The sequence below is a fragment of the Mytilus californianus genome, unplaced genomic scaffold (genome assembly GCF_021869535.1).
Source record: "Mytilus californianus isolate M0D057914Y unplaced genomic scaffold, xbMytCali1.0.p SCAF_13, whole genome shotgun sequence".
In the NCBI taxonomy this organism is placed as follows: domain Eukaryota; kingdom Metazoa; phylum Mollusca; class Bivalvia; order Mytilida; family Mytilidae; genus Mytilus; species Mytilus californianus.
In genome coordinates, this window is record NW_026262615.1 from 23140977 (window position 1) to 23384769 (window position 243793).

A 243793-nucleotide genomic window follows, 5' to 3' on the forward strand; every position below is an offset into this window, starting at 1 on the left:
GCTGTGATGTTTTGTTAGAATGACATCCTACATCACTGCCTTATTTTTGTGGAAAATGAAAAAAAAAATGTGTTGATGTAAGCATGGCAAAGGGTTTTGTTATATAACCAATTTCTGTAATTCTTTATCTTCAGTTATCAATTATGAATATAAAAGACATTACAAATAGGAACAATTGAGAGAAGAAATTCAGTTTCTTTTAAAAATGAAATTTTGCTTCATTTAAAACACATTAGAAAAAGCTATCAAAGTTACCTCCCATTGATAAAAGGTGATTTTCATCAAAACAACTTCCGTTCACTTTTAAAAATTTGAATAAATTAAAGTACCAGAGCAATTGATAAATTAACAATGTTAAAGGCCAATGATAAAGTATTTAAAAAAATAACAGGATTGAATTTTTTCTCTTGGTGTCATCTCATAGATTTTCAAAAATGTTTAGTTGCATCTGGTAGTTTTGTTTAAAAGAACATAAATTAGCAAATCTAAACTTTGAAGCCGTTCAAAAAAATAATTCTGCTTGAAATTATGTAGTTTGATTTAAGCATTGCACAAGTTTTCATATCAACAGGTCTAAAAATTTGAGCATTCTTCAATTCATTTCTGAGGGTGGGCTTTGAGATATGAAAAAAATACTTTCGTTGGGTTGCTGCTTCATTGATGTATACCTGCATCCCCTTTTTTCCTAATGAGGATCTAAGAAAAAAATTATAGTGTCCTGATGCATAATTTTTAACCAACAAAAAAATACTTACCATGTATAATTAAAGACGAGGTTCTTACCACACTCTTTGGTAATTACAAAGATGGATATCTTACTGTACACATTGCTTACTCTTCAAGGTCATTGCTCAATTTTTGGGTTCCTGAAAAATATCGGTTTTGTATATAATATTTGAAAGGGTGGAAACTTAAATTATTTCTGGTTCTTTAAAAAATTTCAATCTAAGACAATCATCATGGTCATATGTTTTCTTTGATGCATCTCCTTTAATCATTGCTATCTTTCACTTAAATTCTAATACTGTAAATTTAGAAATTATTGCAATGTTTTTATTATACAGGATTTTCTCAATATCACAAAAAATAAAATTGCATTTTAGTCTAAAATGACAAATTCGCAATAATAAATGCACGCAACAATTTCTGAATTTACAGTACATGTATATTTATCTCAAAAAGATATTTATATCGTCCTATAAAAATAACCAATCAAAATTTTTTTTGCATGCAAGTATCATTAACTTTGATTATGGTTATTGTTCCATGACCTATATATGGCTGTTAATAAACAGAAATTGTCTCAATAGCAATCATACCACATCATCTTATTAATACCAGTATTATTTATACTGTCAAACCCAGTCATTTGTTTTTTCTATTTGTTCAGATTTGTTAGCTTATACAGAGCTCCAGATAAGCTGCGTATTTGCGTGATCACGCAATACAAATAATTAAAAACTCAATGCAATTGCCCATTGCAGGGTTCAAAAACCCAATTCATTCAAAGGAAAACCCAATTATATGCCAAAACCATGGGTTCTTAACGCTTTTATTCGCTATTGTTTGCGTTATTTACCCTTATCTGATTACAGTCGTCGCGTAAATCTATTTTTATAATATTTATAATTGGAAATGTCCTTTCGTTCTAAAAATAGAGCCCTGCATCAAGTAGCTGAAATGGGTCCCTGTTGGAATTTTCCGTTGCTCAAAAGGTACACGTGTTTATGAAAACATTTCGATCTTCTCGGCGTTTATCCAATTAGTGTTTGTCTTGTTGTCATATTTTTTTCGAATTGCTCAGGATTTATCATAACATACAATGAATTAAAACGAAAGTAAATATCCGATAAAAATATTGAATAGAAGCATGTTTTCAGCTTCTTTTTGATACTTTAGGGAAAGTTATTATGATGATAACAAGACCCGTTTGCGTACCTTAACGAGAACATTGCTAGAACTATAAACACGGGGTTTTGTCAAGAACGAAATCAGTTGGAAAAAGTGAAAGGCCAAATCAATTATGACATGATATATGTAGTTGGAAAGCATCAAAACTAAAAGTTCTAATCAGCTGGGACAACTTAACCCAGATTTATGTAAATTAAATTAAACAAAAACATTCAAGTATAATTTTAGTTTAAATATTATTTTTTTCATTTTAGTTGATGAGTGAACACACATATCTGTTTTGTACGTCAATGCATCTCGACACTTTCTTTGTTTTGGTCTTATTGTTTTGTATGCTTATGATAGTTGTCTTATTGGCAAGTGCAGTTTAACATTGTCATTTATTTATTTGATGTTGCAGAATTATTTGTAAATTTAACACTGTAAATTTAAGTTGAATGTTGTCTCCGTCATTAAACCTATAAACCTGGTCAAGGTTTTGGGGTATATCTTAAATCTGGGAACTACTTATTATTTTTATTAAAAAGTAGATCTAGCAAATAGGTGAAAGGACTGGCAAAACTTTCTTACAGCACCTAAATTTCACATATATTACATAAAAATCTAAACACTTAGCCACGCCTACCCTAACTAAACTGTAGGGTGATCATATGGGATCTAGAAAGGTAATTAGTAACTGTCCAACTAGTGACACCAGCTGCAGTTTATATAAGTTGTGAGAAAATACAAAACTGGCAGAACGTTTAAAATCGTACACATATTAAACGTACAATTGCTCGTCAGTGAATAAACCAAATAAAACAGCTAGCATATATACAAAGAAAGAAACACATTTAAGATGGAAAAACATCTACATGGGGTTGATATAATGTGATTATAACATGCCTAAACATTCAATATTGTGTTGATGAAAAAACCCAATACATTAAGGAGCTTGGTGGTGAAAAACCCAATTTGATATTGACTTGAGGGGTGAATTGGAATTGATAATGCAATTTAAAAACTTTATCACCCAATTACATAAAAAAATGGGGGTAAAAACCCCAATTTGTGAATTCTTATCTGGAGCTCTGCTTATAGGTTGAACCTCTGTAAATATAGACAATGCAATTTCCAAAAGGAACTCCTTTTAAGGATAAAAAAAAAAATACTATAAAGTTTCGTAAATAAACTGTTATCACAGAGAAATGTCTCGCTTTTTTGTAATTTCAATAATGCAAATGTTGAAATTAAAATAGCAACACTTTAACATGTCAGTTTTGCAATTATTCAAAGTAACTGAAGGTACATGGCAAAGCAATTTCCATGGAAATGAGATGTACCAAAGCTAATACAACAGCATACCAAATACCATTGACTTATCATAAGAAGTTTCCTTTAAACAAACTTAACAAAAAATCATACATGTAAACTAAGCAAAATTTCAAAGTCAATAAACCATAACTGAGGGGGTGGGGTCAAATAATCTCCAGGGTAATGAGATGTGCCAATGCTTATACAACAGCATACCAAATATCATTGACCTACCACTAGTGGTTCCCCATAAACAGACCTAATCACAAACTAATACATGAAAACTAAGCAAAAGTTTCAAAGTCAATAGACCATGACTCAGGGGGAAGGGCCAAATAATCTCCATGGAAATGAGATATGCCATTGCTTATACAACTGCAGACCTATTATCATTAACCTACCACTAGTGGTTCCCCATAAACTAACCTAGTCACAAACTTATACATGAAAACTAAGCAAAAATTACAGTCAATAGACCATAACTAAGGGGGCAGGGCCAAATAGTCTCCATGGAAATGAGATATGCCAATGCTTATACAACTGCAGACCTATTATCATTAACCTACCACTAGTGGTTCCCCATAAACTAGACCTTATCACAAACTAATACATTGTTGATGTCGCTGGCGCTGAAAAACAGCATACCTATGTCTCGCTTTTTTACTCTGTCAAGCGAGACAAAAATCATATCCTGGAATCTTAAGTTCATATGCACTATTATTCTTTACAAAGTTCAAAACACAGGGCTGTGCAGCATATTTTCAACATGTTTATGCCTTTCAAAGCCTTTTTAATAAGCAAGGTAATTAATATTGTACTTAAAAAAAATCATTTTAACGTTGAAAACTGATTGAAGGGAAATGTAATATTCAACCAATACAAACCTTATAGATGAACGCAACCGGCTGATTCTTTTATATTGTTGTATATACTATACAGTCTAGGTTTTCTGTAGGTCTTCTTTAAGTTTCTGTGATTTAACAATTCATCAAAATGAGAATGTTGTGGATAGTCTTTTAAATTCTCTGAAATACAAAATTCAATTTACTTTTCCATATATATATGCCTTTTTCAGCTGCACTGGTTTTTCTGTGATCAATTTGCTGTAATATTTTCAAAAGCATACACAGAAACATTATGATTGGTTTAAAAAAATCTTAAAAATGGAAATTAATCAATGATATAACATTGGTTTTTTTTTGGTGTACAACCAATGAGATTACCCATAGTCCTAAGATTTTGAAAAGAGAAAAATTACATTTGTTGCGTAAACACAGCCAATTTTGCCAAATGATTACGATGAACTAAAACCAAAGGAAATTACATATAATAAGCTTTCCAAATAGATACAATGGTCCCAATTTATTATATTAGTAAACTCAAGGAGATGGTGTTTATAACCTCCTTGTTTAATTAAATGTCTTTTACTGACCTTTGTGCCATTTTAAATATCTACTGAAAGTACAATTTCTTTATAAAATATTGATTTTAGTTGAAATGATAGGATGTTTTTTCAGTGGGAACTCACTTTTGTCCTGACTGTATATACTCTGAGTCTAGCATTGTTGAAAATCTATATAATGGCGTATAGTGTCTGGTTTTCCTATCTAATACCAATTAAGATGACTTTAAGTTCCTAGAATCTAAGAACTGAAAAGAAACATTTAATATTAAAACAAGTCAATGAAAAAATGTTATACTTCTGAAATAAATAAACAAACATGAAGAAATGGTTAAGAGTCATCATTGTGTTTCCCATCCAACCTTATTATGTATGAAAAATTTGCGAAATCTTTAATTCTTTAAAAGTAATTCTCTGGAACTAAGTTTGAAATCCAGAACAGAATACATTAAGGTTTATGACCCCTTCTGTAGCCATCTGAATTCGAAATTTTCAAACTGCAATAATATCAAAACAGCAAAGATAATGTACAGTAGAGATTGGCCATTTTGTACATATACCAAGGGGAAACTTCGAACAAAGCATTATTATTTAAAGTTTCATTGCATTCGATAGAAAATGGGAATTTTGAGACAAATAAAACCAGATTTTTGTAGAAAATCCAGACCGTTGGTTTTCCCGTTTGAATGGTTTTACACTAGTAATTTTTTGGGGCCCTTTATAGCTTACTGTTTGGTGTGAGCCAAGACTCCGTGTTGAAGACCGTACTGTGACCTATAATGGTTTAATTTTATAAATTTTGACTTGGATGGAGAGTTGTCTCATTGGCACTCATACCACATCTTCTTATATCTATTTAATACGGAGATTTTCGTTATAAAATTCTAAACATGGATTACTTACTTGTTTGTCCATGGTGTGCTAGCGTTTATTGTTTACAAAAAGTCCTAAATAACCTTTTAATTCCCAAAAAACTCGTGGTGAGTCATTAAAGTCTAGCGCACCCTAGAAGGTGTACTTGAATAGGTCCGTATTAACATTTGTTTTAACCAATATCTTAATTTATAATTTTGTTTTAAGGAAATCATTGCTAGCACTGCATGCAATTATCGTCTATCAATCAAGCACCGAATTGTCAAATATTAGATTACAAGGGAAAGGCTGTGGATTTTCTATAAAATTTCCATATGTTTAGCATTGAACATGTTGAATCAACAGAAGGGTACATAATCCTTAAACTAAATAATTATTACTACATTAAATACCTTAAACTCGTCATGAAACTTTAAACTTTTTCATATCTTCAAAAATTTTCAGGAAATAATGCAAGTCTTTGTCCAAGTAAAGATCAAACTAATTTGAATTCAAATCCTAACCTGTAAGTCACATGATCATACGTACAGGTAAAAATCTTTTCACTTTAAATCTACTCACTTCATACTTGAGTAACTGGCTGGGTAAAAAAATATAATAAATGAAACCTGACACAAGGTGTTTCACAAAATATGTAACAGAATTTTGTTCAGATAATCAAGGAGGTTATATTATCTCATATAACCTCCTTGAGATAATAAAGCATTCCCCTAAAGGGAAAATGAACAGTAAAACCTAAAAACATGAGGCTCCAATAACCTGCATAATTTTTGAAAATTTTGTATGATATTGTCTAAAGCATTTAAATGAGTACATATCTAAACACTGATATTTGGGTTAACTCAGTTAAAAAAAACGTTTTTACAATATGAACAAAGCTAATTTTGGACCCTCTGGGCCCTTATGTTGACCCATAGTAAAATGTGGCTAAAATAAAAAAAATCCAAATACACAGTTAAATTCAGCATATCAAAGAACCTCAACAATGCAATTTTTTATGACACTTTAGACCCCAATGTGGACCAATTTAAAACGGGGCCCAAAATCTGAATACAAGAGTAGATTCAGCATATTTTAAAAAGTTTGATTGATTTTTGGTGTTTTGGTGTTAATATCAAGATCAGAATAATGTGATTAAGAAGAATAGTTATACACCAAACACAAATCAAAAAACGTTTTACTATCACGGGGGTTATAGGACAATTTCAAAGTCAAAGTGACCTTACTTTGGTAAATGATACACCCCAATCTCCATGTTGTATCAGCATATCAAAATTGGTCTACCTAAGTTCTATGGTACAAAAAATATAAGTGACCTGACTTTTGGATATGAAAAATCCTTGAAGCCCATGATGCAACTGCATACCAAGTTTGGTTAACGTAAGTTGAATAGTATAAAAGTAACCTGACACAGACAGACACATATTACTATATTAATAGATACGTGTAAGCTGTTCATCTACAGTAGAGACATTATGATCCATTATAATATCCACCAAATCTGTGATCCATTATAATATCCACCAAATCTGTGACTGTTGTGTGGGACCATAATCAGTTCTTTGAATAGTTATTTCCAATTATAGAAACAAAGTTGTTATTAGTTGCTTGCAGAAAAAAATCTTATATAAACTTGATGCACCTCATGATAGTGTTGGTCAATTTCTAATTCATCCCACAGTTTAGAATAAAAGTAGATGTTTGGGATGTGTTATAGAGAAAGATCGTGTATTTTTAAAATCTATGGTTTCTTCTTTTAAACAAAATTCTTATTTTCATCCATAAATGGTGTAAAGTAAAAGATTAAAAGAGTTAGACTCTTGAAAGAAGATCTCTGTTACAGTCATTTCCATTGCAGTCTTGGATACAGGTTTTTTGTCATAATCTTGGAATGTCACCGATTTTATTTCTAATATTTGAGTAACAGACACAGTTGAAATCAATCAATCTAATTAAAATATAGAACTCGGATTTCGTTATACTGCATCCGAGTTCTATATTTTAATTAGATTGAAAACAAATAATATCACATAAAAAGAACTAAAATCATATAGCAAAATTTTTACAAGTTAAATTTACAGGGGTAATGTCTACAGAATTTTATTTTGAAACTATGTCTTTGTAACATCAATTTATGCATAGTGAGATCCAACTATTCAAAAACCAGAATAAAAACGCAATAAAAATAGTCAAACCTAAACCATTGCGTGGGAAATTTCAATTGGCGATATCGATTTGATATCGTCGATATCGACAACATAAACCGATGATTTCGGCGAAGAAAAGATTGCCGATAACGTTTTGATAACGACAACCAAAACAGTTTAACCACAAGAAACGTGCCAGGTTTAAAATTTTACTGACAACATGCATCAAATCGATATCGACGGCTGATGATGTTTTTGCTGCGACTCATATAGTAAAAGGTGCATATTTATTGTCTACATAACCTTTCTTTTACATGAAAATCTTTTATCTTATCCAAATATCCAAATATGAATATACAGAAAACATAAGCTCTATTGAGCTTTTATATCGTCTCAATCAGTATGTGCGAAATACTAGAAAATTTATTGGAACTACACTACGTAACTCAATCCAAAACAATACCATGTCCATCTTCACAAAACAATGCTCAATTAGGTAATCTTCCTAATTCTACGTTAACCAAACAGTTAGTTGTAGAATTTCAAACTCTAAGAATTTTGTTACAAAATTGCACGTCCATCATTTCTTAATTTGTTTTTGTTTCAATACCCCAAACTTCACACGAGTAAAAAAAAAATAGGAGCAATTATAGAACCAAACAGTTTTCGTCTATGAAAATCTATTGGAATACTTACATTTTTTCATTATTTATATAAATCATACATTGCTCCAAAAGCCGTTTCATGAGTAATGCAAACATTATATCGGGGGGGGGGGGGGGTGGGGGGGGGGGGGGGGGGGTGGGGGGGGGGGGGGGGGGGTGGGAGGGAGTGTGGAGATCTCACAAAACATGTTTAACCCCGCCGCATGTTTCGGAGTTTATTGTGGCGTCCATTTTGCAGGACTACTATACATTATTTATTGTTTAGGAGCCTTCCGAAGCCCGCCTTTGGGTGCGGGATTTTCTCGCTGCGTTGAAGACTTGATTGGTGGCCTTGGGCGGTTTTCTGCTCTATGGTCGAGTTGTTGTTCCTTTGACACATTTCCCGTTTCCATTCTCTATTCTATTATTATTATTACTAAATTTAATTTCAAGATAAGGGGATGATCATATGATTTTCTAGAGAAGGAGGGGGGGGGGGGGATTTCAAAATGAAATACTTACTGTACGGGGGAATAGAACTGATACTTTTTGCTTTCATTGTTTCTTTGCTTCGTGGGTACTTTTATCCGATGGTGATGCTTCACAGTGAACTTGGCATGATGAGAACTAAAAAATAATGACTTTGAACAAGACAGGATGAAAATGAATATTCTGCAACATAAAATGCAGAATAGTTGAGGATACAAATGTGTACAAAAGTGAAAATGAATTTCCCTTCGACGCGGGAAAAAATAAGGCATGCGTAGCAACAGATGAAAATTAATGAATCCGGGAAAAAATGCCTCCCCCCCCCCCCTTACAAATCTCAAATGGTCGTCTCCTAAGTTAAAGAGTCTTGAATTTTTATCGCTTGCCTTATTATTATATTTCAAAATAATATTTCTTCTTCTTTTATTGAGGGGCGACAGCCTTAGGTGCTGTGTGCAAATTTTGTAGGTCTCGTGGTACGATTTTAGCGTCCCTCGACAATTTTGAATCTGGAAAAGATCGATTTGTTCATGTTTTTATATCAAATATACTCTCTTGCACTCGCTGAAAATATAGAAAGTTTTGAAATAAAAAAATTAATCAATGATAGAAGATCACTTTATATGAAATATTTTCTTTGTATTTTTTATCTTTAAAGTAAATTCTATCAATAAAGAAATGCACTGTAATGGCGGGAAATTTTATTCGATCTCTGCGAAATCACGAGGCACAGATTTTTGTAAATTTTACAAATGTCAGCACGTGAAAATCATTCAAATTTCTGTCAATCAAAGAACACTATTCGAACATTCTAAATCTTCTTAAGTCTCCTTAAGTCTGCAGCCGTTGCTTCGTAATAAGTCGCTAAAATATGATTTCCGGTAAGTAAAATATCAAAAATATTTGTCAAATCCGCGAGAAATTATGTTATTTTAGGCATATAAACTCTTGTGTATTTCAATTATTTTGAAAACAAAATGAAAATTTTGTCTTATGAATAACCATTATGAAAAAATATAGTTTTTTCATAATAGAATCGTGCATTATTTGTGTATTGGATTGCTTCAATGCCTCGTCTTTAATGTTATCTCTGTTTTGTTTAATACTGACAAATGACGAAATAATGCAATATTTAAAATTTAGTATTTTACAAAACTTTGTCCCGATTAAAAACTTAAAACCGACTGAATAAATTGAGAGTTCAGCGATTATCGATGTCGATACTAGCCCTTTGTAATAAACAGTCAGTTTGGTTATAAATATGTTTATTGCCAAGAAATAACTAACAAATTTGTTTATTTTGTATGTACAAGTATATGTATATTGCATGATCAGCCCTTCTGTATATTACTTGTTTTTTAATTGATTCAACAAATTTCGCTTGTCCAGGTGTCAATAACGGTGATGTTCACACCACGAGTAGTTTGATATAAATGACACAATACTACGGAAGCCGAAAAAGGTCATTCAAAAAAATTAATTTATGTCGTAATTACGACATAGTATGTCATAATAACGACATCGCTTTGTCGTAATAACGACATATTATGTGGAAATAACGACATCGCTATGTCATAACAACATATTATGTGGAAATAACGACATCGCTATGTCGTAGTAACGACATATTATTTGGAAATAACGACATCCTTATGTCGTTATAACGACATCTATATCGTAATTACGACATCGCTATATCATCTATAACGACAACCTTAGAATTGCTACTTTGTGAGCATCGACACACTATGGGAAACAACATTTGCATCTTTATTTTAAGAACCACTTATCAGAATTGAATCAAACTTGATATACGTGTGCACTTTAAGGTCCTATTCAAGTGTTGCTTCTTAGTTACCCATTGGTTAAAACACATGACCGCCAAGGGACTTTGAAAAAATCAATGTTCAAAATCTTCTTCTCAAGATCGCTGAAATGACTGATTTTAAACTTATTATAAATATACAATGTGTACCTAGTATCCAGGTCCTTAAAAAGAGTTTTTACGTTTTGAGCTGATCCGAAGTTAAAAATGGCCACCAGTGAGGGCAAAGTTTGTATCAAAACCCTATCGTAAACATATTCATTTTTGAGAATGATAACCACTGAATTTAATCAAGGTTAATTAATATTAAAGTTAGTTACTCTATATGTCTGCACATAATAGAACTTTATTTCATGATCAAGTCTAATGGGACCCATTGAAATGGTGAACGATTCAGGCTCCTTGGAGCCTCTATTTATATTTGGCATGTATGTAGATCACATCAAGAAGATGTGTTTAGTTCCCGAAGGACTATGTGTGCTATTGCAATCGCTTGTCGTCCGTCGTCGTCTGTAGTTACCGTTAAACTTTTATTAAAGATTACAAAAATCACAAAATGTTGATAAAAGTTAAGCCGCCTTCGCCGAAAAATCAATTCCTTTGTTTTGTTATTTTTGACGTTCATCGCAGGCGAGGCAAAAATCTGTTATTTCGCTATGTGGTCTATTTGTATAGTATTGTGGAAATAATTGCATAAAGTTCGAGATTGCATGTGAGTTACGTAAGCGCGTAACTGTTTTTTATATCCTGTGGTGTTTGTCGTTGATGAAATATGTTCGTTGTTGTTCTGCAGTTTACATGTTTTGCGACTATTACTACACTGTAGTATACTATTTGTTTGTGCGTTTCTCTGTGATGAATGTTCTTGCGTGTGTTTGATCTGTATTTCTGTCACGTAGTGTTATCATTTCAGCGATATTTTTAACATTGTCATAAAGCGGGAGGTTTGGCTAGCCATTAAACCAAGTTCAACCCACCATTTGTTCTTAAAATGTCCTGTACCAATTCAGGAATATGAGAGTTGTTATCAAATAGTTCGTTCTATGTATGTTAAGGGTTTATTTTTGTTCACTTTAGTGTTCCTGTTGTTCGTTTATTTTCCTCTTACAGTTGATATGTTTCCCTCGGTTTTAGTTTGTAACCCGGATTTGTTTTCTCTCAATCGATTTATGACCTTTGAACACCGGTATACTACTATTGCCTTTATTTAGTAACAGTGTCCATGCTGTTGTTTGCCGGTCAAATTCGACGAACTTCAAGTGATGACAATACATGTAGCTATTCAAAAAAATGTTTTAGAGGACACAACTCAGGTATGGGTCAAACTGATCTTTCTGAAATTTTCGGCATAGGTCCATTTTGTCATGATGAACCCTCAACAGATTTGAGATAAATGTAACGATATTCGAGACATTATCAAAAAACTAATGTGTGACCATTATGTCCTATTTTTTCAAGTTAATAACAGCGGCTGTGTTTTTAAGGAGTCGAAAATCAAAGCACGCCTTTTGTGAAGGAAACATTTAACAAGGAAAAATCAAACTAACTTTTAAAGAATTTTGCACATTAGTAAAATTTAGTTTCAAAGGAGATTTTTAACACACGCTTACGACAGACGACGACGGACAACAAACGATGGTAATCGCTCGCATACCACTTCGAGTACGAGACACAACTTCCTTAGGTGATAGGTGAAGGTCAGGGGATCCATTAGGCTCGATTATTAGGGTTCCAAAGTTTAACATAGGCCCCAATGGAAAAAGCTTTGAAAATCTTCTCCTTAAGAACTACCAGGCCATATTGGATCAATCTTAGAGAATGGATGATCCTTATATGATGAGGATTAAATATAAAAAAAGAAGATGTGGTATGATTGCCACAAGAAACCAAATGACACAGAAATTAACAACTATAGGTCACCGTACAGCCTTCAACAATGAGCAAAGCCCATACCACATAGTCAGCTATAAAATCTCCGAAATAACAAATGTAAAACAGTTCAAACGAGAAAACTAACGGCCTAATTAATGTACAAAAAATAAACGAAAAACAAGTATGTAACACATCAACAAGCAACAACCACTGAGTTACAGGCTCCTGACTTGGGACAGGCACATACATACAGAATGTGGCGGGGTTAAACATGTTAACGGGATCCTAACCCTCCACCTAAGTTTGTAGGAATAGTTGTCCTGGGGAACATTGGTTTAAAGAACTTTGGGTTCAAAGTTTAATACAGGCTTCAATTGGGAGGACGCTGTAAGAATCTCATTAAGAACTAACAGTAGCAATGCAGTTATAATTTGCATCAAGCATCAGTAGGCCATTAAGATGCAATTGTGTACAAATGAAGGTACATATGTCCATGGGTCTGAGCACTAGGAGTCCAAAGTTTAATATAGTCTTTATTTGGAAAAGCTTATAATTCATCTTCTTCAGAATCTGCAATGGAAATGCAGTCATATTTTACACGAATCTGTACATGCCAAACATAACTAGAGGCTCCAAGGAGCCTGAATTGCTCCCCTGTTCAACTGGGTCTCATTTGACTTGATTATAAAATAAAGTTCTAGTATGTGCAAGTAAACTTTTATTAAGCTTGATTGTATTTAGTGTTCATTATTCTCCAAAAAAAAGATGAATTTGTTTACGCTACAAACTTTGCCCTAACTGACGACCATTTTGAAATTAATAAAGCCGTTAGTTTTCTCGTTTAAATTAAATTGTTAAATATTTGTCATTTCGGGGCCTTTTATAGCTGACTATGCGGGGGCTTTGCTCATTATTGAAGGCATTATGATGACCTATAGTTGTAAATTTCTGTGTCATTTAGTCTCTTGGCAATCATAATACATACTCTGTTTATATATATAGCGATGTCGTTATATAACGACATAAGGATGTCGTTATAACGACATAGCGATGTCGTTATTACGACATAGTGATGTCGTTATTTCGACAAAGTGATGTCGAAATAACGACATAGTTATTACGACATAAATTATTTTTTTTCGAATGACCCTTATCGGCTTCCGTACAATACCACCTCGACCGATCGATAATATAAGACAAATATGCGTGCCGTGTGCAGAGTGTCGTCCCTCCTCTACTCTAAAATGGAATTACAACATTTATTTTATATATTATACATTGTATACACTTTTAGTTTCCAAGAATGACACTATGTATATATATATATATATAAGAAAGTCTAAATTGAAAACAACGTTCAAACCTATGATTGCGTTGGATAAAAACCGCAATTTTTATACGTGTGCATGCAAAACAAATTTCTTGGTAGAGGGGTCTAAATACAGCACAAACAACATTTTCCAAAAGACCAAAAAAAGTGAAAAAGTATATTTTAACAAAACGCTTTTGACTAGCAGGTCGAACAACTGATGTTCTTAAACCCTGCTGACTGCCATATTGGCGATTGCCAAATAAACGGATCACAATATGTAACAAAATGGATCTAATAATTAATTTATTACCAAACAGAAAACAATAAACTTGCGGAAAAGATGGTATACCGCAAACATGAGGTGCAAAAATTTGTACACCATATCCGGATTTCGACAATTAATGTCTCTTCAGTGATGTTAGTAATCGAAACGGTATTTGGAAGGCCATATAATTTACCTCAATTTAGGATAGACTCTTGAATTTTGAAAGAGTCGAAATAGGATGAACGGATCATATAAACCCGAAGGCAAATATAATACAAGCCCAAACGAAAAAATATAAGAAAGTCTAAATTGAAAACAACGTTCAAACCTATGATTGCGTTGGATAAAAACCGCAATTTTTATACGTGTGCATGCAAAACAAATTTCTTGGTAGAGGGGTCTAAATACAGCACAAACAACATTTTCCAAAAGACCAAAAAAAGTGAAAAAGTATATTTTAACAAAACGCATTTGACTAGCAGGTCGAACAACTGATGTTCTTAAACCCTGCTGACTGCCATTGGCGATTGCCAAATAAACGGATCACAATATGTAACAAAATGGATCTTATAATTAATTTATTACCAAACAGAAAACAATAAACTTGCGGAAAAGATGGTATACCGCAAACATGAGGTGCAAAAATTTGTACACCATATCCGGATTTCGACAACTAATGTCTCTTCAGTGATATATATATATATACTGTTCAAATACAAGTAATGCCTGTTGAAGACCTTAGATATAGGAAGATGTGGTATGAGTGCCAATGAGACAACTCTCCATCCAAGTAACAATTTATAAAAGTAAACCATTATAGGTCAAGGTACGGCCTTCAACACGGAGCATTGGCTCACACCGAACAGCAAGCTATAAAGGGCCCCAAAAATAATTACTAGTGTAAAACCATTCAAACGGCTTGCACACTTTCTGATAATACAGCAATGTCATCAGCATATAGATTAACAAAAATATAACATATAGGTAATACATTTCTTTTTTTCCTAAACGATGTGATTTCATCTAGAGTTTCAACGTCGTTTTCCGGCAATATAAGAAAAATCCAAATAATTTTAAAATAATGAAAATAAAAAAGGAGATAATTTTTCTCCTTGTTTAACACCTATTTTTTACAAATGAAAAAGCGGAATATTCCTCTTGCCTTTTTACACACCTTGATGTGCTTACCCTTCCGGAGCACATGCGATAACCCCTAATTTGTGGTGGGGTTCTGGTTGCTCAGTCTCTAGTTTTCTGTGTTGTGTGCTGTATGCTGTTGTTTGTCATTTGGTCGTTTTTCGTATTTTTCCCTCATGGCAAAGTCAGTTCGTTTTCGATTTATGAGTCTGGATGTGTATTTCATGAACACATGACATGATTTTACATATATAAATTCTTGTTAAAAAAAATATAATAAATAGCGTAATTAAAATGTGAATTTTTAGTGTTCGGAGCTGTTATGCAAATAAAGGAACATTCTTACCAAAGCTGCACCGGTGTCGTCAGTTGGATGGGACAAAATCTCAGAAAGATTTTTGTTAAAATATTGATTTCAGTACACAAGCAGAGTCTTATTCTTATTCTTATTTCAAAATATGGATTAAAATTGATGAAAAAGGGTCATACAGATGTATCTCAGAAGCCTTTTCAAACAAATCAGAAACAATAGATAACGGGGATAAGTGGATTAAAAAAGAGGGTGTTCGTCAAAGGTAGTTTTCAACCTCTCTATGCAGCGGTGTTACTTTTGTGTGTTAGAGTTTTGGAAAAATGCCTGTTGTTACAGACATTACAAACAGAGTGATTAGTGGATAAAAACAAGGTGTTGGTCAAGATAGTTTTCAACATCTTTGTGCAGCGGTGTTACTTTAGTTTTTTAATCAATGTGAGTAAATACCTGATGTTACAGATGACAGTAAGAGGTACTACCACAAATTAACAGTAATTCTTACACAATTTTAGCTGCATATGCATGGTATTGCTAAATTTATGTGGATCTCATTCACAAATATTTGAATTGTTTTCAATATTAAACAATTCTTTGAAATTTTAAATTTGAACCTTAAAACCGACGTCACATTTACACCATTTTTTATTAATCTCTAAAATATTGGGACGAACTGAGGAGTTTTAATTATACTTTCCCCTGTATCTACTCATAAAAAAAACATAAAAAAAAATCAATAAAATGTTTGAAAATTAAACTGATAACCACTAATGATTCTGCTTTCATCACGTAGAACGACTCTTTGATTTCCAGATTAACATTTAATTATAAAGAAAAGAGGTTCAATCTTAAGAATGTTTGTGTTGTGTTTTGCTATTGCTTATAGAAATAAGAAGATGTGGTATGAGTGCCATTGAGACAACTCTCCATCCAAGTTAAAATTTATAAAAGTAAACCATTAAAGGTCAAAGTACGGACTTCAACACGGAGCCTTGGCTCACACCGAACAGCAAGCTATAAAGGGCCCCAAAAATTACTAGTGTAAAACCATTCAAACGGGAAAACCAACGGTCTAATCTATATAAAAAACGAGAAACGAGAAACTTGTTCTCTCTTTGTTCGTTTTCCTTTTCGTCATTATGTTGTCTCAATATGTCTGTAATTATTGGGCTTATGCTTTTTGATTACTCCTTGGTGACTTCTATTTCGTTTTACCAAGGTATCAGAACTTAAAGCTCCATAAAACCATAAAAACTGACAATCAAACAATAAAGACACTGTGCAGACAGGACGAGAGAAGCAAGGGATGGGTTAGAGAAAGATATAATGGCGAAGAAGAGAATAACCGTTCGTGAAGTTATGAATTTCTTATAAAGAAACGCCTACTATTGTCCAAACAAGAACACTGAATTCAGCTAAGGACTCTAGTTAAACGACATATGAGTATGTCAACATCACATCGTACTCACACACTGCCAAAAACAATCATATAAAAAAGAAGATTTGGTATGATTGCCAATGAGACAACTCTTCACAAGAGACCATATGACACAGAAATTAACAACTATAGGTCACCGTACGGCCTTCAACAGTGAGCAAAGCCCATACCACACAGTCAGCTATAGAAAGGCCCCGAAATGACAATGTAAAACAATTCAAACGAGAAACCTAACGGCCTAATTTATGTACATAAAATGAACGAAAAACAAATATGTAACACATAAACAAACGACAACCATTGAATTACAGGCTCCTGACTTGGAACAGGCACATACATACAGAATGTGGCGGGGTTAAACATGTTAGCGGGATCCCAACCCATCCCCTAACCTGGGACAGTGGTGTAACAGTACAACATAAGAACGAACTATAAAAATCAGTTGAAAGAGGCTTAACTCATCAGATGGATAAAAATACAAATACTACAAATACAAGTGGACGTGGCCGGGTACTTGTACATCCAAACAACAAAAAGACACTAAGTGCAGATCTGAGAGTACTCGCAGTTACCTGGAACTGCTACATCGGAGGGAGGCTAGAGTATCACCACTGGTGTTTACCTTTAACATCGAACCACCAGTGTCACAAACCTACTTCAACAACTAAATTGATTTTTTTTGAAGATCCTGTCCTGTTGACCGTTTTTGCAATCTAATAAAAATATGGAACTCTGATTTCGTTATACTCATATGGAGTATAACGAAACCAGAGTTCTATATTTTAATTAGATTGCATTAACATGCATCTGCTGCAAACTCTTAGAACAGGTTGTAGCTAGTTATATCATGATACATCTAGAGAAAAAAAATCTATATGACTTACAACATGGTTTTCGATCGTCCCGTTCCTGTGAAACTCAGTTGATATCATTTATTTAAGATCTTGCATATTCAAATAATAAAAACATTCAAACTGACATCATAATAATGGATTATACAAAAGCATTTGACGAAGCTTCACACTATCATCTCATGTATAAAATCGACTTCTATGGTATAAATTGCAATGCATTACATTGGATTCAAGACTTTTTAGCAAACAGAACACAAGCAGTAGTTCTTGAAGGTAAAACATCAAATAAAATTCCTGTAACATCAGGAGTACCAGAAGGCACAGTGCTTGGACCAATTTTATTCTTAATATTTATTAATGATTTGGCAGAATGTATCAAACGTAGTAAATTAAGATTATTCGCAGATGACAGAATTATGTATAGAGAAATTAAGAATCCGGATGCCACAAATAAATTACAGTCTGATTTAGAAGCGGCCGGCAGATGGGAACGGGACTGGCTCATGCATTTTTACTCTGATAACTGCAACATTCTCAATGTAACACAAAAACGAAAACCTTTAGACTTCACTTACAAATTACACAATCACTCACTTGAAAAAGTTTACTCTACAAGATATTTAGGCCTACCTCTTAAATCAAACTTAAAATGGGATAATGCCATCAATTGCAAACCAGTCTCTGAAATTTATTCGCAGAAACCTTAAAATAGTCTCACCTAAAGTTAAAGCTCATGCATTCAAAGCTCTTGACCAAAATTAGAGTACTGCTCAACCATTTGGGATCCACATCAAAAACAACAAATTTCACAAATTGAAAAAGTACAGCGAAGAGCAGCCCGCTTCACATGCAACTGTTTCCACAACACCATCTCAGTTACTGATATGATGACAGACCTAAATTGGTACCCACTTGAAATTAGGCGTTTAAGATACAGACTTGTTTTCTTCAACAAATGTATACACGAAATTGTTGCAGTCCGTACATTTAACCTTTTGATCCCACTAGACAATAGAACAAGATATAGCAATCCACGCTCATTTAGGCAAATACATAATTTAAATATAGTTATAAATATTCATTTTATCCGCATACAGTTATAAATTGGAATCAATTGCCACAACAAATAGTTCCATGCAGTACAGTACAGGGTTTCAAGAGTATGATCCCAGAATCTGCTCTTATCCCTATTTTCTACCCTTAACAACTGTTATTGTTATCAAATGTATATATAGTTTTATCTAAATGTTATTTTTTTAAATATATATATTATTTTGATTTTTGATTTTGATTTTGTTTCTTTTTCTGGTTACCTTATAAATTACAAATCAAATTTTAAAGTCGACGCCTGGCGAATAATCTTCAATAAACGAAGGATCGCTAGAAACTTATCATATTGCTTTGTTTTTACAAACGTTGAAACAATGTTTTCTTGCTTTGGGTCAGCTGAAAACAAATATTCTTGCTTGGTTTGTATTGTAAAAATATATGTCTTGATATAAGATCCAAGCATCCCTCCCCCTCCCGAAAATCAAATGGTCCGTGTCTAAAGTTTGATTCCGATTGGCAAAGTACTGGTACTGAGTTTCAGAAGAGAAGATGTTCGTAAAGGAAACGGGCTACGAAGGCGGATTATAGACAACGGACGCTAAGTGACAAGAAAACAATTTTCCTATAATTTCAAAAGTATATAAAATGGTTATGTCTGACCAGTTAACTGATTTTTTTGAAAATATATTTCATGCTTTTTTATATGCATTTAGAAAAGGTCATGGATGTCAGACAACTTTACTTAGACTCCTTGAAGATTGGAAAACAGCTCTGGTTAAAAATATGTATATGTGGCAGCAATATTTATGGATCTTTCGAAAGCTTTTGACTGTCTACCACATGACATTCTTTTAAGTAAATTATCTGCCTATGGTCTTTCTCAAAATCAGTGAAATTACTTCAAAATTATCATACAGATCGTAGGCAACAAATCAAACTTCAAGTAGTACTCGGCAGTTTTTTTTTTGGGGGGGGGGGGGGTACCCCAAGGTTCAATCCTCGGACCTCTGTTATTTAATATTTTTATAAATGACATATTCTATTTTATTGAACATGGAACCCTATATAATTATGCTGACGATAATTCTCTGTAATATGCTGACAACGATTTTGAAAATTTATTATATATACTTGAAAGAGAAAGTGCTGTTTTTATTGATTAGTTTGAATTTAATTGTATGCAAGCAAACCCTGATAAATTCCAAGCCATTGCAGTTGGAAACAAAACATTTGAAAAGAAGCCTGTTTTAATATACAGTCAGCTAAAATATCATGCGATGAGATTGTCAAACTTTAGGTATTGATATTGATTATCCGAGGCAATTTAATTTTAATCACCACATTAAAATTATTTGTCGTAAAGCATCTCAACAACTGAATGTTTCAAAGCGCATTGGTTGCTATCTTACTAAATTAAATAAATTGACCATTTTTCACACATTTATTTTATCTAATTTAAATTTTTACCCTTTGGTATAGCATTTTTGCAACAAAAATGATACCACTAAATTAGAAATAAATATCAGGAAAGTGCTTTACGATTTATATATGTATATTATGTTAGTTCGTATGATGAATTACTTGTACTAGCAAAGGTTCCATCACTGAAAATTAGACGTATGCGTAACATGGCAATTGAATGTTTTAAAATTTTGATACAAATTGTCACCACCATGTTTATATGATTAAGTTGTACTGGAAGATTGTAGATATAATTTTAGATATTCTAATATTGTAGATATACCTATGGTTTGAACATCAACCTATGGTAAGAACTCTTTTAAATATACAGCTGCTGTTTTATGGAATGATCTAGCTTATCATGCTTTTAATCTGCCTATTACCACCATGTGTTACTTATTACATGCGTATTATGTATTGTATTGTTATGTCTTGTATATCGGTTAAAAGCTCAATGGAGCTTATGTTATGTCCTTGTTTTGTATACTATGCAGACTCTAGATAAAGCTTATTCATTATTTATTTATTATAGAAAAGCTCGATTGACCCTTGGGGCCAGGTGAGCAAATAAAAAAAAAAAGAAAAAAGAAAGATGCACACGGAATTTTCCGGGGACGAAAACGTATTAGAAAAATGACTTCCGGTCACTTAGCAAAGAGGCCCTGATTCAGCAAAAGTGAATAACACCATATATTTCTGCTTGAATAGCGTTGTTTGCAATATCATTACACATGCATTGCAACCTTTATCATTTAAACCACTTGCAAATACCTATTCAACTTTACAGGGGCAGGGAATCATTATTTTGTGCTCTAGTTCTGTGTTGTGTTACGTAACACGCAAATCGATATCGGATCTACAATATGGCGACCACATATTCATTCAGCTCTGTAGGTGAAAAATATTCACAGAAAACTTAAAGGTACGGACTTCTGTAAAATTTTCAACACGCTAATTTATTGAAGAGATATATTATTTCGAAAATGACACTGTCAGATGAAGCTGTCATCGCATATTTATCATTTATTTTGTTACAAAAGTATCCTGAAAATGTTGTGACCAAATGACCACTGACACCTACACACTGACAACACTCGGAAGTCTGTCTTAAAATTCATGAGATTCCAATTGCCTTTTCCCCAAGTCCTTGGGAGGCTCAGGAATGAATTGCAGAATATCTACTTACTGATTTTTTCTTGGGATTTGATTGTCATTTAGTCATAACATTTTCAGGACACTGTTGTAACAAAATAAATGATGAAAAGACAAACAACAGTCTACAAAATACCATATAAAATTCTAAAGACTGAGCATCTTTAACTCTAACAAAAACTGGGGGTGATATCGGGTGCTACTGAAGGGTGTATATCTACATGTGGCACATGTCTTGTTAATAATAGTAAACTACAAATTTGGTGTAAAGTCTCATTCAGCATGTTTAGGGATTTCACAATCTTATTATCTAAGAAAAAAGGCGGTACCTCGAATGACCGAATAACACCGTTATTATCCAAATAACACTTGTAATGACCGAATAACACTTGAAATTTTAATATTAGCACATATTGGTGACATTTAAACATTGATTATTCAATAATATTATATTATAAGTGTATTATATAAGTTAAAAATGATTTACAGAAAGATTAATTTAATTAAATATGTGAAAATTCTTAATTACATTTCATTCAATATTGAGTAAATCGTTAAGAAAACTAATGGGTGATTGGAGTAATTGCATGGCTGTGATGTACTTGTTAACTTTTCAAAACCTTACTGAAAAACAATTTTTGGACAATACTCTGCAGGGGTTAAAAAATTTTGTTACAGGTAACTAGCCCAGGACTTGTTTGCAGCAGGATTTTACTAGCCCTGTTGGAAGAACTGCTAGCCCATCAAAACTGACCTGCTAGCCCGAGAATGCCTTACAAATCAGAGTTTGCTGCATAATTACAAAGTGGGTGTCCCTTGTTTTGAAGGCGGCATTATATACACTGTATTTAATAATTTTTGTTGACCTGCTTTTTATTCTGTTGGTAAACAAACAGTGGTGCTTATCCTAACTTAGTTGTTCCCACATACAAAGCAGACTTTTTATTGGCGTGCTCAGGAAAATAACGGCAATATTCACTGTTTTTTTTTTCATCAGCAACACGGCCGACCTTGCCCAGGGGAATCTTTCTTTCCGGGACACTATTCCGCTTTTCCCGGTCATATTTGGCATTTTTGGGGGATGAATTGTCAGTCTCATTACCCCTTTCACCTACAGTTTTTCGTTTTAAAACTGACGAAGTTCCTGGGGTGCCCGTACTAAAATATTTAGAAATATTTTGTTGCATGGATTGGTTTCGTGCTCAACAGCTGTCCGACAAGACAGGTCAATACCGATCAATACATCATACCCCCATCATACCCCCAGTACCATTAATTGAAAATCTCATCATTAGAAATGTACCATATTTTCGTAGCATTTCCCTTTGAATGCATATGCAATCATTCTTTTATTCTTTCCATTGCATTTTCCTTGGTCGCCATGTTGGATAATATAATTATACTAATATTTATAATGATCTTTATGAACTTACCTGCTTTCTGTAAATCATTTTTATACGACTGCAAAAATTAAAAATTTTTTGGTCGTATATTGGTATGACGTTGGCGTCGTCGTCGTCCGTCGTCGTCGTCGTCCAGCGTCGTTCGAAGACACATTGGTTTTCGCACTCTAACTTTAGTTTAAGTGAATGGATCTCCATGAAATTTTACCATAAGGTTCAATACCACGAAAGGAAGGTTGGGATTGATTTTGGGGGTTATGGTACCAACAGTTAAGGGATTAGGGGCCAAAAATAAGCATTTTTGTAACTTTCAGACAATAACTTTTGTGTAAGTGTATGGATCTCTCTGACATTGTACCACAAGGTTCCATATCACAAAGGGAAGGCTGTAATTGATTTTGGGGGTAATTGCCTCAAAATTTTAGGAATTAGGGGCCAAAAAAGGGGCAAAAAACAAGCATTTTTCTAGTTTCATGACAATAACTTGTGTGTAAGTGTTTGGATATTTCTGAAATTGTACTACAAGGTTTCATATCACAAAGGGAAAGCTTGAATTGAGTTCGGGGGTAATTGCCTGAAATGTTTAGGAATTGGGGGCCAAAATGGGGCCAAAAATAAGCATTTTTCTAGTTTCAAGACAATAACTTGTGTTCAAGTGTCTGGATCTCTCTGAAATTGTACTGCAAGGTACCGTACTACAAAGGGAAGGCTGGGATTGAGTTTGGGGGTGATGAATCATAAGGGGGTTCAAAAAATTTGGGGGGGGGGGATTTTTTTTTTTTCTTTTTTTCCTTTTTTTTTTCTTTTAAAATTTTCCATTTTAAGTTGGTTATTTCTGATTTATATTTAAAAGCAAATAATAATGATATGGTAGGAGATACACACCAAACAGGATGTATAAATTTTTATATAATAAGTATTGTGCAATAGCAAGAAATTTTCAATTGCACAGTATTGCACAATAGCAAGAAATCTTCAATTGCACAGTATTGCGCAATAGCAAGAAATCTTCAATTGCACAGTATTGCGCAATAGCAAGAAATATCCAATAGCACAATATTGCGCAATAGCAAGAAATTATCAATTGTACAGTATTGCGCAATAGCAAAAAATATTCAATTGCACAGTATTGTGCAAAAGAAGATACTTCTTATAAATTGCTTATTTCTTGATCAATTTCAATGGGGTTTTATTCTTGAATTCTTGGGGTTCTTTAATATGCTGAATATAACCGTTTTTTAAGTTTTTGGATTTTGGGCCCTGTTTTTAAATTGGTCCACATTGAGGTCCAAAGGGTCCAAAATTTAACTTTGTTTGATTTCATCAAAAATTGAATTATTGGGGTTCTTTGATATGCCGAATCTAACCGTGTATTTAGATTCTTAATTTTTGGTTCCGTTTTCAAATTGGTCTACATTAAGGTCCAAAGGGTCCAAAATTAAACTTAGTTTGATTTTAACAAAAATTGAATTTTTAGTGTTCTTTGATATGCTGAATCTAAACATGTATTTAGATTTTTGATTATGGGCCCAGTTTTCAAGTTGGTCCAAATCGGGGTCCAAAATTAAACTTTGTTTGATTTCAACAAAAATTGAATATATGGGGTTCTTTGATATGCTGAATCTACCCATGTATTTAGATTTTGGGCCCTGTTATCAACTTTGTCCACATTGAGGTCAAAAGGGTCCAAAATTAAACTTTGTTTGATTTCATCAAAAATTGAATTCTTGGGGTTCTTTGATATGCTGAATCTAACCATGTATTTAGATTTTGGATATTGGACCATAATAGGTGAATGTCCAATTTAAAATTTTTAAGTTCTAAATCCACATTCATTCTGTGTCAGAAACCTATGCTGTGTCAAATATTTAATCACAATCCAAATTCTGAGCTGTATCAAGCTTGAATGTTGTGTCCATACTTGCCCCAACTGTTCAGGGTTCAACCTCTGCGGTCGTATCAAGCTGCGCCCTGCGGAGCATTTTATTAAGTTATAAAATACACTTATAATATAATATTATTTAATAATCAATGTTTAAATGTCACCTATATGTGCTAATATTAAAATTTCAAGTGTTATTCTGTCATTGCAAGTGTTATTTGGATAATAACGGTGTTATTCAGTCATTCGTGTTACCAGAAAAAAGGACAGGAGGATGGCTATGACAATAGACAACTTTAGAATTTAGCACTTTCCTGTATATTTCGTACGTCAATGCTATATGTTATTATGTCATAGCAAGAACCTATTGTTTGATGACTTACATGTAGTTAACGGCTATAGACCTGGGGTCAGCCAGTGTAACTTATTCATTAAACAACCCAAGATTGGTGTATAGAAGCATATCTATGGATATCTGAAAAACACAAATATTTAAAAAAACTGCCAACCTGCTGTACCCTATAAAAATGCTATAGATTTCCATGTGTTATGACATTTGTACTATCAAAAACAAATATCAATCATACCATGCATACCAGCACCCCTCTTTGTGTTACTTCTTTTAATTTTTAGATATCTTGGTCATGTTGGTGTCCATTTTTTTATTTTCATTGTTCAAAAAAATGTTTATTTTTAAAAGATACTTTTTTATACACCCGTTTACGGGACATATTATGGTATACCGTTGTCCGTCTGTCTGTCCATCCGTCGTCAACATGTCGGACATTAACTCAAAAATGCTTTAACCAATTTGCATAAAACTTTGGTGAATTGTTTATATCTATTGACGTGAGCTCCCTTTCTTTTTTTATAAAATTTAGATTTTACGTTTCCGAGTTATGGGGTTTTATTCATTAAAAAAAGGGGAATTTTCCAGTTTTCGGACAATAAGTCAAGAATGCTTTCACCAACTTGCAAGAAATTGTGGTGAATTGTTTATATCTATTGACATGAGCTCCCTTTCGATTTTTATAAATTTTAGATTTAACGTTTCCGAGTTACAGGGTTTTATTCAGAGAAAAGGGGGGATTTTCCAGTTTTCAGACAAAAACTCTAAAATGCTTTCAGCAATTCTTATGAGACTTTGATGAATTGTTTGTATGTATTGATGTAAGCTCCCTTTAGAATTTTATAAATTTTACATTTTACGTTTCTGAGTTATGGGGTTTTATTCATTAAAAAAAGGGGTGATTTTCTAGTTTTCGGACAATAACTCAAAAATGCTGTCACCAATTCTCATGAAACTTTGGTGAATTGTTATATCTATTGATGTAAGCTCCTTTTTTATTTTCATAAATTTCTAATATGACATTGAGAAATTAATTGAACTTTATTTGTTTATAGTCTGACAACAGATTTACTTAGTATTGAACAACAGCAAGAAATCTTAATTGAATATAAATTCAATTCATATAACCAATTTCAAGTTCTTTGACTACATTTATTCAGAAACCTATAATATGTCAAATATTTAATTACAATCCAAATTCAGACCTGAATCAAGCTTGAATATTGTGTCCATTTTTGCCCCAACTGTTCAGGGTTGGACCTCTGCGGGTGTATCTAGCTGCGCTCAGCGAAGCAGTTTATTTCAATAGAAAACATGACACAGAATCAGTATGCACAGCAAAAAACACAAAAAGCAAAGGCACAGTGCTTTTATTACTGTTCTTCATCTCAAAGTCTTTAACCTTTCAAACAATATCTGGAAAATTCTAAAGATGAGAAGACAATAAAAAGAAGTAATATGTCAGTATGTGAAAAAAATATTTTGAGAGCTTTATGCTATTTTAATAGATTATATGGCAATTAATTGAGTTGCTAATCTCTTGTGAAATACTCAATGTATATCTTTGCTTCAACAGGGATGAACTCAAATTTAGAACATATTAAACGGATAGTAGCTACGATTTTCAATAAAATTATTTTTCTAATCTATATGCCGGATTTTGTACAAAAGGTTTATTGAGAATGAATAAAACCATCACTGTTTACTTTCCAATTAGCATTTAGAAGCTTTTTAATGTTTTACACCTGAATTTCATTTTTGTCTATAGACAAAAATTCGATGTTAAGCCAACCCTTATTCATATGACCTATGTTGACCTTAACTCCGCAGTTCCCAATGCGCAATCGCAAGTTGTCCCCCGAAGGTAAATAGTCGAACAGAGGAATGTTATCGTTGAAATGGAACATGTGCTTACATTTTCTGCGAGAAAAAGAAACAGTAAAGAGGTGCAGACAAGTTATTGTAAATTGAAAATAAATAACGGCGATGAGATCGGTCATTAGAATCATTTACAAACACCCGTCACGCAGATAAAGTCATTATATAAGCAGTCAACATAACGACGGTTTGCGAAATGTAAAAAAACATTTCTGAACTTTTCGAATCCAGATCATATGAAAATAAATTGCGACGTGTTCAAATCATTATTGTCCAAAATATCTTTATAAATTGAAGAGCAGTGATCTCACAACTTAGAAGACTTTAAAAATCAACTTCTTACAATTTAATATGATTCTTCTGGTGTACCCTGCATGAAGGCCCCAATTCAATTCACAAACACGTGTATACGTTATCGGCATTGTTTTGTCATAGAAATATAAAACAAGTGTTAAAAATCGCCATTGTTGGAGAACCTTGGGTTCGAATAATATGCAGGTATTTGGTATATTTTGTTGTTTACATAGTTTGATAAATGGTTTCAATTATGTACGTTTAATCTAAAGAAATTGTCAAATACGTAAGAAAACAAAAGCACATGTTCATATTTATTTATATCTTGGTCATCTTACTCGCTGTGTCTGCAAAGTTCAAAGTTCGGGAAGTAAACCAGATGCATAATTAATGAGATGAAAAGGCACGTTACACGATATTAATTATCAATTATTAACACTTCTGTACTTTATATAAACATTCCACCGATCTTATTGTTAATTCAAAGTACATATCTTTGATTTTAGCAGCTTTAAAACTTGGTTATAATTTTGTCAAAATCGTAGCTACTATCCCTTTAAACAGCTTTTATCATGTACTTTTATTTTAAGGTAAATTTCTACAAATCAAAAAAGTTAATTGTGTGAAAATATTGAAATTGATTTTGATTCGAAATTTTTTACTGTAATTGATGGTTCCATTTGGCCATGCAAAGCATAAATGACATACACTTCTTCAATGCCAGTTTAGGATGTTGAAGGTTGTTACATTTGTACTTCAAAATAGAAATACATGTACATGCACATGAAGGCGTTGTCATACAGTTAATAGGATAAAAGTTGTAAGAATGATGAGACAACAACACACAATTTTCTCAGAATTCTGATACATATAATATATTTATGAAAGACATTTTCTTTACCCTGGCTCTGGGCATTCCAAATGAAAGATTAAGGCGCTTTATTTTATGTTCAGAAAGAAGTCTTGAAGATTTCACATTACAGGAAAATTAAAATAAACATTCCTCAAATCAGTTCCTATAGAACAGTAAAATTTATAAAGTAGCCCTGAAGGCAGTTTCTGGATCAGTAAAATTCACGAAATTAAAACAGTCCTGAAGGTTGTTTTGGGAAGAGTGTAATTTAACAGAAGTCCCCACTGCAATTCTAGGAACAGTAAAATTCTAAAACAGTCCCTAAGATAGTCCAAGGGACTGAAAATATCACAAACAGTCCCCAAGATAGTCCTGGGGACTGATAATTTCAAACGATTATCCAACACTTATTATTCCTGTCAGTTGTGCCATTTGTCTGTCTAGTTATTCTAGTAAGAATACGGATCTCTGTCATGCATGTAGTTGGTTTGTGTGCAATCAGTGGTTTGTATAATATTTCAATTGCGGACCAAGAGAAAGTAACAAGAAATAAACAATGTTTGTCAAGGGTTTTGGAAAGGAATATAACTTTTTATACATTCGCAAACAATTTTTGCGGTCGTATATTGGTATGACCTTGGCGTCGTCGTCGTCTGAAGACACATTGGTTTTCGCACAATAACTTTAGTTTAAGTGAATGGATCTCTATGAAATTTTACTATAAGGTCCAATACCACAAAAGGAAGGTTGGGATTGATTTTGGGGGTTATGGTACCAACCCTTAAGGAATTAGGGGCCAAAAATAAGCATTTTTCTAGTTTCCAGACAATAACTTGTGGAACGGTGTATGGATCTTATGGATAAGTTGGTTTCTGTTCTCTAACTTTAGTTTGCTTCAACCAAATGATATGAAACTTATACAAAATGCTTATTGCCACAAAACACAGATCAAGTTTGAATTTTGGTGGCGTCACTTTAACCGTTCTAGAGTTATGCCCCTTTACAAATGGAAAAATTGCTGAATTTTTTGTTTCCATTCTCTAACTTTAGTTTGCCTCAACCAAATGTTATGAAACTGATACACAATGCTTATTACCACAAAACAAAGATCAAGTTTGAATTTTGGTGGTGTCACTTTAACCGTTCTAGAGTTATGCCCCTTTACAAATGGAAAAATTGCTGAATTTTTCGTTTCCCTTCTCTAACTTTAGTTTGCTTCAACCAAATGTTATGAAACTTATACACAGTGCTTATTACCATAAAATACAGATCAAGTGTGAATTTTGGTGGTGTCACTTAAACCATTCTAGAGTTATGCCCTTTACAAATGGAAAAATTGCTGAATTTTTGTTTCTGTTCTCTAACTTAAGTTTGCCTCAACCAAATGTAATGAAACTTATACACAATACTTACAGTTCTGCCAACTTTTAATAATGCAAATGCGTGAGATTTGGCCAAAATCGTAAAGATCAAAGAGAAAAAACAATAGATCAAAGGAAAATGCCGCCAAATAAGCATGAAAATGCGTGAGACATGGCAGCCCTGTACTTATTACCACAAAACTCAGATCAAGTACAAATTTGGGTAGCGTCACTCTTAACGTTCTTCAGTTTTGTCCCTTTATAACTTTATATGATAAGTGGGGGCATCAACTGTGTCCCATGGACACATTCCCCATTTATTTGATTTTCAAATTCAAATGGCATAAAAAGAGCAGCCTTACCACACACTGTCAAATTATTGTTATAGCTAGAATTATGTTAAACGACTGTGATTCATTTTCATAAAGTTCTGTGACACATCTAATTAATATTGATGAGTCCTTGTATTTTAAGCTTTTGTGCATCTGTGACAAAGGAGTATGTTCACGAAGGGTTAAGATTGGCCCTAAGATTTTGATGTTTTTTTTTAATCAGGCCAAAATACTACAAATGTCACATAGAAAATGTTCTGATATAACTATTAATACAAAATAACATTTTTTTTATACGACCGCAAAAATTAAAAAAATTTTGGTCGTATATTGGTATCACGTTTTCGTCGTCGTCGTCATCGTCATCGTCAGCATTGTCCGAAGACAGATCGATTCCGGATAATAACTTTAGTATAAGTAAATAGAAATCAATAAAATTTTAACACAAGGTTTATAACCACTGAAGAAAGGTTGGGATTGATTTTGGGGGTTATGGTCCCAACTGTTTAGGAATTAGGGGCCCAAATAAGCATTTTTGTAGTTTCCAGACAATAACTTGTGTTAAAGTGTATGAATCTCTCTGAAATTATACCACAAGTTTCCATACTACAAAGGTATGGTTAGGATTGACTTTGGGGGTTATGGCTCAAACCATTTAGGAATTAGGGGCATAAAAAGGGGAAAAACAAGAGTTTTTCTGGTTTAAGGACAATTGAGACAATTTAAAAGCAGTGTAATGGAGGTAATCCAAATCCAAATCAATTTAAATAACAATGTTTAATTACCTCCCTTACACTGCTTGTAAATTATGTATTCAGAAATGATGATTGTCTGAGATACTGACCATAACTTGAGGGAAAGAATTATTTTTTTGAATAAGGGAAAGGGGGGAGGTGAAAAACATTGGAGGGGGACAATTTTTCTCATTTCAGATTTCAGAAATTAAAAGAAAATTTCTTCAAATTTTTTTTTTGGGGGTTAATATTCAACAGCATAGTGTATTGCATAAACCTAAAAAAACAGGGTAAAAAGTAATTTATTGGCACATCACATTAAAAATGATGAAGCAATGAACTCTCAAGTATGCATTATTTGTTTTGTAACGTAAGTTTTTGGACAAATTTTTATACGACCGCAAAAAATTTTTGCGGTCGTATATTGGTATGACTTTGGCGTCGTCGTCTGGCGTCGTCGTCCGAGGACACAATGGTTTTCGCACTCTAACTTTAGTTTAAGTGAATGGATCTCTTTGAAATTTAACCATCAGGTTCAATACCACAAAAGGAAGGTGGGGATTGATTTTGGGGGTTATGGTTCCAACAGTTAAGGAATTAGGGGCCACAAAGGAGCCAAAAATAAGCATTTTCTAGTTTCCAGACAATAACTGGAATGGTGTATGGATCTCTCTGAAATTATACTACAAGTTTCCATACCACAAAGGGATGGTTAGGATTTGCTTTGGGGGTTATGGCTCAAACCGTTTAGGAATTAGGGGCAAAAAAGGGGGAAAAACAAGGTTGTCCTGGTTAATGGACAAATACTTTAGTACAAAATATAATTTAAAGCAGTGTAAGGGAGATAAATCAAATACATCATTGAAATTATCTCCCTTACACTGCTTTTAAATCATGAATAAAGTAATGGTTAATGAACAATTAAGATAATTTAAAACAGTGTAAGGGAGGTAATCCTAATACAACGTTTTGGTTACTTCCCTTACACTTTTTAAATTATGTTTAAAGAAATGCATATTTATAAAGGAAGACCAGTAAAAATATCTGCAAATGTTGCATCTTTTTTTTTTACAAAAAAATCCATATGAAAGATTTGACACTATATTTTAAATTCTATTATAAATTAGATTAAGTTAGCACTATGGTAAATTTAAATGGGTAATTATGGTTGCAAACTCCATTGGAAATTTGATTGAGATTATGACCATATCTTGAGGGAAAGAATTTTTTGGGGGTAAAAAGAAATTGTGGGGGGTCAATTTTTTCTCATTTCAGATTTCAGAAATTAAAAAGAATTATTCTTCAAATATTATTTTTTTTCAAATTTCAAATATTGAAAAATTTCAAGAAGTAATCTTTCATTGCACAGTATGGCGCATTAGATTTTTAAAATCTTTGACCACATTTATTTATTTGTTATGCCGAATCTTACCGTGTATTTAGATTTTTAATTTTGTGTCCAGTTTTCAAATTGGTCTACATTAAGGTCCAAAGGGTCCAAAATTAAACTTTGTTTGATTTTAACAAAAATTGAATTTATGGGGTTCTTTGATATGCTGAATCTAAACATGTATTTAGATTTTTGAATTTTGGCCCAGTTTTCAAGTTGGTCCAAATTGGGGTCCAAAATTAAACTTTGTTTTATTTCAACAAAAATTGAATATATGGGGTTCTTTGATATGCTGAATCTAACCATGTATTTAGATTTTTTATTTGTGGACCCCGCTATCAAATTGGTTCATATTGAGGTCAAAAGGGTCCAAAATTAAACTTTGTATGATTTCATCAAAAATTGAATTATTGGGGTTCTTTGATATGCCAAATCTAACTGTGTATTTAGATTTTTAATTTTGGGTCCTGTTTTTTAAATTTGTCTACATTAAGGTCCAAAGGGTCCAAAATTAAACTTAGTTTGATTTTAACAAAAATTGAATTCTTGGGGTTCTTTGATATGCTGAATCTAAACATGTATTTAGATTTTAGATTTTTGGCCCAGTTTTCAAGTTGGTCCAAATTGGGGTCAAAAATTAAACTTTGTTTGATTTAAACAAAAATTGAATATATATATGGGGTTCTTTGATATGCTGAATCTAACCATGTATTTAGATTTTTTATTTGTGGGCCCAGTTTTCAAGTTTGTCCAAAATTAAACTTTGTTTGATTTCAACAAAAATTGAATATATGGGGTTCTTTGTTATGCTGAATCTAACCATGTATTTTGATTTTGGACATTGGACCATAATAGGTAAATCAAAAAAATTCAAGTTCTTAGACCACATTCTTTCTGTGTCAGAAACCTATGCTGTGTCAAATATTTAATCACAATCCAAATTCAGAGCTGTATCAAGCTTGAATGTTGTGTCCATACTTGCCCCAACTGTTCAGGTTTCGACCTCTGCGGTCGTATCAAGCTGCGCCCAGCGAAGCATTTTATTGGTAATTGTTAACAGTTTTTAACGTACATAACTTTGGCCGCCTCCCTGATCCAGAAAGTTTTTGTGTCTAGGAATTCAATATCATCATTGGCAACTTTTGGCTACAGAACATTTCGGTTCCTATGTTGCGGCCAAGGGCTTCCTCAAGCTTCTAGGTCTGAAAAAAGCAAAAAAATCATTGATTTTGACAATATATCCAAAATATGCTGACTTTGAAACCTAGAAATTGTTCTCTAATGAAGAGATTTGTTCAATCTAGTAGTAAGGCTTTTGAATTAGATCCATTTAAGAACCAAACTATGGCAATTTTGAAATTTTATGATAAAGTTGAAATTCAAGCCAATCAAGGCCATATTTGGCCTAAAGTGAATCTTGTCCTTTCCCTACCATGGCAAATAAAGACCTCTAGATAAGCCCACTATCAAGGAATTTTCTTGATATTTTAAGTAATACCATTTAACAACTAAAGTACCTTTATTCTTTTCACATTTTTGTCTTGTTCGATATATTTCACTTCTATTCATTAAACAAGAGATTATATAATTGTATGTTTCTGTGAGCTGTTCCTGTATGCTGTTTTTATACGACCGCAAAAAAATTTTGTGGTCGTATATTGGTATGACGTTGGCGTCGTCGTCGTCGTCGTCGTCCGGCGTCGGCGTCGTCGTCCGGCGTCGTCGTCCGAATACATATTGGTTTTCGCACTCTAACTTTAGTTTAAGTGAATGGATCTTTTTGAAATTTGACCATAAGGTTAAATACCACAAAAGGAAGGTTGGGATTGATTTTGGGGGTTATGGTACCAACAGTTAAGGAATTAGGGGCCAAAAAGGGGCCAAAAATGAGCATTTTCTAGTTTCCAGACAATAACTGTGGAACGGTGTATGGATCTCTCTGAAATTATACTACAAGTTTCCATACCACAAAGGGATGGTTAGGATTTGCTTTTGGGGGTTATGGCTCAAACCGTTTAGGAATTAGGGGCAAAAAAGGGGGAAAAACAAGGTTGTCCTGGTTAATGGACAAATACTTTAGTACAAAACATAATTTAAAGCAGTGTAAGGGAGATAAATCAAATACATCATTGAAATTATCTCCCTTACACTGCTTTTAAATTATGTATAAAGTAATGGTTAATGAACAATAAAGATAATCTAAAACAGTGTAAGGGAGGTAATCCAAATTCAACGTTTTGGTTACTTCCCTTACACTGCTTTTAAATTATGTTTAAAGAAATGCATATTTATAAAGGAAGACCAGTAAAAATATCTGCAAATGTTTTCATCTTTTTTTTTAACAAAAAAATCCATATGAAAGATTTGACACTATATTTTTATTAATTCTATTATAAAATAGATTAAGTTAGCACTATGGTAAATTTAAATGGGTAATTATGATTGCCAACTCCATTGGAAATTTGAATTGAGATTATGACCATATCTTGAGGGAAAGAATTTTTTTGGGGGAAAAAGGGGGGGGGGGGATAAAAAGAAATTGTGGGGGGCCAATTTTTTCTCATTTCAGATTTCAGAAATTAAAAAGAATTATTCTTCAAATATTATTTTTTTTTCAAATTTCAAATATTGAAAAATTTCAAGAAGTAATCTTTAATTGCACAGTATGGCGCATTAGATTTGTAAAATCTTTGATCACATTTATTTATTTGTTATGCCGAATCTAACAGTGTATTTAGATTTTTAATTTTGGGTCCAGTTTTCAAATTGGTCTACATTAATGTCCAAAGGGTCCAAAATTAAACTTTGTTTGATTTTAGCAAAAATTGAATATATGAGGTTCTTTGATTTTAACAAAAATTGAATTCTTGGGGTTCTTTGATATGCTGAATCTAAACATGTATTTAGATTTTTGATTTTTGGCCCAGTTTTCAAGTTGGTCCAAATTGGGGTCCAAAATTAAACTTTGTTTGATTTCAACAAAAATTGAATATATGGGGTTCTTTGATATGCTGAATCTAACCATGTATTTAGATTTTTTATTTGTGGACCCCGTTATCTAATTGGTTCATATTGAGGTCAAAAGGGTCCAAAATTAAACTTTGTTTGATTTCATCTAAAATTGAATTATTGGGGTTCTTTGATATTCCAAATCTAACAGTGTATTTAGGTTTTTAATTTTGGGTCCTGTTTTTTAAATTGGTCTACATTGAGGTCCAAAGGGTCCAAAATTAAACTTAGTTTGATTTTGACAAAAATTGAATTCTTGGGGTTCTTTGATTTGCTGAATCTAAACATGTATTTAGATTTTTGATTATGGGCCCAGTTTTCAAGTTGGTCCAAATTGGGGTCCAAAATTAAACTTTGTTTGATTTCAACAAAAATTGAATATATGAGGTTCTTTGATATGCTGAATCTAACCATGTATTTAGATTTTTTATTTGTAGGCCCCGCTATCAAATTGGTTCATATTGAGGTCAAAAGGGTCCAAAATTAAACTTTGTTTGATTTCATCGAAAATTGAATTATTGGGGTTCTTTGATATGCCAAATCTAACCGTGTTTTTAGATTTTTAATTTGGGTCCCGTTTTTTAAATTGGTCTTCATTGAGGTCTAAAGGGTCCAAAATTAAACTTAGTTTGATTTTAACAAAAATTGAATTCTTGGGGTTCTTTGATATGCTGAATCTAAACATGTGTTTAGATTTTTGATTATGGGCCCAGTTTTCAAGTTGGTCCAAGTTGGGGTCCAAAATTAAACTTTTTTTGATTTCAACAAAAATTGAATATATGGGGCTCTTTGATATGCTGAATCTAACCATGAATTTAGATTTTTTATTTGTGGGCCCCGCTATCAAATTGGTTCACATTGAGGTCAAAAGGGTCCAAAATTAAACTTTGTTTGATTTCATCAAAAATTGAATTATTGGGGTTCTTTGATATTCCAAATCTAACCGTGTATTTAGATTTTTAATTTTAAGTCCCGTTTTTTAAATTGGTCTACATTAAGGTCTAAAGGGTCCAAAATTAAACTTAGTTTGATTTTAGCAAAAATTGAATTCTTGGGGTTCTTTGATATGCTGAATCTAAACATGTGTTTAGATTTTTGATTATGGGCCCAGTTTTCAAGTTTGTCCAAGTTGGGGTCCAAAATTAAACTTTGTTTGATTTTAACAAAAATTGAATATATGGGGTTCTTTGATATGCTGAATCTAACCATGTATTTTGATTTTGGACATTGGACCATAATAGGTAAATTAAAAAAATTCAAGTTCTTAGACCACATTCTTTCTGTGTCAGAAACCTATGCTGTGTCAAATATTTAATAACAATCCAAATTCAGAGCTGTATCAAGCTTGAATGTTGTGTCCATACTTGCCCCAACTGTTCAGGGTTCGACCTCTGCGGTCGTATCAAGCTGCGCCCCAGCGAAGCATTTTATTGTAATATTTTATAGAATGCACTTTTGAATTTGCATTGTACCTTATGGATCTTTTTTGAAATATTGATTACCTAACATCTATTGTATGTGGCTTATAAAACTGCAAGTTGATACCTCTGTAAATGGCATAAGCTTATTTGCACAGGAAAATACCAGACTCTTTATTATTCATCTAACGATTTGATAATCCTACAGTATTATTCTTTAGCCTGAAATGGGAAAAAAAATTCTGTAATTTGAACTGTTATATTAGTTTTGTAAGAATCTTTTTGAAAAGCGACATACATGTTTCTTAGAAACAAATTACTCTGTTCAAAAGGAAACAACTGCCATGTCTGAAGACGAAAGGTAAACTAGGTTAAGTTCACATTATTTTCTAAACTTGATTCTGTAATTTTATCAATGTATGTCATCAGATTAAAAATATAGGATGGTTAAGTTTTTTGCATTAAAAAAGGGACCAATTGTTATATGTGCAATATCATTTTGTGGGGGATCTGTATGTACAACATTGACCTAATTATTAACTGCATATGACCTAATTTCCATTTCATTCATTACATTTGTACTAAGTGTTCATGTTTACTTGAGTGCACATTTGTACTTGAGTGTACATTTGTACTTGAGTGCACATTTGTAGTAGTGCACATTTGTAAAGGAAGGCAATTTAGAGTTATGAAGTTCTACTGAATAAATTAGAATTGAAAGCAAATTGTTGACTGTACATAAGTGAAAAGGAATTTTATTAATGTCTGAAAGACAAAAGTTATGCTGAGGAAATCCTTTTAATTGATTGTTTACTGTGAAAAACAGTAGGAGGGGGCATTAAGTTTTATCCTTGTCCGTCTGAACGTCCTGAAATTGGTTTCTATTCTCTCTACGCCTCCGGGTGCGGGAGTTTCTCGCTGCATTGAAGACCCATTGGTGGACTTCAGCTGTTGTCTGCTCTATGGTCGGGTTGTTGTCTCTTTGACACATTTTCCATTTCCATTCTCAATTTTATTTTATTCTCTAACTTTAGTTTGCCTCAACCAAATGTTATGAAACTTATACACAATGCTTGTAATGACAATTCTCAGCTCAAGTACAAATTTGGGTAGCGTCACTATTACTGTTCTTGAGTTATGTCCCTTTATAGTGTTATGTGCAAGCGGTGGCATCATGGACACTTTCCCCATTTATTTACCATCTTTCCTCAGCATCAGAGTGGTATGTGATTTTGGTTTTTTTCATGCAATAGATATAGGGGGGAAATTTAATCCAGTAATGAGGATTGTAAAATTGGAAAAAGGGGGGAGGGGGGGGATATGTGCACATACAAACAGTAAATAAAATGACCATTTCACTATGAACGAAAAAATATAAAAAAAAGATCACACATTTTTTACCAATTAACATTAGATATGGATAATAATGAGCTTCAAGTAAGAAGACACGGGAAATAAAAATTGCATCCATTTTGCACCTTTTAATGCTTCTGTGGGCAGAAATACAGATATTTTTTTATGAATTTTTGCTAACCATGTCAGCCAATATTTTCTCATAATTTGAGCTGCTCTGGCCTTTTTGATTTTCAGTTTGAGACAATTTTGCTGATAGCCCCCAATTTCCCTTTCCCTTATTAGTCCCCTACCGACGAAGTCGAATGGGACTTTAGGTTTGCACTCCATCTGTCTGTCCGGCAAATTAGTTTTCCACACTTTTTTCTTCATGCTTGAAGATATTGATTTGATATTTGGTGTATTGTTTTATTGTGACAAGTTACAGATCAAGTTAGAATTTTGTTCCAATATAGTGAATTTTAACCAGTAGGGGACTATGTATTGCCATGCAATACTTACAGAATGCTTGTTTCATTGAATAAGAGAAAATAAGTACAGAAAAGATGAGATTTCAAGTCCCTGAGGGTAACATCTGTCCAGTTGAAGCATTTTTTCTTGCATGATTTAAAGAAGACATTTTGCTTGAAAAATTCCAATTCACAAATTGAATTAAAAGATTTTGACCTGAAAACATCTCTATAAAAGATATTGGAAAAACCCACAGATCTATGCTTTTATACGACCGCAAACATTTTTTTGCGGTCGTATATTGGTATGACGTTGTCGTCGTCGTCGTCGTCGTCCAAAGACACATTGGTTTTCGCACTCTAACTTTAGTTTAAGTGAATGGATCTCTATGAAATTTTACCATAAGGTTCAATACCACAAAAGAAAGGTTGGGATTGATTTTGGGTGTTACATGTATGGTACCAACAGTTAAGGAATTAGGGGCCAAAAATAAGCATTTTTGTAACTTCCAGACATAACTTGTGTGTTAGTGTATGGATCTCTCTGACATTGTACCACAATGTTCCATATCACAAAGGGAATGCTGGGATTGATTTTGGGGGTAATTGCTTCAAAATTTTAGGAATTAGGGGCCAAAAAAGGGGCAAAAAACAAGCATTTTTCTAGTTTCATGACAATAACTTGTGTGTAAGTGTATGAATCTTTCTGAAATTGTACTACAAGGTTCCATATCACAAAGGGAAAGCTGGAATTGAGTTTGGGGGTAATTGCCCTAAACATTTAGGAATTTGGGGCCAAAAAGGGGCAAAAAACAAGCATTTTTCTAGTTTCCAGACAATAACTTGTGTTCAAGTGTATGGATCTCTTTGAAATTATACTGCGAGGTACCATACCACAAAGGGAAGGCTGGGATTGAGTTTGGGGATGATGAATCATAAGGGGGTTCAAAAAATTTGGGGGGAGGGATTTTTTTTTTTTCTTTAAAATTTACCATTTTAAATTGGTTATTTCTGATTTATATATAAAAGCAAATAATAATGATATGGTTTGAATAGGTAAATTAAAAATTTATAAGTTCTTAGACCACATTCATTCTGTGTCAGAAACCTATGCTGTGTCAAATATTTAATCACAATCCAAATTCAGTGTGTATCATGCTTGAATGTTGTGTCCATACTTGCCCCAACTGTTCAGGGTTCGACCTCTGCGGTCGTATCAAGCTGTGCCCAACGGAGCATTTTATTTCTATATATATATAGATGTATTGTTTTGTGTTCTTATTTTTTTTAGTAAATATTATACAATTACTGTGTTTTGATGAGATAAATATGTGGTTTACTGACTTTTGAAAAAACTGATATTCACTGAGGCCATCATATTCAATGACAATTATTTACCAGAACCAACTGTTCATCAAACATTTCATTATAATTATGCTGACATTTATTGTGGTGAATATCACTTATTTTTTCAGGTTAATTTGTTTTTTTAAATTTTTTATTCAAAATCCAATTTATATAGAAAAATCTAATAAAATAATATTAATATGGAATAATCTTGAATATTTCAACTTATTTTCATTTATTTAAAGTGTACTTGCTCTTATTCATACAATATTCAAATAACGGTTATCTATATATATGCTGCCCCTAATTCTTATTTCCAAGAATGTACTTTTGCAGAATGTAGAATATGCTGGATAAATCTTGTTTTGAAATATTGACATCACACTCTTATGTATGTCTCTAATTAATCTGCAAGTTGATAATGTTATAATATGAAATAAGCCTCTTTATACGGGAAAATATCAGACACTAATTATTCTTCTAACGATATGATAATCATGCAGTCTTATAATCTGCTGACTGAAACAGAGACGAACTTTTGTAATCAGAATTTCTGTTGAGTTTTATATTAACTTATACAATTTATGTAATCTTTTTTGAAAACAGTGACATTCATTATAATTAGAGGCAAATTATTCTGACGGAAAGGTGTCTGATAACAAAAGGGAAACTAGATACTTTAAATTCAGAAATTATTGCGAGGTTTTTATTAATGCGAATAATGCGACTACTTGAATATCGTAATAATAAGAACTCACATTCTGATATCAAATACATACATCCATATGTAGCTTTTCCTAAAATTGCAATAATTAAACTCACATTTTTGTTAAATTTTCAAAAATCGCAATAATAAATGCAGGCAATAATTTCTGAATTTACTGTACATCATTTTGAATAAGTAAGTTTATTAGTTAATTTGATCAATTTATGCTGTTTTCAATGTAAGGTGACAAAGATTGGATGTTTTACATTAAGTATGAAAATTGGCCTTTAAAAAAAATTAGGCTGTTCTATTTATTTAAGGTGGTACCAAACACCTTGACTAAAATTAATTTGGCTCGTTTAATTTTCAAAAAATTTTGACAAAATATTTACTTTAACCATGTTAACCCTCTGACAAAAATATAAAAATTTCAAAAAGCTTTAACCACACACTTTATAGGAAAAATTTCATTGGATATATAGCAGTTTGACAAACACTAATTTTGATCATTGAGAAGCTTAATATTTCCTTAACTATAGAACGTGATTAAAATGTTCAGCTGATTTTTACAGAGTTATCTCCCTGTAGTGTAATGTACCACCTTAAAGATGTACCGAAGTATAATTGGCAATGAGACAACTCTCCACCATTATCCCATGTAATCATAAACCAAATAACTTAGAAGTTAGCAACTATATGTCAAGGTACAGCCTTCAACAATAAGCAAAACCCATACCACATAGCAAGCTACATGTATAAAAGGCTCGCAAATGAAAAATGTAAATGACTTGAAATGAGAAATTAACAGCCTGATTTTTGTACAAAACAATAAACAAAAAAACAAATATGATATACAGCAACAAACAACAACCACTGAATTACAGGCTCCTGGCTTGGGACAGGCACATACAGACAGCAACCAACAACAACCACTGAATTACAGGCTCCTGGCTTAGGACAGGCACATACAGACAGCAACCAACAACAACCACTGAATTACAGGCTCCTGGCTTGGGACAGGCACATACAGACAGCATCAAACAACAACCACTGAATTAGAGGCTTCTGACTTGGGACAGGCACATACAGACAGCAACAAACAACAACCATTGAATTAAAGGCTTCTGACTTGGGACAGGCACATACAGACAGCAACCAACAACAACCACTGAATTACAGGCTCCTGGCTTGGGATAGGCACATACAGACAGCAACCAACAACAACCACTGAATTACAGGCTCCTGGCTTGGGACAGGCACATACAGACGGCAACCAACAACAACCACTGATTTACAGGCTCCTGGCTTGGGACAGGCACATACAAAATGTGGCGAGGTTGAACATGTTTGCAGGCATGTTGTGCTGTGCTCAAGAATCACAACATTTGTCTTTTTTTTAAATCTGCAAAAATAGCATTAGCAGTACAAACAAGCATTGGGTATAATTTATTTGACATATTCCTAATTCTATATTTTCTTGGTTAAATAGCAAAGTGACCTGCCATTTTGGTCCAGTCACTTTTCTTTGCATTATTTGTTTGACAATGCAGCATCTATAGTTCTTTATTTTAATGTAATTTTTTTGGTATTGAGTGGTTCTGATTGAATGATGACTAGAAGTTCTGTTCTGTTGTAGTATTATTCCTCCACCATATCTTAAGAGAACTGTTGAGTTCACAACGTAATAAGTACACTGATATTCTCTATTTACAAACTGAAACACCTAACTAATCGTCCAGGGAAAAGGTAATTAATTATATGATAACAATATAAGATTCCTAAAAGATAAACATTTGAAGATCCACAGATGAGATCTATAATCCTCCGTCACTCTCTAGGTACCCATATAAATAAGAAGATGTGGTATGATTGCCAATGAGACAACTCTCCATCCAAGTCACAAGTTAACAATTATAGGTCAAAGTACAGCCTTTAACACAGAGCCTTGGCTCACACTGAAGGGCCTCAAAATGACTAGTGACAAACAATTCAAACAGGAAAATCAACGGTCTAATCTATATAAAAAACGAGAAACAAATGAGAAACACCTATGAACCATGTCAACAACGACAACCACCAAATATGCATACTTTCACTATACATTGTTGTAAATGTTATATAAATGTTCACAGATCTGATCAAAATTCCGTTATTGTAAAGTCTAAAATATCTCATGACAAAACACAAACTAAGGTAAAGCACTTTTATTGCTGTTCTTCATCTCATAGCCAGTTTGACCCCTTTAACACAGAGCAAAACTTGCACCTTATTGCAGATTTAAGACTGCCCCAGTACCAGTTTGAGCAGAATGTAGATGTCAATAATATATTACTGTAAATTCAGAAATTATTGTGATGTTTTTATTATTGCGAAAAATGCGACAGGGTTATAATCACAACAATTTAAACTCACATTTTGAAATTTTTATGTGAATTAATCATGATTTTTCTCAATATCGCAAAACTTAAAATCGCATTTTAGTCTAAAATGACAAAATCGCAATAATAAATGCACTCAATAATTTCTGAATTTACAGTACTATTATGCGTTGGAGAACACAAATGCTAAGTAGTTAAACTCAAATTATTTTGACCGCCTCAGTGGTCTTGTGGAAGCGGTCAAACCAAAGACTTAAACTTTGTATTTTCTGCTGCTACCCTAAGCAAGTGGCATTAAGAAGAAAGAGTGAAGACTGGTCAGCTTGAAGTCAGAATAATGTGTCCAGGTAGGGTGATAGGTCTGTGGAATGTTACCTTGTGAATTAGCACGTGAAAAATATGACTCTGCATGTCAGTTTAGTACAAATCAGGGTAAACATTCATATTGTATTAGCATTTTATTTTGCTGAAAATGCATTTAATTTGCTGAAAGTTAAACAGCCATTCATCATCATCAAACATCATCAAATTATTTTGTTAGTGTTTATAAAATATTTTTGTTTTTTTTTTATAGGAAAAATGGTAAAGGGTCATAAGTGGATTTACAGTAGTCATGAGTGACTCGTCACCCCAGAAGAAGGAAAGTTTAGAAGAAAGACAGCAAGCTTTAAGGTAGGTATTTATAGTTTTACAGCTGGTGTTCAATGTATGTTTGTCTTTTTAGGGTTTAACTAGAACACAACTATGACATCGAGGTTACATGACTGAATTAAATGCCTACGCCTTATTTTTTAGGCCGGATTTTTAGTATTCGTCTTGTCATCTGATAAAGTCATGCAGATTATATTAAGGTCCACAGTTTTCTCTGCTTTCAAAATCTTTCTGTTTGAACCCGTCCTGGTTTTTGTCTTGCCTTGACGGAGTCAAAAAGCGAGACATAGGTATACTGTTGTCAGTGGCAGCAATGTATTAGTTTGTGATTAGGTCTAGCTCATGGTGAACCACTAGTGGTAGGTCAATGATATTTGATATTTGGCCCCACCCCCTCTGGCCTCAGTCAAAGTCTATTGACTTTGAAACTTTGCTTAGTTTACATGTATTAGTTTATGATTAGGTCAGTTTATGGGGAACCACTAGTGGTAGGTCAATGATATTGGTATGCAGTTTTATAAGCATTGGCACATCTCATTTCCATGGAGATTATTTGGCCCCGCCCCCTCAGTCAAAGTCTATTGACTTTGAAACTTAGTTTACATGTATAAGTTTGTGATTAGGTCAGTTTAAGATGAACCACTAGTGGTAGGTCAATGATATGTATTGGCATTTGCAAGTTTCATTTCCATGGAGATTATATAACCCCACTCCCTAATTATGGTTCATTGACTTTGAAACTTTTACATAGTTTACAAGTTAATGTTTGTGTTTAGGTTTGTTTAAAGGGAATGGTATTTGGTTTGCAGTTGTATTAGCATTGGCACATCTCATTTCCATGGAGATTGTTTAGCCCTGTACCTTCAGTCATGGTTCATTGACTTTGAATATTTGCATAACTTACATGTTAAAGTATTTCTATTTTAATTTCAACATTTGCATTATCAAAATAACAAATAGGCGAGACATATCTCTGTGTTAACAGTTTATCCTACTAAAACTGGAAACTACATGCGATGTATACTATTGATATTAGTATCCGATTCGAACCGGAACTTGTTAATTATTGGTAATATTAATTATGTGGAAAACAAAAGTCCTGGAATGGTGTAATTTTTAATCAAGGCTATTGTCCTATATTAGTGATATATGAAGTTGAATTCTTCGATTCGTCGTTTTTACGTCATGCAGGCTAACAAATTTGACCTTGTTATTTTAGTAGTATAGATTTGTTTTATAGTCTCTTGCTGTCTCATTGAGAGCTTGCAGATATTTTTTTTCAAAATTTGGAAATCATTGGACAGTATAAACAGATGTCCAATTTGGCAGAAAATTTCTGATTTCTGCTTCCATCACCATTTAACAAAAATATGTTTCATCATTTTAAGGAACCAACCAATTATCTTTTGTGGGAGGAGTATGGGGAGATGGATTAGAAAAATAAAATTATCTGATCATAGATTGCTTGATAAAAAAAATTGTTTCATTAAGGAAGAGAAAAAATTGTAATTTCAAACAAATTTCTTGTTCCTGTATGTTATTGAAATTTTTGAAATTTTGTTTTATTATAATAGAGAAAAATTGTTTGTTCCAAGAAAAAGATGAATGGTCCATGTCTAAGTGGTTTTGTACCAGTAAAGATTTATGAATTGCTGTCAAAACACAGTATATCAAGTGCCCTGTTATCTGATGTTTTAGCATATATTGATCATGTTGATTTCACCAAGGAATGAATTCATTTGAATGATGATCAGCCATTTGTTATACTAATAATTTTATTTTCAGAAATCAGATAAAACATTTACAAAACAATGTTAAAAAATACTTCCTAGGCAAAGCAGGTTTCTAATTAATATTGGCAAGAGACATGAGAGAGAGATCTCCTACTTTGGAGGTTTGAAAAGTTACAATTGTGATAAAATCTCTGCAATATTCTTTGTTAAATGCATTATCAACAGATATCTGTCAACAAAAGTTATCACTAACTGCTTACTATTTCATACTCAGAGATAATTTTCAAGAAGTTATGCCCCTTTAAAGATTTGTCCATGTGAACAATTATGTCATTTATGAACACCATATTGAATTTAGGATGAAATTAAAAGAGGTAATTTGCCTAACTTCACAACTTTGTTAGTAGAAAATTAGGTCTGAACTACATTGGAAATAATTTTTGCTATATGAGGAAAAGTTTCCTTGGGAATAAGTTGACAGTAAATTTTGCCATGGAAATGACAGCAGTAATTACATATTTCCTGGGAGATTCCGTTTTCAGGATAGACATTTAAATGTTACTTGTTTACTCCGATTATTGGGACGTAATTGAAAATGACACCTTGATGTAAGTAATAGAAGATCAACTCTGAAGGGACGTTTATAAGTAAAAGAGATAGTATTTTCACCAGCATTTGTTTCTGGTAATTAGTTGCAAAAATACAGAGTATGGTATAACACTGTTGTGTTTAACAGATATGTTATGTGTTTTGAGAGACAATAAAGATTTGATATGCAAAAGTAAAGATTTTTCTCTCAAGATTTATATTATTCACAAATACACGGCCACCAATCCCACTTAATTGTACTCAAATGATCAGTTTGACAGTAGTTGCCACATATTTACATGTATATATATATATATATATATTTTTCAGAAGTTTTAACATTTCTGTTTAAAATTTTTATTGTTTTCCACTTTGTCTTGTTTATGAGTCCTCACTTTAAAATTTGTTTCTTTTGGAGGGGGGACTTCTTATTTGAAAACAATAGTTATACAGGATCTGGTTTGGACAGATAGAAAAATATTTTTATTTTTAATGAGCTTACTACTGGTTTAAATTTGAATTTAAATTGTTGTTTGTACAAAACTTTGTAATTTGAGGTCAATTTTATACTTTTGCAGTACATATATGTAATTTATTTTGAATATTTTATATTATCACCCAGTTTCATATTTATTTGTTATTTATGCATAAACTATGATAAAATGGTGTAGAAAATGTATTTCATGTAAAAAGCTATCCCTTTCTTTCATATTATTTGGGTGGATTAACAAGCAAAAACTTGATTTAAAAGTTTTTCAAATTCTTTACATAAATTGAACTTTCTTTTGTAATAAGAGAAGGCATTTCTTTATTCCTGGTCAGGTGCAGTATAGCGATTGAATAGATTCTAGTTGACCAAAACACAAAAAGATTTGATTTGTTTAAGGCGTTGCGACAATTGAATTGAAAAAAAATAAAAAGATAGTAATCCTATAACTGTCCACAGTAATGGTGTTTACTGGTATGATTTCATACATTTGGAAAATAAATAATTGGATTTTTGTTGTGGTATTGGGTCACTAAGGTGACGACATGAAATGTGTGGTCAGTTTTATGATGCAATTACAATAAACATGTGATAATTTTTAGATTTTCAAAGTGATCAAAATTGTCAATTAGCTATAGAATAACTGTTAATAGGTGTAAAATTTAGGAAAACTCCAACTGAGAAACTCTTTGATCAATTAGCAGGAAAAGCAGGATGGGTTCTAGTGATTGATTGATTGTTGGTTGCTTAATTTCCAGTGGCAAGTATTTCATGCATGTTCAGGACGAGAACAAATGGGTGAGAGTAAAAGAAAATTTATATTGTAGAGAAATGAAATGATAGATGAATTTATTTCAATCAGTGGTGTAACTTTTGCAAGAAGCAGAATGAATGAGGCTTTCCCCATTCCAAAGTAAATCCTGAATTTGATTGGATTTTTCTCTGTCTTCCTCCAAGCAAACTGGTCCACCTTCTTCTCACTCTTGTATGATTTCTAATTCTCAAAATGTTAATACACAGTGACAGTGCAATGCAGTCATTCTCTTGAGAAGTTTTTGGAGCCTTTTTATACGACCGCAAAAAAATTTTGTGGTCGTATATTGGTATGACGTTGGCGTCGTCGTCGTCGTCGTCGTCGTCGTCGTCGTCGTCCGGCGTCGTCGTCGTCCGGCGTCGTCGTCCGAATACACAATGGTTTTCGCACTCTAACTTTAGTTTAAGTGAATGGATCTCTATGAAATTTTACCATAAGGTTCAATACCACAATAGGAAGGTGGGGATTGATTTTGGGGGTTATGGTACCAACAGTTAAATAATTAGGGGCCAAAAAGGGGCCGAAAATAAGCATTTTTGTAACTTCCAGACATAACTTGTGTGTTATTGTATGGATCTCTTTGACATTGTACTACAAGATTCCATATCACAAAGGGTCGATGATGGGATTGATTTTGGGGTTAATTTCCTCGAAATTTTAGGAATAAGGGGCCAAAAGGGGGCAAAAAACAAGCATTTTTCTAGTTTCATGACAATAGCTTGTGTGTAAGTGTATGGATCTTTCTGAAATTTTACTACAAGGTTCCATTTCACAAAGGGAAAGCTGGAATTGAGTTTTGTGGTAATTGCCCAAAACGTTTAGTAATAAGGGGCCTAAAAAGGGGTGAAAAATAAGCATTTTTTAGTTTCTAGACAATAACTTGTGTTCAAGTGTATGGATCTCTCTAAAATTGTATTACAAGGTACCATACCACAAAGGCAAGGCTGTTATTGAGCTTGGTTTGGGGGGGAAGGGGGGTGATGAATCATAGGGGGGGGGGGGTCAAAAAAGGGGTAATTATTTTTTTTCGTTTAAGGAATAAGGGGAAAAAAGGTTAAAAAACTAGGGTTTCCATTTTAATAGACAAATAATTGAGTAAAGAACATTATTTAAAAGCAGTGTAAGGTTGGTAATTCAAACTCATTTAAATATCTCACCTGCACTATGTTTGAATTATGTAAATTGGAAATTTGCCAATTATTTTAGTATAATAAACTTCATTGGAAATTTGCCAATATAAAATTTTGCTGATGAAGGTTTTTTGTTTACCTTTAAGTCTGACTATGATGTCATTTTCTATTTTAATAGCCTTATGATGTAGTTAAATTTTTTTTAATACTTTTATGATGTATTTTAATGCGCTTTTATGGTTGCAAATTTATTGTTTTAATATAATAAACTCCATTGGAAATTTACCAATAGTTTGTTTATTTTTAGCTATGACTATGATGTCATTTTCTATTTAATTTTAAGGTTACAAATTAATTTCAGTTTTAAATATTATTGTAAAATGTTTGCCCAAAACATATATTAATAAGTGGCCAAAAAAGGGGGCAAAAATAAGCATTTTTTTAGTTTCCAGACATTAACTTGTGTTCAAGTGTATGGATTTCTCTGAAATTGTACTTAAAGGTACCATACCACAAAGGGAAGTGGGTCAAAAAAATTTTTTGGGGGGGGGGGGGGATTTTTTTCCTTTTTTTTTTTCTTTAAAATTTTCCATTTTAAGTTGGTTAATTCTGATCACAAAGAGAAAGTTGGAATTGAGTTTGGGGGATAATTGCTCAATTGTTTAGGAATAAGGGGCTAAAAAAGGGGTTAAAAATAAGCATTTTTTTTTAGTTTCCAACAATTAATTGTGTTTAAGTAATTGAATCTCTGTGAAATTGTACTGCAAGGTAACATACCACAAACTGAAGGCTGGGATTGAGTTTGGGGGGGCGTGATGTGTGAAAATTTTCCACTTAAAGTTGGTTAATTATTTCTGATTTAGATATAAAAGCAAATAATAATGATGTGGTTTGATTTTATCAAAAACTTAAATTGAAGTTATGTATATTGTAAATTTAGGTTACATTGGAATTTAAGAATTGGCTTTGGGGTAGGGTTATGGCTCAAACCTTTAAATAATAAGGGAAAAAAAGGTGAAAAAACAAGGGTTTCCAGGTTAATAGACAAATAAGTACAAAACATTATTTAAAAGCAGTGTAAGGTTGGTAATTCAAACTCATTTAAATATCTCACTTACACTGCTTTTAAATTATGTAAATTGGAAATTTGCCAATAACTTTATTGTTAATAAATGCATTGGAAATTTGCCAACAATTTTAGTATAATAAACTTCATTGGAAATTTGCCAATATAAAATTTTGCTGATGAAGGTTTTTTGTTTACCTTTAGCCTTGACTATGAAGTCATTTTCTATTTTTATAGCCTTATGATGTAGTTGAATTATTTAATACTTTTATGATGTGTTTAAATGGGGTTTTATGGTTGCAAATTTATTGTTTTAGTTTAATAAACTCCATTTAAAATTTGGTAATAAAAAAAATTTTTGTTTATTTTTAGCTATGATTATGATGTCATTTTCTATTTTACTTTTATGGTTGCAAAGAAATTTTTATTTTTAGATATTACTGTTAAATGATGCTGATTAAGGTTTTTGCTATGTTTAGCCATGACTATGATGTCATTTTCTATTTTAATATCTGTCATGATGTATTTAAATGGGCTTTTATGGTTACAAAGGAATTTTATTTTTAGATATTACTGTAAAATGTTGCTGATTAAGGATTTTGTTTATTTTTAGCCATGACTATGATGTCATTTTCTATTTTAATACCTTTATTATGTAATTTCCATTTTTAGATATTACTGTTAAATGATGCTGATTGAGGGTTTGAATGCTGGGATTGATTTTGGGGGTAATTGCCTCCAAATTTTAGGAATAAGGGGGCAAAAAACAAGCATTTTTCTAGTTTCATGACAATAACTTGTGTGTAAGTGTATGGATATTTATGAAATTGTACTACAAGGTTCCATATCACAAAGGGAAAGCTGGAATTGAGTTTGGGGGTACTTGCCCAAAACGTTTAGGAATAAGGGGCCAAAAATAAGCATTTTTCTAGTTTCCAGACAATAACTTGTGTTCAAGTGTATGGATCTCTCTGAAATTGTACTGCAAGGTACCATACCACAAAGGGAAGGCTGGGATTGTTTTTGGGGGTAATTGTCTCAAAATGTTAGGAATTAGGGGCCATAAAGGGGCAAAAAAACAAGCATTTTTCTAGTTTCATGACAATAACTTGTGTGTAAGTGTATGGATCTTTATGACATTGTACTGCAAGGTTCCATATCACAAAGGGAAAGCTGGGTTTGAGTTTGGGGGTAATTGCCCTAAACTTTTAGGAATTTGGGGCCAAAAAGGTGCAAAAAACCCAAGCATTTTTCTAGTTTCCAGACAATAATTTGTGTTCAAGTGTATGGATCTCTCTGAAATTGTACTGCAAGGTACCATACCACAAAGGGAAGGCTGGGATTGAGTTTGGGGGTGATGAATCATAAGGGGGTTTCAAAAAATTTGGGGGGGGGGGGGGGATTTTTTTTTCCTTTTTTTTCTTTAAAATTTTCCATTTTAAATTGGTTATTTCTGATTTATATATAAAAGCAAATAATAATGATATGGTTTGAATAGGTAGATTAAAAATTTTTTAAGTTCTTAGACTACTTTCATTCTGTGTGAGAAACCTATGCTGTGTCAAATATTTAATTACAATCCAAATTCAGTGCTGTATCAAGCTTGAATGTTGTGTCCATACTTGCCCCAACTGTTCAGGGTTCGACCTCTGCGGTCGTATCAAGCTGCGCCCCAGCGGAGCATTTTATTTCTCTTGTTAACATTGAACTCCTGCCTTTTTCTCGCCAAGTTTTTGATGAAAAAATTTGATTGTGACAACAGCTGACTTGAACCAAGTTTTTGATGGAAAATTTTATAGTGACAACAGGCCTTGTGGTCATAAAAAAATTCCAAGTAGGAGTATCTTACTCAAATTAAAAAAAAAATGGTTTTGGTGTTTCAAGCACAAATTTTGTACTTCACAAGAACTGAGTTAAGTTTTATTACAGAGATCCCTGAGGGCTTTATTATGTACTTGAAAGTTTGTTCCATATCCGATTTTTTATTGAGCATGTAGTTTTTTCTGAAAAGCTATGTTTAGTATTATGCTATGTTTGAAAACCAATTAAAAGACTTTTCATTGATGTGTATGTGAATTTATTATGTGTTATGGGAATTTGGGATGTGGTTGGTATAAGTTTTATTATAAGTTATATTTTAATTTTATATTCAAGTCCCTAAAGGCCCCCTTTTTTTATATGACAGCATATTTAAACAAAACTGGATTACTTTGAAATAAATATAAATGAGTAGATTGAATGAGATTGCAATAGGTCACTAAATATTCATTTTACTTTAGGGAATTTTAGTTCAAAGTGAAATCAGACTTTTCAGCCATCATCATACTTGAGTTTCCACAATTACAATATGTAAGGAAATCTGGTTAAACAATTAGTGGTCTGTAGAAGTCATAAGGAAGATATTTGGCCTCTTTGATTTCTACAGAATTTTGTAATTTTGAGCATTAGGAAATTCAATGCTTCTGATCATCCATAGAAAACAGAACCAATTAGTTAACATACTCTCAATGTCAATCAATTTTAACAAAAGACATCAATTAAAAAGATAAAAATAATAAGAATTGAATGCTTGCCCTTCTTTTTGAATTTTTTTGGGGTTTAAAGCATTGACTGAAGAACATTTTGTATGAAACCCTGACAGACAAAAGACAAAAGACACAAAGTACGTACCAATTTAAGAGTACCTGCCTTAATTCAAACCTAGTTCAAAGCTTAATTTCAACTTTTGAATACACCATGTTCTCTCTTACACTAAGATGTCAAATAGGACAGATTTAGAATAAAGATGTCATGTGCAGTTTGAGAAAAGTAAATATATAATGTTTGGTCATTGTGTACAAGGTTCCCTTATTAGGCTTTTATTATATTCTGTCCTTTATCTTTATCGTTTTGTATTTTTACCCTTTAAATTCTGATGGTCATACTAAACAAGTCTAGTTCTTTATTTTTAAAAACAATAAATGAATGCAACTTTAACTTAATTCGATTGATAATTGAATCTGAGGCTGGCAGTAAATTACTTATTATAAACTGTCAACTTGCATACCATAAATAAGCTGTAAGGCAGGTGCTATATTTAGTATTTGTGTTGGTCATTTGCTGGTCATTTTGCTACTTTGGTTGTAGTGTTCTTATATTGCGGTCGCCACTGTTTAAGAAGCAGTGACCAAGAACTAAAAGATTAATTTCTCTACAGTTAAATTTGCTATAATTCTGCATGTTATATTGCAGTCACCTCTGTTTAAGTAGCAGTGTCAAAGTGTGGTAAGGTTAATTTCTCCACTGTGAAATCCGCATTAATTCTGCATGTTATATTGCAGTCACCTCTGTTTAAGTAGCAGTGTCCAAGTGTGGTAAGGTTAATTTCTCCACTGTGAAATCCACATTAATTCTGCATGTTATATTGCAGTCACCTCTGTTTAAGTAGCAGTGTCCAAGTGTGGTAAGGTTAATTTCTCCACTGTGAAATCCGCATTAATTCTGCATGTTATATTGCAGTCACCTCTGTTTAAGTAGCAGTGTCAAAGTGTGGTAAGGTTAATTTCTCCACTGTGAAATCCGCATTAATGCTGTATATTATGAATAAAATCCCATGATCAGATGAATTAGTTTAAATCTCCTATGATCTGAAGGCAGATTTTGGAATATAAATAAATATGCCAGCTTTTTCTGTATTTCTCTTCACATAATCCTCTTACTTTGCAATCTTGCTTCAGCTGTGCATAAAGTGATATAGTGGTCATTATATGGTCATAAAATATTGGTGATTTTAGATATATCTAGATGCATTTATACTAATATATAATTATATATAAGTAGCAGTTGGGCATGGTCTTCATTATGCCCTTAGTTTAGCTTTGTTGAATTAGTAGTGTCTAGTAGATGATGTCCATTTCTCTTTTATTTAATCCTCATATAAAATTTACAATTATTTCTGCAATTCTGCAGCTGAGCATTATCTCCACAAAAGACAAAGGACCAATAAAACCTTGCACAGAAGACTTTAAAGGTTCAGCAATTTGAGCCCCAAAAAATCATGAGAACTATTTTAAAAAGTTTACCTTTTCACTTTAAGAAAGAAACAATCATCGCTATTTCTTTTTGTTATAATTTATAATCAAACGAATATTTATATTTTTTAGTGTTATTGAGATTTTGAATTTTATGAGATCTCAGAATTAGTCCAAAAATATAAATATGTATATACTTGTTTCCTGCCTTCTGGCAGAAAAAAAAGGTTAGGTAGGTAGTTAAAATGAATTTATTTATTTAAATATTATACAGAAACTATATAAGGGAAATTCTGAACTTCAACAGTGCTTAAACAAAAATATCAGAACTTTAACAGTGCTTAACCTTAAATGTTCATTAAACTTGAAGAGTTAGCTGGCATGAGAATTTTATGGTTACATTTTTTTGGCCTGTCAGAGGTCCACAACTCAAGATGTTACACTTCTAATGTTGTTATCCATTTAACCGGAAAACTTTTCAATATCCGATCTGAAATAAGTTACAATTGACAATTATTTTCCATTAAGCTAATGGAATGGTCATTTCTATGTTTTCTTTTAAGTGACAGAAAAGGATAAAGTAACCAATGATGTTCTACTGCTGAATCAGCGCATTTTAGATTTCAAAAATCAAGTCTCAGAATAGTTAGAAAAAATATCATTGTCATTGGTCGGTGTAGGATTTGCAAAACTTCAATGGGTTTCAAAAACTTGGATGTCCAGTGAGGGAAATTACTGTGACTTGACTGTAAGTGTTGCTCTCTGCCTATTGCAGTCTATTCAAAATTCTGACCAAATTGCACTTTCATGACTTGACTGATTTTCTTCAGCAGTTCGTTTTAATTTCTGACCAATTGAACAGTCTGGTTTGATAAAACAAATTTTAAATTTGGTCAGAACTTTGAATAAACTGCAATAGGTGAAGAGCAACACTTACAGTCAAGTCACAGTAACACACCTAGATAGACTTTCCAATTATGCATTTAAAGGATATATATGTATTTATATAATTATATTGAAGACTGAATTTGTTGGTTTTTTGGGGAAATTGAAACAATTCATAGTTGTCAATAGATCAGAATACTGTGACCCAACTAATTATCACAAGCTCTTTATCTTCCCGAGTTTTGGGAGTAGCAAATAACCTGAATATAAATAAGTAAAACTATGATTATCTTTCATATGAATACCTAAAACAAGTTAGAAAATCGTGAAAATTAATCATAATGATGTCTGCTAGAAAGCGCTAGCCACGAGAAAGTATTTGCGAAAATTAGTTACCTGTAGTTTATAGTAATCTTTCAACGATAGATTGTTGCTTTTAAATTTGTCTAGTGGCAAATGAATAGAATTTGATTTATGTTGGTTTATTTGGGAGGTGTTGATTTGATTTTGAATTTTGGTGTTTTAACGCCACTTTTAAGCACCAGTTTTTATTGGTGGAGGAAGCTGGAGTGCCTGGAGAAAACCACCGACTTTCGATAGGAAAACTGACAATCCTAGTCAATTAAGATTAGAGTCGCGTGCACCCGCACGAGCGGGGTTCGAACTCACAACCTCAGTGTTGACTGGCTAGTGATTACAGTAGTAACTACTTAGACCACTCGGCCACTGAGGGAGGTGTTGAAGACAATTAAAACAAACAATTACATGTTATGAAATCTTGCATCAACTTTTAAAATTTTTTGGTTTGAAATATGACTTATACCAACATCAATACAGTTATTTATTTTTTGTTTTTATTGCATTTTTTTCAAGAACAAAATGAAGCTGCTTAAATTTCAGGGTGTAAGTCATCATAAGAATTTACATATATCAAGAAATATTTCGTAAAATTGTAAGGATCTTCTTTTCTTGTTTATTAACAAAAATATGGGGAAAAAAATATTCCCGTTTAAAGAAAATTTCTGAACAAAGTATAATAATTAATTCAGAATAAAATAAATAGAAAAGATGTTTCTAGACCGGAATTGGATACGGGAGAAAAAAAACCTGCCACCAAATTGTTGTTAAAAATCTGCCCTTAAACATTGTTAACTGAATAACTTCAGAAAAAGATTTCCATCTCAATAAATTTATTTTTCAGCTGTTGTACCTAAACATTTCTTTTTCCTTTAATTCAACAATTAATGACCTGTGTCCAGGCATAGTGACCTGACCTCAGATCATTCTATTTGACCCTATCATTTCAATTATGTGAGAAAAGCTAAGAAAATTTCAATAATTGCATGTACTATGACAATAGATTAAAAAGCTTGAAGGACATCAAAGTCGAAACTGTTATTTATGGCTAAGAAATACCTTTTCATTTATAAGAATTCAAGATTTTAATAAATGAAGAAAAAATTGTCTTAAACCTTAATGAGATAGTAATTATATTTGTATTGGCCACATGATGGTTTGAATGAAAGGGTATATCAGATATCCAAATGCAATTTTGATCTACAAATGATATTAAAATGTCATGCTGTTGTATAAAGTTTTGTGTTTCTACATTTGTATAAAGATTTGTGTTTCTTCTGTTGTATAAAGTTTTATGTTTCATACAAAGAGGTATGCTAGTACATAGTTAATTGTTAGTAGCGTATCAGTTTGTGAAAAAAGTGCAATGTCAAATGAGTAACTTGTCATATGCAGAAAATAATGTTAAAAGTATTAACAAAAATACCTAACTCCAAGGTAAATTCAACAAGGGAGAAGTTCATATAAAAACCACTTGACTTTATCGACCAATGGAATCAAAGGAAAATAACTGTCATATTCCTGACTTGGTAAGAATAACTTCTGATTCATGAGGCCAGAATTCATAGATCTTCTGCAGAAAAAGAGGGGTGAAGGATACCAAAGGGACATTCAAATTCATAAGTTGAAAATAAACTGACAATTATGCCATGGCTAAAAAAGAAAAAGACAAACAGACAAACAATAGTACACAAAACAACATAGAAAACCAAAGACTGAGCAACACGAACCCCACAAAAACTAGGGTGATCTCAGATGCTCCGAAATGGTAAGTAGATCCTGCTCCACATGTGGCACCCAAGAAAAGTTGGTTCTGCTGTTGGTATTGGAAATTACTTGAAGGTGTCACACTTTTTAAAGAGAGATATATATACCTATTCTGTCTATTGCTAAAAGAGTTTAAGTTACCCTATAGATGTCTTTTAGTTTCTTTTGTAGTTGGGTTGTTGTCTAATTAACAAATACCTTACAGTTCCACTTATTTCACCCATGCAGGTACTTTCATAAGAAACTTTTTCCTATTCAGTCTATTGTTAAGAGTGTAATCATTGCCCTATGGATGTTTTTTAGTTACATATGTAGTTGTATTTCTGTCTTATTGGCAGATACCAACCCATCCATGCAGATAATACCATAACAAGCTTGCCTTATGTCTGTCATTAAAGATAATCACATCAAAGTAATTTCTATTTATTTGTGAAATAAAAGGGGGAGGAGCATCTTCAAAAAATTTGGTTTGTTTGTTTTTTTTGAAGGACTTCCTTTAGAACCCCCTCTGTTGATGGAATAAGACATACATGACAGTGGTTCTATATGTAGTCTTGCCTGGACCTTCTCAGCTAGGAAATATGACACTAGATAAACTTGTGTAATTGTGTAGGCTATGAAATATGACATCCGCTAGAAAATAAAATCAATCTTTAATTCATATCACAGTATATCAGTTATATATTTATACAGTTGAGAATTATAAATCAGGACTTTTGTCCTTAGGTTTGCTTGTGTTATATTGATTTTGAAAGAAAATTGTGGTGTTAACAAGTTGTTCTTATATAATATCTGAGAGAAATGCTGAGGTAATATATACCTCTTGGCCATTTTGATTAGGAAATTTACTGATATTGCTGAATTTATGGACTATGTTGTTTTTTCATAGACGACTTTTAAATTCGTTCATTTACCCGTACATTTCCTATGTCACAATGTTATTTCGTGACACAGCTAGAACCAATTTTTCAATGAGGTCATTTACGCTGATTGTCCTCAGTTCAATGGGATTTGAGATTGGTCTATGTACCTTGATGATTTTTCTGGCAGTACAGCCAAACTTTATATTATACTTTTGTGCTTTCTTTTTATGCCCCCACTGCTACATTAAGTTTTACCCTTGTCCGTCTACGTACATAGGTACATACATCCCAAAATTGGTTTCCGTTGGCGTCACTTTAACCGTTCTAGAGTAATGCCCCTTTATAAATGGAAAAATTGCAAAATTTTTAGTTTCCTTTCTCTAGCTTAGGTTTGCCTCAACCAAATGTTATGAAACTTATACACAATGCTTATTACCACAAAACACAGATCAAATTTGAATTTTGGTGGCGTCACTTTAACCCTTCTAGAGTTATGCCCATTTATAAATGGAAAAATTGCAAAATTTTTAGTTTCCGTTCTCTAACTTAAGTTTGCTTCAACCAAATGTTATGAAACTTATACACAATGCTTATTACCACAAAACACAGATCAAGTTTAAATTTTAGTGGTGTCACTTTAACAGTTCTAGAGTTCTGCCTCTTTATAAATGGAAAAATTGCAAAATTTTTATTTTCTTCTAAATATCAAGTTATTTTAAAATTGGAGTTATCTTCCTTTGTCCATGATTATAGTTGAATCAACTACAATCAATGCTTTATACAATGCAATGTTTAATTTTGACTTCCACTGATAGAACACAGATCAAGTTGAATTTGGGTAGTGTCACTTTAACCATTATTGAGTTATGCCCCTTTATAAATCGAAAGATTGCAAATTTTTTAGTTTCCATTCTGTAACTTAAGTTTGCCCCAACCAAACATTATGAAACCTATACAAAATATTCATTACCACAAAACTAAGATCAAGTTCAAATTTTTTGTTTCCGTTTTCTAACTTTAGTTTGCCTCAACCAAATGTTATGAAACTTATACACAATGCTTATTACTACATAATACAGATTGAGAACGAAATTTGGTGAGAACACGTTTACCATTCTTGAGTTATGTCCTTTTATTAACATAAACATTGCTGAATTTTTCGTTTCCGTTCTCTAACTTTAGTTTGTCTCAACCAAATGTTATAAAACTTATACACAACCGTTCTAGAGTTATGTGTGTTAATTACAAATAGAAAAATTGCTGAATTTTTAGTTTCTGTTCTCTACTTAAGTAACAGCCTCAACCAAATGTTATGAGACTTACACACAATGCTTATTACCACAAAACTCAGATCAAGTTCAAATTTGGGTAGCGTCACTTTTACCGTTTTTCAGTTATGTCCCTTTATAACTATATGATATGCAGTGGGGGCATCATCTGTGTCCACATGTGGACACTTTCCACATTTATTTAGCAGAATACTGTGCTAAAAGTGAATTATCAAGAAAGATTCATATAACTTTCACAGAGACTGTTGTTCTTAAAGTGACTTTAATGATCCATGTTCATATGCTAGTAAGGTAAAGGGTAACTGGGGTATAGAATTGTGGTCTCTTAAAGATTTTGGTCTTCTTCCCATTCCAAGCCATGTCTGATCTGAATCTGGATGTTAGATCCTATGCCTCCTGTTGAGTGAGTGCCACACTCTCTGCATGTTTAGAACCCACAATGCATCAACTCTTTAATGGATCTTTAAGTGGCATGCTGTTACAAATTAAAGACTAAATTTTTTGTCCCTTTCCATTATACCCTATATTTTTTCATTGGCATTCCAAATTTCCTAACTATCATCCCAGTAGACCCCTATTGTTTTAATTGTTAATTTGTCCCTGTCCTGAATATTCATGAAATATTTGCCACTGGACATTAATTAAACATCAGGGATAGGTAAAAGTTTTCTCCTCAAGTGATGACTGTACAAAGATGATAGGTCTAAAAATATGTTTTATATATTATAGATCCATGTGTTTCAAAATTGTTGCCAGTTTTGATATGAAAATTAACAACAGTGTAAAATTAATGTGGCAAAAACTACCTCTATAGGCAATAACACATAGATTGTGAACAAAATCATACTGTTTATATTTTGTATTAAAAATGAAGAAAAGAGGACTGGTTAGGAAGAGAATTGATGGTTCACAGACATTGGTTAAACTCAACCACATTAATATTCTTTATGTGCCTATCCCAAGTCTGTAATTCAGTGGTTTTCATATTTGTTTTTCATTAATTGTTTTGTATAAATGAGCCCTGGTTTTCTTGTTTCACATTTGATCATGTAGGAGCCTCTTATAGCTGACTATATGGTAAGGGTTATGCTCGTCCTTTTCACCCTTAGTTGCTTACATCAACATCATTTAGACTCTGATGGATAGTTGTCTCTTCCAGGGAATCATACCACATCTCTTTATTTTTATTCTGCTTTGCCAAGTATGGTGATATAAGATGAGCATCCCTCAGTCCGTCCGTCAGTCCGTCTGTCTGTCCAATGAATATTTTTCGTCCCATTTTCTCAGGAACTACATTACAAGGATTTCTGAAATTTGGTTTCAGGGTTTATATGAGTCAGCTATACCGTGTGATGCGTTTTCAGATTCATCACTCAACAACTTCCTGTTTACCAAACACTTACATCATTTTCCACATGACATCCAAGAAGTTGAAAATATATGAGTCAGCTTATATATATACGGTGCGATGCGTTTTCAGATTCATCACTCAACAACTTTATGTTTACCAAAATATTTGGGCAAGGGTATCATCAGTGAGCAGTAGCTCACAGTTTACTGCTCACAGTTTCACTTGTTGTTATATGTTTTTCAGCTTTGGATTGATCTGTCGAGTTAAACCCTTTTCAACTGTTTTTTATAGTTTGTTCTTATGTTGTGCTGTTAACACCACTGTCCCTGGTAAGGAGAGTTGAGCGCTCACAAACATGTTTAGCCCTGCCACATTCTTTATATGCCTGTCCCAAGTCAGGAGCCTGTAGTTCAGTGGTTCATGTCTGTCATATTTGTTTTTCATAAATTGTTTTGTTATAAATTAAGCTGTTAGTTTTCTCAATTAAATTGTTTTATTTTTTTGATGTCAGGGCCTTTTATAGCCGACTATACAGTATGGGTTTTTCACATTGTTGAAGGCCGTATGGTTGCCTATAATTGCTTACAACAACTTCATTTGAACTTTGGTGGATTGTGGTCTCATTGGCAATCATACCACATCTCCTTATCTTTATATATATACAACCCCTCTCAAGGTAATTTTGAAACAATGAAAAGTTATAATTTGGGAGGCAAAAATGTAATTTGTAAATAAGAGTTGGGAAAATATACTATGTTGTATATATATCCCTATTCTAGCTTAGACAGGATTCAAAATAAAGGATTCAAAATAAATTAAAGCGGTTGCCCGCTGGTCCATGGCCACTGAATTTTGGCGATTACTGTAAATTCATTTATTTTAGTGGGTATCAATGTTTGTGGATTGTGGAATAATTGTAAATTTTCGTGGATAGTTGGAAAAATTCTGCATACAAGCCTATTGCAAATCTCTATTTCATGGAGTATTTAAATTGCTGTTCACCTTTACACATGAAATCCACATAGATATAAGAATGAATCCACAGTTAGATAAGAATTTTTTTATCAATTTATTGTCAAATTTGGTTTTTTATTCAGTGAAGTTTAGAATATATTTGTAAAAACCTTGACATGGTTAACTATTAAACTGAAGTTAAAAATGAATTTTTACATTAGAATTATATAAATGGAAATATGGAGTTGCCTCCCTTACCTTGCAAAATACGTTTTCATTTAATGTTAGATCCTTTGATAGAATATCATTTTCCTTTGTGAAACAATAGAATAAATTGACTTACATTGTATGTCACAGGAGTTGAAACAACGCTGACACAGATGTGATTTTTGCATATTTAATGTACACAACAGCCCGTGTGGATTTTGCTTTTTCCACCGGCCCACCGTGGGCAGTCCACCCGTACCCACTCTAGCTATAATCTCTTTTTTGTAAAAATATTGATTACAAATGCTTATCTGCTTTTTTCAAGTGATTGTACTTGCAAGTCTTTAGATGAAACAAAAGAAATTGAATGCCCACTCCTACAGGTGGGCAGAGTGGACAAGGTACAAATTTTGCCCACCCGGTGCCCACTCCCATGGTGGGCCGGTGGACAAAGCAAAATCCACCCGAGCTGTAGTGTACCTTTACTATTGTTCAATAAAACTTGCATTCAAAACTTAATACTGTTAATTTAGAAATTAATGTGAGGTTTTAATTGATGCGAATAATGTGACTCCTTGAGTATCGCAATACTAAGAACTTGCATTCTAATATATGATTCATCTATGTGTATGAAGCTTTTCCTAAAATCGCAATAATCAAACTAGTATTTTTGTTAATTTTTCAAAAACTGCAATAATAAATGCACACAATAATTTCTGAATTTACAGTATTTTTTGTTTGTTTGATGTTTAGTACATAAACCAGGCAGCTTGTTTTTCTCTTTTAATTTTTTCACATTTTTTCATGTCAAAGCCTTTTATAGTCTGCTTTATCATGGTTTAGGTTTTGTTATTTGTTGAAGGCCTAACAACGCCCAATAAACGAAAGAGCATTAAAAATAATTATATATAAATGTTTATATAAGTTTGTCTCTTGAGAGATGACTTAAAAATCAAATCTATGTGATTAAGAACAACATATCTAACATTAAAATTTGGAAGAACTACAAATAAACTAATTTAACCCTGCCACATTCTGTATGTGCCTGTCCCAAGTCAGGAGCCTATAATTCAGTGGGTGTGTTACATATTCGTTTTTTTGTTCATTATTTTGTACATAAATTAGGCTGTTAGTTTTCTCGTTTGAATTGTTTTACATTTGTCGTTTCGGAGCCTTTTATAGCTGACTATGCGGTATGGGCTTTGCTCGTTGTTGAAGGCCATATGGTGACCTATAGTTGTTAATTTCTGTGTCATTTGGTCTCTTGTAGAGAGTTGTCTCATTGGCAATCATACCACATCTTCTTTTTTATAATTAACCAAGTTCGAGCTCAAAAGCAACAGGTCAGATACCCTACAGTTTGTAATACTTCTTGAAGAAGGTGAAAATTTCAAACTTTATCTTTTTATAAAGTTATAAATGTAGACAGTAAACATGCAAGGCTAAAGTTCGTGTAATTCTTCATCAAATTATACTTGACATAACATAACATAAAATGATTTTGTTTTGTCAGCTTTAAGTTAAAGATAATGCTACCTATATAACCATGACTGAGGCGTCACTAGAATTTCAGTCATTGTCATTAACATTGTTGTATTCAGTCTATCCAAAGCCAAGTATGGCAGAAGGTGCTCATGGAAATTTTTAAAGAATTTTGAATTATTCTGAAAAATTTTGAGCATATATATACAATATACTGTATAAGAGTCTATAGAAAACAACCAAAAAGCATAGTTAATAGGTACTGGATAGTCCGGAATGGAGGATACTGCATACAACAGGAAACAATTTTTAAAAGTGATATTGTGACCTAATGGGGATCCTCTACTGGAGCCCCCAAGATATGAGGTTTATAGTTGTATGATTTGATTTAACCTTAAAATAGAGGCAGAAGATAATTAGGAGACAATAAAAAATCATAAGTTGAAAAACAAAAAAAAAACAAAAATCTACAAACCCCTCAATAGAAAATTTTTAAAGAACCTCAAAAAAGTACTGTTGGAGAAACCACGCAAATTAAAAATCTTATTTCTTAAATTCTGTATAATTTTAAAAGAGTTCAGAATTGAAAATATAACATTACAAAATGTTGTGAATAAAACTAGGTCTGTTAGTGTCAATCAATTTATCACTTTAAATAATCCACAAGAGTTACTTCCCCTTATCAAGGATTTATCAACAACATGTGTTTACTGAACTGTACATAAGATCAAATGTTAGTTAAACTTTGACAACTCTTGTAGTGTATGTGGGAGACATTTGTCTTACTCTGGATAACATTTTCATCTAATTAACAACATTATATTTCCCTGTTTTGACAAGGTAAGTCCAATACAAATGTCCATTTCTATTTGTGTATTGGTCAAAATGTGTTTATGATGGTTCATTTCACCTGTAATTTTTTTCCAAGTTGTGTATTCAATGTGTAATACAACACAACACTATTACATAGTTGTTCATTTTGGTTCAGGGCCAAATCTTTATCAGTAGTTAGCAAAAACAAGTAAATATTGTACATATGTGCATTCTTTTTGATTTAAGACCCTTGCTTACATGAATAATTATATTTTTTTATCTTTCAAGGCCAATGGGGGTATTTAAAGACCTTTTGGAGTGTGTTGTTAATGTGATAATACTTGAATTGTCAAAGAAATTGAACAGCTGTATTTAAAATCCAATAATATTTATACATGGATTGATTTTTTTATTTGTAAGTTTTTTCCAAGGCTGTATTTAATTAAAAATCCATTTAAGAGATGATCAAATTTCAGGTCTAACTTTTTAAATTTCCCATTGTTTGTTTAACATATTGTAAATTGATTCTTTAAATGTGTTTTGAAGTACAAAGTGTAATATTACCTTGAGCTGTAGCATAATATATATATATAATACTTTATAGATGTCTAGTATTTCCAAATCATAGGAAATTCAAAGGACAAGGTATAATTTTAAGCATCAGGCAGATAATGAGATATAGCTGTGCTATGCTAGGCGGTGTTGCCATAGTAGTTAAAGGGAAAGTAAAGGTTCAGCCCCAGTTGGGGAGGAAATAAAGAATCAGATCTACTCTAACATTGAAAGGCTGATTTTTGAGGCACTATATAATATATATATATATATATATTACATGTATATTAACAGAGTATAACTTTAGGAATCACAGCCAGGGTTGAAAATTCTTGACCGCTGTTGCTAAGTTCCAGGTTCATGTAATTAAATTTTGAAACCAATAGACCTCATCTAACTATTTTTAGACTTTGGAAATTCAACTCAAACCTTGATGTCAAATTTGTCAGTTGTATGGACTTTTCAGATTTTAGGTTACAAATGTTAAGTGTTCATGCTGGATTGAAGCAGACATTTTTTTTGCAACACTGTGGTCACCTACATACAGGCTCTCAACAAGCTGTTACATGGATTTGTAAAAGAAGAAAAGAACATTGCATTCCCAACACCGACATCATATCTAGTGTTTCCATTCTGATCCAGGAAGGCTGTATATTTCTACTTCCTGTAAAGAATGAAGTCTGATTCATGTACTAAACCTTCAATTTTGAACTTTTATCTTTTTCTGAATATGTAATGTAACCTGAATACCGGTAGTTACAGGTGTTTGAAGGAATAAACATGTTTTGATGGTTTTTTTGCTTTGTTCAGGGTTGCTCTCTCTCAACGTTTTAAACCCCACATTTCATTTTATTTATAATCATCTCAGATGTAAGTCTGTTTTTCTCTGCAAGAAACTGTAGTATAATAGAGCCTGATGATTTAACCTATTTTTAAGTCACCTACAAAATAAAATTAATATTTCAAGACAATTTATGATTGTTCCATATTTATAATGGTATAATGGTATGAAATATACTGTGTCTTCTTTGACATGTCTTTGAATAAAAATGTAATGGTTTGTTAAGAATGAAAGAGGATGGCGATAGTAGGTGTGCTGCTTAATATAAAAATAAGAAGATATGGTATAATTGCCAATGAGACAATTCTCCAGAAAGGTGTCGTCTTTTCTTCATTGTCTGTGACATATAGTGAAAATTAAGTAAGAAGGATTGGAAAAACAATTGAAATATAAGATCTAAGAAATTATAATTTTATAGTCAAAGACTTTACAAGGATCCAGTTCAATTCAACTATTTTTCTTTGAGTCTGCAGATTAAGAATGATTTTAAGTGTGGGAAGTTAGAGACTAGGTAACCTCAGCGTCCATTGAAGGGAGTAATGAACTTTGTAGAAACTATGTGGAATTAGCTGTTTACAAAACTGTGAATTGTTTGAAATACTGAAGAATTGCTACGACAGGAATAGATTACCTTGGCTGTATTTGGTAGAAGCTTTCATAATTTTGAGTCCTCAATGCTCTTCAACTTTGTACTTTATTTGGCTTTTAACTTTTTGGATTCAAGCTCACTGATGAGTCTTTTGTAGATAAAACATGCGTCTGGTGTACAAAATTATTAGCCTGGTATCTTTGATTAGTTTTTTCCCCATATAGTGTGGATTTCATTATTATTCATATGAAACTAAAGTTTTGTGGATTATGTTGCCAATTCAATGATCCGTATAGGTGAATCAGGAATTTAAGTGTTCGGTGAATCAGGAGCTTAAGTGTTCGGCATAATACAAATTTCCTATATGTTTGTACCAAGATTTGTTTTAACCAGGAAATCAAGTATCAACAAAATCAATCTAAGAAAATTGGTATCCAGTATCCACGAAAATAAAGGAATCCACATTGGTATGGTGATTTCTTTAGCAAAGGTTTAGGGTAACATTGTTGGTCAATAATGATTCAATTATTACCTTCCTGAAGATATGTTGTCCAGGTAATAATCACCATATTAACCAGCCCTTAATGTTCAACCACAAAACAATAAAACATGTAATAGAGATTATTTTATGACTTGTACTTTCTCCTTTGAAGTGTTGTGTGTATTTCCCTCTACATCACTCTGTTTAAGAGTGACTGCCAGAGACCTTGAAGGGGAGTGTTTACAAATCAGGAAAATAAATACTTCAGTAACCCATTACCAGCTGTTCAGAAAAAAACATGGGATTTAATGCCTAGAATAGAAATTTAGTTACATATGATATTTGATTTTCACAGTGGAGTTATGGATTCAGGATATTGACTATTATCTGTAGGTATTCATAATTTCTATTTTTAGCAGCAGTTGGGGAAATAATGGATGTTTCACATTTAATGCATGTTAAACTGAAAAGCACACCTAACTGACACCTGTCAAGTTATCTCAGTTGTAAATTGCATGTTGCTATCATTTTGAAATAAATTTTGTCTAGTGTAATTATACAACTAGAAATTAACAGCTTTTTGTACCACTAGTACTACAGATGTATATTTAAAAAAAATTGTATTGCAAATTTATGACTTGTTATATTTGTGAAATTAATGATTTTTAGAACAGTTGTTTTTCTAACAAAAGAAAAAAAAAATATAATAAAAATCCGGTGATCTTTGTGAATCATAGGGAAGCAGTTGTGACGATTTTGTATTGTGATTTCAAGTGCGAATAAAAATGTTTGTGTGACATCTGTTGGAGATGAGGATAATCTAGATTTCAATGTAAATGTAGAGAAATGAATTTCACATGTTTGTCCTTGAATCAGACGAATGAAACGGAAGGATATATTTACTGCATAACATAGTATTTTTTTAAGTGGATTAATGACCTAAGTTAAATATTTGGTCATCACTTTTTCAAGTAGCTATATCCTGTATTGAAAGTTGACACTGTATTACTGGTCAAAGGTTTGTATAAATTAATTGGATACTTTGTGAAATTTTTTATTTTACTGTTATAAATTTTGATTTTACTGTCCCAAATTTTGATTTTATTTTACTGTCCCAAATTTTGATTTTACTGTTACAAATTTTCAATATCTAACAAATGTTACATCATGTTTAAAATAAGGAGATATGGTATAATGATTGCTACTGTGACACCTATCAAACAGAGACCAAAGGATGTGGATATAAGCAACTATTGGTCACCATAGAGGCTTCAACAATGAGGAAAATCCATACCGTATAGTCAGTTATAAAAGACCCCAGCAAAAATTAACAAAAGTTGAAACAGTTCAAACAATAAACCAACTGCCTCAGATTTTGCTTAAAAACAAAGAAAATCAAATATGATAGACAGCAACCAACAACAAATTACAGGCACCTGACTCGGAACAGGAATGTGACAGGGTTAAACATGTTTGTGAGAGCTCAACCCTTCCAAAACCTGGGACAGTTGTGTAAAAGCACAACTTAATAACAAACAGTAGATAGAATCAGTTTGATAGGGCTTCAGTCTCATCAGATCACACATTTGTAATACATTGAATTTTTAAGCAAATTAATAGAAGAGACATGAGTACAATTACAAGAGACATGAGTACAATTACAAGAGACATGAGTACAATTACTTATATCTCAAAAGCAAGGACACTGACCTATCATTTTAATTCTGCTTTTCAAGTTCAGAGTGAGTGAGTTATTTATATACTGTCAATTTATAAAAGTCTTTTAAAAAGCTTGTTATTTTGAAACAGAGTAGCGAACATCCTTAAATTAATCATTAATTTGTGCAGGATAGAAATATCCATTGAAGTTTTTAAAAGCTTTTCTCAAACAAAAAAAGATACCAACAATATTACTGAAGCAAGTCAATTCCAAATTTATTCTTGAATATCCAATTTACCAAGTCTGAGCATTACAATGGTGTATTGCTGTATATCATATTTAATTTTAGTTCATTGTTTTGTACATAAATCAGGCTGTATTATTCTCGTTTGAATTGTTTTACATTTTTCATTTCGGAGCCTTTTATAGCTTACCTGTACTATGGACTATGAGGTATGGGTTTTGCTCATTGTTGAATGCTGCACAGTGTGGCCTCTAGTTGTTAACTTCTATGTCATTTTGTCTCTGGTGGAGAGTTGTCTCATTGGCAACCATACCACATCTTTTTATTTTTATACATCCCTTGACCGTAGGCTAGACTTTTATGAGCATTGCATTGTGATCTTTTCAGTTAGAGATTGAAGATTATTTTAAACATTTCATGTTTTAAGCAATTTTTATATAAGACTTCAATAATAAGAGATATTTAAGGTATTTTTTTGCGAACACCGTATATTTTTAGTTCAAATTATAAAGAAAAACTTCCTTGTTTAACTGAATGAACTTTTTTTTCTGGAAAATTACAAAATTTCAAATCATTAACCGCCAATGCGGCTTATATTTCTATGAATACTGTTTCTTTATTAGGATTAAAGTTTCTGAAAATGAGTCAAATTGAATTCTGTATTGTGATTGGAAGAGTCTATAAGTTGATAACTTCATGGACTAATTAATTTTATTCTAACTGTTTTAAAAAGGAAAGGCCCACTGATATGTTAGTAAGTTCTAAATTCTAGTTTTCAGGATATTATTGATTTTACGAAGACCCCAATTTGGATAAAACAGTTTACATTAATTGGTAATATAATTTGTTTATTTGAGTGCAACATAATGCATAATTAACAAATTTGACATTTGATAAATTAGTAATGCTAAAACAGAAATAAAACTAATAACTCACATTAGCGGAAGCATATGTTGCAAACAACTTTTTTTCAACAAGAAATGATTTCAAAATTTCATAATTGAAACACATTTACTAAAGAATTTTTGTTGCTGGAAGTCTGAACACATTGACAACAGAATCTTGTGTAATTGAAACACACATATTGATAACAGAATCTTGTGTAATTGAAACACACATATTGATAACAGAATCTTGTGTAATTTAAACACATTGACAACAGAATATTGTGTAATTGAAACAGATTAATAACAGAATCTTGTGTGATTGAAACACATGCATTGACAACAGGAACAATTTTCTACAAAAAAATGCGATTTTTTTCCAATGGAAAAGGAGGGGGGGAGGTTTTATATATTATTGAAAGGTCAGTAGGCCAGGAAAGTTTGATTATCATAATTGTGGGAGATCGTAAGTCATAGTACCGGTAGATAGATTGATCAGTTGATATTCATTGTCACATTGATGAAGTGCACTTGCAAATGCTTTTTTTCCAATCAAAAAGGGGGAGGGGTGTGGTACTATTAGCCATCATCTTAATATGCTGCTGGGAACCTGTTAAGAATAAAGGAACTGCCTTAAATGTGACTTTTTCTGGTTCTAGATTGTATAGATTTAAGGTCAGACTACTGTAGGTGACAAATCCAGGTTTGATTAATATTTAGTGGGAGATCGTAGTAGTCAATGTAGATAGATTGATCAGTTGATATTCCAGTATTGTCACATTGATGACTTGCACTTGCAAATGTCTTGTTTACTACTACCTTATAGTTGTAAATGATGTAATTATTATGCTTATTTATGATAAATAATACATTTCTGCCTGACCCACTGCTACGTCTTTCCAATCAAAGCAATTTGTATGTGGACTCTTTTCATGGTTGCACGTCTTGCAAGTCAAAGCAATTTGTATGAGGACTCTTTCATGGTTGCACGTCTTGCAAATCGAAGTAATTTGTGTATGTAACCTGTTTTATTTGGTGCTGTTGTTCAGAAATGGATTAGGCACTATTTTGTAACTGACAAATAACTTGGAAAATAGTCTCAAAATTGTGACCATGTATGGATTATATTTTGAAAGGTACTGTAAATTTTTTTTGTCTAACTGGTTTGACATTGCTGTTTAATAACATATGTTATTTAATAACATATGTTTAAGTTAATATCACTCCATAAAAGGAGGAATTGAACAACCTGACAACATAAAAACCTGTCTACAAACAAATTATTAGTAAAAATATAAAGAAACAGACTTCTGATTTTTACGGAGCAAATGTTCCAGATAAGAAGCTCTTGTTGGTTTACTTTTGAGAGCAGTTAATATTATGTGAAATCTTTTTTTAAATCTAAACAGGTTTCCTAACAAAATGTCATGATACTTTAATAGCTATGAAAATTATAGCTTATTTTTCTCATGTAAATATCTGTAAATATTATCTCATTTATATCAGCTAACCTTTAAAGGCCAAAATTGAAATTATTTGTTTTTAGGTTTTCACTACTTTAACCTTTTTTTGCCTCAAAACCCACCATTCTCTTTGGAAATGCCTGCAACGAGTCAGGAATATCACAGTTGTTTTACACTTGTGTCGTTGATTGATCAGCGTTTGATTTTGCCAGTTTTTATGGACTATTTTTGTTATACTATTTTGCCTACCCTAAAGTTTGGTTTTTTTTTTTATTGATTTGCAAATCTTGAAGTGATTGGTGACACAATTGTAAGACCATATAAACATTAAAATCAAAGTACTGAAGTACTGAACATCGGATGACCACAAGTTCTTGAGGATGGTCAAAAGCACTTGTCTCAGAAAAAAAACAACATATCTCTTTACCTGAAACTGAGGTTAATGTACAGAGATATATTTTTTTCTGAGACAAGTTCGTGCGTGGATGATGAATAAATGACAGGAAATTCATCTTCACCGTAATAACTACATGTATTATATTGTAGTGATACAAATCAGTATACACTGATTTGTTGTTATATATTATATTAAAATAACAGTTACATACATATATGATTTGTATCCATTTGTATATCATTCTATTCTACTATTCTAATAATAGTGCAATGCAAGTGCATGGTGGACACTTTTCTGTAAAAATTCGATTTTTCTAAGATTGGATACGAGTAGGCATTCATATTTTCCCGCAAAAACAATTACAGAGTTACCGGTCCTTCAAAACGTTCTTTGAGATATTCTTCCGCATGCTTTAACACAATTTTTCGGTACGTGTGCATTGATATTATCAATGATTTTTTACTTATATATATATATATATCTAACTACAAAACATTTTCATATTATTAATTTATGTTGTAAACAAAAATATTTTTATCAGTATTCATTGAAGAGATGTATTTATATCAAACGATAAGGAATGTTATTTTGCATTCGTTTATGTGCGCATATTTATCATGTTTATAGATCGGTTACAAACCCAAAACTAATTTACATAATGGAAATCTAGGCGATAGCAATACATCGGGATGACCTCAAGGTCATCGCGATGTAAAAAGGTAAAAGAAAAAAAAATAATAAAAGAGAAAAGAATTTTTACCTGGCTTATTTTGCTTAAGGAGAAAACCCCGTAACATACAGATTTTTTTGTTTGGCCTAATGTGAATTGGAGCCACGTTTCATCATAAAGAATCATGCAAATTTAGGGATAATTCATCACCATCATTTGCATGTAACATTAATATATCTCCTTATATATCTCCTTGCACAGTTTTGTGCATAATACAAGTTTTTTTTGTTTGTTTTTTTTTTAAATTCTTGCAAACATTTTAGTGTACACTTTTGAAAATATTACCCAGAATGCATTAGATTCTGAAAATGTGAATTGTAGTTGTGTATACTAGTGTAAGATTTTAATCTATATGGTCATAAATGATTGTTGGTATTTTTTGTTTGCCTTATTAAAATCCACTATGGCTAGTTTTCCATGAATTATATTCTGAACACATCACACACAGCTAGAAATGTGTACTTCAATTTGAAAAAGAAGGTTTTTTTTTGATTGGGTAAAAAAAGGTCACCCACATACTCCAAACCAATCATATTGAAATGATTTTTTAAGATGATAAATGTGTTTGTTCCTGCATCACAATATAATTAAATCCTGAATTCCTGACGATTGCACTGGATATTCCCAAATTCCCGCGAATTACACGGTTGAAGCCCAAGGTCCTGAAAAAGGTCCTTCGGTGGCTCTCAAAAGAATCTGAAAAATCACCTAGTGGGAAGTCACTGTTTTCTTATCATTGTACATACTACATATGATTTTACACAATTGACCCTGATAACACCATAGAGCCAAAACCAAGATATGCCATAAATATGACATTGCCAATATTCACAAGTGATGATGTTAATCGCCCATTCTGTTAGTATTGGTTTTATTTTTATCATTATTGTTCCAAGTGGCAAATAGTTTGATGATTATACCTAAACACAATCATTTCCCTGTTTCTTGACAATATTGGGATTTTACCCAACAAATCATTGACTTCGCCATTTATATAATAGCCCAAACCTTTCGAAATTTTGGATCCCCAATGATATTCTACTTCGTACTTTATTTGGCCTTTTTTTAACATTTTTGAGTGTCACTCAGATGATTCTATGTAGAAGAATCGTATGTCTCAGGTTTCTATGAAGAGATTATTGTTACATTTATACAAGTGGGAGAGTTAGGATATGAACTTAAGTGTGTTTTGTTCACAATTAATAGTTCATGATTGTAACTTTCTTGCTCCTCATCCAAATTTTAGTCCTTTCTGGAATTTTAAAACCAGACATTTAATATAATTTTAGATCTTTAATGTCTAGCCTCTTTTTAGATGAATATAGCAAGAAACTGTAACAGTTGGTCACAAAAAATTGATTATGGGGAAAAAAGTACATTACATGCAGATGTATCTATTTTAAAAATCGTATAACCGACCAACAACTTTATGCATGATTTGTCTTGGGCAATATCGCAGGTTTGAATCTTGTACATAAAAGATGTATTGAAGTCTCTTTATAATTTATGCATTAAACTTGCAGATAGAAATATCTAGCTGTGCATACATGACATAAGGAAAGCGTAATTCTAAATCAAATTGAATTTCTAATATTTTAGTCATGTATTTGAGTTTTTGTTAATTAGTATTCTTAAAACAAAAACTCTGCCTGATATATTTTAATTGAATGTCACTTGCTGAACAATCTTCAACTCGGTGTCTTAACAATTAATAGGATAATTTATAACTTTATGAACTTGCAACACAAAATTGTAAGGATGAATTCACTGATACAATGGTTTGATAAGCTGTTGTCTTATTGACTAACATGACAAAGTCCCCTCTTCTCCTTTTATTCTTAAACGAAGGAAGTATTAAGTTCATGAGACATGAAAGCCTGAAATTTTTTGCACAAATGTTTTTTTGATTATCATTGTATTCAGTGAAAATCTGTTGGGGCTGATAGTTTGTTTGATATTTCTTAAAAGATATAAAACGAGGTAGAAGATACCAAAGGGGAGGGCCCGGGAGGGGGAATAAAAGGAGGCAAAAGATACCAAAGGGGAGGGCCCAGGAGGGGGAATAAAACGAGGCAAAAGATACCAAAGGGGAGGGCCCAGGAGGGGGAATAAAACGAGGCAGAAGATACCAAAGGGGAGGGCCCAGGAGGGGGAATAAAACAAGGCAGAAGATACCAAAGGGGAGGGCCTGGGAGGGGGAATAAAAGGAGGCAAAAGATACCAAATGGGAGGGCCCAGGAGGGGGAATAAAACCAGGTAGAAGATACCAAAGGGGAGGGCCAGGGAGGGGGAATAAAACGAGGTAGAAGATACCAAAGGGGAGGGCCTGGGAGGGGGAATAAAAATGAAGAAGTCAAATAACAACAGACAGCATCATATTCACAAAGAAAAACAATTATCAACAGTTCACTAATAACTACAGGTAAAACTGGAGACCCTTCAAAAAACCAAGGGGGAATAATCCAGATTTTGAGTGTATCAGCAAGTAACTGGTACAGAAACGTGATAAGTTATGCAATAAACTGAATTATTTCACAATATGCACATTTTTTATTTCTGATTATATAGCTGTTTTCACAGCTACATTGTGAATACTCAGGAACTATAAACCTATTTGTTTAAAGCTTGACATATGGTATAAATGGTGGTCAAGTCTAAAACAAGTTTGAAAATTTTTATAAAGCCATAAAAAATATGAGTGTTTCCACTAACCCAACGGACCCTTATGTTTTGTGCCTACTCTAAAAGATTTTTTTTTTCATTTCAACTGCATATTGACCCTGTTGTAAGCAATTAAAACATTTTGGATAAAAAATTATTTGCGTAACTATCAACCTATTTTTTTAGGATTGTTAGCCCAAACACGTGTAATATTTTTTTTTCGGCCTAAATTCATTCCATCATCATAGATGTTTATATTTTATATAATCAAGACCAAAATCGGTAATATGTAAATGTATATTTATATAGACAACATATACTACTATATGTACTACAATATATGTATGTAAAAAGTAGAACACCTGGTGGTTCACTGAACTTAAAATATCGGTAACTACCTTAGATGTAACATGACAACTTTTGGAAGTCCTTGAAACTATACAGTTTTGAGACCTGCAGGGATATTTTTTACTAGAAAAGCATGCATGTTAATTTTTACGTTAGTCAGGACAGCAATGTAAAACTAGGCCTTGAAACTACAACGTTTTCATAATTAGTTTACCTATTATTATGTTAACATGTAATGTATAAATCGTATTGACGTCAACTTGTCATTGTCATGCCCTGGTGAATATGGGACTTTTGGACTTTTTATAAATTTTATATGAAGATGGTTTATGATGGATCATAAGGTCTTATTTAATTTGTTAGTTTTGTGTTTAGAGAACAAATGCTTAGATTAAGGGTCAATAGAACAGCTTAAATACAATTGGCACCCTAAAATATAGCTATCTTTTGGATATTTTTTTTGGGGTGCAGCTGTTTCATTGAAGTACTGTAAATTCAGAAATTATTGCAAGGTTTTTATTAAAGGGAACAATGCGACTGGATGAGTATCGCAATAATAAAAACTCACATTCTGATATCTGATAAATATATCTGTATACAATAATAAATCTCGTGTTTTTGTCCATTCTTCAAAAATCGCAATAATAAATGCGTGCAATAATTTCTGAATTTACAGTATACTCAAGATCTCCATTTTTTTCGACCCCTTCTTTGCAGGACCTACCTATTGGTTTATTCGTTCTCTTCCCGAACATGTCTGTAATATTTGCCACTGGACATTAGGCAAACTGTAATAAATCAGTCAATCCTTTAGTTCATATTTAGAGGTAACCATATGCACAGTATGTCACGCCATATATAATACTTAAAATGGGTATGAGAAACAACAAGTACTGTAAATTCAGAAATTATTGCAAGGTTTTTATTAATGTGAGACTGGGTAAGTATTGCAATAATAAGAACTCTCATTCTGATATATGATACATATATCAATTCAGATTTTCCTGAAATCCAAAAAATTAATGTCCCATTTCTGTCCATTCTTCAAAAATTGCAATAATAAATGAACGCAATAATTTCTGAACTTACAGTACATTGCTATTCAACAGAAAGGAGTTAAATTTCTATTGACCAATCATATCATCTAGAATGTAATGTTATACCTTAAAGATTTCTTCCTGGATGATGTACTTCTATCCCAGTCATGCTTTTAAACAACTAGTTTCTGTAAAAAACAACAAAGAACAATTGAAATCAACCTATCTGCTCTCCACTAACAACCCTTGTCTGTCTGTCCGTACATACATCCCCAAATTGGTTTCAGTTCTTTAACTTTAGTTTGCCTCAACCAATTGCAAATGTTATGAAACTTATACACAATGCTTATTACCACAAAACACAGATCACTTTCAAATTTATGTGGCATCACTTTTACCGTTCTCGAGTTACCGAATTAGACTATTTACCGGATTTGTAATAACACAAGCAACACGACGGGTGCCACATGTGGAGCAGGATCTGCTTACCCTTCCGGAGCACCTGAGATCACCCCCAGTTTTTGGTGGGGTTCGTGTTGCTTAGTCTTTAGTTTTCTATGTTGTGTCATCTGTACTTTTATTTGTCTGTTTGTCTTTTTATTTTTGGCCATGGCGTTGTCAGTTTGTTTTCTATCTATGAGTTTGACTGTCCCTCTGGTATCTTTCGTCCCTCTTTTATGCCCCTTTATAACATCTTTTGCAAGCAGGGGGCATCATCTGTGTCCCATGGACACATATTCCATTTATTTAGTACTCATTACTGTCCTATGATGAATTTATTACAAAACAAATGACAGACCTTAAGTATATCTTACTTTTTTTTAATTTCTGAAAAACCTTTTTAGCAATAATTTTTAACCGGATTTTTCTCCAGTTATCCCACCCATCTTTTTTTTTTCCAACCCCACAATCAAAATATTTACCCTATATGTATATGTGGTCATTCATTTGGTTGCAAGTACACAATTTCTTTTGTTTACAGAATATTCTTGTCCTAATCAAATATTAATATGGCTTCCCTTTGATCAGTAATTCATCTCTTTTTGTCATAATTTGTGAAATATTGAGAAAATCAGCTGATATCAATTAATAATGTCTCTTGTCTTTACTTCTGTGGATTACTGCATGAGGTATCCAGTGGGGAACTTTACTGGATAATTGAAATCGTGGATCATCTGTCTGTACCTCTGTGGATTACTGCATGAGGTATCCAGTGGGGAACTTTACTGGATAATTGAAATCGTGGATCATCTGTCTGTACCTCTGTGGATTACTGCATGAGGTATCCAGTGGGGAACTTTACTGGATAATTGTAATAGTGGATCAACTAGTGTAAGTGGGCTCTTTTCACGAAAAATCTTATGTCATAAATTGATCATAAGTTAAACTGAAATGTTCATGACTTACAAGCATTTTTTATTGTAAGATGTTTCGTCAAATGATTCACTGAATGGTTTTTAAAAGCATTTAGGATTTTTCTGTTTCTCTATTTATAGTTAAGTAAGAGTTATCTCCATCTTGGGTAGGTATATTTTTTTTCAAATTTTTTTTTCAAGCGTCAACTCCACTGTGACTTGGATGTTTTGTTTGTTTTGTAATATAATTCCACAGTGTTCTTATTAGCAACCTTGATTAAAGTAATTTAGAGTTTACAGAATCATGAGAAATGTACAACTTTCTAAAAGGGAGATAATTCTTTAAATTGTAAGAAATGGCAAAAAAATTTAATTTTACCATCTGTTGTAGAGAAGACACTTTAAACAATAGTAAGACTCAAAACTTTGAAGGAGCTTATTATAGATATTTGAAATGTTTCATACACAGTTGAAGGGATATATGATGATGGGTTCCCAGGCCTGTAGGCAGGAATCGTCTCTGAGGGATTTACTTGGGGCCATCACCCTCTGACTTTAATAGTCAAACATTTAATCTGAATCTTGACTTTGATAATCTTTTTTGTTACAGGGGGAAAAACGGGGTTGGATCATCTGGACCTCCAGACTCCCCCTCCCCCTGACTATGGGTGTGGAAACCTTTTCTTAAAAAACTGCTAAAACATGTAAAAAAAAAAGTATGATTTCAAACTTCAGTTTAAAATGAAATTAAATAAACTTTGAACTATGCTTAATAACATTCAACAACAAACATTTATCTATATAATTTTCAAGGACACTTTTGTATTGTACGTTATGTATGGAGTTATTTTATCAGTGACTGTTGTCTATGATTAGTCAAGCAGAAGATACTATACATGTATAGTATTTCATTGTGATTGTACTCTTTAGTCATGTGACTTAAGTGACAAGTTAAATTGTATGATAAGTCGTAATTTATGACTACACATTTCAATGTAAATATGAAAGTATCTGTGTACCAAACAAACACAAATATTTCCACATTTTTTTTAAAAACTTCCATTTACTTAATTTGATTTTCAAAAGGGGGAGAATCCAATGTTCAGCCCATTTGAGTTTAGTTTTCTAAAAGAGGGATAATTCAATGTTCAGCACTCGGTAAATCTTCTGATGAAGGAGTCTGGCTTAATGTCAGGAAAATTTCAACCATCTGATTATAAGTTGAGCCTGAAATTCACTAACTTTATCTTTTCACAAAAGTAGCCTGGCTTAGTTGTCAAAAAACTGTCAAAAAATTGTTTATGGTTGTATTTTTAACCAATTAAACACATTCATGTCCTTTAGGTTAAGGATACTGTTTGTTTATGGTTGTGTTTTTAACCAATCAACCATATTCATTGTCCTCTAGGTTAAGGATACTGTTTGTTTATGGTTGTGGTTTTAACCAATCAAACTCATTCATTGTCTTCTAGGCAGCTAGGTTAAGGATACTGTTTGTTTATGGTTGTGTTTTTAACCAATCAAACTCATTCATTGTCCTCTAGGCAGCTAGGTTAAGGATACTGTTTGTTTATGGTTGTGGTTTTAACCAATCAAACACATTCATTGTCCTCCAGGTTAAGGATACTGTTTGTTTATGGTTGTGTTTTTAACCAATCAAACTCATTCATTGTCCTCTAGGCAGCTAGGTTAAGGATACTGTTTGTTTATGGTTGTGTTTTTAACCAATCAAACACATTCATTGTCCTCTAGGTTAAGGATACTGTTTGTTTATGGTTGTGGTTTTAACCAATCAAACACATTCATTGTCCTCCAGGTTAAGGATACTGTTTGTTTATGGTTGTGTTTTTAACCAATCAAACACATTCATTGTCCTCTAGGCAGCTAGGTTAAGGATACTATTTGTTTTTTTATTGTGTTTTTGACCAATCAAACACATTCGTTGTCCTCTAGGCAGCTAGGTTAAGGATCATGTTTGTTTATTATTGTGTTTTTAACCAATCAAACTCATTCATTGTCCTTTAGGTTAAGGATACTGATGTTTGTTTATTATTGTGTTTTTAACCAATCAAACTCATTCATTGTCCTTTAGGTTAAGGATACTGTTTGTTTATGGTTGTGTTTTTAACCAATCAAACTCATTCATTGTCCTCTAGGTTAAGGATACTGTTTGTTTATGGTTGTGTTTTTAACCAATCAAACACATTCATTGTCCTCTATGTTAAGGATCATGTTTAAAATGGTTTGATACATATTCAGTACTGAATATCCCTCTTTAAAGAATGACTCAGAACTTTGTTTGTAAAAGAGTAGTGAAGACAAATTGACTGTATCCCTGTCTTATTATAAAAATTGATTATAATCATGAAGGCCAAATACACATTTTCTTGGAAAAAGTGATTTCCACTCTGATAGCAATTTCTCTATAAAACATCCATCATCACTGCTGTTGATGATTAAAATGTTGGATAACAGTATTTATTTTCTGCAAGTCCTTGATAGTTCTTAAAGAAAATCAATAACTGATGTTTACTACCCATGTGAACACTTGTTGGCATCATGTTTTCTCGACATCAAAACAAAACTACGTTTTTTTTAGAAGGCAGTGGGAAAAGTGATTATGTAGTTACTCTATGTTGCTGATTATACATAGACTTAATGTGTTGTAGCAATTACAAATTGAAACATGAGAAAATTGATTCCTAGCTCATTTACAGAGAAAACTTAAATTACACGAAATACAAGTAAGGATAAATAATATAAGTTTATTAATGTCTATTTGTTAAATTTGCCAAGAATTTGTGTTATTTCAATGGTCTTAAAGTCCTACTGATGTTATGTTATGGAAATAAAATGCATGGACATCGTGATTGGATCAAAGATAACAGACAGACTTGAGACAATTAATTGAGCGGACAGACTTGAGACGATTAATTGACCGGACAGACTTGAGACAATTAATTGAGCTGGACATAAATTGTATGAACCTACATGCATATGTAGAGGATATGTCAAGGAGTTGGAATTTCAGGGGTTACGGTCATAAAACTATGCTCAGTACTCGGGATTACCAAAATTTGTGCTTGATCGAAACACAAAATCCTGTATCAGCATTTTGATTGGTTAATTTCTAAGTCTGAGAACAGTAATTGTACTCCAAATTTCCATGCGGTCATGTGTTGAAATAAAAAATGAATTCCGTATGCATGTCTATTTCATTTCAAACTATATGACAACTGATTTAATAAAAATATTATTTAATTTTAATTTGACAAGACATTTTTGTTAATTGACAAACACTTCAATATATTACTAATAGTTATAACTATTTTAAATGTACTGCCAACAGAAGTTTTACCTTTTGAAAAATAGAAATCAATGCAGGACTTCTTTTAGTAGAATTTAATTGTATTAAACCTCTAGTCAAATTTAGATTACATGAAAACTTGTATGTCAATCAATGCATCCATGCTGAACAGTATTTAAATTCTCTCAATCTATAAATCCCTGTTAAAAAAGATATGTTTTATATTCATGAATTCACTCATGTACGAAGGACAATCAATGTTTTATCAGCCAATTATGTATAGTAGTATTTCTCAATACCTGCCATTTTCTTTAAAAAAAACGGCTGTCTATAGATTTCCAGTTGCTTGTCAATGGCCATGTATAGTGAATTATCTTAAATGCCACTTGAGATTGGCAAATATTGAACCGATCACTGCAGTAAATAGGAAATCGTTAAAAAATTAAGTTTTCGACTGCAATTTATGCTTTTAGGAAATATTGCCTATTAGATGTTTTTAGCCCCTTGAGAAAAATTTATTGAGTTTGTCTAGTGGCTTGTTAGTTTAGTTTAATTTCAATCAATTTTTGACATGTATTCATGTTAAGTAGAATTTAAAGGATGCATGGCTGGGGTAAATATGAGTGCAAAAGTGTTGAGAAAAAAGCCAAAGAAGATAGTAGCTAAAATGGATGCATGCAAATCCACAAAGCACAGATCAAATAAAGAACAAATTGATTTGCACGATGCACAGCACGATATTTGTTTGTCATAAAAATTACAGAAAGTATTCAGTTTCATATGTGATAAACAGTGACATATATAACATAACATAGTCAGCCCCATAACATTTACATTTGTAACATACCTAGAAAAGTAACATATATGATATAGCAAAAACAGTAACATTACAAAAACAGTGACATATGTCATATTACAAAAACAGTTACATATGTAACATTATAAAACATAGTTACATATGTAACATTATAGAAAATAGTTGTATATGTAACATTACATAAAACAGAGCTTTACAGATGTCATATTACAAAAAGAGTTACATATGTAACATTATAATAAACAGTTGTATATGTAACATTACATAAAACAGAACTTCACATATGTCATATTACAAAAACAGTTACATATGTAACTTTATAATAAACAGTTGTACATGTAACACTACAGAAAACAGAGCTTTACATATGTCATATTACAAAAAAACAGTTACATATGGCACATAACAAAAACAAGTTACATATGGCACATAACAAAAACAAGTTACATATGTAACATTACAAAAACAGTTACATATGTAAAATTACAAAAACAATAACATATGTAACATTACAGAAAACAGAGCTTTACATATGTCATATTACAAAAACATTTACATATGTCATATTACAAGAACAGTTACATCTGTAAAATTACAAAAAACAGTTACATATGTAACATTATAATAAACAGTTGTATATGTAACATTACAGAAAACAGAGCTTTACATATGTCATATTACAAAAACAGTTACATATGGCACATTACAAAAACAGTTACATATGGCACATTACAAAAACAAGATACATATGTAACATTACAAAAACAGTTACATACGTAACATTACAAAAACATTTACATATGTAAAATTACAGAAAACAGAGCTTTACATATGTCATATTACAAGAACAGTTACATCTGTAAAATTACAAAAACAGTTACATATGTAACATTATAATAAAGAGTTGTATATGAAACATTACAGAAAACAGAGCTTTACATATGTCATATTACAAAAACAGTTACATATGGCACATTACAAAAACAAGTTACATATGTAACATTACAAAAACAGTTACATATGTAACATTACAAAAATAGTTACATATGTAACATTACAGAAAACAGAGCTTTACATATGTCATATTACAAAAACAGTTACATATGTAATATTACAAGAACAGTTACATCTGTAAAATTACAAAAACAGTTACATATGTAACATTATAATAAACAGTTACATATGTAACACTACAAATATAGAACTTTACATATGTCATATTACAAAACAGTACATATGTGACATATCAAATTTTCTTGAACTGAATGAATAAGACATTTATTAAATATCAATATGCTATTGTATGAAACAAATGCATGTATATATATATATATATATAGTGCATGTACTTCATTTAACCAAATTTGAATTGTTTTTAAACAGTTTCCTGTGAAATGACTTCATTTATCAAGTACTATTTCCTAGATAAACATCTTAAAATCTCTATGAAATTATAGATTTTTGTAGCATATTAAGTAGTGTATGTGACATGATATATGATATATGTCAGTAATGTAGGTTTTATTAAGAGTTTCATCAACTTTATTTAAAAATAGTACTTATAGAAGTAAGTTATTACCTACTTAAGGTGCATAATAAAAACAGTACTGTTAAACAATTATTTAATACACATGATTACTTAGAGCTTCAAGTTCTAAAGGCACCCCTTTATTATTGAAGACTGTCCTGTAGAGTTCTTTTGGTTATAGAGATTGCTACCTCATTATAGAGTACTTTACACCTTAGTTTTTTTCCTTCTTGCCCTATGTGCCATCAGGCATAGCAAGGACTAAGTAAGTTACATCTTGTTTGTTCTAGGGGCCTAGGTTGCAAATTTGTCTAAGAAGTTCATCTTGGTAATCATTGGCATGTCAACTCTTGAGATGAGCACGAACGTCGCTTGCATTGAGGTGTGTTCGACTCAAGACCTTTATTGGCCAGATATGCCAGTTTTCTTGTTAAAGGTCAGTCACAGTCTCCCTTCCCCTCGTACATTAGCTTCCTCCGTCAAAGAAAACTGGCCATTATAAAAAGGTCACAAGTGTTAAGCATCAACACTTTAACAAACAAGCAATCTGTTCAAAATGACTCATACATTATGTAAAACAACATCCCAGTTCAATTGGCCTTAATATTCTGCATTAAGAAGTTCCAAAGAATTGAACACAGAAGTAAAAGAGACTCCTAATACCATAGGAACTTCTCATATCATAGGTTTACTTACATAAAAAAGCTTTTTACAGGGGTTGACTCACTGGCCTGGGGGGAGGGGGGTTGTATGAATTTTAAGATGGGCCAGTAAATAGCTATTTAAGACTGGCAATAATGGACCAGTAAATTTCAGATAAAATTCTGTAGTATTGCATTGAAGAGGAGCAGGTTATTTTATGAAGATGTTCACCTCAACTGTTCCTCAACTGGCTGATGAAATGTCAGTTCTTATAACAACTCCTGCATTATAACAACTCTTGTATTATAACAACTCATGTATTATAACAACTCCTGCATTATAACAACTCTTGTATTATAACAACTCCTGTATTATAACTACTCCTGTCTTATAAGAAGGGAAAGATGATTACAACTTTTATATTAAATGGAAGAGCAGATACACAGCAAAAAATTGCTTGTCATCTTTAAAAGTTTAATGTGCTAGGAATAACACATTTATGAGAAAATTGTCCCAGTGAAGTTTGCCGTGAATGAAGCATTTAGAATTAATAGGATAATCCTACAAGTTCAATCTACTTTTTGTAAAGTAAAGTAATAGTAACATGAAAACGTATTTTACATTTCATTATTAGATATCCTGAGGGATTTTGATATTCTAATTTAAAATCGCAGCTTGCTAGCTACCAGGCGTTTCACATCTCGGTTTTTATAATTATATGACATTCAATAAAACAGTGATAGGTAAATATTGCCCCCTTTACACTCTCGAAATTAATTTTCAAGTCATTTTATTATTAAGGGTTGTTCCGTTATTGATACAGATGTCACATTAAAAAAGTCAATATGGTTTGATATATTGCCAATTTTGTCATCCAGTCAGCCAATCAACTTTCTCTGGATGTTATGTAAATTGAGGGCAATGAACTCTGCTGGCCCACTGACACAATGCCGACTGATTTAACATTACTGGAGCAACATGGTTTTTATGTCTATTTTTAGCAATTTGACATGAATACATAATAACATTGAGGATAATTTTAAAACCACATGGTTTTGTGTTTAGATAAGTATTCGTTGGATCTAACATTCAAAGTGATGTGAAAATGACACAAAAGTACAGACTTATTCGATCTTTACTGTAAGTAACATATTTATCATTTCTTGTTTTCCAAGTGTAGGGAATTTTTTTTTTTACTCAAATGTATACTGATTGACAGAAATAATTTGTAGTGTACCTGTAGATGTATGGTTACACAGTGCAGAAACTGTTTGTGGTTCTGTCGCACTAGAGTACAGACTAGGGGGAATTTCTTTAATTAGATTGACAGAAAGAATTTTTGTTTTCATGCATGTCACACCCTTAGCCAAGGGGGTTACAGAGTTTGGACTAACCCCCACCCCCTCTGAAAAAAATACTATTAACAACTATTGAAGTTAATATTCAGATTGAAGTTTGACTATTGCAGCCAGTAGAGCATCATGACCCCAAATAACCCCATTGGCCTGCTTGTATAAGGATGTCACACCTAAAAGTTTTTAAAAGGGTCCATATGTGTATGGGATTGAAAATTGGAAGGTGAAGGACAGAGGGGAAAAGGTGATAAATGTGAAAAAGTAGCTGTCAGTTAAATAATGATTTACCCCCCCCCCCCCCCCCCCCCCACCAAATGAAAAAATGGTTTTATTGTATTATAAATTATGTTTTAAAAGCAAAGTTTTATTTTCCTTGGAAAATGCCCTAACCAGGTCAGTAATACAACTCATTGGTTTGTTGGTTGATAAAGTCTTAAGTGTGATTTTGTCAGTTTTTATGGACTTCCCCTTTTGGAATTGACCTTGCAGTTTTTTTGTTATACTCTTTTTTAAACATCCAATAACTAAACAAATCCCCTTCTCCTGGAATTTGTCATCACTAAGGTATTCCTTTGATAAATGTCTTTCACTAGGAAGTCTGAGCCCTCAGCCAGATTAAGAATTCCTGATTCATGTAGCTCAGAATACCAGAAGTTAGGAATATTAGAAATAGATTATTGATCATCATTGAAGCAGTGTTATCCTGAAATAACTCTTTGGTGTGGCATTATAACATTTAGTCCAACAGCTTTTGGTATCTGCCCTGACTCCAGATGTTTCAATACTTTTGCAGAAAAAGATCTTGATTGTATTATATATAAGATTGAAAATGTTAATGTGGTGCAAATTGGAAGTGAATAAAACTGCATTATTTATTTGTGTGTGAGATACTTTGCTGTCCATAGGTTCCAGCTTTTTCAGGTGAAATTAAATGGCCAAATTTTGTGTGTTTTATTTTTAAGATCTGGGAAAAATTAAGAAAGAGCAATTACCTGTTATTTCACTTATCGCTAGCCATTGTGAGTTTTAAGCTGGCACATGGCAGGTGTGTTCTGTTTGTCTTAATTGACTTGTATTTTCGGTTTTCCTGCCGAAGGTTGGTGGTTCTCTCTGGACACTCTTGCTTCCTACACCAATAAAAACTGGCCACTTTGATGTGGCCAATAGTGATGAAAGTGGCATCAAACACCAACTGAATGTTGTTTTGGTGTATCATGAATTGTCCATCTGTTTGAATTTTCTGTATTTTTAACTTGTATTTCAATTAGATTTCTTTCTGGATTTTTATGCCCCCGCTGTAGCGGACAGGGCATTAAGTTTTACCCTTGTCCGTCTGTCATCCGTCCATACATCCATTCATACGTTAGTCCGTACGTCCCGAAATTGGTTTCCGTTCTCTAACTTTAGTTTTCCTCAACCAAATGTTATAAAACTTATACACAATGCTTATTACTACAAAACACTGATCAATATTGAATTTGGGTGCCATCACTTTTACCGTTCTAGAGTTATGCCCCTTTACAAATGGAAAAATTTCTGAATTTTTCGTTTCCGTTCTCTAACTTAAGTTTGCATCAACTAAATGTTATGAAACTTATACACAATACTTATTACCAACAAAACTCAGATCAAGTACACATTTGGGTAGCATCACTTTTACTGTTCTTGAGCTATGTCCCTTTATAACGTTATATGCAAGCTGGTGCATCATCTGTGTCCCATGGACACATTCCCTATTTATTTCTTATACTTTATTGCAAACTGTTACTTTTGTCTCTTTGATGCTCTGACTATCAGTACTTTTGTCCTTGACTTAGTATGATCAGACTGTTGCCTAAATTTGGACCAATTTTTTGCTGCTGGATAAAATGTAAAGAAAATAACACGCGATGAAAAACCAACCAACTTTTGTATGGAAAATCAAATATCATTTATGAAAATTTTTGGAATTGATGCCCTTAACTTTTAGTATCATATATCCAATCAAAAGGAGAGTTCCGAACAGTATTGCATTGAGATTTGTGTTTTACTGCTTTTTTTATGGTCAAGGATGTTGAAATGAAATATAAAGATTGTTTGTTGTCTTGATTTGGAAAACTGTCAACTTGATAACAGTTGAAAATTACCCAAAGAAAATTTGACAAGAAATTTCCTGAGAAGCAGTGAATTTGATGACAAAATTTCTACATAATAATGCCATAATTCTGACATAACATAAAAATGTCTTGTTTTCTACAGAAATCTGATTCCTCTCGTCAGATTTGTGCAAATCAATAATAATTTGATTGCACAATTTCTATATTCCTTAGTAGCAGCTGAGAGACTGGTAATGTTTCATGGATTTACATGCAAACAAATTGTCGATAGTTAATTGGCTCGCCAGTTGATTCACAGGGTTGCTAGTGTAGAATATATGATTGGTTTCCAAGCTTCAATTTGTAAAATCTCTTGTATATAGTAATTATTTATAATTCTCTGTAGATGCTATTAAAGTCCCATTAAAAGAGTGATCCTGATATATTTTATATATATTTTATATCAGGTGACAGTTTTCAATTTCCAGAAGGAGTATTAGGTGGGTAGAAAATTGTACAGGGATCCAGTCTTAAGATAAAATCAGAGAATGATGCCTTATTTAAACTTGATAATTAAATCTTGTTTTTATTTCTATTGTTCTATGAAAAATCTTAATTTAGAAGTTGGAAACATGATGATGCTGTATATTCTGTTTAGTGGGTTTCAAGGTCATAGGCTGAACCAGGGGGGCCCCCCTTTTTGTGGGAAAAATTTGGTTGATTATATAGGGAATCACTGAAGCATGACTAAAGCGGGGCCCCCCCTTAGGTCAGTCAGTGGGCCCCCCCTTATACAAAGTTCTGGATCCGCCACTGAAGGTTATAGTGGAAAATGTTTTATTTGTTTTTATATCAGGCAAAAAAAAAAAATGTCTGTTTAGGGTTACATCATCCAAAAAAAATTGTATAGGTTAAAGGTCGGTATTCTCATTTTATTATTTTTTTTGCATTTTATTTTTTGCAACATGATTTTGTCCAAGTTGTCCTTCGGCCAAATTAACTTGATTTTTAAAGATTGGATTATTTCCCTTGGTTTTAGTTGGAAATAAAATGGCTGCAAAGTGAATTTTCATCACTCTAGTCGCCAGTTTCCTTAAAACGGCTATCATAAGCACGATAGTGAAAATTGGGATGTCTAACTACACTTTTGAGACGAGTTCAGTTAAACTTTCCCTTTCCCCACAATGGAAATAAAATGGCTTAGGGTTAGTGATTTACGGATTTCAAGGATTTCAAATTAGAGAAGGTAAGGGTAATCCTAAACAGACAATCATATATATTTTTTTTTTGGCCTCAGTAAAAAAGGGCAGAATTAAGACCTCAAATTCACAAAGAAAATCGTCATAAGTTGGAAAAAAGATGCGAGGGACATGGGAATGCTGGTCTTCCTTGTTTCTGTATGTTGTGTGTCTGGTCGTTCCGTCTTGTAATATCTTTCAAAGTACAGTTTAAGCCAGAATTTTATGTAATTTTTATCAAAGTTCAATATCAACAATGTTTTAGACAAGTTCTAAAATCAGTGCTCAGTCACTATTTGTAAAGGAGTTTAGCCCTCTGCATGTCCACCCATCTGGTCAGAAGTTTTAAGTGCTCTCACATGTTCTTGGCAGAATTCATTGATGTTTTACCCTGTTACTCCTTTTATGTTGGTATGCATCATTGTGAATAGATTGGGGAATTCACAAAATTGATATGATATATATCAGTAGAAATGTTGGAACAAATGACAGTTATTTTTAGATAGAATGCCAGGGTGGTATTCATGGTATAGACATATTAGACCTTGGTCTATAGTGAGATGATTATGTAATAATTGCATGGAATTGAAGTGTTTTCATAGTAATATATACACATTATTGGGGGTTTTATCACATGGAAAATAAAACTTACATTATTATGACATTAAGTACCAAATACTGTAGACAAATTGTGATATAATTATAAACAGCAAACAATTGCTTGAGGTATATTATGAAAACTGAAAGAGGCTGCAAGGCGCGCCTGTTAAAACATTTAAACCCGCTGCATTTATTTGCACCTGTCCTAAGTCAGGAACCTGTTTCAGTGGTTGTCGTTTGTTGATGTGGTTCTTAAGTGTTTCTCGTTTCTCGTTTTTATAGATTAAACCGTTGGTTTTCCTGTTTGAATTGTTTCACACTAGTCATTTTGGGGCCCTTTATTGCTTGCTGTTTGGTGTGAGCCAAAGCTTCGTGTTGAAAGGCCGTACTTTGACCTATAATAGTTTACTTTTTACACATTGTGACTTGGATGGAGAGTTGTCTGATTGGCACTCATACCACATTTTCTTATATCTAGTATATATTGTTGACCTTTAGTGTTAATTATTACCTCTCAATCAGTTACATCTGATCTTCATAAAAGGGCTTCAGCATAAGTTTCATCACCAACCCTAAAAAATTAAATTGCTTTTCCAAAAAAATATTCTAGAAATAGAGTTTTGTGTGGTTTGAGTAGACAACAAATCCTATTGATAATTTCCACTGGATTATTCAGTCAAATTTGTAATAGGATTGTCCAAAATCCAGTGAACAAGTTGTCAGAACATTGAAAATTATGTTAAATATGTACCATCTTGCATGTGCAAATTACCAGATGTTTGTGTAAATCGGGATTTGAGTTGGAGAAAACATTCAATTTTTCTTGATTTTGTAGATACATAAATATAATTTTAAAACTGGAGGCAGGAAAGAGACATATATTGTTTTCACCTAAATGACACAGATGTCCAGGTTGAGACCATTTTTCTCAGATATTGGACTTTTGAAATCAGACCAGAGTTTCTAACATGTCGTATTGGTTGAATGCTCTTGGATTGTTTTTGGTGTTTGGATGTGTTTCATTCTTTCGTTCAGTTAATTTGTATGGAATTAGGGCTCCATTTTTTATCCAGCTTTGCTCCTGTTGACTGGTAGAATGCATTAATTAGATACACATATGAGGCTGTCACTTCAATTGGGTGTATCTAATAGTTGCTCAGTCTTTAGTTGTCCCCTGCATAACGCGTTGCGGGGGACATGGAAATACCGGAAATATCAGCAATATCTCGGACAAGTTCTATAATGGTGACGATTGATTTTTTTTTAAAAGAGTTATGCCCTTTGGAAATATAAAATATGTGCAACACCAGTGACATTGGAACTCTGTTCTTTTATTTTATATGTTGTGTATTGTGTACATTGGTTGTCTGTTGATCTTTTTCTTTTTTCAGCCATATACATGGCGTAGTCAGTTTATTTTCTTCTTATGAGTTTGAATGTCCCTTTGGTATCTTTCACCTCTCTTTTACACCATGATAGTATGGTTAATATACTATATTGATATATTTCAATTATTTAGAAAGGGGTCTTGCAGCATTTTGATTTTTATGGTAAAGCATGATAAATGCAGGATATCCAATCATATTGTATACCATCATGGTGCCAATACAAATATACTATCCTCTGAAGAAGTTTACATTAAATGAGTTTGTTTTAGTAATATTTGTTTATGGGAATCAATTCTAGAATTGGTACTTGTGTATTGTAACATGTAAATGAATTGTTGGGACAAGACTCAAAGATGATGATCCACATTAGCCTTGGATCATTGAAGTGTTATGGTATTGTTATATATACTATTGAATCTTTGAACCTTTCTGGTCGAAACTCTAGCTTATTATGATTTTAGTGGGGGTTCATGTAGTTTAATCTTTAGTTTTCTGTGTAGTATTTTATACATTGTTGTTTACAATTTACTTTTAGCTCACTTAATGGCTGAAGGTTATGTCCATCCTTTGGCATATGTGTTGTCTGTCTGTAAAGCTTTTCACATTTTAATCTTTTTCTTGAGAACCAAGGAACATATTATTACTTGGCAGAGATGTTATTGTGGTGCTGCTAGTAGAAGGCCAAAATCTAAAGTTTACATAAACCCTACAAAAAACTTCGTTTTACAATTCTTTTCAATGAAGGATTGATTGATTGTTGGTTGCTTAACATCCATTGGCAAGTATTTCATGCATGTTCAGGGCGATAATTATTAATTAATGTCCATTCTGGTGGTCATTATTTAAAAAACACCTTAGTTTAAGTTTGGTTTATCAAGTGCAATCTTACAGTTTCTTTTTTTCAAATTGCTGACACTAGATTATTGAACGGAAGGTATATATCCTGCTTGAAAGGAAATAATGTGAACATGATTCTTAGAAGACTTGCAGCTAAATATGTATAGTAACATTTAATTTGAAAATGCTGTTGTTGAATACCTAATTGGCTGTTTGCAGATCTTGTCACATTAGATAGAATTTAGTTAAAGCTCAGACATCAGGTGTTACCTATATTGATTATTCCCTCATAACAGTTTGTGCTGCCATTTATAAATCTGACATCTCTGCATGTTTTCTTATCTTGTAATAAGAGAGAGTGGGAACAACCTTCATTGACATCCATGAATATTGTCTTGAAGACTTAATAATCGTCACAATATTGAATATTTAATGCCTTGAAGAGTCTAATTACAATGTTGAATATATAATGTTGCATTATACTCTCTTGATATTTTTCCGAATGACAATTGGTTTTGGAACTTTAATGGATATTGCTGAATGTTGATTGGCTTAGAGGGTTTCATCAATAGTGTTAAATCGGGTGTCATTTTCATTTTGTCTATCCTTGCATGTTATCTTGGTAAATGTCCAACAAACCTTTATGCCATGTCTAACTAGATCTTTTCTCTTTTGATCTAAATGTTTAAAGTAATTGTTACAAGTATGCAGTCCTTTGGAAGTATTGGCCCTATTCATACATTTTTTCTTACCAAGTTATCTTACAGATATCTTCATGTATTCGTGGTTTTCTAAATTTTTGTGGTGTTACTCTAAACATCAAGCAAAGAGATCTAGCAAACCAAAATATGTGCCATATAAAATGCTGAACCTTAAAAGGTTACAGTTTGATCAGTCATGTTTCTAGCTCAAATTTCGAAGAATAATATATAATGGCCATTATGAAAAAGTTAAAATAATGGCTAGGTAGGAAATAATTTTTTTGTAGAAAATCTATGAATCAGTGTTTATTGGTCCCCTACCGACGAAGTCGAAGGGGACTTTAGGTTTGCACTCCGTCCGTTAATCCAGCAAATCAGTTTTCCACACTTTTTTTCTTTGTGCTTGAAGATATTGATTTGATATTTGGTGTATTGTTTTATATGACAAGTTACAGATCAAGTTTGAATTTTGTTTCGGTCTAATGATTTTGTGCAGAGTTATGGTCCTTGGACTTAAAAAATTCACTCAAATAATCAGTTTTACACACTTTTTTTCGTCATGCTTGGAAGATATTGATTTGATAATTGATATGTAGTTTTATCATGACAAGTTACAGATCAAGTTTGAATTTTGTTTCGGTCTAATGATTTTGTGCAGAGTTATGGTCCTTGAACTTAGAAAATTCACTCATATAATCAGTTTTCCGCAATTTATTTCGTCATGCTTGAAGATGTTGATTTGATAATTAGTATATAGTTTTATCATGACAAGTTACAGATCAAGTTAGAGTTTTGTTCCTGTCTGCTGATTATGTGCTGAGTTATGGTCCTTGGTCTTAGAAAATTCACTTAAATAGTCAGTTTTCAACACTTTTTTTCGTCATGCTTGAAGATATTGACTTGATATTTATTATATAGTTACACCATGACTAGTTATAGATCAAGTTGGCATTTTGTTCCTTTACAATGAATTTTTAACTGGTAGGGGACTATGTATTGCCATGCAATACTCTCAGAATGCTTGTTAAATTTGTGATAAAATTTCAATTTTTCATGAATTTCAATGTCACAACGGGCCAATTCCAGTTCATTATTGATTGCGGACTCATGGTACCGATTTTTCATTGATTGAGAAAAAATTGTATTTCCTTTCATAATGTTTTCTTGTTTTGTCAAATTCTTAATACGTTAGCCTAAGGAAATTTATATTTTGATGAATATTTAATTTACTCAGGTTCACCTATACTGGCGAAATATTAGAAAATAAGTTCCCAATGAATAGTCGTAAAACCCATGGTACATAAAAATGAATAACTAAATGCAATTAAATTTTAAGACCAAATTAAAATATTTTTAAACAAAGTAAAATCCAAGCCCATTAAAAATTTTTATTTAATATTTGAAGGTTTGGTTTTTTCACACTCACAAAAAAGGCAGGTTTTTTTACTGACTAATGCAAGCCTTCCATGATTCAAATGTTTTTCTCTCAATTTAAAATAAATATTTTCGTCGGACAATAATCCATTATATACAGTGTATTGTGATAGAAGGGATAAAATGCCTTTTGGCACTAAGTTGTGTCAGAGTTGAAGTACTTTAAATGTGTAAGGTGTCATCTTGAAGAATATATACTCTGTAATTTAAAGTTCATTTAAAAACTGAATACCTAAAGCTGTGTTGTGAAATTGTGTTTTTATCAAGTCCATTCAAAAGGCATAAAGACGAACAAAGTGAATGAAAAAGATAGAATTTAAAATGATATTAACCAAGAAAAAAAAAGTTTATTTCAAGATGTATCATTTGTGAATAAGTTTGCCATTAGCTGAAAAAATTTATACTACAAAAAATAAAAATTCAAGGAGACTTATTTGGGGTATATGTCAATTAGACAGCATCCCGAAGGCACTAAAAACCACAAGACGTAATAAAACGTTTTTATGAGAGTATTTACTCCTTTTGGTTTAAGATCTTATTCACTCAGAGGCTGTGTGTCAAAAATTTAATGTCTTTCTTTTGAACTTGACCAAATTGATATAAATCCTGTCTTCTCATGATTGTATACACAAAGCAAATGTAAACACGGTCCTATGCACAGGAGTTATGGCAATTTTTTCATGGATGTACAATGATTTCTTTGAAAAAACATTGTTAACCCACTTTTCACAACTATTTTCCATCTTTTGGAGACACAATTGATAATTTCATTTAATTTTATGTGTGATTCATGTAGGTGTGGTAGTAAATTCCAATTTTTGGTTCCCCCCCAAAAAAAACTGCGACCAGGGCCACAATACTTCCATTATAGTAATGGGCATTGGGTCCCTTAACTTTAGTGGCATTGCTGTTTGTTAATAACCGATGACAGTAAAGACAGATTGAAAGGTTCACCCTATTCAGGGTTCAATTTTATAAGTCCATCAACGAAGTTACAGTTAAGATAAATTGACAATTTTAGAAGTGACATATACTTTTCCAAATGCTGTTAAAATAGTCCCACATTTATTAAACTTTCACTATTTTATAAATCAATGTTCAACATAGCTCATTAACTTATTCTTATATCTTGTAACCACAAAGTATCAAAAGTCAAAGTCATTATGTATTTATTTTATCATTGCTTGTTCAATTGGAACAGTGATGCATATATCATGTCATTAGAAATGTCTTCTCTGTAGGACAAGGTTGTTGTCCTTGGTGTAAATATTTCAATCTCAGTAATGGTTTATGATTAATAAATATTGATATATATTTTTTGTTGCTATTTTTCTATTGTTTTAAATCAGATTTTTATTCTAAACTTTTGATATGATTTGTTTATGGAAACAAATGCTATGCTATGGTTCAAAGGTTAGAATGGATAACTTACAGTTAATAACAAGTATTAATTGGATTCAATGAAATACTTTTATAGTTGGTGGATATTGTTTTTGAATTGCATGGATTGGCAACCCCCTCCATCTCAGAGATGGATCAGCACAAATTGAATTTTATCTGAATTTCTCTTTCATTGTAATTTGTTTCCTATGGAATTGGGAAAATAGGGTCCACATTGGTCAATTATTATATATATATATATATATATATATATATATATATATATATATATATATATATATATATATATTATTATTAATATCAACTTGACTTGTTTAAAACATTTATCATGTATTATGTTTCTTGTCACTTGTGTATACAATGTACTATGTTTGCATTTTAACCCGCCAGGGTTTCATGTTTTGCAATAAAGTTATAACTATAAATAAAGAAGAAATAAGGACACAAATGCAAGATATTTATTATTGTAATTTCAAGAAATACTGCTGCATACAAATATTGCTATCAAAATTTAAAAATTTCAAATGACTAATCATATATTCCAAATGCATCAGTGTTCCTGCTGCTATCATCATTAAAATGTTTGTATCCTCCTGTCAGGAACAGATTGTCAAGACTATTTACTTTTATTTGTATATTTATGTAATTTATTGCACATGTTGCAATTATTATTGCATTATCATTGTGGTTGGTTTGTTTATTGTTATTCTTTAAAGAGGTTACTTAATGAAATAAATAATTTTCTGTGAAAAATGACATATACCCTATTACTGGATACTGAATGCCTGCTAACCCCTACCTTTCTTTTCATAATTTTATTGCATATTGTTTAAAAAGTTATTTTTGAAAAGCTAATAAAATCCTTGTTATTTTTTTTCTAGTTTTTGAAAGAAAAAAGGTGCCATGATGTTAAATGTATGAAAAATCTAGAGAGAATTAAATTTCCCGCCAAATTTTCAATCTATTATATATCAAAAATAAAGACACAGACCTGTCATTTTTTTGTCTTGCCTGCAACGAAAGTCTCAGTAAGCTAGACATAGGTATTACTATCTGGTAGTGGCGACGGTGGCGTAAACTGTTTGTATAAAGCTTTATATTTCAGAAGGTAGCTATATATGGTGTATGGAATGATTGTAAGGGGTACATGTCTGTCTAGTTGGGTCATCTGACCTAGACCTCATTTTAATGGTTCATTGGTCAATGTTAAGTTTTTGTGTTTCGGTCTGTTTTTCAAGTACTATAAGCAATAGGTCAACAATATTTGGTGTATGGAACGATTGTAAGGGGTACATGTCTGTCTAGTTGGGTCATCTGACCTAGACCTCATTTTAATGGTTCATTGGTAAATGTTAAGTTTTTGTGTTTCAGTCTGTTTTTCAAGTACTATAAGCAATAGGTCAACTATATTTGGTTTATGGAATGATTGTAAGGTGTACATGTCTTTCTAGCCAGTGTCATCTGACCTTGACCTCATTTTCATGGTTCATTGGTAAACAATAAGTTTTTGTGTTTTTGTGTTTTGGTCTGTTTTTTAATTACCATAAGCAATGAGTCAACTATATTTGGTGTATGGAATAATTGTAAGGTGTACATGTCTGTGTAACAGTTTTTATCTGACCTTGACTTCATTGACATGGAACTTTAAAAATGTGATACTTGTAGTAAAACCTTTACTTTTAAGACTTTCAACATAAAATCAATGGTCAGTAAAAGTTACAGGCGAGACATTTCAGCGAGACATTTCAGCGTGTGCACTCTTGTTCTACTTTTTTAAGTTCCGTTATTTAGATACTATCAATTTATAACAGTATTTTAAAAGCTTGTTATTTTTAAAAAGAGGAGTGAACCCTTAAAATGTATTTTAGTATATTTTAAAAGTTTCTCCAGCAAATAAAGTTGTGGTTGATTTTTTCAGACTATTTGATTATTGTTCTCTCCAACTCTTATGTTTGCTTTTCCAAAATTGTTGTTTGAGCGACTTGATGAAGATAACGTATTCATGAAATATGTATTGTGCTGCTTAGAATTGCTATGAATTCTATCTTATATTCAGTTTGAATAATTAGAGGATGGCATGTTTTGCTGGAAAATATTGCAAAGGATGAAAGTTGATTAGAGTCTTAATTGACATTCGGGCTGTTGTACAGATATGAAATTGATTCTTAAGTTACAAATTCTTTCTCAGCAGTGTCTCTAATGATAGTGTGAATGGCTTTTGTAGTTCTAATGTAAATACATTCAATTTTCTTTTTTTTTGCTCAAACTTTTATTTTGAGTTCTTTTGATGAATCAGCAAATAACTAAAGATACTCTTCATGACTTGAGATCCCTGATTGGACAAACAAACTTTCAACACACCATTTTTGTTTAGATTCCAATACAAGTTTTTGTTGTTTTTTTTTTGTTTTTTTTCTATTTTCAAACTTTTATTTTACTGTTTTGGAAGAAATAACTAAACTGATTTTTTATTGGACAAACAAATTTTCTAAATGAACACCAGTTTTATCTGTTTATGAAATAGTTAAGTAGCAGATGTTTGATTATTATCAATTAATGAGAAATTGTCTGGACATTGTCCATCTTGTGATCAATACACATTTTAGGCCAAGCCAAAAACTTCAGTAAACAACAGGTGTCTGGGGCGTTTACACAATAAACATAGACCCTCAATGCAATTTAAGTAAAAGAATGAAAACAAAGTCAGCAGTTAGGGATATGATTTAACCCAGAATGCTAAGGGAAAGAATCAACTAGATTTATGATCTTAGATATTTTCTAAAAATCAATGCAATTTATGAAATTTTGTTGCCAGTTTATATCTAGCCTGTAAAGTACATGATTCATCTGTATGTTTACATAAAGGCCTGACAAAAAAGTCCATCTTTAAGGTCCATGTTGATAAAAAAAAAAGAGGAAACAAGAAATTAATGTTAAGTCAATTTGGCTTTATAAATTTTTGGAAAAAGGATGATAAACAATCGGCTGTATAAATTTGATTAAAAGAAGGATAAAATAACATTTAACAATTTGAAATTGCCCGACTTTCATTCTAGTCAATCCTTTGTATATAATTCACACTAGAAAGCTTAAAAAGCTACTTCAAAGAATGTTTTAACCAATATGAATGTCCAGTGTTTGTGTATTAGATTTAAATCTTTTAAAGGCTAGTCAGGTGTATTACAGACCCTCAGGGAATAAATAATGATTGTTGTCCACTCAGACCTGTGTTATGTAAAGTCACATGACTTCATACCTGAATGACCAGTGTTATGTGTCAAATTGTTATTTTCTACAAACTGGACATTGTCTTTAAGATTGACTGATGACCAGAGGGTGTCTGATTGACCAATACACACTTGGGAATTACTGCAATACACTAATCAAGGATAGATAAGAATTTAATTAGATCAATTTCACCTGTGTAACTGACATTGATTTACATTTTAACTGACCAACATGTGGTTCTAGGGTGATTGAACCTGGCTTGTCCAGCTTGTTGGTCATTGATGGTCAAGTCAGTTCATTGACCACAGTACCTTGGTCAATGCCAGGTTATACTGTAGTGTGCTGATTTATGACACAACATGGCAACATGGAATTGTGGAATTATTGTGTAATATAATTCCTTGGATTTATACTACCAAGGATATTTGTTTTGCCTGTGGTCAATATTTTAAGATTAAGTGTTTTACAGGTAAGCTGTGATTATATGTTTGTAGGGGCTCTCTTCCAGTGACCATACACAAGTTTTATTTGTAACAGTTGTCATATGATGTGCACTGTCGACAAATTTCTATCTGGGTACCTTTCTACTTGTGATAATGACATAGAACTTGGTTTGGGATATCTTAAAATAGAAATTATTCAAACTTATTACTTTAAAACAAATGCTTGCTTTATAAGAAAAAAATATGTCAGGAAATAAAATAGGTTTAATAAGGAAATAATCTTTGCATATTAGTTTCTACAACATCTGATTGAAAGTGACTGGATAATTTTGAGGGAATGAAATTCTGTTTTAATTTTCTTGGTATAAATTATTGTCATAGAATAATTTAACTTTTAGATTTGTCCTGCATGATGGCTGCACTTCTGTGTAGTATGAAATTTAGAAATCTGTATAAATTATTTTAACAGAGTAGATTTTTATGTAAATGGGATGAAAAACCGAAATTCATACAAAAGTACAACTAGTATTTAAAATCTTATGGATCTATTAGTACACTTTATTATTTTGAACTTTATATGCCAAACATGCATTAAAAGAAAGGTTAAACAAATCTTTCCAATAAGGTAAGCAACTTCATGTTCTTATTGGCTCCTTATGGTCTATTAGACAATTTAAGTGCATATAGTCATATGAATGAATCTTATTTACTGGATATTTTCTGTTAAAAAATTCCCTCATCTTTGTACCAACCCCTAACACACATCTGATGCTGATCTAGGATTTAAAAAAAAAGGGGGGCCTCAGACAAACCATCATGAAAAAGTCTATGCATTTATCATATATGAGGCTCCATAAGGAGGGAAAAAGGGGGGGGGGGGGGTATGGAGGAACCCTAAATCTGACTGCACATACAGTGTCACTGACAAAATCTGTTACAGAGATTTAAGCTTTCCTCCAAAAATTTATATGTCTCTTAAGTGACAGCTCTTATTGTATTAATAGTAAGATTGTGGATTAAATCTTTTCAATTCCAATCTGTATATAAAAAAAAGAAACCATAAAGTATGGGCCAAATAAATGTTATGTTTGTGGGATTGCCGAACGTCAATCAATTGTTTCTTCTGTAAAATTTGATAGTGCTAACAAAATTCCTCAATAAAAACTTTTGTTTGCTTGAAGTTTTTGATGAAGATGGCTTCACTAGTGAACATGCATTTATTTCCATTTCATTGTGTTATTGTTTTGCTTTCTCATTGATATTTTATTGATAACATTTTAATGATTTAACAGTGATTTCTTGTATTGCCATGAGGCCTCTGAGTGTTAAAAATGTATAGTAAAATATACAGATGCTGCATTACATGTGTAGCATAACAGCTGTTTCTCTTCCTTATGCCTACATTACATGGGGGTAGACATGGGTTCTCTTCCTAAGGCCTAGATTACACAGGGGTGGACAGGGGTGCTCTTCCTCAGGCCTACCGTAGATTACATGGGGATGGACAGGGGTTCTCTTCCTCAGGCGTAGATTACATGGGGGTGGACAGGGGTTCTCTACCTCAGGCCTAGATTCCATGGGGGTGGACAGGGGTTCTCTTCCTCAGGCCTAGATTACATGGGGTGGACAGGGGTTCTCTTCCTCAGGCCTAGATTACATGGGTGGACAGGGGTTCTCTTCCTCAGGCCTAGATTACATGGGGGTGGACAGAGATTATTAAAACCCTATTCCCAACATCACATGAATAATTCATATCCTGCCTTATTACAGATATTGATTCAGGGAGGATTTTGCAGAATGACTATTAGTAAACAGAATTCAAAAAAATATTCCTTCCTACTAGTGAATTGGTCACGGCTATTATAAATGAATTTACTTTTTAAATTCTCTACTGATTTTGTTTGATAGATGGGGGGCTGGACCATAAGTGAAGAATCTAATGTCACAGATTTTGTACTTTTAAGCCATCATCTAAGTATTGTGTTGTTTGTATGAAATTTTGAAATATTTATCCCTTAATATATTCCTTTACAAAATATCAAATTTTACATGATTTCTGGATTATGGTACATCTGTACTAAGTTCACACATTTATAATACTATTTTTGGATCACTTTGATTTCTAATGGGAAAGCTGAACAAGGAGTTTGTATGTTTGTTATTGTTTAGCATCACTTTCAGCACCGAGTTGGGCTTTTATGATGTAGAAGCGGTCATATTTTATTTATGGAGGTAGTTGTAGTATCCAGAGAGATTATACCTGAGACAGTCCTTCAAAAGGGGACTAAACAAAATTTTTAAATGGTTCAATAGGGGCACACATTTATCATTAAAAAATCCGCCAACAGTATTCAGCAGATCCGAATAATCTTTTATAGTTATTACTTATATATGTAACTTTACTGTGATCCTCCTTTTTTTTTTACCCCCTTTTTGATACCCACTATTGGATTTATCTTTATTTTAACAGCTTAAGTTTAAAATTTTAGAATTCTACCTGTCTATTTTGCCCAAACAATCAATTATCAGAGGTGATATTTAGCTTTAAAGTTTTAAATACCTGACAATCGTTAAAAAAGAATTACTCCCACCAAAGGACAATGGATTTTTACAACTTGTAACAGATTTGAACATTTTTATTGCCTGGCCTTCATCATTTTTACACATTTGAAAATATGAGCATCTTATATTGATTGAAATGTATCAAGTATTGGTTAGCTATGTTGATAAGATTATAATTTATATGTAAATGAGGGTCTAAACATCATACTTCTGGATGTTAATGTTGTATTATATTGTTTTATCAGGCTGATAAACAAGCTGCGTTCAGTCATCATTAATTTTAATCATTGACATTGTTTCATTATGGTCATCATTACAAAAATAATCATTTTATATAACAGGCCCATTTCTGTCCAGATTTTCCCTGAAAAAGCCGAAAATGTCAGCATCATGAATTGGAAGACTTGGTTGTCCTCAGTTTGTTACTCTTGTTGCCAATGGCAAAAACAGGTCTGAGTAAGAGCTCGATTCTGTCCTTCATTCAGTTTTGGAATAGATGTTTAGTACATGTTTTAATGAGACAGTAACCCAACAAAATAGGAAAATTTGAAAAAAAATCATCCTATTTTTATTTTTAAATTCTTATGACGTTTTTATTTGTTACACAAATATTTAAATTTTCTTTAAAAATCTACTGTTACATAATGAATCAACAAATTTGAAATGGTATTTTTAAGGTGAACCAGTTGAAGCTTCATATAAATAATCCATCGAAATATCAAATTCATGTATCGGTGATTATTTTTCGTTTGAATTAATTAAGTGACAATCTGATTGGAAATGATTTAATATGTTGATAAATGTTAATCGACTGCTGCCTGTAACTTACTGTAATTACTATATCTAAAATGGAGAAAAAACAACTTGATTATCTGCACATTTAAGTGGAATTTACGATGCTACGAGATCATAAATATGTATAATTAACAACTTGCATGTACATGATATAATGGAACATACAAAAAATAGTTGCTTAGCTTATTTATCATACCAGGAGCAGTATAAAATAGAAAAACAAAGGATATGGGATATCCATCCATCACACAAAATCAGTACATGCACAGCAAAAACACACACAAAAAGCAAAGGAACAGCACTTTTATTGCTGTTCTTCATCTCAAAATCACAGTGAGGCCTTCAACACGGAGCAAAAAACTCTTACCTCACTGCAAGTTTAAGACAGCCTCTTAGCACAGGCTTCAGTGATATTCTTTGCAATAGACTTTGTAAGAATCGTAACACCTCCAAATCGGGCCGGTCAAAAAAGAACATACTGGAAAGTAGTATGTATTTAAAACAAAATATTTCCTATGCATAGGTGTAAATATATTTTATTTTCCAAATTATAAAACTATGTAGAATATTTTTTAGTTATTCAGGTATGTATATAAAACTTTGAAATTTATTATGTATATAATACTTTGAAATTTTTCTTTATTGGATGATATTTTACATCTGAAGTCTGTTGAATCATTGCTGTAATCCAAAACAACAAAATACTGAGATATTTTGTGCTTGTAATTGGCTGATGATTAGATAAATTCTTAGATTTTCTGTCTCATTTAACAAAGGTTAGAGTCTCTGGTTTTGTGACATTAAAATCAATAACTGATGTTTGCAAGTTTTACAGCACTTTTAATTAGACTTTACCTGACCATTCTTGTTATCTTGTTACATGTACCTGTGGAATAATTATATATATATATGATAGTTAAGAGACAAATTTTCTTGAGCAATACATGTATGAGGGTATGGATGGGGTTTACAGAAATTAGAGAATGATGAGCAAAAATGCAGAATAAAGGGCCAAAAAATGAAGACTAGAGAAAAACAGGCTGAAAAAATTAGGAATTGAGAATAATGGACAGGTAAAATATAAAGAATGGAGATTAATGGACAAAATTTTAAAGGTCTCACAAAATAAAAAATACAGAATTGAAGGACCCCCATCCAGACCCTTATTTATGTATTTCACATATTATTGAAAGGGTAACATGTTGACCCCCTAAGGACATAAACTTATTAGCTGACTTATCTGTACAATAGTACAGAAATCAGTAGCCTTGATATAATACAAGATAATCTGCTGATAAAATGGTGGACAATGTATTGATCTGATGAGGTCATAGACACTAGGCTAACTTGTACTACTTGTACTGTGATGGTCATTGTATCAGGGAACATTGACAGGATTCTTAAATTAGCCCAAAACATATCGACTTCCTATGGTCTGGGTGACTGTGTTCCCATGTTGTGGTTTTTGTACTGACTACAAGAATTTGAATTAAGTGATCATACATAGCCTGGGGTTATCAATCTATATTTATAAAAGTGTGAAAACTACCAGACTTATACTTGTCATTTTCTTGTTAAAATTAATGGATTTAATTGATAAATTTGTGGACAGTGACTGATCAACCATATAGTTCGGAGAGAAAGCACAGGGCCGGTGTGGACAAAGTGTCTGACAAATGGATTTTTGTAAGAAGTTCTGTAATAATGAAAAAGCTGTTCCCTTGCATACCTCCATCCCCCTTTTTCCAAAAAATATAAAATGGTTGTTAATGTTGCATATGACTTATTAAAGTTTTGGTTTACAGGCAGCGACTGTTATTTTATTTAGAACTTAATACCTAATACTAGATTATAAAAAATATTAACAAAATAATGGAACCTTTACTATCTATGTTAATACAGTAGATGAATTTCAAAGATTTTTCTTTATATAAATTAAATACTGTTTAATATAATAGTTATGATTAATAAAATAAAAATGTCTGCTTCATGAATCAATAATATTGTTCCAAACTGCATGGCTGTTTACAAACAATGCTTATTTTACAATTTTCACTTAATATTTTATGAACTTCTAATGCTTATATTTAAAAGGGTGTTTTCTGTCACTAGACCTTGTAGAAAAGCCATACACTGAAATCCAGATAAACAAGATGATCCATGCTATCATTTTGAATTGGCCATTTTTGGGTTTCTTTAGTGAATACTAGTAACTTGTATGTGACAATCTGATTGATCCAGGGAATAGAGGAATTTTAAATGGACTTTTAATATATTTCGTGAACTAGGATGAGATTTCGAGAAAGACGGGCTATTATTTATTTGTTATTGATGAGTTATATTGTGCTAAAGTTGTGAATTGTGTAATGTTGATACTAATATGTTGTTGTCAAGTTAAAAAGATATTTGTCAAACGGGCATGCTAAAAAAAATTGGTAAAAGTAAAATGATAGTGCAACAGTTTGTCATACAGTATTTTGAGCAACATTGTGTAATTTTGATACTAAAATGTTGTTGTCAAGTTAAAAAGATATTTGTCAAAAGGGCATGCTAAAAAAAATTGGTAAAAGTAAAATGATAGTGCAACAGTTTGTCATAAAGTATTTTGAGCAAAATTGTGAATTGTATAATTTTGATACTAATATGTCGTTGTCAAGTTAAAAAGATATTTGTCAAACGGGCATGCTAAAAAAAATTGGTAAAAGTAAAATGATAGTGCAACAGTTTGTCATAAAGTATTTTGAGCAAAATTGTGAATTGTATAATTTTGTTACTAATATGTCGTTGTCAAGTTAAAAAGATATTTGTCAAAAGGACATGGTAAAAAAAATTGGTAAAAGTAAAGTGATAGCAAAACAGGTTGCCATACAGTATTAAAATTGAGCAAAATTGTGAATTGTATAATTTTGATACTAATATGTCGTTGTCAAGTTAAAAAGATATTTGTCAAAGGGGCATGCTAAAAAAATTGGTAAAAGTAAAACGATAGTGCAGCAGATACTACAAAACTACAGAGTAGTGAAATAAAATATGTTTTTTTCCATGTAGTAAACATGTAACATAAGACAACATGCATTAATATTAGTGGCAGTTCTTGTATCATGTTTCAAACTTGATAGGAAAAATAGTAATATCATTGCACAAATAACCTATCTTATACAGAAATTCAATACTTTCTGTTGCACATTAACTACGCACCCATAATAAAAAACATATGACAGCCATGTTCCATTGTTACCTTATTCAATATATCTGTGCCAACTTTTAATGAAAATGACCTTCAGAATATTACTTATATTCCAATATTTTATACAGTAAACATTTATGAAGACTTAAATTTGATTTATTGGTGGAAAATGGTGGTTTGGGGGCTTTTATAGCTTGCTATGCAGTATGGGTTTTGCTCATGTTGAAGGCCATACCGTGACATATGGTTGGTAAATTTTACATCATTTGGTCTCTGGTCTTTTAGGAGAGTTGTCTCATTTTTTTATTGATACAATTATAGAATAAAATCCTGAAGTGATTTTTCTGTGTCTGTTGTCTGATGACTTGAGTGATACTGGTCAGTTTTCTGTGTGTCTGTTGGCTGAAGACTTGAGTGATACTGGTCAGTTTTTTGTGTGTCTGATGGCTGAAGACTTGAGTGATACTGGTCAGTTTTCTGTGTGTCTGTTGGCTGATGACTTGAGTGATACTGGTCAGTTTGCTGTGTGTCTGTTGGCTGATGACTTGGGTGATACTGGTCAGTTTGCTGTGTGTCTGTTGGCTGATGACTTGAGTGATACTTGTCAGTTTGCTGTGTGTCTGTTGGCTGATGACTTGGATGATACTAGTCAGTTTTCTGTGTGTCTGTTGGCTGATGACTTGGGTGATACTGGTAAGTTTTCTGTGTGTCTGTTGGCTGATGACTTGGGTGATACTGGTCAGTTTTCTGTGTGTCTGTTGGCTGATGACTTGGGTGATACTGATCAGTTTTCTGTGTGTCTGATGGCTGATGACTTGAGTGATACTGGTCAGTTTTCTGTGTGTCTGTTGGCTGATGACTTGGGTGATACTGGTCAGTTTTCTGTGTGTCTGTTGGCTGATGACTTGAGTGATACTGGTCAGTTTTCTGTGTGTCTGTTGGCTGATGACTTGAGTGATACTGGTCAGTTTTCTGTGTGTCTGTTGGCTGATGACTTGAGTGATACTGGTCAGTTTTCTGTGTGTCTGTTGGCTGATGACTTGGGTGATACTGGTCAGTTTTCTGTGTGTCTGTTGGCTGATGACTTGAGTGATACTGGTCAGTTTTCTGTGTGTCTGTTGGCTGATGACTTGAGTGATACTTGTCAGTTTGCTGTGTGTCTGTTGGCTGATGACTTGAGTGATACTGGTCAGTTTTCCGTGTGTCTGTTGGCTGATGACTTGGGTGATACTGGTCAGTTTTCTGTGTGTCTGTTGGCTGATGACTTGGGTGATACTGGTCAGTTTTCTGTGTGTCTGTTGGCTGATGACTTGGCTGATGACTTGGGTGATACTGGTCAGTTTTCTGTGTGTCTGATGGCTGATGACTTGAGTGAAACTGGTCAGTTTTCTGTGTGTCTGTTGGCTGATGACCTGAGTGATTCTGGTCAGTTTGCTTTGTGTCTGTTGGCTGATGACTTGAGTAAACTGGTCAGTTTGCTGTGTGTTTGTTGGCTGATGACTTGAGATATTTTGAATAGTTTTGCATGGTGACGTGTTATGACAATTCCTTTCATGTAGTTAAATGATTTAACAACATAAAACAAAACAGAGCAGTCAAATTTGACAATCAGGTTTGTGCTGTTTTTTGAACAATGCTATTTTTTTAGAATGATTTTGCTTTCATTCAGGTGACATATTGAAGTCATAGTAATTTCTGTAAAAAGAAAATCCCAGATCTCAGCAACCCCCTCACAAAAAACCCCAAAACAAAACAAAACAAACAAAAATCAAAAAATATTAAACAAAACAAAACAAAAAATACATATACTTCCTGACATTCCTTAGTGAAATAATTTCAGTACAAAAGAATACAAAGCATATATAATATGCATATTTCGTAGAATTGAACTGTAACGTGTATGCATTCTCTGCACAGCTCATTTTGTGGGAAAAAATCTGAGAAGAAAGCAAAACAAATCTTGGCAGTGTTTAACTGTTATCTCTTGATTTTCATCCAACAGGGTAAGGAATACATGTTACAAAATTTTGAGGTTCAATAAGGGAGGTATTTGATATGTAAGTTTGCAATGTTATCATTAAATGCCATGCTCCTAAAAACAGTCAAATTTGAATATGAATTTTGGTGGGGTCACTTTAACCATTCTCGAGTTATGCCCCTTTATAAATGAAAAAAAAAAATGCAAAATTTTTAGTTTCCGTTCTCTAACTTAAGTTGCCTCAACCAAATCTTTTGAAACTTATACACAATGCTCATTACCATAAAACACAGATCAAGTTGAATTTTGGTGGCGTCACTTTAACCATTGTTGAGTTATGCCCCTTTATAAATCGAAAAATTGCTGAATTTTTAGTTTCCGTTCTGTAACTAAAAAATAAGTTTGCCCCAACCAAACATTATGAAACCTATACACAATACTTATTACCACAAAACTCAGATCTGGTACAAATTTGGGTAGCGTCACTTTTATTGTTTTTGAGATATGTCCCTTTATAATGTTGTATGCAAAAAGGGGGGGGGGGGGGGGAAGGGGCATCATCTGTGTCCATTATTTATTATTTTCTTTTTTCAAGTTGTTCCTTTCCCTGATTTGTATGATATCAGTAAAAATAAACCCCTGCAAAAAATCCACACTTTACAGAACCTCAATTGTTCAGCACTGTACTTTCACTAGTTCATTCTGGTTAATACTGGTTTGTGTATACTTAATCTTTGGTTACTACTAATTCATATTAAAGCTTTTTTTCAAGATTTTGATATATATATTTATATAAATTTATATATTGTTTTCTGTTTGGTATTAAATTAATAGTTCAGATCCATTTTGTTACATCTGGTGATCCGTTTATTTGGCAATTGCCAATGGCAGTCAGCAGGGTTTAAGAACATCCGTTGTTTGACCTGCTAGTCAAATGCGTTTTGTTTAAATATACTTTTTCACTTTTTTGGTCTTTTGGAAAATGTTGTTTGTGCTGTATTTGGTTAGACCCCTCTACCAAGAAATTTGTTTTGCATGCACACGTGTAAAAATTGCGGTTTTTATCCAACGCAATGATAGGTTTGAACGTTGTTTTCAATTTAGACTTGTTTATATTTTTTCGTTTGGTCTTGTATTATATTTGACTTCGGGTTTATTTGATCCATTTATCCTATTTAGATCTTAAAAATTCAAGAGTCTATCCTAAATTGAGGTAAATTATATGGCCTCCCAAATACCGTTTCGATTCCTAACTTCACTGAAGAGACATTAATTGTCGAAATCCTGATATGGTGTACTAATTTTTGCACCTTTTGTTTGTGGTATACTATCTTTTCTGCAAGTTTATTGTTTTCTGTTTGGTATTAAACTAATAGTTAAGATCTATTTTGTTACATCTGGTGATCCGTTTATTTGGCAATCACCAATGGCAGTCAGCAGGGTTTAAGAACATCCTTTGTTCGACCTGCTAGTCAAATGTGTTTTGTTAAAATATACTTTTTCACTTTTTTGGTCTTTTGGAAAATGTTGTTTGTGCTGTATTTAGACACCTCTACCAAGAAATTTGTTTTGCATGCACACGTATAAAAATTGCGGTTTTTATCCAACGCAATTATAGGTTTGAACGTTGTTTTCAATTTAGACTTGTTTATATTTATATAAATATATAAAAACCAAATCAGAGCTGTTTTTCATAATTTGATAAAACATCCTAGTTTTAATGACTTAATTAAACTCTTATAGCATCTGTTACCAGTTGATAAATTCAAAATTTTATAGCATATTTTTTTTAAGGGATGAAAAATATGTTTTTTAACAAACTTTTCCAAACATCTGTTCAGCTGATAAAATAAATCATGTATTGAAAAAAATATCAAGAACAGAGTTTATGAGAATGTGACAGAATTCATGTTAGGAACTTCCTTCAGTCACCATTCTATATCCATAAATAAGAAATAATTAGTTTGGATCTATAGGTAGAAAGTAAGAGTAAATATACGGACCCCCCATATAATACCTCCGGTTACATGTAATACATGATATACAAATGTAAGTATAACTTATCATAAGAAGCATGTTCCATAGGTATCAGTAGATATAAACTATAAAATAATACCTATGTTGTTTGATTTGTGAGACAGGGATCCAGTTAATCTGCCATGATTTATGTAAGCCATAGATCATACATGTAGATAATGATTTAACAGATATTATTGGTATTTTAATCCTTAAATATTAGTGATTTTATTTGGTAACTGTAACTTGAAATCTCTTATCTGCCGATTATTTCCCAAGAAGATACTGATGAATACCTTAATCTGGTTACCTGATGTTTTCAGTTGCAAAAAAATTGTGAATGTCCCAAAGTTGATTGCTTTAAATGTTTTAGTAATTTGTAAGATGATCTTGTTTTTTCCGCTTATAACATTTTACCCTGTAGAGTTGATAGTTTGAAAGTTTATGCCCTTGATAATGCTAGTAAGACTTGGCTTAATTTTTTTTTTTAACAAGACAATAGTTATCATACATGCTTATCAATTTAACTGCCTGCAAGAATACCAAGTTTTTAAAAAGTATTCTAAGCTACTGTGGATTCAGTATTCTTTGTGGATGGATATCAAATTTAGTGGATTAAGTTGGTAAACGTTAACCACACATTTAGATAACTAAGGATGTACACATTTTCTATTGACTTGTATGCAGACTTTGGCAGAAACATGAAATCAAATATCTACGAAAATAAGATTTTTCTTCAATCCACAAAAATCAATACCCAGGAAATTAAATGAATCCACAGTGTTCACTTTTACTTCAATTGATTTCTGTTATAAATTAAAACTTTTAATATTATTTAATAACTCAGAAAAAACAGTGTGAGATGATCCCCAGATGTGTTCAGAAAACTTTGAGATGGCCCTTTATTGTTTTATTAACTGTGAGCTGGTCTGTCACTCAATCTTTACATTGCATTAAGTCATTGGAATTCTAAGTAATTGTATCTTATCATTGGATTGCATATATTCTTATCTTAATGGGCATATATCTGTGTCTTGTCAGAGCCCGTGAGTTGGCAGCAGGTTGAAATTACTACATATTCTCAAGAACTGGTTATGTATGCCCAGGAAAAAAGAAATGTACAAGATTTTGAAAATTCATAGTTAGCTTAAATTTGGAAAGCATCTTGTTTTGTGCTAAAGATATGTAAGGATAAATGGAGATGATGAGTAGAGTTAGTCAATATAACAGAACCAACCCTCCCCCCAAAAAAAAATCACATTGAAGAATTGTAGGAATGAAAGAAGATGTTGGTAAATGCTAATAAAACAGAAACCGAACCTGAAGAAGACAAACCTTTAAGATATCTAGATACCCCCCCCCCCCCCCCCCCCCTCCTTTAAAAAAAATCACACAAAAAGCACCTGAAAAAGCATCAACAACAAATCAAAACTAAAAGATATCTCAATAAGTCAATTTGACAAGTACACTTGTTGGAATGTATGAAGGTGTTGGTAAATGCCAATTAGACAGAAGCCAATCAACAACAAAAAAAAAACATAAAAGATATCTTAAAGATATGTAAGAGGTGGACATACAGTCTTTAACATTATAGCAGGTGTTGGTACAATATGTCAAAAATTTTTTGTAAAATGTAAATGTCAGTTAGCTAAATCTTTTGACATTATGATGTCAGGTATCGGTTAATCGTCAGATTTGATAGATTTTAGAATTTATTTAGAGGAAAGGACATCTGGACTAAAGAATTATATGAGGAAAAAATTCTTCATTCTTTGTCAATATAAGTCCATTTTGTTTAGGATAGCAGTAGACTGGCAGTTTTGACCAACAGCTACTGAAAATGCATGCATGATTTGAAAGTATGAGTTATGATACCTCAGACAGTCATTTTATTACCTGTAAAATTAACAAAAGTAAAGGTTCTGAAAGTAAAAGTTCTTATGTGTCACCAATATTTTTAGAAAATAGCAGATTATATTGTGTTCCATAAAGAATTTTCCCCTTAAGGAGGATGGAGTGTATATATATCTAATTGACTTTGAAGTGTGAAAAGCCATTACCATTGTATAGTATTTACAAAAATATCACTGATAGTTTTTCTTATAGAATCAGTTGGAAATTGATATAATTTAATTTATTAGGGACATTCCAGCGTGGATTAGTAATCGAGTCCAAACAATGGTGGACAATTGTATTTAAATAAGTTCTCACGACATCGTTTTTATTGCATTTCCATCATGACAAATAAAAATAAACGAGTGGTCATTCAGCTTAAGCTTTTGTTACGATTATTGAAATTGGCGTTATATGCTTTCCGCTTCATGACAGATTAAATCAAAATTGTCCTCAGTAGCTTGAAAATAATTGAATGCTCAGCGATTCTAAGCACCCTAATTATATGCATAGGGTTCTGTCACCTCGACACTGTAATTCAAGCAGGTCAATTTACATCGGAAGATTGAAGCTACGTTGACCCCCTAGTTGTTTGAAAATGACGTGAAAATTTGTCACCACAGAAAATATGTCTTAATGGAGATATAGGCAGGTGGTTTCAGTAGCAAAATTGTGTTAGAAAGATCACAATTTATTGACAATTTTCTTCACTTGTTGATAACGATTGGAAAGAAAACCTGTTGGAAATTGATTTCAGTTTTAAGTTTCTTGACATTGTGATTATAAGGGAGACTGAACCTAGCTCAATTATCTATTACTATCTAAACTTTCAAATTTTCAGTAACAATTGGGCTACACTGTGCATCAGAACAGGATTGGTAGATTAAACATTGGATGTCATGTTTTTCTAATTGACTCGAGAGAGGGGGTAGGAGCAGAGGTTGTCTTATCCTGAATTCCGGAGAAAATAAATTCCAAATCCTGAATTCTGGAGAAAACAGAGAAAATAATGTGTCTGTTCCAGCATCATGATATAATTAAATCCAAAAATCACAATGATTTAACTGACTATTCCCAGTTTCCGGCTAATTAAACGGCACAATCTCTACATCTGGAAAAAGGTCATTTAAAACAATGGTCTTTTTATCTGCATAATTGTCATTTTCTGACTTATAATTCCCACTTTTTGTTTGTATGATGCCCTCTAAATGCTGTTTGTAAAGTAGACCTTTTGACTATTAAGCTATTCAGCTTCTGTTTTATCATGTTTGTATAATGTTCTTTTGGGTTCATATTACATCAGTCATTTAGTGACTTAACTAGTCATTAGTGTTTACTACCAATGATTGGTGTATACTACGGAATGATTGGTGTATACTATGGAATGATTGGTGTATACTATGGAATGATCGATGTATACTTAAGGCAGAGATATGGGGAAAAAAAAAACACACACATGGGGATCAGCTTTTCAATAACTCATCTGTTAGGTTGTGAATTATTTATAAACAACAATTCAACAACCTGAATAATTCATTTTCAAAAAAATTAAATCGACAGACCGTGTTATAGTTATATTGCAATAAGTTGATTTTTCTATTAGAGACTGCATTAAATGAATATTGAAATGCAAATTTTAAATTCTGGAATGTTAATTGCTTGTTTTTTTGTGATTAATACATTAGAATTGAGAATAGGTTAGATAAATTGTAACTTTGATCTCAGATGCATGGACAATAATTAAAACCATCACATATACAAAATGGCTAAACTTACTGTAAATTATTTACACCCAACAGAACTTATGCAAATTATATGAGTTTAGTGGATATTTTAATCAGAATTAAAAACAAACTAATAATTAAGACAGCTGGTAGAATAGTGAATTGTACTGAATAATAAACACAAAAGTGACTATGATTTGAATGAAGATTTAAATCATTTGTGACCTTCAAGATGCTTTGCATGCTGATCAGAAGGGCTCAGCAGGTCCTGGAAAAGTAACACACTTTCTGTCATCAGACAATCTGAATACATTCTGTAGCCATTAACCCCTGTTGCCACAATGAAAATTTTCCATCATTAAAACAAAGAAAACATTGAACAAGTCAAAAGGTATTAGAATTCAAGGTTTAAAAGAGTAAAATAAATTAAAATAAAATTTGCACAGAATGAGTTCTAAGCTCTTTCACTATATGTTCTATGACTATGTATGTATGTATGAAAAAATGTGCTTGAATGTAACCTTATTTAATCCCAAAATGAAAAGATTTTTTCAATGTACCAGTATCTACCATCTAGCCCAGTTGTCCTTGAATGTGATATGCAGATTCAATTGGCTTTTCATTCAGATGAACAGTTTCTAAATGTCAATATGAATATCCTGAAACAATGGAAAGTTTTGAGACTAAAGAAATTGGCTTCTAGTTGTAATATCTTTCCAAGCACTGTTTACATATATATGACTTGGTAATCAGCTAGATCTTTCTATAGTTTTGTTATTTTTCCCCTGTAAATCGAAAATATTTGTAAAATTCATAAAAGAATAATATAATGGTAAATAAAACCAACAAATGAGCAATATAAAAGAAGCAGTAATAAAATCAATGCCTCTTGTTGTTTGTCTATTAAATAGAGGAGATTAATTCCAATGTGATTTATATAATATTACTCTGGTAGCTGGCTTTAGGCCATGCTTGATAAATTATTTGTTGTGCTTTTAAAAAGCAAGTTTTGTTCATGTTCTACATACTTTAAAGAACCTGGTGCATGTTAATAAACAGACCATGCTTTATATTAATGATGTTTTAAGAGACAACTTGTTTATCAATATTTTTGAGAATACTAGAAATTCAAACATTGAAAAAAATTTCTTTATGACTTGTTCAACCTTATGATTGGGATAAAAGGGGGAGGGTTGAGTAATTGTCAAAACTTAAGTTAGTAACCCTCCTAACATGTGAATGTTTCTGTCCTTTAAGTGTGAACCTCCTCAGTGTTTAATTGTATGAGAGACCATGTAATAGATAGGCAACAAGGTGAAATCACATGACACTAATTAATTTAATTGAAAATGTTGTTAAAGTACAAATTATATTTTTATTTTCTCAAAAACCGCATGAAATATTTAAATTGTACTTGCAACGGTCTATCATAGTCCTATATAGAAGACATTTAGATTTTCATGTTTTATTATATCACAAAAACAAATAAGAAATATTAATCATTTACTTACTAAGTAACCCTGGATTCACCCCCAATCCAGCCAATAGTTGTGATTGCAACAGCCATTCTTTTATAGCACATATGACCCTCCATACTTTTTTAGAACTACCCAAATTGAACTGTGTTGACAGCAAGGAGTTCAATCTGGCAATTCATGGTCCATAAACTCTTTCAAGATGTGTAGTTATTAAAATATGACAACCTTTATGCCCTTTTTATACGACCGCAAACAAATTTTTGTGGTAGTATATTGGTATTACGTTGGCGTCGTTGTCGTCCGGCGTCGTTGTCGTCCGAAGACACATTAGTTTTCGCACTCTAACTTTAGTTTAAGTGAATGGATCTCAGTGAAATTTTACCATAAGGATCAATACCACAAAAGGAAGGTGGGGATTGATTTTGGGGGTTATGGTACCAACAGTTAAGGAATTAGGGGCCAAAAAGGGGCCAAAAATAAGCATTTTTGTAACTTCCAGGCATAACTTGTGTGCAAGTGTATGGATCTCTCTGACATTGTACCACAAGGTTCCATATCACAAAGGGAATGCTGGGATTGATTTTGGGGGTAATTGCTTCCAAATTTTAGGAATTAGGGGCCAAAAAGGGGCAAAAAACAAGCATTTTTCTAGTTTCATGACAATAACTTGTGTGTAAGTGTATGGATCTCTCTGACATTGTATCACAAGGTTCCATATCACAAAGGGAATGCTGGGATTAATTTTGGGGGTAATTGCCTCCAAATTTTAGGAATTAGGGGCAAAAAAGGGGCAAAAAACAAGCATTTTTCTAGTTTCATGACAATAACTTGTGTTCAAGTGTATGGATCTTTATGAAATTGTACTACAAGGTTCCATATCACAAAGGGAAAGCTGGAATTGAGTTTATGGGTAATTGCTCAAAAAGTTTAGGAATAAGGGGCCAAAAAGGGGCCAAAAATAAGCATTTTTCTAGTTTCCAGATAATAACTTGTGTTCAAGTGTATGGATCTCTCTGAAATTGTACTGCAAGGTACCATACCACAAAGGGAAGGCTGGAATTGATTTTTGGGGTAATTCCCTCAAAATCTTAGTATTTAGGGGCCATAAAAGGGCAAAAAAACAAGAATTTTTCTAGTTTCAGTACAATAACTTGTGTGTAAGTGTTACGGATCTTTATGAAATTGTACTGCTAGGTTCCATATCACAAAGGGAAAGCTGGGTTTGAGTTTGGGGGTAATTGCCCAAATTGTTTAGGAATTTGGGGCCAAAAAGGGGCCAAAAAACAAGCATTTTTCTAGTTTCCAGACAATAACTTGTGTTCAAGTGTATGGATTTCTCTGAAATTGTACTGCAAGGTACCATACCACAAAGGGAAAGCTGGGATTGAGTTTGGGGTTGATGAATCATAAGGGGGTTCAAAAAATTTGGGGGGGGGGGATTTTTTTTCCTTTTTTTTCTTTAAAATTTTCCATTTTAAATTGGTTATTTCTGATTTATATATAAAAGCAAATAATAATGATATGGTTTGAATAGGTAAATTAAAATTTTTTAAGTTCTTAGACCACTTTCATTCTGTGTCAGAAACCTATGCTGTGTCAAATATTTAATTACAATCCAAATTCAGTGCTGTATCAAGCTTGAATGTTGTGTCCATACTTGCCCCAACTGTTCAGGGTTCGACCTCTGCGGTCGTATCAAGCTGCGCCCCAGCGGAGCATTTTATTAGAGTTAAAAATCGGAAAACTCTGAAAAGTATCCAAAATCAGATGGTTGTGGTAGTCGTTTGGGCACTGTGGTAGTCGTTTTGATATGACGTTGGTATTAAATATTATCCTAAATGCATGGATGGGTAGTTCAGGAACACTAGGCGGTATTATGTGGCCAAACAATTCTGGTATGTAAAAATTAGGTCACTGGTTTGTCAGAAATCTGTAAAAACTGACATTTTGGCAGACCTGGCTTGCCATTAATAATTCCACAGCAAGACAATCATTAAGTCAAATTTCATAACTTCCAGTCGGCAGTATATATACTATTGAATAATTGAGCACTGATGATAGATCTTTGGTAATATATACAAATCTGTTGAAATTGTGCTAAGAAATTGTCATCTCAGGTTAGTAGATAAACTTTAGTATCATATAAACACTCATTACATCTTTTTGTAAATTGTATTGTTTAGATTAGGCTGTCCATTAGTTTTCTTGTTTGGATTGTTTAACATTTTTCGTGTTTGGGCCTTTCATAGCTGACTGTACGGTATGGTTTTTTCTCATTGTTGAAGGCCGTACTGTGACCTATAATTTTTTTATCTTCGTTATTTGAACTTGTTGTCTCATTGGCAATCATACCACATCTCCTTATTTTGATATTATACCTTTTTATGACAATATTATAAGGGTCATTTCCTGGTATACCTAGTGTAGTACTTTCACATGGTCAATGTTTTTTTAATTTTGGTTCATCTATATGTTTCGAAGTTTAGTGTGACATCCATTTCCTCTGAACTAGTACACATTTTTGTTTATGGACCAGCTGAAGCCCTCCTCCCGGTGCGGGATTTTCTCGCTGTGTTGAAGACCCATAGGTGGCCTTTGGTTGTTTTATTCTCTTTGGTCGGGTTTTTTGTCTCTTTGACACATTCCCCATTTTCATTCTTGATTTTAATGCTACATTTTTTGTTAAAAGTTGCAACAAGTTGATTGCTTCTTAAAATCATATTAAAAAAAAAAAAGCATATTCCTTACTGAAATACTTGCTGGCTTGCTTTAGATTTATGACAACAGTTGGTTTGCTTTTTCAGTCAATCAGCTGTGACATAAAAAACAAACATTTTTTCTCATATGAGCATCTGTATCTATATATTGATTAATTTTTACATCAGAAGATTTATTCATAATGAATTTTCTGTATGGATAATATGTATATACGTTTTATATAGGTATTTTATGTGAAGAAAAATGTATTGATGTTTAGGTATTTTGTCCTTGTTTTTTTTTTTATTTTAGACATGATGCTAAAAATTGATAAATGATTTCAAAAGTAATTTAATTTCGGAGTGAGATAAACTTAATTTCTTTTGACAGTCTATCAAAATGATTTCGATTTTACTTTCATGTGAAATTATATTTTCCACAGCTTTCAATATAGATAAATTTGAATGTATTGTTCCACAATCTGGTGACATGATTTGATCAGTACATCCCCCCTTTAGCATCAACTAAATCACATCACTCTAATTTACATGGATAACCAACTACTCTGAACGAAGAGATATGCAGCCTATGCAGCCGGTTGTACAAACGTGTCATTAGTCTAATGAGTCATTAAGTCTTCATTAGCCTAATGCATCATAAAGGCTTAATGATGACTTAATGATCCATCAGGCTAATGCCACGTTCATACAACGTGCCGGCTCATGGTGTATAATTATTTTGTGGCACTAAATCCTTACACACACAAGGTAAAAATCCCTAGACACTTGGCAAACCAAAAGCAAAGGAAAAGGGCTTTAATTGCTGTTCCTCATCTAGATGTTGAAAACACTACATGATCTGCATCTGTACAGAAGAATACAGATGGGAAATAACAACAGATGCAACTGACTTGATTTTATTCAGATTAAGAATGTTATCACTTAATGCCATTTTATCTTGACTTGACCACAGATTGTTGAACATATTTCTTTGTTTATAGATTATGTGAGATATATTAAAGATTGTTCATCTTAAGACTTTAAGAAACATCTTTCATTTTTCAGTCATAAAACAGTTAAACTCAAAATATATATTTATCCCCTCCCCCTTTTTTCACAATTTCTTCATAAAAAATGTTAAGAAAAAACCTTGTGATATAAAGAAACAACAAGGTTTGCAAATCAATGAAATCAATCCCCCCCCTCTTTTCACAATTTATCCATATAGGATGTCAAGATTTAACCCTGTAATACAAAATTAGATAGAATAAGTTTATAAATCAATCAAAAGCACCCCCTTTTCACTATTTATTCTTATAAAATAAACCCTGTGATATATAGATACAGAGAGGTTTACAAATCAATGAAGCAGTCATTAAAAGCAATTTTTGTCATCAGTTTACAAATATATATAATCAACAAAGATCTATTGAATAGGCCTGTATGATATAAAAAAACCCAGTGATATACTGCTGCTTTGAGGAGCGACAAAATCACCATTGCAAGATTTTCTTAATTATAGAAAATTTCATCATTAGTGAGAGAAAATCAATAAGGGATTACATTTTTCTGAAGTATTGGCTTCAGAAGTCTATAAGATTCAACCAGTGGCTCTCATAACTTGTCTTTTAGCTGAGGTCTTAACGACAATGTCAGGATAATCTTAAATACTAACTCATCACAGAGACATGGATCGACTCTGTCAGTCACTGAGCTATGAAGTGGATTGATTGAAGAAGCATTGAGTTATGCTTTTAATACAACCTTGAATGTTTACGTTTTTTCTCCATTGATTTTTTGCTTGAAAGTACAAAAAATAATGAAGCTGTCATAGAAAATGGCAATGAGACGGTAGTGATTGTCATGATACTGAAATCGCTGCTACAGAAATCTTTACGGTAAGTCTATATATATATATTTCTACGATTTCCTTATTTAAAGGTTGTCATATCATGCAACGTCTTTGCTTAATGTATATTCAGATTTTTCAGCCCTTATATGAATGAGGACATCCTTGCAGGAATTGGGTTGGTTGTATTATTCAATAGTGTGTTCTGTAAAGCATTATAATTGTAATCACTATATATACAGCCCTTATGAACAAGGACATCCTTGCAGGAATTGGGTGGGTTGTATTATTCAATATTGTGTTCTGTAAAGCATTATAATTGTAATCACTATAATATACAGCCCTTGAATGAGGACTTCTTTGCAGAAATTGGGTGGAACTTGTATCTTGTATGATGATGTTTTGTAAAGGATTATTGTATCATAATTACATACGTAGTCTTTGAATAATGTAAACTTCCAAAAAAAAAGATGCATACTGTAAATAGAGAATTGTGTATTTGTACAGTTGGAAATGGATCGTGTGATGTATTTAAGGTTCACACATTTATTAATAGTTGTTTAATATTTTATAATTATTGAAATTTAAAATGGTTTGCTTTCTCTAATTAATTGCATTATGGGTTATTTTCAATGGTGTTCAGTTATTATGTATGATTGAATTGGAAAAAGGAAATTGAATCTGTACAGTGTATGTTGTATAGTACAAACATTTGGGGACTGGTGTCACTGGCAGTTGTAAGTGACAAGTTTACACATATCATTGGGACTTTCCGTTGACCACGTTATGGCTTTTGATTTTTTTTGTATCGTAGGTTGCTGTCTCATCGAGGAAAAACCCACATTTATTTTTATTTATGTTGATGATTGAACACCTAAATAGCTAAGAAAGTAACAAGGATATCATAGATTTTCTGGATAAAGATCTGATGTGGGATAGGCCCGATAGGGTGTGTTTGATTGGTTGGTAAATGTTGTAAAACACCGAAGAATTTGAAGCTTTCAGAATTTACATTTTAACAGTATTGTTGATGATAGTTAAAGATTTTGTTATGCCTGGCCATGTATTTAAGCATATGATCTTTAAAGTGATAATTTCTGATCTCTTCAGTTGAGTTGTTATGAATGCATAGTATTATATAATACAGATAATAGGAATCAGCATCAAAGAAATAGAAATAGAATGATCTTTTGTCCACTGATTGATGAGTATAAATAAATTTTTCAAAAAGAGTGGGAAAAATTATGTGTGAAAGATATGATTGATTGATTGATAACATTCTGTAACATATATTAGTGAAAAAGTGTTCCTCTGATCAGGTCTTTGCCTTATACATTTGAATTGTTTTACATTGTGTCATTTCGGGGCATTTTGATGCTAACTTTATTGAAATACAGTATCGGTTTCGCTTATTATTGTAGGCTATAGGCTGTACAGTGATAATATAGATGCTCAAATCCATATGTCATTTGGACATTGGTGGATAGTTGTCTCATTGGCAATCATACCATAATCTCCTTACTTTGTACCGATTAAATTGAGTAGGGTTTTTGGATTGCTTTCTCATCACCTTTGATTCCATATAAGGGATCAATTTCAGGCAAAATATTGAGCTACACTAAGTATAAATGTATAATACATGTATAAGGCTATAGATTTTTGTTCATTATAGACAAACTTATGGAAAAATTTAGATCTGCTTGTTCTTTTTTTTTTATGTTTTAATGCTCCTTTCAGCTACATAATTATGACTAAGCTTATACCATGGCTGTATTTATATATTCTTGGCTTTCAAATCTTGGAGTTCAAAAGGAAATCTAGAAAAGTACCCGAGACAGACACACCAACTTTATAATGTGTTACTTTCATGTTATATTGCAAAATGTAAAGTTTGAAATGAAATGAAAAGTCATGTTAATCTTTGATTAATAACATACTGTGAATATCAATACTATTTTGTACCCGAGGGTCTACTAAAAACCAACTTATTAAAAATTTAGCACTTTAAAATTCTATCATTAAAATCAAATGTGAGAAATAAAACAAAAAAGGTGAAATTTCCAGATAAAATAATGTGTTTGCCCTCAGTTAACATAAGTGAATCAATGATGTATGTATCATTAATTGGATGGTATGGTCCAAAACACCTTCCTTTGGAACATAATGTGTTATAGCAATTCTTAGTTACGATCAGATAAACTCTACTGTATACACACTAGAGGAAAGGCGGAGTATTGATTCTCTACTGTCACAAAAGAATTGTAATTGATTTGCAACACACGAAGTAAAATGTACATTTCGTAATTGAGTTTTTGTCATTGGAGCTATATACAGTTGGAGAAAGAATAACAAAATGATGAACTACGGATCTGGTGTCGTCAGTCGCGTTTTGTTTTTCATTACGTGACTTCAAGTACGACCATTAAGACTGACAATCGCTGTGTTATTTCCTGAAAACTTTATGTAAAGTTAACGTAACTCCATAAGGAATGGTAATGAAATGATAGAAATGTATTTGGTATTTAGTAACCGACAATCTGATTTGCATGACTGAAGTTAGAGTCTAATACAGGTCTAGAACATGTTACATGGAATTGTTGGTATTGCAAGACACTTGCTCTATTGATTTGAGGGCTAATTGTAGCTAAAAGTTAAAAAAATTTATGGACTCTTTAAACAGCTAGTTAACAACCTTTTCAATTCTTCTCCTTTTGGTGGTTACACTGCAGCTAACAAAATTTGGTTGATGTATTTTTAAACCTACATCAACAGAAATAGTATATGAAAACAGACTCCAGAGAGTATGCACAGTTTTGGACACATTTTTCTTTAATCAAAGAATTTAATGCATTAAGTGACATTAATGTGGATTCATTTATATTTTTGATTGATACCAATTTTTTGGGGGTACAGATAAATAACGAATTTAAATGTTCAATGAATTAAAATTTTTCTATAGGAATGAATGCAGACATTGTTATTACACCACAAAATATAATTTCCACGAATAATGCAAGTTTTCCTTCAATCCACGATAATTAATACCTAGGAAAATGAATGAATCCACAGTAGGTCATTTTGCTTGAAACACGGAAGTGTATTTACATTAAAAATGTACAAACGTTACCTGCACAATATTTGACATGCTATTTTTAATCAAAGAATAGTGACATTATAAGACATAATGCCTGAAGTGCAGTAGTGCTTCTAGCTTTAATATGTACATTACATCTTTAGAAAAACATTTTGAATTACAAGCCTAAAATTTCGGTCATACATTAAATTTCTTTCAATTTTATTTTATATTGCTTGTGAAGCTAATTTTCATGAACATTTTACTGGAACAACAACATTTTTACTGCCCTTCGCCATTAGGCTTGCTGTTAAATTATGAAATCTGGGACTGAGCACCACAAGTGACTTTTGATATAATGATATTTAACAAAATCTGTCATTCAATTCACTTATTTATAACAATATCAATTTACGTAGCATCTAACAATAAAAGCAATAAAAGCATTAAGAAAAAAGAAAAGAAATAATCAATATTATTGGTTTTGTTACAACCAATTTATACATGCTTCAAAACTTCTTTTTATACACTATGAAAGCTTCTTATAGCACCATGTGACATGTTTGACCCAATAAAATTGCACCGATAATTTAAGATGTCATTTTAATAACCCACTATAAATATTACTGTGTGGCATAGGAATGTTTAAAAACTGCATTTATTTCTCACAGGGCTATGCAATCTGAGTAAATTGCAAAAATTAAAAGGTTACAATTCTTATCACATGTTTCCAGATATCTTTAGTTACAAGAAAGAATTTAAACAAACAAAAACCTGGGAGAAAGACTGTGTTTTGTTCAAAATACCAATAATTAATGTATAATTAAATATGCATGTAAAATTATAGTCAAGTAGGCAGTTTCTTTTGTAATATATAAGTAGAGAATATTTCATAACTCATTTGTTTTAATCAGTTTTGTTGTTGGTTCATATGCGTTACAAAATGTCTTCAAAGAGTCTTGAATGTGGTTCTGATTAGAGCTGATTAATCAGGAAAATCTCAATAACCTAATACTACCAATATTTAATCCAAAGAAATAATGGTTATTATCTCTTATTTCATTGATGTATGCCCAAGCAAGAAAAGGATAATCGAAAATAAAGTGATATGGTATTTTTTCCAAGGCCGAGCTGTGTTTAACAGTTATGTATCCCCTGGCAGACGTTGATAAGGTTCTGGTTGATGTATATCGTGAGTAGTAACATCGGGAATGTTTAGACTTCGGCAGGTTGTTCTTGCTGATAAATAGTTAGATTTAATTGAATCATTATTAAATAAATTTTCTGACATATAACAGACCTATTATAACTGTGGTAGTGTTTGTTTGGAGATTGGAGGGCAATTGAATGGTTAAATAGGATTTAAAATGGAAATAACTGAAAATCTAACAATCTATGGAATATTTTAAGAACTTGTTCGTGAAATCTCAGAGGCGGATTTAGGGGGGGGGGGGATGGGGTGCCCCCCCCCCCCCCCCCCCATTATGGAGTAAAATTGAGAATAGAAAGCTTCTTTAATGGTTAATCCAGACTTTTTACCGGTTCCACTACAAATTTTGTTTGGGCCCTGCGGTCTCCCCCCCCTTTTTTCAATATCCTGGATCCGCATCTGAATCTCATGAAAATTTTCTTAAAATTCCAAATTGTCTGAAGATTTTTGAACTGAACAATTTATGTAATTTTATGGTGCATATTACTTGTCAATGTAAATATGGCTGGGAGTAAGACCTGTGCAGAGGAATTGTTTGTTTTTGTGGCCTTGGTGGCTGAGAATTTCATTTACAGTGATCACTAGCCTGTCATGCAGTTATATTGTATAGATCTACATGTTCAGTCTGATCTATGACATAAACTCTCAGTTAGGCATGTGTTATACTGTATAGATCTACATGTCCAGTCTGATCTATGACATAAACTCTGAGTTAGGCATGTGTTATATTGTATAGATCTACATGTTCAGTCTGGTCTTTGACAAAAAACCCTGAGTTAGGCATGTATTATAAGAATGTTATGCTTTTTCTACTTCAAAGATCCTCAGACAGCAACAACTCTTGAAAGATATCTCTCTGAGCTGATGGAGTCTGTGACATGTTATAAAGGTGAATTTCTATGGAGTTTTACTTGTTACATAGGGATAAGAAGCTTTAAGATAAAGAAGCTTAGATAACTAAAAATATTACCAAAGCTTAAAAATGTTACTGAATGAAAAGTGGTATTACTTACTTCAAATGCCAATCATTTATCTTACTTGGGAGAAAAAGAAAGAATCATTTAATAAAATTGTCCATAAAAACAGTAAGATATAAAAGGAATCATATGAATTATGAAGTTCAAATGAAAGCCATTTACGTAACCTTATCTCGTTTTATATCCCAAGTTGAACTCCGAGGACATAAAATGGAATAAAGTTTGTTGAAAGTGATACATTGATGAAAACAAATATTTGAATATAAATCTTTATTGATCTTTTTGTTAGGTGAATTCTTCATTTTATTTAGTATTGAATTTTGGATGGTAAAATAGGCAAGGCAATCTCTTGTAAGTGCATAAACTTTTACTGCACTAAAGAAAATTATAAGAAGTTCATGGCAGTGTCACTGTAACTTTAGTGCAATTCCCACAGAAGTTTATTACTTTAACAGACAATATTTAGGAATGATTCTTAGTTTTGGCTTTCTCATGCAAGAGGCTTTAAAGGGAGACCTATAATTGTCTTATTTTACGATTATAAAATCAATTTGGTTTTTCTTTTCCTCAGAGTAACTGAAGGAGGGGAATAGATATGTATCAATTCGAAAAAGTGAGTTGAAAATGGAAGTTGCTGAATCATCATTATTATATCATAGACAATGCAATGCAATTTTTTAGGTGTTAAAAATATGTAATTGAGGTTTTATTGATTCCTCAATTGCTTGATATTGGCATCAATTGAAATGATGTCCCCAAATTTAAGACAGCTTTTACCAAGTCTTAGGAGGAGTCAGGAGATGTGTCATCCCCAATTCCCAGGGAATGCTGAACCCAGAATTCCTAAAGAAATAAAGAATTCTTTCCAGAATCCTGCAAAAAATTAATCCTTGATTCCAGAATCCAGATATTTGCAAATCATGAATTGCAAAAATAAAGACTCCCAATATAGATTGGACTCCTGATATAGATTGCCCTCCCGATATAGATTGATCTGCCCTTAAGTCTGTCAGTTTGAAGCTGTTTAAATCCTTGGTTTTCCTGACTATTTGAAATGCAGTTTGTAAATTGTTAAAGTTTCTAAATTCATCTGCAGACTAGAGATACATTTCAGTTCAATTGAAGTCAATGAAAGCAGTAGAATATGTTTGTCAGGTTTTAATCAAAACCAAAAAAAATTTAGACTGTATCATGACCTTTAATGTTTTATACACTGTGTCTGGTAACCGCACAAGAAGACCGATATTTAAAAAAAAGGGAATTTAAAACCGAAGTATGAAAAAACTTCGTAATGACTTCTTTTTACATTAGATGAATATGTTCCTGCTATCTTGTTCTTTACACATTTCTATAAATTTTCTTATCTTGAGACTTCAAAGTGAAAGCATAAGTGGATTTTATTTACACATTAACTGCAGGAGTTATATAATATAGTATATGAATAACTCCATTGAGATTATAGGTCACCATTTGTCAACTGGATCCCTGCTGTGATGTAAATAAAGTGAGAACCAGCAGGTTTTGTGGCATTTAGGAATAGTTTATGAGTTAATTTCACTGGGGCACTTACAGGACTTTTGTAGATAAATATAAGTTCTTATATTAAAAAAGAGGTTTTATTGTGGACTTTAAAAAAAAATGCTTTGTTTTTGTATATCAAATTAATACCTAATTTTTCGTTATGCAGTTCCAATTATAATGTTTTCCTTGCCCTCTAAAACAAAGAAAGGTTACCTGCAAAAGGCAATTATGAATTTTGTAGTCTTAGAGGTTTAACTATTTTGTAATTTCAAGTGTGAGATCAATGAACCCCTTCCTTTGGCTTTTATGGAAGTTTTGCTCTTTCTTCAGTGATATTGGAGAACTTTCAAACTTACATGCATTACTTTATATATTGAAGTATCTGTTTTCCTTATAATATTTTTCATACATCAGCCCACTTATATGAAAACACATTAAAGAAAGTTGGGGAATGAATTACTAAGATATATCTCCAAAGGATTATAAAGCAGTATTTGTTCTATTCTGTTGAACTTGTTGGGTATCACTGTATGATAACTAATATAACTAGTCTTGTATGAATTGTTTTACACTTTGTTGTGTTGGGGCTTTTTATAGCTGACTATAGGGTATGAGTTATGCTCATGGTTGAAGGCTGTAATGTGACTTATAGTTGATTACATCCAAATTATTTTGACTCTGGTGGATAGTTGTCCCATTGGCAATCATATCACATCTCCTTATTATTATATCAATTGAGATAAGATGAGAGTCGAGTTCTGTAGTGAGTTATTTCCCTTTGGAAAAAGACATATTCATGTGCTCAGGTTTACAGAAAGCTGAGAGTTGAGTTCTGTAGTGAGTTATTTCCCTTTGGAAAAAGACATATTCATGTGCTCAGGTTTACAGAAAGCTGAGAGTCGAGTTGTGTAGTGAGTTATTTCCCTTTGGAAAAGACATATTCATGTGTTCAGGTTTACAGAATGCTGAGAGCAATGAGTTCTGTAGAGAGTTATTTCCCTTCGGAAAAGACATATTCATGTGCTCAGGTTTACAGAATGCTGAGAGTAATGACTTCTGTAGAGAGTTATTTCACTTTGGAAAAGACATATTCATGTGCTCAGGTTTACGGAATGCTGAGAGCAATGAGTTCTGTAGAGAGTTATTTCCCTTTGGGAAAGACATATTCATGTGCTCAGGTTTACAGAATGCTGAGAGTAATGACTTCTGTAGAGAGTTATTTCCCTTTGGAAAAGACATATTCATGTGCTCAGGTTTACAGAATGCTGAGAGTAGACACATTCATGCATTCAAGTTTACCATGATTAAAGAGTAGAGGACACTTGAAAAATATAAATTTAGCTGAAGTGCATTTTGCATGTTAAACTTTCGTACAGGTAATGCTTGTCCTTATGAACAAATTTATGTTGAGAAATAAGTGACAGCAGCTGGTATGAAAGAGAATATTACATATGTTTGTACCACAAAGACGTTTACCAGTGTAATTTGTGTTGTACAGAACATTTTCCATTCTGACAGCTTGAAAGGTGAAAATAGTACAAAGAGAATACATTTGTCCTAAGTTATAATAGGAAGAAGGGAATGTTCAAAAGGAAAGTTTACAAAGATGAAATCCATTAAACAAAAACATGATGTAAAGAAAAAAAAACAACAATTGTTTGCAAGTTAATTTTAGAACTTTGATTAAGTTGTTATTTAATGTATCCCTGAATATTTCATGTTTTGTGGTGGTTTACACCACCTTTGAGTTATCCCCCCAATTAATGAAGTAAATTCATTCGTTGATTCTGGTGTTAAATGTCACTTTCAGCACACTTGGTTACATCATGGCGGCCAGGTTTTTTGGGGTTGAGGAAGCCAGAGTGTCCAGAAAGAACCACCCGAACCTTTGACATGAAAATGGCAATACTTATTAATAATAACAATTAAATGAAGGAATTAAATCATTTTCCTGTATGATTGTGTAGCATCACAACAAACATTAGATGTCAAAGGTCAACAATCATTTTAGCAAACCCCATTAGGTCAGTTGGCACAAAATTGAAGTCAGTCATAGTGAAATATCAGAACTCTAAAGTGGTGACTATTTTCACAGTTGACATTTATATACGAAGCAGAGTGATAGCCTGACCCTGTTTATGTCAGGCTGAGTTAAGTTGCAAGAGTTTTAAGTCAATTGCACTCCGGTCTCTTCATCCAGTAAAACATGAGCAGAGGAATTTAAATTATGTATAAAAAAATGGCTGTAAGCCATGTAAACTAATATGCATATACAATAACTTCGTTAGAGGGTTAATAAATGGTACATGTCAAAGATTCTATAATTGTAAACATTTACTCAAGAGTTCTATTGGTCAGTGACCTTGGACCTTGTTTATCATAGTTTTATAGTTATTGTATGATTCATGACTAACCACCTTAACTGTTCAATATCAGCCATTATTCTGGCTTATTCAAATAAACAACAGTGCTCCCAAGTTGTTATATAACAAAAGTAATATCTGTGCTTGAACTTAAAATAATGCAGTCATGTATGTGGCTTTCATATATGTTAGTCCAAAGTACTGTGGAAAGTGGACTCTTCAACTGTATTTCTCAATAAATCTATGAAATAAACATTAAGTTATGGTGGAGTTTGTATATTTCATTTTATTTGTTTTGTATTCTTATTTGTTATTTATTGTACGCCATCAAACCTTCAGGATATAAATGTGCATTTAGAATAAACATAAAATATATAGTACATTGGCAATGCCTCTCCATAATGGTGGTCATGACACTTAGTTTGTTGCCATGATTTCATTTTGTGTACAAAAGATTATATGAGTATTTGATCATTTCTTTCTTATAAAGTTTCAACCTAAAGCATATTTTATTTTAGTCAACCTTTTTTTTCCAACCAACTTTTTTACAATAAAGACACATTTTTAAGGGGATAAAGTATACATGTACCTGAAATTTAAAACAAAAGTCATTTTAAAGTTTAATTTCTAAACAACATTAAATACCAACACCGTTCTTTTGAATTAAACTTGAAACTTTGTTGAAATGCCAGTCAGTATTAAAAGACTTAAAATAAACGATATTCATTTAAATAAAAATCCTAACTATTGTATTTAGTTAAAGGTTTTTTGCACTATTATACAATATTTTTGTTTGTTTATTTAAGAAAAGAAAAAGGACTTTAACGGACCTGTGCATTCTATTTTAAAGGCAAGTTACACAAACATTCATACCAAGTTTTATATCCAGTCGTAGTACAAAGAGAATATTGTATGAATTTGGTAGTGCATAATGTTTCGTACATGAATGCACAAATAACTTTACTTATAAAAGCCATATAAAATCCACTTTGTATATACTTCTAAATTTTCCTTTTTCTAAATGTTAATTGTCTATGGTAGTATAGTTCAATCTTTTGGGAAAATACTTAAGAATAAAAACTATTACTGTAATATGATCAGTAATGTTCAGTTGACAATTAAGTTTTAGATTAATGGCCGTGAGAAATATATGATAGATTTTTTTTTTCAATTTTTTTAGTTAGACAAAAGTAGATAAATTCTTAATGAGTTTTGGGAAATGAAATAAATATGTGGTTTATTTCTTTTATCTTTAAAGTTAATAATTGAATGCAGTAATTAGTAGTAAAGCAATTTAGTCATTTTCAGATGTTAGTAGTTAATCATTAAAATTAGATCTAAAATATTTGCAATGTTCTACTCTTTGATGTTTTTTTTTTGTGTTGTTGGGTTGCTGTATTTCATTGATGTATATCATATCTCTTTTTACTCATATTGAATATATTATAGTTGGTTCATAATTTACATGTTTAGATTATATAGAACAAAAAAGTGAAAAAAATAAAAACTTCAGTGGAATTTAATACTCACAGTTAGAGAGGTATGATTATCAGCAGAAATTTGCTTGGTTGACTTAAGAATAATCAGTTATACCTTGGTAAATATTGAAACGCTTGCAAGGTCAAATATATTGCATGGCACTCTGAGGCTTGGATTTAGACGGAGCTCACCTGAGATGTCATGCAGGCCCATATAAAAAAGAAGAAAAAAATGTATAGGAAAAATGGCAGTATTATTTGTCAAAATATGATCTTCTAACTCCAAATTCTCCGGAGCCCCTACAAATACACACACACACATCAAATCCTGGATCTGCGTCTGGGACTTGCAGAGTCAGTTTGGTTTATTTTGATTTTTCTTATTAATATCTATGGTTAATTCAGAAATTATTGCATGGATTTGTAAATCTGATTGGTTAACATTGTGAAAAAATGAAAAATCGGAGATTAATGAATGCAATATTTCTGGGCGTATAGAAGTAATGATATCAAAGTTTGAGCTACAGAAAAGGCGAAACTCATCTTGTCTCATTTTTCACCTCAATAAAAACATCATAAAAATAATGAATTTACAGAATTTACAGAATTTACAGTATTTATTTCGAAAATTAAAGAGAGCTTTTGTAAAAGATAAAAAAAGGATTTTGTGTCGAAATTAAATCTTGAGTAATCCATTGCAGTATAATCCCCTTATTGTCTGCTACTGGAGATAATCTTTCTGATCCGGTTTCATTTCACACATTAAGCTGTATGACATAAAAGTACAAGATCTATGCACAAACGTATTTAATATAAATCTAAGGTAGTTATTAACTACTGCCAAGTCAGACACTCCGAGTTGTCAGTTTAAAGGGGAAATGTGTATTTGGATTGAGGGAAAACTGCGTTTTAGTGGATATTTGACCCTGTAGTTTTGCCAATTTATACTTCCTTGAACCCCTATGTATCATACCCATGAAAATACATGAAATTTGGAATCCCACAAATAGTTATGAATAGACAGTAGTACTATTTTATGAGATTTTTGTCTCTTGTACTTCTCTTTTGACAGTTTTGTAGACATTGTAAAAAAATAGTTTCCTCCCCAACAATACCTGTTCAAAGATAAACTTTATATTTGACTGTATACCTTAGCTTTGACTTATCAATTCATGACACAAAATCTATACATTTATTTGTGTTGTAAAATCAGAAATTATTGCATGCATTTATTATTGCGATTTTTGAAAAATGGACAACAATTGCGAGATTAACTATTGAGATTCCACGAAAATCTGCATACCTATCTATGTATCAGATATCAGAATGCGAGTTCTTATTGTTGGGATACTCACCCAGTCACATTATTCGCATCGATAAAAACCTCGCAATAATTTTTGAATTTACAGTATACTAAGCAAAGGAACAGAACTTTTATTACTGTTCTTCTACTTTAAACACTTTAACGATCTTATATTTGTGTATTTACTGTTATAACACTAAGATACACTGGATCAGGACATGTTTCAATAGGATCAATCAACAGTCGTCAAACTATTTTGATTGATTTACATTAATCAGGAAATTAACAAGTATTTTAACATTTTAATTTCCTTTCAAAATTTTTTTTTATGTAATGGATTACATTTTATTTGTTTTTGAAACTGTTGTGATTCATTTATATATTAGTCATGATAAGACCTCGTAGCTTGTGACAAAATCGATTTTCGGAATGTTTAAAGTTTGATTACTTTGGTTTTAAATTGACATACGAAGGAAGACCTTGAATAGGACAATAATTGAAACCTTGTTTATATATTAAAAGACCATAGTAAATGATATGGGGACATCAATGTAATTGAGAATTGTAAGAAACGATCTCTTAGAACTTTCGCCTAAGTGCCAGGATAGAAAGGGAGATGAGATTTCCAGTCTGATTCCTGTTTTTCCAAATTTCTGACTCAAATAAGGGTTTTTAACATTTTATTGGAATACCTATTTAAACTTCCCAGCAGAATTCATCACAGTTAAGTTATAGATAGTTTCAAAACATATTTAAGAAAATCAAGAAATAAGAAAGTTCGAGTGAAGTTCAATAAAATGTCTTTTTTCAAGCTTCTAAAATACAAAATACATTTGATATTTTGATTCCAGTTACAAGAATGAAATGTTTGGAAATTTGAGAATTAACTTATGGAAACTCTTTAGAATTTAGATGGAATTGATGTGCATTGGACAAACAGTCTCTGAGATTTTTCAATCAACTCAGACTTTAATAGAATATATAATTCTTTGTTTACACAGTTGAATAAATCTTAAAATGATTAAGTTCAATTTTACACAAATCAAAAATGTCCAGTGTGTTTTAAAACTCAGTGTACATGTATGTATGAGTCTGGATGGGATATTATGGAATAGAGAATAATGGACAAAATCTACACAAAAAAGGGCCCAAAAAATATAGAAAAGAGAATATTGGGTGCTTGAGTAAATATATTTAAAGATTAGAGAATAATGGGAAAAAAACATAACGAATAGAGAAAAATGACCCCAAAAAAATAAAAATACTGAAATGTAGAACCCATCTAGACCCTCACGTATTCCATGAAGTGTTTTCCATGCTGTAGATTTTCCCCATTATCTTTTAATCTTGATGCACTCTTCTAACTGTCTTATCTCTATGCTGTATGTTAAAATTTCATGTACTTTTGATTTCACTGTAAAGGTAAATATTTTTTACAACATGACACTAAATAATTTACTTCTGTACATATAATTGTCCTTGAATCGACACACTAATACAAAGTCCTTAACAATTGTATTACATTTGTATAGTTTTAAATAGCCAATATGTTAATGGTTTTAAATTTGTGTAATCGCTTGATGTCCTTGGACAGGTTTTTATCAGATTGAAGAGCCCTGTAGTAAACAAATGAATTTTAATCTGGTGTGTGCTGTTTTCAAGATTGGGAAATAGAGGTGTGGATTTTGAACGTTTAGTGTGGGATAGGGAAAAAACGTAGGATTTTTCTGTTGGATTAATTAGTGTGCAATGTGTATTTCATAAAAGTTTACGGTCGTTTATTTTCCTTTCATGTGTGGATTTCTGTTTGTTGTTTAAAGGCAAATGGTTGTATTAGAATTTTGATGGATTAAAAAATACAATTCACATGTTTTGATAGTGAAACACGTTTTATGTGGAATGATATGTGAACAGTATGGATTTATTTTTATATCCACGTTGGGCTGCTCATGCTTACTTGTAACTTCATCTTTCAATTAAAACAGCTGTAACAGTATATATATGGAAATAGAAACTTAAATACATTATTTGTTGGTAAGTAATATATATATATATATACCAATAACATCAGATTTGTTATTAAGGATTTAGTGACAAAGGTCGTTCTGTCAGACTGTTGTTTGATTGTTATTTGCTTGATGATGTCCAGTGGCAAATGTTTCATACATGTACTGCATATGATATATTAAAAAAAAGACAGTCCAATTCGCATGATTTAAGAAAAAGTGTAGATAAAAAGTCACAATTATATAAGAGTTCTGTCAAATTGTTGAAGAAGACGTTATATTTGAAAAAGGGTTGGATAGTTGGTTTACAGATTATGTCAGATTCGTTGGATACCAATGTTCGTTCATTTCGTGTTGGTTACTTAAGGTGAACCATGAATTTAGAGTTCAACAAAGAACAAAAATCTAATGGTCGGTCATGCAGACTTTGGCAAAAACCAAGAAAATACACAGTGGTGTAGCACCAGTGTAAAATTGTAAGCATCACTGCTTACAAATAATTTTATAAAACATTTTTTTTCAACAAGAATTTTACTACATGTATAATCGTTCAGCTTCAGGGGGGGCTGCCACTCACTAGACCCCTTGCTTAAAATTTATTTTCTATTGGCTACGCCACTGATACAGTTTTCCATCAATCCACCAAATTTGTATCCACTCGATGAATGAATCCACAGTACATGGTTAAACAAAAAGTATACGCTAAAGTGAGAAACCTGTGAAAACCAGTTAGTAAATTACTGCCACTCTTAAAAGTCTGTCTCAGTGTTCACATAAATACTTAGAAAAAGATTAATTCAAAGTAGCTATAATAAGTTACAGAAAGAATGTAGTTGTATAAGAATTTTTTCCTGGTTAATTGGCTGTGATGTAATACAGGTCACTAAACTTGGGTTAGATTTCTAACAAAACTTCTCAGGGGAAAGACTCAATGTTAGATTTCTAACAAAACTTCTTGAGGGGTCTGTTATTCCCCTGGTTAGATTTCTAACATAGCTCTCAGGGGAAAAGACTTTCATTTCTAATCTAGGGGCCCAACAAAGTACCCCAATACGAAAGAGTAAGTTGAAATCTATGGACATTTTAAGCTTTGATTTAGGGGCCCAGTCCAAAATTAGTAGCCTAGAATACTCATAGCCCCTGATAAACTTTTCGCTCACTCCTTGACTAATCCGTGTCATTGGCCTTGCACATATGGAACTAGATAAGTGACAATGTATGTTGGATTTATTTAAAAATTAACCTTCGTAGCTAGACATCATGGTAGTTAAGTAAACTGTCAAAAAGTAAAATAGTTACAAACTTATTGAAGTGTAAAACGAAGGAACTACATTAAGCCTTTGGGACATAAAAAAGGAAAATACATATTTGTAAACATACTTGTTATCAAAGTCATTCCAGATCAAATGTTTAAACAAATGATGTAATTGTGTGGTAGGTTATTGTTGTAACATCGAAATGACTATAGAAATAATACAGTCAAACCTGCTGTAACAGTACCTTTATTAAGCGAAAAAACCTATTCCCTTCTAGTGTTACACTGTAATAATATCTATGCATTTTGAACCTGAATTTGAAGGTCAAATCTCTTATAAGATCTTGAGTTTTTTTTCGGTCCTGAAGGTGTCCTTTATATACAGGTTTGACTGAATTGAAAATAATAATAATACAGTGGATTCATTTATTTTCGTGGATACCAATTTTAGTGGATTGAGAAGAAAACATATTTCTGTGGATAATTAATCTCATAGTTTCCCCCAAAGTCTATATACAAGCCTATAGAAAATTTCTACTTCGTTAAACATTTAGAATTGTGGTTCACCTATACCCACGGAATCCTTGAAAACTGGTATGCCACGAATAATAAGGAATCCACAGTAGGTGTTTCAAGCAACCCTGTTCGACAGTTCATACATATTAAAAGCAACAACTTTCAAGGTTAACTAATTTGGTATAATAGAAAAACAAAACACCTCTGTTCTAAAGCAAAACTCTTGTAAAAAAGCACATTTTTTTTTTAAAAGAACTATCTGAATATTTTTTTTTGTGCAGTTATTAATGTAAACATTTTGTAATTCGAACAGATGGCTATGCTTTAAAAGTACACAATGACTGTAAAGATTTTACGAAGCATTAAATTTCAGCTATTGAAATTATAGAAAGTATTGGTAGTTTTATTCATGCATAAATGAAATTGTCATTTTAAAAAAAATTACAGTTGATGTAATTTTGGCATTAAAAGTCTATTCGTGTTTTTACATGCATAAAGTTTAGAATTAAAATGGAACTTCATTAAACTTTGAAAGAGACAAACGGCTAAAAATGATCTGAAAAAAAATCCCTAGTTCCTATCTAATGCATATTGCATGTATTTTATATTAAACTGTAATGCAAACACATTTTGTCATCAAATTTTAAACAGAATAAAATCTCGTTTGAAAAAAGCGATAAATTTTACCTGGGATGGTTTGTAAATAGTAATCCAAGGACAAGTTTATTTGATAAAGAAATGCTTATTTAGTAGTCATCATACAATTGAAGTGTTTGTATGACTGGGAATATTAATGCTTTAACATGTACTGGTGTGCATGTGGACTCCCATTATTCATTATGGAGCTGATGGCAAATCTTGGATTGTTCCCAACTTGTATATATAGTCACAGGTTAAAAGAAAACAGTTGGTTCTGATGTTGGCATATCAATACACATTTTATCCCCACCGACACCCCGTGAACTTGTTTGTCATATTGAAGTCTTCTTTAAAGTATCTCTAGAAATTACAGTATTGGAGCCAGTGTCAGAACAGTTTATGATGCACATAGACTATTATAAAGCAAGTCAGCTATAAAAGGCCCTAACGTGACAAAATGTTGGTTTTCTTGTTAGAACTGTTTTTCATTTTGTCATATCGAGACCTTTTATAGATGACTCTACAATATGGGATTTGTTCATTGTTGAAGGTGACATTATAGTTGCTTACATCTATTTTATTTTGACTCCCCAAGAATATTTGTCTCATTGGCAGTCATAACTCATCTTTATTCTTATAGTCATAAGACCAAAAAGTTACAACTGCCATGACAAAGTTATCCGACCTTCTATTGCCATTAAGTTAAGCCAAGCCAGAGTCTAAACATGTAAAGAAAAAGGGGCAGGTAACCCTTCCACAACTTTTTAAGAATTCAATCTTTTTAATAAGATATTTGTGTCACAATTTTACTTTATGAGTTGTTGGGACAATCTTTTAATTGTTTAATATAGTTTGAATGCATTTAATTGTACAGCCTTCTATTTGGTAACAAAGTTCAACCAGATACCACTTGAATGTACTTTTGTATATAAAATTAAAAGATAGCATCTTTAAAAGTTAGGTGCAATCTAGAAGTTTATATCTGCCTAATGGGTAAAACAAGTTCTATTTTTATGTGGTTTTGATGTGAATACTGAGTAAACTTACAATTGTTGAAATGCAAGAAATGTGATGTTTTTGTTCATCAATTGGTTTTGGACTGTAGAATAAGAAAGATACTGCAGAATTAGAAAGATCTAATTATATACAGAGATGCAATTATTGCATGTGACCCAAACACCATTATAATTTCTAATAATCAAAAGATTTCCAATATATTAGAAATCTGCTGACATTTTCAAAATAAGGTATTGATCTTTTGTACTGGTTACTGAGGTGTATTATAACCCAATTACATGGAACCATTATTAAGAGCAAGAAAATTGAGTTAAAAAAATAAGATTTAATACCAATTGTATCAAGGTTTTATTTTTATTTTGCAGAAACAAGTGCCTCAATGAAAGACGAAGACGAGACAAAGAGAATACATATTTTGAAGAGCTTGCCGAGTTAATCTCAGCAAGTATCACGGACATGAGCTCCTTCTCGGTGAAGCCGGAAAAGTGTGCAATACTACAGGAGAGCCTCAACCAAATAAAACAGATCAAAGAGGGTAGGTACCAGTATATAGGCCAGGGAAAGGGGCTGATATACAAAAGAAAAAAAGGGGGCTTTTGCAGACATAAGTTTAAGGTTGAAATATTTTGAATGAAACTTTTCACATTTCAGAGCTCTAAATTGGCTGTTGCCTCTGTGGCTAAGTGGTCTAAGTAATTCTACTTCTGTAATCACTAGCCAGTCAACACTGAGGTGGTGAGTTCAAACCCGGCTCGTGCGGGTACACTTGACTCTAATCTTAATTGACCAGGATTGTCAGTTTTCCTATCGAAGGTTGGTGGTTTTCTCCGGGCACTCCGGCTTCCTCCACCAAGATAAACTGGCCGCCACGAAATAGCCCAAATGTGGTGCTTAAAATAATTGAATCCAAAGTAGATTAGCCAGAAAGTATTAAAGATCTGCTGGTATCACCATATGATTATCCTAATAACGGGAAAACACTTATACATGTATATGACATAATATAAAAATAAGGAGATGAGGTATGATTGCCAATGAGACAACTATCCATCAAAGTTCAAATAAAGTGGATGTAAGCAATTATAGGTAACTGTTCAGCCTTCAACAATGAGAAAAACCCATACCGTATAGTCGGCTATAAAGGCCCTGACATGAAAAATATGAAACAATTCAAATGAGAAAACTATTGGCCTAATTTATAACAAAACAATTTAGAAAAAACAAATGTGACAGACATGAACCAACAACAAGACTGAACTACAGGCTCCTGACTAAGACAACTACTGAAGAAGTTCATGACTTTTGGACAGACTCATGAATATGTGGTGGGACTGAAATCTCAACCCCCCCCTTTTTTGTTGCAATCGGGGAACAGAATAAATTGTTCTTACAAGAACATGCCAAAAAATTGGTTCTGATTGTTTAAACAATTATATTATAGGTTACCAAAGCACATGCAAATACAAAATTTAAAAAAACAATGGAAATTCAAAAATTTGTGCATTCAATTATTCTTGCGATTGATGAACAATTGACAAACCTGACTAATGTGTGAGATTAATTTTTGATATATTTTGATACATTTGATATATTTGATATATTTTGATATATTTGATATATTTGATATATTTTGATATATTTGATATATTTTGATATATTTGATATATTTCAGGAAATGCCGCATACAAATTTTAAAATGCCAGTTTTTATACGACCGCAAAAATTAAAAATTTTTTGGTCGTATATTGGTATGACGTTGGCGTCGTCGTCGTCCGGCGGCGTCGTCGTCTGGCGTCGTCCGGCGTCGTCCGAAGACACATTGGTTTTCGCACTCTAACTTTAGTGTAAGTGAATGGATCTCCATGAAATTTTACCATAAGGTTCAATACCACGAAAGGAAGGTTGGGATTGATTTTGGGGGTTATGGTACCAACAGTTAAGGAATTAGGGGCCAAAAAGGGGCCAAAAATAAGCATTTTTGTAACTTTCAGACAATAACTTGTGTGTAAGTGAATAGATCTCTCTGACATTGTACCACAAGGTTCCATATCACAAAGGGAAGGCTGTAATTGATTTTGGGGGTAATTGCCTCAAAATTTTAGGAATTAGGGGCCAAAAAAGGGGCAAAAAACAAGCATTTTTCTAGTTTCATGACAATAACTTGTGTGTAAGTGTTTGGATATTTCTGAAATTGTACTACAAGGTTTCATATCACAAAGGGAAAGCTGGAATTGAGTTCAGGGGTAATTGCCTGAAACGTTTAGGAATTGGGGGCCAAAAAGGGGCCAAAAATAAGCATTTTTCTAGTTTCAAGACAATAACTTGTGTTCAAGTGTATGGATCTCTCTGAAATTGTACTGCAAGGTACCATACCACAAAGGGAAGGCTGGGATTGAGTTTGGGGTTGATGAATCATAAGGGGGTTCAAAAAATTTGGGGGGGGGGGGGGGTTTTTTTTTCTTTTTTTTTCTTTTTTTCCTTTTTTTTTTCTTTTAAAATTTTCCATTTTAAGTTGGTTATTTCTGATTTATATTTAAAAACAAATAATAATGATATGGTAGGAGATACACTCAAAACAGGATGTGTAAATTTTCAATTGCACAGTATTGCACAATAGCAAGAAATCTTCAATTGCACAGTATTGCGCAATAGCAAGAAATCTTCAATTGCACAGTATTGCGCAATAGCAAGAAATATCCAATAGCACAATATTGCGCAATAGCAAGAAATTGTCAATTGTACAGTATTGCGCAATAGCAAGAAATATTCAATTGCACAGTATTGTGCTAAAGAAGATACTTCTTATAAATTGCTTATTTCTTGATCAATTTCAATGGGGTTTTATTCTTGAATTTTTGGGGTTCTTTAATATGCTGAGTATAACCATGTATTAAGTTTTTGGATTTTGGGCCCCGTTTTTAAATTGGTCCACATTGAGGTCCAAAGGGTCCAAAATTTAACTTTGTTTGATTTCATCAAAAATTGAATTATTGGGTTTTTTGATATGCCGAATCTAACCGTGTATTTAGATTCTTAATTTTTGGTTCCGTTTTCAAATTGGTCTACATTAAGGTCCAAAGGGTCCAAAATTAAAATTAGTTTGATTTTAACAAAAATTGAATTTTTAGTGTTCTTTGATATGCTGAATCTAAACATGTATTTAGATTTTTGATTATGGGCCCAGTTTTCAAGTTGGTCCAAATCGGGGTCCAAAATTAAACTTTGTTTGATTTCAACAAAAATTGAATATATGGGGTTCTTTGATATGCTGAATCTAACCATGTATTTAGATTTTTGGGCCCCGTTATCAACTTTGTCCACATTGAGGTCAAAAGGGTCCAAAATTAAACTTTGTTTGATTTCATCAAAAATTGAATTCTTGAGGTTCTTTGATATGCTGAATCTAACCATGTATTTAGATTTTGGATATTGGACCATAATAGGTGAATGTCCAATTTAAAATTTTAAAGTTCTTAGACCACATTCATTCTGTGTCAGAAACCTATGCTGTGTCAAATATTTAATCACAATCCAAATTCAGAGCTGTATCAAGCTTGAATGTTGTGTCCATACTTGTCCCAACTGTTCAGGGTTCGACCTCTGCGGTCGTATCAAGCTGCGCCCTGCGGAGCATTTTATTATTTTTTACAAAAGCTATCCTTTCATGATTTTCTTCGCAAACAATTATGAATTTACAGTGATAAATATAGATTCTACCACTGCATCGAGTGTAATACAATATTTAACCACTCGAGACAGTTAAATTTTCAAATTTAAAACGCGAGGCTCGCCGAGCATTTTAAATATTTAATATTTAACTGTAGAGAGTGGATAAATATCGTATTACACGAGATTTGGTTGTGGAATCTGTTTCTCTAATGATTTTCTAACAATATGCAGGCAAAGTTATTCCTTCTTTTTGAATGATCTGCAAAAAGATGTGTTCTTTCTATGTGACGTCATCAGACATGGTCGCCTTTTTTCATGCCGTCACAATAGGAAATTCAGAGGAAAGCAAGAAAATTCGACGTCATAATCGGTTTTTAACCAATGATGAACTGAGATCAAACGAACCACACGTTGATTAAATTTTTTTTTATACAATGGGTGCAGAAAGGGATAAATTGACGAAGAATTAGAGAAAGAATATTATATTGTATTAGTTTAAAGGACATGCTTTGATTCTCCATCATCATTGCCTGTCTCTGTTATTTTCCGAATCTGGTTAAGATATCTTTTGAAATCAATACTAGTGAAATATAGATATATATAAAAATGATGTTTCGTAAGATAAGAAATGAAACTGAAAGGTTGATGAACTGTTGATATAAGAAAAATTAATATGTTTTATAGTCAGATCGATATTACTGAACAAGCAGAGTCTCAAGTAACAGTCATAGAGTATAGATTGTTTTCTTTTGACACAATTTTAGCCAGAGTTGTTTCCCTTCTGTCACATTATTGGAGGTCAACGTTCACAAATTCCTTCATTAATCAGACAAATTCAACATTTTACCCTGATTGCTAGACTAGAAAAAGTTGTCTGAACAATTTTGATTTCTTGAAGCCTTGTATAATTCATCACAACGATCTAGTATGGATATCTTCTCACACTTGCTTGTATGACATGTTTGAATTTGGTTAGTCAAGTAAGAAAATCAAACTGTTACACCGCTAACATGGCAGCCAAGGAAAATAACTCAGACCAAATTATGTCATATCGAAATTTATCTATCAAAATTGAAATTGAATTACTTTTTTATTTTTATTGGTTCAAATTTTTAAAATTTGTTATAAGAATAAGAAGGAGATGTGGTGTGAATGACAATGAGACATTGCTATCGACCCGATACCAACCAATGAGTATATAAACAACTATAGGTCACTTTATTGCCATCAACAATGATCAAAACATGTACTGAATAGTAAACTATAAATGGTCCTGGCATGGCAAAATGTGAAACAACTCAAAAGAGATAACCAAATGCATAATTTATGCTAAAAACAATAAACGAAAAACAAATTGACAGACAGCAGCTAAAAACTACTGAATTACATGCATCTGGTTTTAACCTCCACTATTTTTGGAAAGTGGTGAAACAGCACAACATAAGAACTAACAGTTAAAATTATTGGGAAAAGGTTGGTATCAGATCAGCACCAAGAACAAAATCAAAAGACACTTTTTACTAATCTAAGAGTACTTCAGTTACTGGAAGCTAGTTTAGAGCCAATTTCAATTAATAGATAGATAAACCATGTTTGCCCAGACTCAAATATTAATCTGTACACATCCATGGGATTTAGTGTAAAGATGTCATTATAAGTCTGAGAAAAGTTTGACCTTGTGTAATGCCAAAAATATAAATATCACGTGATGAAGGACCCCCAGGGGGTTAATTCCTATATTTTTAGTGGTACGAATGTACCGCAAAACAGGGTCTCTTTTTCATGCCCTGCTGGTGAGAACAGGGTCTTTTTTTAAACAAAGTATTTGTCTAGAACAGGATCGCTTATAACAAGGTTTACATTTTCTGAGTGTGTCTAGAATAGGGTATACATTTTCTGAGCTTGTCTAGAACAGGGTATGTTTTTTCAATATTTCTGTTTAGAACAGGGTATGTTTTTCAATGTTTTCTGGTTAGAACAGGGTATGATTTGGCAAGTGCTGTTGGCACAGTTATACCCGAAAGGATAGTCAGTAACCCCCCCCCCCCCGGGGAAGGACCATAGATTTAACAGTTTAACAATGCATATTTAGTTATGTTATGGTTGCAAATTGCAATCTATTATGAGGCCAAAATAAAAAAAAGCTGTTTCAGGATTCCCTTCCATTGCCCTTTAATGCATGCCTTAAAATGCCTATCCAAGAGATTTTGTTGGCACTTCAAGTAGTTAATTATTAAGCAAGTTGTAAGTCTCCCCAAAACCTCAAGGTATAAAAGTCAGCAAAAATAACAAATCGTACCTTCATATCATATTTTTCTTCATTAGGAAACCTTAGCTAAGTAAACTTATTTTTGCCTTGCTTGATGTTGGACAATGGCTTGATAAATATGACTTGGTGCCATGAATCTCAAATTGTAAATGATATGGAAAGGAAGGGATATGGTGTATTTATTCATGAAGTAAAATCCTATTCACATATGACAAAACTAAAATCCTATACACACATGACTAAACTAAAATGGTATATACACAGGACAAAACTAAAATATAAGGAACAACACTTTTATTGGTGTTCTTCATCTAAGTTGCATTAAGGCTTTCACCAGGGAGCAAAAGCTCACCTCATATCTAGATCAAGACAGCCCATATTATAGGTTTCAGCTGTATTCTTTAACAGGTATAGATTACTCTTAATATTAAACACCAACAAATAAATTAAAAAAACTTACAGATAATGTTTAAACAACAACAGCTAAAGGTTAAAACACCAACAATTATCTGTTGGTAACCATTAAACCAGCAAAAAACAAGAAGAGATAAATTATTGAATATAGATATACATTAAAAATCTACAGAAAAAACATTTATTTCCAACTGAAAAAAACATTAAACATCAACAGGAAAACATTAAACACTAACAGAAAAACATTAAACACTAACAGAAAAACATTAAACACTAACAGAAAAACATTAAACACCAACAGAAAAACATTAAACACCAACAGAAAAACTTTGAATACCAACAAACAAGCATTAATTAACATCAACAGATAAACATGAAACATGATTAGATAAGCCATAAACACCAACCTGTTAACACTAAATACCCACATATAAACCTTAAACACACAGTAGATAAACATTAAACACCATTGAAGACACCATAAACACCAACAAATAAGCTGTAAACATCAACAGATAAACATTAAACACTATTAAATAAGCAGTGAACACAACAATGGAATGTTGTATGATTTATTCGCCAGCTTCCAGATTGATTGGCCATCCCAGCAAACAGTACTTCAGTACTTTGATTCTATGATTATATGTTATATGAGATGTTGCATCACATCGTACAAACCATAATTTTGTTACAAAACAAGGCCTGAGTATATGAAGAATTCCCAATTCCAAGTCCATCACACTAATTATGTGTCAAGCTAAAGAGTTTCAACAAATATAAATGCATGCTGAAACTTCAGTTGTTAATATGACCATATAAAGAAATTCGTTAATTTTTATTTTCTTTAATATTGTAAATCACAAACTGTTGCCTAGCAACTGCTTGCTACAAACATCCAATCCATAAGAAATTCATTACTTAGTCAACAAATCAAAATTTTATTTAACAATAATGATTCCTCTAAAGCAAGGACAATAATTGAATTCAAACCGACTGCCAATTTTAAATATAAAAAAAAAGGTTTAGTCAGCATTAAATTTTATAGAAGATTGTGGCTAAATGCTTTGAAATAGAATAATCTGTTCCCATGGAAGCTTCCGTTATCTGTTGAAAGTTTACATGGAATCTATGGAAAAATCAATTATTCCTGTTAGGCTGAAACCTTTCATTTAGAATTATATAATTCAGGCACATCGCAGTCATTAAAGTCCTCGTCAAATATCAGAAAGAAGGTGTGTCGTTATACAGATCTGATGACATTAGATTCATGTATATATGGAATAGCTAATTACGTCTTCCCCTCACGGCAAGCCTGTGTAAACTGTGCACTGAGAGTTTCATGTGACAGGTTTTATTGAAGATAGTATTAAATAAATGCATTTAATCACATGATATTAAATATTTTATGAACTTAAAATTACAGAAATGTCACATTTTTTTAGCTGGTAATTTTGCGTATATGACTTTAAAAGTGTTCTTAAATCGTCAATCAGAGTTCGTTAAATTTGGTTTGATTGATAATTTGTTGGATGTTTACGTAACGTAATATTATGCAAAGGGGGTTTTGGGGCTTTTATAAAAAGGGAAATGGGATTTTGGGGGTCTATCAGGTCACAATGGCTGCAGTAGACACACAGTTCTCAAAAAGTGGTCGTCCCAAGGTTTTGACCTCCAAAATTTGGCAAAGGACAAATACAACTTTGCAATAGAAATAATAGAGAGGAGTCTGAGGACCAGCAGATTTTCTTCAAGGATCACCAGGGAAAGATTTCCAGAACTTTTGATTGTGTTATTAGTTCATTTATCATAAACCTTATAGTACTGACAACTGTCACAGGAAGTCATCCTAGTGACATTTAGCATAAACCTGATAGTACTGACAACTGTCACAGGAAGTCATCCTAGTGACATTTAGCATAAACCTGATAGTACTGACAACTGTCACAGGAAGTCATCCTGGTGACATTTAACATAAACCTGATAGTACTGACAACTGTCACAGGAAGTCATCCTAGTGACATCTAACATAAACCTGATAGTACTGACAACTGTCACAGGAAGTCATCCTAGTGACATTTAACATAAACCTGACAGTACTGACAACTGTCACAGGAAGTCATCCTAGTGACATTTAACATAAACCTGATATTACTGACAACTGTCACAGGAAGTTATCCTAGTGACATCTAACATAAACCTGATATTACTGACAACTGTCACAGGAAGTCGTCCTAGTGACATTTAACATAAACCTGATAGTGTAATGACAACTGTCACAGGAAGTCATCCCAGTGACATTTAACATAAACCTGATAGTACTGACAACTGTCATCCTAGTGATATTTAACATAAACCTTACAGTACTGACAACTGTCACAGGAAGTCATCCTAGTGAGGAACTTATTTAATTAAAGAGAAAAAAACAACAAGACACCTTTTGATTATTTGTGATGTTAGATTGATGCCTCATTGATATATACCCCAGATTTCTTTATTTTTACAAAGAAAGCAATTTTAACAATCAGATCATAAAAAATCATATGGCAATCCTTAATTGCTGGACAAGAAAATCTAAGCATGGCTTGACAATTTACCTATTACGGAGTTGTTGGAAACAAAACAGGTCAACTAAAGTCTCCGGATACCAGACAATTGTTTTGTTAAATTTTGTTAATATGTAGGTCATTTACCCTATCCTAGGATGAGTGGGGTTTATATTGCTAATCTGTCTGTCTGCCTGTCTGTTCTCTTGTCCCTTCTTCTTCCAAAAAGTAATTTTTGTCACATATTTCACTACTGAACTGACTTCGTATTAGGACAGCAGCTTAATAGAGATGAGTTGTAACCTTTGAGCACTTTTCTGATCTATCAGACATCTTCTTCCTGTTAGACGATAATTTTTATTTTTCAGGGTATTCTTAGCATGACACACATATCCAATGTTGTTTTAACATGAAGGAAAATTTGATTTTCAAATGAAATACTGTGGATTCATTTATTTTCATGGATTGAGGGAATATTGCAATTTCATGTATATTTGATTTCTTAGTTTTGATAAATTTCTGCATACAAGCTTAAAGAAAATTTGTTCTTTGTTGCATATTTAAATTCGTGGTTCACATTTACCCACAAAATACACAAAAATTGGTATCCCACGAATTATAATGAATCTACAGTATATCTGATCAATGTCTCAATGAAAGATTACCCATTTCTTCTTATAAAATTGTATCAATATAAAATGACAATCTATACTTTTATTTGCAGAGACTGGGAGCTCAGAAGCCGTTCAACAAAGTCAAGTCTCATCAAGCAAACCTTCAGTATTGGCTAACGATGTTCTGGGACCACTTCTGTTAGAGGTAATGTACATAAACCTTCAGTATTGGCTAACGATGTTCTGGGACCACTTCTGTTAGAGGTAATGTACATAAACCTTCAGTATTGGCTAACGATGTTCTGGGACCACTTCTGTTAGAGGTAATGTACATAAACCTTCAGTATTGGCTAACGATGTTCTGGGACCACTTCTGTTAGAGGTAATGTACATAAACCTTCAGTATTGGCTAAACCATGTTCTGTGACCATTTCTGTTAGAAATAATAAAGAAAAAGAATTTAAACACATTAGAGCCACCTAGTGGTCTCAAGTGCAGGAGGTCATGGGTTTGAACCTTAGTGAGCCAGGTCAAACCAAAAATGGTATTTGTTATCCTAATATGCATGTAATATTTGCTGCTGGACATTTAGTGCATCTTATTAAATTGTGTAGCTTTGTAACATCTAAAGTACATGTATTATAACATCAAGTAAAGATTTTTTCATAAGTGTATAAAGACAGAAATGATCTGCTTGTCCATGAGCATGAATGTTGACCATGAACATGAATATTGACCATGAACATGAATGTTGACCATGAAGTCATTCTAATTTGAATTGAAAGCTTAGTATAGAGTTCCCACTCTACCTTGAAAACAGAAAAAACCTTTGAATTTTATTTTGATTGTTAAATGCCTGGAAATGTCCTTGAAATTCTTGTGTTGATATAAAAGCATGTGTAAAAATCCAATTAGTTTCCCATTGGCAATCTATTTTTGGTAGGAAAGAGTCTTGCTGGAGACTTGCTTCAAAGTCATTTTGATTTAACAGTTTGTGATATAATTTGTCAGTTACTACTCAAAGATCTGAAGTCCAGTTTCCTTTGACTAATAAAACTAACAACCATAAAATTTTCAAATCAGACAATTCACAAACATTTCTGGTTCTTGATGATTGTTGTCAGTAAAAAAATAACCTAATACATTAGAAAAGAGACGAAATCAAATGAGAATCAAGGATACGGCTAGCAGACTACAGCCATATTTGACATAACTTTATATCTCTGTCAATCATTGTTTACTCCTGATTAAATTCTATCCTTTTCAAAAGTTTAAACATCAAAATCGGTAAATTATTGAGTTTCTGTATAATCGTTAGAATTGACTGAAGAACATTTTTATGTTGGATAAACAATTGAAACATTTTACGTATTTAAAAGCAATACAAGGTTATTGTAATTCAGTTTTAAACCAATGGGCATTGAATGCCCTTTATAACAAAAAAGGTCTTTCAACTGTCAGCTTGGTGTGTGATTAAACCACCAACAACACTTTAAGATGAAACCGAAATTGGAAATCTATAAGATATTAAAAATACAATAGAAGTTAAACAAAAAGGAGAGAATAAAATTGATAATCCATGAGTTAATAATACATTTAAGGAAAATAGAAAAAAAACTATGATAAAGAACAAATGATATAAACATCACTTGTTTTGTTGACAATCAATTACCACATGTCCTTACTTTAACTTTGTAAATAAACTATATTGGGCACACTGCCAAATGTAGCAATAATTATTTAAAACTGAAAAGCTGGCATACATATTACATGTTGAATATTGGGCCTTTTGTTTTAATTCTTTTTGATCATTTTGTCCAGATTTTAAGAAATTCTAAACTGTAGCAGCATTGTTTCCTTGACATAAAGGCAACTGAAAGTAGATTCTCAATCATTGGGATGCAAAAATTTATCATGTTGTCACTTCACTCTGCATAGGTTTATCCTTCTGTAAAGGGCTGACATGAATGTTAATTGAAAAGAATGTGTATTGCAACAAAACAAGCATGATGAACAACCACATGAATCTTTCAAGTGGCCAATTTGGATTTGGAAAAGGGAGGGGGGGACCCCCCCCCCCCCCCCCCCTTTCTGGAACTTCATATATGATAATTGCATAGACATTTTACAATTATCACTCCCAATATTTGCTTGCCAGAGCCCACCCCCTTTTTCCCTAAATTTAGTATCCGCACCAACTCGTGATTGGTCAGTTAATGCAGGGTTGGCTCAAGGATTAATACTTCTTAGTTTTCTTTTTATTTGTGATAATGAGAGGAAGCCTACCACCGACCTTGGTTAGGAAAGCTGGTAATCCTGGTCAATTTAAAAAAATCTAGTCCTGTTGTCCAAACTTATATGTGTTTGTGATTACAAATAGACCAAAGCTGCCGACAAATTTGATCATGGAAATTATAAAGATGTGTGATACTCTACTACTGCTTTAAAAATACAAATCTTAAAAGACATGACCCCTGTACAGATGTGTTATGAAAATTTCAGACCAACTGTTAGTATTTGTGATTCGTGATGCGTTTGACACTCAATTTGTAATAATCAATGACTTTCAAATGACAAAAATGAAATTTATAAGTGGTCATAAGTACAAACACATCAGAAAAGCATAAAATTTTAGAACTGTCAAACAACAAAAAGAAATAAATAGATATGCTACTTGTTACTATAAATAGAATATTTGTATCTTTCAGGCTTTGGATGGATTTTTGTTTGTTGTAAATGGTCAAGGCAAAGTTGAATTTGTATCAGAAAATGTTGATCAATACCTTAAATACACCCAGGTAATGTATAGTTGTGTGTCTTAAATACACCCGGGTAATATATAGCCGTATGCCTTAAATACATCCAGGTTTTATAAGAATATACCTTGAAAACACCCATGTATATAAGCATATACCCACATTGCTGTACTTAAATATAGAGATATTCTGAAATTTTATTTTGGTCATTCTTTATCGGAAATAAAAGTAAAAAGGGTTTCTTGTAAATTTCTTAGCCAATGAGAAAAAATATCAAATATCTAAATGCAACAGCTATTTCAAAATATAAGGTCTATCATAGAATAGGAAGAAAAATTAATCAACAACATGGCAAAAAATGAAAAATACCCTATTAACCGTCTGAAAAACGCTACATAGAAGACTGAGCAACATGAACCCAACTAGATCCTGCAATTTGACAGTTCATGAATGTGCTTAGTATGGATAGAATCAAACCATGAATTGAGAATTTAAACTTAAACCAGATATTTAAATTTATAGCATTCACATAATCTTCTGGTTGAAGTGAAGTCAGCCTGATTGTTCATGTTAACATTTGTTGCATAGAAAATATTTTGTACAGGATGGTATTTTTTAAGAAACCTCTGGAATCTAATTTTTGTATGCAGGCCAATCATTTGATAGTAAATCATACTGTGAATCTTGTCAAAAACAATGTATGAAGACTGTACTTTGACATATAATGGTTTACTTGTACAAATTTTGACTTGGATTGAGAGTTGTCTCATTGACACTCATACCACATCTTCTTATATCTATGACTAAACCAAACAAATATTCAGTCCTTAAAGTTTTTAGATTTTACTGCTTTTATTGTAATTTGCATTTTTCACCATAATTTCTAACTTCAGGATGACCTTGTTGGCAAGAGTATATATAATATTATCCATGTCGGAGACCATGCACAATTCAGTGGCAGCCTTCTGCCTATGTCATTTGGTAAGTACAGAACATATCATCAACTTGACATATCTACACTACTGATAATGTTGATTTTGACATTTCCACAGCTCACAGTTGGTAACTACACTCCTCCCCACTCAAATTAAACCTTTAAACAGTCTTTGCAAATATATGTACAAATGTTTAACTCGCTTTTACAAGATATTGTAAATTCAATTCCTATGTTTAAAGAAACAAATGGCATGTCCACTCCACACGGGAGGGCAAAGTGGACCATTGATAGATTGTTCCACTAAATGTCCCCTCTCACTTAATGACAATATGCACATAAACAGTGGTGTGTTATTGCACTTACTTTTCTTATGCATATGAACTTTTGGGTCCCACTTACATGCATTCTCATAATAGAAATGCAAATAAGAGGTGATGTAAAAACTAATGTAATAATCAACTAAGAGCAATAACTCTAGGAAATTATGTTTGGATGTGATGTCTTTGCTTAATAATTTTAGTTAGGCAGAAACAATATTATCTAGATTTATACAATTTTTTTCTTATTTGCTTGCCAGATGCAGTTACCAATTTTTTTTTCCAGTCGTCAACAGATATCTGATAGTTCACTAATGAATACTGATGTAGATATGTTAAAAGCATAATCCTGTATTATATGGTATCATTAACTTTACAATGAGAAATATTTTGGGGACAATTTGTACATTATTTAGTTTTTAAATTTTTCCTTCTCTTTGATGTGAGGTTTTTGTTGAAACACTGCAACTTATCTTTGTTTTCTCTTGCAGGAAGTGTAATTTCTTGGCCAAACGACACTGTTGCTAAAGGAAGAACTTTTAATTGTCGTATGCTTGTAAAACCACCATGTAAGTATGGGTTATTTTTCCATGTTATAGCCATGTTGACAAACTTTGAAGTAATTCCTATCAATAATGCAACTGTTCTTGTAAATAATGCCAATTCCAACAAAATGGTGCAAATTACATCAGCTTTTCAGAGTTCTCAAAAAGTGGTGGTCCGAAGGTTTTGACCACCAAAATTTTCAAAGGACCGACACAAATCTTGGTATTTTGCAATAGAAAAAATAGTGAGGACCAGCATATTTTCTTCAAGGACCACCAGGTGAAAAAAGATTTCGAGAACTGTAATTTCTGTCATAAATTTAGGAGAGGTTTTGATATACATTCAAAGGAGGACGTTTGCTAAGGGCCATTTATTGCCTCCGAAAATGAAGTATTGCAAAATCAGGTGATTTTGGCTTTAACATGATTGCTAAGTATGTGTAAAGTTTAAACTATAAAATCTTTGAAGTATTATGATTATGTAATAAGATTTGATGGTTGAAAGATAGAAAAGTTCTAATTTTTTGTACAAAATGTGCTGATTCTGACACATAATTGAAAATGTTGAGTTCATACAAGTACCACAAAACTATTTATATGAAAAGTGTTGTTCCTATAGGCAAACATTGCGGTTAATTATAAAGTTGATACTTGCATGTGCTCTTTGTTTGTGAGTCCCAGAAGTATCTAAAAAGCATGACAGCCAGCTATTTTATTTTCAGAAGTATTTTTAGGCTAGCGATTATGAAATAGTTATTAAATAGCATTAAATGTAATCTTTGCAGGTGAAGAAATTGATGATGTCGAAGTTAAACAAACATATGTATCCCAATATGAGAACATGCAAATATCTGCCTTACAACAGCCTGGTGAAAAATTCTCTGAAACTAGTGAAGGTTCAGGTATAGTGATTATATGGGTTCAAAATAGTAGGGCTTCATTTACTTTAGGGGACCCTGTACTTAAGGGTTATATATCTCTGAAACTTATGAAGTTTACCGGTATATGGGTTCAAAATTGTAGGCCTTCATTTACTTTAAAGGGATACTGTACTCAAGGGTTATATATCTCTGAAACTAATGAAGTTTCAGGTATTATAATTACCGGTATATGGGTTAAAAATTGTAGGCCTTCATTTACTTTAGGGGACCCTGTACTTTAGGGTTAGATATCTTTGAAACTAATGAAGGTTCAGGTATTATAATTACGGTATATGGGTTAAAAATTGTAGGCCTTCATTTACTTTATGGGACCCTGTACTTTAGGGTTAGATATCTTTGAAACTAATGAAGGTTCAGGTATTATAATTACGGTATATGGGTTAAAAATTGTAGGCCTTCATTTACTTTAAGGGACCCTGTACTTTAGGGTTAGATATCTTTGAAACTAATGAAGGTTCAGGTATTATAATTACGGTATATGGGTTAAAAATTGTAGGCCTTCATTTACTTTAGGGGACCCTGTACTTTAGGGTTAGATATCTTTGAAACTAATGAAGGTTCAGGTATTATAATTACCGGTATATGGGTTAAAAATTGTAGGCCTTCATTTACTTTAAGGGACCTTGTACTTTAGGGTTAGATATCTCTGTAACTAATGAAGGTTCAGGTATTATAATTACCGGTATATGGGTTAAAAATTGTAGGCCTTCATTTACTTTAAGGGACCCTGTACTTAAGGGTCAGAGGGACCCTGTACTTTAGGGTTAGATATCTTTGAAACTAATGAAGGTTCAGGTATTATAATTACGGTATATGGGTTAAAAATTGTAGGCCTTCATTTACTTTAAGGGACCTTGTACTTTAGGGTTAGATATCTCTGTAACTAATGAAGGTTCAGGTATTATAATTACGGTATATGGGTTAAAAATTGTAGGCCTTCATTTACTTTAAGGGACCCTGTACTTTAGGGTTAGATATCTTTGAAACTAATGAAGGTTCAGGTATTATAATTACGGTATATGGGTTAAAAATTGTAGGCCTTCATTTATATAAGGGACCCTGTACTTTAGGGTTAGATATCTCTGAAACTAATGAAGGTTCAGGTATTATAATTACGGTATATGGGTTAAAAATTGTAGGCCTTCATTTTCTTTTATAGGGGACCATGTACTTTAGGTTAGATTTCAGTTTAGGGTTAGGTTTAAGGGGCTAGGGCTATCTTTCTTACAACAACCTAGTGAAAAAACTATCTGAAACTAGTGTAGGTTCATTTATAGTAATTATATTGGTTAAAAATTGTAGGCTTTCATTTACTTTAGGGGATCCTGTACTTTAGGGTTAGATTTCTCTGAAACTAGTGAAGGTTCAGGTATAGTAAATTATATGGGTTCAAAATAGTAGGCCTTCATTTACTTTAGGGGACCCTGTACTTTAGGGTTAGGTTTTAGGGGCTAGTGCAAGTGTTCAGGTTAGGTTTGGGTCAGCCAGATGAAAAATTCTCTGAAGCTAGTGACGGTTTAGGTTACATGGGTTCAAAATTGGGGACCCTGTACTTTAGGGTTAGTGTTTGCATAAGTTATGGCTAGGGTTATTTTTAAGGTTAAGGTTAATTTCGTGTTACCCTATATCTGTTTTGTCCCATTAAGTAAATGAGGCCACATTGCCAAATGTTAGATTGACTTCATAAAATGGGTTTTTGATAGATTTTTTATTGTGAGTCCTGGAACTAATTACTTTTGTGAGTGCTGAGAAGTCATATGTAGGTTTGATTAGAACATGCAAAACAGCAAATTATATACCATTAACACTTAAATATTCCAATTAAACTTAATAAAATTATATTTTAGAGAAAATATTTAAGTTAAATGTACAAATGAAATTACCAGTCAGCATCATATGTCAATGAGACAGCAACCCAACGACACAGTGAAACAGGAATAGACTTAAATTTTTATTTGCCTGAAAAATACTTAAAAATTCAATAGACTACTAACTTATATACACTCCTACCTAAGTTTATATAGATGATTCTTGTTGACTATTGTTGAAGACCAACAATGTATATATTTTCAGTTGGACAATCTTGTCTAGTGTGTATTGCTAGACGACTTTCTATAACAGAGAAGACTAATACCATGCTGGGCATTGAACAGTTTACTACGAAACAAGATACTAATGGAAAAATACTCGCATTTGATACAAGGTATGTCAAGGGAGACAAATCTTCATAGACAATGTATATTTACATTCAAAAACTATTTGTAGTACCACCAAGTTATTAACTGACTGTTTCTGTATTGGCCCTGAGACTCAAGAATCAATATCAGAGCCAATACAGAATCAACAAGAATATCACACTTTTATTAAATGATTCTAATTCTTAAATTAAATTAAGAAAGTTACCTCAAATCAGGTACTGGAACTTTCAATGCATTGTTTGTCAATATTGATGAGATTTCTAATTTCTCATCCAAGTACAGAATGTATGCTAATGCAATACATTTTATATAGCAAATATAAAGTAGCTGGGAATATAAATTGGCACTGTATTATTATTGATGTTGCATTGCCATCAGTATTGCACATGCTGAATTACTGTATTAGGGCTGATTTTATCAAATCATCAATTAAAGGGAGATAAGTCTGCATAAGCTAGTGACATAAACTGTCGATACTATGGCAGTATTACATACCTACCAGGTAATGCAAGGGAGACATATTTGCATAAGTAAGTGATGTGAAACAGTCTGTTGCAAATATTGAAAAAATTCTCTTTAATCAAGCAAATTTCCCTAGTGGGGGTATGATGAAGACATTATCTTTCAATCAGTTTAATTGAGGTCTGGAGCTGGCTTGTCAGTAACTGCTAGTAGTCCTTTGTTAATTTATGTTGATCATTGTCATTTTGCTTAGCTTCTTTTGTTACCTATTCTAACATCAGAGTCGGACTTCTTTTAAACTTAGTTTTAGTTTGGGTATTGCTGTGTGTTTCTTTATTCCACATTGGCTAGGAGTATAGGGGGAGGGTTGAGATCTCACAAAACATGTTTAACCCTGCCACATTTTTGTGCCTGTCCCAAGTATGGAACATCTAGCCTTTGTTAGTCTTGTGTGTTTTTATGCCCCCACCATAGGCGATGGAGCATTAAGTGTTACCCTTCACCATCCTTCCTTCTGTCTTTCCGTCCTTCTGTCTTTCTTTCTTTCTGTCCTTCAATCTTTCCGTCCCTACCATCCCATTTTCGATTGTTTGAAGCTTGATTGGGGGCATTCGTGTCCTCAGACACAATCTTCTTTTATTTAAATTTTGGTTCATTTGTATGTTTAGGAGTTTAGTATGGCGTCCATTTTGCTGAAGTAGTGTACATTATTGTTGAATGGCCAGTTGAAGTCAAGTGAGCTTTTCTCATCACTTTGCGTCCATTGTCTGTCTTCATCGTTATCCTTGAACTTGTACAAAAATATTCTCCTCTGATACAACTGAGCCAAATTTATCCAAACCTGGCCACATTCATCATCAGGGTATCTTGTTTACAAAATTTATTTGATGACCCAGCCTGCCAACCAACATGGCCGACATGTTTAAAAAATAAAACGTAGGGGTAAAATGCAAGTTTTGTCTATTTTGTTGAAAACCGTTATAAATAAAGAAATCTGACAGTTGCAGAAATGTTCAAGAATGATGAGTTCTACTTACTGTTCATTTACATAAAATAAAAAAAACAACTTCTTATAGAAGTTATAAACTGCCCTTAAATGATGAATTTTAAATCATTTTTAACCGGATTTTCAAAGGAAAAATCAGTTACTGGTTTGGGGATGTATGGCGGGTGGGTGGCTGCCAAACCGTGTCCGTTCATTAACATGAAACCACTGTGATGAAATCTTTTCAAATTTAGATATGTTGTTTCGTGTGACTAAATGAAGGTCGAGTTCAATATTCACGATTTTAGCTGTTCTCGTTGTTGAGTTGTATACCTTTCAGTTGCAAAAGTGATACTTATTATATGATTTATTTATTTTGAGTTATTTCCCTTTGAACAGAAATGTTGTTATTAATAAGGATATGGATAGATAGTCTATCAATGATTGTATCTGTTTTATTCATGCACTAATTTCCACCTTTTATCAAGATAACAAACATGTGGTAATAATTATCAACTAAGAAAATTATAATTGGAGTGACAGATTTATTTGCAAATTTTGTGTTTCCTAAGTGTTGTTGATGATAAGCTCTGTAGGATGGTATAAATATAGTTTGAAATTTACTGCTCATTATTATACATTTTGAAATTAATTACAGATAAGTTTTATAGGTTAATATTAATTATTATTATAGTATTAATGGTATTTTGGAGATTTTTTTTTCTTTTTTTTTTTGGTAAATGTTTTGAAGAATTTTGTGGTAGGCTTGTTTGTTATTCTGTATAAAGTAATTTTCTGAATGCTATATATGTATATTTTTTTTTTATGGAGCAAACTGCTTTAAAAACTAAAACTAATATTTGCCTATTACATTGAAAACTGTAATAGATGGATAGGACTTTACACAGCAAAAATGATCAGCAAGACTATATACACAAGTAGGTCTACATGGTTGTTATCGTCATTCAAATCCTTCTTAGACCCATTGCCCTATGATGAGAATTTTAATTAATTTTTTGAGTTTTTGGCTTATATCTCCAAAAGTAGAATAGATAGATAAAAACTGTCCCAAGCAAAAATGATCAGCAAGACAAGATGTAAAAACAAGTCAAATGGGCAAAATGTTCAGTCAACTCCCTACTGGAGTTATTGCTCTTTAGTGACAAATTTTACCAGTTTTAAGTGTTTTTGCCAATTATTTTGAAAATATATCAGATGGATAGACTCTTCAAATAGCAGAATTGATCAGCAAGACAAGATCTACAAATGAGTTAAATTTTGCCGAAAATCCTCTGTAGGATCTTTAAAAGCTCTGTTCCTTTGCTTTTTGCTGTGCGTGTACTGATTTTGTGTCATAGATGGATACCCCATATCCTTTGATTTTCTTTATAGGAGTGATTGCCCTTAAATGACGATCAGGGGCCTCGGTGGCTGAGTGATCTAAGTAGTCCAACTACTGTACCACTCACCTGTCAACACAAATCCCATGCGTGGCAGGTGCGTACTACCCCAATCTTAATTGATTAGGATGGTCAGTTTTCCTAACGAAAGTTGTGGTAAACTGACAGCAAAGAAATAGCCAACAATGTTTAAAGTGGCATTGACACCAATAAATGACGATTTTTTTTACCTTTTTGCGATTTGGGCAAAAACTAAAGAAAATTAAGAGAAACTGTAAACAAAAATGATAAGCAATACAGGATAAAAAAGAACAAATTTTTCATGAATTCTATTTTTAAGTCTATGTTGGAGAGTGTTCAAAGGCGTATTTACATATTTGATATTTAGCTTAATTTTGTGACCGTAGATCTGTCTCCGAATAACCTTTTGACGTCAATAGTCAAAACCACACAAGTTGCTGTTTGTTTGACGTCAAACAGCTTGTTTGGTTTCAAGTAAAAACGTCTATTGTTGAAGACACAAATAGACCTAGGTGAGCTACACAGGCTCTTTATAACCTCTAGTTACTATATACATTGGTAATTCTCAACACTTATGTAAAGATTTTCACAGTTTTTTTCTTGCTTTCACAATGTGAACACAGCAGGTGACATTTTAGTTTTCAAACTAAGTTTGACCTACAGTTGTTAACTTCTACGTCATTTGGTTATTTTTATATTGTTATAGACAATAATTTTTACATCATTTGGTCTCTGGTGGAGAGTTGTCTCATTGGCAATCATACCACATCTTATTATTTTTATATTGTTATCAACAACACCTAAATGTTTACTCTCATATATTTGGTATTGTGTACTTGGGAAGTTCTCACAGCAAATATTTTCTCACAACAGCTCATTGATATTTGGTATAGTGTACTAGGGAAGTTCTCACAACAGGTCTTTTATATTTGGTATTGTGTACTTTGGAAGTTCTCACAGCAAATCATTGATATTTGGTATTTATTACTTGGGAAGTCCTCACAACAGGTCTTTGATATTTGGTATTGTGTACTTTGGAAGTTCTCACAACAAATCATTGATATTTGGTATTGTGTACTTGGGAAGTCCTCACAACAGGTCTTTGATATTTGGTATTGTGTACTTTGGAAGTTCTCACAACAAATCTTTGGTATTTGGTATTGTGTACTTGGGAAGTTCTCACAACAGGTCTTTGGTATTTGGTATTGTGTACTTGAGAAGTTCTTACAACAGGTCTTTGATATTTGGTATTGTGAACTTGAGAAGTTCTTACTATAGATCGTTGATATTTGGTATTGTGCACTTGAGAAGTTCTTACTATAGATTTTTGATATTTGGTATTGTGTACTTGAGAAGTTCTTACTATAGATCTTTGGTATTTGTATTGTGTACTTGAAAAGTTCTTACTATAGATCTTTTGGTATTTGGTATTGTGTACTTGAAAAGTTCTTACTATAGATCTTTGGTAAAAAGTTCTTACTATAGATCTTTGGTATTTAGTATTGTGTACTTGAGAAGTTCTTGCTATAGATCTTTGGTATTTAGTATGGATTTGCACTAGCACCCATAAACAGATTATAAGGATTCAATCTCAGATAGGAGCAATGACCTAAAAATCATGTTTAATTTGTTAAATATAAATAACGTTTAATTATTTATTTTTTTATTTTAATTTTTTTTTTTTGTAAAAGTCAAGAAAGTTCAATAGCTTTTAAATTGCTTTACATTATTTAAACATGAAGTTTATTGAGGAAATGTGTTATTGAAATCTAGCTTTTGAAAATAATGCAATTGTTATTTTAAATGTCCCAACTTTGAAGATGATAGTGATTCTTAACTTCTTAAAGAGTCCTGGGACGGGCTTCACAAAGTCACAATTCCGATATATTTTCTGATAAGTTTTATAAGTGTATGATAACAATATAATCTAGAACAACCTTTTGTAGCTGACTATACAGTATGGGCTTTGCTCATTGTTGAAGGTCACTTTTACTGTTCTTGAGTTATATTCCTTTATAAAATTGTATGCAAGCAGGGGTATCATCAGTGTCCATGGTGACACATTCCCCATTTATTTTGTTTTGATTTTTGCCTCGCCTGGGACGAAGTCGCGGAAGGTGAGAGATAGGTAATTGCTTTTCCAGTGGCAGAAATTTTTTGCAGACATGCAAGACATATCTCTGTGTCAACAGTTTATTTTACTGTATAATATGAAAATCTTATGTATTTTGTTACAGATCTTCTTAACGATTCAATGATATATATTTTATTACATTTTGAATTGTTACCTGGTATGGTCATAGAAACTTCTGAATTAATTTTGCATCTATCTTTGCTAATTTGATACAATCTATTTTAAAGGAAATTTGATGTACAGCAAAAATAATTTTCCTCAGTTGGACATACCTGCCAACTTTTCAAAATCTCAATGGGAGATTTTAAGAGCAAGAGGACCTTATGCTCCTCTTATATTGCCATAAGTGTTATTAATCTATTACCATATTGTTTGAATGAGTATGTATATGCTTAAATACTCTTCCTACTCATATGAATGCCTATTTTGAGGTGTTTAGTTTATATAATATAGAATTTCAAAATTCAGGTCAACACCTCTCCTATGGGAAATTCCCCATAAATTGTGAAGGTTGGCAGGTCTGCTGAGTCCTCCCAGATTTTATTTGAGAAATCGGATAGGAATCAAGTACTGTTGAACTTAAAAGTTTAAAGCCCCATTATTACGAAAATCACCGAAAGTCATATTTACTTCCTCATATAGAGATGATAACACCTTAATTAGGTTGGCTTTTAATTCAAATTTACACATTTTTGTTGTCCATATGTCAGTGTTATAGTTAGGATTTTTCTTCCTCCGATATGAGGATTGATGCCTATATATGGGAGAATATCTGCATGACAACGTTTTATTAATTTGTTTCCATAGTAATGATCACAGATATGAATGCAATGTGTTAGTCAGTATGTTAGTAAATCAGAACCATAGGGAACAGCACCTAATGATGATGTTAAATGTGGAGTACTACATTCTAAAATAAACATATTGCTGCATTTTTGTTAATAGATTCAATTTGGAACTGTTGTGTGAATCTCTTTCGTGGAATTTCCGAATCGTTTGTGAATTATAAAATCTGAATGGCAAACAAAGCTGAAAGTGAAACATCGAATTAAATAAAGACAAAACACTGTATAATAGATTCTGTGTGGTGTTTTAGTGAATTTCTTGAGATAGTTGATATGATATTGACAGGACAGACAATAATAGTGTGTTATCTTCCTTTAGGACAGACAATAATAGTGTGTTATCTCCCTTTAGGACAGACAATAATAGTGTGTTATCTCCCTTTTTTTTATTTCAGTGGAATAGCACCAGGATCTCAAAGTTGTCCAGATTTTAACGGACAAAACATTCAAGAATTTTGTCATGTTAATGATGTTCAAAATTTAGCCAAACATTTCCAAGAAGGTAGGTTGTTATTTATATTGATGATGAATTGGCATAAGTATGAACATATTGAAAAGATTTTCATTAAGTTTTATGTGCCACTATTTGATGTGGAAGTTTGTCCAAATTTTGTTAAATGGCATATATTTGTAGCCCTTATTACTTAAGTAAAGGTGTACAGAATGTCTATGAAATATACCAGAAAATGTTCAATCATCCAATTGTCCATAGGATGTGATGGATGATTGAAATTTTCTAACACGGGTTAAAGATGAATATCTTATTCTACAGGCTAGTAACGACCTTTTTGTCTTGCTTTGACTGTGGATTCATTATTATTCATGGGGTACCAATTTTCGTGGATTTCATGGGGATAGGTGAACCACAAATTTATATGTTCAATGAAGAGCACATTTTTTATAGGCTTATATAATTACATTACATGCATGTTTCATTATAATACGTTATTTTGATTGGCTAACAGCAATCTCGCGTCATTCTGAAATTAACCTTCATTTCCAAATGAATTGTAACATTCATGATGACACAAGCTTCCACAATAAAGTGCACTGGTAAATAAAAGAAAAACCTGATAGAAATCGTGTTTTCATGATCCTAGCAAAAAAATGTAATTATAAGTATTGAATGCTTCTTTTAGTAATTTTATAGGGTTGTAAAAGCGTTGGTCGTGCGCAAATTTTCCGCGCTTCATTCTAAAAATGTGCGCACGGTCAACGCTTTTACAACCCTATAGAATTACTATAAGAAGCATTCAATTTTTATATGAAAACTTTGACAAATCCGTGGAATCAAATATGCACAAAAATACATTTTTTTTCCTCAATCCACAACAGTTGGTATCCACGTAAATAAATGAATCCACAGTAAATAAAATTTTAATTGGTGAACACAAACCATTGTTTCCTCAACTTTAAGGTAAACATCCTGTGTCATGAATAGAAATACAAGTAGTATTAAAGGGAGTAATGAAATGTAAAGAATCGATTGATTGTAGTTTGCCTAAAATCCTGTGGCATATTTAGGACCTTAAAAAAGAGAGCATAAACAGCAGAGACAATGGAAAAGAATATTAAAGAAAGATTTAAAAATTAGATAAATTCGGATTTTTTTTATGCCTCAGCTGCTAGGTTATGGTGGCAGTAATTTTTGTCCTTGTCCGTCAGTTCATCCGTACATCTCGAAATTGGTTTCTGTTCTCTAACTTTAATTTGCCTAGACCAAATGTTATGAAACTTTTAAACAAAGCTTATTACCACTAAACACAGATCAAGTTCAAATTTGGATGGTGTGTCTTTCACTGTTCTGTAGTCATGTTTTTTTATAAATAGAAAAATTGCTTAATTTGACATTTTCACACTGTAACTTTACTTTGCCTCAACCAAATGTCATGAAAATTATACACAATGCTTATTACTACCAAACACAGATCAAGTTTGTACTTGGGTGCTGTCCCTTTCATAGGTATCCAGTTATGTCCCTTTATAAATGGAAAAATTGCTGAATTTGCTGTATATGTACAATCCAATCAGGGACATGTGTCGCATGGACACATTCTTCTTTTAGTAGTCCCCTACTGACAAATTCCAAGGGGACTTTAGGTTTGCACTCTGTCTGTCTGTCTGTCTGTCCATCTGTCAGTCTGACAAGTCAGTTTTCCACAGTTTTTTTCTTCGTGCTTAAAGATATTGATTTGATATTTGTTATATAGTTTTATCATGACCAGTTACAGATCAAGTTTGAATTTTGTTTTGGTTGGATGTTTTTGTGCAGAGTTATGGTCCTTGGACTTCGAAAATTCATGAAAGGAATGAGTTTTCCACACCTTTTTTCGTCATGCTTGAAGATATTGATGTGATATTTGTTAAATTGTTTAACCATGACAAGTTATAGATCAAGTTCGAATTTTGATCCTTTCAGATGATTTCTTTTGCAAAGTAATGGTCCTTAGACTTAGAAAATACATGCAAGTTATCAGTGTTGTTTGCATCTTGTTCCAATACAATGAATTTTTAACCGATAGGGGACTATGTATTGCCATGCAATACTCTCAGTGCTTGTTTTTCCATGGGGATGTTAAGACCCCTGATAAATATTTTTTGAAGCCTTTAAGTGAAAAATTTTGCCTTAGTTGATAAATACCCTTGTCCATTTCCTTGGTGAATAAAGAATCAGTTATATCAGAATTATTGCCTTGTGTAATTTTACCTTTTATCAGTTTTTCCTGGTCTATGTACAAGTTTATTGACCAATGAACCCTTTGGACATGACAGATCTTAAACGTTCTAGGCATTTCATAGACACATATACTGTTAATTTTAAGAGACATTTTTCGTTTAATAAATATTTCATTTCATAATTTTTCCAATGTAGCCATGAATTTGTTTTATAATTTACGCATGGAGTTTTCTCTGTATTTTGATAGAGAAGAATGGGTCAAAAAATAAAGAATAGAGAAAAATTGTGACAAAATATACAAAGTAGAGATTAATGAGGGCATAATATAAAGAATATAAGAAAATGGGGACCAGAAAAAAGAAATAGAGAAATATGGCCTAAAATTAAAGAATATAGAAAATGAAGGACTCTCCCTCCAGAACCTCTATCATAAAAATGTCCAACTGTACAAAATTTTAAGTCAATAAATGTATTTACTGAAGTGTTACAATATTATAGTGAATGCTGAACAACAATTATACACTTTGATTTTTGCTGAGACTTACGATGTAAAATTGACTTTTGAAAATATTGTCCAGCCCCTGGGAGGCATGTTATAATCTGACGCTAGTCACATTTATATATAATGAAACATTCAACTGCTAGCAAACCATTGCGATTGGTTATATGATTGGTTGTTTGTTTCATTTTGCCTAGCAACCTGTTTATTATATGTCGATTCCACAACATTGAAAGGTGTTAACTTCAGCATAGATATCTTTTGAGTGGGAACAAATCGTAAATATGATTTTATACCTTGTAAGAAGGCAGTTGAATATGTTGGAAATTGAACAGTGGGTTAGCTGAAGCTAAATCCCCAAAACTGCTTTGGATAGAACAAATTTATAAATGTTTTTTCATGTTAGCATAAAGTGATAATTTTTTCAGGAAAATTGCAGAGATGATTGGTTATTTAAAGCTTCTTCTGTGGTTGTTTTATAACACTTGCCGTTCTATCTCCAGAAGATGTTTTTTCAAATTCGTGAAAGATGTTAATTATTCATTTAGAGTTACATAATAATTTTTTTTTTATATTGGAAATTTTAATTTTCCACATTTTTATTTATGCTTATTGAATTTACTGAATAATCTTGACAATTTAATTGACATTTTTGTGAACTAATTATTTTATTAATATTTCAGTGTTGAAGACTGGATCTAATACAAGCAGTGTGTACAGGTTCAAATTTCAGGACAATAGATATTTCTTTGTACAGACAAAGAGTAAGATTTTCCGCAGTGACAATTGTGAACAAGATTTTATTTTGTCCACCCATTCCATTATTCGTGAGTGTGACTCAGAGAATGAACTCAAAGGCTCAGCTTCGACAAGTCTTATGAAATCTATTATAGGACAATCGCAAGTTGCAGGAACTCGTAGCAACCAAAACTTGTCTGGAATATCGTCACAAATGGCGGCATTAGAAACACTGGCATACTCACAGAGTTCAATGAACCCTAACATGGGATTAAATAATGACTTACATTCAATGGATGTGTTGAATTCAAACAGTAACCATGGAAACTGGGATTTATTACCTTCAGATTTTGAGGCTGTAATAGGAAGTTCGAATATGAATTTCAATAATTCAAACTCATCCAGTAATAGTGTTAACTCTTGGAGTGATATGTCTCAAATGAAATTGGCTCAACAACAACAACAACATCAACAACAGCAACAACAGTTGTTGACAAGAACGATGCTTGCGATGAGTAAAAGCATTCGACCGGAAATGTTGAAATTTCAACGAGGAGGGTCATTTGACTCAAGTAGTAATAGTGGTCAGAAAAGTCCACGATTTTCACCTAGTCCAGGACCAAGAAGTGCCCCATTTCAGGTTCCAAGTCAGAGGGGTATGATGGGATATCCGAATCAACGTAGCCCTGGAAGTAGTGTAGGTGGCATGATGTCTAATAGGATGTCTCCAGGTATGGGATATCCTCCACAACGGACACCACCTATGTCAAGTCCAGGTAGATATTTGAATTTATAAAGTAATATTTTAGATGCCGAAATGTGGTGCTAAATTACATATTGTTCATGAGAAAATATGTAAAAAATGTTGAAAGAAATGTTAAGCTTATTGAAAGTTCTGTAATATCCAAAATCCAGAAAAAAAAATATCACGACAAAAATTGACCGTAAGTTATACTGAAATGTTCTTGACTTTCCAGTATTTTTTCGTCAGATTTTTTTTTTTATGAAATAAGTTGCTGATGTGTCTGATATTAAAATACGAGGATATAATACATCAAAGGATAACTGGAATCATAAAAAATATTGGACAGTAAAACACAAACACCCAACTCCTCCGGAAAAAATACACATAAAAACAAATTCAAATGCATATGGTCCAGATGGACTGACTTGCTACATGCACAAAATGTGTGGGGTTAAATCACGTTTGCAAAATTCTCTCCATTTGCTTTTCTATATCATATGTCAAAAAGAAAATAAATTCTTGAAATATTCATAGGGCTGTTCCATAAAAAAATACATGGGACCCAGGAAAGGCAACATGAATTTAAAAATGTATGCAGGTTTCTATAATTTCTCCAATGTGTGGGTTACCTTATTTTTAAAGTGCCATCTCTGGGTACCATGTATGTATTAATGGAACATTCCATACCTAGAATCATTACACATATTATTTTTGGAATACTAATTTTCATGGGTAGAGGTAACCCACCTTTGAAAGATCAAAAAAGTCAAATTTTCTGTAGACTTGTAGGTAGAGTCTGGCAAAACCATAATATCAAATATCAATTTTTCCTCAATCCAAGAAAACTGATAAAGAAAGTAAATGAATCCATAGTATTTGAATTGCGAAAAAAAAATAATAAAAAAATGAATGTGTTAGGACAACAAGATTTATGATTTTAGCAGGAATGATAAATGATTTAACTTTGTTTGTTTCATTCTAGTGAGTATGACACAGGCTGGATGGAACAGACTACAACAAAATATACACCAACAACGGGAATTTCAAACACCAAACAGCTTGCCACCACTGATGTCACCAGGGCAACAAGGAGGCATGATGGGTAGGACTAGTGCTAATCCGTCACCTTCACCTCGGAGTAGTTCCGAATTTCTGTTTTCAAATTCTACTCAGTCCAATGTCGATAAAAGGACTATACGAGGCGGTGGAAAATTAAGTGAACTTTTAAGTCACAGCTCATCTAGTGGTTCTCTGATGGTTCGGACTAATTCTAGAGATAGTTTATATGATACCGACAGGACAGACAATAATAGTGTGTTATCTCCCCTTGATAGTCACCAGTCCCCACAACCGGGACCAGGATCACTAAGCCCAACGGAAAAACCACAGAGTACAACATCACACGATGATATTGATATGTTGCGGAAGGGGGACGGAAAAAAGACGCAAAAAAATATCATATTAAAACAATTGCTCAGTCAAGATGAGTCTTATGAAGATGACAAGGACGATAAATCAATAGGTGACACTGATATGAATGAGGCAGAGGCCAAAAAACCAAATGCCTTGTTAAAGGTAAGAACTTGGATCTGTCCTTTAATGCATTCTACTTTGAAGTAGGGTCAAATAGCTGAATGTTTTTTTAACATGTATGAGTAATAATATCTCCATTTACGAGAGTACAAAAGGAGTCAGATTTGCTCCTAGCAAGTCTGATTCCTTGCTAAGAAGTTGTTATACTTTCTATTTCTCACTCAGTATTATGAGATTGTTGCTATGGACATAGTTCTGTATCAACTCTTTAGTTGGACATCTTTTTTTTGTATTTGATGCTCCCCTAGGTGTCATGTATTTGATGTTCATTTTATTAGACTCAAAAATCTAAGATGATGATGAATTTCTGTTTAACATCCTTCCAGTGGCAAATAGTACAAACATATCAGGATGAGAACATATAATTGTGTTATAAATATGAGCCCTGCTTTGTACTGGACCCACACGCTGAGTCCGATTATTAACCTGCTAGCTCACAAGGTAACAGTCTATAAGCATGATAACAAGACTTGTGACCATATAATTGTGATATAAATATGAGCCCTGCTTTGTACTGGACCCACACGCTGAGTCCGATTATTAACCTGCTAGCTCACAAGGTAACAGTCTATAAGCATGATAACAAGACTTGTGACCATATAATTGTGATATAAATATGAGCCCTGCTTTGTACTGGACCCACACGCTGAGTCCGATTATTAACCTGCTAGCTCACAAGGTAACAGTCCATAAGCATGATAACAAGACTTGTGACCATATAATTGTGATATAAATATGAGCCCTGCTTTATACTGGACCCACACGCTGAGTCCGATTATTAACCTGCTAGCTCACAAGGTAACAGTCCATAAGCATGATAAGAAGACATGTGACCATACGGAAATGTAAGACAACCCAGTCCGAGACTTGACAACTTGACTATATGTGTAGACTCAGATTTTCTCAATCTTTTATATCATACTGGTATTAGGTTTTAAACATTCAGTATGCCTGCTCAGGTACTTAACAGGGAAATTGTTAGAGATAAAAAGAAAAATTTTGGGAATGAAATGTTCTCTCATTTTCATAATTTTACAGGAAATATCAAAACCAATCTAAATTTAGTTTCGAAACTTTAAGTGAAAACACAACATCATATAAAACAAAAATATATACTGACAGATGCAAAATTTGAACTTGAGATCTGTCTTTTCCTACATTTTAATATGACCAAAGGCCAAACAACTTAACACCTTATGAATTGTTATCATTTTTAAGACTTTTTTGCCCTTGCAGGGAGTATAAAAAGTGTGAAGTCTTTGAGAAATAGCCTCAGAAAACATTTCATCTTTGGGGACTTTATCTTGTTTATTAGCACCTTTCTATGTTTTTTTTTTTTTTGGATAGATCTAGATCCCCATTTGACACACAGCTTTGTGTTTATTAATTGAAAGTATTAAATGGTTGCTATAAGCAGGTGCTTGTCTAAGCTATACATTAATATAATTGCTTACTGTGGATTCATTTTTATACGACCGCAAACAAATTTTTGTGGTCGTATATTGGTATGACGTTGGCGTCGTCGTCGTCGTCATCCGAAGACACATTAGTTTTCGCACTCTAACTTTAGTTTAAGTGAATGGATCTCAATGAAATTTTACCATAAGGTTAAATACCACAAAAGGAAGGTGGGGATTGATTTTTGGGGTTATGGTACCAACAGTTAAGGAATTAGGGGCCAAAAAGGGGCCAAAAATAAGCATTTTCTAGTTTCAAGACAATAACTGTGGAACGGTGTATGGATCTCTCTAAAATTATACTACAAGTTTCCATACCACAAAGGGATGGTTTGGATTTGCTTTGGGGGGTTATGGCTCAAACCATTTAGGAATTAGGGGCAAAAAAGGGGGAAAAACAAGGTTGTCCTGGTTAATGGACAAATACTTTAGTACAAAACATAATTTAAAGCAGTGTAAGGGAGATAAATCAAATACATCATTGAAATTATCTCCCTTACACTGCTTTTAAATTATGTATAAAGTAATGGTTAATGAACAATTAAGATAATTTAAAACAGTGTAAGAGAGGTAATCCAAATACAACGTTATTATGGTTGCAAACTCCATTGGAAACTTGAATTGAGATTATGACCATATCTTGAGGGAAAGAATTTTTTGGGGGAAAAAGGGGGGGGGGGGAGGTAAAAAGAAATTGTGGGGGGTCAATTTTTTCTCATTTCAGATTTCAGAAATTAACAGAATTATTCTTCAAATATTATTTTTTTTTCAAATTTCAAATATTGAAAAATTTCAAGAAGTACTCTTTAATTGCACAGTATGGCACATTAGATTTGTAAAATCTTTGACCACATTTATTTATTTGTTATGCCAAAACTTACCGTGTAGTTAGATTTTTAATTTTGGGTCCAGTTTTCAAATTGGTCTACATTAAGGTCCAAAGGGTCCAAAATTAAACTTTGTTTGATTTTAACAAAAATTGAATATATGGGGTTCATTGATATGCTGAATCTAACCATATATTTAGATCTTTTATTTGTGGACCCAGCAATCAAATTGGTTCATATTGAGGTCCAAAGGGTCCAAAATTAAACTTAGTTTGATTTTAACAAAAATTTGATTCTTGGAGTTCTTTGATATGCTGAATCTAAACATGTGTTTAGATTTTTGATTATGGGCCCAGTTTTCAAGTTGGTCCAAGTTGGGGTCCAAAATTAAACATTGTTTGATTCAACAAAAATTGAATATATGGGGTTCTTTGATATGCTGAATCTAAACATGTATTTAGATTTTAGATGTTTTGGCCCAGTTATCAAGTTGGTCCAAATTGGGGTCCAAAATTAAACTTTGTTCGATTTCAACAAAAATTGAATATATGGGGTTCTTTGATATGCTGAATCTAACCATGTATTTAGATTTTTTATTTGTGGGCCCCGCTATCAAATTGGTTCATATTGAGTTCAAAAGGGTCCAAAATTAAACTTTGTTTGATTTCATCAAAAATTGAATTATTGGGGTTCTTTGATATGCTAAATCTTTAAGTCCAAAGGGTCCAAAATTAAACTTAGTTTGATTTTAACAAAAATTGAATATATGGGGTTCTTTGATATGCTGAATCCAACCATGTATATAGATTTTTGATTATGGGCCCTGATATCAAATTGGTTCATATTGAGGTCAAAAGGGGCCAAAATTAAACTTGGTTTGATTTCATCAAAAATTGAATTATTGGGGTTCTTTGATATTCCAAATCTAATCCTGTATTTAGATTTTTAATTTTGGGTCCCGTTTTTTAAATTGGTCTACATTAAGGTCCAAGGGGTCCAAAATTAAACTTAGTTTGATTTTAACAAAAATTGAATTCTTGGGGTTCTTTGATATGCTGAATCTAAACATGTGTTTAGATTTTTGATTATGGGCCCAGTTTTCAAGTTTGTCCAAGTTGGGGTCCAAAATTAATCTTTGTTTGATTTCAACAAAAATTGAATATATGGGGTTCTTTCATATGATGAATCTAACCATGTATTTTGATTTCGGACATTGGACCATAATAGGTAAATTAAAAAAATTCAAGTTCTTAGACCACATTCTTTCTGTGTCAGAAACCTATGCTGTGTCAAATATTTAAACACAATCCAAATTCAGAGCTGTATCAAGCTTGAATGTTGTGTCCATACTTGCCCCAACTGTTCAGGGTTCGACCTCTGTGGTCGTATTAAGCTGCGCCCAGCGAAGCATTTTATTGTTCATTGGATACCAGTTGTCATGGATTTCATGGGTACAGATGAACTAAGAATTTAAACATGTTAAATGTTCAACGAATTTCAAATGTTCTATAGGTTTGTATGCAGACATTGGTAAAACCACGAAATCAATTATCCACGATATTGCAAGTTTTCCTCAATCCATGAAAATTGGTACCTACGAAAATTCACAGTATATCCATGTAATTTGAACTCTTGTTGATAGGTGTCTCATTGGCATTCATACCATATCATCTTATTTTGATATTAGACTGGCTCCTTTTCTTGCTACATTTTTATAATTTTCTATTTCAAAAATGAGCATGGGTAAAAATTTGGAAACCTTCATTTATGTTTTACTGGTAACAATCAGTTCAGACATACCCTATGAAAGTCCTATCATTTCTGACTCGGGCAAGCCTTCTCAGGAAACCTTTCCTTTGGCTGTTTGATTATTGCTTGTTGCTTGCTAAACGTCTCTTGGATAAGTTAACATTTCCTACACATTCAGACAGATTTTGGTTTCTGAACTTTTCCCAAATCTTGCAATCTTATGCTTTTAGAAGGTTTTTATGTACAATATTCCAGCATTATAGGAGATTATAAAGTCTATTTGCACGAGCTTTAGAAACAGGAGAAAAGCTTGACGAGCTGCAATTTTCTTCTTGAAGCAAGTATAAATAAATTTTATATTTCCCTACTATTTTTTTTTTATCCGGCAATTTAAAATTTCATGCTTAAAAGTATTGTTTTTTTACTTCTCAACTGTTTAATTTGTTTTTGAATTCAATTGACATGACTTAAATGAGGACCATGAAGAAGATCCTAAATTGACCTGTGACATTAACAGTTATTAGAATGGAACTGTTCGGGATGCAACACAAGCAGGATACCTGAGTCTGTATATGTATACTGTAGGTATGACACACCCTGTTATCTGTACACCTGTATTTGTATAGTAAAAAGGTTGATTGCAGATAAATATAACAGACCTGTCTAGTCAGGGTACCACCTCAGTGTCGCCTGAGTCAAACTTCAGACTTCAAAACTTGTAATATGCTGCCTATCACCTAAGCATGCAGAATTTAGGAGTAAGAGCATAGACTGGTCGATAGAATTCTGAATAATGGGTCTGGGCAGGGCAACATGTATTTCTGCAGATTGTTTCCTTTTGAACTAGCTCTTAAAAAAATCAGTCTAGTACAAAGCAGTGTATATGTTCTTATACTGATACACATGTAGTAAATGCCACCAGACGTTAAACTCCAATACATTATAATCCAGACATGGATAAGGGCATTTTAAAGTAGGTGAAGAATAAAAGTTAAAAGTGAAAGAATGATGGATTGATCGATGACTTTTAACATCAATTCCGTAACTTTGAGTGTCAAAACATTCCTCTGAATAAAAACAGTTACGGTGCATCAATAATTATGTCCGGGATACTTATATTCAGGGATTTCTTGACAACATGGTTAATGTGGTTAACCACAAAATTAAATGTTCAACAAATTATATATATTTCTTAGGGTTTTATGCATAATTTGTTAAAACCATAAAATAAGGTAACGGTATCCATGAAAACGCAATTTTTCGAAAAATCCACAAAATTCTGCTATACTGTCTCAGTTTGTACCCTAGAACTTAATGCCCTGTCCTTACTCCTTTGAAGAGAAGATGCTGATTTTGTCATTAAGTTCAAAATTGTTAGCAGACCATACATGTATCTCCCTAGGATCATTGTCACACAGAGAGTTTATCTTGGCAGGAAGAGATGACTGCACATTCTCTCATTAATTTTTAAAAAATAATAACAGACGGTAGGCATATCTCCTAAGAAACTTTCTCACACAGAGAGTTTATCTTGGCATGCAGGGATGACTTCACATTATGTTTATTTTTAGACAAATTATCACTCTGATGTTTTCATTCAAAATATGTGTCCAGAAAGTGCATATTTTGTCATTACTTTCAAAAATAAAAACAGACTTTATTTATCTCCCAAAAAACATTGTTTATGTTTATTTTCAGACAAATTATCACTAAATTTTTAAATGAAATTTTTTTTTTATGAAAAAATCTAAATTATTTTTTTTCTTTATTAGACTGAAAATTCATGGCTTAGAAATGAAATTTATGATATAGAAGTAATAATGTGTCATTTCGATTTTTTCCCAAATTTGCTTTTCCAGGAAAAATCTGAAAACTCCCTCCTTTACTTATTTTGGCGTTCTGAAATACTAAGCAGTGGTCATGTATATATATATATGCCTTATATTATCATTGTAGCAGTTATTAAGTGACCCTGGAGAAGACAAAGATAAAAAAGAAAAAGTTAAAGACAAAGGCCTCCAAAATGGAGAATTACTTCAGTTTCTGTTAGCAGACGACAATAACTGTACTACCTCTGCACCTGCTGTAAGTTTGTTGTCATGGTAACTGTTTGGTATGCCCTTGTTGTTTAGTTATCAACTAATGTTTAGGTATCCAGCAGAGTTCTTGAAAAGTGTTTGTCCAAAGGTTTTGACCAGCAAAATTTGGCAAAGGACCAACACAATTTTGGTATTTTGCTATAGAAATTATAGTGAGGACCAGCAGATTTTTTTCAAGGACAACCAGGGAAAAAAAGATTTTGAGAACTCTGAATCCAGACCACAATTGACCGTGTGTATTTAAAAAAAAAAACCTTGATGTTTGAAGCAAAGAAAACCTCATGACATGGGCACACTCTATAAAGAGGAAAAATTTTTGAGAGGGTTTGATTTGCGCTTATTTTCCTTTTGATATTATTTTGTGAAATATTCCCTTACATAAATTTGATCTTTTAGTTACATAGGAATTATTGGGGGAAAAACCTTGTTTATTTCTACTGAACTATTCAATGTAACTGATTTACATGGGTTTTTTCTGATGTACATGTAGATTGCATTGATTGTAGAGGGTTATAAAAGGGTAGTATATGCATAGAAGAATGTGAAAAAGGGGATATTGTTTGAAATAAAAAAAAATCTAGGTACGAAAGATACATACTTTTATCTATTTGCCTGAAAAGGGTGAATGATGGCCAAGTACCATATAAGCAAGTGAAAATTATTTTACTAAGAAAAAACCCTTAACCAACCTCATTGCAACACATTTTGTATAAAGTCAATCTTGATATTTTGTAAAATAAAAATTTGAATGATTTAAACACAAAAAAATTAAGCTGAAATGGTAATTAAGTAACATGTTTAATTATACAGGGAAACCCATATCAACCAAACCCCCAAAGCATCATGGGAAATAGTATTCATCTACAGTTAAACCTGTCTAAACTAAACCCTGTGTTAATTGTAAAACCTGTGTAATCTGAATTCGTGTATCAGGGCATACAGTTTACATTAATTATATAAATAAGAAGATGTAGTATGAGTGCCAATGAGACAACTCTCCATCCAAGTCACAATGTATATAAAGTTAACAATTAAAGGTCAAAGTACGACCTTCAACATTTAGTCCACCTGTGTTAACTTTATGTTTAACTAGAACACACCTGCGAAATCACGGGCATTTAGAGCGTTGTTGATGGTATGTAAACTGTTGTAGGATGAATTTTTGTAAAAGATTTTATGACTGGAGTATTTCAGCAAAGTTATCAAAAGTCAAAGGTACTTGGGGACAATACAATTTTTTTAGCCCTCCCCCTTTTCCAAAGTCCTTTATTTTTTTGTTGTTTTCTGTTAATTTCAATTATATTAGCATTTTTTCTGTTCACATTAAACATACATAATAACATATACTATATAAGTACAGTTTATTTGGTATTTATTATCAATCCATGGAATTAAACTTGGAATTGCTAGCAAATAGCAAATACACTGTATTTATATAGTATACATGTATGTTTGTTCATAGTATACAGAAAAACGCGAAAATAATTGTCCTGTCCCCTTGTACCTATGAAAATAATGTGCAATTTTAAGTCCTAAACGGAAGTCTTATCTATAACTTAAAAGTCAGTCTGAGGACGGAAACAATATCCGGACGTCTTTTTTTTCGTTTTTCTCCCAAAAAAACCCAAATGAAATATTTATAAGCGAGGATGACAGATGGAACTATACATGTTACCTATAGGACATAAAAGCATGATGATTGATTTAGTGTGGAAGGAAGAGAAGCGACACACAAAATCAGGTCTTCTCATTTAATAGTATAGATGTGATCAGATAGATACTCATGGCCCTACAGTGACCATATTTTTGCTAACTTCTGCATCTTTGGTTTCTGGTAGATAGTCACCTCATTGGCAATCATACTACATGTATATCTTCTTTATTTCATACTATCTCCTGAGAAGTATTTATCAAAAATGATTTCACTTTCCTATTTGTAAAGAATTTGATACTTTAGAAAAAAGGAAGTTGGTTCACAAAATGTTTTTAACAACCTTTAAAATCCATGAAAATTTAATCTTTGAATTTCAGCAGTACTTTTATAAAAAAAATCATTCAATGAAATTGAATTGACACAACAGTTGAATTATATCAATACACAGTTTTTGTCTCGCCTGAAAGTGAGACATAGGTATTACTATCCGGTGGCGGCGGCGACGATGGCGGCGTAAACTATTTGTATAAAGCTTTATATTTCAGAAGGTAGAAGACCTGGATGCTTCATACTTTGTATGCAGATACCTTATGTTACGAACTTTCCGTCTGTCATATGTCCAATGTCCTTGACCTTATTTTCATGGTTCAGCGACTGCTTGAAAAAAAAGTTTAGTTTTTTTGTTATGTAAATTTCTCACTTATTATGAGTAATAGGATAACTATATTTGGTATATGGGTTCCTTGCAACGTCTACATGTCCATCAGACAGGGTTCACCTGACCTCAGCCTCATTTCATGGATCAGTGATCAAGGTTAAAGTTACGTGATTAGGTCCGTTTCTCAGATACTACAAGCAGTAGGTCAGCTATATGTGGTGTATGGAATGATTATAAGGGATACATGTCAGTCTGGCAGGTTTCATCTGACCTTGACCTCATTTTCACGGTTCATTGGTCAATGTTAAGTTTTTGTGTTTTGGTCTGTTTTTCTAATACTATAAGCCATTGGTCAACTATATTTGGTGTATGGAATGATTGTAAGGTGTACATGTCTGTCTGGCAGGTGTCATTTGTCCTTGACCTATTTTCATGGTTCATTGGTCAATGTTAAGTTTTTGTGTTTTGGTCTGTTTTTCTAATACTATAAGCAATAGGTCAACTATATTTGGTGTATGGAATGATTGTAAGGTGTACATGTCCAACTGGCAGGTGTCATCTGACCTTGACCTCATTTTCATGGTTCAGTGGTTATAGTTAAGTTTTTGTGTTTTGGTCTGTTTTTCTAATACTATATGCAATAGGTCAACTATATTTGGTGTAAGGAAATATTTTATGATGTACATGTCAAGTCTCGCAGGTTTTATTTGACCTTGACCTCATTTTCACGGTTCATTGCTCATAGTTAAGTTTTTGTGATTTGGTCTGTTTTTCTTAAACTATAAGCAATAGGTCAACTATATTTCTTGTATGGAATGATTGCAAGGTGTATATGTCCATCTGGAAGGTATCATCTGACCTAGACCTCATTTTCATGGTTCATTGATCAATGTTTAGTTTTCATGGTTGAGTCTATTTCTTAGAAACTATAAGCAATATGTCAACTATATTTGGTGTATTGAATGATTATAAGGTGTACATGTGTTTCTTGTTTGGTTTATCTAACCTTGGCCTCATTTTTTGGGATCATGTTAAGTTTATGTGATACTTGTAGTAAAGCTTTATATTTAGGACTATCAACATAAAATCAATGGTTAGTAAAGAAGGCGAGACATTTCAGCGTGTGCACTCTTGTTAGCTTATGATGACATATAATATGTACTCTGACTCAGAAATGACCCAATATAGGGTCTACATCGAATTCTATCAGTGGAGGATGCAAGGGGCATAGAGCCGTCGATTGGAAAAAATATCAGTTTGCCTTTCTCTGATCTGCATTAAATATTCAATTTTATGAAATTATGGCTCCCTCTTTAAAAAAATTCCTTGTTCAGCCCCTGTCTACAGAAAATCACAACTTGGTCTATCTGAAACTGTTTGGTCGTTCTGAATCATATTTGATAGCAAAAACTTATAGAAAGTCCTTTATAAAAGTCCTCATTTTCTTCTCATGAATGAAAAGCTGACTTCCATGGACAATTCTTGACTCTGACTGGCCAGTTCCAATTATACAAAAATGAGATTTGTTAGGACAATCCTTTTTAAAATAAAAATAAGAACTTTGTGATTTGAGGTCACATTTCACACCAATACATCAGTAATTTTATCAGGTTTCTTGGAGTGTTAATAAGTGAGTTCTGGGATAGTTTCTGTTTCAAAGTGGAGGTTGAAAAAGTAGAATCGTGTGACATTTTTCAATACATGATAAGGTGATAACCAATAAATTGATATTTCATGCAGACGACGTTTTGTTGAAGCCAAAACTACATGGATTTCTACAGAAAAATGGGATCCAACTGGGAAAAATGGAATGTCTGTGTAGTTTCTGGCCTATCAACTTACCCAACTAAGTAGGGATGTCATGCATGTATGTTTAAAGGTCTTCAATTGGTTAATATAGAAGTAAATATAAATCTAACCAACCCCCTAAGCCATGCATGCATGTCCTTAGTTAGTTTAAAATTGAATCATCTCATATCAAAAAGATTCTTTGTCTTAAAAATAAAAAGTTAAATTTATTCGCATTGTTAGTCAAAAATATTAAACATTTTAATGAAAAAACATGTTACTTACTTTTTTAATTATCTTTCCTTTGGTAACAGCTGAGTTTAACAAACAAACTCAGAAAGTCATGTTATTTTGTTATTTTTTATATTTATATTTTTATGTTTATATTATATTTTTTTTTAAATAGACCTAAGTAACATTATATTGAGAATATAAAATAGGTAAAAAATGGTTTATGTTGAGGTCACTTATCCAATGATTACAGTAGGATCATTTTTATGTTCACACACATGTGAATCAACTTTTTATTGAGTTGTGGGTATTCCAGTACTTAATAGTAAGGTGGTTATTCATTGCAAGGCAAGGTAAGGATATATAAAATGCATTTAGATAAAGAAAATAAAAGGTATATAGTAACACGGAAAATTGTATTGTTATTGATTTTGTCCAATAGTCAATCTCTGCACTTTTTACAGAGTAAGTGAAAATGTAAAAAAAAAAAAAAAAATGTGTAATATTTTATTTTTATTTTTTATAAATATGTTATTTTTATTTGCACGGAATCTAATGGGAATTCAGTTACAAGATAACAAGAACAAATATCAAAAGAAAACAAAATTATCAAACATGTTTATGATAGATAGCTAGAGTGTGCTTATAGTCCCAAAAAATATTTTGCAAACACTAAAGTATGACAATTTTGGAGGTCTGTTGAATTATTTTTGTGGGCTCAAAATTCAAATGACTATTGGTTTTTAAGAGAAACTGTGCACAATACCTTAAAATCAGATGACCTTATCGTGTCACTTGACCATGTCGAGCTTTAGCAACACAATAGGATTATTGTCATTTTGCACAATTTTTCATTGAAACTTCTATCAGATCTTTTTACTACAAAACCACCTATTCTTTTTTAGTATCCAAATAGTTTTCGAGGGTTTAACACAGCAAAATATGCATTTTGTTAATTTTTTCAAATGGGGAAGGGTTTTCGACAATGGATTTCTAGTTACAATTGTTAAGTTATTAAAATATTTTGATGAAAAATTGAATGCCATTTGAAAATGCCTATCTACTTGGATAACTTTTTAAAGCTTTTAAAATAATATATATATATATGTATCCTAAGTCTAAATTGAAAACAACATTCAAACCTATGATTGCATTGGATAAAAACCGCAATTTTTACACGTGTGCATGCCAAACAAATTTCTTGGTAGACAGGTCTAAATACAGCATAAACAACATTTTCCAAAAGACCAAAAAAGTGAAAAAGTATATTTAAACAAAACGCATTTGACTAACAGGTCGAACAACTGATGTTCTTAAACCCTGCTGACTGCCATTGACGATTGCCAAATAAATTGATCACGAGATGTAACATGGATCTTGATTATTAATTTAATACCAAACAGAAAACAATAAACTTGTGGAGAAGATGGTATACCGCAAACATGAGGTGCAAAAATTTGTACACCATATCTGGATTTCGACAATTAATGTCTCTTAAGTTCATAATCAAGATCCATGTTACATCTCATGATCAATTTATTTGGCAATCGTCAATGGCAGTCAGCAGGGTTTAAGATCATCAGTTGTTCGACCTGTTAGTCAAATGCGATTTGTTAAAATATACTTTTCACTTTTTTGGTCTTTTATATATATATAGTTCAAAAGACTACAGGATTCTGTCCTAGGAAGAGAACATTGTCTTCACTATGTTTAGTTAAGATATTATCCCAGCTTAATTTAAAGATTTTTACATGTAATATCCACCCTACAGGCACCTTGTTAAAATGTCATACAAGATTGACTGCCTGGATAATGCGTGAAAATAATTTAAGGCCATTTCCTGGTACTAGATTTCAAGGACTTTAGTCATGGATTATTTTTTCAAATATGTTAAAAAAAAACTGCATTTTAAAGAAGTTTGTAGGTTCATGCTTTAAAGCCTGGTGGTCAGCTGAGTATTTTTTAATATTTGATTTGTGTCCCATGTGTCTTTGGAATATCAATCATTTTATCACATGTCATTGAAACAAACATATATATATTGATATCAATGACCACTGGTCTGGAGTGATCCATTTATTCAGGTGGGATAGAGTTGTCTTTCTGAACAGTCAGAATTTTTTTTAATGCATAAATAAAATGTCATAATTATACTTTTGTCTTGGAACCTCAATCTTTTGATCTTGAATTCTTATTTGTGTGTTTGTGTTCTTAATATTTATTTTCATTTATAAAAAAAATAAAAAATTGACCCCTTCTGACCCCTGTGATTGGTACATGCCATGTTCCATGTAAACATGTAATCTATGTTCCTGATTTAACTCTGAAACAAAACAAATATTTTGTCAATGTAATTGTGCAGATTGTTATGTGTTTAGTAAAAAAAATGTTAAGTCTCCAATCTCTGGTTCATGAGGATTTTTCATTTTCGGAGGATTATTTAGTAGAAAAGGTAGTTTTATAAGTTTGTATTTATTGTTATGTGTTATGTTTTAAAAAAAAGAAGCACCTTATGAGCATCCTCTAAAATAGTTATGCATTATCATTTTGCATAACATAATTTTTGAATATTTGAATTAGGTCACTTGACTTACTCTATATTTGTCTGATATACATGTATTTCTGCAAAATTATTTTGGTGAACTTTTTAGCGAATATTTAATGAGTATCTACTGGAATACGTTCATGCATTGTTTTTTTTTTTTTTTGCTTAACATTATTTAAAAACATTTGAACAATATGTCACTTAACTGACGGAAGTTTGTCTAATATGCCTCTTATATACATGTTCTTGTGCGAAATTATTTTGGTGAAATTTGATTTGAAGTTTGCATATGTAAATAAATTACTTGTATATTCATCTTCAGTAGGGGGGATTATATTGTCAGTTCATTAAAATTAGGTAAAGAATTACATACTAAAAATTCAGAAATTTTTGGTTGAATTTATTATTGGAATTGATGGACAGTGGAAAAAAATGTGACAAATTATTGCAATTTCAGGAAATGCTGCATTCAAATAATGCTATCAAAATTCTAAAAGTTACTTTTGATTTTTGCAAAACCTATCTCTTCGCAATTTACGCAATATTAAAAACATCACACTAATTTCAGAATTTAAAGCACCATATATGTACACTAAAAACTTGGTATAATGATTTTTGTTCTCGATGAATAATGTGACATTTAACTATGATGTCATCAAAAAATCTTTAAATGGAAATGATTGCGATGAAACCTTTTATTGGAGAAGTCATCAACCTAACACAAACGTAAACAATATACAGGAGGTGGATCAATGTACAGGAGGTGGATCAATGTACAGGAGGTGGATCACAATAGTACAAAAAATAATAAGAAACAATATATGAATGAAAAAGAAACAATATATTAATGAATGCTAAAAGTCAGGAAACAAAACAAAAATACTCGTTCATACAAGGGATGCTCAAGCTTATGTTTTCTGTGTAGTTAATGTTTGTTTGTTTGTCCACTATTGTTCATCTAGTCGTCTGTTGTTTTTTATGCCCTGTCGTAGCGGAGGGGGCATTAAGTTTTACCCTTGTCAGTCTGTACGTACCTATGTACGTACGTCTGTACGTCCCAAAATTGGTTTCCGTTCTCCAACTTGAGTTTGCCTCAACCAAATGTTATGAAAATTATACACAATGCTTATTACCACAAATCACAGATCAAATTTGAATTTTGGTGGCGTCTCTTTAACTGTTCTAGAGTTATGCCCCTTTATAAATGGAAAAATGACAAAATTTTTAGATTCCGTTCTCTAACTTAAGTTTGCCTCAACCAAATGTTATGAAACTTATGCACAATGCTTTTTACCACAAAATACAGATCAAGTTGAATTTTGGTGGCATCACTTTTATTATTTTCGAGTTATGCCCCTTTAAAAATCGAAAAATTGCAAAATTTTTAGTTTCCGTTCTGTGACTTTAGTTTGTCCCAACCAAACATTATGAGACCTATACAGAATATTTATTACCACAAAACTCAGATCAAGTACAAATTTGGGTAGCGTCACTTATATCGTTCTTGAGTTATGTTCCTTTATAATGTTGTATGCAAGCGGGGGGATCATTTGTGTCCATGGGGACACATTCTCCATTTATTTCTTTTTGCCATAGTATTAATTTGGTTTTTCTTTGACTTATAGTTTTTCATTTGATATCTTTTATCTTTTTTCTTCATCAGAATAAAAGTAACACTGTATTGATTTTATGTCATTGTTAAAATATTCATACAAATTCTAATCAAAATTGAAATAATAAATTGACTTATATTATGAATTTTATGTAGGGCTAGGTTCCTTTTTTTATGCTAGAGTTGTCTCCCATTTGTTTTTTTTGGAACATAAATCATTTAATCAGATGTCATTGTAACAAGTTAAAGCGACTGTGGAAAAAAAACAGGCAAACGATTTGCTTCATGTTTTAACTGATCAGTGAAGGAATAAATAGAAAGTAAATAAACTGATGGAATCATAAGGAAATTATCTTCATACATCTTATTGGTGCAAGCATAATGTCATTATGATTAAAAAAGCTTTGAGAAGAAATAAACACCTGTATTCTGTTTATTTTCTTATTATATCTTTTTTTTTAGGGGGGGAGGGAGGGGGGAATATAGTTTTGGAAAAAGTTATTCTGAAAAAGCTTAGATGGGAAGATTTTTTTCTGTGATTTCAGAATTCAGGGGTCCTATAATATGATTTACTTGATGGGAATAGAGGCTCTCAGTATTATTAACGTCATATGAAACTTCAAATTTAAAAAAAAAGTTGAATATGTGTACATGAACTTTCTGGTAAAGGAAAACCCTTATCAAATTTTTCATAAATGTACTACTATTGAATTATTGTCTTCCCAAACACTGATTCTCCAATATTTTCCTGTATACATTGACCTTAACTACCAGACTTCTCGTTAGAACTTCGGCCAGTGCAAGTGCAAAGGAAGATGTCACAATTCGGGAAATTTCGGCAAAAAACTCAAAAGTTATTTAGCATGCGATCAACAGTCCTTGAATGAAATATCATTTCAGTATTTGTCAATAATACATTATAGATTCGTAATAAATGTAAAAACGTGCATACAGGGCTCAGTAGAGCATATATGCATGCGTTGGTTCAATAATTAAAATAACATTATAATAACTAGAAACTCCTTTTATATGACTTGAATGTCTCTCTTGGATAAACAGTCCCTTTTAATCTTCCTTAGACGTACCCCTTAAAACTGTGCATTTTCACATTGTTAATCATATTAATTAATGAAGTATGTAGAAAATATATAACAAGATTAATTAATGTCACAATATAAGTGATTGTTTACTCTCTTCTTAAATCATACCTGTATTGGTAGTTAAATTTTTTTCCTTAATGTTAGATTTTATACAACCATTAAAAAATTGCCTTTAATTGTAAATAGATTTTCTATTTAGCTAAATCAATCAATTGATCACATTGAAATTTCTTGTCATAAAGAAGTTACAGTTATAATTCCCCCAGGGCGATATTCTAAGTTATTACCTTGTTGTGTAATATTACAAGACTATAACACAATAATGAGATTCTTGTGTCATCTTGTTCTTAAAAACAAGTTTACAACATTTTAAAATTCTTTTTATACTGAGGAATTTATACATACTATGGGAGTTTTGATATACGTTTCTGCAGCCTAATTAAACAGGTAACTTACATCTTTTTTGTTCTTAAGAAAAAGAAATTAAAACTTTTTTATTTGGATTTTTTTTTAAAGTTTTATTTATTGTTGTCTCCCCTTAATTTACTTATACAATGAGACATACCATTAAGTCAATGAAATCTACATAGATATAAGAAGATGTAGTATGACAGTGCCAATAAGACAACTCTCCATCCAAGTCAAAATTTATAAAAGTAAACCAATGCTTATTTGAGAAATAGAGCATACCTCATCTCCCTATTTTATACAGTTCTTTAATCAATTTTCAAAGAGTGAGTGATTGTCTTTGTGTTGTAACATGCAATGTCGGCATGTTGGTATCACATGCAGTGAGGTTGTTGCTTTGATGACATACTATTCAGCAGTCTTCGCAATAAACTTCAGTATCCACAAATGTTTTAGAGATGGCAAAACTTTGTATTTGCCTACAATAGAAATATTTACAGGCATGAAAGTAATTTTATAAGCCTGGTGTCGGTTTCACCCAAAAAAAAACTTACGACTAAGATACCTACAATCAATCTTAGTCATAAGTTTTTTTGTGAAACTGACTCCTAGTCTTTTAGGTCTGTGGCTAAGTGTGTAGACTGCCATTTAATTGCTAAAAACTTACAAATTAGTATCAAATGCCAAACACTTACTGTGTAATTGCTTCAAGGTAAAACAAATTTTGGCAATGTTAAGTTATATCAATCATGGACAAGGTTATACTATAATGAAAAATTAAAGAACAAACCCATGTTAGACATAACAGTATCTAATGTCTGCCATGCCTAATAATTTCAATTTTAGCTATAGATATAAAGACAAAAACTCGAATTATTTCAATTTTAGCTATAGATATAAAGACAAAAACTCAAATTATTTCAATTTTAGCTATAGATATATAGACAAAAACTCGAATTATTTCAATTTTAGCTATAGATATAAAGACAAAAACTTTTAACAAAATATTTACACGTCTTTTCTTGATACAACTGAACCTGGATTGAGAATACAATTTTTTGGGTGAATTAAATGGGTAAAGGTACACCATACATTGTCTATAGGTTTGTATGCAGCCTTTTGTAAAAATATGAAATCAAATATTCGAGAAAAATACATTTTTCCTCAGTCCACGAAAAATTGATTTCCACGAAAAATTGGTTTCCATGAAAAATAAATGAATCCACAGCAAGTTAAATCTTTATCCTTGTTTTCTATTCAGACACCAATTTTGAATAGTTAGGATGATCACCTTTCTTTTTATTTGTCCTAAATCTAGTTCAATTTTCTGTTAATTCACGACTTTGCTGTGCTTAAAAAGATGGGTCATTGACCATATTGTTCCATATATTTTTTTTTAATTTTGGGTTCATTCAAAATATGAGATGCTTCATGTCAGACTGTGATACACTAATAAAGATGGTAGATTTCAGTTGTGGTTTTTTAAAATGTTGCACGATTTTTATACAGCTTTTGAAGATGACATTACAAAGTTACCAGATAAATGTTTGAAAACACAATAGAAAAGGGTAGAATACATCATAAATGTATGTCGTTTTAAATGATTTAAATAGCAGGTTGCAGTATAAAGATTATATCACTAATTGAAAATGCAGAAATTTGATTTTGCAGAAATGGATGTCCATTGAAATGTGATATTTTTTATTTGGTTTAAAATGACATCGTAAAAGGCATATATTTTTGGTGTAATGTTTTACTCCACATTAATATCGCTTTTATTGAACGAGAAAATGCACAGTTGCTGAATTTAATCCTTATTTTATGTAACACGTTCTCATCTAAAATTAGAAATTCTCATATGCCACTTAACTGATTTTTGTGTGAAAAAGCTACTTCTTTTGGGGTGATTGATATATTTCGCGTTAAAAAGTCACTGTATAGCATTATTAATATTTGTCTGTCATTTTTTTGCAAGATTTGTGGTCTTTTTTTGTAAATGCGAATCCAAAACTTCATCATTTTATCATAAACCTTTTTCATAGGATGCTAGAATGAACTATTTCAACACCCAGGAAATAGTTGAAGCAAATAAACCTTAAAAAATTACTCATTCTGCATTTTTGTTATACTTTTATGCCATTTTTGAAATATATACATAACATAGCATTTGCCCATCTTTATTTCAGATGTTTCAATGAAAAGTATGCTAAATTCAGTCTTTTTTCTCTTACTTGTATTTGTCAGGTCTGTATGCCTGCATACCGACCTGGTGTATGCTAAACCCTCACTCAATGTGTATACTAGAATTTGTCAGGTCGGTATGCTAGCATACCGACCTGGTGTATGCTAAACTCTCACTCTATTCATATACTAGTATTTGTCAGGTCTGTATGCCTGCATACTGACCTGGTGTATGCCAAACCCTGAATCTATGTGTATACTAGAATTTGTCAGGTCGGTATGCCAGCATACCGACCTGGTGTATGCTCAACTCTCACTCTATTCATATACTAGTTTTTGTCAGGTCTGTATGCCTGCATACTGACCTGGTGTATGCTTAACTCTTACTCTATGTGTACAAATGTATACTAGAATTTGTCAGGTCTGTATGCCAGCATACTGACTTGGTGTGTGCCAAACTCTCACTGTATGCGTATACTAGTATTTGTCAAGTCTGTATGCCTGCATACCGACCTGGCGTATGCTAAACTCTCACTTTCTGCGTATATTAGTATTTGTCAGGTCTGTATGCCTGCATATAGACTCAAATTATTATTTATTTTGGCATTTTTCTGCCAGATACTTGTATGCCTGCATGGATTCTAAAATTTTATTCTGGATTCATGTTTGTATTGGCAAGTCTGTCTGCCTGAATGCTAAGCATTTACTGTGTAGTAACATTTCTTATTTACTTATGTTTGCATAACCAACCCCCCCATAGAAAATAAGGAGATGTGTATGATTTTGAAAGAGACATACAAATGTATCTCCATCAAACATGTCAAAGGCCGAATTACATCGATGTAAGGAATTACTTATGTATAGCCTTCAACTTCGTTTGAATTTGAAAGAAAGCTCTCAATTCTTAACTGCAACACTCAGGGGTTTATTCCTGTATATCAACCCGCTTTTCAATAAACTCTTGTAAAAAAATGGAATTCATAGGTTTGATTGTCGGCATACCGACCTATAGTCCTATACACATTGGAACATAAAAGTTTGCATATTTGTTTGACATTTTCAGTTCACGGTATTCTTGCATACAACACTGGTGTACGGTGAACACTTATTTTTTTTTTACTTGGATATATACAAGATTTGATTGCCTGTATACCCACCTATGTTCTATTAAATTATAGTTTTACATACATTTTAGTATTGTCAAACCAAGCTGGTGTTCATTGAGCTAGTGTATTTGTGTAGGGTTTGCCTCCAGTCTAAAATTTCTGCATATTTTGTGGCACTTATTGGATATTTAGCAAGCTGAATGGTTTGCATTCTAACCAGCTGTATGTTGTACATGTATTCATATTTTAAATTGTAAAACTATTATTTTTCATCATGCTCTAAGTTAGTAACTTCAAGCATTGTGTCAAGAGGGGCGAAAGATACCAGAGGAACAGTCAAACTCATAAATCGAAAATAAACTGACAACACCATGGCAAGAAAAAGACAAACAGACAAATATTAATAGTACACAAGAAACAACATAGAAAACTAAAGTCTGAGCAACACTAACCCAACCAAAAACTGGGGGTGATCTCAGGTGCTCCGGAAGGGTAAGCAGATCCTACTCCACATGTGGCACCCGTCGTGTTGCTCATGTTATTACAAACCCGGTAAATAGTCTAATTCGGTTAGTCACATTCATGAAAAGGGAAGGGGATTGTAGTTACGACGTAAGAAACATATCCGATATCATCTGTGAAACGGTTATTCCATAACGGTCAACCAACTCGTGATGGCGTCCGTATAATTTACGAAGGGATGATTTCAACTTCACCATTTGGAACTCTTGGTTAGAAATTGATGGAGAGAAAATGAAACTGTCTTAAAATCTGATATAGTTGGCAATATGCATACTAAATAGACAGTGATACAACAAAGTGTTTAAGTCATTGTGTTTGCATCTCTGCCTGTCAACATGGTGTATGCCAAAGTTCTTGTTTTTTTTTTAATGCTTTTAGGGGGATGTCTGTATACAATTTGCTTTACAAAGATGTATGCCAAACATGCATACATTTATTTTAATTATCGGTAATGTAAACAATTTGCAATGATCTGTCTTCACTGCATATCATAAGTCGATATCTAACTGGATTAGCTAATAGATATGGAAATTAGTGAATTTATAGCATTATACTATGGTAAAAATTGTTTATAATGGCATATTATACACTGGAGTTGTAAAAATAAATCCTTCAATCAGGAAAGCCAAAGAATTGATGCTTTTTCTACATGTTCTAGGTGTCGTCCTTTTCTAGTGAAGCCATTTTTACTTTATTAGCAGGAACAGCAAAAGGTCAGGTGTTGTTCATTGATGTCGTAGTTTTCTAGGAAGGCATTGGTTTAACCTATCCAGTCACTAAGAAGTGTTACAATTCAATTCATAAGCAACACATAAATAGTTACATGAAAGGTATAGCCACTGTTTGAAAAATGCTGAAACGAGAAATGGAAACTACATATTATATACATATATATATATGTGTGAATATTATACACTTCACAACTTTAACATTATCACAATTACTGATTTTAGAATGTATATGAACTAAGGGTTCTTAGTGGTTGAATTGAAGTCGTTCCCTTGAAGTTGAAAGTATTTTTGTCGCCATGCATCTGATTGAAGATCAATGAAATATGTCATTTCCTTATTAACATTCATTTTTCCAATTGAACACTCTTGAAATGTGCTGTTCTGATCCTTTCGCAATAAATGTATGTTTAATTTGTTTGAATTACTTCTTTTTTTGTTTTTTATTGCTCACTATATTTTAAAATTTTCTGTCTGTCTTTCGATTTTGTTGATAGCTTTTCATATTACCCTGTTACAGTAACAGCTTCTTACATACACACATCACAAAATGCTGCAGTGATCATGTGACAAATGTACTGTACAGTTTTCCAAAACAAGGACACATCATACAACCTCCTTGTAAAAAAAAGGAGATGTGGGATGATTGCAAATGAGACAACTGTACACCAAAGTCCAAAATGAAGTGGATGTAAGCAAGTATAGGCAACTGTACGGATTTCAACAATGAGAAAAACCAATACTGTATAGTCAGATGATAAAAGGACCCAACATGAAAAATAAGAAACAATAATTTATAGCAAAACAATTTACGAAAAAGAAATACGACATACATGAACCAATGACAACTTCAACTACAGGCTCCTGACTTGGGACAGGCACATAAAGACTAGTGTGGCCGGTTTTAACATGTGAGCGCTCACCCCCCCCCCCCCCCCCCCCCCCCTTATTACCTTGGACTTTTGTTTCCCTAAAAGTTGTTAGAATAAGAACTGAAGGGCATTGGCCATGCATTTTGAAAATCTGGATAGTGGGTGGTAGTCCAAATACTTATGACGTCTTGCAAGGCTATTTTTTTTTGGGGGGGGGGGGGGGGGGGGGGTAGCTTGATAGTAAAACAGCAGTAAATTTCGCCACATGATGTCTAGCATGAAATTGATTGAAGTGAACAAACCTCTTGAGAAAACAAACTTAGCGTAATCAATAATCTTGTATTATAGTTTTCAAGCCGGATTAAATCAGTCAGTCACTTCTAAAAAAAGAGGGTGTTCTATGGAATTCGTGGAAAATGTACAAAAACAGCTAGGTTTACTTACCGTAAATGTATCTGACATTCTGTTTTGCTTCTGGTATATTAAAATTTAGATAATAGAGCGTATTTTTCAATGAATTGTCCATTTTCTTCTCCGTGACGGGAACTCCTTCATTGATCATTCACATTGTTTACATTTGTAAATGACGTCATATAGGAGTGCGTGACATAAGGTGTTATTAGGTCATTCAACGCAGATAAATAGTCCATTTGTTCTTTGACTTTTTATCATTTACCAATACAAAGTATAAAAAAAACATTTTGTTTTGTAATCAATTGCTATTATTTTAATTAAGTGTACTGGTAAAAAGTAACTCGCGTAAGTCAAGTGCTATCCGTCTATAATTCCCTCCGCCTTACGTCAGAAGGTCCCTGACGTCATTTAAAATTTTGTCAACAACTTGGAACCTTGTACAAATTATGATCGCCTCATTTTTCCGTAATTTTAATTTGCAAACAAACAGATAACTGTCATGTCAATAAAGTGATCATAGTCGTGGAACTTGAGAATCGGTTTTCATTTTTAGATTTACAACAGTAAACGCTTTACCGGTTTGCCCTGCAAATTAACGCTTTTCTGTTTACCTATCGGGGGAAAATATGGAGGTCAGTGGTAGGCTTTTAGTTTAAAAAAAAAATCGAAATCAGCGTTAAAACACAACTACTGAAGTAAAGGATTTTTTGGAAACACCCAGGTTCGTATGCTAGCATACAGACCTGCGAAATACAACATTTGATTCAATATTTGCCGTTCTGCATACACCAGGTTCGTATGCAGGCATACAGACCTGAGAAATACAATGTATAAATCAAATGTAGACTTTAGCATACACCAGGTTCGTATGCTGGCATACAGGCCTGAGAAATGCAAGTTAATTTATTACAATTCAGTTCAGCATACACCAGGTGTTCAATATGTCAGATTCACGATTTTCAAGTGCTTGATAAAAAGAAAAACGTGTTTTTCTTTTATTTTTCTCGTTTTTGCACAAGTTTGTCTTATGAGCGATAATTCGACCTATTTGAGTACGAATTATGGCAAATGACCGTTAATGAGAATTTCTAATTTTAGATGAGAACGTGTTATGTCAATAATTTCTTTGAATTTTTTTTTGCTAAATTTTTAATGGTACTTAAGTCAATTCATTTCACTTAAACGCATTGACATCATTATTTAACAGTTTTTAAGTAAGAAGCTTGTAAACTTTTAAAGGAATGTGACCAGTTGTTGTTTACTTGTCACTGGAATTGACCAGTTGTTGTTTACTTGTCACTGGAATTGACCAGTTGTTGTTTACTTGTCACTGGAATTGACCAGTTGTTGTAAACTTGTCACTGGAAATGACCAGTTGTTGTAAACTTGTCACTGGCATTGACCAGTTGTATGTAAAGTTGTATCTGGAATTTACCAGTTGTTGTGAAATTGTAACTGGAATTAACCAGTTGTTGTAAACTTGTAACTGAAATTAACTAGTTGCAAGAATATTGGTGAACTTATGATCAGTGTTTTTTTTTGTAACAGAAACAAGTGTCCCATAAATAAGGAAAAAGAGAGAAAAATAAGAACAAATACATTTTCAGACAATGGTTTTTAACTTTTAAATTGCTTGTTAGTCCCCTATTGACGAGGTCAAAGGGGACTTTAGATTTGCACTCTGTCTGTCTGTCTGTCTGTCCGTCTGTCCGGCAAATCAGTTTTCCACACTTTTTCTTCATGCTTGAAGATATTGATTTAATATTTGGTAGATTGTTTTATCATGACAAGTTACAGTTCAGGTTTCGAATTATGTTCCGGTCTGATGATTTTGTGCAGAGTTATGGTCCTTGGACTTAGAAAATTTACTCAAATAATCAGTTTCCCCATTTTTTTTCATCATGCTTGAAGATATAGACAAGTTAGCATTTTGTTCCAGTACAATGAATTTTTAACCGGAAGGGGACTATGTATTCCGATGCAATACTCTCAGAATGCTTGTTAGTCCCCTACCGACGAAGTCGAAGGGAACTTTAGGTTTGCACTCCTTCTGTCTGTCCATCCATCAGTCCTGCAAATCAGTTTTCCACACTTTTTATGCTCCTGCCGTAGTGGAGGGGACATTGAGTTTTACCCTTGTCAGTACGTCCTAAGGTTGGTTTCCTTTCTCTAACTTTAGTTTGCCTAAACCAAATGTTATGAAACATATACACAATGCTTATTACCATAAAATACCGATCAAGTTTGGACTTAGAAAATTCACTCAAATAATCAGTTTTCCACTTTTTTTCGTCATGCTTGTTGTGTTAAATTTTCCTTATAAACATTATTGACTACAAGTTCTAAAATTTCTTCTTACGTAATTTTTTTTTTTTAAGTCTTAAAGTCTTAAAGTAGAAAGTGAAGAATTTTTACAATTTATGGGTTTATGGTTTGCACAACACAATAATATTGTTACTGTTGTTACAGTTCAGTGAAACTACAGTGTTTAAGGTGTAATGTGTGATTTAAAATCCGAAACAACATGTTATATTTTCAAAAGTAAATAACTTTTTACGGGTTATTTACATTTGAATAGTGTTTATTGTGTGTCACACACCTTTGTTTATCCTGATGTAACATTTAAATTTACATATATTTTTGCTTCACTGAAGTGAATCTTCATTAAATGATAATGATTTTTTACTATCTTTGACGTGATGGGAACTATTGATGTTTTACGAATGGGACCATTTGGCAGTAGTTCATACACTTGCAGTTTTCAGGACTTATTCATAGGACAGTCTTGGGTATATTCTCAACTTAGCAATGACTTATTAATGTTCTTTTCTTTATTGCACCTTTTTTGTCTGTTTCACCAATATTAAGTTTAAATTTGTTGTTTAAGTTCTAATCTGATAGATTTTGTACATGATTTTAAAATTTGAATTTTATTTATCAGAAATAAGGAAACACATGAGACAATTCAATGTGGGAATCTACATATAAGGCAATTCAATGTGGGAAATGTTTTAAGGCTTTTCTCACACGGAGATTCTAGAAACTGGAGAATTTAAGAGTTGCTTCATATGGAATATGTGGAATGAAAACTACAAGATCATCAAACACCATATTTTGACCTTTAGATTTGTTTTCTTTTTTCTTTTTGGGGAGGATTTGTATTGTTGGCTGCTGTCATTCATTGGCATTTTTCTCTATCACATTTAATCATATGTTGAATACTAGGAATCACTCAAAGTGTTTTTTTTTTCTTTACAGGAAAGTACTAGTCAAGATCATGATCTCTCAACACGACAACGCCACCAATCTGCTCCTGAAGAACCACAGTCCACTACATCAACGCCATCTACCTCAAAGTCAAGTACACCTGTATTGCCTCATCTTCCACAGCGACAACGTCACGCTTCAGTAGAACAGTCAACATTTAACCGGCCATCGTCTGTTGGCTTAGAAACAGTCAAAAGACCAACCGATACCTCGAATTTTATTGTTGATAAAAATTTGGACAATTTCTTGAATTCACTATGGGAGAAGGGAAACGAGACAAATCAAATACAACCTCAGAAGAAACGAAAATTATCATCTTCAGAAGTGGATAGTACAGGAGATCAAGATCAGTCTAATCTTCCAAACAAGGAAGGCACAAAACTAATGAAAGAAAATGCTTTGTTAGCAAAATTGTTGTCAACAAAAGCTAATAAAGAAAAAATTGTTAATACAGGCATATCTGGGAACTCTAACCCATCAGCAACACCACAGAGCAGACTGACAAAAGATGTATCACAGAAACTTCTGAGTGTTAAACCAAGTTTACCATTACTTTCTAAAACACTATCCGATTCTAAAGTAGACTCAGGATCATCCAATACCAGTACAGATTCGTTCTCCGTTGGAAGTAAAGAAATGGGACAACTAAAAAACCTTAATCAAACATCAAGTCAGAACAAAATGAATGACATGTTAAACAGTTATAATTCCTCGTCCAATAATATCGGACAAGACGATAACAGTCAAGACACGTATGATAGTTTACAACGAATGTTGTTCGATAGTCAGTCTGACAATGTTATGGAATTCTCCGAAGTTTCAGAATCTTCTGATCCCCTGCTTAATGAAATTTTACAACAAGCTGAAGATCTCAAGCAAGACTTAACTACGCCTAAAACACCATCATCAAGTAGAGGGCCTACCCCTGCAGTCAATAATGGACCGTTACATGAAAATGCTCCGCCAGTGTTAAGTGATTTGGACTTGCTATCCCAGTTTGAGCAGGTCCTAAAAGAGAAAAATGCCTCACTTGACGAAATTGATCAGCTTTTAGGAATAAGTAATCAAGCAATGGGTCAAGCAATGGGTCTTAAATCTGGTGGCCCCAATGATATGATGGCAATAGAGGAAATTCAGAAGGAGCTAATGCGTGATGAGCCTATACACACCAACTCGGGCATGCCCAATCCTATGATTGCACGAGCATTGCAGGCACAGAGCAACATGAATAGACAGAGCTTCATGCAGAGCATGACTGCTATGAATCAGGTTCCTGGGAATGGAAATATGGATATGGGATTCCAACAGATCTCTCCTCCTAATCCTCAACAGGGATTTCAACAACAACAACAACAAAACTTTGGCCTTCCGGGGCCACGCCTTCCTGGGCCTCCAGGTGAGATCTTAGTTAGACAATGAAAAGTATCAGTTTCAGGGATCACACTTTTTTTTTTTAATTCAGAAAGTTAAAATTTTGAATATTGGAATTCATTGGAAAGTCATGAGGTTATTTGTTGCAAATAACTCAAGTCAAGATTTTTTTATTTGAAATGACTTATTATAATTTCATGCAGATTTAGATTATAAATGTTTATTTACATTTAGAGGATTTTTAATGTTTCAATATACTTCATGGTCATTTGTTGTAAAGCCTCATCTTAGAATTATGTAAAGTACATTTTAAGTAACTTTACAAGTTTATAATTATTGTAAAGAACTTATTTCAATGGAGTTAAGTTGCCACTTTCTAATGTTGCTTGTTATATTCTTGATGGGCTGTTTAAAACAGTTTCTGTCTTAATGCTGTCCTATATATATAGAGTGCAGGTTTTAGTTGTTTAAAATATTTTTTCTGCCTTGTAATTACCTTGATTAAGTGGAATTCCATTTTGGTTATTTTTTCGCTATTCCATTCTTTAGTTTTTCAAGCTAAAGTAAAACAATGTTTTATGCTTTTATTTCATATTGAAAATAATATTATATGGCCTAAGACCACACATTTGTTCAAATTAAATGTATTGAAACATAAGTGCAGCAGTCGGCCAAATGACTGACTTAAAGGTTTCAGTAAAATGTTAATTTGCTTTGTTTCTGGGTCCATTGATACTCTAATGTTGATTCCGGGACCAGTAGTTAGAGATTTTCATCATGTTATATTATTCATGGTGGTTTTAAAAACAAAAGAAAACAGAACCAACCATTAAAGCAACTACCAGAAATTTGAAAATTGGAAGTCAAAAAAGCATTGATTCCCTATCTGAGACAGAAACTCCCTTCAGTGCTTTTGCACTTTGATCTTATCATGCATGCAACTTTTACTTGATGATTTGTCTTTCCCTGTGTGTTTTATTTCAATGATGAACGATGAATAAGCATTATAACCATGAAAATTGGTATTCTTACAATTTCCAAATCATTCCTTATTTCTTCAGACTGAATTGATTGAAATTTTTTCCCCCTTAAAACACACATTGCAATTTTGCAAATATCTTAAAAAACATTAAATTTATTTAGAGTTTTTTATAAGTAATTTATTTCTCATAGGGCCTTTAGCAAGTGCCTTGAGTAATGGTATGCAGCAGCGACCCAATTTTCCAAACAGTATGGCCATGCAGGTACGGCAGTCCTTGCTCCAGCAGCAGAAATTGAAAGCCCAGCGGGAAATGGAGAAGAGACGTCAAGCAGCAGAACAAGCCAGAAGACGAGCACTGATGCAGGCTCAATTGTCCAATAATTTTGGCTCGAGGTTTCAACCTGTAAGTTGTTAGAAGTATGGGAAATATAGTCCTACTCTGTTCTAATTTCATGGAGTTTGAATTTCGTAAATTTCTACGGCCAAACCGGTTTGTAAGGGTTTTTTTTCACTCTCTGATTTTGGTCTTCCCTGAAGATCAAATTTACAGGAGAGGATATTAATCTCCATATTATCATAGTTGCAATATTAGTGAAAAATTAGTTTCCCACTTTTCAATACATGTATTTAGTTATGAATTAATGAATTGATTTCTGCAAATAATTTTGATATTTTTCTTTGATTTATTTTCACAATAAAAGCTTTTGCAGTCTGTTTTGAGGTCTATAAATATTCAAAATAGATAATTTAAATATTTATTTTTCAATATGCTGTATCTCTGTCTATAAGGTGTATACAGACTCTTTAGAAACTAATTTCTTAATTTTAGTCAAGTTATGAAATATAAAAATTGATGGTTTCAAATGGTATATGATATTTAAATTCATTCATCATTTGGTACTGAATGGTAATTCCAGAAATATGTTGTGCACTTATAATCTTTATCATATGTTGATATTGAATAAAAAAAATATATGATCAAAAAGGAAAGTTAAAAGAAATGATAAAAAGGCATGCTAAATCTTATAATGATTTTTGATAACCGTATTGCAGAATATGGATGGAAATTCAATGTCAGTACAGCCGTTCCCTGAAAATCTGGCTGAATTAATGAACAGTGGTAACGCCCCAAATGTTACACTACAGGTGAGTAGCAACAGTAGTTACATGGAACTATTTACCTGTTAACCCATTTTCTTACAGCCGTTTTTTAAATTTATTTGATTTGAAAAAAATTAAAAAACAAAAATTATACTTGATAAATTTTGTGCGTTCAGAGCACTTTTCTGGAATTACCAACATCAGAAATGTTCAATCCTAAACATTTGAAAGAAAAGGTTGTATAAATATATAGAAACCAGAGGAGCAATATTATTGATGTCAAAAGATCTTTGAATCAAGTCATTTATCAAGCATGCCTCATACTGAAAATAATCACATGCAAATTTATAATGGAAGAAATGTTTGCCCCTAGATGAAAGGTGAAAAACTATGCCTGTAGATTTAAGGTGAAAAACTTTGCCCGTTAGATGTAAGGTGAAAAACTTTGCCCCTAGATGCAAGGTGAAAAACTTTGCCCATAAATGTAAGGTGAAAAACTTTGCCCTTAGATGTAAGGTAAAAAAACTTTGCCCCTAGATGTAAGGTGAAAAACTTTGCCCCTAGATGAAAGGTGAAAACTTTGCCCCTAAATGTAAGGTGAAAAAACTTTGCCCCTAGATGTAAAGTGAAAAACTTTGCCCCTAGATGTAAAGTGATAACTTTGCCCCTAAATGTAAGGTGAAAAACTTTGCCCCTAGATGTAAAGTGAAAAACTTTGCCCCTAGATGTAAAATGGAAAACTTTGCCCCTAGATGTAAGGTGAAAAACTTTGCCCCTAGATGTAGGGTGAAAAACTTTGCCCCTAGATGTAAGGTGAAAACTTTGCCCCTAAATGTAAGATAAAAAACTTTGCCCCTAGATGTAAAGTGATAACTTTGCCCCTAAATGTAAGGTGAAAAACTTTGCCCCTAGATGTAAAGTGAAAAACTTTGCCCCTAGATGTAAAATGGAAAACTTTGCCCCTAGATGTAAGGTGAAAAACTTTGCCCCTAGATGTAAGGTGAAAAACTTTGCCCCTAGATGTAAGGTGAAAACTTTGCCCCTAAATGTAAGGTAAAAAACTTTGCCCCTAGATGTAAAGTGATAACTTTGCCCCTAAATGTAAGGTGAAAAACTTTGCCCCTAGATGTAAGGTGAAAAACTTTGCCTATAGATGTAAGGTAAAAACTTTGCCCCTCAATGTAAGGTGAAAAACTTTGCCCCTAGATGTAAGGTGAAAACTTTGCCCCTAAATGTAAGGTGAAAAACTTTGCCCCTAGATGTAAGGTGAAAAACTTTGCCCCTAGATGTAAAGTGGAAAACTTTGGCCCTAGATGTAAAGTGAAAAACTTTGCCCCTAGATGTAAGGTGAAAACTGCCCCTAAATGTAAGGTGGAAAACTTTGCCCTTAGAAGTAAAGTGAAAAACTTTGCCCCTAGATGTAAAGTGGAAAACTTTGCCCCTAGATGTAAGGTGAAAACTTTGCCCCTAAATGTAAGGTGAAAACTTTGCCCCTAGATGTAAAGTGAAGAACTTTGCCCCTAGATGAAAAGTGAAAAACTTTGCCCGTAGATGTAAGGTGAAAAACAATCAGTGGTATTTTAGATACATTGGATATCAAGGATTTCATGAGTTTTAGGTGAACCATAAAATTTAAATGTCCAACAAAGTACAAATTTTCCTTAGGCTTGTTTGTATACTTTGGTAAAACCAGGACATCAAACATCATCGGACATTCAATTTTTCCTTAAACAACAAAAATTACTGCCCATGAAAATAAATGAATACACAGTTATCAAAGTTTCATAAGTGATGATGCTTTGTGTTAAGTAATATGGATTTATTGAACTTAAGAATTAACACTTTTTCATGTTTACACATTTACGAAAGAATTATAGTTTATGGACATGTGCAACTTTTCACTATATGTTTCTTATGAAACCACTTTAAAAAAAAAATACCTTGTTATTTCATGGATGATTTTAATCAACAGCAGAATAGTCACAGGTTTATTTGTTTTTAAATGGTCATAGTTTTGTAATGAAGTATTATTTTTTCTCTGGAAATTTGATATGTATTTTACCTAAAATAAAATCATAGGTTTTTTTCTCTTGATATAAATACTTATCTGTCAAGGACAAAATTATAACAAACTTTTTTCTAACAATATAAATACTTATCTATCAAGGACAAAATTATAACAAACTGTTTTCTAACAACACCTGGTTTGTTAAATTCCAACCTGAAACGCCTACAAAATATTTAAAAAAAAAAATATGTTATTATATGAAATATGAAGCAGAAATTCTCTGTAGGTGTTCTTTTTGACATGTTGTTATTGAATTTGTATCTGCAGTGTGTGAAATCTCAGGGATTAAGGTGAAAAGTTGTCAATTTTTCTGACATTCATTCCTACTCACAGACTGCAATAATAACTTGCTGTCATAGCAACATGAAAAATTATAGAATAACTAATCCAAGAATTCAAATATAGAAAAATATGCAGCTCTTGACCAAACAACACTTTTGAGTCAGGAATGCTAGGCCCATAGAGTTGATTATCAGTTTTGTTCGGTCATGAGTTGGAATACATAAGATATTTGAGTTCTAGGATTAGTTAATTCTTTTTATTACATTGAATTTTTAATTAAAGTAAATTAGAAACTGCAAGGTACTATACCTTTATTTATCTGTTTCCTTTTACTGAGAAATCATTGCAACCAATGTAATAAAAGTTAAGAATCAAAATGAAATGTTATGTCAGAGGAAACAATGAATTAAATAGTAAAAGGCCAACCACAGAAGGAGTCCATTATTATAATTGACCTTAAAGTTTTGTTTTCATAAAAGCTGACAAGCCTTTGTAAAAACATAGAAACAGGTGGTGATGATCAATTTCAACCTAAACAAACACATTAGAATAGAATTTTTTAGTACTTTAACTTTGTCATCTATCTGGTCCTTATTATGCCCGGAGGCACATAGGGCAAGGACTAGATCTTTCCACTCATCTCTGTTCTGTGCTTTCTTTTCTATTTCGCCCCAGCTGATTTAACTTTGTACTTACACATTTTTGTCATAACTGTTTCTGAAACAATGCTTCTAGAGGTAGACACTAAACAATGATGTCTCTTTTTGCAGAGAAACCAAAGTATACCAGGTCCAATGTCGCCAAGATTCAATCCCAATGTGATGCCCCAAAACCAAGGGATGAATCCCCAAATGATCGGACAATCCACTCCAAACTCCCAAATGTCGCCTCATTTTAACCAGCAGTCACAGTGGAATATCCGTCAACAGGGATTACAGAGTCCCATGGGAATGTCACAGGTCGATCAAATGGTACGATATTTTTTAATTATTACTTATTGTAAAAGATGTATCGTTATGCCTTGAATATTTTCAGTATAAATTACAATATTTCATGAAAAATCATATAGAAACTGTTGTATGTAGTGGAAAGAAAAATATTTTCTCTATGTGGACTACTTTCATGTTTACATCATTTGCTGAAGTGGGCCTATTCTTTAAAAATGAGAGGAAAAAAGAAAAACTGATGCTATTTTCTTTTTAAAGAAGTCATTTTATGTGTTTCCTGAGAGAAAAAAAAAGCATTTCAAAAATATGAGACATATGAAATCATATTTTTGTTTGTACCATAAGAACCCTTCTTTGCACCTATATATTTTTTAATCATCATGAAATAGACAAAGCTTTACTTATTTACATAATCTACAAAATGTCTGCTTTATATTACTGCTATCTCTTCTTATAAGATAAATGGATCGTCTTGGATAACCTTACATCCACATCATTTGAACTCTGGTGGATGGATGTTTCGAATGCAAAAACACCACGACTCCTTATTTTTTTATAAGTTACATAGCAGTAAATAGAATGTTTTTGTCAATTGCAGACTACACAGATGAACATGCAGAGACATCGGTCATTATCAGGAGGGACTAGCAACCCATCACGGTTCCAGTTCCCTGAGGGACAGTTTAACAGTAATAATAGTAGCCAGATGGGGATGCTGCAACAGCAATCTTTATACTCTGGTAGAATGATGAGACAGATGAGCATGCCAGGTAGGGGAGACAATTCTAGTAAATTCAAATCTTAACTAGTATTTTATTTAAGACTCATAACATTATTGCTTGAAATAAAATAAGGAGATTTTGTTCAACTCTAATTTAATAGTGTCCAGGAATACCATATTAAAAACAGGTGTCAGCTTTAGTCAATGAGACAGCAACCAAACATCACAAGTTCGTTAAAAGTATACGTCTTAAGGTCATCACTCAATGAGACAGCAAGGTGACCAAATGAAGACATTCAGAGGTCAACAATCAATGAATCAGCAACCCAATGCACAAGTTTGCTAAAAGTAAGACATTTAACAGTCATCAACAATTGACAAACCCTATAGCAAGCTAAATTCTGTACAAGCTGTGAAGTAAACCAATAGAGAGGACCATAGCACTGTGACAAAATTCTTAAGTAAACAAAAAACTGAGACAAACAGCAACACCCACTGACTAATATTAAACAGTTAGATTTTTATGTAATTAGCCTTTAAGATTAAAAAGAAATTTCGGTTTATCACTTTTGCTAATAAGTTTTAAGTGTATTCGGCAGATTAATATTATTGTGCATGTATCTAAAGAAATAAGTTCTTATAGCATGAAGAGGGATATTTTTTTAGGGAGAAAGTAGAAAGTTTTACCTTATATCTGATTCTCTGAATTTTTCTTTATTTTGTCCATATAAATTTGACAAGATCACACATTATTGTTTTTTTTCAGGTCGTGGCTCTCCGAGAACATCGCAGAGTCCATTTGGAAATAGTCCAGACCCTATGTTAATGTCTCCTAACTCCATATCGCCTAACAACTCCTTACGACAGTCAACGAGTCAGATCAGTCCATCTTATAACCAAACATCTGGCGTGATGTGTGTGCCATCGTCATCGGGAGGGATGGGAGTCCCATCGTCATTATCACCAGTGCAGAATATGAATCAAGGAATTAATTCAGTAGCTTCATCAAATAATGGATTCGGTGATTATGAGATGCAGCTTGATATAGAAAAGTTAGTGAATTTTTACCCACATTTTTTACATCATTTGTTTTATTCACAATTTTCTAAAAATGAAGGAGGATCTTTTAGGGGAAAATAAATAAATAAATTTAACTTTAGTTTATTTTAATAGACAACAAGGGCCTTTGAAAAAAATCTGTTGATTTTATTACGAAGTTAATTATATGGCTATAGCACATTTTAAAGTTTTGATTAAAAGACTGCATAATTTGTTTTTTTTTTTAATTTTTCAGAAAAGCATAATTAGAAATAAAAAGATGTGGTATGAGTGCCAATGAGACAACTCTCCATCCAAGTCACAATGTGTAAAAAGTAAAAAATTATAGGTTAAAGTACGGCCTTCAACACGGAGCTTTGGAATTTTTTTAATAGACTAACTGCTTGTTAATGAAACTCATACAGGTGGAAAGATATTTGAAGGGCCATGACTACTGGGGAATAAGGTTGCACATGAAGACTGATTAATTAATCAAATTAACTTCACAATTATCTCTAGTAGAACTGGTTTTTGTAAACCTAGAGAGTGAAATATTTTCTATATATTTTTTTTTTGAGAAGATGAGTTTTGATTTATAAAAAAGTCAATAGATTGGGTGTTGAGAAAGGAGTTTTTAAAGATAATTTTGGTAAAGTTTTTCATAGATTTTACTTACATTCAATCATATGTTTACCTATATCAGTCATATTTTAATAAATATTACTGTAATTTGTAAGTGAAATATTTTTTCTATATTTCCCTTTCAGTAAAATGAGCATGAACAAATCAGACTTCGTCAAGCAGGAGTTACGGAATATATGTACCGCACGATCGGAAAAACAAATGCAGCAGATAAATCAACATCATACATCACAGTCCCTCTCCTTACAATCACCCCAGCAACAACCTTTAACCTCACCTCATTCTCAACAGAACCTAACCTCACCACATCCTCAGCAACAACCAATGACATCACCCCAGTTACCACCATATTCCCAACACCAACAACAACAACATCAACAGCAGCAGCAGCAACAGTCGGTGACGTTAGATTATGATTCAGAAATACCACTTGATATTTTAGACCAAAGTAAGTTATATAAAAATAATCTTTTTTGCTTCACTTCATGATGTGAAGGCATTTTCTCATTCCATATTTAAGCCATCTTGAAATTATTATTTAACAAATATTGGCTCTGATTGGTTGCTTTATGATACGGCTTAGGTTCTATTGGCTAGAATGATATATAAAATTGGGAACCCAACTGGAGAGGATAAATAATACAGAAGATATAGAATAAAATTACAGTATTGGTATTTTAAGACCTGATCAACAATTATTGCTTCATGTTGGTGTAATTTATGATACTATTGCAAAGTAAACATTTTTGTTGTTGCACACATGTAATCAGATGTAATGACACTAATCAACCTGAGATTGAATGATTAACAGATTAACGAACATCAGAGGTGTTAATTGGGCCATAAACATGTCACTTAAAGAAAACAGTTACATAAAAACATGCTTCAAATGTACTTTTGACTTGTAGAACTAATTCTTATGAAATAAAAAAAAGCAAGCCCTATGCAATTTTTTTTCTTCGTATAATTTATATGAGGAGATAAAATGAACACTTCATCGCATATCATCAACGGCAGTCTGACTCTCATCGATCAAAACTAATTTTGCATAAGAATTTTAAAAAGTTTAAAGTCGGACAGCTAAGGTCTTTAAAAGATTAAATGGGTAAAATCCTATCTGAAGTTGTATACTATAAGTTATATGGTTCGCTACTGACCCCCTACGGATCCATAGAGGGTAAGTAAAATCCATAGGGGGTGAGGCCCAAGGCCGAATCTCCTATGGATTTTATTCACCCTCTATGGTCCGTAGGGGGTCAGTAGTGAACCGTATAACGAATTTATCGCACGCGGGACTTTTTCTGCTGCGTTTTGTAGAAAAATAAACAATGAAACACAACAACATTAATAGATGACGTCACCATTAACAGTAGACGTGACGTCATGAACCCCTATGAAATTTACTAACCCCCTACGGATCTATAGGGGGTCAACCACGTGACGGCATTAAACCAATCACAACGTGATAATTTACCCGCGGTGCGATAATATGTATAATTCATAGTACGTTTGCTGATATTTGATGTACTCTCTACATGATATGCCTGTATCGATGTAGTCAAACCTACATGATCCTACATGGGGATCTTTCCATGTCTTGATTTGGACAACAGTTGTTATACTCCGTTGGACACTTAAATTCGTGGATAAAGTCATCCACGAAAACCACTAAACAGGTACCCCACAAATAAAAGTACTTTCACAGTAGTCAGAAACTATTCACAGTAGTCAGAAACTATTTACAGTAGTCAGAAACTAGATAAGCTCAAATAAAATTTCTGGCAAATATTTTTTGACTTTGAAATTATGAAATTTTATCTCTGCGAAAAATAAACCATATTATAGTTATCAGACATTGAATCAAATTAAATTTTCGCTCTTCAATATTTGCTGCATTTTGCCCTTGCTTAAATTTAATCTCAAAAGAATGTCAGAAACTAGAAAAACTCGAAAAATATACCCTGCAATCAGGTTTGTACTTGAAAATAAACCATTGTACAGTAATCATACTTTGAATCAAATTAAGTTATAACTGTTCCGTACTTGCAGTAACTGAAATGGCTAAAGACCATGGTGTCATGACTGGTACGGCTGGTGGTGGATTAAATTTGGAAGATCTCAAAGAGGAAGATGTCCTGAAGAGGAAAAGGGAGGAGGCGAAACAAGTTTATGAAAAATTCCAAGCTCTTGCTAAAGCCGAGGCCAGGATGGATCAAAGTAGGTTAAAAAAAAAAGATAAATAAAAAAATTTGTGATGTATTTTTAAGTGCCATGGAATTGGTTTTGCAAAACTAAATTCACATTATCATTATTAGTATGAGGCATTTTATGAAATCATAATAATTACTGTAAAATCCAGACAAAAACATTTGTGATGATTTCATTATTGTGACATGATAGGGTTTCTTGCAATTTGATTTTGAGAGCATTATTTGTATACAGCATTATTTGAACTAGTAATAATTGATCTCATATTTGTGTCCTTAGTTAAACAACCACAATAATAAAGACTCAATGAAGGTACCAGGCTTATTATTAGGTATGCCAGACACACTTATCGTCTACATAAGACTCAATAAAGATACAAGGCTTATAATTAGGTATGCCAGACACACTTATTGTCTACATAAGACTCAATCATATTGAGATTGTACGAAAAGGTCTCGTACCAAGCAGGGTATAAAATTGAGAATGGAAACAAGGAATGTGCAAAGAGACAACATCCGACCAAAGAGCAGAAAACAGCCCAAGGCCACCAATTGGTCTTCAACACAGCGAGAAGAACCAACACACGGAGGCCGACTTCAACTGACCCCATAACAAAAATGTGAACTAGCGCATAGTAAAAACTCAGAAACATATAAATGAACCGAAATTAAAAAACACAAGACTAACAATGGCCAGAGGTTCCGGACTTGGGACAGGCGCAAAAATACTGCAGGGTTAACCATGTTTTGTGAGATCTCAACCCTCTCCCTATTATATTCATGTAACATTAACCAACGATTAACCAACCAATCAATCATTTCTCTGTGATTTTTTTAATGTAAAATCTGTCTTTTAATTTCAGAAGAGGAATCAAATGATGTGATACCAAGCACAATATTTAGGAAACAATTAATGACTCAAGTAATGAACAGTCAGAATCAGCCTTTATTACAGAGGTCAACTAGTATAGATACCAATCAGGTTCAAGTGGTTACTAAGGAACCAAGGGTGAGTCCATTAAATATATTTGTGGTAGGGAGGTATTAAAGAGTTTTCAATATAAGAATAAGGAGATGTGGTATGTTATCAGGTTCAAGTGGTTACTAATACTAAGAATGAGTTCAATGCATCTATTTGTGGTAGGGAGGTATTAAAGGGGTTACTAAAGATCTCAGGATAAGTTCATTGTCTGTTTGTGGTAGGGAGGTATTAAAGTTGTTTCAGGTTCAAATGGTAACTTAGGAACCAAGGGTGAGTTCATTACATCTGTCCGTGGTAGGGAGGTATTAAAGTGGTTTCAGGTTCAGATGGTTACTAAGGAACCGAGGGTGAGTTCATTATATCTTATTGTAGTAGGGAGGTATTAAAGTGGTATCAGATTTAAGTTGTTACCAAGGAACCAAAGGTGAGTCCATTAAATCTTATAGTGGTTGGAAAGTATACACTCCACCTGGGTCAAGTGGTTGCATAGGATCCAAGGGTGAGTCCATTGTATCCATCATGTCTACAGGTTCAAGTTGTAACTAAGGAACAAGATTTAGTCCATTGTATCTTTAAGTTGTATAAACATTAATTTTTCAGTCATGTTTAAGTAGCTACTAAGAAACAAAGGGTGAATTCGTTTAGTAAAAGTGAGGTATAGACTCCATTCAAGGGTTAAGTGTATTACTTAACAACCAAGGAAGTCCATTTTATTAAGCGGTTGTGACTTTACTCAGGCTCTGATGGTTTCTTTGAAACATTGACATAATGTATTTGAAACCTATTTGCGATAAAAGTTTATAATTTATATAAGCAAAAAATATTTTTATTAAAATCATATTTTGTTTTTTTAAATTGACATTTTGACATTTATGTATTTGAAACTCACACATGTTAAAAGTTAATGATTCATATTGCAGCAAAACATATTTTTCCTTATATTGTTTTGTTGTAAATTGCCTCTCAAACTTTATATTATGTGTTATCATAATGACATTGATGTATTTGAAACTTGCATGTTAATAAAGTTCATGATTTAATATGTCAGCAAAAATTTTTTTTCTTAAAATCATTATAAATGTTATATTTTGGTTTTTTTACATTAACATTTATGTATTTGAAACTCACACATTTTAAAAGTTCATGATTTATATGTCAGCAAAAAATTCTTTTTCAAATCATATTTTATAGAAAATTGCATCAAAATATTTATTTATTTTTTTTTTTATTTCAGACAAGTGTTGATGACATGAAACCGCCAGACCACAAAAATAGTTTACTACAACAGTTACTGTCCGAATGACGACAGCTTTAATTTAGACGCCATTTTATATTAATATAAGTGCCATCTACATTATCATAGCATCAGACAGATGTGTTGATGTTATACAAACATTACAGGAATATTGACTGATAAAAATCAGCCTGTTTGTTAATGTTAACAGCTGTTCTTGATTTGACGTGTTAACATTTCATCAGTGTGTTAACAAGCGTCAGCAGAAAATCTACTTCAATGGAAAATCAATACAGAAAAAACAATGAATTCAACTAACTGTATTTTTTTCCACTTAATATTGATTAAGCAAAAGGAAGTGCTATTTGAAAAATAGGTCACAGAAACCTTAATGTGGAGAAAATAGGTTCAAGTGACCTAAATTTGTGATATCAATTTGTGATGTGCACTCATAAATGACAGTTTAAGTGCACTTTACTGAAGAAAAAGACATCTGAGAAAATGATGTCAAAGGTTTGTGATTAGGCCAGTTATTTTTTTGTATGAAATCTACCATATGGTTGCTTCTTGTAAATTGTCCAATACCATATTTGGTGGATAAAAGGATTTTTTAAAACAATACTACAAAACAGTGATATTATAACTTGTAGTGAAAAATATTTGTGTATGTTTGTTAGAATGTCTTTATATTCAACAAAATTTGCAAATATTTTAGAAACCAGACTTTTCGTGTACAGATCGAAAGATGGAAGAATTTTCAATGCTGTATATGTTTTTATTGGGTTGCACAAAGTGCCTACAAAGGAATAACCCAGGGACATTTTATTATTAGCGCTAGATGACTATTTTCGTATTAGGAAAGTTTTGACCTAGATTTTAACCCTATATTGCATGTATAGAGTATATAGACAGACTTTGTTTTTGTTACTCGTTTAAGTTTTATGTTTAAGAAGATGTTAATAACTTAGAGTAGTGATAAATGGAGCAAAACGTTCTGGTGATCTCATTATAGTTAAACTATTTTACTGCTCAAATTATTTACGCATGTTGATTGCCTTTAAGTCGGAAATGACGATTTTTAAACCATAGTTCTGGTCATTAAATATCAGATTCAGGGATTTTTCAATAAAAGGATTGGATTTGTATTAAAAGAACACATATTTGTGATGGTATGAATTTTTGTCAGCCGTTTGCCAGTATATCTGCACATTATAATGTGACTAAAAATAGGGCCGATTTTGAACCTGGCAGCTTTTATGGAGTATGAAACTTAATGAAGGTCAAAGTGCATGAAACAGGGAAGGAATTCATTCGTTTCATTTTGTGGGAATAAAGCAGAAAGGATTGAAGAAATCAGAAAAGTTGAATCAAAGAAAATAAAAGTTCAGTGGAAGGAAGGAGGATTTTGATGGATCATGATGTGTAAATCAAAATGGTTATAATGATACAACGAAAAGCTGGAGACAATAAATTACAAACACGGGTAATATGTCATAGTCCCATAATGGAAACTACAGTTGTGTAACCATGGTTACGATACAAAGTGAAAGTATTTTGCTTCTTCACTTGACATCAATGTTGTGGACTATAAATTTGTAAAGGGCATAATGTAAATGATTTAATATGTATATGATAGAGGTCATGAAATATTCAGTCAAGGTCATAGAAGTGATACAAGGTCAAAAAGCAAAATATCTAAATTATCAAAAAGACATATGGAATAAAACTTTTTATGTTATTTGATTTTCCTTATGTACAAAGTGAGGTAATTCTGTTATTGTTGACCTTGACTTCTGTGACGATTTGTATGGTCATATTAATTCACATTTGCACATATATCATCAAATATTGTACACATATTCAGTGATTAATTACATGTAAATGAAATATTTATCATGTGTTGTTAATTTCTCTGTATATATAATGTACATAAATATTAACTGTATATACACAATATACACAAATAACTGTTATCATGTAATATGTAAAGTATATTTTTGTTGGATTTAATCATCAATATGTTGTGCTATAACAGGTCAGTATAAAAACTTTGTCCAGTTTAGACAAAAATTAGGTTAAATTCAATTTTCTCTCTTGTAAAGTTATCCAAAAAGAAAATTCAAATTCTTGTGTCAGATTACTGTTTATTAAACAAAACATAGTGCTTTTATGGTCTTTTAAAATATAATAAAAAAAGTTTTCCTGGACAATTTTTTTATATCTGACAGTCTCATTGTAAATATCAATTTTGGAGCCATTCCACTAAAATGGAGACAAAACTATTGAAAATAAGGCCATTCACCATTAAAGTTTTAGGTCCTCTCATTCTATTCCTTTTTTTTTAATCAATTTCTTCGAGTACTCAGTTCGACTGCAAGTGTTTTACAGTATGAATATTAGTTCTTCTTGCTAGAAGTCACCATATATATTTTCATAGAGAACAGAAAAGAAAGTGTTCAGCAAAAATTAGAATATTTTCAAGGATTAAAATCTAAAATTTGATTTCCTTCATCTAATTGATGCGCATACATGTAACTTACATGTTCTGTCCTTGAAAAATTACCTCTTCATTGAAAATAACCTGTTTTAACAGAATCCTTTTTAATGTTGGCTGTAAGGTTAATTTAAAATTATTAAAGCAATACAAATAGGCTTAATTAAGTATAGTTGACTGATGAACATGTCACTTTTTTTGCAACCTTGTTGTTAGCTGTTTCTTTAACCTGTAACACTTTCAAGCAAGTGCTTTCTCTAAGCCATTGCGATTTTTTTGGGTAAAGATTGCATTCATGTAATCAAAACCCTTATGGGACTGGTTTGGTAGTTATATTTTCCAGACCTCATCGCTACTTGTAAGGGAACAAAAAACATAGTGCATTGAGGTGAGCATTCTTTACATTTTATCCATGTACATTTCGATTTAATTTATCAATGAAATATATACTTAGATATCCAAGTAACAAAATAATGTGTATTAGTATAACCATACTTGTCATGAAAACTTATTTATTGAAAATTTCCATAAGGGATTTTATCTGATCTAAAAATAGTCATTACAGGTAATAATAACAGTGGAGTTATCTTCCTTTGCTCATAATTGAGTTGAACAAACTGTATATATAGACAAATAAGATATACCCACTTCAAAATATTGCCTTCTTTTGTTAATACACTGCAATTTTAGTTCACACTGCAAAATGAATGCAATCTTTACCTACAGTGCTCACAAGCACTTTGATTTCTAAACAAATGTGATTATTGTTAACACGGGTAAGCCATTTAAAAAAATAAATGCTCAATTTTTTTCTCTTAAACCCTTTAACCTTTAACCTTTAATATGGAGGTGATAGAAGTGAAAATACCGATTTCTGTGTGCATAATACCATGATGAGGTCATCTTGAGACAAATAGTTTCAGAAGCCAAATAACATTGTTGCAGCCATTTTCTAAAGTTAAAAAAAAGAAATGAAATGTTCTAAAAAAGATTGAAACCAATGTGAACAATGCAGAAAATGTCTTAAGAGATCTTCTATAGAATTTAAAGGCAAGCTGTAAAATGTGAACAATTCTCCGTTTCATAATTTAAAAGATTATGGGTAATTTTCACCTAGATAAGAATAACATCACATCACTGGTTGAGTTTTGGTATACCCTTTAACAAATAATACCCAGAATGCATTAGATTCTGAAATGGCGAACTGATGCCTCATTGTGGTGTCTGGAAAGCGATATAAAGTGCTATCTTCTGTTAAGTTTATTGTTAATGAAAGTTTTATTATTGTTTTTTCTGTCAATTGTACTAAATCTCATAATAAATTCTAATGTCTGAAAAAGAGATCTTTTAAAACGCACACTTAAGGTGTGAAAGAGTAGTAATTGATGAATTAAACCAAGATAAAAAGATGAAGATATCTTGAACACAAATGATAAAGAAGGTTTAGTGTAATGCCTATTATCATTTGAATAAATTCTTGTAATTAGTTTAACAAATTGTGTAACAATTTTTAATATTTTGTTGATATTAAGTAAAAATATTGGTTAAGGAGTTATAACAGATTAAAAATGGAGTTATCTACCTTACTTGATGAATACAAGGTTGTAATGGTTGATTATTGTAACTTTTTATTGCCTTTTTATGATATACAGTGGTCCTCAAATGAAATCACAATCCCTATGAATGTCCTCAATCTGGTTACCATCCCCTACAAGCATTCTCAATCTGGTTTATGAAACCAGTAATCCTTATTTTTATTAGAGTTTTGATTATGTCCCCTGATTATTTTTTTTTAGTTCATAAATGAAATTTAATTCAATAATTGTTTATTACTTAAGAAAATGAAATTTTGCTTAAATTTTTGGGAAACTTGACTTCAAATATATACATCAGGGAACGTTAATTTTAATTCATAATTTGTTCTACTCTTGCAATAAGTCTGTTACAGACTTGTGTTCTTTTTATGAAAAAAAAATGATTTTAATGAAATTTATGACTGTTTTCTGTGATATCTCTATTTCCAATAGAACTAAAACATTTTCCTTAAATTGATACAGATTGACTTGGCATAATTTCATTGTGAATTATAAATAATATTTTGCATATGAAATTACTTTTGTGGCACTGTGTTTTTAGCTAAGTCATTAGAAATGCATGGAAGTAAATTAAATTCCCCAAGAGTTTTAGCTACAAAGCTGTGTTTTTACCATTTTTATGAACAGAAATGTAAATATATTTTTACAATTTAAAATTGGTCTAAACTGTGGTTCACTGTAATAAACATAATAAATTTCTGCATTTTAATTCCAAACGTAATAAATTTAATCTGGAATATTTTTTTTAATTTTTAAATACATTGTAGCTAAATAATTGTATTATTGATATGAAATTTAAATAGCAAAAGCCTTTTAGATAAACAAATGTTTCTGTTACTCAACATTTTAATTGTTTTAACATATGAGCCAATCTTGCACTAGACTGGTTTTCTAATGGACTGGTTCCCTAACAATTTGATTTTATTGTGGACTATTTCCTAAGGATAGGTCTTTTCATTTGTGTTATTATTTTGTTATTTACAAATAACTTTGTACAGAATGATGCTATTTCTTTGTTAAACATGTTAACCTTGACATTAACAATATGTTAATGTGATGACCTTGACATTTGTTAATGTGGTAACCTTGACATTATTATCTGTTGGTTTATTTGTTTTCATCATTGGTAAGACTGTGTTAATACAGTTATAATCATCCTCCTAGTTAATGGATTCAGGAAAAAATAACATTAAAATCAACTTGATAATATACTATGGTGTTTTCATTCTTCCTTACATTATTTATATCGTAAATATAAAAATAAGAAGATGCTGTATGATTGCCAATGAGACAAATATCCACCAGAGTTCAAATGAAGTAGATATAAGCAACAAAGAGAAAAACCCATACCTTTTGTCTGCTATAAAATGCCTGACATGAAAAATGTGAAACAATTCAAACAAGAAAAATAACGGCCTTATTTTCAACAAAACTATTTACGAAAGAGAAATACAACAGACATGAAAGAACAATCACCACTGAACTACTGAACTACAGGCTCCTGACTTAGGAGAGGCACATACAGAATGTTTCTCTAATCTCTTACTTTGTTGATTTATTCATATAAGAGAAGATTCGAGTTTGAGATACTTTAGACAACTTTTAATACATTATTTGTACTCCTGTAAATAAGTGGTTAGCAAAAATAGTTGGTTGACAGTATTATGCATTGATTCTCTACTTTATATTATTGGTGTTCCCATTGTCTGTATCACTCTGTTCAGCTCTTCATAAAATTGCATATCACGGCTTTGTGACTTCAAATACCTTGACCTGGCCTTAATAAGTTTGAACCGGACATATCAACGACATCAAAATGAAAGAACCAACATTGATAAGTATGATTGCTGGTGAAACAAAGGTTAAAAAAAAACAACACAAAAAATAGTATGGCATTAATGTGCAGAAAACCTGATAATCTTTTCATATAATTATGGACACCAGGTTTTCCCAAAATCAAGTCTGTATATAAAGGTCACCCCTCTGGATCAAAGAAGAGTGACCTTGTAAGAGAGATGACCTTTACATTGACAATACCACTACAATGGTATAAGGTGACCTGTTTAGCAGGTCAAAAAATTTCACAATGGGAAAACATAATACGAAATTTATGGAAAAGGTACTTGGAATTAGCCAGGTTTATCTATGACCCATGAATGAATAATAATGAACAAATACAGGCCAGCATTGATTTGCTGAAATTGGATTGGAGGTTTTTCTACAGACAGGTTCAGACACAATACATAAATAATTACACAGCTGGCATTAAGGACAAGACTAAACAAAGACTTTTGAGTTGGAATTGGAGTGTGCAGAAATTTAGATTAAGTCATCTTTAGATGTTAACATTCTGTAGCACTAATCAGCTTTTTAGCTCACCTGGTTTAAAAGGTCATGTGAGGTTTTGCCATCACATTGCATCCAATGTCCATTTCTCGTCTTATACTTTTAAGATAAAATTTCTCCTCTGAAACTATTGGGCCCAATATTACCAAACTTTATCTGAACGTTCTTTAAGGAATCTAGTTAAAAACTTGTATCCAGGGATTTGATCCATCATCAAACATGGCTTCTGATGCTAAAGATAGAACAGCAGATAAAATGCAGTTTTTTGTCTCGCCTTGACGGAGACATAGGTATGCTGTTTCCGGCGGCAGAGTCAACAATGTATTAGTTTGTGATTAGGTCTAGTTTATGGTGAACCACAAGTCGTAGGTCAAGGATATTTGGTATGCAGTTGTATTAGCTTTGGCACATCTCATTTCCATGGAGATTATTTGACCCTGCCCCCTCAGTCAAGGTCTATAATTGACTTTGAAACTTTTGCTTAGTTTACATTTATTAGTTTGTGATTACCGGTAGGTCAGTTCAAGGGGAACCATTAGTTGTAGACCAATGTTAATTGGTATTCGGTTGTATAAGCATTAGCACATCTCATTTCCATGGAGAATATTTAGCCCCGCCCCCTCAGTCATGGTCTATTGACTTTGAAACTTTTGCTTAGTTTACATGTATTAGTTTTTGATTAGATCAGTTTAAGATGAACTGCTAATAAGTCGATGATATTTGGTGTGCAAATTTATTGGCATTTGCAAGTATCGTTTCCATGGAGATTATATAGCCCCACCCCCTCATCATGGTTCATCGACTTTGAAACTTTTATATAGTTTACAAGTTATTTTTATACGACCGCAAAAAATTTTTGTGGTCGTATATTGGTATGACGTTGGCGTCGTTGTCGTCGCCGTTGTCGACCGGCGTCGTCTGGCGTCGTCCGAAGACACATTGGTTTTCGCACTCTAACTTTAGTTTAAGTGAATGGATCTCTATGAAATTTTACCATAAGGTTCAATACCACAAAAGGAAGGTTGGGATTGATTTTGGGGGTTATGGTACCAACAGTAAAGGAATTGAGGGCAAAAAAGGGGCCAAAAAGGGGCCAAAAATAAGCAACTTATATAAGTCAATGGTATTTGGTATGCAGTTGTATTAGCACTGGCACATCTCATTTCCATGGAGATTGTTTAGCCATGTACCTTCAGTTATGGTTCATCGACTTTGAATATTTGCATAACTTATATGTTAAAGTATTGCTATTTTAATTTCAACATTTGCATTATCAAAATTACAAAAAGGCAAGACATGTCTCTGTGTTAACAGTTTATGACTCATATCTCTAAAATTGAAGCAATAAGAGCAAACCTGATATTTTAAGAATGATCAAACAGGTCAAGTTCTATATTTTTCTATTGAATTTTAGAGTTATTGCCCCTGAGATGTAAATTTTTTGCAAATTTTAGAGTTTTTGGCTTAAATCTCTAAAACTATCATCAATTAAAGCAAAACTGACAATGGATAAATAAGATTATCATGTCAAGGTTTATCACCTATAGAAATTTTTGAAAAATCGGAGAACCCCTTTAGGAGTTACGGTACCTGAATATCAATATTTTGAAGGTTTTGGTAATTATTTTAAAAACTACAACAGGTATAGAGAATTGTTGCATTTGAATGATGATTTTTACCAGTTTTGCATTTTTTGTGGAAATTATAGTAGATAGATAGAATTTTCACTGGTCAAAATGTTCATCAAAATATGATCTACAAATAAGTAAGATGAACATATCGTCAATTGACCCATATTGGTGTTATTGCCTTGAAAGAAATTTTGCAGTAACTACAAGAGAGAAATTGTTAAAAGCAGAAACGTTCGGCAAAATAATATATAACATGGATGTAATCGTCAATTGACCACTTAGAAGAGTTATTGCTATTAAAGTTGATTTTTATACGATCGCAAAAAATTTGCGTTCGTATATGGCTATCATGTCGTCGTCGTCCAAGGACATTTGGTTTCCGGACAATTACTTTAGTATAAGTGAATGGATCTCTTTGAAATTTAACCACAAGGTTCAATAGCACAAAAGGAAGATTGGAATTGATTTTGGGGGTTACGGTCCCAACTGTTCAGGAATTAGGGGTCAAAAAGGGGCCAAAAAAGGCATTTTTCTCGTTTCTGGACAATAACTTGTGTATAAGTGTATGGATCTCTTTGAAATTGTACCACAAGGTTCCATACCCCAAAGGGAAGGTTGGGATTGACTTTGGGTAATGGCCCAAACCGTTTAGGAATTATGGGCAAAAAAAGGGGGGAAAAACAAGGTTTTTCTAGTTAATGGACAATTACTTAAGTATAAGTCTATGGATCTATATGAAATTGAAACACAAGGTTCCATAAAGGGAAGGTTAGGTTTGACTTTAGGGGTTGTGGCTCAAACTGTTCAGGAATAAGGGGCACAAAAATGGGAGGGGGGGGGGGGGAGGGGGTGGAGGAACAAGGTTTTTCTGGTTTCCGGACAAATACTTAAGTATTAGTCAATGGATCTCTATGAAATTGTACCACAAGGTTCCATACCACACACAGAAGATTGGGGTCAATTTTGTGGGTTGTGGCTTTAATGGTTAAGAAACTAGAGGCCAAATAGGGGCCAAAAACAAGACTTTTCTAATACTGGCTAAGCTGGTTCTAACATAAATTATTTCTGATTTATATAAAGAAACAGCAAATACTGATATGGCAGGAGGTACACACCAAACAGGGTGTGTAAATTATTATATTTAGTTTGTAAACAGATTTACTAAGTATTGCACAACAGCAAGAAATCTTCAGTTGAAAATAAATACAAATCTTTTAACAAATTTCAATGAGGATTAATTTAAAGTCTTGAAATTTTTTAGGTTTTTACCATGGCCATGTATTACTATATTGGATATTTGGACATTATTAAAAAGGGTCTACAATGAGGTCCAAAGGGTCCAAAATTAGACTTTGTTTGATTTCATCAAAAACTGAATTCTGGTGGTTCTATGATATGCTGAATCTAACTGTGCATTCAGATTTTTTAATTTTGGGCACTGTTTTCAAATTAGTGCATATTAAGGTCCAAAGGGTCCAAAATTAAACTTTGTTTGAATTTTTATATTCCTAATCTAACCATGGAATTAGATTTTGGATATTGGACCATTAAGTAGATTAAATGTCCCATTTCAAATTTTTAAGTTTTCTGACCACATTTATTCTGTGTCATAAATCTATAATGTGTCAAATATTTAATCACTATCCAAATTCAGAGCTGTATAAAGCTTGAATATTGCATAGCCAGAAATTAGTAGTACTTTTGCTAATTAATATTCATAATATGTAAATGAGAATTGTACCACGTGATAATAGTTTGAACTGGACTGGCTTGATATCATTAAAATCTGTAAAACACGGATATTATAAGTTGCCCGTCACAGAGTCCTTGTTTATAATCACTCTGATATTTCCGTAAAGTTGTCAGGCGGTCAAAATCAAAACAATGAACGCGAATTTAGTGAATTTTTCGTGTTTTCGTAAGTTTATTCTTCTTGAAATAGGGGCATTTTAACTTTACGTGGGAACCTAGAGTTCAACGACTACACATACAAGGTTTGGACTTGCTTATTCTTTGGACATTCAAGTTTAAAGTTTCATCCCGGCAACCTGTTTTTGTAATGACCTGCCTTGTTAGCCATATTTCAACACGAAGTTTGCAAATTTGACGTTTCAGCCATTTTAGCCTGTATTTTATACTGCAATGTTAAAAGCCTCTCGCTCTGATTTTTAAAATAGCTCAGGAACTTTGATTTTTGCAACGACAGTCATGTTTCGTTTAAATGGTGTATATTGTTGTGTATATTTATTTTCTGTCCCCGCAACCTGTCTCTCACTTAAATTAATGTTAAAACAGATATTTTTTTTTCAAAATTCCCTATCATTTCAATATAATTTCCGTGACCCGTATCCGATTTCTTTAGTATAATATTCAAATAAGCAAAGTGGCGTTGATTTCTGGATATGGTGTCCATAAAAAGAGGGACGAAAGATACCAGAGGGACAGTCAAACTCATAGATCGAAAACAAACTGACAACGTCATGGCCAAAAATAAAAAGACAAACAGACAAATAATAGTACAGATGACACAACATAGAAAACTAAAGACTAAGCAACACGAACCCCACCAAAAACTGGGGCCATACTTGCCCCAACTGTTCAGAGTTCGACCTCTGCAGTCGTAATCAGCTGCTTCAGGCGGAGCGTATTTTTACCTTTTTTTGTGTATTTTGCAGATCTTCAATAAATAGAGAGAAACAAACAAAAAGCAAAAATTTTTCAGCACAATAAGATCTACAAATAGGTCAACATGGCTGACACTGTCAACCGACTTCTTAAGTCGCCGTTTCAGAATCTAATGCATCCTGGGTAATATTTCCAAAAGCGTACACCAAAACGTTGTGATTGGTTTAAAACGTTCTAAACAATGGAAATTCAACCAATGACGTAACGTTATTTTCATTTTGGTGTACGAACAATGAAATTACCCACAGTCCTTTAGATTCTGAAACGGCGAAGTGAGTGATGATGATTCTTATCAATTTTTGGGATTTTTGAGATGGAGAGAAACTTTTAGGAGCAAAACAAGAGTCAAACTCCTTATAGAATTTATTGCCCTTAATTGACGATTTTCAACTAATTTCTATAATTTGATAATTATTTTAATATTTCAATAACTTCAATAGATAGGTATAAACTGTAATTCGGCGTTTTACGTTTCCGGAAATTGGCATTACTTTTCCGGGAAAAAAAGATGACGTTTCCGGTAAAAAAGTCTACGTTTCCGGAAATAAATACCTTACTTTTCCGGGAAAATAGTAACGATTCCGGAAAAAATAAATTATTACTTTTTCCGGGAAATGATTAAGGAATTATACCACAGCAGTACATTCGCCGTTTACAAGTTTTGTGTTTTGTTCAACAAGAAAGTCCATCTTCTCCTTTTCATATCTTCGAACGGGTGCTTTAATAGATACAGTTCTCATCTTTATGTCACGATGATGTATGCAGTTTTAATAGCACACCGACAAAGACAAAAATGTAAAACTGCTCGTTCAAGTGGGCATGAAAAGACTCGGCACTATTCGTTGTTCTCTTTTCCTAGGGGTCAGGAGTTGATGCCCAGATGGTTGGTGGAAATCTCGAATTGCCATCTATATAAAATTCCAATATGTAATCTGCAAACTTCATGCATTTATCGTCAGATGGAGCATCTGCTATTAATTCTACACAGCATTCTTCAGTCTTATTGTTTGGCAAGTAAGCCAAACCAAAGAAATGTGTCAGCTATTTTCTAAATGATCCGAATCTTTGTCCTTGTAATCGGCACTAAGACCCATCGACTGAATTTTACGCCACTAACTTTGTCAAAAATGAAACCTGCAACTGTAACAGTAAATTTGGTCCGGTAGTAAAATTTGTCCGCCAGACTTTTTTCCCTAGTTAATCAAGTCCATGACCATTATTTTACTAGGAATTTAAGTCCCAGGACAAATTTTCCTAGGAAAATAAGTCCATAGCTAGTAAAATATGTCTGGCACTTATTTTCCTAGGAAAAATTGTCCCAAGACATGTTTTTCAGGTAATTTTTATTATATTTTAAAAATTATTGAAAATAAAAAAAACATTTTCTTAGTTAAGATTGGAAAGTTTCATAAATTTTTCCTATTAAAATTAAAGGACATTGCCGGACGTTATAACCTAGGCATGTTAATGACATGGACATGATGTCCTAAGAAAATTAGTCTGGGAACATAAATTTTATCAAAATATTAATACACAACTCTTAAACAATATTAAAACATAACATTTAAATTTAACTTTCAAAATAAAGGGAATGGACGTTTTTACCTAGGAATATTAATGACATGGACATGATTTCCTAGGAAAATTAGTCTGGGGACATGAATTTTATTAAAATATTAATGCACAACTCTTAAACAATATTAAAACATAAAAATTGAATTTCCATTGTTAACATGTAAATAATTTGTTTCATTAAAATTTTCCTTTTAAAATAAATGGCATGGACGTTTTTACCTAGGAATATTAATGACATGGACATGATTTCCTAGGAAAATTAGTCTGGGGACAAACATTATATTAAGAAAATTGATACACAACTCTTAAACAATATTAAAACATAACATTTATATTTACCTTTTAAAATAATATTAAAACTTAATATTTAAATTTCCAATATTGTTTAAATGTAAATGATTTGATTCATTAATATTTTTCCTATAAAAAAAGGACATGGACATTTTTACCTAGGAATATTGATGACATGGACTTGAATTCCTAGGAAAATTAGTCTGGGGACATAAATTACTAACACCGGACTAAAAATACTAGTAAATTCTGTAACCATGGACTTTTTATACTAGTAATATGTGTCCGCCCGGACATATTTTACCAGGACAAATTTATCTCTTACACATGAACTGATTGTAGCAGCATGAAATGAATAAGATCAGAACCTTTTTTGTATAAAAATATAAAATAAATAATTTATCTAACATATATTCAAATATTTATAATTTACTACCAGGTAAATTTCCGGAAAAGTAATAAATACAAATTCTGGAAACGTATACTTTAAGTTTCCGCAAACGTAGTATTGGAACTTTGTATTAGCGGAAACGCAATACGCCGCCCTGTAATTAGTAAAAATTCGTAAGGGTTCCGCGGAACCCAGTGTCTCGCCTACTTTTTCTGTTAATCGCAGGCTCAACAAAAATCAGGAAGTAAATCAATAAAAATATTCCTCTTGATACTGTCTTTTGATTGTAAGAAGCTTCTGTCCAAGTTCGGTAAAAATCCAGGATAGTTTATGAATCTAATAAATGTTTAAAAACTTTAACTGCAGACTGAATGTAATGTTAACTGGAAGAAAACAAAATTTCCTTCTGGATACTACCATTTGATCATAAACAAGCTTCTGTCCAAGTTTGGTACAAATCCAAAATAGTATAAGAAAGTTATTAAAATTTTAAAAACTTTAACCACAGAGTGAATGTGTTGTTTCCTGGCAGAAAATCTAAGTCCATTTAAAAGTAAAATACGGAAAAAATGAATTTATTTTTTTACAAAATGTCCTTCTAGATACTAGCTTTTGATCATAAACAAGCTTCTGTCCAAGTTTGGTACAAATCCAGGATAGTTTAAGAAAGTTATTAAAATTTTAAAAACTTTAACCACAGAGTGAATGTGTTGTTTCCTGACAGAAAATCTAAGTCCATTTAAAAGTAAAATAAGGAAAAAATGGATTTATTTTTTTACAAAATTTACTTCTGGATACTATCTTATGATCATAAACAAGCTTCTGTCCAAGTTTGGTACAAATCCAGGATAGTTTAAGAAAGTTATTAAAATTTTAAAAACTTTAACTACAGAGTGAATGTAATATTTCCCGGCAGAAAAACTAAGTCCATTTATAAGTAAAATACGGAAAAAATGGAATTTTATTTTTACAAAATTTACTTCTGGATACTATCTTATGATCATAAACAAGCTTCTATCCAAGTTTGGTAGAAATCCAGGATAGTTTAAGAAAGTTATTAAAATTTCAAAAACTTTAACCACAGAGTGAATATTTGTGGACGCCGCCGACGACAACGACGACGACGACGCCGACGGAATGTAGGATCGCTATGTCTCGCTTTTTCGACTAAAGTCGAAGGCTCGACAAAAATGATGTTCATCAACACGAGATCTACACAAATACCACTCTCAGGAGCTTTGATTGCATGTAATCTGGTAACCCCTATTCACAGCTAACAACTGTGAAACAGCAGAGGGTTATACAATACTTTTAATATTGAAGATTAATAGAACCCGCCTGGTATTCTGTAATGATCGAAAAAAAAACTAGTGGGGTACATGTATATACATTAATGAGGCAGCAATAACGCTAAAATTGATCAAAAATAAAATTGCACACAAGACAATATTCAAATGATTGAATATCTTGAAAACTGTTCACTGAGATCACAACCCCGAAATCATATACAAATTCTTATTTGACATGACAACTATAGAATGTGTTTGTTTATCCTTTTCTTAACTAGAGTGACTTCTAGATAAAGTGGCGACGTTAGTTTTAGTTCCTCCATTTTTATTTTTATTTTAAATAACAGTGATCCCAAACTGTATGGGCTTCTTCCCCTTCAATATATATCCAACCTGTATAAGTTTCATCCTAATCAGGGAAACCAAAGTTATCATCTGCAAACCATCTCAAGTTCTATTTTTTTCTGTTTTAGTATAACAGTAACCTTAACCTTTGACTTATTTTCGAGAAGCATAATAAGGAGACGTGGTATGATTGCCAATGACGCAACCATCATCTAAAACTCAAAGGACAAGGAGAAATCGTCTCGGTGGTCTCCTCGTCACGTGCTCGCCTCGAGAGGTCGTGTTTCGATCCCGTCCGGGAAATCGGCAAAAACTATTCGACAGTTTGAGCCTGTCAGACGAAAACCATGGGAAGCACAATTCTCTACAATGGGTTAATTTTTAGATTTTGTAAGAAAAATACTTATTATGTTAAATAGGCTTTAGTTGGTCGGAGAGTGGGCGTTTTGGACATTGGACTCAAATCTGTGGTGGGTTCAAGATCTATGGCAGATTTCAAATCTATGGCAAATATGACGTAACAAACGCCATATAAATCATAAATCTATGGCAGTTGTTTGTTTGTTTTATCCAAATCTATATATATATATCCATGTCTGAGTTTAAAACTGCGAAATTTTCCGGGGGAAAGGGTAGTTGATTAAATGACTGGGTTAAACAGGTACCATGCACAGAGTAGGAAATGGCTATTTTTCCGGGCACAGCATTTCGCTCCTGAAATCTGTATTAGTGTATATTACATTTTTGTTGTACTGCCTCACTTATAAAATTTTCAGGTCGCCATCACGATTTGGTTGACCCTTATGGGATGTTCATTTCATAAATGGTTATGGATATGCTTCCGTTGCCGTACTTCTAATCTGTTTTTCTTATACTGACTTTTACTTAATACCGGTTTTTTCGCTACCTTTGGACATTGCGACGAGTGCCACAGGAGCAGGAAATGTTTCCTCTTTCGGAGCACCTGATTTCACTCTCGGCTATACTTCGCATTATCCATGCTTTAGTTTTTGGCGGGTGTTTTCGTTGTTTGTGTTTCGTGTTTGTTTCTGCTCCATGTCTTCTTGTCCTCGTCTGTGTTCCTGGTGTTGCCTTGTTTCTTGATTGTATGAGTTTTTACTGTGACTTTAGTGTGCTTTTTTTCTTTTCTTTCACAATTATTTGTGAATTGACATTGTTTATCATCTTCATAACGTGTTATAGTATTCTTTTATTTGTCTTTATTAATATTACTTTTACTGTTAAGTCTGTTTTTTGAGATATCCATTTGACGTGACTCTATACTTATGTATCCCAACATACTTTGAACGACAAAATTATTTTATTTATTAATATAACTTTTACTGTTAAGTCTGTTTTTTGTGATATACATTTGACGTGACTCTGTACTTATGTATCCCGTCAGACTTTGAACAACAAAATTATTTTATTTATTAATTTTACTTTTACTGTTAAGTCTGTTTTTGTGATATCCATTTTACGTGACTCTCTACTTATGTATCTCTTCATACTTTGAACGACAAAATTATTTTATGTCTACCTGTGCGAATTTCAAACGCGCGATTTTACGCCAGTACTTAAAACCTTCCATCCTTTATGGGTGGATTTTACATAGATAAATAAAATCGTACAATAAAAAAGCAAAATGAGGATGTTAAATATGATGTATGCCTTTTTGTGCTTCTTCGTTACATTTGTTTGTTTTTATAGTGATTAAGATGATAACACAATGTTGACTGTTGTACCCCTGTTTTTGACATTTTTACCTATTGTGTCGGTTTGTTTTGTTCACGCATCGTTGTCAATATAATGGAATTTGATGCGACTGTCATACAAGTGAGAGGTTTAGCTAGCTTTAAAACCAGGTTTAATCCACCATTTTTCTACATCAGAAAATGGCTGTACCAAGTCAGGAATATGACAGTTGGTATCCATTCGTTTGATGTGTTTAAGCTTTTGAGTTTGCCATTTGATTAGGGACTTTCCTTTTAGAATTTTCCTCGGAGTTCAGTTTTTTGTGATTTTACTTTTTGTTATACTGTTTTCTTGTAATTTTTTATCCCTATGATACTGTTTAAATTTCTTTTAAACATAATCTACAGCATTTTCAGCAAAATTATAGCGACTAACTGTACTGTTGCAGCAAATAATCTTTCTTGATATTTGGAAACTAAAAAAAAAACAATTTGTGATAGATTTCCAATAACTATTTGCATGATTTTCAGCTTTATTTATGTCGAATAACTGTACTAATGGAGAAAGTAAGATTTCTTGAGAAAACCATTTGTCACAAATTAAGTTAAGGTAAATCTTTGGTCAGAATTGTACTTACTTGACCTCCATTTCAAGAATAGTAACTGCACGCGTGATATCAAATTAACAAATGATGTGAAATAATCATATGGTTTCATGCCTTGTGTGGTCCAGATATGAACCAGGTCTGTTTTGAAACTATTAGATATTCATGATTGAAATAGAAACCTAGAAAATTTGCCATAGATTTAGATTTTAAAAAATCTGACATAGATTTGGGATGGTATGACGTCATATTTACCATAGATTTGGAATCTGCCATAGATCTGGAACCCACTATAGATGCGAGTCCTACATATCTACAAGGCGATTGATATAATCTCTTTAGCCAAATGCAGTCTCAAGGTTACCATGTATGTATTATGTATAGTCTTCACATATCTGAGTGGCGTAAGCGACGAAGAAATGAGACGACTATATCTAGTTTACATAGAAGTAATACATAGTAAGTTATTTCATCTTTTCTATAAACTCTTAATATGAATGGCAATTATGAATTACTGTTATTTCTTGTCTTTTTCTGTTTTTTTTGCCAAAACCTGAACTTTGTCCTGATAAATGATAACACTTCTATGTAAGTGTAATATTTATTACAGATATATATATATAGAGTAAGCTGTATGTAATCCAATAAAGTTACACATCCGGACCAGAGCCTCTACTTTAAATCCTTCAGCAACTTGCAAGAGATAAACCATACTCTTGATACTTAATGTTTCCCTCATGAAAGAACTTTTTAATGATATGTTATCCACTTGTACTTTGAACAATTAACAAAACACTTAGAACAAACGTCATGCATTAGCTTGTGAAGTTGTTTAGTTTAGTGGTTTTAAGGTGGTACCTAACACTACAGGGAGATAACTCTGTAAAATCAGCTAAACGTTTTAATTACGTTGTGTTGTTAAGGGAATATTAAGCTTCTCAATGGTCAAAATTAGTGTTTGTCAAACTGCTATATAACCAGTGTAATTTTTCTGATAAATTGGTTGGTTCAAATTTTCTGAAATTTTTATATTTTTGTCAAAGGGTCAAAGTAAATACTTTGTCAAAATCTTATGAAAATTAAACGAGCCAAATTAATTTGAGTCAAGGTGTTGGGTACCACCTTAAGTACAATCTCATGGTACAGATCATGCATATAAAAAATGACTCTAAATATTAAACATATCATTTACCGATAATTTCGAAACAGGATGTCTGTCGCCGTAGAAAACAGTATATCATAGAACCCTATTAGAAAGACATAGAAAAAGCTAATATCTGTTAGGGCACCCCCATGCATAAACTCTCTGGGAAAAAAACTTGTCAAACACAATAACATTAATTTAATAAAACAATTACTATCCACACTGATCTGTGTGCACACTTCTTTCGAAACAAATTGAAAAATCCTAAGCCAGTTGATCATGAGATCACAACTTCACAAATAATTTGTTATCTTCAAACCTTTCGGTTCCTTTATTATGGACACGAAGAATAAAAGTAAAATTTGGATATATATATATATATTAATCATAGGTTTGAACGTTGTTTTCAATTTAGACTTGTTTATATTTTTTCGTTTGGGCTTGTATTATATTTGCCTTTGGGTTTATATGATCCGTTCATCCTATTTCGACTCTTCAAAATTTAAGAGTCTATCCTAAATTGAGGTAAATTATAATGGCCTTCCAAATACCGTTTCCGGCGATTCCTAACATCACTGAAGAGACATTAATTGTCGAAATCCAGATATGGTGTACACATTTTTGCACCTCATATTTGCGGTATCCCATCTATTCCGCAAGTTTATTGTTTTCTGTTTGGTATTTGGTATTAAATTAATAATTTTTAAGATCCATTTTGTTACATCTTGTGATACGTTTATTTGGCAATCGCCAATGGCAGTCAGCATTGTTTAAGAACATCAGTTGTTCGACCTGTTAGTCAAAATTAATGCGTTTTGTTAAAATATACTTTTTCACTTTTTTGGTCTTTTGGAAAATGTTGTTTGTGCTGTATTTCTCAATCGACTGACCATTACAATCATTGACCACAACTCTGCTTGGTCTAGGGAGGATAGACTCACTCGGGAAAGATTTTGGATAAGAAAATTAACAACTTTGGCACCAAATGGGATAAATGAAAAGATGTAGTTCGACTCCATGCAGTGCTTCACATTTGGGTTGTATTACTTTTTATTACAGTCTCTGTTTCTATTTCTTTACCTTACTCATCTCTAAAATAAATCTGTTGAATATACCAATTTAAATTGCTTAATTTTTTGAGGGATGTAAAAGTACCAAGCCACGTTCAACTAGTTAACCTTAGTCAAAATTTATTATTATATTTTAACGGCCGTTTGTTTGCGATGTTTAAATACGCAGACTCTGTTGCAACTACTCTACCGTTGTCAAATTTGAAATATTTACAAATTTAGATCGTTCAGTGCTGTTTATTTGGAATTCTTATTGACGCAATCGTTCTTGTAACATCATAACTGTCGTCACCGTTAAAGCTTTAGAATTGTGCTAGTTCATATCGCACATTATTATTTTTATTTAAAGCATATATTTGAACTCTCTGTTGTAATTAGTCATATAACCTATGTCGTGTTTAACACATATTTAGAATTGTGCAAGCGTCTTACCTGATGTTCGGTTTGACATTTTTATTGTATAAATTTCAAGATTTGTATAGTTTAATCTAAGTAGACTGATATATGATTCATTCAACATCACAATCATATTTACTGATGAAGGATATCTGTTATCCGAAATATTTATAAATAATTACATTTATAATTCCTTTTTTTGTTATTGGTGTTGTTGTGTACACTTTTTAGGCGTTTATATATATATATATATATATAAGTCTATAAAAAGGACCAACCAGCAAATTTACTATGTACCGGATCGTCTAGAATAGACGATACTGTGCAGATAAGGAAAAAAATATATAAGTCTAGAGATTTGCACAACGTTACTAATATAAGATGGTATTATACGAAGATGTTGTTAATAAATCGTGTTGACAAATATTTCGGCTTAACAAATAGCCTTCTTCGGTGTCAATTATTGTAAGTATTGTTAAAATAATTGACACTGAAGAAGGCTATTTGTTAAGCCGAAATATTTGTCAACACGATTTATTAACAACATCTTCGTATAATACCATCTTATATTAGTATCGTTGTGCAAATCTCTAGACTTATATATATATATATATATATATATATGTCAACGATAACAACTGAACAACTTAGTAAAACAATCTAGAGGTCCACTTACGTCATCAACAATAGACTTTTACCTATATCAAATGTAACGTTCTGATTCACTTCGAGTTTAGTCAAATTGAAGATACAGAATATTAGACAAGATAACAACACTATGTCCACCCTTCTCCCGTTAGGGCGGCAGAGTACCGGTTAACGGGAGAGAAGCGGGCAGCAGAGTACCGGTTAACGGGAAAGAAGCGGGTAGCAGAGTACCGGTTAACGGGAAAGAAGCGGGTAGCCGGATTACTTCCTTGCATCTAAAAAAGACGCGCAATCGGCAACACCAATTTAAAAAAACGGAGATGTAAAAATACACATAAAGTCAATATAATTTTTATTCAGAATGTAAAAAAAAAAATTTAAAAAAGCGCCATTGTCTAATGCAAAATCCATATAGAAACGGTTTCAAGAAAAAATTATACATATATGTACGTTCACAATAATGTTGCCTTAAAATTCATTTTTTCTGAAAAATATGCAGGGGATAATAAAATTTAAAAAATCGTACAATACTAGTCTAAAAATAAAAAATATAAAAAAAAAAACACCGTCATTATCTATCGAAGATTTTCTAAATATTGCACTGAATTCTATTCAGATCATGTACTATATGAGGGAGTTATGGATATAAAATACAAAAACAAATGTGAATAAGGAATATGTTTGGTAATCACCAATGAGATAGTAACCAAACGGTTAAAATAAACCAAGAGGGCAATATACAGTTTTCGAGGTTGCTATGCAGTATATCAAACTTTAGATCGTCGATCCTCATTCTAAAAATATTTTGAATACATTAAACAGAATCTATAAAAGTGTTGCCATCGACACTAAATTCTCCAAACGACGACTGATTGATTGATTGATTGTTGTTGATCGATCGATTGATTGATTGATTTGTCTTTGCTTAAGGCAGCATCAGCGCAAAAAGGTTTTATCATGGCGGGTCCAAACGACGAAAACTTCAGGTGTAACAAGACAATAGTAGACGATGTTCCTGGCTTTGGACAGATACCTGAATATATCAACCCTCCTTCTGTTCAATTTAATTCATTTGGCTAACAAAACGTAATCAAAAAAGAACATACAATAAAATGATAAGTACAGGAGAAGAACATTACTCAAAAATAATAGAGGATCTGGATGGGGTTTACAGAATAGAGAATAATGGGTAAAATGTGCAGAAGAAATGACAAAATAAATTAAGAATAGAGAAAAAATAGGGCAAAAAAATAACAAAACAGAGAATAATGGGGTGCTAAAATATAAGGAATAGAAAATAATGGACAAAAAGTAAAAAGAATACAGAAAAATTATCTAAAAAATCAAAGAATACAGAAATGGAGGACCCCCCCCCCCCACCATCTACACCCTTATAACAGTGTAATAGACAACTAATAAACAAGACAACTAATAAACAAGACAAAAAAATAACAAAAAAAACACAAGACAACAAATTATAATAAGCAATATTATACCGGTTCCAATAATACATAAACGGATAAGAGGTATTACAAAAAATATTCGAATGTTATCTGTATGTAACAATTTTTTCATTGGCTAAAATTTGCCGTCATATTGAATGGTACAGCAGACCACACAAACCAAGAACACTAACCGATTCCTCTATGTTATAGACTACAAAATATAAACAACAACAACTATCACTGGCGTGGTACAGGTAGTCAGACTTGACTCAAACATAAAATGTGTTAGGGTCAAACCAGTTTTAAATGAGCACAAATCCTCCTTTGAATACATGTACAAATATACATAAAACACAAATAAAAAATATACTCGAAGACTGCTCGCAGTTACTAAAAGCATGCTCGAAAACAATTGGCAAGATTAAACATTTTTGAGACTACTTAAGTTGATAGTCTATAAATATGGCACTATTTTAGAGGGGGTGGACAGGGGGTACCCTTCTCCCACCTCCCGCCCCTATCTTCCACCTCCCACTTTTAGAATCTATTTTTTGTCTCCCCCCACCACCCACCTCCCTCAAAAGCTGTCCACCCGTCATTTTGCGATTTGTGGTGGATCCAGGGTTTTGAAAGGGGTTACTTTTTGAATATAAAAGCAAATATTTAAATATATAAAACTAAAAAGTAAAATAAAGAAAATTAAAAAGGACAATAAAAAGCATTAATATATAATAAAACGGCATTAATATATAAAGCGCCAATACTTAAACTCTTATTTGCGTTGTTAGAGGGAAAGGCAACACTTTTCCGTTCTTAATCCACCCCTGAGAATCACGTGCAGATATATAAGTTTTTAGAGGACGACCATTTGATTTTTTTGGGGGGGAAGGCCGGGGGTATTTGAAAACGAAGATCCTGGCATGGTAAGCGCTAAACCTTAACTTTGCTTAAATAGGATGTAAAAATGAACATTTTGCAAAATAAAATGTAGGAAATAATTGTGCACAATTTAAGTGAAAACAAATTTTTGCGCTTTTTACTTAGCCGCGGAAAAAAATAAGCATGCAGATGAAAATGAATAGTCATCCACCAAAAATTCTTCCTGCCCCCACCCACCCCAAAATATCAAATGGTCGTTCCCTTAGACATGTCTTTCTATTTTGGGATATGTCCATGTCGTACATAGTTCATCAGACGAACAGCCTCGGCATGTCGCATTTTATATTCTTCTTTTAACTCCCCTTCTGAAAAGTTCTTCAGTGTCATCCCATCTACCATGTCTCCTTCAAACAGTTCCGAATATTTTTCAAGTTTCAGTTTATTAAGTATTTCAACGACATCCGAAATGTTTCTATTGCTTATGTCATGAGCGTCAGTGCTGACCTCATTACCGTCTTGCGTATTGTCTACGTGAGGCGATTTCACAGGTGACGTCATATCACAGGTAGCGTGGCCATCTAGTGAATCGTCATCTCCATATATATCCGGTTCATAAATTGCTTCATTGTCGTCACATTTCACAATAGGGTTTACATGTTGCACATTGTTGTTTTCGTAAGGTCTGTTTTTCTTTTGTTCTTTTTTATCTGGCACTTCATTTGATGGTGTTGCAGGTAGTGGTCCACGCGGCGGCAAAGATGGCGTCTCTTTATTATTTGGTATACTTGGGAGTGGTCTTCCAACAGAAGTCGTTTTTGGCTTGTCTTCAGAAGAAGATTGTTTTCTTGGTGCTGGCATAGGAGGTTCAATATAGTCATAGTCTTCTCCGGAATCTGTGTCTGAATCCGGTTTTGGCGCTTCTTTCTTCTCCTCAATTATTCGAATTTCTATCGAATAAAATATTTAAATGAAAGATACAATTAATGGTATACAAGTTTGACATTATTTATAGATGTTAAATTTACATAAAATGTACACTTTCTATGTCTTTATCCACAGATCATTCGCCTCTAACTTGAATAAAAATAATACTTTATAAATCAAACTCAAACATTTGAAAGCCAATATTGTTTAAATGCGTTGAAATGTTAGGAGCTATATGACCAATAGTTACATAAAAATATACAAATTCAACATATTAGATCACGTGTGGCTGAGATAATTAGAACCTTAGTTTCTTAGCAATTTCTTAATTTATCAATGGAGAATTTAAAAAAAGAAATTATGCTGTAAATCTTGTAAGTTATAAAACACTGAATACTTAACTGATGATACCCTCGTGTATTTAAAAAAAAAACCAGTCTGTATAAATCTCGTGCGTCCAAAGCACTTTATGGATTTACGTTCATAAGGAACGCCCAAATATGTGACTTTCCCCCCAGATAATTTCTTTATTACTTTAATATTCAAAAAACTCCTATGGTATAGGTAACGTTTACAAGGTGTCTCTTCAGAATCTTTCAAATTTAACGAGCTCATAATGACATTGGCAATCATACCACATCTCTTTACATATATATACCTGTGTCAAAATCATGGTCGTCGAATTTAGTTATAGATTTGACTTGTTCGTTCATTTTCTTTAAATATTCTTGGAACTTTTCTTTAGGCTGATCTTCAAACCCATCAATAGTCACTATGGAGATATCTGGGATAACAATAATTGTAGTGGTGTCGTCTGGTTTTATACAACCTGGAAAAACATATTTTAGTTTTGATATTTATAAAATACTGTATAATTTAGAGTGTCAATAATTATAACGATGGTAGGTGAGCAAGCCTATTTTTTTTACTCAAAACTCCTATCCTGTCTTTTTTTTCAAATTTCATTGAAGCCCCCATAAAAATCAAATGGTATCTCCCTTAAGACGATTGCAACCGCTAAGCAATGTCAGAAATTCAAAATCCAATACAGGTTCTAGATGTATTACAAATCCAGTGACAGCTCTTTATATAAGTTTGCACATATAGATGTAACATATCAAACATAAATCAAGAATCTTATTAGTATCCAAAAGGGTTTTCTATGGTGGCCGGTTAAGGCCATTTCGCGTTTTCGCGTTTTCGCCCTTCATGTTCTATAGGGCGAAACGAAATCGCGAAGTCGAAAACGCGAAATCGGGAAGTAAAAATATTTCCCGTTTTCGCGTTTTCGACTTAGCGATTTCGCTTTTTCGCGTTTTCGCCCTATAGCATATGAAGAGCGAAAACGCGAAAACGCGAAATGGCCTTAACCGTCCACCATAGTTTTCAGAAAAAAAAATAAAATAACTCATTACTATAGTTTTCAAACTGTAGCCATAAAAAATCTAATTTACGAGGAATTTCAGACCAATATTGAGGAGTTGATTTATTGGAATAAAATGAGACGCGGGATATACGTCAACGAGACAGCAACCTGTCGATTTCTTAACGTCCATTGACAGGGAAAGGCAAATTATAAATAACCAACAAGTGTGAAAAGAAAGTGTACTGGAAAACGGATTGTTAATACAACCTTCCACAGGAAAACCATTGCGTACTAAGTTTGGCATGAAATTAAACTTTACATCTGGTCACCAATGAAGCATTCACAGAGTTATTGCTACATCTTAATTTGAAGGGATTGCAAACTTCTCCGAACAATTGGATATTACGACCCAAATCACGCTCACTTATTATACACCCGTACTTTCTAATGGAAACCCCCGGCAAGAGGTAGCAATCGGTTTAAAAAAAAAATACCTTCGTAGCCATAGGTCCGCCCGTCTTATTATCTGATAGGGAGAAAACCAGACTATAACGTAGTAAACTAATGGAATCTGCAGTGTAATATAACTAACCTCCACTCAAGTAAATAGTGCAATTGTAAATTGACGCCCCCCTCCCCCAACCCACCCCGGGATTACCGTGTAACATAATTACCATCCAATAAACAATGTCCTTGTAAGTAATACTCAATGAGCTCCTCTGTGATTAGTAACTGGGCGTTACCATCAGGACCCCCCGGATTACCGTGTAACATAATTACCTTCCAATAAACAATGTCCTTGGAAGTAATACTCGTTGAACTCCTCTGTGATTAGTAACTGGGCGTTACCATCAGGTCCAACACTAATATCTGTGTGTGTTCGTGAAGAAGTAAAACTTACAAAAACTGGAGGCTTGTTGTTTTTAAGTATGGTTTTTAAGTTCTCTTCTGGTCCCACTGTAAAATATATATGATTTACTTAAGTTTAGTACATAACTATCTTATATGGAAACATATTTATAACCTCATTTTTAAAATATAACACTTCTATGTATCATCCTATTTTTTTAAATTAGATTGCCGCTCAATTTCAAACCTTTATAATGTTTAGTAGATCTTTATTCACCTTTATTCAACAATAGAACAATTTGCATTGGTTATTTCAGAAACTAATATGGCTACACTATGTACTGTAGTTATAACCTTTATTATTATTATTCATTTACTCCTGATAGTTATTTTTTATTCTATGAAACGGTTTTGCTTGATTCTAATCTACACTACTGTTTTCAAATGCTTTCCACCTTATTTTGGTTGAGGTGGGTCATTGGTATAATTTCCTGAGATAGAATTTTCTTATACTTTGCTAGAATGTAGATTTTTTCCATGTTTTTTTTCAAAATTATAATGAAAAGTATGGACCACCGTGCTATTTTTTAAGCTACAAGTCGTGTAAAATTGCCCAAATTTGCATAGATTGTTCATGGAAAGACATTTTTTTGTGAATAAAAAAGAAATTTTGAGATAGAATTTTGAAATAAAATATGAGAAGATATGCTTTAAGAAAATAAAAATAAAAATGCTGTCACCGACCTTGTTTTCTTGTTCCCATAACTTTATATATTTTTTTTCAATTTTTCTCTTTTCTTTCTTTTTTTTATGCCCATGAATTTTCTCTTTTCTTTCTTCTTTTTTTTTTTGGCGAATGAATAATATCTTTTCTTTATTTTTTTGGGATACAGTATTCTCTATTCTGAAAACCCCACCTAGAACCTAATTAAGCTGTACTTGATGCTCACAATTGTTACGTCCTTTCACAACCTGAAACTTTAAGTCTGAGTTTACAGGGATACTTAGGAATTGTTCCCTTGTCGTTGATCGCTTCGCCATTACACGCTTCTGTGTAATGTAACGATGGAGACGAACAACCTGAAAATACAGAAATTTTAATAAAAAGCAAATTAAGTACGAATAAAACCCCAAGGGTAACTGGGCAATAGAAATATGGTTACCACTGTCCAAGGTTAGGGGAGGGTTGGGCGCCCGCTCACATGTTTAACCCCGCCACATTCTGTATGTACCTGTCCCAAGTCAGGAGCCTGTGATTCAGTGGTTGTCGTTTGTTGCTGTATATCATATTTGTTTTTCGTTCATTATTTTGTACATAAATCAGGCCGTTAGTTTTCTCGTTTGAATTGTTTGACATTTGTCATTTCGGGGCCTTTTATAGCTGACTATGCGGTATGGGTTTTATTCATTGTTGAAAGCCATACGGTGACCTATAGTTGTTAATTTCTTTTTCAATTGGTCACTTGTGAAGAGTTATCTCACTGGAAATCATACCACATCTTTTTATTAGCTCACCTGGCCCGAAGGGCCAAGTGAGCTTTTCTCATCACTTGGCGTCCGTCGTCGTCCGTCGTCGTCGTTAACTTTTTACATTTTGAACTTCTTCTAGAGAACCACTGATTGGAATGAAACCAAACATGGCATGAATGTTTCTTATGAGGTGCTGACCAAGTGATGTTACTTTGTAGCGGATCAATCATCCAAGATGGCCGCCAACGGGGGACTTAGTTTAACATAGGACCCTATGGGAAATACATACAAATGTCTTCTTTTAGAGAACCACTAAATGGAATGAAACTAAACATGGCATGAATGTTCCTTATGAGGTGTTGACCAAGTGTTGTTACTTTGAAGCTGATCCATAATCCAAGATGGCCACCAGCGGGGGACTTAGTTAAACATAGGACCCTAAGGGAAATATTTACAAATGTCTTCTTTTAGAGAACCACTGAATGGAATAAAACCAAATATAGCATGAATGTTCCTTATGAGGTGCTGACCAAGTGTTGTTACTTTGAAGCCAATCCATAATCTAAGATGGCCGCCAGCGGGGGACTTAGTTTAACATAAGACCCTATGGGAAATATTTACAAATGTCTTCTTTTAGAGAACCACTGAATGGAATAAAACTAAATATAGAGTGAATGTTCCTTATGAAGTGCTGACCAAGTGTTGTTACTTTGAAGCCAATCCATAATCCAAGATGGCCGCCAGCGGGGGACTTAGTTTAACATAGGACCCTAAGGGAAATACATACAAATGTCTTCTTTTAGAAAACCACTGAATGGAATGAAACCAAACGTGACATGAATGTTCCTTATGAGGTGTTGACTAAGTGTTGTTACTTTGAAGCTGATCCATCTTCCAAGATGGCCACCAGCGGGGGACTTAGTTTAACATAGAACCCTATGGAAAATCCATACAAATGTCTTCTTTTAGAGAACCACTGAATGGAATGAAACCAAACATGACATGAATGTTCCTTATGAGGTGCTGACCAAATGTTGTTACTTTGAAGCTGATCCATAATCCAAGATGGCCACCAGCGGGGGACTTAGTTTAACATAGGACCCTATGGGAAATACATACAAATGTCTTCTTTTAGAGAACCACTTAATGGAATGAAACCAAACATGGCATGAATGTTCTTTATGTGAAGCTGACCAAGTGTTGTTACTTTGAAGCCGATCCATAATCCAAGATGGCCGCCAGCGGGGGACTTAGTTTAACATAGAACCCTATGGAAAATCCATACAAATGTCTTCTTTTAGAGAACCACTAAATGGAATGAAACCAAACATGACATGAATGTTCCTTATGAGGTGCTGACCAAATGTTGTTACTTTGAAGCTGATCCATAATCCAAGATGGCCACCAGCGGGGGACTTAGTTTAACATAGGACCCTATGGGAAATACATACAAATGTCTTCTTTTAGAGAACCACATACTGAATGGATTGAAACCAAACATGGCATGAATGTTCCTTATGAGGTGCTGACTAAGTTTTGTTACTTTGAAGCTGATCCTTCATCCACGATGGCCGCCAACGGGGGGTCTTCCTTTAACATAAGACCCTATGGGAAATACATGCACATGCTTCTTCTAGAGGTGCACTGAATGGAATGAAACCAAACATGGCATAAATGTTTCTATTTATGAGGTGCTGATGAAGTGTTGCTACTTTGTTGCCAATTTACTGTTCAAGATGGCCACTAGGATTTTTTTTATTAAATTACAGGACCAATATTTAACCAAATTTGGCCTCACTCATTATAAGGGTATCTGTTATAATTTTAATCTATTTTTACATGATTTCCAAAACCAAAGTAGAATCAGGTGAGCGACACAGGCTCTTGAGAGCCTCTAGTTTTTATACTTAGGTCTTCACCCGTTCAGCCGTAAAACCCAAAGTGAGCCGTCGGTTTGGCTATGCGGCATGTGCAAGTACGCAGCCACGTCCAGTTAGAATGGGATGTTAACTCCAATGCCTCGTGTAAAAAGAATATCACGCTCTCTGCACGCTTAGAACCCTTGCAACAACTCTTTTAGGGGTCCGTAGGTGGCCTGTTGCAAGGCAAAACTTCTGTTCCTATCCAATATTCCCGCATTTCCCAGTGGGAGTCCAAATTCCCCCGACCTTCATTCCAGACGGCCTCTATTACAGGACCGACCTATTGTATTTATTGTCAATTTGTTATCGCCCTGAAAATACATGAAATATTTGTCACTGGACGTTAAGCGACCGACAATCAATCAATCAAATATGAATAAAAGGATTCCCGCATTTCCCAGTGGGAGTCCAAATTCCCCCGACCTTCATTCCAGACGGCCTCTATTACAGGACCGACCTATTGTATTTATAGTCAATTTTTTATCGCCCTGAAAATACATGAAATATTTGTCACTGGACGTTAAGCGACCGACAATCAATCAATCAAATATGAATAAAAGGATTCCCGCATTTCCCAGTGGGAGTCCAAATTCCCCCGACCTTCATTCCAGACGGCCTCTATTACAGGACCGACCTATTGTATTTATTGTCAATTTGTTATCGCCCTGAAAATACAGGAGATATTTGTCACTGGACGTTAAGCGACCGACAATCAATCAATCAAATATGAATAAAAGGCGATGTGAGATAATTTTTCATGATAGCACCCCTTATAGGAAAGAAGAAAAAAAACAATGAAAAACAGTACAGAACAAAATAAGTAAAGAAAACACCCAGAGGTCAACATACGACCTTTGAGAATAGACAAGTGTCTATACAGTATGTCAAGCTTTAAAACGACTGAGTCTAGAAAGGTTATTATATAATAATATACATCTAACAGACCAGGTCATAGAACTTGAAAAAGCTCCAAATTCCCCAAGAACAAAAGCATTGAAAACAAAAACAACCACTGACGAGGTTCCTGACCTAAGACAAAAACAGGTTTTAATTGTTTTTAGGGTTGTCGGAATAAATCCATAACAAGCCCAAGAAAGAACCAAAACAGTGCTTTGATATTTTCACAATGTAAGTGTGATTTTATAACAGCCATATTCTTATATATGAAGTCATTCGTCGTGATTAAATTGTCCTTTTAGAAATTGTGTACTTATTGCACGTCAAGTTGCATAGTTATCTGAGACGGGTACCGGAATTCTTATAAAGATGAAAAGATAAATACTCTCTTTCACAGATATAAAATATATATAATCCTTTTTTTTTTTGCAAAACCCTGACATGACTGTTTCGGGCTCTACGTTTTTGTTTCCTTTTGTTTTGTTGTCTTTTTGTTTGGTTTATATGTTTTTGTTGTCTTTTTGTTTGGTTTATATGTTTTTGTTGTCTTTTTGTTTGGTTAATATGTTTTTGTTGTTTGGTTTATATGTTTTTGTTGTTTTTTGTTTGGTTTATATGCTTTTGTTGTCTTTTTGTTTGGTTTATATGTTTTTGTTGTTTTGTTGTTTGGTTTATATGTTTTTGTTGTTTTTTGTTTGGATTGTATGTTTTTGTTGTCTTCTTGTTTGGTTTATATACTTTTGTTGTCTTTTTGTTTGGTTTATATGCTTTTGTTGTCTTTTTGTTTGGTTTATATGTTTTTGTTGTCTTTTTGTTTGGTTAATATGTTTTTGTTGTTTGGTTTATATGTTTTTGTTGTTTTTTGTTTGGTTTATATGCTTTTGTTGTCTTTTTGTTTGGTTTATATGTTTTTGTTGTTTTGTTGATTGGTTTATATGTTTTTGTTGTTTTTTGTTTGGCTTGTATGTTTTTGTTGTCTTCTTGTTTGGTTTATATGCTTTTGTTGTCTTTTTGTTTGGTTTATATGCTTTTGTTGTCATTTTGTTTGGTTTATATGTTTTTGTTGTCTTTTTGTAAGGAAGGAGGATACTATCTTTAATCATTTATTGTTTAATTTGAGGATTCTCTATATCCTTCAAATAAAAGTTTGAAAAGCAATTATATTTGTCTTCTTTTTCGTTAAACAGTACAAACGCGTTAATAGGGTGATTTCACCACTACTTACTAAGAACTAACACCAGAGACAAGAAAATAAAAGAGAATAAGGCATTAAAAAGGTTCAACGTATACAAATCTAATAAGGAACGAATAAGTAACAAAGTATCAGTTGAGCGCAGAAACGGGTACATACGCGCTAATAGGGTAATTTTACTCCTACGAATACTGAACTAACACCAGAGACAAGAAAATAAAAGAGAATAAAGCATAAAAAGTGTTCAACTTATAAAAAGCGAATAAGGAACAAATAAGTAACACAGTATCAGTCAAGCGCAGAAACACGTACATACGAGCTAATAGGGTAATTTCACCAATGCTCTTCAACTTCGTACTTCATTTGGCCTTTTTAACTTATTTTGATTCGAGCGTCACTGATGAGTCTTTTGTAGCCGAAACACGCGTCTGGCGCAAATACAAAATTTCAATCTTGATATCTATGATGAGTTTATTCACCACTACAAACCAAGAAATAATACCATAGACAAGAAAATGAAGCATTAAAAAGGTGTAACGTATAAAAATTAAATAAGGAACAAATAAGTAGCGAATAAGTAACAGGGTATCAGTCGAGCGAAAAAAGGGAACATACGTGCTAATAGGGTAATTTCATCACTACGAATACTGAACTAACACCAAAGACAAGAAAATGAAACAGAATAAAGCATAAAAAAGGTTCAACGTATAAAAATGGAATAAGGAACAAATAAGTAACGAATAAGTAACAGGGTATCAGTCGAGCGCAGAAACGGGTACATGCGCGCTACTGGGGTAAGTTCACCTCTACGAATCAAGAACTAACACCAGAGACAAGAAAAGAAAAGAACAGAAATCACTTAAAAGATGCAACGTATAAAAAGTGAGTAAAGAACAAATAAGTAGCGAATAAGTAACAGGGTATCAGTCGAGCGCAGAAACGGGTACATACGCGCTAAAAGGGTAATTTCACCCCTACGAAAACTGAACTAACACCAGAGACAAGAAAATAAAACAGAATAAAGCATAAAAAAGGTTCAACGTATAAAAATGGAATAAGGAACAAATAAGTAGGGAATACGTAACAGGGTATCAGTCGAGCGCAGAAACGGGTACATACATGCTAATAGGGTAAGTTCACCACTACGAATAAAAAAATAACACCAGAGACAAGAAAAGGAAAGAACAGAAATCATTTAAAAGATGTAACGTATAAAAAGCGAATCAAGAACACATAAGTAGCGAATAAGTAACAGGGTATCAGTCGAGTGCAGAAACTGGTACATATGCGCTAACAGGGTTAACTTAACTCCACCAAATTAGGACTAACACCATAGACAAGAGAACAAAAGAAAAGAGAGCATAAAAAGGTGCAACGAATAAAAAGCGAATAAGAAACGAATAAGTAACAGGGTATCAGTCGAGCACGGAAACGGGTAAATACGCGTTTAAAAGGTAATTTCACCTCTACGAACCAAGAACTAACACAAGAGACAAGAAAATAAAAGAGAATAAAGCATTTAAAAGGTCAACATAATCGAATAAGGAACAAACAAGTAGCGAATAAGTAACAGGGTATCAGTCGAGTGCGAAAACGGGAACATACGCGATTATAGGGTAATTTAACCTCTACCAACAAAGAACTATCACCAGAGACAAGAAAAGAAAACAAAGAAAGCATTAAAAAGGTGCTACGTATACTCGAATAAGGAAAAATCAGTAGCGAATAAGTAACAGGATATCGGTCGAGCACAGAAATGTGTAAATACGCGCTAAAAGGATAGTTTCACCTTTACAAACCAAAAACTAACACCAGAGACAAGAAAATAAAAGAAAATAAAGCATTAAAAGTGGGAAACATTTTATAATCGAATAAGTAACGAATAAGGAATAAGGAATAAGAAACAAATAGGTAACCAATCAGAAATAAGGAATAAGTAACGAATAAGGAATAAGGAATGAGTAACCAACTTGACGACCCTCCTTTAGGTTATAATTATTTATTTCCTGTGATGTGTTTTACATACATGTAGGTATTTTTCCGCAGTTTCTGCGAATCCAACACACTTGCGTAATATCTTTGTTATCGTTGATTTTCTATAAAACGAGTTTTAAAAATTCATAGGATGGATTTCAGATGTTACTCCGGTACGACCTTTGAAAGTAAATCTGCCATGTTTTTTTTTAATCTGTAGATATGGGCGCATTTTCTAAGTGCCTGATTCAGTTTATAGTTAAACGTACTGTAGATATGTTGAAGGCAAAAACCATATGATTTTAATAGATGTTGGGAGCATACAGGATCTGCACACCGGACTGGACTTTCTTCTTTTGAGAAATGTTTCAGACTTATTATTTTTATTTACATGTATTATGAAGGCGTCCTGATTCTCAAAGTTATTTGGAAAACGTATGCCAAGTCTACAGACGTTTGAACATTTGTTTCCCCAAAGACACAGGTAATCATTTCATTTTTAGGACAGTTATTGCATACTTATTGTTCTTTTCGAATATTTATCTGCTAGAGGTGTTTATGTTCAAAATGTGGCAAAACATTGACAGCAGTGAAATTAAATTGCTTTATGTAACTCCAGCCATACAGGTGATGAATTTCTTTATTTGCTTTGTTGTTCTGAATTGAAAAACGAACGGAAATTATAGCTTCAAAGCAATTTTTTGACATAAAACAAGTATCATGTCAATTTTAAACTCACTGTTTAGTAATGAAAAACATTTGTGTTTTTTCATTAAGTGTAATAATAAGAAGGTTAGTCCCTCCTTGTAAATATATATTGTCATTCTTAATTTCTTTTTATTTCGTTAAAAAATTAAAAAGTTTATTATACATGTATATGTTACAGTGAATTTGTATAATCAGGGATTATGTAGAATCCCTGATTTTTCAGGGATTTTGCATAATCACTAAAATCATAAGTGATTATATATAATCCCTGAAATTGATCAGTGATTTTACACAACGATGCGTGAACAAAACAAACCGACACAATAGGTAAAAATGTCAAAAATAGGGTTACAGCAGTCAACATTGTGTTATCATCTTAATCACTATAAAAACAAACAAATGTAACGAAGAAGCACAAAAAGGCATAAATCAAATTTAACATCCTCATTTAGCTTATATTATACGATTTTATTTATCTATGTAAAATCCACCATAAAGGATGGAAGGTTTTAAGTACTGGCGTAAAATCGCGCGTTTGAAATTCGCACAGGTAGACATAAAATAATTTTGTCGTTCAAAGTATGAAGAGATACATAAATACAGAGTCACGTAAAATGGATATCACAAATACACTTTATATCGCTTCAAAGTGCAATGAAATTAGATCCAATATGTGAAAGCTACGGGTTTTTTGGGAGTTTTTTTGTTGTTACAAAAAAAAAACAGGATAAGCAGAGCAAATGATCAATAGAAAAGGGTCTAGATGGGGTTTACAGACTAGAGAATAATGGGCAAACAGTGCAAAATAAAGGGCTAAGAAATAAAGAATTATAGACCAAAATAGACAAAAAATTAAGAATAGACAATAATAGTGTGCTAAAATATACAGAATAGAGAATAATGGGTAAAATAAATAAAGTATAGAGAAAAATAATTCTAAAGAATATAAAAATGAGGAACCCTCATCCAGACCCTCATAGAAGATGTCATCCAAATTTAAAATGTAGTTTGTAAAAATATTGTAGAATATTGTGCTTAACATTTAATATTTATGTTTCTAAAGATGTTTAGAAAGGATTTTATAGAATAAATCATTTCACTTTTATTTATTATCTCTTCATTCCAGTTATTATGTATAATCCCTGACATTTTTTCTAATGATTATGTATAATCCCTGAAATTTTTTCTAGTGCATGATTATGCATAATTCCTGAAAATTTTAGTAATTATATATAATCACTTAAGTTACCACTGATTATACATAATCTCTGAAAGTTTCAGGGATTATACATAATCCCTAATTCTACAAATTCACTGTAACATATATACATCATTATTTTATACTTTATTTTACATTAGAACACCGTCAGCATTTGTTTACCTTCAACTTTATTGTATTTTTGTTTATTGATATTATTTGTTTCTCTGTAAACTTGTACTTAGTTTTTTAGAGAATAAATTTAAGTATCTATAATTTATCTATCTTTAAACACTACCGTACCTGATCAGATGCGACATCGTCGAATTTTGTCTTCCCGTAAACTCCACCAGTAATTATTGCTAACTGGGGAAGTTTGTTCTTGTTTTTATCAAAGTATTCTTTCAGATTCATTTCTGAATCTGCATCATATTTGTACTCCATTCTAAAAAAAAAATGATTACAAAAAAAAAAAATGGAATCAACAATTGTATTGGTCAAGGTTGAATATTCATGGTCAAGGTTAAATATTCATGGTCAAGGATAAATATTCATGAACAATGATCATTCATACTTTTGTAAGAAGGTTGTTTGGACTTCGAGTCCAACATTCTACATTCCACATTTACATTGTAGGAGATTCGCAGAGTTTGCGGTCATGCCAAATATAATGTAAGTCGTCAAAGATGGACAGCTGATGAAATATTTGGTTGCAAGTCAGACACCACTTGTTCCCACAATCCATGAAAGAGTCTGTTGACAATAAGCCTAACTCTAAATAGCAAACATTTGATGTTAATAAGGAGATGCGGTTTAAGCCTTTTTGAACTACAAAAATCAAATATGTGTGACTCTTGGATTGCTTGATTGCTGGAGTAATTTGTGTTTAAGGCCACTTGTAGGTGACTCTTGAAAAATCTTTAACAGTTAAGGGTGGTGTTCTTTTTCTTTATTTGTCTTCAATTGTTTTTAGAAACCTGTTTTAATTTATCTGAGATTTGCTAATAGATCAGCTCAAATGGTAAACTGCAAAACGCTGTAGTAATGTAGTCACTGTTACGTCGCCGCTGTTTCGGAGTTTGCACTAATGGAACTCTTCAATTTGTTTAACTTTATTTAAATTATTGTTGAACTTCGTAAAGCTTTTGACTCTGTATGGAGAATAAAATTTTTGTACAGGCTAGTAAGAAAGGGTGTTTTTTCAATGTTATAAAAGATCAATACTAAAGAACATATTAATCAAATATAAATATCAATTTTCAGAATATTGAAGAGGGGTAAAACATTCGTTGAGTTCTACATTATCTAACTTTTATTATAAATGATGTAATTACAGAGTTGGAAAATAGAAATTCAGATCCAGTAACATTGATTTTACTTCAAATATTTAAAATCTCTTCTTTTTGTAGATATTTTCAAATTCGGGACCTTTTATAGCTGACTATAGGGGTATGAGTTTTGTTCATTGTTGAAGACCGTATGGTGACTTATAGTTGCTTAAGTCTGCCTTATTTGAACACTGGTGGACTGTTGTCTCATTTCCAACCATACCACATCTCCTTTTATTTCTATATTAATACTTATTTTTACCCAATTGTCTCTTTGTTGTAAAAATAACAAATTGAACTTAATAATTTCTTTTACCGTCCCAGATATGAAATCCCTGTGTATAAAAGTGAAAATATATTTTCGCGCTGCTGCGGAAATAAAATAAAATGCGTATCAACAGATGAAAATAAAACGATAAATCCGGAGACCCCCTCCCCCCATCAAATGGTTGTCCCCTAATTTGCCTGGATGTTTACATTGTAAGTACAACACATAAAGTGCAAAGGTAAATTTTATTGCAAAACAAACAAAAGTGGTAATGTCATAAGATAATTTATGAACACGTAAGAGCATACACTGCAATGAATGACTTTTATATATTTTATATAAATCTACTCTAAGTACATCCGCCGATATCACTACAAAGTCGCCACATTTTGAAATTTTCTGTATAGTAAGAATTATTTCCGAAGTTGTCTTTAAATATTTTAAACATTCTCAACTTATCTTTAAAAATTCTTAACCTTCTTTGATCAACATTCCGAATTTGTCTAAACAGATTCTTAACATTCTGAATCTGTTAACAGATTCTTTATATTCTATATTTATTTTAACAGATTCTTAACATTCTGAATCTGTCTAAACAGATTCTTAATATTCTATATTTATTTTAACAGATTCTTAACATTCTGAATCTGTCTTGACAGATTCTTAATATTCTATATTTATTTTAACAGATACTTAACATTCTGAATCGGTCTTAACAGATTCTTAATATTCTCTATCTATTTTAACAGATTCTTAACATTCTGAATCTGTCTTAACAAATTCTTAATATTCTATATTTATTTTAACAGATTCTTAACATTCTGAATCTGTCTAAACAGATTCTTAACATTCTATATTTATTTTAACAGATTCTTAACATTCCGAATCTTTCTGAACAGATTTTTAACATTCTGAATTTGTTTTTTTATCAGATTGTAAACGTTCTGAATCTTTTAATTTATGTCTGAAACTGCGTAAGAGTGTAGAAAAGAATGAATTGTATATAAAAAGATAGTACTTGAAATGGAAAAGAGACTTTACAGGCATTTGACAAAACCAAAAGCAAAGAATCATCGTTTGATTTTTTTTATCTTGCTGAAAACCGATAATTCCTTTAAACAATGCTATCTATGATTGTTTTATATTTTCCTGTTTTTATTAATAATATCGATATTTTAGTATTAATAAGAGTTGCTTCTGCTTAACTTTATTTCATTACACAGTCTTCATGTATACTTTTTATTTTTTCACTGATCGAAAATTAAAAATGGCAAATAATTCCGCTCAAACCATACAACGCTAGGGGTCGTATTGAACTTGCAATGAGGTGTATCCTTTTGCTCATTGTTGGTGGCCTCACTCTAACTTTTGAGATGAAGAACAGTAATAAAAGCATCTAAGGTATATGTAGAAAAAAAAGGAAACAAAAATATAGACAAGGCCGTATACCCTATATATCATTTTTATTAAACTTACAATTAATAAGGACGTCAATTTTGAATACTTTGTAATAAAAGTGTTTAAACTAATCAATGGCTTTATTGTTTACAGTGTTTTTGTATACGAAATGGGAGACTTGGTTTTATTACCGAACAAAAAGTGGTATCGTCGGGGAGATCATGTGAACTTATAAGGTCATTGTTTTAAAATGAATGCAACATTGTCCGCTGAAACAGAAAGACCATGACAATGTCAGTTCAATACAGTCTGGTGAAAGCATTGTTCAAAATATTCGTTTTAAAATCCACCAGAGACCAAATGACGAGGGTGTAATCAACTATAGGTAACTGTACTGCTTTCAGCAATGAGCAAAACCCAAAACCTATAATCAGCTAGAAAAAGCAACTCTGACATGACAAAATGTACATGTAACTTTTTTTTAGTATTCTAACAATATGCAAATAATTGTATTAATATTAATCACGAATTTCCATCGACACACGGGGAATTGATAGAATTGAGGACAGGCTTCTACTTTGATAAACTGTGTTGTGCTCTAACGAAATCGTAAGTGAAACCGAGTGTGACTTTCCATTTTTATTCAAAATCAGAAAACAAGTTTGGTACAAAATATCAAAAATTAATTAACAATTTTGATACAAAAAGCAAAATTGGCACTGGACATCCGAATGAAAAGCCATAAGAGGGTGAGATTGAAAAATAACACTATTATAATTACTATACATGGCCTACCTGTGTTGTCTCTTTTTTCTTTATATACAATGACCAACCAGGAAGTTAATATTCTTTTGAAAAACTAAATTTAAAGTTGAACTACTTGTGCAAGTTGTGTTATAGTGTTAGATTACATACGGAAGTGAAGATGTTTATATAGATATTTTAATATCGTATTTTATTTAATTTGGATAATTGCCAGCCGTTGATGCAAAATTTAACTTAAGCGAGGGATTTCCAAAAGTATTGTGGGGCAGGGTCGTCAAAGATAGGGAAAATGGAGAAAGATGGAAACGTGATTTCTCATGGGGTTCGAGAAATTATTTGGCATCTTTGTTTGATCTTTGCGCAATGTTATAATATACATGATATATACAGCTATCTATCTATGGGAGTTTCCAATCAATACATCTTTCCTGTTGCATAGTTAAGTTTCAAAATACTTAGTACTGCAGTTTTAGATGAGAAAACATTTGGTAGATTTTTGTCTACTTTACGCCCTGTTGTATATTTCATGCATATTATTAATTAAGACGTGAACAAAATAAACTATAAACTATAAATTAATAGGCAGACTCTGTAAAGTGAACCGAACGGAATGAAGGGCTGGAAATTTAAACTGCCAGTGGAAAATGAGGACATGTTCTAAATAGGAAGAAATTTTGACTTTAATTAAACTGACCAACTACTGCCCTAAAGAACGTGATATTTTCGCTAAACAGAGCATCTGATTTGAAATCCTCATTCGGGCCGGACATTGCTACGTATTTATATATGAGGGTCTGGATGTTGGTTTTTTAATATCAGTATTCTTAAATTTTTAGGTCATTTTTCTTTATCTTTAAAATTTACGCTTATTCTGTAAAATTCTTATGCAAATGATAGTACTAATAAAATGTTCGTGTAATTATTTGATTTCTTTATTCTGCACATCGTTTACTTCTGTAATCAGTATTATATTACCTAATTCTTTAATTTTTCACCGTATTTTTTTTATACTTTTGCACCCCTTGTTTCTCTATTCTTTATATTTTTTGCTCATTTTTCTCTATTCATTTTTTTGAGGGCCATTATTCTCTATCCTGTAAATAAACGCGTAGGAATATGTAATACGGTTTCAAATACCCGATGACAATTCAACCGTGGAATTGATGCCAATGGAAATTAAGAAAAACATACGAAAGCCTATTAGGGTCACAAAAAAATTTTTTTTTTATCTCGTAATTACGAGAAAACTATCGCGTAATTACGTTTTATCAGGTGCCCCGGAAGGGTAATCATGATCTGTATATATCTATATATATACAGCACAAACAACATTTTCCAAAAGACCAAAAAGAGTGAAAAAGTATATTTTAACAAAACGCATTAAAAGTTAAAATATACTTTTTCACTCTTTTGGTCTTTTGGAAAATGTTGTTTGTGCTGTATTTAGACCCCTCTAACAAGAAATTTGTTTTGCATGCACACGTTTAAAAATTGCGGTTTTTATCCAACGCAATCATAGGTGTGAACGTTGTTTTCAATTTAAACTTGTTTATATATATATATGTGTGTAATTTTATCTCGTAATTACGAGATAGTTTTCTCGTAATTACGCGATAGTTTTCTCGTAATTACGTCGAGATATTTATCTCGTAATTACGAGATAAATATTTTTTCTTTGTGACCCTAATAGGCTTTCGTAAAAACGTAAAAACGGCATTAGAATTTGAATTTTATTGTTAATCATAACAGTGCTGCAGATACAAACGTCATTATCCTATGACAAAACCACCGTCCTGGATCGAGCTGAAACAAAAATCAAAGTATATTAAAAAAGCTTACCGTCAAATTAGGATTCTAACATAATATATAATAATTAGAAGATGCGAAATCATTGCCAATAGACTGATATGATCAATTTTGGTATCCATTGCTATCTGCTACATATGCATTTAGCCTATAATACGGATACCTCCAACAAAGTTCATGGCATGTTTGTGATTTTTATCGATCTGATGAAGCAATCCCTTTTCAACCGATTTTTATAAGTTGTTCATATGTTGTGCAGTCACACCACTGTCCCATGTAGGGGCATAGGGCGCCCGCAAACATGTTTAACCCAGCCTCGT

General features: G+C 32.5%; 2 protein-coding genes across 6 annotated transcripts; one reads left to right on the forward strand and one right to left on the reverse strand.

Annotated features, from left to right (window-relative positions):
• Window positions 1-20936: 20936 nt before the first annotated feature.
• Window positions 20937-208185, forward strand: LOC127723376 (nuclear receptor coactivator 3-like). Of its 5 annotated transcripts, XM_052229953.1 has the most exons (23): window positions 20937-21205; window positions 43146-43243; window positions 135156-135325; window positions 144410-144504; window positions 147008-147097; window positions 147949-148036; window positions 148801-148878; window positions 149640-149756; window positions 151869-151998; window positions 158236-158342; window positions 161700-162530; window positions 163482-164074; window positions 170082-170210; window positions 189302-190706; window positions 191855-192066; window positions 192717-192809; window positions 195885-196085; window positions 196660-196831; window positions 197549-197834; window positions 198588-198910; window positions 200512-200679; window positions 201533-201678; window positions 202886-208185. In XM_052229953.1, exons 2-23 carry the CDS (start codon window positions 43185-43187, stop codon window positions 202952-202954), a joined length of 5562 nt encoding a protein of 1853 aa, XP_052085913.1. In that variant the 5' UTR covers window positions 20937-21205; window positions 43146-43184; the 3' UTR covers window positions 202955-208185. The 5 variants fall into 5 exon arrangements, with proteins under 5 accessions (XP_052085913.1, XP_052085915.1, XP_052085916.1 ...); XM_052229955.1 differs by lacking the exons at window positions 20937-21205; window positions 43146-43243 and adding an exon at window positions 62283-63045; XM_052229956.1 differs by lacking the exons at window positions 20937-21205; window positions 43146-43243 and adding an exon at window positions 65693-65870.
• A 15238-nt stretch (window positions 208186-223423) lies between these two features.
• LOC127723382 (uncharacterized) lies at window positions 223424-241786 on the reverse strand. Its single transcript, XM_052229971.1, has 6 exons — window positions 241698-241786; window positions 238212-238353; window positions 229498-229627; window positions 228479-228655; window positions 226991-227161; window positions 223424-226355 (listed from the first exon to the last, which is right to left on the reverse strand). The coding sequence occupies exons 2-6, from the start codon at window positions 238350-238352 to the stop codon at window positions 225685-225687; spliced, it is 1290 nt and encodes a 429-aa protein (XP_052085931.1). The 5' UTR covers window position 238353; window positions 241698-241786; the 3' UTR covers window positions 223424-225684.
• Window positions 241787-243793: the final 2007 nt, after the last annotated feature.

Bases quoted from the DNA above. Each gene is read 5' to 3' on its own strand.
- LOC127723376 (XM_052229953.1), top strand. From the start codon at position 43,185: ATGAGTGACTCGTCACCCCAGAAGAAGGAAAGTTTAGAAGAAAGACAG. The intron at 135,326-144,409 runs GTAGGTACCAGT...TTTTATTTGCAG, and splicing joins AATAAAACAGATCAAAGAGG to AGACTGGGAGCTCAGAAGCC. The intron at 144,505-147,007 runs GTAATGTACATA...TGTATCTTTCAG, and splicing joins TGGGACCACTTCTGTTAGAG to GCTTTGGATGGATTTTTGTT.
- LOC127723382 (XM_052229971.1), bottom strand. From the start codon at position 238,352: ATGGAGTACAAATATGATGCAGATTCAGAAATGAATCTGAAAGAATAC. The intron at 229,628-238,211 runs GTACGGTAGTGT...CTGTATTTTCAG, and splicing joins ACGATGTCGCATCTGATCAG to GTTGTTCGTCTCCATCGTTA. The intron at 226,356-226,990 runs GTATATATATGT...TTTATTCGATAG, and splicing joins CGACCATGATTTTGACACAG to AAATTCGAATAATTGAGGAG.